General features: G+C 35.1%; 2 long non-coding RNA genes and 1 pseudogene across 2 annotated transcripts; 2 read left to right on the plus strand and 1 right to left on the minus strand.

Annotated features, from left to right (window-relative positions):
- Positions 1–7,780: 7,780 nt before the first annotated feature.
- Positions 7,781–90,365, minus strand: LOC138917326 (uncharacterized). Its single transcript, XR_011425161.1, has 6 exons — positions 90,262–90,365; positions 66,053–66,208; positions 46,672–46,735; positions 36,046–36,157; positions 13,209–13,318; positions 7,781–8,523 (listed from the first exon to the last, which is right to left on the minus strand). It is a non-coding gene; the product is annotated as an uncharacterized lncRNA (long non-coding RNA).
- LOC111767874 (uncharacterized) lies at positions 83,591–241,615 on the plus strand. The gene is made up of 3 exons (XR_011425160.1): positions 83,591–84,321; positions 84,612–84,702; positions 240,566–241,615. It is a non-coding gene; the product is annotated as an uncharacterized lncRNA (long non-coding RNA).
- LOC138917580 (myotilin pseudogene) lies at positions 153,991–155,356 on the plus strand (annotated as a pseudogene).
- Positions 241,616–288,358: the final 46,743 nt, after the last annotated feature.

Genomic DNA, 288,358 nt, shown 5'->3' on the forward strand with positions numbered 1-288,358 from the left:
TGATGAAAGAAGCAGAGGAGAATTTCCAGAAAAATATTAATAACATTCAAAGAGAGGCACTTATACTCAATCCTTCCTCCAAAATCCTTCAGGAATCAGAAAATATGAATTCCAAATTAAAATAAATCATTATACAAACAAACAAAAAAAGACTATGATTACTGTTGAGGAAGAAATGTCACCAATGTGAAAGAAATATGAAGTATGAAAATCATGAGTAAAGAACTTTAGAGCAGAATCTCCCAACTGTTGGTCTTTGCCACATTGTGGAGCAGCTGATGGGGTACACATGTGCTGAAATATTGACTCCCCACAAGCAGTGGGTCAGCTGTGATGGGCCTCTGGTGGCTCAGGTGCCCAGACTGCTACCATGAGCAGCCTACTTCATTTGCCACTGCTGCTGTGAAAAAGAAATGAAAGAGGTTGGGAGCTCTGCTTTAGAAGCTAGATCCAGAGAGCACCTGTGTGAATAACTGAAGTTCTAAAAGGAGAACAGAAACATAGAGGAGAAACAATAAAGAAAAAATTCCATCCAAATCAAGTGAGCTCTTCATTTGAAAATCTCACTGAGCTACAGACAGTATAAAGGCGATAATGCACAAACATAGAGAATATCTTCATTTACCCAATTTGAGGAAAGTACTTGAGAAACTGCTGCAAACAATGAACAATATAGGAGACGCAGAAGTAGAAATTGAGAAATTAATATTAGGACACAAATTAAAATAAATTAATAATATTAGGATTACGTAGTTACATATAAATATATGACAATTATGTGGCTTTGAATTTCTAATACAAGGATTAGGCAAACAAAAGAGGTGTTGGGAAAAATTCTTGCTCCTTTAAAAATACTCAGGTTGGAGGGAGAGTGGGGAGAGGCAGAATGGAAAAATAGAAATATTCTAAAGATTTGGTAACATGGAAGAGGGGATTGAGGAGGTTAAACATTTCTGTGTTGGATTCATAGTTACTATTTAATTTAAATATGGGACTGGTGAAGTAGGACTGTTTAGGATGGGGAGATGTAACAATTTGTTTTAGTACTACCCCAGGTCGGTACACCTGCCTCGTTTTCCTGCCAAAGCAGTCTTGATGACGGTTTAGGGTGGTAGAGCCAGTTTGCTGCAGCTTCTGCTATGTACTATGGGGTGTAGGGATTGGGGAGGAGGGGCCACTGCACTAGTAGCTCTGGGCACCTCCCGTGTCTGGTCCCAGTGTCTTGCCTTGCATCCAGGCTGCCTGCCTCTAGCCCCTGTCTTCAGGCCTGTACAGCACCCCTTGAAGATCTCAGGACTGCTGATGAGTTGACACCTTACAGAACAAACTTTGACAATAAAATTTGGGAGAGGATACATCCTCCCTTCCAACACTTGTCAAGGAGCTGCTCAGCCATGTACCCCTTCATTCCCTGTCTCATTCCTTTTTTTTTCTTAATCCCGTATCCCTAAGATTGTACTCATCACTGGTGTTAGCATATAAGCCTTTACCTTAAATGCCGTCTTCTAAGGCATTCACGTTAAATCAGAAGATAAACACTGGTGCACTGGAAAGAATTATGGAACTTCCAAATTAATGGGTCAGGAAGGAAAAGGAAATGAAGAGAATCTAGTGCAATCTAAAAAAAAAAGTTATTTGTAATTAAGAAGTGACAACAAAAAAGTAAAAAACATAGTAAAAACACAATAATATAGAAGGACATAAAACATTATCAATTAATGGTGTTTTTAAAGGTGTTGATTTTCCTGTTAAAAGACCCAGGCTTTAAGATTATGTTAATTACACAAACTCCAGCTACTTAGGTTCTGCTAGAAACATGGAAATCCTAGTAGCAGGGTGTAAATAAAGGGATGGATGAAGATGTTTTAGGCAATTGCAAACTGACAGAAAGCAGGAATTAAATCACAATTAAAAATGAGGGGGCCCTGCCCCATGGCTGGGTGGTTAAAGTTCTGTATGCTCCACTTCAGCAGCCCAGGTTTGTGGGTTTGGATCCTGGGCACGAACCTACTCCACTCACCAGCAATGCTGTGGTGGTATCTCATGTACAAAATAGAGGTTGATTGGCACAGATGTTAGCCCAGAGTGAATCTTCCTCAGAAAAAGGGAAAAAAAATAGGTAAAATTTAATTCAAAATTAAAAGTATTCATTGAGATGCTTAAATTAATTAAGCAGGCCATTAAACTGAGGTGTTTCTAACATCTTAGAAGCCTACATAAGCAAATCAAAACCTAAGGCTGTAAATGCCTCAAAGTTAGGAAATCAGAACTTAAAGACAACCAATCAAACAGCTAACCAGACTTTTCCAAATAATGCATCACTTAAGCTATAGCCAATCAAATCATTTCCTTGCTTTGCTTCTACCTCTTCTCTATGAAAGTGTTTCCCTAGCTCCTGTTGGTGGAGCATTCCTAACCACTTCTGGTTTGGTGTTGCCCGATTTGAGTTAATTTTTGCTCAAATAAACTTAAAAATTTTAGTAAGCCTCAGTTTATCTTTTAACAGGACAAAAGGGAATACAATGCAATAACAAAAGATACAGAAAATATGCCATATATGCTAGTTTGTGACGTTACTGTTCAATTCCCCTACTTAGAAGCCATATGGTAAATACTGTCGTGGGAAAGCCCACTAAGAGTAGACATGGCAATGTGCCTGCACAAATCAGCAATCCAAGCAATTTTGCAATCACTCTTATCTTACCTTAGTCTACTTTAATTGAATAGTAGACTATTATAAGTTTCCCACAAATCGATATCATGCTATAACTTTCGATCTAAAGTTCATGCCTTAAGTGGATGCTAGAATAGAAGTATTCAGGATCTATTTGAACTTGACTTGTCCCTTGAAAAGAAATGAGAAGCATAAAAAAAACCCAGAATGGGGGGCTGGCCCCGTGGTCGAGTGGTTAAGTTCGCGCGCTCCACTGCAGGCGGCCCAGTGTTTCGTTAGTTCAAATCCTGGGCGCGGACATGGCACTGCTCATCAGACCACACTGAGGCAGCGTCCCACATGCCACAACTAGAAGGACCCACAACGAAGAATACACAACTATGTACCGGGGGGCTTTGGGGAGAAAAAGGAAAAAATAAAATCTTAAAAAAAAAAAACAAACCCAGAATGGATAAAGTAGCTGATCTGTAATTTTTTATTGATTAACCACACATTGATTGATATAAAAAGTGACCTTGGCATATGTATGTCATATCTGAAACTTTAATAAAAAAACTATTTACAAGATGTATAACTTTTAGTGTTCAAGAAAAGGTGGAACTTAATAGTCAATATGTTGGACTCAGTTAAACATACATTAAAACTCTGGCCTAATTATAGCCTCTTGGTTTCATACCAAAGAAATCAAAGAATGGTTTTGGGATATCTTTCTAGAAAAGTAGAGATGGCGAAGAGTCTGGCTCCTAGTTAGAAACCTATGTGCGATTTTCAGCCTCATCGTAGTCACTGTAAAAGCTCTACCAGGGGAGCCTCACTGGGGAAGCTGCCTTGCAAAGCACACCAATCTTGGGACGTAGCCCCTCTCCTTGTCTTAGTCCTTGGGCAGAGGTCTTCTTCAGGTGCCTTTACAGAGTCCTTCTTAAGGGCAGAGGAAGAGAAACCTGGAAGATACATTACTCAACTCTGACTCAGTACCCAGTACTTCTCCACTCCTAGCCTTCCCCCTTGTTCCACCTCTACTCCAGAGTCCATAAAACTACCAGAGCCTTTTATTGGGGCTCCCTCAACAGTGAGACGACTCCTGTGTCTGATTCTGCTCCATCTGACCCTCAATTCGTGCACTTTTGCATGGGGAAAATAAAACTGGAGGAGTTGGCATTTTCTTTGCTTTTAGACTCTTGCTTATGCCATCACATTAAAAGCTTAACTCGTTTATTTTTTCTCTTGTTGCTTTGGTTGGTTACTCTGACATCTGGCAGTTTTGCCCTCTGTCTCTCAGCTCAGCTGAACTCCTAACAGATGGGATAACTTTTAAAGTAAAAGAAAACCCTGAAAAACTACAAGATGTAGGAATACGTAGAATTCAATTAACATCTTAAAATACCTGTGAAAAGATACAGGTAACTGGCAGGGATATTTAAGTCAGAGGTTGAGATATCATCCCCTCTTTATATTTAGGCCAAGGGCCATGTATAAGTATTCTTCAAGAGTAATGACATCTTTTCTGATTCCTTTTATCTTCAGCTATATTGAAATGAATTCTTCAGAGTGCAGGCTTTTTCCTCTTCATGCCCACTTCGTAATGGATCAGAAGAAAAACTACAGGAGGCTAAAAAGATAGCGGGGCATTGGACTTTATATTCTCCCTTCCCTATCTATAACCTCCTTAATTAGGCATTTACCTGAAGGTAAAATAGGTGATTATAAAAAAAGCTTTATGCATTATATCTTGCAAATGCCTCAAAGTAAATTTAAAATGTCTTGTAATCCAATCTTAAGGTTATAAAAAGGTTGATAATCTTATATAAAAATCTGTATCCAATATGCTTAATAGTGAAACATATACTTCATTGTTTTTATTTCAATCTGCACTTTTGTATGATTGTAAGTTATGGAAGTATGTAGGTAAAATCTGGTCAACCAGAATCAAGTCACAAAACAGCAAGGATGCAGTAGAGCAAAGATGTAATAATTGTTGCTCATTAGGGAATTTATTTTTCTATTTAAGGGACAGATAGATTTTTTACTAAATATGCTGACATATTAAGTGACATAAAATATATTCAGATGCATAGATCAATATGGAGATACTAATGTATTCCTTTCTAAGATTAAAATAAATAAATACAACATAATAGAACACTGATGAACTACAAATTGAAATTTCTAAGGAGCCCTGTCAAGGAGTTCAGATTACTTTCTTTGTTCGCAGATCTGTGTGCTTAAGCTTTGTTATTTATGTGTGATCTTATTCTCTTCCATAATTGAAACTATCACCTATATTCGTCATAATTTCAAATCTGTCTTTCTAGCAATACCTCTTGCCTAAAATCTAGGCCTGTGTTTCCGTTTGTTTATTAGACACATGCATCTAAATGTCTTGGTAACATTTCAAAGTTATCCACTATCAAAGTAAATGGGTAATAATAGCAATCAAATTTACTCCTCTTTTATTGTATACCCTTTATATGATTCTTCCTCTAAGCCATTTCTCAAATTTATCTTTTCTTTCCTAATCCCACTGTTGACTCCTTGATTCAGATTCTTATCATCCCATTTCTGCATTATTTCAATAATTTATCAGGGCCGGCCCCGTGGCCAAGTGGTTAAGTTCGAGTGCTCTGCTACGGCGGCCCAGGGTTTCTCTGGTTCGGATCCTGGGCACGGTTATGGCACTGCTTGTCAGGCCACATTGAGGCGGCGTCCCACGTACTACAACTAGAAGGACCCACAACTACAATATACAACTATATACTGGGGGGATTTGGGGAGAAAAAGCAGAAAGAAAAAAAAAAAAGATTGGCAACAGTTGTTAGCTCAGGTGCCAATCTTTAAAAATAGTAAAAAATAAATAAATAAAAAATAAATAATTTATCCATCTCTTTGCCACCTGTACTCTGCCATATCATAGATCCTTTTAATTGCTGCCACTTGTTTTTCTAAAACAGCAAGTCTGGGTAGCAATTCCCCATTTTAAAATTTGCATTACATCTCTGTTTCCTTCCTAAAGGATGAAGTGAAACTTCTTAGCATGACATTTGAAGGCTTTAAGCAGCCCTCAACTTCTTTTCCAGTCTCTTCTGGAACACTCCTCCATACATCAGTTTTGGCTAAAAGAAATTAGTAAACAGGTTGTAAAAAGAGGCTAAGAACTTTCTTGTTATTAAGTCTTCGTATTTCATTCAGTATGTAACAATCAGTATCTCCTAACTTGTAGGACTGGTCTAAATACTATATTCTGAATTACCAGAATGTTATTTTGATCTCTGAAGTTATTCATTCAATTATCTATTCAACAAGCATTTTATTTTTTGAGGAAGATTGGCCCTGAGCTAACATTTCTTGCCAGTCTTCCTCGATTTTGTATGTGGGATGCCACCATAGAGTGTCTTGACGAGCGGTGTTAGGTCCACACCCAGGATCCGAACCTGTGAACCCACAGCCACAGAAGTGGAATGCACAAACTTAACCACTATCCCACTGGCTGGCCCTGTCGACAAGTATTTCTTGAAAGTTGTTATTCACTAGACACTCTGCCACACGTTGGAGATATGTGGTCCCTGCCTTCATGAGCATGTGCATGTATATTTGACCCTCTATTTTCCTTACTCTTGCTTCCTATAATGCCCTGCTCAAATATTTTCTCTTCTATGAAGCTACCTATAACACTTTTTGCCAACCCCAGCATAATTAACTTTCCTCCCTGTGTGTCATACATGTGGTTGTATCTTATATTAAAAACAAACAAAAATAGCTATGTTCTTATCAAGTATGGAGTAGACATATGCAATTGATATCTGGTTTTAAATGTTACGAGTAACAAAAACAATATAGTGAATATGGGTATCAAATTAGTACCAAAAGTTAAAACAAATAGTTTGATGCAAAAAAACACAATACAGGGGTCAGCCCAGTGGTGTAGTGGCTGGGTTTGCAGGTTCTGTTTCAGTACCTCAGGGTCTGTGGGTTTGTATCCCAGGCAGAGGCCTAGCACTGCTTGTCAAGCCACACTGTGGCGGCGTCTCACATAAAGTAGAGGAAGATTGGCATAGATGTTAGCTCAGCAACAATCTTCTTCAAGCAAAAAGAGGAAGACTGGCAACAGATGTTTGCTCAGGGCCAATTTTCCTCTCACAAACACACACAGAAACTAATGCAAAATAGGTTACATTCCAATATTCTTTTTGCCACCTACATTTGATCTTTATTTGATATTTAATCAAATATTTATTCTATATTTGATCTAATTCTGAAAAGCCATCTTTTTCACATTTATTTATTTAGGCACCAGTCTAGTGCTCAAAATAGATGCATTTACTTAGACCTTCAGGTCTCTCTCTTCTTCCTTTTCCTTTCTCTCCAGTCTAAACGTTAAGTCCACCAGCGACATCAGCCTGTCTGCACACCTTTAATATCCTCAATGTAAGAATTTATTGGCTACTATGTAGGGAAACAAGTAGAACTGAGATTTTTTTCTCTGTCTCTGGAGATTTTGGAAGACAAATGTCAGTGGTCATTCTTAGACCTACTTGGGGCAATGAGGGCCAAATATGTTATTTACCCCATGGTACATACTTAAGTATTGGTGCATATGGCTAACAAAGAGTCATAAGACCTTAGTGTCTTTATTTTTCAAAGTTTTCTTATACATATAAAAATACACAAAGAGTGTTTATGAACAAAGGATAAATATGATTATATTATACATACACTTTGGAGGACAGTGTTTTTTTCTTTATTGCTTGGCTCCTCTCCTTCCAACCTCTATCCTTACCAGTCTGCTTTAGTTCACCAGTGAATTCAACTTGCCAACCTAGAAAATATTCTTTCTTAATATTCTCTATTCCTATTTAATATACACTCCCATGCCCTTCCCCAGACATACATACATACTGTATATGCTTATGTAATATCATAAGTAATGTAAGTATATCTAATAGGTATCCATCTCTCTCTCTCCCTTCCTCTCTCTCTTTCTCTATGTACACACACATATATGCACTGTTTTTAGTCATTGCTTTACAAATATGAGATAATGCACATTTTTCTGAACCTTGCTTTTTTTCTTAACAATATCTTGTGAAATACTTCCCAGTCAACTGGAGTGGTTCTTACAAATTTTTATTAGTGTCAGCTGATATTTCATGGCACAGATATAAAGTCATTTATTGAACAATTCCTCTATTAATGGGAATCCCACTTTTTTTTTTACGTTTTTTTGTTTGAAGCAAGAAGCAACCTTTTTTCATAAGCTTACCTACTGGTGGCTTTATTTTAGTAGATAGGTTCACTGCCTTCAGGATTTTATATATGTATTTATATATGCACACACACACACATATATATTGTGTATGTGTATATACATATGTGGGTACACATATATATTTTTCCATATATTGTCCCATTTTGCTTATTCCACATATATATTGGAACATATATATTGTTCCATTTTGCTTTATAAAAGGCTATACATGTCACATTTCTGTGAGTAGTGTATATGTACAGTTTTCCAAAACATACTTTCAGAAATAGGGGTGATTTCAGAAATATGTGTTTAATGATTATCTTCAATGTTTCAGGGTCTTAGGTTGAACAGTTACAAGATCATCATTATTCTTGACTTTATAGAGCTTACAGTTAATTGGAGGACAGAGACAATGAACAGTATTATATGCTAATGAAAAAGGAAGTGCATTCATATAGAAAAATATTAGAGATTTACCTAACATGGACTTGGTGATCAAAGAACATTTCCCAGTAGAAGTGACACCAACCTGAGACTTGAAGAATGAATGATAATTACAGAGGTGAGGTGTGGGGTCAAGTATCCCGAGGAGAGGGACAGGTACCTGGAAAAAATAGGAGACAAAAGAGAGAAATTTTGGATATCGAAAAATGTTCTGAGTGCAAAGTCTTAGAATTATAAAATGGGGAATAGCAAGAGATGAGACTAGATAGCAAGAGAGGAATTAGATGATGAAAAGCATTATCAGTCATGCTAAGAGCATCCTGTGACAATGGGAGGTCATAGATGGTTTAGGAAATGTCACAGTGTGACTGGATTTAATATGTTTAAGTAATCACTCTGTTAGACTCTGACATCTGATCTGGACACTTGACATTCATTTGATAATTAACACGCACTATTTAAATTCTGTGTTCCTCCTAAGTCATTATTTGGATTCAGGGAATATTACTCTCTTTATGTAGGTCCCAGCTATTTTAAATTTTGGCAATGAATCTTTTCTAGTTTTGATTGATCCTTTTAAAATATTCATATTATTTAATGTTTTATATAATTCTATTTTATTTCATTTATTGTTTGTATCATTATATCATTGGAGAAAAAGAAGCACCAATGTTAGTGGTTATAAAGATATTGTTAGTTCAGATCCATGGTGTCTATTATACAAAGCTAAATCTCATATTAATCAAAGGACCAAGAAAAAATTCCCTACTAGGGACTTTCTTGTGTAAAACAAACTAAGTGTTAGCATAATAAAATTTTCTAAATGTTTCCCCCACGGACACACATGAACTATGTTTCTAACTTGCCTCACACGGCCATTTGTATCAAAGTAGGTGATTTAGATCACATTGCTATGTAAATTGCTAAGGACTCTTTAAACATTATTAATTATCTGATTACAACCCTTGTTATACCAGCCTACCTTTAGGAAATATTTGAATGAATTGATTCACATGCCTTTGAGGTATTGTTTTTAGATGATAATCCTTTTCCTCAGAAATTGATTCTCTTCTACTGAGAAAGCCAAGCCATTTTAAGTAAGACCATACATTAAGAAAAGAAATAGGTATCTTACTGCTTTCAAAGAGATAGAGACATATTTTAATACCACAGCACAACTAGAATCTAGAGCTCCAATAATATTATGTGCATGCAATCTAATAAAAATGTCTATTATTTTCCTCACTTTTTTAAACACAAATAAGAGCACACTATCTATGTTTTTCTGTACATTTCTTTTTTCACTTAATAGTATGCTTGGAAATCCTTCCAAACAATGTATAAAGAGCTTCCTTTTTTCCCCTTTTTACAAATATATTATTTTCCATCATGTGAGGCTATCATAATTTAATTCACCAGCCTCCTGCTGATAGACATTGAGTCTGTCTCCAGTCTTTTACCATTATAATCAGTGCTGCAACCAGTAACCTCTATAGACACCATTTTGCACACACGTGAGTGTATCTGTAGGCCAACTTACTAAACTGGAATTGCTCAGTCAAAGTATGTGTCCTTGAATATTTATAAAAACTATCGAGTTACCCTCCATCCATATTCTATTTTGGGATTTGGTCATTTTGCAAAGTGAAAAATGCTATCTCAGGGTAAATTTAATTGCCATTCACAAATATTGACTGAAGTTAGCCTTGCTTTTATATGTTGAGTCATATGCAACTCACTTTCTGTGACTTTTCTGATATTCTTTGCCTCTTTTCTACTGGTTTTTGGTCTTTTCTTACCATTTTGCGGGAGCGTTTTATTTATTGTAGATTTTAGCTGTTTGCTTTTGATAAGAGTAACAGTTTTTTTCCTTTCGTCTGTCACTTTGCTTCTGATTTCTGTTTATGGTGGTTTGTTGTCAGGCAGAAATTCTATTTATTTTTAATTTTCATAGTCATAAGTAAAATTAAACAAATGTAATTATTCCATGTGTTCTTTTAGTATATGTCACAGTCCTGCTCTTAAAATTTTCAGTTTAATGAAAAGAAAGATGAACCCAATAAAATGATAAAGTTATATATGATAAGGTGGAGGGAAGTAAAGGGTTTTATATGAGTATAGCTCTGCTCTAGCTTTGAAATCTGACATAATCAATAATGCTACACCCACTACACCTACAAAATATTATTATACACTTCACACAAAATTTTCACTTAGCTAATAAAACTTCTCTCAGGTTGATGTTTCTTTCTGATATAATTCCAATCTCCTCAAGCATAAGGAACAAACACAGGCTGTTTTACTTTGATGTCCTCAGAGAGCAGATACAGTCATCCCTCAGTATTTGCTGGAGGTGGTTCCAGAATCCCCTTCCCCCAAAACCAAAATCCATGGATGCTCTGGTCCCTTATATAAATGGCATAATATTTGCATATGACCTACCCACAACCTCCCATAGACTTTAAATCATCTCTAGATTACTTATAATACCTACTACAATGTAAAAGCTATGTAAATAGTTGTTGTAAGTATTGTTTAGGAAATAATGACAAGAAAAAAGTCTGTAGATGTTCAATACAAAGTGTCCTAGGCCTTTCCATTTGAGGTTGGTTGAATTTGAGTGAATGTGAATGGAGGGTTGACTGTACTATTTTTAACAATCAATAAATGTACTGATTTAATTAATGCAGTGTTTGGGAATCTCTTTCTCTTTTAGGACCTGGAATTTTCTGTTTGATATCTACCAAATTAATGATATAAGAGAACCTAGGTTCTCTGAATTAGAGTTCTCTTTATTGCCAGAAGTTATGGTAGCATTAGTCCAGTTGCTCTAAAAGAGAAACGTGTGCCAAAAGGAAGATGGTAGCCCTGTAGAATATATCTCTGCCTATAAGAATTCAGTCTAGGTGCCTGAATTTACTCAATAGAATGGCAAACCATCACCTGTATTTTTGGCATATATAACACTGGGTTCTTTTGTAGCCACCAACGTGGCCTCTGTACCTTTCTGAATTTGTCTATTCAGACATCTTAAAATGCTACCTCTGTTTCCAACTGAGCCATATCATTTTAGGGTAAATTCCTGCGTAAGTGACAACCATTACAAAGAAAAGTAGAAATAAATTTAAAGTGGTTACCAATTACTACGCAAATACTATGTGTCAGTTTCTTTATCCATTTTATTTCTAATCTCACAACAATCTTAAAAGTTCTTTAAATAATAAAACTGAGCTCGAAATAGTAAATACCTTGCTTAATTTAATGTTAGTCTATAATAGAGCTGGGAGTCAAATTTATGTTATTCTGATCCTAAAACTATTTTTCCTCTTATCACGAGCTCCTCAGAATTTTTTTCACTGAATTAAGATTTAATAGTGTATACTCAAGTTTTATAAAATATTAAATTAAGAAAGGTGTAACTGGACATAATTTCTATATTTTTAAAGGATAGTAGTGGAAAACATTATTAATTATATTTTTGCTGCTACTTGTAGAATAATAAATTTTCTTAATGAATTATTTGCTATAAAAATGTTTTTTTAAGTTTTGTATCAAGCAGGATTTGGCATAAAATAGAATCCACTCAGAGGTTTAAATAAGTGTTCTTTAAAGATGGGGATGGTTAATTAAAGATGTAGCAACATTAAGAAAATAAACAAGCTATCTTAGTCTGTTCAGGCTGCTATAACAGAATACGATAGATTGGGTTGCTTATAAACAACAGAAAATTGTTTCTCACAGTTTGAAGACTGGGAAGTTCAAGATCAAAGCACCAGCAGATTTGGGGCCTGGTGAGAGCACACTTCCTGTTTCTAGACAGCCATCTTCTCCCTGGTCCTCACGTGGTTGAAGGGATAAGGATCTCTCTGGGGTCTCTTTTTTAAGGACACTAATCCCATTCATGAGGGCTCCATCCCCATGGCATAGTCACCTCCCAAATGTCCCACCTCCAAATACCATCACACTGGGTGTTAGGTTTCAACATATGGATTTGGGGGGCACACAAACATTCAGTCTGTGGCACAAGGGATATTGAGATATTCAAAATAAGCAACAGAGGAAGACATTATCCTACCCCTTTAGGATCAAAGAGTAGAGAGGGGGAAATGGTGAGAGCTGGAGACCAGGGTGAGGGTCTACTTAATGGGAAGTAAACTCATGGCATAAGGTAGCTTCAGCCAGAGAAGTAGCTCTGAAGGAGAGAGGGAGCTGGAAAGAAGTGTTACAAATGCTCTCTTTTCCTCTTTCACTGACTCTTACCGGCTGACCCTAACTATAAACCATCTGGTCAGGGAGCCCATCTGAACCATTCCATAGGTGTTCACCTCGTAATGTACAGAGCAGGGCAAAGATGGGTGGAGAACAGATTGGGACAGTGTGAGGGGTACAGAGGAAGTCAACTGTAGAATAACCAGTCCGAGCTTTAACATTGATGACAAAAACACATCTAAAAATATTTTCCTTTTTGCATTAGCTAGTAAGAAACTTACAGATAAAATTTTTTATCCAATTATAATAAATTATCTCAGCTGTCCCCTAACATAGATTCTTCTTAACTTGTTGGTTTTTTTTCTTCTAACTAACCTTTTTCATATTGTATTGATTCTAAAAGATGTTATAAGTGCCACCTCAAAATATGAAGGGTATAAAGAAAAACTAATAATTGCATAAAATAGTAATATTAAATGATAAATAATATAAAACTAATAATAATACAAAATGTAAAACTAAATAAAACAAATATCTTCACAGATCACACATAATATAATATTATATTCAAAGCCTTAAAATGAATGTTTTGTGTTTATTAGAAAATCAATGAAAATAAAATTATAATCTTCATACCTGTTGAAGTATTGTCTTCCTTTTTCTCTTTCACGAACTGATTCTTTGGTAAATTTCATTGATATAAAACCACTAGATGACAACACATTATCTTAGCTATATTTGATGGCCTGTGAGAAAAGAGATGCAAAAAGATGAAGATGCTAAAGATGAAGGAGTAATCCCGCTTCTTTTTATTAATGAGGAAAGTGAAGCCCAGACAAATTATATAACTTGCTCCAGTGTCAAATTTGAGATTAAAACTCAGATCTATTGATGGTTGTTCTGTTCCTTTGCCTTAAGTCCAAGAGATTTCACCGATGTAAAGAGCATTTTCTGACTCCATAAGGAATTCTAAACCTGGGGGTCCACAGGGTTAGGGGACATCTGAGATTTGAGTACTGAGGCAGGAGTTTACAATACTTGTAGAAAAATTTCAAGAGACCAGCCTACAACAGGTCTTTAAAACATAGTAAAGTGTTTAGTCTTATCCTAAAGGCAATGGTTAGTATTTGATGGGTTCCAAACAGTGTCATCATGTGCTCAGTTTTGTATTTTAGAATTTTCTTCTTGGCTGCTGTATGAAGATTTGATCTGAGGGGGCAGGGCTGGAGGTGAGAGTGCAGATATGAGAAAATGAGTGCTTCTGGTGTTGCTAAGAGGATAAAAGAAAAAGTTATATTTGAGGGTAATTAAGTGCATAAAATCAACAAGACTTGTTAATTGATTGGGTGAGGGAACTAAACAAAAACAGGTAAAGTATAACCCCCATGTTTCTGGATTGTAAAACTAGGTGGATAGTGGTTATCATTCAATGAGAAATGAACTTGTATATGTAGGTGGGAACAAAAGATAAAGAATTCCATTCCAGACATGCCAAAGTGAAGTGGCTGTAAATTACCTACATAGGCATTGGTTTTAAGATAACATACAGAATTTTCAGCCATTCACATATGACTCTGAAGATTTTGAGCCCATGGATGGTTTCAGACGATCCCTGAGCAACCTAGAATGGTAAACAACATGTAATGTAGATGTATACGCACATTTCCAGGAAGGACCTGGTTAATTTTCATCATATTCTCAAAGGATTCTCTAATCCATTAGTACTTTCTGGAATCTTGCAAAGGGATGAAATCACTATAATCTAGGGAAAGTTGATAGATAAATGTAGAGAAGAGCCTATATTATATTTTTGAACTAATTTTTTTCTCCATATTGAATGAGATTTTATGAAGCCACAGAACTTATGAGCAGTATCAAGTTTAATCAAGAGAAACTAACCTGATATGCCTTTGATTCTATCCTGATACAAATATTTTAAAAATCTTTGGCCTGCAAAATGACAGAGACAATGTTAAAAAGTGTCCCCTACTTTATGTAGTTCATAAGCCTTTTCAACCAAGACATTCTAAGCTGGAAAAAAATAATTCCCTTATTATGACATAAAAGGTCTTTTTAAAAAGCATTTTTAAGGAATAGTATAATTGACTGTTTCCCAAAGTAGCACACCAATATGTCAATTTACCTCTTGTGTGGGTGTGGGTACCACAGAGAGAAGCCTGTGGACAATGGCCCTTATTTTTGCAGGAATCACATATTTCTTTTATTTAGACTTCTTTGCTGCTTGTTTGAGAGTAAACTTGCTTTCCCTGATGATAAAGCAATATCTTTTTCCTTCCCAATTATCCTGCTTAAAGATGCAGAATGAACCACCCAAAAAACTGAAGTACTGACCCAGTACAATGAGGAACTCTTTCTAGTACTGCCATCGCTCATTTCTTTGTGCACATATAGTAGAAATTAAGTATAAATTTACTGAAATTATCCCACATGCTAAACAATGTGTTCATCATTAGCAATGGTGAACACAACATAATCTCTAATTTCACAGAATTTATAATACAATAGGGAATACATAGAAGTAAACAAGAAATTATAATGTTATTTTGAATGTTATGATATCAGTTAAGTTAGTAAGGGTTCTAAAAGGATGCATTCAAGAAGCATCTCATCTACTCTTTGGGGTTGCTCAGAAAAACCAGAATCTAAGACTGTACTTTATCTGATATAATTGGGCAACTGTTTAATGGTTCTAAGCAGAGGAGAGAGAGAATTAGATTTGCACTTTAAAAAGATCAGCAGCGTGTCGACAATTCTTGCAACATTATTACCTCTGTTTATAGACATGTTAAGAGTTTAATTCCCAATATTGCAACCTGACTAGAAATGGGGCAGGGGAGAGGAGGAGGCAGTAATTCTTAGACTCCAGGTATGTGAGGTAAATCCTAGGAAGAATTCTGGCTCTAACTGCTAACATTACTGCCCAGGCTTTCAGTTAGGATTACATTTAGTGGCATATCTAGGATGGCCATATGTTCTGGTTTGTCTGGGACAGCTGTTTGCACTCAAAAGGGTTCTTTAGACTCAAAAAAGTCTGGTCACCTGTATAAAATCCCTAAATAACTGTGGATTAAACTAAATATGTGTTCTATTCTGAGTCAAATCAGAAAAGAGAAACTAGTCATTTTAACTTGAGAGAATTTAATATAAAACTGTTTTAAATAAGATATTTTTACGGAACCTGAAGTGAGTTTGCTCACCCATTGCGCAGCAAGCCAATCTCTGACACCGAGTGTGGTGGAAGAAAGTAGGAATTTTATTTTTGCACAGTGCTGAGCAAGGAGAGAGGGCAGCTAATGTTGAAATCCCAAACTCTCCGAATAGCTAAAAGGAAGGGTTTTTATTTGGGGTTTTAGGTAGGTGAGGGGGCGCATATGGCCTTGCTGGTTGGAGCTTTCCCACCAGCCTGTCTTTGGCCTTGAGACACTTGCAGAGAGGAGGGAGCCCGTGACCTTGCTGGTCGGCAGCTTTCCCACTAGCCTGTATCTCTTTGCGGGAGGAGATAGTCCAGGTGCTTGTCCTTGACGGTGTCTGTCTCCATGGAGGATAGTGGATTCTGGAGCCAGGAAGCCAGAGAGTAAGCAGGGAATGAGTGTTTTGGTTTTAACCCCATATATGCTGGGTTTAATGTGGGGAAACTGATATCAGGGTTGATATCAATATCACAGGGATAGCAAATGCAGGTAACAACTACGGTCCTTAGAGCTAGGTCATCAAAGGGAGGCAACTGAAATTATTACAATTTGGTATCTTGGGGAAGGGACCCCATAAAGTTGAAAATCAATATCTGAGGAGGGGGCACTGACCAGTAAGTACTACTGTCTCTGAGGGCCTGTGATGGGGCTGATTCTTCAATGGTGAGAAAAATGCAAAGTAGATTCAGTTGCTAGAGCTATTAGAACAAACTGTCTGCCAAACGTAAAAGAAGCTGCGCTCCAGCGAGGCAGACATGAACAGGAAGTGGGCAGAAAGATGAAAGGAAGTAAACAGCCTCCAGCCCTGCCGTGTCCCTCTAGCTCCCCCTATTGGCAGAGCCTAACTGGCAACGCAGACCAGCAAAACAGAGGGAGTTTGCAGTTCTAACCCCAAAACTGCATGCTCATTTACTGCACACTGGAGAATGCTCACACTGAAAAATGGAGATTATGTTTAATGTGCTTTTAAAATTTGGGCATATGTGGTTGAGGATATGAGGCTATTAGAACCATTAACTGAGTTTTTGCTTCAAAATCTGTCTTAAAGTGCACTAGTTTAAATAATATGTATATTAAATATTGGTTTAGATGTTATGGTGCAAGTAAATACTTTCTACTTGAGCCTTTGAAGGCATTTCTTTCTCAAATTTACTTAATCTATTTTTCCATATGTGAAATAATTTGGGTAAAGTGTAGTAGGCATATCCATATAAACACTCTGTTTTTGCAAAATTAAAATTTGGTTTTCTCTGCTTTTATTGCAGCTGTACGTATATACACACATAAATGTGCCTCGAGGTATAAGAAACACATTAGTAAAGCTGATTGAATTTTCACCTCTTTTGCAAGCATGGCCATATTTCTTATTTTGCATGTCCTTCAGGCCTCATCAGAGCACAAAGTTCCAAGTGACTTCAAAGGGTTTTCTGTACTCAGATCAGCTCTATGGGCCATGTAGGAAGATGAGAAATGAACCGACACCAGAGGTGCAATGAAAGGTAAAAATCCTAGCATCACCACAGCTCTCGAGCTAAGCAGCAGCCTAAATTACTGCACCTGGATATGGGAATCTCATGGGTTCATGAAGGAAAAGATGGTAAGCATTTAAGGCAGAAAATGAATCTGAGTTTATTCACTGGATTCAGAGGAAGTTTTCCTCACCAAGTAACATAGGTAACATTTCATTATTATTATGGAAATCTGTCAGCTTTCCTGTTTAGAGAAGGAAATAACAGACGAATGTAAATGATCAAAAGTAAAAGTTAAATATATTACTAAGCTGTAGAGCCTGCCTAAAGTACAGTAGGCATTCCGTAAATGCTATTTAGATGAAAACTTATCCTTCGAAGTCCAATATGTTTCTCCAAATCTTTATATTTACAGTGGTATGAGTTCTAAGTATATTGAAGAATTAAAGACAAACCCAGAAACATATAGAAGAAATCCTATGTGTCTGTTTATTCTAGCCTCTCTCCACTCTGAAAGACTGGCCTTGGAAAAGGGAAGAACAAATAGGTACAAAATGAAGACTGGATTCAGATAGTTAGTCTTCCCATGAAAATTCTTGCAATAACTCCTTATAAACAAATAAGTATAAAACTTGACACAGTGTTTATATACATATAAATGTTTAAAAAATTCACACAAAGTGAAGTGGTTTATATTTTTAGGTAGATTGTACATACACAATAAAACTTATGAAGGCTTGAATTTTTGAGAACTTAATTCTTTGAACAATTCTGAATTGCTATTGATCAATCTGAAATTCCTTTTCTGGAATTGGAATTTTTATTCCCTGTAAATCAAATATTTGAATTTGTGGATTTTAAAACTTTTTCTTTGTTTCCTTAAGCATTCTCCCTCTCACAAATTTTACTTTGAGGAGTTCTTAGAGCTCATATTGATATTACCTTACGGTTAATTGATAATAGCATGGGATTAGGCATCATCAGAAACTTTTAGAAAACTATTATAAGCAGGAATAAGTTACTCTTCTCTTTTGTAGCTGGATGACAAAGGATATCTGTTAAACACGAACACCTAAGAGCAGCCGTACCTCATTCATTATGCTCATTATTGGCCAAGAGTCCCTCTGGAGTATTATTTTGTCTGGAATGTGCCTTAGAGTATTGACAATAAAGATTGAGTGAGATATACATTAGGCTCAACAAAATACATTAGAATTGTTAATTCTTCTCTCATGTCTAAAATGGTTGCTCATAAAACAAAATTATGTGGACACATTGTCTTAAAACCAGGTGTTTCATCAAGCTCTTTCTCATCATGGAAGTGTTTTCTCTATAAGGCTCTAGCAATCCCTCAGTCGAGTTTGTGTGTCCTATACCCTACTTCTTTTCCTGTTATCAGGATCCACTTTACTAGAGATTCAGACTATTACTAGTAGCTGGGATAAAATTATGTGGTTGCAAGAAGAAATTTCCTATAATTGGCAATGATTTCCTCCTCCACAATGTTAAGTGTTTTTCTTTATTTCTGGAATTTATCCTTTGGGTACCATTTGAAATTTACAATGTTGGATATCTCTGGCAATTTTCCAGATGCTTGGCAGCTCAACTGAGCCCTCATTGCACCACTGCTCCCACCATGTCTCCCATCCTTTCTTTCTTGAAAGGTGCTTCTCCCTCGTTGTAAATGCAATCCTTTGGGAAGAGCATCTGCTTTTCACCACTCAGCATTTGACTCCAAAATCCATATCTCAAGTTCTGATCTCTCTTATTTATGCTCCATTATTTCTGCTTGAAAAATCTTTCATCATAAATTTAGCCTATGAAATTTTCAAGAAACAGTGCTAAAGCCCACCTATGTGGTCTAAGGACTTTGTGTCTGGATGAGAGAGGAGTTATTTTAAGTTTAAAACACTAAGTTTGTTTCCCAGTCTAGTTTCTATGGATTTGTTATTCATAAACTAGTAAAAATAAAAGAGGAAGTTATTCTAAATGGAGGATGCACAGAGAAGACAAGGCTTCAGTAGTGTTTGTGCCAACAACCTCAAAAACAACAAGAGCCAGGGCCATATCTATTGGCATCTGTTTTCAGACATCACTTGTTAGCAATTTTGGCATAGTCATTGACAGCATTAGCAGCGCTCTCAATATCCTCAGAACCTATTAGCAAAAACAGTCCGTTCGACAGACTCTGGCAAGAATTTCAATGATTCACTTCAGACGGCTAGGTCATTTTTAAAAGCTGAGTAACTGGAGAAAATGATAGATGTCATATGACTTACACTTAAGAGGACTAGATTTTGAAGCACAAGTAAAAGACTCTTTAGGAACTTGCAAAACTGGGAGGAAATTGACAGACATGATTGGAGTTCCTGTAAAAGTGCGGAAATGGAGTGAAAATACTACCGTATTCTAACATTTCTTGTGGCTTTGCATTTATTTCTTATCCCGTGTGCCGGTATACCTTGTGAGATGCAATCCACATAAAATTCTTATGCTTATAGTCTGCCGTTCTTGATTTTCTTGCTGTGATGGTAAATGGATGCTCAGCAGGATTTCATTTCTCTCGGAAGATGCAAACAAGTGTCTCAAGTTACTAATTTATTCATCCAAATGCCTCGCAGTAGGTGATCTTTGCTTCATGCTGTAATGGTTAATATTAGCCATTTCCTTACAGTCTTAATCTAAAATTGTTTTCATTAACATAGATATTCCTCCTTAATTTCCCCAAGTCTATTTGGCACTGTGATCTTTTTAGTATTCCAGGCAAAAATCTGAGAGTCACCTTTAACTATGTATTGTTATGACTCTACATCTCACAGGTATGAAGCTCAGTAAATTATAACATCACAAATCACGGACATACAAAGCTCCTCTCAACTCTCACAAGCAGAACATTAATTAAAGGACTAATTGTTTTCATTCTTCATCATAATAGCAGCTTCTTAACAGTCTTTTTACCTCTATTTTTCCCTTCTGTAATTCTTTTTGCATATTACTGCTAATTTAATCTTCCCAAACCAATTTTACGTTGACATCTAACAGGAGAAAAACTTTCAATTCTCTACTTGAAAGCCTATAATATCTTTATGTTGTCTATGATGTTAACTTTAAATTCCTCTCTGATTTCAGTGATTTTAAATAATCTGGTCCTAGAGGATTTTTTTTCAATCTAGTCCATTACTCAGTCAGAGACTCTTAGTCACTTAGTAAATATATGCTACTAATTTGATAAATCCTGCTGTCTCAATGAGAATGTAAATTTCATGAGAACAAGGATAATGTCTAATACTTCTCTTATCTTTCACAGAACCTATCATAGTAATAAACATAGTTTTTAAATAATCACAGATTTATAAATTGACTTTGGAAAAAAATGTCATTTTCTAACTGTGACTGAAATCTATTTATTTCAAATCAATTAAAATGACGTGAAGTCAAAAGGAATAAAATTTTAAGGCAAAGAATTTGTATGGCTCAAGAATCAAGTTATTATGTCATCCATATTTTAACATTCCTTGCTCATAAATGAGAAAATTAGCTCGCCATGTTTTCTCAAAGACAAATGCTTTTAAAGAATAAGTTATTTAGAGATTTCTTTTCAAAGCTCTATCTACTGTCATTTAATAGGAAAATTGCTTTCTATGTTTCACAGTAGTTGTGGAAATTCCAATGCACAGCTTATAACCTCTTGATAATTGCCTACTGCATTGTCGCTGTATATATCTAGCTCCCTTGTGAAGTTGAAAATATTTAGAATTTAAGGGAATTCAAATGGTATTAGTGTTGTTTTATTTATAACAAATGTTCTTCAATATACTTTTAAAATACATTTTTCTTAATGAATAACAACTTCTGCTCACCTAAGAACCAATTTACATTTCATCTCTCAGTGTCACAATATTGTCACTACTTTTGAGGTTTATTCACAGATTTCCAGCTTTTATTTTGTATTGTGTAGAGGAATGAGTTAATTCATCCAAAAGACCTCATGGCTTGTTAAATCCGTTGCTTTTAACACACTGAGATGTATTTGTTTTTCTTCCCCACAGTGCAGTCAAGTAAATGCTGTTCCGTTGACACCTAATACTTAACATGTCAAAGACCAAATTCATTATTTTCACTCAGGAAATTTCTCATTTTGCAAAAACTTCAACGTTCTCTGTGGTGCTTTCCCCTCTTTCTCCTTCAGATAATTTGTTGTATAGGAGAGGAAGAAATTTTCTTCTATCCTTCTGAGTTCTTCTGGCTGGTCTAAGAATTAAGTTGACATGAGACAGAATAACAGGACAAAATCAAATAATGTTTAATAACATGTATACATGGGAAAAAATCAGGAAAACTGAGTAATTTGCCAAAATGGCTAAAGCCACCACCTTAAATAACATCTTCAGCTAGAGGTAAAAGGGGACGGTGGGGGCAATGGTTTGGGACTTCAAATGGGGAGGAAGGCAATTTACATGGAGATAGAAATGCAAATGTTTAGTAAACAAATGTTTGCCATGCCTTGCAGAGACAGTGAGATGTGGAGAAGACTTTGCTAGCTTCCTCCTTGTCTACCACACCTAGTTCATATTATACTATAGTTATCTATGGTGATAGCTCCTTCCTGGAACAGCTCTCCTATCTTAAATTCTTTTAGGCAGTTAGGGGGAAGGTCAAGATTTCTGCCTGAGTCTTTTGTCCTTAAAAATAATCATCCCAAAATAGTCAAGCTAAAGAGACACATTTTGGGATGGCAAATTCTGCTCCCCTACACTTGGTAATTCTCTTCTCTGAATATCTTAAAAGTGAGTGAGATTTTGTCTGTGTATATTTGTGTGTGTGTATATGACATGAGAAAATTTCAGCTGTTTGTATGTTTCTATTGAATTAACAAGTTGATATCTGGTTACTAAATATGGGCATAAGAGTCCATGTGTAGAAATCTGGAATCCTGGGATCTCCTCTAACTCTACCAAGTGGCAACTAGAAGTGAGTAGTTTATCTCTTTGGTCCTCCATTCCTTCATTTGTACAATTAGGTTATTGAAATATCTCTCAGAGGTCCTTTTAACTTCGAAACTGGTCATAATTAATTCAGCAGGTAGTGGGAAATCTGTGAGGTGCTTCCTCATGGCTGAGCAATCATGGATAAGCAATATTTGGACTCCCACTAACAATACTGCCTACAAATGTGAGTTTGTCTCAGATAATCACCTGCCACCTTGCATATAAAGTTTTTATTGCTAAATTAAAAGAGTAACTGCTTTTAATCATAGTACTCTGAGGCCTAGTTATGACATTTATTATATAAATGTGGATGATTATAATTAGGGTTTCTCCTCACAAGCATTTGAATTTTCTCAAATTCAATCTCCTTTTTACTAGTGTGGAATAGGAGATCCATTTCATCCTCTGAAAATGGAATGAGTTTAGAAATGGGGAAAGAAAGTGTGTTCCTTTGGCAAGATCCTCTGGGCTAGGATGCCAGCTTCATTTTTCTTCATTGTTCAGTGTTAATTTGGTTCAGCTCTGTTTGCTGCCAGTGCGGTGTCATTTGAAATCCAGAAAACAAGAAAAGAAATTGCATCCTAGTAATTCAATATATTTAACACTTGGAGAATTCTAGACTCCTGAAGGTTTAATAATTTAATTTTTAATTTCTATTTATGATATGATCGTTGGGGAAAAAAGAACATTTTTCATTTAGAGACTATTGAACATATCTCTGTAAATCTTCCACATGATGTTGAATATAATACCTATCTGACCAAGTCAGTTGGCTCAGAAATTCATAACCATCGTGTTTTATCTTCTCTGGTGGAATTTTGAAAAATATGGAAAATCTATCAACAAATATATGTCTAAACAGAGGAAATAATTCTATTTTTATAACTTTCTATTGAAATTAAAATGTATAAACACAATAATTTTGTCATGGATTTCACAGTAGGTTTTATGGAGTACATATAAAAGGAGATACTATTAGTAAAATATTGTTCTGCACAAAACTGTTTGGTGTATGAAAAGAAAAATTATTATAGTGGCGTTTCCACTAATGATCTGTTTGGTTTACTGCCATATAAGAGCAAGAGTATATTTGGGGCTTTTATTTTAGTTGCATGAAATTTTCTTCAGAGTTAGATTTGTTTAAAAGAAGTTTCTGGAATAATAAGCCTTTTTGAGGAAATAGTATTATTTAAATACATTTTGAAAGAGGCAAGATTAGAAAAATAGGAAAACATGGTAGCTTAAACATTTACTGCCCCGCTGTCATTATCCTAATTGCTACCCCAAACTTTCTCTCCCTCATGACACACACAAGTTAAACTGCGGCTTAGAGGCTTAGAGCAAGGCCCCAGGCTTAACTGGAGTCAGGAGAAGAGTTAGTCCAGATCTTTTCCCCGCTGGGCTTGATATCACTTTGGGACAAGTGGAGGAAAGTTTAGGGTGAGGAAGTTTAGATGGATTCCCAGGAGACTGGCCTGCACATATCCATGAATCCCACCCCCTAGAAAGGGAGAGGCTGCATAATTCCGCCTGGAGTGCTTCATGGAGGACCAGCTGGTCCCTTTGCCTGGGGGGAGCTGTGGGACAACAAGCCTGGAATGCTGAGTTCTCTGTGCCCCTGAAAATGAGAGTGACATAGAACTGAAAACTGGACTGTTACCTCTTCTGAGAGCAGGAATACATTGTTTTGCACCTCTCTCCAGATTGCTGCCACCTCACTCCAGTATTTGGACTGAGCCTTAATGAGCAAGCAAGAGAAAATTCTATTATTGCTAAGGGGCCCCAGCAGATAAGCGAGAATAGAAGAAAGAGGCAGTTTAATGAAATAAGACTGCTCTTAGGAGGCAGATATTTTAAGCAAAACAACAGTTGTAATTTAACTTAAACACAACTTTAGTTTAAACAAGCATTTAAAATCTGTGGCTTGATGATTTTGATCAGATTTGAAAAGTTCGTAGCCAATATTTCTTCAGTTATTGCTCTGCCCTATTAATTCTCTCCTCCTCTAACGCAAATCCAAGTACGTGAATGACAGACCATTTGCTCTTTTGTTCTTTTCTGCGTTTTCCTGGATACTTAGTTCTATACCATCTTCCACTTCACTGGTCTTCTGTTTGCTGTTCTTCCTTTAACCCCATTTATTAAATGTTTAATTTAAGTTACTGTGTTTCTCAGATTTAGAATTTCTAAAGATTTTCTATTTTGATAGATTCCAGTTTTCTGATATAAATTTTTATTTTTTTTTCCTTTTCTCTTAAGCATATTGATCACAGTAATTTAAAAATACTTGTCTGAAACTCTAATATCTCTATCACTTCTGGATCTGTTTCTTTTGTCTGATTTTGTTTTTCTCTTGAATTTCTGTCATTTCCATTCAATCTTCTGACAATCCTGGAAATTATTTATTTAATACCAGCATTGTGTATGAAAAACTGTGGAGGCTGTGCAAGATCCTATCTTCCTCTATAATCTACTTTACTTCTAGAATGCAGCTAGAAATAGGAGGAACTTTCCCCAGTCCAAATAGGGAGGGGATATTTCAGTCTTTATGAAGGCTTTATGCCTCTTTTCCTAGCATAAGTACCAAGAAACTCCCTTTTATAGTTAAAAGTATTTGGTTGAGACCAAAGGACAGCAAACTTTTTCTTTGAACAGCCAAATAGTAAATATTTTAGCCCTTTCAGGTTGTATGATCACTGTTATAACTACTCAGTTCTGCAAGTGAGGCACAAAAGCACCCATGGAGAAAACATAAATGAATACGTCTTTGTTCCAATAAAACTTTATTTACAAAACCAGACGTTGAGCTAAATTTAACCTGTGAGTCATGAACTGCTGATACCTAGTTTAGACTATAAATATCTATTCCTTCAATTTCTCAGCCTTTGTCCTCTGACTTTAAGAAATGAATAATGTTTCAAGGAGAAAAGCAGACTTATTTTCCTGCAGTTCTCTTTTCTACAGGGTCTTTCTCCTCCAGTATTAGAGCACTTTGTACCTTTAAATTGCAATTATTTTTCCCCTGGTCCCATGAGACCACCAGAAGTTCTGAGCATGTTTCCTACTGCTATTAATCAACAAATACCTGGAGAGAAAAGTGGCAGAAAAATATCTGGATGTTTTGTCTTCTCTCTGGGATCTTTGTCCTGTAAAATTCTGGCTTTCTTAATTGCACTCTATTACCTTAAAAGAGCTATTTTTGGGGCTGGCCTGTTGGTGCAGCAGTTAGGTTCACATGCTCCACTTCGGTGGCCTCAGGTTTGCCAGTTTGGATCCCGGGTGTGGACCTACGCCCTGCTTGTGAAGCCATGCTGTGGCAGATGTCCCACATATAAAGTAGAGGAAGATGGGCACAGATGTTAGCTAAGGGCCAATCTTCATCAGCAAAAAAAGAGGAGGATTGGCAGCGGATATTAGTTCAGGGCTAATCTTCCTCAAAGCAAAAGGAGTTGTTTTTGGCATTTCTTACTGCTTTTATACTTATTCTTCAAGGGACAAGTTGGCCTAATACAAGCTAATCTATCATAGTGGGATGCAAAATCCCCAAAGGGAAAATAAAGAAAGCAATTTGTAGCTTTTGAATAAACCAGCAAAATATAGAAGTGGAAAACCATAATAACAATGAAATGACATAAAAGCAAACATTGAATAAGGAAGTAGAACTAAAATCAAGTATATCAAGTATTACACTATATATAGAAAACTACTCAATCTTACTCAATAATGTAGAATAAAATCTGAATAATAGAATGACATGCCATGCTTTTGAAGGGAAGATTACTACAGTGAAATTGTCAGTTCTTTCTGAATTATATTATAAATTTAATGTAATTTCCAATGGAATCACAACAGAGGTTTGTTTGTTTGTTTGTTTGTTTGTTTGTTTGTTTTGGTGAGGAAGATTATCCCTGAGCTAACGTCTTGTGCAATCTTCCTCTATTTTGTATTTGGGATGCTGCCACAGCCTGGCTTGATTAGCAGGGTGTGGGTGCGCACCTGGGATCCGAACCTGTGAACCCCAGTCCACTGAAGCATAGTGTGTGAACTTAACTGCTACACCACTGGGCTGGCCCCCAAGAGTTATTTTTTCACTTGGGTAAAATGGTCTCAAATTTCTTTTGAAAACATAATGCTTGAGAATAACTAAGACAATTCTAACAAGAATAGTTTCAGAAGCCTAGCCTTATAAGGTACTAAAACAATATAAAATCATCAAAATTTTAAAGAAACTATTATTGGTATAAGAATAGAAAATCAAAGAGTGGAACAAAGGGAAGAACAAATACATTCCAGTGTATACATAATTGAATTTTTATGTTTGACACTGGTATATTTTAATTTGGTGGGAAGACAATGGCTGATTTAACAAATGTGTTGAGTCAATGGCATTCTAAATAGGAGAAAGCAAAGATTATTATCTCATACTACTCACAAAAATAAATTTTAGATGAAGCAAAATATGAATATAAAAATTAGACATTTTATAATAACGTGTGAGTTAATTCTATAATTAAATGAACATCCTATTGGTTACGAAAAATTTTAACCATGTCAAAAAACCTAGAAGCTATGAAAAAATAAAGTTAGACATACTTGATTATATATATACTTTAAAATATGCTACATCATAAAATACACCTTAAACCCAGTTAATATACCTATTATTGATTAGGATTAATATTTGCAACTGAGTTAACATCTATAATATAGTGTGGCCCCAGATTCTGGAAACAGGCAAATATACATAATAAATGGTTTATTGATAGTACGTTACAACATATGATACGTTCGATGTGTTTTATCTCATTAGCAACACCTACTGTTAACAGAAAAAAAGAAATTACTATAATACATTGCTAGTAGAAATATATATTTTACAGTACTTGGAGCTCTCTATGGCAAAATCCATTAAAATAAAAATGTGCATATTCAATATTTCTTCTGTGACTATATCATATGGAAATACAAGCCTCACCCACATAACTACAAGGATATTTATTGTAACTGTGTGACGGCAAAAATGAGATAAAATGGGTGTTGATCTACAAGAAAATGGTGGAGTAAAATGTGACATATCCAAACTATGGGGAATAAGAAGATATTAAGAAGAATGCTCACTCAGAAGTTTTTCCATCTTGATATACTAAATGAAAACTAAGATGCAGAGAGGTAGGTGTAATATGATCACATTTCTGTACAACAAGGAAATTTTTAAAATGTACTTCTAAATATAATGCCTTGTATGATTTATTAGCATGGAAAAACAATAGAGATGAATATATATTAATTTCTTTGAGTGGATTTGAGGTAAGAGGATGTGGTCTGGAAAGGGACAATAGTCAATTTACTCTTCCCTTACAGACAAAATTCAACACTAAAGTCCACGTATCTAAGAGATTTCAGATATTAATGATAATATTAAAACAGGTTGAGAGAATATGGGTAACAGATCTCCCAGCATACACTGGGAGGCATAAGTTCATCTGGGACACATGAAAGAGCATCTTGAATGGTACCAGAACTGGTCCCTTAACCACATTTATTATAACCAGTTCTTTAGAGCCTTGTTTCTCAAAGTGTAGTTCTTGGACTAGCCGTTTCAACATCACCTGGGAACTTGTTATAGAGGCAGAATCTGGCACAGCCCAGAATTATTAAATCAAAATCTTAATTTTTACCAAGCTCCCTAAATGACTGGTATGCACATCAACGTTTGAGGAGCAACACTTTTGTGGACTAAAGTCAGAACCCACAGTTTATCTATTTAAGTATATACTACAAGTATGCGTAGAAAAATATGACAATTTTTGATTTTAAAAAATATTTATATTAGACAAAGTACGTTTTAGGGAAAACAATTACAGTAAATAAATCCAACAATAACACTCCAACATATTTTGGTGGGGAGCACAGCTATAGTTAATTAATTATCACATAGCTAGCATAGTGCTTGCATTGAGGCTATAAGAGCCTCAGTTCTCGCAACTACCAAATGGAATCCTAATAAATAGAACCTGTTTCATTGGACTGTCATCATGACCAAAATATACGCAAAAATAATTTGGATATTGAAAAATTTTATATAAATATAAAGGCATTGTTATTTTCATTGGAATTTTTATTAAAAGCACACATATCTTTTACTTCTTTTTTTTAACTTCAAGTTTTCAAATTAGAATTTCTCAGAGGGTCATGGAAGAATTTTAGTCAATCAAGAAGACTAAAGGCATAGGGCCGGCTGGGTGGTGCAACGGTTAAGTTCACATGTTCCGCTTCAGCGACCCATGGTTCGCTGCTTTTGATCCCGGGTGTGGATGTGGCACTTCTTGGCAACCCATGCTGTGACAGGCATCCCACATATAAAGTACAGGAAGATGGGCACGACTGTTGGCTCAGGGCCAGTCTTCCTCAGCAAGAGAGGAGGATTGGCAGCACATGTTAGCTCAGGGCTAATCTTCCTAAAAAAAAGAAAACTAAAGGCATAAAATATTATGTATCTATGTATTGGCACATGTTCATGGATTCTTTTTAGTTTTTTTATTATGATTTGTATTAATCTAATACTGCTTTTTAGAAACATTTTGCCATCTTTATTATTTATAAATGGATAAATACTAAATAAGTTATATGCTATTATAAACTGGGTTATTTCAACAGAAATAATATATCTGAGAGAGCAAGTGATGTGATATTGTATGTGCATCAATAAAAAATAAAACAAATAACATTTCAAAATGTAAAATCACTTTAGTAGTAAATGAAATAACTTATAATTTTTAAACTTATCAGCTAATAACAATGCTAGTCTCAATGTAAAGAGGTCTTTCTTGTGTAAAGGTTCTTTTTCTCCTAGTCTTTCCTATATGAGTAGCTTCATTTCATATCTGGTTGACAACAAACATTTCAAATCTTAGGTTAGAGAATAGTCAAAAACTGAATTACGATCATTTAAAAGACCCAAAAGAGATGTAAGCAAACTCTTATCAGTTTAGAAAGATTGGGCTTATCACATAAATAACTATAGTAGAAGCTGCTATGAGACTGACCAAGGAAGAAACAAAAGGAAAAAACAAATAACAATAACAAAAAAGAAACATCATCGGAATAGCTAAAGGCAAATCATGCAATAAGGAAGACATCCACAAAAGCAGCAGAGTTAACTAGAAAAATCGCTGTGTAAAAAAGGAGAAGGAACAGAATCTATTCAATATTTCTGGACCAGTAAAACAGGTGGTGAAATGAAAGAACGGAGGGATGTAATTGAAAGAGTTTTGAGAAAACTAGAAGATAGGGTACAAATACTGAATAAGCAAGTATAGAATAAACATGAGGGCAGAACTGGTGTCAACAGTAAGAAGAGGTTATAAAGGAAAATTAAGGAACCATAAATCACAAATGTGAAACCTTTTATTCAGTCCTGGTTAAAAATAAGGTATATGTTGCAAAGATATTTAACAAACATTGCAAAAATATAATTCTACTTAAATGAAGCACTAGAGCTACTTTTTTGCAACACAAAGCCTTTATTCGCATGTTGTCTTCATAATTTGTGAGAATTAATCTAGGGCCAGACATCACTTCTACATTCAAGCCAGGAGGATGGAGGATAGTGGAGGAAAGGAAAAAGCTTTTTAAGGAGAGAGCCGGTTCTGTACAGAAGTTATATACACCACTTTCAAATATATTTCATTGGCTAGAATTTAATTGCATGGCAAACCATGCTATAAGAGAGAATGCTACATATAGTCTTTTTTTTGGGTAGCCATATGCCTAGCTAATATTAAGGGTTTTATTACCATAAAAAACAAGGAGAACAGACTTTCAGTTAAATCTAGCAAAGGGATATTAAGAGAGAGAATCCAAATCTCAATTAGCAGATTAGGAAAGTAATGTCTAAATAAGTTTATTGTCTTATACCCCTATTAGAGAGTAGTAGAATCAGCATTAGGCCCTAAATTAGTTGCTCCTTTTCCTGTACTGATTTTATTTCTCATAAATTAAACTCAGTGCTGAAGAGTTTCAAGAACCAGATTTAGAATTGTAATATTAAAACACTTTTCCATTGTAACTACCAATTAATTACAGTTTTTACATTGTGATTACCAGTGTGAATGTGAGAAATTGATATTTGTGAAATAGCCAGTTAAATGTTTTGCTTTAGTTTTCAAAAAAATTTGAATACTTTGAGGCTAAGCTCTTCCAGCGTCATGATACAATACACTTTATTAGGCTTTTTAAAAATAGAAAAATAAAACTTTTGATTTATGTAAATCATTAAGGCATGAAAATTGATGCCTTCTAGATAAAAAGATACAGATTCCAAAAAAAAAAAAAAAGAAAGCTCCCAATTTTATTAGATACCTCATTTGTAATGGTCAAATATGCCACATTAAAAAGGAACATTTTTATAACACTTCATGTTTGCCACACACATTTCTTTTAATTTATCCCTCTATATTATATCAAGAACAAGTCCCAGCTTTACTCAGTTCTACTTAAGAACTCTCCTTAATTTAAGCAATGGGATGAGTGTTTATGCTCTATAGCTAAAAAAGAATCTACAGAGGGCCCTTATTCCTCGCTGTTTTTCTGCAGAGTTTGCAGGAACAATGGCAGCAGGAAAGAAGTCTTTTGGTTTGTTATTATGCTCATTGGAACAGGGCAAAACCCAAGCAGAGACGGAACTGGCAGCTGTCCTAGAGTGGGTTGAACAGTCAAAGAATTTTGCTCAATTAAATATGTATAGCTTTTTGTATGTCAATCATACCTCAATAAAGTGGTTAAAAAAAGAAATGAAAATTTATAGGAGCAATAATCTTATTCTGAAAAAATCCTTAATGCCCCTAGAACAAAATATGCCTCTTTCTGCAATTTTTTCTCTCCTTATTGTATTTACCTATTCTTTCAGCTCAACTAGTAATGTCTACCTTCCTTGATGGCTTAGGAAAAAAAAAAGCAAAGAAAGTACAGACCTCCCAGATCTACCATGGGGTTCGTAATGTCTACTGTTGGTTAGTGAATTATATCTTTTTTTAAATTGTTTTTATTTATTTGTTTTTTTCTTTGAGGAAGATTAGCCCTGAGCTAACATCTGCCACCAATCCTCCCCTTTTTGCTGAGGAAGACTGGCCGTGAGCTAACATCTGTGCCCATCTTCCTCTACTTCACATGTGGGACACCAGCCACAGCATGGCTTGCCAAGCAGTGCAATGTTCGCACCCGGGATCTGAACCTGGAAACCCAGGCCACTAAATTGGAACATGCAAACTTAACCACTGCACCACTGGGCCAGCCCCACAAATAATTTTTAAATAAAGAATATCTCATGAAGCAAATAATTCAATTTTCTTTTTGCATTTTTGCCTAACATTTGAATTTTATTATAGTTTTTTAAATGAATCTTTGTACTTTTTTTCTCTGAACATTGATGTTTCTGCTATAGTTAACTGGGCAGAAATTTAAGAACTTTATTGGAAAATAAGTACAAAAATGAATACTTTTCAGGGGAACTGGGCTGTGTTTCTTCTTTGGAACCCCACCAGGATTAGTTAACACTAAGGAAATGAGACAGTATTTCTGTTGTTCACACATGCCACATTTGCCACAAGCAGTAAAGTAAAGCTTCGCATTGGCAACAACAGAATTTGGCCTGGCTTTTCCAGCCCTGATGCACTCATCTGAATGGTACAGCCCAGTAGAAATGAGCAGCCATTGTTCTCTCTTGCCAAGACCAGAATTTTGAACTGTAACCAGGAAGAAGTATTTTTGTTATTTATATGCACAATGATAATTAGGCTCAAGGAAATGAAGTGCATAGAATGGAAATTGAGATTGTGAACTTGTTTGATACCAGCTTCCACTCTTCTGACAGATGGATTCTTTTTGGCAGATGATTATGCAAACTGTTCCTTTCGTGCCTGTCTACACGAAATGTATTCTATAAACACACTGAAGCATCGTGCTCCTCTGAGTCCTCAGTGCTTGGGAATGTATTAGCACCATGATGAGTTGGATGACAGGATTCACAAGTGTCTGAGAGTAGAAGCTGGGGGAATATTAGTGTGATCGCTTTGGTTTTGTCAAGGGCTGTGGTAGATAATCATGTGGTTCCCTTGAAATTTTACACAGGGCATTTTCAAGTCAAAGGAAAAGAAATGAACTCAGATCATAGAGGAAATTCCAAACATGCAAATTGTAAATGGTTTTTAGTAAGTGTTTTAACAGATACTAGAAAACTAATGCACTTGGAAAGCAGTGGTCAGCAAATTGAAAATGCACGTCAAACACTCACAGGCATTATCCTGCCCCTTGTGATCTAATGATCAGGGTCATACTTCCTCGTGGTTTAACAGTTTTGTAATGATTCCTCTCATATTTCAATGACAAAGAGACCTCCTTCTTCGTATTTATACAATCAAGGATATAAGACCCGACTCAGTAGTACTCTTGCAACCCAAACGTTAGCGGGAGTTTTCTTGAGGAATTACCACACACACGTGCACATACACACACCAATCCATATTTTAGGAGAGAAAAAAAGATTGCTTCAACAGAGGTAGGGATAATTTGTGTTCATTAAACAGGTCTGGCCATTCACTCGGGCAGTACAGGAGTGCTAGCTACCTCATACATTCAGCGGGTGCACAGGATGCTAACTTACGCTCTGGTCTGCCACCTTACTGAAAATCCTGAAAGTTAGTCTCCTTGAGGGCATTATAAGAACCTCAATATTTCTTTGTTATTAAATGACAGTGTAGGAGATTTTGTAGAAGACAAAGGGGAAGGATGTGAAGATGAAAGACCTCCTGATGTGCCTTCCATAAGGGTTTGGTAAAGAGACACAGGACGCTAAGAAGTAAAGAGAGTAAAGAAAGAGTACATAGTACAGTGACTATGTCCTCTGGATTCCACGTGCATAATTTACTCTCTGAAAGTTAGACTTTTTTTTGAAATAGACTGTAACCTTTATCTTCCACTGATTAAAGCCATCCATCACAAAGGAATGACATGTGGTTATAGATGCTTCTGAACAAGTGTAGTGGTGACAGTAAGTGACTTGAATTATGTGGAAAAGAGTGGGAGAAAGCATGTGTGTGTGAGAATATGTGTGTATGTGTGTAAAACTATCATCTAACTCAAAATGTTGTGTGAGACCAGCTCCCATGCAAAGCAGAGAGACAGCCAATCCATGAGAGAGACTCAAAACACAACTGTGGCCATATATTGGATACTTTCTTGTGATTGAATTAGGGATTTTGATGTTATTCTTTCCAATTAATCACTACACATTTGGGGCTGGCCCCGTGGCCGAGTGGTTAAGTTCGCGCGCTCCGCTGCAGGCGGCCCACTGTTTCGTCGGTTCGAATCCTGGGCGCGGACATGGCACTGCTCATCAGACCACGCTGAGGCAGCGTCCCACATGCCACAGCTAGAGGAACCCACAACGAAGAATACACAACTATGTACCGGGGGGCTTTGGGGAGAAAAAAGGAAAAAATAAAATCTTAAAAAAAAAAAAAAAATCACTACACATTTAATCAGGTCAGTTCAAATTGCATTGGTTTGTGAGGAACTAAACTAACATTACAGCTCTCTGGATATTTGGCTTCTAGGTATAAAATATCACTGTGATTGAACCATTATTGAAATCTGATTCAGTCAGAATCTAGTTTCTTAATTTGGTGGCTCAATGATTGAGAAACAATGACAAAAGCATTTGGATATAGAAGATGAACCTATAAGGTTCTAGTACTCTTTACCTCTATTACCACAAAATCAGATCCTCTTTTATAGTGAAGTTAGTGGAATATAATTAGTAATTAATTTATTCAATAAATATGTATTAAGCACATATATATTGAGATATTGCTTTAGGTGAAAGAGATATAGCAAAGAACAAGGTAAACAAATTTCCTTATTTTACGTAATTTGTATTCTAATTTTAATGGGAGTGGGTATACACAGTTAATAAGCCCAAAGAAATAAACAGTGAAAATATAATGTGATGAGTTTAAGAGTATAAGGATACCTAAGACTGGGAATGCACTTCTAATGATATTGCATTTAAGTGAGTACTAAATGCTGAACATAAACTAACCTTGCAAAGATTTATGTGAAGAGAATTCCAAGGAGGGAGAAGAAACATTCTACTTTGACAATACTCTGGGGTTCTCATTGTTTATTCCTATGTAACAAATACTGCCCAAACTTAGTGGCTTGAAATACGAACTTTATTTATCTCATGGCTTTGTGGATGAAGAATACAAACGGGCTCTGTTGTGCGCACATTGCTGCTCTATGTGCCGTCAGCTGTGGTGACTCAAGAGAGCCGGAAGATCTACTCACATATCTGATAAATTTGTGCTGGCTGATGGCTGAGGGCTTAGCTAGAGCTATTGGCTCAGGGCCTCGGTTCCTCCTTATGTGGATTTCTCCAAGGGCTTTCTTCAGCTTCCTCGCAGGATGGTGGTGGCATCTAAGAGTGAATGTTCCAAGCGACAGGAAGTGGGAGTTTCCGGTCTCTTAATATGTCACTTCTGCCACACTCAAAGCTGTCATAGAGCCCACAGACTCAAGAAAGGTAGGTACAGACTACAACTGTCAATAGTAGAAGCGTAAAGAATTTATGACCATCTTTAATCTGTCACACTTAGCCTTCCGTCCAAAAGTACTTACGTTACTCTCACATGCAAAATACACTTACCCCCTCACAAAACCCCAAAAGTTTCATCCCAATATAGCATCATGTTCAAGATGAAGGTCCAGGATTTCATAAATGAAATCAGATTTAGGTCTTGAGGAGGCTCCTGATATGGAATAGCAAGTTGGTGCTGACTGCTGGCTGGGAGCTCAGCCAGGCTAGTCCTCTCTGTGAGGCAGCTTTGGCTGTCTCACAGCGTGGTGACTGACTTCCAAGAGGGAGTGTTCCAAGAAACATGAGGTGGAAGCTGCCAGTCTCTAAAGGCCTGGAACCAGAAACAGGCATAGCAAAACTTCCAATATATTCTATTAGTCAAAGCAGTTACAGAGCCCACCCACTTGATGGGAGGAGCATCAAGGAACTCATGGCTTTCTTTAATTTTCACACCTGGTGTTTTCAAAGGGCAGAAAGATGAATACTTAGGCAATATCCCATACTGTCCTTTGTGTGCTTCTGATTTAAAATCAAATCCTCTTAAAAATTCAGAAAATGTAGATAATACTCTAAATGGTATCTTTGAGTACATACTAGATAGATATCTCTGGAATCTATAAAATCACTTTATGATTCTAATAAATCAATCTGAGTGTCAGCCAAGCTAATGGACACAGAGGTCTTGCTTCTAGAGTACAAAAGAGAAGGGCAAGTACATTAACCCCAAGTAGTCAGGAGCAGGAGGGGCAACAGAACAAACAAGAATTCAGTACTGAACCGAGAGCTGAAATTATAGGAAGTCAGCTTAAAAGTCCATTTGATGGATGGTGAGGAGTATGTCACAAACTGGGCTAAAAATTACAGGTTGGAGGTCAGGTTCAACCGGGACACAACAGGAAGTAAGAACAAGGGAAGGAGGAAAGTAAGGGAATTCTTGTTCATTGTCATAAGCGGGACTGTGTACCAGCTTCCTAATATCACCTTCTAGCTCCACTATGAATGGTTAGTTAGACCTGTTTTAAAATTAAGTACATAGACAGGACAGGAAAAAACAATGAATGACTTTCTTCCTCTGGACTTTAAAAGTGGAGAATTACATATTGCTTGCAGTAAAACATTTCTTCAAACAGCACGTGGAAAAGGTAGATTACTAAACTCCAAAACATTTACCTGTACTTTTTGGTATCCAGTGGGGAATTGATTTGATATTTTGGTGGGTACTCCTTAAACTTTGCTTGTGAGATTTCCTGATGATCGTTTTCTTGCACACAGAGGTATAAGACTGGAAGAAGGAAACACAAGCACCAATCACAGTGAATGGAATAATCTATTTTGAAAATGAGTATGGTCATAATCAATATAATTTGTTTCCTTTGCAAGTGCAGTAAAGGATCTTCTGGGCTCTAACTCCTTCAAGACAACTGCTTTTCTTTCCTTTTAGAAACTTTCCTTGATGTCTTTCCATTTCTTATAATCTGCGTCAGAGATTTTCTATATTTCTTTAGCCACCCTATGTCTAATATTATACCTTTATACTGTACTTAAGAATTACACTTGTTTGCTCCCAATATTGTGAAAATGTGAGTACAGTAACTGTTTCTTACTGTCGTAGATCTGCTCTATCCAATATGGTAGCCATTAGACACAAATGACTATTATTTAGATTTAAATATAAAGTGTTTAAATTTACATTAAATTAAAATTCAGTCCCTCAGCTGCACCAGCCATATTTCTGGTGCACAATAGTCATGTGTGGCTAGTGACTACCACGCTGGAAGGTATAGTTATAGAATATGCCCATTTTCATAACAATTCTATTATGTCTATCATGTTGCTCAAGATTTTTAATAATTTTTATAGAATGAAGGAAAAATGTCTCTGACTCAACATTATTATAGTCATTTGGCTTCATGTAAGAAATTGTGAAAATATACATAAATATATTACACATATATATTAAACTTCAGTTTTCTTGGCATGCCATTGGTTGCTGTTCACGAAATATAAATTAAAACTTGGTCATGCTAATAGAAGCGTTTTAATTCACAGAAATGGTTAATGACCACATATAGCTACAAATTCTATTTATTTGAAAATTATTTGCACAGTCTGGCTGGGTTAGTCACTGAGATAAACTCTTGAACTCTTTAATGAACCACATTGAAGGCCTGTACTGAGGAAAATGGAGTAGGTAAGAGGGTGGGCCTGTATAAATCATCATGCCAAACTTGAATTTAAGTCATGCTGAAAGGTGCCTTGGTATTTATTTAAATCTGTCATAATAAGTAGCATGAAGTACAGAATGCTTTAAAGAAGCAATCAGAAAAACAAGGATATAATGAAAACTGCTGAGTTATAAAACTGCTTTTCAGACACAAAGAGATCTGAGTTACATTAAACAGACAAGAATCAGCCACTAAGGTGAAAGGATTTTCTAATTGTCTCATTTTGGGCTGTTTGGAGAATTACAGAAATGGTCTTATAAGTTGTTCTTTTCATTGACCCACAGAAATAGGACAGTGATGATAAAACAGTTGAAGGAATGTGCTCATTACTCCTTAGTGGGACCAGTGCTCCTGCTCAGTGACTGTCCAGATTTATGCATTTTGCTTATTCAGCTGGAAAAACATCCCAGAACCTCAATTCTAAATGAAGGGGGAGAGAAAACCCCTATGCTTTGGAAAATAAGAGAGAAAGAAAATTAAATATTGACTAAAGAGGAAAATTTCTAATTGGATGGTAAAAGGTAATTCATTGTGGAATAGAAAATGAGACCATATCTCAAAATGGTTTCAGATGCATGAGCATTTACCAGTTGTATTTTTCCATTATGGATTCCCACGTACAGTATGGTAAGTTTTTCATTTTCTCTGTATAAGTGTTTCCCTATTACATGCTTTCTCATCTCCACTATTCCTTTGTAACTAGACTGAAGAGAGCACAGTCCTGATTAGACACATACAAATCAACTGTATCTAGTTGTAATAATTATGCAAGAAGAGTTCATTGCTTTTGCTTACACTTGACTGAAATTCGTATATCCAAATCTTTATTTTACCTTATATAGTATTCTTAAGCATTATAGTCTTTTAATTTTATGTATCAGAGCCTGCCACTTTACCCAATGTTCTTTCTTATCTACCCCTATAAACTTTAGGCCATCCCTCCTGAGCTACAAAGTATTCTTTAGCCATATTGAAGTTTTTTATTCTTTACTAAGTTGATCTGACATAAATATCTGGGTACTGAAATAATAATCTGAAGGATTTCCAGTGTAAAAAAAAATCCAGCCATTGTAGCTTCTCCTAACATGAAATCCAAGTTGTATCCTTTGGGAAAAGTAATGTACGTAATAGGAATAAAAATAAGAGCTTTTCTTGTATTCCTTGTAGCAAGATTATTTTATATTAAAACTGTTTTCTATAAATTAAAATTTTTAATCTGCCTAATCATTATTAAGATCTCTAATTTGGTCATTACTTTTAGCCAATTTGCATGACTACTTGTGAAATATACTCTATTATCAGGTCTAGTATCTTGAAATTTAACCTGGTTTGGTTCCTTCCTGCTTACTGCTATAGACAGAATCAAATTCTGCATTTATCACAGATGTCATAAAAATTTTTAATTGATTTTAGCCATCAAATCTGATTTTGAACACAGATGGAATGACTCTACCATAAAACCTTCTTGACTATAACCGGAGTTTTCCTCTGCATGCTGGCCTCATCAAAAATTTTTCAAGGTCGTTTTGTATTACAGCAAATTTGGAAGCACAGATAATTGGACATTTGGATGGTGAACAGTTGCCTTTGGAAATATAGGAGGTCTTTTTACTAGAGAGAGATCCTATGAAGTTGTCAATATTTGAGGAGGGCAGAGTAGCTCTTTGAATCTATTTTCAGACTGCAGCTCCAGTGATCTTTCTGAAGCACAAATGAAACGTGAGCATATTACTACTCCACTGAAACACTTCCATGGATCCAGCACCTCTGGAATAAAGTTCAAGTTCTATAGGATGGTTTACAAGTTTAAAAGGCATTCCTTAATTATTTCTCCAACTATATATCCGACTATTCCCTGCCTCTCATATGCTGCTCATTCCATAATAAGCGACTTGTAGTTCTCCAAATCACCATTTCTGAGCTTCTTCAAGATATGCCTGAGCTGCAAAAGGTCATCTTGCCTGAGGTCATATGTTTTCTGGAAATAGCCTGTCTGGTGACTGACTAAGTATGGCTATAAAGCCCCAGCCAGTTACTCAGACAACTATGCACCAAAGGAAGGAGGATAACCAAATTAGGAGACTGAGGACAAGAAGGGCTGGAGTAGAGGCATATGAATGGACATGCGACAGTGGCACAATGTGAGATCTTAGTTTCACATGCTCGAGACCACCAGAAAGCATCTACCACAGAAGAGGCTTTAAACATCCAAGTGGACAAAATGGGCCAGTCAGATGACGTCAGTTTGCATCTGTCATCTGATCTCCCAGTGCCAGCACAACGAACATGTGCATGAAGTGGCCATGGTGGTTACAGAGGCTGTGCGTGAAACAAATAGCACCAACTCCGCTAAGTTTGATCTACCAAGTCAGCATCAGATACCAATGCTGAGTCTTGATAGGGACCATTTCTTGAGGAGACAAACTGGCCTCTTGGTATCGAGTTAGCTACATTGTTACCCTTACATCCTGAAAGGGCCAGTGGTTCATCAGAAGAATAGACACATATTCTGGGTGTGGGTTTGCCTTTCTTGCCCACAAGTTCTCAGCCAGCACTATTATTTGAGGGCTTACACAGTTTTAATGACTGGCACTGGATCCCACACAATGTCATGTCAGATCGGTGACCCACTTTATACAAAAGAGGGCAGAAATGGGCCCATCATTTCTATACCACCCAAGCTCCCGGGATGATAGAACACTGAAAAGGGTTATTGAAGACCCAACTGGAGGGGCAGCCTGGTGGGAATATGCTCAGTGACAGATGTCATATTTCAGTATGCAGTATATGCATTGAATTAAAGACTTTTATTTGACTCTGCACGTGCAATAAGAAGAAATAGTGTCAGGAACTGAGGATGAAAATAGGAATGGCCCCCTTACCCTCACTCCCAGTAATTCAAATTCACTGAGTGTTTTTATGATGGAGTACGGTAGATATGGAGATGTGCAACCACATCTTTCTTTAACTAAAGACTTGCTGTCTAGTTTCCATCTGTCAGACCCTCAGGGGTTGCCTCAGCTACAGAGAACGCCCATGTCCAAGGTTACACACTTTTTTGTACAGCCAACATCTGGTGACTGACTGGGGCTCAAGTGTAAAGGCCTGGCTATATCACCTCCAGGCAGGACACTTTGACGGTCAATACTTGCTCCGAAGCTCTCTACTGAGTTGGCCAAGGCTTAGTCAGTCCTATATTGTGGTTTGATTACCTCCACTGCCCAATCCTGTTACCCCCTCAAAGGAAAACTGATTTACCATTGTTTCAAATCACAAATCTATTTCACAAATATTGATCCTTACTAAACATTTGCACTCCAAATTCTGTCTTAGCATCTGCATCTGGAGAACTCAACTTGTGACAATATTATAGTAACTTTTTGCCTTTTGCACAGGAGGTGCAGTTGTGAAGCTGGAGTTGTATCTTCTTTATCATTTTATCTACAGAAACTATCACAATGTTTGGCATGTCATACAGTCTCCATAAATTAGAAAGAATGAAAAAAATTAAAATATACGTGAAAGTTAGAAAACATATACATGCTACAGAATAATACTTAAATTAGAATTCTAAGAAAATTACATTATATCAGCCCAAATAGAAAATAACTTTTAAAATGACAAAATAGCATATTACATAACTTACTCTATATGTAGACGTGGGTTACTCTGCATTTTTTCTTGACTCTGTAATGTAGTTGGATAAACAATAGATCTCTCTAAAATTTCATGTTGCTTCAGTGATAACTCTGATGTTTTCTTTAAGGTCATTTATATCTCTAAGTTATTAGGGGAGAGGAGTGTCTAAAAGGAATCCACAAATGGAAGAGGATGTGATAAGATCACTGTAATGTTCTGCTTTAAAATCTTATGTTCTCTTGTTTTGAAATACTTAACTTTGGGGTGCATTATATAGCAAAGGAAACAGCATCTTCTATCACTGTCAGCAGTTCATTGGATCTGAATTTGTTTTTAATGTAATTCTGGATGTTATAGCTTACTATAGCAAAATTCCATCATAGTAAGAAAAGGCAGGTACTATGATACCTTGATAATTTATGATAAATTTCTGATAAGACTAGTGATTCCTACGTTTCCCCAAAACAGTCTCTTGAAAACAAATTAACATTTTATGAACAAGTGCAAGGAATATCCATTACTGCCATATCCTACTGTGTTTAAAAAATAAAAGAGAGCCTCATTTGATTTCATGAATGAATAGTTAAATTTTTCATATAATAGAGTTTTATATAATTTCGTAATAAAAGTTTTTGTTTTGAAAGAATGAAAGTCAATGTATTAAAATTTATATTTAATCACTTAATTAAATATGCTTTACAGAACATAGATTTTTAAACTGCACTATCAATATCAAAATGTTAACATGAAAAGAAATTATCAAAAAAGCAGCATAACTAAAGGACACATCTGGTTAAGATTTCAGGAAAGGACAATTATCTTAATGCATTATGGCTTTTATGGAATAACATCAAGTGTTTCTTTAAGGCACTTATTATGTATTCACAGATTGGGGATATTTTGGAAGTCGAAGACAAAATCTTTACCCTTAAGAACATTATTGTTTGGCATGGCGACTTCACAATATACTAGAAAGAGCACGCTTTTGGAGTCACAAATACTAAGGGTCGATTCTTGGCTCAGACAATTCCTAGCTATAATATTTTGTGAAGGTACATTTTTCAGAGGCTCGGAGTCTTCACCTGAAAAAATCAGGGGATGAAATGACCTACCTTTCAGGATTATTGTTGTATTTCTTCTCAACCTCTTTTATTTTCTTCCCTGTATTGACTTGTAATCCAAACAAGAGGGCTCGTTCTATTCTTGGTCCATTATTTGTCTCTATGTTCACATTTGTGCTGGCCAATTACATCCACTCACAAAGTTCTTACTACTGTGTATTTACTGATGAATCCCAAGACTAAGTCACTAGGCTGCATGTCTTCTCGAGTTTGCAACTTCTTTCCCACTGGACATATTCACTTGGTTGCTCCCACAGTCACCTCATACTGAATCTGCATAATTCAGTTCCTCATCTCAGCTCACTTCACTCCAAAACTTTTTCTCCATACTACCAACACCTGCATCATCACTTTACCTGGAAAATCTCTCCAAATCAAATTTTATCCCTGACAGTTCTGGTACCCTACTTATTCTCCTTATCCAACGTGCTTTCATGGAACATGTAAATGTCATTCATCAGTATAGTCACCCATGTTAACTAGAAATCAGACCATCACACTCCAGGTTAAAACTTTCAAAATGCCCTGCTTCTCAGAATACATTTATTGTCACTTAGTTTGGCATATAATGCCTTGTATGGGAGGGTCCCTACTTACATTAATAGCTCTAGATGTTCTTCCTCTCTCTTTCACAATCTAGTAACATCAAGTTTATAGAATTACTTTGTTTCTTATCACAGGCCACACCGTTTTCATACCTGCACGTGTGCTTGTGCTTTTACTTCTACTTGGGATATCCTGCTCTGGATTTTTTTTTTACTAACCCTCTGGGGTTCAATTAAAGCACCTTCTCATTCAGGAAGCCTTCTCTGAACCTCCAACTTGAACTTCTCTCTCCTCCTTTTAGCACCTATCACATTCTAATGAAACGATTTGCTTATACACCTACTCTCACCCAAATCCACCCCCCCACTCACCACATATGTGATTATGGTATTTGAAGGGCAGTTCTCTGTCTCTTATTTTATGTCCACTCAGCATCTAGCAGACTTCCCAACAGTAATTGGTAGCACTAGGACACCAAGAAATAATAGAGTGAGAAGTGGCTGCAGTGAGGAGCTTTATCCAACCCTACCTCCATGAATTGCTCTCAAAAATCACCCCAATAAATATATCAACTAAGTAAAAACAGTTGTTTACTAGATAATAGTAAATTATAGATAAATCCCTTAGCCTTCAACTTCCAACCAGAATGTCACTCACACCCTTTGGATATAGAAATTGCGGAGCTATATGACTGAATTTTGATTATGATAATTACTTAAACTGAAACCAAACTCTTTGAGTTGCTTTTTTTTAAAAAATCTTAGCTACTTTTATTATAATTATTATCATACTGATATTTACCATTGTTTCAATGCACAAATTATTCATTTATTTATTTTGTGAAGGAGATTGGCTCTGAGCTGACATCTGTTGCCAATCTTCCTCTTTTTGCTTGAGAAAGATTGTTGCTGAGCTAACATCTGTGCCAATCTTCCTCTGTTTTTTGTGGGGGTGCCACCACAGTGTGGCCCAGGGGTATGTCTGCGCCCAGAATCCAAACCTGCGAACTTCCCAAGCCTCTGAAGTGGAGCCTGCAAACTTAACCACCATGCCACCAGGCCAGACTCACAAATTATTTTTAATCACAAACTTTTGAAGGCAAGGAACAGAGACTATAAAAATAAGAAATTTTTCCACACGCAACACTTAGCTATTTCAGACAACATATTCCTGAAGATATTTCCTCCCTTCATTATTTAAATAATGCTCTGCCACCATCAAAATGCTCTATCACTTACAAATAAGATAATAAGACCAAAATGGGAGAAAAATGAGTAGCTTAACAGTCTCACAACTCTAAACTTAAATTACTTCCTGCTAATCTTATCATTTATTTATGTCTATTTTTACACAATTAAACCTTATTCTAGAAAAAATTAATAAACATCTGTTGCTATAATCTTAAATAAAGTGTTTATATTCATAATGTCTGAATTAAAATCTATTTTGGTGCAATGTGCTTGTTTACAAAGAGGAGAACGAAAATAACTTCTTTTTTTTCAGTTGCTTTTTAACGTCTCATCAAAGAAAGCTTTTCAAAATTTCAATACTTTCCAATGGGTTATTTACTTTGCTAAGTAAGAGTATCTTTACAAAGCCTGCTGCATTTTTTTAAATAGCTCAAAATGGCCTTCCTACTTGCATTGAGTTCATCTTCAGCTATTGTTAGGGAGGTACCTATTTGTAGAAGGACAGGGCTCAACCAAGGATGTGATTCAGACACCTCAACACTCCAATTATAAGAAGATGTCAAATAGAATCACCATACCAATTACTTGGAAAAAAGGAACAGAACTATTTTAACCACAGGAAAGAACAAAAGAGAAAGTAATTATTATGGTCCGATCTTACCTATCTTGGTTGTAAAGAACAATTCGTTAACTGCTGTGAGACAGGGTGACTTGTTTACCTCACTCTTAATGGGAACATGTTAGTATATCAGAATTGTTACCAAAGAACACAATCCTAGTGATACTGAAAGAAATGACCATTTAGTGACATTAATGACTCTCTTGAAGGCACAATTATTGGATTTCAACAAACAAATCATTAGAGATGATCATAAAAATCATAAAGTATTAATTTATGTAGATAATTTTGATCATTTCTCACTAAAAATATTACTTCCCTGTTTAACTTTTAGATATAACATTCATCAATAGCTATGCTTTTTAAAATCCGGCCTTAAATTAAAATAAGGATGAGACCATTTGTTAAAAAAACAAGACATTATTCTACATACCATGGAAAGATTTTGAATTTCCTTCATTTCTGAAAAATGAAAAAGTGATTTAAAATGTCAGGCTTTAGATGTATGAACAAGCTTCTCATAATCCATCATCGAAAATAAATGACTTTATTAAGGAATTTTGTGAATGCAGACAAGCTAAAATCATGTTTCATAAATGAAAGGGTTTATGCTAAAGTGTTAACCTGTCATAAGCTCAAAATAACTTTTAAAGATGTATATGTGGGCTATTGCTTCTTGTTTAGTGCTACCAAAGTGGCTTCATATTTTCAAACTCTGCTCCCAAGACTTACTCCAGTTTCCATTAAAGTCTCTTGGCCAGTTAAATAAAATTGATGAGAATCTATAGAAACAGTATTGATGAAGGAAAAAAAGTTACTGAGCAGTATATAGAGAGTATATAGAGGGTGATCCTAAGTGGAGGGAGGTGGTAAACGTGTACACACGTAATCTGAATTAAAGGAGACTCCCATGTTTTATGTTATACATGTTAATGGTGTTTCAATTTTTTTAAAGGATCAACCTAAATTACTTCTGAAATTAGAAAAAACCCATATTTTTTAAAAAAGAAAGATCAATACCTATGTAAACATTAAAATTCACTACTTCTCAGTGAGATTTCCTTGAACCTTGTCTAAAATTCACCCCTTTTACATGTCCTTCCTTCCTTGCTTCATATTTTTCTCCTTAGCACCATGCCCAAACTAAAAAATACTATACACTTTGCATTTTTAGTCACGTTTATTTTCTGGCTTCTCTTTAAGAATATAACTCCAGGAAGGTAGAGATTTTTATCTACTTGTTCGCTATTGAATCTCTAGCACCAAAATATTTGCGTATATTAAGTGGGTGCTTAATGAATATGTACAGTTTTATTCATTAATTTATACAAAACATGTATATATGTATACTAATATATGCATGTACATATTACACAGAAAGAGTCATGGTCTCCTTTTGTCTAGTCCTCTAACTGCCTTTTAAAGAAGAAGAAAAAGAGGTACAAAAAACAAAAGCTTCCAAAGCTCGTGTAGAATGCAGTCTGTTTATGTAAATAACTGCTGTTTTTAGGACACATGACAAAGTTGAAAGAGTGCTCTGTGAGAACATTTCAGAAGTAATCTTTGAAACAACGCAAGAACAAATGAGGCATTCGATATATTTATGATTGTAGGCATAATTGTTGCTACCAAGTATGCATATATCTGAGTTTTCAAAATTCATTTCATTTCTATTACAGTCTTTGAAAATAAAGCAATTTTCTATGATGCAGTATTTGCATCCTGCTGAGGATGAATGCGTATCCAGAATGAAAACCATGCCAAAGATAGGGAAAGTTGCCCTCTGTCAGAATCTTGAGACTTTTGAAATTAAACAACAGAATTAGTTGATTCACAAATATTCTTTATGTGCCAACAGAATTAAAAGTTTGTGATAAGTTTCTTGAAGTCAGAATCATATGCTGACCTTTATATATGTATGTGAAGAAAATGCTACCTGGTTATCCCCCCTTGCTAGAGCATATAATTTGAATAGTTTAACAACAAATTAAGAACCAACTAAATACAAGACACCATGGTAAATCCTAGGGAGGAGTACAAAGATGAGAACCATATGATCTCTTCCCAGTAATACCACCACCACTACCATCCACAACAGCCGCCATTTATTGAGTGCCCTCCATATGCCAGACACTATATGAGGCATGATATTTTTACATATGATGAGTTCTTGAAATATCCCTTTTGGACAATGTAAGGAGAAATTGAGATTCAGAGAGGTTAAGTAATTTGTTTCAAAACTACGTGATATTAGTCACCTCTATCAGAACTGCTTCCTCATCCAAAACAGATATGAGTTATGCTTGCCATGTTTATAATATGTAGTCCTTTCTTAGCTACAGTTTGCTGGATCAGAAATAGACACTGAAATCCATCTGGTGGATTAATACTCTATTATGAATTTGAAATTGGTATTGAGAGATTCCAGTTCATTTTCCCAGAATACTCAAACTCACCTGAAATAAAGTCAGGATCTGTTGGATGACACTTCATCTGCAAGGCGAAGCAAAAAGTGCAAATCTGTAAGAAGAATGGAGGAAGAAAGTAAAACAAAGGAGAAGTGAGCTACCTTTTGAGGGGATTTTAATTTCCTTTGAGAGTATTTTAAGGTACATTTGATTACTTGGGTACTTTCTTATTTTGAGATAGAACCAAGAAAACTGCGGAGAAGTTTGGAACATCTGTAACTGTGTGGTAGTAATTTACTAGTATACAAACCAAGCTTTCAGCCTAGTGTGCTATTGCTTTTATATCTAACTATTGGTTATTTTAATAAGGAATTAATTCATTTAGTATGCTCACACACTTTTCTCTATGTTGATATATGTTCATGATGATTGCTAGTTTTCTTTTTTTAATTTACCAGATAAAGGCATTTATGAACACTGAACAGATCATTATATATCAAATTAGGATCCGCTTTCTAGCATATTATTTTAATATTATGTCATTTTTGATTCAACACTATCATATGTATAACTTATCCATTCTCTTATGAAATAGAGAAGTTTTTATAATGCTGAACCCACGGATCTATCATAAATTAGTGGCTAAAAGATATATTAAGAAAGATATATTTGGGAAGGAGTAAATAGCCATGTATTTCTGTTGACAGGAAAATTTAGTACAACAAAAATGCTTTTAAATTACAGTTTTATTACATATATATTCTCACAATACATATGGGAGAAAATGGTGTAGTTGAAACTCACACTATTACCTATTGTTTACTACTACTATTATTAATACTGTTACTACTAAAGTTATTGCTACCACCACTACTACTTCTATGGCTAACATTTATATAATGTTTACCACGTCAGCACTGTCACAAAAATTAACTCAGAGCTCTGGAAATAAGATCAGATGCTAGTTCATGTAGTTCACATTTAGAATTGGTAATATATTATCTTTGATTTGGGCAAGCCATTGAAATTATTTGAGAAAAATCTGCCTTATTGCTATGATTTCAGACGTTTTATAACAATTAAATGAGATGAAGCACATGAAAGTGCTTCCTGAAATGCACACATTATACAGATTTGGTTATTTATACTCTAAGGCTCTAAGTAAATGCCTACTATTGGGGTTTATTAATTTTAATTAATAGTAAAGAAAGTTACACTACTGATCGTTAGGAAGTTGTACACTAATCATATAAATTATCCTCCAGTAATCAATTACGAATAGAAATTTCTGCCATTTCTGTCTTCCAGTGTATTTATTTTTCATTCACCAAAATGATCAGGTAATCACTCTGGCTACATATTGAATAACTACTATCATTTTAATATCTTTTATGTATGTGATAGCATATTTGAATCTCCATCTCTAGCAGTCTACTCATAGTTGACATTTGGTTTAACAGATCCCTGAGTTTCTTCAATATGTTTCACATCTATTCACATGAAATGAGCAGCTCTGTTCCATAATTAATGATGCAATATACTCCTTTTAAATAAGGATTTTATCAGCCTATATAACTAATGACAGAGTCACCTAAATGACCAGTTGGCATCATTAAATTTACCAACTACTGTGCTATCATCAATTCCAATTAAATCCTAACTATGTCTCTCACCAACATGTAAACACATTTTCTAATTGGGAAGCACCATCATGAGTAAATTTAATGGTGCCAAGTTGGCTGTTTAAGTGATTTAGTAGTTTAGTGGGAAATCATTTGGCTTTGAAGGTATTTCTTTTTCTATTTCTCACATTTGCTGCAGTTGGGAATATCCATGTGAGAAAGATTGCTGGAGAAACTGATTCGAGCCTCATATAAAGCAAATTATTACATTTAGCAAGGATTATAGGTGTTTTCTGAGAGAGTGTGTTAGCACAGCAGCTGAGTTGAAGTTATAAAATCCCAAAGGGAGATATTGGATAGTCAATATGAGTATGGGGGACAAGTAAAATTATCAGGAGTTTGACTGGCAACTGATCCTGGAGAAATTATTTTTCTGGGGTATCAAAAAAAGTTGGGGCAGCCATCTGACCTTGTCTTATTTGCTTTTTTATCCTCAGCACCTGGAATACTGTCACACACCTAACAGAGGTTTGTTGAATGAGTGAATGAACCACAGAGGTAGCTCAGTAGCAGTATCATTTTCAGTGTTTAAGCATCTAAGTAGAGGCTTGTCAATAAAAATAATAACATCTAATATTTATTGAACTAATTATGTTCTGAGACCAGAAGAAGAATGTTTCACATGTTGTATATTTTGATGTTCACAATAACCGAAAATAGAATCAGCCAGGATTTTTGACAGAAACCAGAAACTGTTCTAGATATTTGAAATAAAAAAGAAGAAGTTAAATGTAAGGAATTATGTTATTCAAAACATTGTAAGTGTTGAGATGTGGACTCCAAGATGGCCCTCAGGAACGACTCCAAGCCTATCACAGAACTTGACCACCAAAGCAGTTACAGCTCTGCCACAGCTGCCTTCCACAGGCTCCAGGCCAGAGACTTAACACAGATATCTCCACATCTTTACTTGGCAGCAAAAAACAGCCAAAGCAGCTGGAAGATAGCCTCTGCTACGTTTATGCTTTCCAAGTCTCAGAGAAGTGTATTTAATTTATAGTGAGTAATTTTTTTATCCAGGACTTCAGCTGCGAGGAAGAAATATTGTTTTTAGCTTTTTAACCTCTTCTTATAGGAAAGAATGTGAGAAGTAGGTAAAAAAAGATTCTGAGTGCCATCAAATATATATATCAAGGACTTGATTATTCCCATATCCAGATATGGTGATTATGAGTCAAATAGTTTAGATAATTCATCCGTGATCGTGATCACAGAACTAGCATGCAGTGAAGCAAGGATTCAAATCCAAGTGTGTTAATTAGCATATGCTAGGATAAGATGTAGAAAGAATAACATGAACGTTTTAAAATTTCCAAGGCTTATATTAACAGTATAAATTTTCTTCCTCATTCTGCAATGGCCACATCCTGGAGTATTTAGGTCATAGTGACAGAAGAAAAAAAGAATGTGGTGAATACAAAGTTCTCTCTTAAGCTTCTGCCCAGAAGTGACACACTTTATTTTCTCTCGTATTTCATCGACCAAAGCAAATCCCAAAGCCACATCTCAGTTCACTAGCATAGGGTTGGGGGAGTGTAGAACTCTCCCTCAGCAAGGGGAGCCAAATAGTTGTGAGCAAAATAGTCTATCATGGCAGATCTATCTAGCTGTAAGCACTATGTTCTTATCTACTGAAAATCTTTTCTTATCCCCTAAGGACACTGTGAAAAAGATCCAGATAGTGGAAATCCTGGCTTCATAGAGAGAGACCCAGTTTGCTGCTGACTATTTCATTCTGGTCTCAAACTTTTGCAGTTAGGTGCTGTCGGCAGCTAATTTCTTTGCTCTTGGGGCCAGTTTTTTTCTCACAAGACTCTCTTGGGACAATTAGGGCAGGAGATGGAGATAAGGCTAAGTTGATTCGAGAGAAATGAAGATGCTTATTTTCTGATGCCTTATATTTCCCTATCTATATGCAACATTGCGTTTGATGAACTGAGGGGTGACTAGCAGGGCCATTCCAAGCAATTTTCCTGTTTTTAATTGTCATAACAACTTATGATGTAGGTAGTACTATCAATCTCAAATTTTAGATAATAAAACTGAGGTACAGAAAAATTAAGCAACTTGCCCAAAGTCACCCAAGGCTGTGTCGGTGCTTATATTCAAACCCTTCAAATCTTGCTTCTAAGCTCAGAGTCTTAATATAACTATGCTTTACTGCTTTTCCTTGTACCAGGACTTGTTCTAGGTCTAGGTTCTGGGGATCCAATGATGGGCAAACAAACAGGTTCTGTGCCCTCATAGAACTAGTCTAGAAAGGAGGGGGTGTGTGTGTATGTATGTGTGTGTATGTATATACATATACATATACCTGTATATATGTATATACATGTAGACATACACAATATATATTGTCATGTATATATATTACAGAATCACAGAATCATATAATTATAACTTAGGATTTGAAGGAAAAATGTAGAGTATCTGAAACTATAAAACAGAACAGACAGGACTTAAAAATTTGTGAGTCATTGAAGGTTTCTCTGTAAAACTAAAGTTTGAGCTAAGAGTTAAATGACAAGTTTATTAAGTAAAGAGAATCTAGACATGAATACTTTAGCCAGAGGAAACAGCAGTTGCAAAGGCTCAGAAACTGGAAGAAACAATAAATTTTAGGTACTGAATAAAGGCCTATATGAATGGTGTGTAAAAATAGTGAGGATGATAGGAGATGAAGCTGGAAACAGGGCAGGGCCCATATATCATCTTGCTGGAGCTTGCAAGCCAAATAAAGGATTTTGGTCTCTATTTTAGGAGTAACAGAAATCCACTGAAGGACTTTGAGCTGGGAATGCCATCATTTTAGATTTTCATTTCATGTTCATTACGATCTTTTAAAATGTTGATTTATTTACTTGCCCAATTTTCACGTGTCTCAGAATTGATGAAAGCACCTCTACCCAGAATATTGAGCTCTATCAGGAGAAGTCATTGTGTGCTGTGTGTGGTGGGGAGGATGTGGCAAACCAAAAGTACAATATCACACCATGGAAGGCTGATGAAAAAGATGTGGACACTGGCAGATCAGGCACCAGTGAATATGTGTGGGGTCCATGATGTCACAGAGAGAATCACCAGAAAGGATTTCACATTAAGCCTCATGCAGCCATCCTAGAATTATAAATAGAGCAATGAGGGAAAAACAGGTGTTAGGTGTTAGTTTGATCAAACTCCTAACAGACTTAACCATTAGCAGTTTGATCAAAGCAGGGATTAATTTTTCTAAAGTAGCACAAATACTTAAGAAAAGATTTGGTGGGGAGGAACCAGAGTCAACACTTTTAGCTAAAAGACACAGGCCTTCTTCACAGAAAGAATTATTGAGTGGATTGTTAGAATCAGGCCTCAACTGTTAAATCTGGAGTAGAGACTGCCCTGATTTGATTTTTGTGAACACACCAAGCATATCCTTGCCTATTGTTCTTCACAGAAACTATGTTTTCAGCTTGGGTTATTTTCAACCATCTTCTCCTCTGAATTTTGGTTGCCAATAAGATAAGATAAAATAACTTGTTTTGTTTGTTCTTTTTAGCTGAGGAAAAAAAGTGAAGTTATTGGAAAATAAAATTCAAGGAATGATTATAAAGTCAAGACACCCAAAAGGCGTGAAAGCAGTTAAGTCTTAGGAACACATAGAGGTTAGGAATCAGACACCACCAGGATTTAGCTTCATTTTTTTTACCATCACTGCTTTCTGCTTTGCAGACTGGCTTTCTTAACTTGGCAGGAAACATGGCCAACAGCCATAGTTTATTATACTTCCATCCAGTTTCAACTACTGGAAAGATGCTTCCTTTCACTACTTTTTGATAGCAAATCCCAAAATTTGGGGGAAGAAACTCATCCCAGTTTGGGTCAGGTGCTACCAAGTGTGACCAGGGAATCACAGATCATAATGTGAGTCACAAATGCCCATGTAAATGGTATTTTTGGTGAAGGATATTTCCGTTATGAGGAAAAGAGGAGCTCCTGGTCATAAAAATACATGATTTCTAGGACCGGCCCGGTGGTGCTGAGGTTAAGGGCACACGTTCTGCTTCAGTGGCCCAGGGTTCGCCAGTTCAGATTCCGGGTGCAGACATGGCACCACTTGGCAAGCCATGCTGTGGTAGGCATCCCACATATAAAAAGTAGAGGAAAATGGGCATGAATGCCAGCTCAGGGCCAGTCTTTCTCAGCAAAAAGAGGAGGATTGGCAGCAGATGTTAGCCCAGGGCTAACTTCCTCAAAATAAATAAATAAATAAATAAATAAATAAATAAATAAAGTTTTTCTTTAAGAAAAAAAAATACATGATTTTCCATTTGTCCAGGATAACTATTTTTCATCCTTCATGTATTTGCTAAAACATATTATCTCTTTCTTGACCGTCAAGATTAGGATACATGAATCTTCTATTACTCCTCTATTTACCCCATCATAGTAAACACAAAAATATATTCTACTTGCTTGTTTCTTTATCTGTATGCTTTACAAAATGATAAGTTCCTTGAGGGCAGAGACTTCACTTTGATAATATAACAGCACAAAGACTGGCACATGATATAACGATAATAAGAATTGATCTCTATTCTAATTTTTGCAGGCACTGTGAAGATAAATTTTTATGTGGATTATCGCATTTATTCTTGACGATAACCCTATGAATCAGTCAGCATTATTATCTCCATTCAACATAGGGGAGATTTAGACTTTGAGAGGGTCTGAAGCTCAAGGTCATGACTTAAGCATGTTAGAGCCGGCATTTGAATCCAAGTAGTCTGACACTGGCATGCTTAGTTTTAATCATGATGTTAAAACTGCATTTTTTTTTCAGTTTTAAGAAACATGAAAATTATATGACATAAATCTGAAACATTTCATTTTGTTTTATGAAAGCTTTAATAATGAAAATTTATTATTTATTCAGAGAAGAGAACTTGATTAGCTCTAAAAGATTGATGGGTAATGGCATCTGTATAGACAAAGGAAATAAAGAAAATAATTCTTTTCATAATAAGGAAAGGGAAACAAAGTAACATGAAAGGAGTTAACTCTTTTTTTTAAGTTTAACTATGTCAGTCACCGTGCTAGAAATTTAAACATATATTATTTCCCCTAATCTTCCCAACAAAACTGTTGACTAAATGATGGTTAAATTGATGCTGAGATAGACATAGTAACAAGTCTAAAAGAATAGAGCTTTTAAAAGATGATATTGGGATTATATACACATTTTGCCATATGATAATGATAATTCATAATCAGTTCCCTAGACCATATTAATTATGGAAATATAAGATACATTTATATGCAGAGCTCAAATGGACAGGATAATTTCACTGTGTAACCATAATGTTAGATAACATTTATATAGTAAATCTTACTGTATTTTGGCCAAAATACTTTATAGATAAAATGTATATCTCCATAATCATGTATTTATAAGCTCTATTGATTACAGAGTTAGAATAGATATATTTGCAGTGCCAATGGTTATCTCCAGGAATAGGCATAGCAAAAGTTTTAACATTTTTAGCTCACTTAAATTTTAAATATATGAAAGAGTTATCTTAGTGTAGTATTGATATAATAACTCATGTTATAATAATACAACTTAAAAGTCATACATATTTTTGAAGCATGAATGTAGCAAGTTGCCAAAATCATAATAATCTCTGTGACTGGAGGACAAAATAATTTGGATTAGTAACCCATACATCATGAAATATACCCAGCACTTAGTCTGATTCGTAAATAAATTCCTCTCTTAGAATGTTCTATGTCATTGCTATAAATTTATAGCTCTTTCTGAATTTATAATTATCAGATAATGAAATAAAACTAACTGGATTTGGATTATTTTGGTAGCATTTTACCACAACGAGGTCAAAAATTTTGTAGAAGCTTTTTAAATTGATGTAATCTAACTGGAAATATTAAAATTAGAATTTTAGGTTTTGATAAGATATATGGAAACTGAAATACAGAAAGGCTTATATTATTTTTAAAAACACATCTAGCACACAATTTTAGAATTAAAAAAGGAGATGAATTATATTTCTACTGAAAATACTATGAAAAAATATACTGATAATGTTTAGATCCAGGGCCATAAATTCATAATTCACACAATATATGTGGCCATGCTGGGGCCGGCCCGGTGGCCGAGTGGTTAAGTTCGCGTGCTCCGCTTCGGTGGCCCAGAGTTTTACCAGTTCAGATCCTGGACACGGACCTGGCACTGCTTGTCAAGCCATGCTGAGACAGCATCTCACATAGCACAACTGGAAGGACCTACAACTAGAATATACAACTATGTACTGGGGGGCTTTGGGGTGAAGACGAAGAAAAAAAAAGGAAGAAGAAGATTGGCAACAGGTGCCAATCTTTAAAAAAAAAAAAATGTGGCCATACCTATTCAGGTTCACTCGAAGATTCTACAAATATTCATTCTCCCAGTCTTTAAAAAACTTCAGAATCTACTAAAACTATCTGTGGTAGAATTGCTAGAAGCTTTCTATAGCTTTTGACTTGAAAATATGCTGAATTTTAGACTTTAAGACATATCCTATGTACACCTACAAATTGCCTGATTGTTGGCATGGCAAAGGATATAATACTAGCCACTTCTCTGCAGATGCTAAGCCTGAGAAGTTTTTTCCACCCATTGTTGATTTCACAAGGCAATGTATGCTCAAAGTTCCATTCAGACTAAATATTATCACTAGTCTATTTTATAAAAATAAACATAATGCCAAGTACTAGCAGCTACTTGTAGGGTTAGGCCCTTCTCATAACAACATAGCACTACAATCTTTATTCTTAAAAATACCTGTCATGGATATAGAAAACTCTATGCCTTCCTTTCTAAAAACCCTCTGAATGACTAATGGCCTAACATTGGTTTATATCAAGACTTTCACTTTCAAATGCTTCCATAAGACTGGCAGGTTAATAGTAATGCAAATAAGTGAAGCAGCTAGCTGTTAGAGAACATGGGGAAAGAGGAGTGGGTGTGGGTGATCCTGGCAAGTTGAAGAGTTAATTCTTTATTAAACGGGGATATCAGCATTCTACTCCAGTCAATTTTGTTACTGAGAGGATTTGGAGACCCACATTAGCTGTGAACTTTCTTGATTTTTCTAATACAGAGTAGAACTCACAAAGTATACCTATAGGCCACTAGTTTGCAAACCTTGATTTATATCCCGTCAGTTAAGAATAAAAATACTAAGATGCTCATCGTCATCTCCAAATTGAATCCACAGATTTGAAACTAGGAACAAGGGGAAAGGTGGAAGGAGACACAATCATTTTCTTATTTCAGCATGTTAGAATTATTTGTATTCTATTGGACTCTCTGCAATTAAAATCTCAAAGAATGTTTTTTTTTAAAGAAATGATTAATGCCTGAACATCTGGTAAGTATTAGACATTTTACCTCTTTTAACAAGATTTTTGCTTATGTTGTTGAATTCCGTGGTCAGTTTCCTCTTGTATCGAGTTATCATTTTTGGGGACAATTGAGAAAATAAATAGCTCTGAGAGGACTCTTAACATAGAGTTGGGCTTAGGATGGTCCTCTCAGGGACAGAACACAAATACAATATAACCTCCCTGTAGGCTTTTATCTAATTAGAGCAGCAAATTCGGTTTGCCATTTGCTGCCTTGGGAACAAAACAAACAGAGATATGCTGATACAGGATGAGCATCTTTATTTTCCCAGTGTGTGACAAAGGGAAGCAACTGCTAGGCTATATGGTTTCTCTGCCCATCAATTTGATAACAACACATTCAGCTGGTTATACTGGAGAACCATGGAAGACCCTGAAGTATTAAATATCTTCAAATGTACTCATAGAAACTTAGACAAGGAAAAGATTTAAAGTCACCCTCCAGAGACAACTATGCTTTTTCACCTTCAAAGGTAATTTTCTTGATACTAACACTAAGATTATTACATTAAGTTAGGCTTTAGGCGTTTGCTTTTTCTAAATGCATGGCATATTGAGTCAAAAAACAACTAAAACAATGAGAGAAAGAAAGGGAGAGGGAAAAAAAGAAAGAGTGCAAGACAAGAGAAAGAAGAAAAGAATAGAGAGAAAGACAGAAAGGAGATTGAGTAATTCATCACATAATTTTATTGAAAACCCATTCTTTACAAAGCACTCTGTTAGGCATGATTAAATGTTATCCTGTAAGATTCCCTGTTATGGAATGAATATAGCCTAAGTTACAGGATAAACTTTTAAGTAATAATGAATATCTTTGTGTGGGTCAAGCTATGTAGATTATTTGGGGACTCCTCTTCTGAAAGTAATGTATATACCCAGTACCTGTCACTGTTAATTATTTCTGTGGAAAGGAAAAACATATATAATCTTATAATAATGGGAGTGAAAATTTATCATATTGCCACAAAGGAAAACTGACTGGTAATGAAGACTACTAAGTACAAATTATTAGCCACATTCCATGGACTCAAAATGTTCTTTCCATAAATGCATTATGGTGGAAATTGATTATACACTCCCATTTTCAGACCTATAAAAAGAACACAAAAACATTAACCTATGTACACATTGAAATTTTTTCTTTATACATTTAGGTCTGATAAATGTATTTATAGTACCAAAAATAATACCTAGTATCAATGTTTAGTACTAGAATCTTCTTTATTGATAATGCATTGGAGATATCATGAGAACAGTACATGCCTTGTGATTCCTATAAGGTCACATGGACCTGGGTTTGGCCTACTATTTAGCTACTACAGTGATGTGTTAAATAAGCTTGGGGCTATAGGAAGAGACAGATTTGAAATGTTAAAAACATAGTTGAAGTTTTTTATTTATGAAGCCCTCATTTTATAACTTTAGCAGTAATTGGATGTTGTTGGGACTGGAATGTTAATGTAGCATTTATTAGAATTAGATTTGCATGCACTATGCTTTAATGTTATTAAAAGATGAAACACAATAATTTAGAAATTGTTGGACAAATAATAAAATTCCTTTCTTTTCAGTTCTTTCCCAGTCTTGACATATGATCAAATGCTTTATGTGGCTATTTGATGCAGCATTATCGACTTCTAAACGCATTTTACCTCTGGGATCATAAAGCAAGCACATTTACCTATTTTAGGTAAATTTGCCTGCATTCCCTGTTAAGTTGAACACCTCTTTTTTACTAGTCAGATGTAAACTGATACCAAGCATCTCTGTTAAAGTGTATATGCTTATCAGGCTATATATTGCTGTTTCAATACACAGTCATGGAGCCTGCCATAGAGCAGTCTGCAAGTTTTACTCATGTGTTACTGTGTCAGTAAATACTTTAAGCACATTCACATACCCACCACAATACCACTATATAAAATGGACGTTATAAAACCAAATATAAATTTAGGAATTAAAATTCTTAAGCCATAACTGAAATAAAATTTCTTGAATTAATTTAATTTAATTACAGTAAAAAACTTTTCTCTGATTAGACATGATGATATATGTGTCATTTTATGAATCTGGTTTATTATTTTATGGTACAGTAATTCTAAGATTTAGTTCCAAATTTAGTTTATCTCTATATCTCATTTTAATGGCTGTCATAACTAAAAAGAATACTTCACAAAAATAACAGATCCAAATGGAAGAAACGTATCCTTGGCTGTGTAACTAAATCACAATACTCAGTTTTTAATTCCATCCTCCAGTTATGCAAAAATTTTTCTCAAAATTTAGTTAGTATCTTTTCTTAAAATTAAATTTTAGAACTTATAATTCAATTTGAAGTCAATGAATTTAATGGTTTTAATAAATGAGTTGAAAACTTAATGACACTCATCTTTTAAATATTTTTATACAAGTTAGAATATTTTATTTCTATTTTTCTATGTTTGAAGGTTGGAAATATTTTACAATTAACACAAAATATTTTTAAGAATAAAATTGTGTAATGATCAAAATACGTCCAAATATTTTTTTTTAATTTTCCCCTATACCTCATGCTAAGTACAACTAAAACTCCTGGATTTTACATATAAAATAAATGTAAGATTGTTAAAGGTGGAGAGAAAGTGGACTGGCTAGGGGCCTTGCTACCTGAGAAAAAACACAACAGAGAGTTCCTGAGTTTTCTTTTTGCATCATATATCCAAGACTTACCCTGGAAGAAGGTGGCAATCTGGAAACACCAATAGGTACAGATAATCTCCCTGCCAAAAGTCTGCTCTTTTTAGCAAGGGGACCAGGAAAAGGGCAGGCTAGCAAGACAAAACTTTTAGACAAAAATGCCCCTACTCCAGCCAAACACCACAGAAAGCATTGTGTTACCATCACCATCCATGCCAACCAAGGAAAAGTGGGAGCCTAGACTTCCACCTTGTGAGGCTATAATGAGGTGCCCAACATCCGCATTAGGGAAATAAGAGAGAAGGCCAAGTAGAGTGCTAGGACTTTCAGTCATGCAATATTGAGGCCATCCTCTCACATTGTCTCTGGAGAACTCATGAGGATCCTGATCCCCAGGGGTGCCCCACCTGGCGGTACCAAGGAGTGATATCAGAGGTAGTAGAGAGTGAAGATATTCACTATGGACCAATGATAATGAGATCACGCCCACGACAGTGTCAGTAGAGACTATCTGGGGAACTGGAACATCTTCTTCCACTCAGCAATGACAATGAGACCCTGCACCAAGTGTCAGCAGAGGCTGAATGGATAATGTAGACTTGTAGATCCATCCAGCAATAACAAGGTATCTTCAGAAAAAGCTAACTAACATAGAAGGCTTAAGAAAGATCCAAAGTCTCAGAACATAATATAAAAATGTTCAGGTTTCAATCAAAATCACTCCTCATACCAAGAATCAGGAACATCTCAAATGAATGAAAAAGACAATAAATAGATGCCCAAACTGAAATGACAGAGATGTTAAAATTATCTGACAAAGATTTTAAAGCAGCCATGACAATAATGCTCCAACATGGAATTACAAACACACTTGACAAAAAGGAAAAAATAGAAAGTTCTAGGAAAAAAACAAAGAAATAAAAGATATAAAGAAGAGTCACATGGAAATAGTAGAACAGAAAAATACAATAATTGAAATAAAAAGCTCAACGGATGGGCTCAAGAGCAGAATGGAGAGGTCAGAGGGAAAAATCAGTACACTGGAAGATAAACAATAGAAATTACCTAACCTGAAAAACAGGGTGAAAATAGACAGGAAAAAAATGTCCTGTGTGCACACCTGACCAACGTCTCACCCCACTACAGAGGACCCACACACTCTGCCAAGGCAGATTGCCCTTTGCACATACGTCTTGCCTCTCAGAGGCAGACCCACTCTTCCTGCTGCAGAGGTCCCTCTCACCCAGCCTATGCAGGCCCACAAGTTGCCTGAGGGCCTGCTGTTGGGTAGGGCAGTCCGAGAGTGGGCTGCCTGTTTTGGCTGAACTGTATTAAGTCAGTGTCCCAGTGGGTGGGGCAGACCCCTGAGCTAACAGCTCAGGGGAAGTATTCCAATGGTGTCTGCCAGTGTCTGTGTCAGCATGCCTGTACTAGATCACATTGATGGCTGCTGCCAATATCTCAGTCTCTGGGGAGGTGGTCTCAGCCTGGGGAGGTCTTGCTTCTCACCCAAATGCACCCAGAGCCCATCAAGTCAGTCTCTTCACCAAAGGACTGTGCACCTTTCTTTCTACAGATTTTAGATTGCTTTCTGGAACAGGTGAATCTGCACATGGGCCTTTTAAGAACCGGATTTTCTTTCTCTCATGTCCAATAGCTTTCTTGGGGTGTTCCCCATTGTTGTTAACAGTCAGCAAAGCCAGATATTATGACACTTGTCTCCATTGTGAGAGTTCAAAAGCTGCTTATTCTGTCAAAGCTCTCCCACTCAGTTCCCCTGCTCCTCCAGGGAAGCCTTCGTAACTTAAGACTGCTCCTGGCCATGAAGTGCCGCAGATAAAATGCGGCTTTTTCCTCTCCAGAAAGGAATTTCTCCTCATCCACCTCAGTCAGCCCTGTCCCTTGTTGTGGGGGTTCTTTTTATCCAGCTTTCAGTTCTCTCTTAGGGGTAATTGCTCCAAAATCAGTTGTAAATTTGTTGTGTCTGTGGGAGGAGGTGAGTTCAGAGTCCTCCTATGCTGCCGTCTTGATACCGAATGATCCTTTAGGCATAAAGTGGAAGTCAAGACATTCTCAGAGGAAAGAAATAGAAAGATTTTCTCCAGAAGACCTACTCTAAAGGAATGGTTAAAAGAAATTCTTTAAATAGAAAGGAACAAAAGAAGAAAACTTGGAATATCAGGAAAGGAAAAATAAAAAGATAAGTAATTTTGTAGTAGTTTTCCCATCTCCTCTTGAGCCTTCTAAATTACATTTGATGGTTCAAGCAATAATTTAAAGACTGTCCAATATGGTTCAAAATGTATGAAGAGAAATATTTAAGATATTTGCATTAAAAATAAGAGAGGGTAAAGGGATGTAAACAGAGGTAAGATTTTGATACTTCACTAGAACTGGTAAACTGATGACATTAGTAAACTCTAATATCATATTAAACATTATATATATACATATATATATATATGTAGTGTAATACCTAGAGTAATCCTAAAAAAGCTAGACAAAGAGATTCACTCAGAAACACTACAGATAAATCAAAGTGTATATCAAGAAAATTCCTGCCACAAGAAAGCAGGAAAATAAAATAGAGAGAAATAAACAAAAAAGAACCAACAGAAAACAAAAAATGAAATTGCACACTTACCTGCTAATATATCAATAATCACATTAAAATATATGATCAAAATGCATCAATGAAAAGACAGAGATTGGCAAAGTGAATGAAAAATCATGACCCAACTATTTACTGTCTATAAAAAAACTCACTTCAAATATAACGACATAAGCAGGCTGAAAGCAAAAGGATGAAAAATATCATGAAAACATTAATTTTAAAAAGTAGTGATGGCTAAGCCAGCCCTGATGGTTTAGTGGTTAAAGTTTGGTTCACTCCACTTTGGAAGCCCAGGTTCAGTTCTCAGGCACAGAAGCATACCACTAGTCTGTCAGTATCCATGCTGTGGTGGTAGCTCACATCAAAGAACCAGAAGAATTTCTAACTATGCACAACTATGTACTGGGGCTCTCTGCAGGAAAAAGGAAGAAAAAGTAGAAAGATTGACAACAGATGTTAGCCTAGGGCAAATCTCCTGCAAAACAAAATATGTAGTAATGGGTATACAATTATCATACAAAGTAGACTTAAGAGCAAAGAAAATAACCAAAGACAGAGTGGGACATTGTATAATAATAATGCACCAAGAAGACATAGAAATCCTAAATGTATATGTACCAAACAACAGAGACGCAAAATATATGAAGCTAAAACTGATAGAATTAAAGAAAAAATAGAAAATCCATAATTACAGTGGGAGGTTTCAACACCCCTTTCACAACAATTCATAGAATAGATAGAAAACTAACAAGAATATAAAACTCAATAACACCATCAACCAACAGTTATGGAACACTCCAACCAGCAACACAAGAATACATTCTTTTCAAGTGCTCATGGAATATATACCAAGATATATCATATCCTGGGCCATAAAATAAACCACATTAAATTTTAAAGAACTGATATCAGACACAATGTGTTCTCCAACCACAGTGGAATCATATTGGAAGTCAGTAAGAAACATAAGAAGGAAATTTCCAAACTCTTAGAAACTGAACAATGCACTTCTAAATAATTGATAAGTCAGAAAGGAAGTCTCAGGGGAATCAGAAAATACATGAAACTGAATGACAATGAAAATTCAACATATCGAAATTTGTGGCATGTAACTAAAGGAGTGTTGAGAGGAAAATTTATAGCATCGTATGTTCACATTAGAAAAAAGGAAAATTCTCAAATCAATAACCTTAGTTTCCACCTTAAGAAAAAGAAGAGCAAAATAAACCCAAGGCAAGCAGAAAGAAGGAAATAATAAAGATAAGAGTAGAAATCAGTGAAATTGAAAACTGAAAAACAGTAGAGAAAATCTTTGAAACAAAGAGCTGGTTCTTTGAAAAGATCAATGAAATTGACCCACCTCTCCTAGCACGACTGATGGGGAGACAGAGAGAGGGAAAAACACGAATTTCCAATATCAGAAATGAAACAGGGGATATTATTACAGACTCTGCAGAAACCAAAAAGATAATTAGGAATACTATTGTCTTAGTCCAATTTGGTAACAAAATACCATAGAATGGGTGGCTTTAAACAATAGACACTTTTCTCACTGTTCTGAAGTCTGAGAAGTCCAAGATCAAGGCACCAGCAGATTCAGTGTCTGGCACACAACATGCACAAGGTAAATCAACAAGTAAAACGGTCAGGTATCCAGGAGATCCCATTAAGTCCTCTTAAGTAATTTCAACATGCATAAAAAATGCATAGTTGAAGGTTTAATTTATTTGAGATATGTGTTAAGTATGTATTTTTGAAAGAACTTTGAGAATATTAGTGATTAGGAAAACTCAGTAGATGAGAATGTTATTAACTCTGAGGAGCCTCAAGTAATTTTTTGAGAGTGCACACTTACCTGGAAAGTACATGCTAGGAAAGGATAATCTACCATATACTTCATTTTTGTCTTCATTTTCCTTAGACCAGAAATAACATATTTATCTAGTTCACAAATTGAGTTGAATTTTACAAGTCAAGAGAAAATATCTTCATCACCCCTTAGTGAACGCTAAGCTTTAAACATAATGAGGATAAAGTTAAGCCCAACAATTGGATTGATTGGTTGTTTTGTTACCCAATGGGATTGGATTGACCCCTCTACTCATGCTAGGTGTTGAGCTAAGTGAGAGCGTGCAGGCAGAGTAGGAGCTAAACGAGTCTGTAACCTGAAAAAGTATTTAATGCAGAGTGTAAATCTTGCACCCAAGTATTTACTGAGAAAACCAGGAGGGTGTTGATGCAGAGGAGAACTGTCTGCCACCTAATACTGCAAAAGGTCTTCTAGCACTAACTACCTCATGTTGCAGTCAAGGATCCTGATTCAAACTATCGATTGTTGTTAAGCAACCACTCTGTAAGATAGGAAAAGCAAATATCTATTTTATATAAGAGGAAACTGAGTCAACAGAAAATCAGAGTTTTGTCTAAGGTCAAATATTGATTTACTTCTAGAGTCATGATTGAAATGAGCTTTCTGCACTCCCAGCTCACCATTCTTTCTTTCACATTATGTTTAATATCAATAGATATGATGACAGTCATATGATGAACCTATGTTTTTGCTCAAATGATTAAATTAATGTAAAATTTGTGTATAGTGTAAATATTTTTCTTTGTTGAAATGAAAGATACTGGCCTAAATAATGATGACCCTGACTTTTTGTTATAATTATTCCTTTATAGTAGACATGATTTAGCTTATTACTCAGCATAATAAGCAGACCATTAAATATTGTACATAAGTGAATTTAAATAAATTGTTATTTATATATGTTTCATTGGGCTAGTTAATTAGCTATATTAACAAAGAAAATTTGTAATAATGGTTAAGGAGAATGTATGTAACCTAATTCTTCACCATGAATATTTAACTGATGTTTTAATCAAATATTTTGATTTAATGACAAAAATAATTCAGGGTAAATGTATAATTATTTTATAAATAAACAGGTAAAAATTAAATATGATTTTAAGTGTCTTGTTTTAAAAATATGTAATTGAGTGGACTTCTGATTAGTTTTTGTATTAAAAAATACACTCAAATGTACAAAGAAATGACAGAAAGCAAATGAACAGAAAACAATAAGAGAAGAACCTGCAGATACTTGAAAATTTATGGAAAGAATGCTGTGAAATGGGTTGTAGGATGAGAAATCCACAGTTTTCTCATTATTGATCCTACCCAAATTTAGGTAGGTGAAGAGAGGACAGGACGTGAAAAACACTTCAATTATTAGAGAAAAGATTCTAAGGACCTTCATCTTTTAGCGTCGTAGGTTGCACATAATATCATTCAATCAATAAACTGTTTTATCAACTCTCTTAGCATGAAACCTTCAAATGATGTTTTTTTTTGAGGAAGATTAGCCCTGAGCTAACATCTGCTGCCAATCCTCCTCTTTTTGCTGAGGAAGACTGGCCCTGAGCTCACATCCATTCCCATCTTCCTCTACTTCATTTGTGGGACGCCAGTCACAGCGTGGCTTGCCAAGCAGCACTATGTCTGTACCCAGGATCCGCACCAGTGAACCCGGGACCACTGAAGCAGAATGTGCGAGCTTAACCACTGCACCACAGGGCCAGGCCCACTTTCAACTGATTTTTTAAAAAATAAATAAAATAAAAAATGAATTGATTGTATAAATAGTGTAAATTTCTGATAAAGGAGCACCAAGTTGAGTTGAACTGAAACATCTCAATTAATGAAAAAAAAAAACACAATAGCTTACTGAAATACTGGAAAATCATTGCAGACTATAGAATATCTTGTCCAACCAGCCCCAGATTAGGTACTGTGGACAACTTAAAAAACTAATGTGTTATAGAATAAGTTAGAGAAAAGATTAGGTTTTTCTCACAGTTAAAATAAGGGCACTGAAAAATGTTTTGTAGCTAAGTAGAGTAATTATTATAAAAAGTAACCCTTAAGTTTACCTAAACTCTTTCTGAAACATGTATCTTCCTTTTGAATTTATTTTGAGATGTTTTTTGTGTATGTTTGGTTATTCTTGTTTTGATACCTCAATTACTTCCTATCATTCCTGTTTCAATATAAGATATCCAATATCAATTTATTTTGACATATTGTTTTTCATATGGTGAGACAAAACTGAAAACATATTAAAGAGGGTGAATATTGGGGCCAGCCTGGTGGTGCAGTGGTTAAGTTCCCACGTTCCTCTTCTCCGTGGCCCGGGGTTCACCGGTTTGGATCCCAGTTGCAGACATGGCACCACTTGGCGTCCCACATATAAAGTAGAGGAAGATGGGCACAGATGTTAGCTCAGGGTCAGGATTCCTCAGCAAAAAGAGGAGGATTGGCAGTAGTTAGGTCAGGGCTAATCTTCCTCAAAAAAAAAAAGGGCGAATATTAATTTAAGGAATACTTTTTGGTGATCCTCTTTATACTTTTTCATTTAAACTAACCAAATTATATAAAAATATTTCTACTTTAGAAAGTCACCTCTGAATAATCTATTCCCAACTATTAGGAGAAAGTGTTAAGCTCTATATTATCTTGTTGTTCAGCACATCATCTTTTTGTTAATGATGCTGTGTAAAGCTATGATGCTATTTATTGATGCTGTGTAACGTTGGAGTTTTATTTTCCTCAACTCTCATTGGCAGAAATTTTCTTTACCCATTTAAGCCTATTTTTTTTTATCATTAATTGAGAAGTAAAGAGAAACTACAAAATATTGCAATATTGATTACGCAGTTTTCCTAAGTTGTATTATACATATTAGTGGAATATTTCAGACACTTTGTGAGAAATTACCAGGGTTTCTTAACCAGATTTTTATGGATAGAATTAACAGATTACGAAACGCAGATGAGAAAAATATTACATCTTTATTTTTACTAATTTCTAATTAAAAACTAGCATTTTGTTTAATTATAAATGTAGACAACAAACCATGGCAGTGTTAGAAGTACCTGTGTCTTCTGTATCACGTGATTGTGGCAGATATCTCCAAATGCTATGTCTGAACATCATATATTCACAATGCTTTACCTCATCGAAATCTTCCGCTCTTCAGATACTAATGCCTTGTCGAGTAGGCGGGGCTACTGTTGAGCAACTCCTCATCTAGAGCATCTTCCACAATTCCAGGTTCTCACATTAAAGATCCAGGTGTCTAGGTTTCTTTCCTCTATTCTGTCTCTTCCTCTGTTAATTGATATGTAGAAAAAGATGAGTCATTGTCTTTGCATATCAATTTTTTTCAAGCCTGGATAGTTCAAATGAGGACTACTCTTACTCTTTGTAAGAAATTTTGTAACATGGATGGCTATGGCTGCTACAAATATAGACTGGGAGAATTCAAATATGTCTAACTGTTGAGAAAACTCTTTATTTTTAAGTTAATACTCTGTGCATTTGGGTTTATTTTTTCAACTTTATTGAGGATGATTGACAAATAATCAGTGTGCATATTTAAGGTGTACTTTGTGATGTTTTGATATACGTATATATAGTGAAATGATGCCCCCGATCAAACTAATCTACCTATCCATCACCACACATATTTACCTTTTGTGTGTGTGTGTGTGTGTATGTGTGTGTGGTGAGAACTATATTTAATAATAATGTATTGTACACTTGAAATGTTCTAAAAAATATATCTTGAGAAAATTCTTTTTGAGTTTTCTTTAAAGTAACAAAAATGTTTTGCTAACAGATTGGCTATGATATGAATTATTTATCTTGCTGGAAGTTCTAAGGGTTCCTTATATTTTAGTCCTGGCTCCCCTTTTTGTTCACCATCTATGTTATGAAATAAAGGATTTCATATTCAACATAATATAGAAATATTGTCTTTGTATTATAATTTTGTGAAAATATTACACATTTAAAAAATAACTTTGTAAAAGAATCTCCAAAGGATATCAAAAATCAAAATTATTATTTATAGGAAGTCCCAAAACATATTTCTTTGCCCAACCCCTCCATCCTAACAATACAATTTCACTTATGTTGAGCCTTATGTGGCTTTTGTCAGTGTTACATAATTTTGGAAAGAATAATGTAACTAAATGCGGGTCATCTTATCTAAATATCACCAGCTGTGTACTTAACAACCTCAGTTTCAAGGAGGCAAGAATAATGAAAAATGCATTGAAATGATAAAACTATTCTGGAAAGTAATACTATTAGAAGACTATTTGAACGAGTTAATCATTTTGAAATCTCGATGCAATGTGGTTGATATAATAAATAACAAAAGATGAAAGAATATGATACAGTGATAAATGATAATATGTTCGGAATTTTAAAAGATACAGGGAAATAACAAGATTTTCCCAAAGTTTGAGCTTTAAGCATATATAGGTTTTATTGGGTCTGATTAAAATATATTGAACTATTATTCTGATATAAGGGCCTGCTGTTTACTTTAAGACAGCTCTTTAAGAGTAAGAAGCATAAGGTTGACATCTAATAACCATCCATCAAGTTCTAATGTGACTATCATTAAAACAGACTTACTTTTTCGTATATGTGGGTTAATGATTCAATTAGTTTCAATTACCAAAGCCTGTCAGGCAACCAATCAAACGTGTGGGAAGGACATTCTTATTTCATTCCTAAAAATTTTATCTAGGAGTCAGGGCTCAAAGGAAAAAATTTAGTTTGTTCAGATCCTAGGTAAGCAAAATGATACAATGCATATATAAATACTGAAGAGAGTATAGATTCCCAACATTATTTGGCATATTTGATAATGCACTAGTAGATTACTTAGCATAATGCAAGACTAATTCTTTCAAATTATTGATGAGATAAAAGACCAATGGTATAAAGGAAATAAGAGTTGGATCAGAAAACAGAAGAATGAAGTTCCAATCTCAGCTCTGTTTAACTCTGCGACAAGGACAAGTGCATTTAGGATCAGTATATTTACCTCTCTGGACTTTGGTTCACTCAAAGAGAGAGAGAGATTGTGTGTGTGTGTGTGTGTGTGTGTGTGTGTGTGTGTGATATAATAAATGTGTTCTTATTCTTTTTCCATCAATGTCCTCTTAAAGTATCTGATAAAAAATATTTAGGCTATCTATCTAAATAAATGCATCTATGCAGACGTACATTTTGCCTATAATTTTAATAATTTAAGGATACCCAGAAGATCACTGACATGGAACAAAAATTTTTAAAAAATCCCTGAGCTAAATTGTAACATCTTTTCCAATTGGAGGCTCATAGTTCTTCTTTGTCAAGTTCTAATGTAAATTTATTAATCATAACTCACAATTTCAGTCAGATATGCCAGATCCAGGAGTGACCTAAGTCTATTCCATGTACAGAAATCTTTAAATAGTGACTTTATCTATAATCAGAATCCCATCATAGAGCTAATGGTGCCGGAATTCTTCTTTCAGGACCCAAGAATAATGGCAGCATTTGAAAGAATAAGTCAATTCGTTAGTTATAGAAAGCATATAGACTGGCTTCCATGAATGAAAATATCAACATTAGAAGTACTTGGTAGAATCTATACTTGTTGAGAATTACTGAAAGCTCAAGTATTTCTTCATGTATTAGACATTTTTAAAGAAATCAGTATATAATGATCATACTCAGTTTATACAAAAAGGTCAACAATTAGAATCCAATATAATAATCTTTAAACCACTGTGATGTTATCAGCTGCTTTGAACATGATAGTGTTTAGAATGATGTAGAATATTTCTCTCATTATGATAGCCAAAAATTGTATTTCTGGTATGTGTTTCCACTTATATACAAGAATATCAGTTTCATTTTTCCCTAATCATATCTCCTAGGTTATATTAGTATTGAGAGTTGCAGTACAAAGGTGAATAATAAATTCCAGAGGAAGATGTTTTCCTTTTAAGAAAAGGCATATGTGCATGCACACAACCAAAAGTCTAACAAGATTAGACAGTGATGAATTATCCTTCCATATTGTCTCATCCCTTGCTTATAGTCTTCATCAGCCTACATTTCTTCCACTCGTTCTTTGATGGAGAATATTAATTTTCTCAGTCTAACCTAAGAGTTAGAAAACACCTTCAAATTTTCCCATTACAAGTGAATTATTGGCCTTCTCTCTAGAACTTCTGGAGCCCTAAATATAAAATTATTAAAATGTTATTAAAGTTTTCTGCATCATACATTTTTATAAATGGCTTTCAAAATTTGAACATTTAAATACAATATAATTATTACAATGATTATAAACATATTGGTGACATTCTTCACTAGCAGCTAAGTAGCCAATATTGTCTAGAGACAATATATCAAAGAATGATGTCAGAGAAAGTATGCAGAGAAGTTTTGTTCCACATGCAAAAATATCAGCTGTAGCATTCAAAACCATCTTCATGCCATTCATCCAAGAATGTATCAAGAAGACCAGCTAACATATATTTAGATTAATCTAGAAAGTTACCAAAGCAAGGATTACTAAAGCAGGGAACAGATAGAAATAATAACAAAGAAAGATTACAATTTAGAAAATCATTATTAATTAAATGTCTTTTTTATATGTATGTGCCCCTAAAATATGTTGAATTAGGGTGCAAAGCCCTGCTTCATATTGTGGGGACCTGGATTTGGCCACCCCAAGATATGTCTCTTGGCATGAGGATTATTTGAGGCTGATTGCTTTTGATAAACTGGGACAGGGAAGGAGGCTCTGAGGGATGGAACTTGCTTGCCCTTTGTTAGGAGACATTTACATTTGTAAGGAAATCTCTATCTGTAAAGGTGCCTCCCTCTCTGTACCAGGAAGAGAGGGGAGATGACCTTGTCTCTAGAAACTCTTAATCAATGCCGAAGGCAAGGACTTAAATCTGCATTTGTTTATCGTGCTCGTCTGGTAACCTCCTGTAACTGACTTCCCTCCCCCTCCCAACGTTGGCATTTCTTTAAGGATTAAGCATCTTTCCTTAGGCTAGGAACTGATTGCTGCGCTCACCTGTGACCACCCAGCTGTGGTCTTGCCTCCTGCTATGCCCACTGAGATAGCAGACCCACTATCTGCTGTGTCCATCAAGCGCTGTGCTGACAGGGCAATCTTGTGACTATTGTGGGAGGGACATTTCAATATGTGAAATATCCTGTTTGGGGGTATATAACCACTCTGTGCACCCCACTTCTTCGGTGCTCTTTCTTCCTTCGGGAAGAAAGGCCCAGGGCCGTGGTCCTCATTAAACTTTGTTTAATTTTCTCTTGCTATTCGTCTCATGTGAATTTAATTTGTTCTCTGGCCAGACGAACCCACATTAGGTAGAGGAAAAGTCTTCCTCCCCTACAATATTAAACACTGTTTTTAGAAATATTTTCATCCATTAATCAGAAAGGAAAAAGAAATCAGTTGTAGGCTTGGGAGTAAAAATTTTCAACACACAAGCACTACTTGTTGGTTGTGTTGTTGTTTTAGTTTTTTGACCGTCATGAAATTCATGTAGAAAGATCCTCAGTTCATACTCACTTTCAGTATTGTCCCATGAACAATTTTCAATGCTTTATTTTATCTCTCCTCTTTCTACTATACTTAATTCAATTTTTATACCCTACTCCTCCTGACTGTACATAGGCAATCAATTAGAAATAGTTAGTATTCCTTTCATACCTATTTTACATTAAAGGTTCTGGCTGTAAAGTTTCTTTTACCTAAAATGATGCTTTTGCAAACTATTCATGTTTTATGTAGGTAGATTTTTTACCGAAACCAAAGTGGTTCTGCCTCCTGGTGAGTTAAATCAGACTCTCCACCAGAAGTAGTTGTCTTGCAAAGAAAAGTATATTTGCAGCAAATAGGAGTCCATGTGCAATCATTTCCAAAGTCATAGTGCCCTGGAATAAAAGGAAGCATGGAGGTTTTATTTCAGATGGGGAACGAATATTCAAAAGGGAGATGTGGGTATTTGTTTGTGCTGGCTCAACTGGAAACATGCTTCCACATTCATTGCAGATTATACTATTAAGGCCTAAATTCTTCCTGGAGAGGAGATTTTAGCATTAAAGATAAGGCAAAGGTCATAGGCATAGCTCTTGTGGTGAGTCTTGGTCTGGTTCAGGGTCGTTAGTGATTGTACCTCCTTAACATAACAAAAGGGAAAAAAAAAAACAATTTGGAAAAACAGCTAAATGCTTCCAAACCCATCCTTGAGTTCCTTGGGGCAGATAGTCAGTGATAGATTCATTTCCTTTTACCACTGCTGAGTAATCAATCATCACATTCGTCATACTTCAGTCAAGAATTCCAAGAAGCTTGACATAAAACACTAGGTATCTGCTAAGAGAAGAATTCTGAACTGAAGAAGCAGAGTTTCAGATGAAAATTTTTGTGCAAGTCATTTATTGAGGGAATGCTCCTAGGAGAATCTTGTAAGGGAGTGAGGAAAGCAGGTAAAGAAGTGGTTACAGGATTCATCCAGCCTCAGCCTGATCCCAAGGAAGCTCTTGAATGTGAATTACAATTCAGAGATTGCCCTGCCCTAAGGCAAAGAATCTGGGTTATTTAGCCCCACATCAGTCAATCAGTAGACTAATGGATGGCACTTGAGACAGAACTAGGGGAAGGAGAATGGGAAAGCTGGGTGTGGAAACCTCCCAGGCACCTTCTGAGTTGGAAACTTCTGTCTACCAAGGTACATCCTCTGGAGAAAAGTGCAGGTGTCAGCTTTTAGTGACCAAAACCTGTGGTAGCTGTGGGATGAGTACATAAACCTGTAAAGGGGAGATGGTCAGGGCATCAATAGCATGCTGCAATTACGTTGCTTATATCTCTTTATTATCAAAACAATAATAGGATGGATATTCTTGTTGGTATTCCCTTTTGCACTGTTGCAAGCATTTTCCTGAATTATATGCCTAGGAGTGGAATTGCAACACTGCCTTTTTTTTTTTTTTTTTGCAACACGATTTCACTGAAATCTGCTAAAGAACATATTAACTGTTAAATCATTTACACTACTGCCAGCAGTGCCTGAGGATTTCTATATTATCCTACATCTTTGCCTGCACATCGTTTTTTAATTTTCTAATTTTGAAAAATATGATGGCGTTAAATTATATTCCAGTATGGTTTTAGTTTTTCAAATAACTACTGAGCTTGAGTGACACTACATGTAGATATTGGGTTACCTTTGTATTAATTATGTATTCACAATTTGACTATTTTTTTCCAAAATTTGTGGGAATTCTTTGTAGAAATTCTAGATATTGAAGGCAAAATAGGAAGTTTCTAATTCTTGTGTCTCCACTCAAATATTCAGATGGCCATCAGTCAGCATAAAACATGTAAGCAACAGAATATTGTCACCATTGTTGATTTCCTTTAACTTCCTTTAGATGGGGTTTATATTACTATTTTTCAAAGTAGAAACTGTCTCTTATCCCAAATTGAACTTGGTTGTATCTTTTCATTTCAAAGGACTATATCCATTTGGTTGATAGAAATAAAAAAAGAGTAATGACCCATTTTTCTTTGGCAGCAGTAGCAGCTTGCATTAATATAGAGAACTTCAATCAGTCTAGAAATGACAAGCCTTGGTCAGACAATATACAAGGCTTTGTAAGTGTATGGATCAAGCATTTAAAATATATTTGTTGACAATGTGGCAAAATTCAATTCTTTTAAGAATTACCTGAGGGATAACTCATTTTTACATCCATATTACGTGGAGGCATGGTATTCGAGGATTTCTTAAAAAATATAGCAAAAGAGAAAAATGGCTTCTTTACAAATCTTTCACTAATTATTGACATGTAAGATACGTTAGAATATAAATTTATATAGCACAGTATTTTTATTCCATTTTACATTAGAGTGAACTGGGGCTTAATAAGGTAAAATCAGGCTTATAGGATCAAAGCCGGCATTCAAATCTAAATGTATCCGGGTGAAAGACTGTCCTAACCACTCCCCTGCCCTACCATTCCTCTTCTTTCAGAGGACTGAGATGGATGGATCCAGGCTGACTGGAAGCGTGGTTCAAGAGAGTGATTTGAGGAAAAGAAATCCATTGCATCACTCTATCCCCTTTGGGATTCAGACTACTGATTCTTTGTAACTTGAGCAAAGATTCTTTGCCCAGGCAGTCTAAGAAGGAACTTTTTGTTTTAACTTTTAAGGCACCACGTTTCCTTGTCACAAATTCTCTGCCAGAGCACAGAAAAACTATGACAATTTTCAGTTTTTCCCATGACACTTGTATAACTTTGAACCAAAATCTGAAAAAGAAAGTATATAAAAGAAAATATTGATCTATCTTATTTATTGGTTCATAGTCTTTAAAAATAATTCAGCAGAAATTTTGAGAGACTAATCTACTATGATGTAATAGAATGTAAGAATGGGCCAATATAAAGAAATCTGTTATAAATTTCATCTCATCTCTATGGATATTTCAAAAACTATTTCCAAAATTGTAAAAAAAGTAAAAATGGGGGCCAGCCCCAAGGCCTAGTGGTTAAGTTTGGGGCTTTCTGCTTTGGTGGCCTGGGTTTGGTTCCCAGGCACGGACCTATACCACTCGTCAGTGGTCCAGAGGAAGATTGACAACAGATGTCAGCTCAGGGCGAATCTTCCCCAAACAAAAAAAAAAAAAAAGGAAGATTGGCAGCAGATGTTAGCTTAGGGCAAATCTTCCTCAGCAAAAACAAAAAAAAGTGAAAATGGAACAAAAGTTCACAGTAAACTAAAAAAAACTGTTACATGAAAAGTAACATAAATGTAAAATAATAATAAAGATATTACTTATTTTTGAAAACTAAAAAGCATCCCCATTAAACTCCACAATAAAAATGGAATCCCTTACCACTACTATTTTAAATTTTATGAATTTTTAAACAATAAAATAGAAGATCTGGAAATACTGATATAAGTTTAACCACAAAAATTAATAGTACACAAGAGAAATTTCAATCAGATCCATATTAATATCCTTTAAAGAAAGGACAGATTATTCTATAAATGGAACAGCAATGATTGTTTGTTTTAAATGATAAAATTTTCCTTCTCAATTTATACAAAATGTATTTTAGACAGATTTAATACTGAAACAGAAGAGAATCATAAAATAATTAGAACACAGCTGAATGATTCTTATCTTTAAATGGGGAAACCATCTCTATTCATAAAAAGAAGGAAGAAAGCAGTAGCGGTTGATAAAAAATAAAAATTACAATTTCTGTATGTCAAATGATGCTATAAACAAAATTACAATGCAAGTGGCAGCCTTGTCTCCAGCTGTCAAAGAGCTCCTATTGACTTGAGTGTTCTGACCAATAAACCAGGCCTGAGAGGCAACCACAAAGCAACAACATGGGTGAAGGGGCCAGACTTATGCTGAGACGGTTCTTTTTGACCCCACTTAACAATGGCAGTTGCTCTTGAAATGCAACAGTGACCACACCCACAGCCAGTGAGTACCTTCTGCTACCCAACAGCCAAAATTCTTGGAATAAAAAAGTCAATGGCAGATGTCTACTTTGCTAATTAGAGCATCAGATCAATAAACAGCTCTAATTCCCTAATCCATCTTTCAAATCCCCATTGAAATGGCTGTGCCTAGAAGTGCAATGTGGAAAACAAACTTTATTTCTTTATCAAATATACTGAATTCTACTCTCTACTTTTAATGGTAAAAATTGGAACCAAAATGCATTAATAATCCCTAAACTGATGAGTTTCAAAAGGACCAGAAGGATTTGACTTGATACTAGGAACAAATGTTAAATCTGCTGAAATCAAGTGTAAAAACAAAGTGAAGTAGACCTCCAAAATTGTCAAATCTAAATACATTAAATGTGGCTTTGGGCATATGAAGACCTAAAACATTATCTTGGAAATAAAAATTTTAAAACTCGCCTTTATCTACCAAAAAAAGGAAAGGGCTATGGAATGAAGACAATTTCCACTCTGGTTCATTAAATCTAAAAGGCCATAAATAATTAGATGATATCAAAATTTCTGTATTTCTTTACTAGATATATATTTGGAAAGGAAGCACTAGATTTTAATGTACATCTTATAGAATTGCTTCAGCATTACTGATTTAATGCTGAAATATCTAGACAAATTTTTTCTCTTTTTTTTTTTTTTGAGGAAGATTAGCCCTGAGCTAACTACTGCCAGTCCTCCTCTTTTTGCTGAGGAAGCCTGGCCCTGAGCTAACATCTGTACCCATCTTCCTCTACTTTATATGTGGGATTCCTACCACAGTATGGCGTGCCAAGCGGTGCTATGTCCGCACCTGGGATCTGAAGTGGCCAACCCTGGGCCACCGAGAAGCAGAACGAGTGAACTTAACTGCTGCGCTGATACCAACCCTGATATCAGTTTCCCCACATTAAACCTAGCGTATATGGGGTTAAAACCAAAACACTCATTCCCTGCTTACTTTCTGGCTTCCTGGCTCCAGAATCCACTATCCTCCATGGAGACAGACACCGCCAAGGACAAGCACCTGGATCATCTCCTCCTCGCAAAGAGATACAGGCTGTTGGGAAACTGCTGACCAGCAAGGTCACGGGCTCCCTCCTCTCCACAAGTGCCTCAAGGCCAAAGACAGACTGCTGGGAAAGCTCCAACATGCAAGGCCATATGCTCCCCATCACCTACCTAAAACCCCAAATAAAAACCCTTCCTTTTAGCTATTCGGAGAGTTTGGGATTTCAGCGTTAGCTGCCCTCTCTCCTCATTCAGCACTGTGCAAAAATAAAATTCCTACTTTCTTCCACCACACCCGGTGTCAGAGATTGGCTTGCTGCGCAACGGGTGAGCGAACTCACTTCAGGTTCTGTAACAGCGCCACTGGGCCTGCCCCTAGACAAATTTTAATATCTAAAGTTTCTCTCCTCTTCTGGGAGCTGTATTTCTCTGGGGTTTTGAATTAGACATTTCATTTGACATGCCATATACTAATTGGCACGTGCTAGAGCAGTGATTGATTGGAATCTTCAACAAATTCAAGTATGATTAATAAATCTGCCTTAAACACGATACAGTCAAAAGGTAGACAATTCCCATCTAACAAAAACATGTCAGATTCTTTGAGCCACCATGTTTAATCTAATGCTAAGAATTAATCTAACTCCAAATGCTGCTTTTTATTTCTCTAAATGTAGAAGAATTGTAGCAATTTAAAGATGGTCCATTTTGAAGATATATTTGAATCTTTTTGAAAGGAGCCAGCATCTGGAGGAGTCAAAAATGAGGCAAATCGAGTATTTGGAAAATGAAGACTGGAAGCTCACCAGTATTATTAAGTTCAAAAACTCTTTTATACTCCTATAAATTTTATACAACTTTACAAATTAGAATGTCCACAATTGGAAGACATTCTATTAGTCAATATTTTCAGATATTTAAAACTGACTATGTAGGCTAAAATCAGGTGGATTCTGAAAAGTAAAACATTACACATTCTTCTATGCACAGGAAACTTTTAAGAACTAAATTCCAAATGAAGACATTGGTTCACAGAGTCCCAAGTTCATGTTTATATGGTCCAGTCTTTGACATGTCCAGAGTAGTTTTAAATTCCTAAAGAAACTAGATATTTTCCATCCATATATCCAACCCAGAAACAAGTCAATCATATGAATTTCAAGTTACTGTCTATACTGAACATTCCTTTATGCTTCATATTATGTGCACTTTATCTGTTTTGGATTATACCTCGTTTTCGTCTGCTTATACCATGATTCTTTGAAATTTTCACAATTTAGAATTTATTTGCATTAATGACAAAATATCTAAAAAAGGAGCAGTTGAAAAATGAAAATGACATAGTAGGATAGATTTGCAACATGTTTGACAGATAAATATTTGCAATATTAAACATATTTGTGGGAATTGAAATAAGAACAATTTGAATACCTGAATTAGGAGACAGGCCAAGTTCACAGATGGGAAATTAAAAAATAAATACTAATGTCAAAAAATAATTTTAAGAAATTATTCCATTTTACTACACAACAAAGAAATTCAAATGAGAACTATGAAATACAAGTTTTTTTATCCATCATGTTGGAAAAGTTTTAGACTCAATAATTATACCAGTATGTGCAAGAGTGCTGTAAAATTGGCATTTCCACATACTGTTGGCGAGAGTGTGAAAAGGCATAGTGTTTTATTGAGGAAAATTCAGGTATATACATAAAAAATTTTAAGGTTGGTCTTATCTTTTCATCCAAATATTTTACTCCTAAGAAATAAAAATAGGGCTATATGATACATTTTTGAAAAATGTGTTTATTAAAGATGTCCTCTTAATAAAAGGAAACTTTGGAAATGTAGCAGGGAATAAAATAAGAGTACTTCTACCATTTTTCAGTGAACAGAGTGAAAATTATTTTTTTTAAGAAGTTGCTGTTGATATTCCAATTTCAATTTAAAATTATACCTGCAGAGTACTTCATTGTGGATGTTACATATTTCATTCCCTATGAAGGGTCAATTTATGCTTTTAACCCTTAATTATTTAAAATAATGTTGCAATGAATATCTTTGTGTAAAGGCCATTTTGTATTCTTGCAATTTGGTAAAAGTTTCTGAAAATGACATTGTTGGATCAGAGGGCAAATAAACTCCTTATTTTTATGCATTGAACAGTCCTCTCCTTATGAATTGTACCATTTTGAGTCCCTTGCAGACAAATATAATTCCTGTTTCCCTGCAGCTTTGCCAAAAAAGGTTTTCAAACTTTTAAATGTTCCTAAATGTGACGAAATTTTCTTTTATTTTTTCTTTCTTTTTTATTTTTTTGCTTACTATGGGCAATAGTGGGCATTTTTAAAATATGATTTTAAAAGACTTTTGCATTTATCATTCTGTGACTTATTTGTTCTTACATTTTGCCCATATTTTAATGAAATTGTTGATTTTTGACTTTATAATTTCTATGACCTCTGTATTATAGGGATATCTCATTTTGTCTCTGAGATAAGTTACAAATATTTTTCTCATTTTGTCACTTGCCTTGCCAAAGTTTTCTTTTCTTATTCTTTCTCATTTCTCTGGTTCTACCACCAGACAATTCTTTATTTCTTCTAAGTTATGAGTCATAGGAGGATTTTTCTCTAATTCTAGGTTAAAAGGAATTTACCTATTAGTTTCTTCCAGTACATTTCTGGTTTTACTTTTTTCCTTTGAATTAAAATTCCATTTTGAATTTATGCTGATTTTTGATATGAGGATTAATTTTAACTATTTCCATGAAAATATAAAGTTGTTACAATATTATTTGTATAAAAGTCTATCTTTACTGGTTTGAAAGGTCATCTTTACCATATTCTAAATTTCCTTCTTTTTGGGGTCTATTTTTGCCTGTTTTTATTCTGCTTCATGCTATATATCTACGTTCCAAAACATAACATTCTCTTAGTTAGAGGTAGAATTAATCTGTTCTCATTGCTCCTTTTTAAGGATTTCTTGACTTTTCTTGCTACTACTTTTTCATATAAACTTGGTCAACTTAATCAGTTTCAGGAAGAACTCTTAAAAAACCTAACAGTATATTTGTTGGTGTTAGATGAAATCTATAAATAATCATCTTTATGATCCTGAGTCTTCATACATAAGAAAATAATATTCTTTTTCATTTGTTCAATTCTTCTTTTGTGACTTTTAGAAGTAGGTGATAGTTTGCCTTATATAGATATTATATACATACTTCTTAAGTTTATGCCTAGATTTATTTTCCTATTACAACTAGAGTTTTCTAGCATTCATTTAATTGGCTATCTGTCTATTTGAAGATTATTGATTACCAATATAAGATATTTTTAAGTATATTTCTACTGTGAAAGAAGAATAGCACCTAGTTGTGGTATTATACTATAGTTTTGCAAGATGTTACTATCGGGGGATACTAGGTAAGGGTGCAGGTATTTATTTCTTACAATTGCATGTGAATCTATAATGATTTCAAAATAAAAATAGTTTTTAAAAAGGGATATTTATATTGGACTTTAATTTGTCATATACTTATTATCAGGACTAATTTAGATACTGCATGTTTAAGTAATTTTCAATATCCAAAATATTATAGAGATATAAGATACAATTATTATTACATATTTTTCTCTAACAGCCTAAAATTTATGGAGCATTGAGTCTACAATTTAGAGAAAGACCATTATCTCACTCAGGCCGTTCCAAAGTTTTTCTCTCAGATATTTGTCAGGCACATATGCAATGAATGGAGCAGGAATATCTCCTGGTACAGTTTCAGTATTTCCTAAGATAAGACCATAATGATTTGGAAAATTAAATATTTATGCAAAAACATTAAAACCATAAGTATTTTGTAGTGGCAATAACATTTATAAGCAAGATGCAAGTCCTAGAATCTGTGAAAAAAGTATTAAGAAACAAAACATAAAAATTACTGCAAAGCAAAAATACTATGAAATGGTAACATAAAATACAAAATAGAGAGGGAATTTCAGTTTAGGTGGTAGACTTAATATAACCAGAGTTTGAACAAATCACAAAGAGAAAAAGATCAACAGCTAAATGGAAAATATAAAAGAGACATGATTTGTATCAAAATGAGGGTGAGATATTGCTTTTCTTCTACCACATTGTTAAAGTACAATGTTTGATGACACAGTATTCCGAGGGTGTAGACAAACTGTTCACTCCCATTGTTGTAAATGTACATTGGTCTGACAAGTTTGGAGAGCAATTTGGTAATATCTACCAAAATGTACAATCATGATACACTTTGATCTAGCAATTTTAATTCTAGTTTTTTTATCATATAAAATAAACTTATAAATGTTCCTGAAAATATATTAAATTTTCTTCATTGCTGGATTGTAATATTAAAAGACTGAAAAAATATTAAATACTTTGCAATAGGGAATTGGTTATATTCACAGAAAGAAATACTATGCAGTTACTAAAAATTGAGATAAATCTCTACACCGAAATGAAAAAAATTGCTAAATGCATCCTTGAGTGAAGAAAGCATGTTGCCAAATAATGTATGACACATAAAATTGGTATTTGTATTTTACAGATGTGCATGTACCTGTACATATACACAATATAAGAAACTGTTAGATTGCTTAGATATGGGAGGAAGACTTAAGGGTATGGGATGGGATGAAAACATTTTTTGGTATACATTTTTAATATTTGAATTTTTCTTATGTATTTTATTTTTCTAAAATATAATGAAATATTAAAATAGGAAGACTTGTGATATCAGTTTTGACAAAATCTCCACAAAAAGGAGGCCAAATTCTCTCATACAGACAGTCCCCAACCTATGACGGTTAGGCTTACAATTTTTCAACTTTACAGTGGTGTGAAAGTGAAATGCATTCAGTAGAAACTGTACTTCAAATTTTGAATTTTGTTTTCTTTCCCCAGGTTGGTGATATGTGGTATGATATTCGGTAAACAACTGATACACCTACAACCATTCTCTACACATACACCCATTCTGTTTTTTACTTTCAGTACAGTATTGCGTAAATTACTTGACACATTCAACACTTTATTATAAAATAGGCTTTGTGTTAGATGATTTTGCCTAACTCTAGGCTAATGTAAGTGTTCTGAGCTCAGAACACATGCTCAGAACAGCTAGGAAAAGCTAGGTAAAGTTCAGCTAGGCAAAGCTATGATGTTTGGTAGGTTAGATGTATTAAATGCATTTTTGACAAGATATTTTCTTTCTTTCTTTCTTTTTGTTTTGGAGGAAGATTAGCTCTGAGCTAACTACTGCCAATCTTCCTCTTTTTGCTGAGGAAGACTGGCACTGAGCTAACATCCATGCCCATCTTCCTCTACTTTATATGTGGGACGCCTATCACAGCATGGCTTTTGCCAAGTGGTGCCATGTCTGCATCTGGGATCTGAACTGGTGAACCCCAGGCTGCTGAGAAGCGGAACATGCAAACTTAACCTCTGCACCACTGGGCCAGCCCCCTTGACAAGAAATTTTCAACTCACAATCGGTTTATTGGGACATATCCCCATCCTAAGTTGAGGAAGATCTGTATTCCAAAATAAAGTGCTAGACTACATAAAGAAGACTTGCAGCAGAGATAACTAAGAACTGGTTTTATAATCCATATCTAGAGAGGGGTTTTATGTCAGAAAAAGGATTTCTTGTTTCTTTCTTTCTTTTTTTTGCTGAAGAAAATTTGCCCTGACCTAACATTCACTGCCAATCTTCCTCTTTTTGTATGAGAGCCACTGTCACAGCATGGCCACTGACAGAAGATTGGTGTAGGTCTGAGCTCGGGAACTGAACCCAGCCCGCTGAAGTGGAGCAAACCAAACTTAACCACTAGGACACCAGGGCTGACGCAAGGATTTCTTCAAAGACAATTTTAAATGTGTAGGTGGGGTGGGAGAATCTTTCTTGCAACTTCAAGTCACTTGAGGAGGGTTTCTATGGGACTTCTTAGAGAGCTTGCTCTCTTCAGTTTGGAGAATACAATGAGATCATGTCTGATTCACTTAAGGAACTGAAAGGCCAGATGCTGCATCTGGAGCCACGCGCTCCAATGGCAAAACAAGACATAGCTCTGTTTGCTCTCAGAATTTGATGGACATTTAAATGGTGAGACCTCAGCAAAAAGAATGTGGATGGAGTTGTGTCAAATGCTCAATAGATGAGGGAAGAAATATGAGTGACTCCCTTTTGATGATGAATTACCCACGTCCACTTAGGCAGAAGGAGACAACTGTGAAACAAAGGAGACCATGCATCTGGGGTCTTAGAATTGGAACTTGGGGAACACAGGTTCCAGCAGCAGCCAGAAATGTGACCCCCTGAGGAGTAAAAGTCAGGAGTTTTTATTAGCAAAAAGGAGAGCCCAGGACAATTACCTCAGTTGTTTGTTTAAGATTTATGATTGGGGGTAAATTTATGTTACAGTTCACCGGCTTACTCAAGGACATATTATTGCTACCAGAAAAAGTATACTTTTGTGCAGTACTCAGAAAGTCATTTCTCAGCAGATAACTCCCTTTTGGCAAGTTATCAAGGTCAGCACAGTTTCATATTTCTAACAAGATGGAGGGAGACCAGCGTACAAAGTAGACTCACTGCTGACAACTCGTTTCACATCCAAGATCAAAAGAACTTCTGGTGCATGTTTCCCGGTGTTGAGCTCTTCAAAATTACAGTGAAGGCCCAACACTTGATAGAACATCAGCTCTAAACACTTGATGAGTGTTGATAGATACATACAGTCATGTGACCACCATTCTAATGAACACACAGAAACTTTCAGTCATCCCCAAAGTTCCTTCACTGCCCTTTCCTAATCAATCCGTCCCACACTCTGGCCCTGAGCGACCAAAGATCTGGTTTCTATTTAACCACAGATTGTTTCTGCCTGTTCTAAAACTTCATATAATAGAGGCCAGCTAGACTCTTACCCAAAAGAAATCATAAAATATCTAGCAAGTCATTGTCTCAAAGACTGGAGGGTTGCATGGGGAAGATGAAAGGTACAGGACAAAGATTCTATTAGTCTAGGCTGTGTTAGAGAATGAACAGTAAGCATAAGTTTATCCTTTACACATGGTGACTTCCCAGGAATATTGAGCCAAACTAGTGGGCATAAAATATGTTTTAACATTTTAGTTAAGTAAATGGTTCTTTTGCCTACTTGCTAGTCATAGTAGATTAAAAATATCCATTTTTTGGACTTCACTTTTTCCCGAAGTTTACCTCCCATTGCACTCATATAAAAATAACACATTTGCACCAGGCATAATCTAATTAGCTGATTAATTTCAACAAAGGTTTAGAATACAGTACACTATAAAAAGAGATATAAACAGCAAGATTCTAAATTTGTTGATCTATTCGAGATGTGAGTCCTTTGTCAGATAAAAGCTTTGCAAGTATTTTCTCCAAGTCTGTAGCTTGTCTTTTCATCTCTTAATTGGGTCTTTCACAGAAAAAAAGTTTTTAAATTTGATGAAGTCCAATTTTTGACTTTTTTTTATTTTATGGATGATTTCTTTGATGTCTTGTCTAGGAACTGTTCACCAAGCCCTAGATCCAGAAGATGTTCTCCTATGTTATCTTCTAGAAGTTTTATAGTTTTATGTTACATATTTGAATCTATGATGGTTTTTTGGGGCACATTTCTTTTTTCCTTTTTGGTCTATGGATATCTACTTGCTCCAGCGCCTTTAGATTAGAAGACTACTATTTTTTCATTAAATTGCTTTTGGATCTCTGTCAAAAATCAGCTGGCCATACTGAGTTGGCACTATTTTTGGGTTGTCCCTTCTGTTTCACTGATTTATGTGGCCATCCCTCTGCAATACCATGGTCTTGATTATTGAAGCTACATAATAAGTCTTTATTGAAGCTACATGATAAACCTTGAGATCAGGTGGAATCATCTTTCTAATTTATCCTTTTTTTTTTTTTAAGATTTTATTTTTTCCTTTTTCTCCCCAAAGCCCCCCGGTACATAGTTGTATATTCTTCGTTGTGGGTCCTTCTAGTTGTGGCATATGGGACACTGCCTCAGTGTGGTTTGATGAGAAGTGCCGTGTCCACGCCCAGGATTCCAACCAACTGAAACACTGGGCTGCCTGCAGCGGAGCGCGTGGAATTAACCACTCCGCCACAGGGTCAGCCCCTAATTTATCCTTGTTTTTAAAATTATTTTGATATTCTAGTTCCCTTACATTTCACTATGAATTTTAGTATGGTCTTTATATCTACAAAAAATCTTGATGGAATTTCTGATAGGAATTACATTACAACTGTATATAAACTTGAGGAGAATTGATTTTTTTACTATGTTGAGTTTCAATCCATTTAAATAGTATGTCTCTCAATTTATTTAGATACTATTTCATTAGTATTTTATAATTTTCAATATGCGAGTCCTGTGACTGTTTTGTTAAACTTACACAAAAGTATTTCATGTTTTTTGAGTTACTGTAAATGATGTTCTGTCTTTTGTTTGCTTGTTTTCTAAGTCCTGGATGCCGCGTTCTTCTTCGGCTGCCTCAGGCTGGGAAGGGAGGAGGGATGTCAGGAGGGCTAGGAGGGCTCGGTACCGCCCCGGCCCACACAGCTGCGCCATAACTGGCTCCACCTGACCTGGAGCTGCCGGTCAGCCGCTAGGATCTCAGGATCAGGTGCGAGAAGACCCTTGCTGTGCATGCGCACTGGAGCGCCTGGCGGTGAGGAGCTGGCGCTCGCACCAGGTCGGCGAGGTGGTGGCCGGGTCTTCAAGCCGGTTTCAGGGAAGTCTCCGGGGAGCCCTTTCTGGGACCTTCGGTGTGCCCACACTCTATAAACCCGTGGGTAAGTCAGTTGGCTCTTAACTCATCTCTTTGCCCCTAGCGACAATGCTATTGTGTTTTTTTATTTCAGTTCCCAAGTACTCATTTCCGGGATCTAGAAGTTCAATAGGTTTTCATGTGTTGATCTTGTATACTGTGGCTTTGCTGAATTAACTTATTAGTGCTAGGAATTTGTTTATAGATTCTTTGGAATTTTCTATGTAGACATATCTGCAAATACAGAGGGGTTTATTTCATCTTCTCTAATTCTTATGCTTTTATTTCCTTTTCTTGCTTTGTTCTGCTGTTTAGAACTTCGAGAACTATCTTGAAGAGCAGTGATGACTGTGGGCACCCTTGCCTTTTTCCTGATCTTTGGTGGGAAAATTTCAGCCTTTCATGAGTAAGTGTGATATTTGCCGAAAGTTTTTGCTAGATGTTTTTTATCGACTTGTGAAAGTCCCTCTATATCCCTATTGTTCTGAAAGTTTTTGTCATGAATGGGTATCAGTTTTTTTCCGAATGCTCTGTCTGCATCAATTGATGTTTTCATGTAATTTTTCTTCATTAGCCTGTTGATATAATGGATTTCATTGATTTTCCAATTTTGAACTAGCTTTGTATACTTGAAATAAACTCCACTTGGTCATGATGTATAATTTTTAATATATTACTGAATTATATTTACTAATATTTTTTTAAGAATTTTTACACCTAGGTTCATGAGGTCTGTATTTTTTACATCTAAGTTCATGAGGTCTGTACTTTTCTCTTTATGTGTTATCTTTCTTTGGTTTTGATAATACTGCTTTCATAAAATGAGTAGGAAAGTGTTACCTCTTTTATTTTTGGGAAAGATTGTCTACAATTGCTGTCAATTCTTCTTTAAACGTTTGGTAGAATTTGTGAGTGAAACCATGTGGGCTTGGAGATTTCTGTTTTGAGAGTTCTTTTTTTTTGTTAAAGGTATGCTTTTTTGTGTGAGGAAGATTGGCCCTGAACTAACATCTGTTGCCAATCTTCATTTTCCTTTTTTTTATCCCCTCCCCAAAGCCGCAGTACATAGTTGTATATCCTAGTGCTAAGTCCTTCTAGTTCTTCTGCATGGGATGCTTCCTCAGCGTGGCTTGATGAGCGGTGTGTAGGTCTGTGCCCAGGATCTGAACTGGTGAACCCTGAGCTGCTGAAGCAGAGCACACGAATCCAACCACTATGCCAGCAGGCCGGCCCCATGAGAGTTTTAAAATTAAAATTTCAATTTCCTGAATAGTCACTGCAATTCAAATTATCTGTTTCAGCTTGGGTGCATTGTGGTAGTTTGTACTGTTCCAGGAATTGGTCCATTACATCTAAGTTGTCAAATGTGAGTAGTAGTTCGCAGTATTACCTTATTATGCTTTTGTTATGTGTAGGGTCTGTAGTGGTATCCTCTGTTTCATGGATTTTCTTTATTCCCTTTTCCTTTTCAATTCCATTGCTTTCTGCTCTTATTGTTATTATTTCCTTCCTTCTGCTTGCTTTGTGTTTTTTTTTTTTACCATTTTGTAAGTGTATAGTTCAGTTGTACATGTCAGAATTTCTTTCTTTTTTGTTGAGGAAGATTGGCCCTGAGCGACCATCTGTGCCAGTCTTCCTCTATTTTTTATGTGGGATGCCACCAGAGCATGGCTTGATAAGCGGTGTGTAGGTCTGGGCCTGGGATCCAGACCCACAAACCCTGGGCCACTGAAGTGGAGTGCATGAACTTAACCACTACACCACTGGGCCAGCTACTTGCTTTGTATTTTTAATTTGCTTTTCTTTTTCTTGTTTATTGAGTGGTTTAGATTTTTGAAATTTTCCTCTTTCCTGATGTAAGCATTTCATGCTATACATTTCCCTCTCAGAATTACTTTATCTGCTTCCAACAAATATTGATATGTTATATTTTCATTTTCATTCAGTTCTGTGTTTGTTTTTTTCTTTATACTTCATCTTTAATCCTTCGATTATTTAGGTGTGTGTTGTTTAGTTTCCAACCCATTGGAGATTTTACTGATTTTGGATTCTAGTTTGGTTCCATTGTGGTCAGAGAACACACTCTATATGATTTTAATTATTTAAAATTTGTTGAGGTTTGTTTTATGGCCCAGTATGTGGTCCATCTTGGTATTTGTTTCTTGGATCCTTGCAAACAATATGTATCCTTGTGCTGTTAGTTTGAGTGTTCTTTATATATGATTAGATCCTGTTGGTAGTGGTATTGTTGAGTTATTCTATATCCTTGCTGGTTTTCTCTCTAGTTGTTCCAATTCTTGGGAAAAGGGTTTTGACATCTCCAAATATAACTGGAATTGTTTATTTCTCTTTTTAGTCCTGTCAGTTTTTGCTTCATATATTTTTTAGTACTGTGGTTTGGTGCATACACATTTAGGATTGTTATGTGTGGATTAGCCCTTTTACCATTATGTAATGTCCCTCTCTGTCCCAATAATTTTATTTGTATGGAAATCTACTTTATCTGATAAAAAATATCCGCATTCCTGTTTTATTTGGTGAACATTTTCATGATATAGCTTTTTTCTATCCTTTTATTTTCAGCTGATCTCTATCATTTTATTTGAAGAGAATTTCTTGTAGACATTATAGCAGTGGACTATTTTTTAAATCAATTTTCCTAATCTCTGTCTTTTAATTTATGTTTTTATATAATTTATTTTAATGTAATTTTTGATAGGGCTTAAATCTGCCCTTATTTTAATTTTCTGTTTGTTCTCTCTGTTATTTGTTTTTCTTTTTTTATGTTTTTTTATATCCCTGTGGTATAGTAGAATGTTTAGAATTCTGATTTGATTTTTTCATTTTGACCTATAATATTTTATGTGTATATCATTATATATTTTATATATATATATATCTTCCTGGTTGCTCTTGGTATTACATTATATGTACAAAACATATCACAGTCTACTAGGACCAACATTTTAAAAGTTTCAGTGAAGTGTACAGACCTTACCTTCCTTATGTCCTTTTATTCTCCTCCATCTGTAATCTAATTGTCTTAAATCTTTTCTTTACATGCATTAAAATATATATTAAAGAGTATTGTAACTTTTGCTTCAATCCTCAAATGTAATTTAGAAAACTCAAAAGGGAGAGGCAAAGGGAGAGGCATATCTATTTCCCATACTTTGCTTTTTTCCTTATTCTTTCTTCCTTTCTATTGTTCTAAGATTCCTACTTTATTGTTTCCTTTCTGTTTAGAGAATTTCTTTTAGGCATTCTTTTAGGATAGGTCTACAGGTGAAGATTTCTCTTAGGTTTCTTTCACCTGAAAATATCTTGATTTACTGCTTTCTTTATTCTTTTGTTTGTTTCTTTGTTTGTTTGTAGCCTTTCACCAACCTCTCCTTGTTTTTCTCACCCCCCCCCCCCCCCCCCCCCCCGCAACCCAGCTCCCGAGAGTCGCCATTGTAGTCTCTGTTTTGGCTTTTTAAGATTCCACATGTAAGTGATATCATTACAGTATTTGTCTTTCTCTGTCTGATTTATTGCACTTATTTCACTCATTTAACGTAATGCCCTCAAGGTCTGTACATGTTTGTGCAAATGACAGGATTTCTTTCCTTTTCATGGCTGAATAATATTCCATTGTATGTCTATATTTACTTTTTAGATGTTTGACTATGATGTGTAATTGCTTATATTTATTTTGAGTTATTCTGTTCAGTGTACTCTTAACTGTTGAATCTGTAGACTTACATCTTTTGCCAAATTTGGGAAATTTTCAGCCATTATTTCTTCAAATACTTCTTCAGGCCCAGTATTTTTCTCCTACCCTTCTGGGACTGCAATAACATGAATGTTAGATCTTTTGTTATATTCCTGCATGTTCCTGAGTCTCTGTTCATTTTGCTGTTGTTGTTGTTCAGTCTGTTTCTCATTGTTCAGATGTTCAGATCAGGTAATTTTCCTTGTTTCATCTCAAATTCACTGATTTTTTCATCGGTCTTCTCCATTCTGCTGATGAGCCAATTCACTGAGTTTTAAAAATTTTTGTCATTGTAATTTTGAGTCTAAAGTTTCCCCTTGAATCTTCTATTTCCTGCTAAGACTTTCTATTTTTTTATTTGTTTCAGGAATATTTGTAATTGCTTGTTAAAACATTTTCATGATGACTGCTTTTAAATCCTTATCAGACAATTCTGTTGGGGTCATCTTATTATTGCCATCTGTTGGTTGGCTTTTCTCATTGAAATTGAGATCTCCCTCTTTCTTGGCATGATGAGTGATTTTTCTATCAAAACCTGTACATTTGTGGCATTGTCTATGAGACTACGTATTATTTAAATTTTGTGTTTTAGCAGGCCTCCTCTGACATCACTCTAAATTGTAGGAAATGAGGACAATTTCTCGTTACTGCTGGATGTGGTTAGAATCTAGGTTTTCCACTGTCTTCCTTTGACCTCCAGGGTTAGGCAGAGAGGGACTCCTCCTTGTGGCTTGTCAGGTGGTTGGACGAGTTGCTGTGCTAGTTTGCTCTTTCAGCCTCTCTACTAGATCTCTGTTGATATTACTCTGTCTGAGAGGAGGCGGTTACCTTATTATTGCTGAGCAGTCATGGAAATCTTGATTTTCCCTTGGCCTCCTCTAAAACTACTCCTTTGGACAGCAGAAGGAGACCTCCTCACTGACATATGGGGATAAAAGTATAGGCTCCCCATGTGTTCTCCACTGACATCATACTAGGGGTTCATTACTGATCATTTAGGATGAAAGTTCCAGCTCCATACTCTCATAGCACCCTGACGGAAATTAGGAGTGAGTCATTACAGTCTGATTAATGTGTATGTTTAGGCTCTCCACCTAGACTTCTTGAGGGACTGGTGGTGGGGCCACAGGTTTTTCTTTGATGCTTGCCTAAAATAGAATGGTTGTTTTAGAAGTCTTCTGTCTTGGTAGCCTGCCCTTTTTCTGCTCCTTTGACTAGAGAGAAAAGCTTTTCTTAGGTTTTTTTTTTCTTTTTTTGGTCTACACACATTGACATTTCTGGGTTGGTGCCTTCATCAATACCCAACTACTCAGTCTGATATATATGATACAAAGAAAATCCAGAGAAATCACCACTGTCCTTGGCTCCTAAGGACCTAGTTTACCCATTTCTCTCCACCTTTGTCTTGTGACTCTTAGAGAAAAACAAACAAACAAAAAACAAAAGCAATTCAATTAGGTAATGGCTAAAGGACATGATGAGACGTTTTACTGAAGAGGATATACAGATGGCAAATAAGCATATGAAAGGATGTTCAATATCACTAGCCATTAGGGAAATGCAAATTAAGACCATGAAGAGATATCATTACACATCTATTACATCAACTAAAATAAAACATAATGACAATACCAAATGCTGGCAAGGATGCAGAGAAACTGGATCTCTAATGTATTGCTGGTCAGAATGTAAAGTGGTACAGTCACTGAAAAATAATTTGGCAATTTCTTTTGAAAAAAAACAAAACAACTAAACATACACTTACCATATTACCCAGCAATCACACTCCTGGACATTTATTCCTGAGGAATTGAAGCACACAAAAACCTGTCCATGAATGCTCATAGCAGTTCTATTTGTAACAGCCAAAGCCTGGAAGCAATCAAAACATCCCTAAATAGGTGAGTGAGTAAACAACCACTGCTACAGCTACACTCTGAAACACTCCTCGGCAATAGAAGGGAATGAACTATCAATACACACGGCAACTTGGACAGATCTCAAGGATATTATTCTGAGTGAAGAAGCTTATTTCAAGAGGTCACATACTGTTTGATTCCATTTATGTAACATTCTATAAATGACAGTTATAGAGATAGAGAGGGTACTAGTAGTAGTCAGAATTTAAGAAGGGTCTGTTTAGTTTCCTAGGGCTGCTGTAGCAACATGCCACAAACTGGGTAGCTTAGAACAACATAAATTTATTCTCACAGTTCTGGAGGCCAGAAGTCTGAAATCAAGGTGTCGGGAGGGTTCCCTCTCGAGGCTCTGAGAAAGGAATTGTTCTGTGCCTCTCCTAGCTTCTGTTGACTGCCAATAGCCCTTGGCATTCTTTGGCTTGTTGCATAACTCCAATCGCTGCCTCAGTCTTCACATGACCTTCTCTGTGTTTTTGTGTGTCATCTCCTCTTCCAAGGACAACAATCATTGGATTTAGGTTCCACCATAAATATAGGATGATTTTTATCTCAAGATCATTAAGTAATTCTTTCTGAAAAGACTTTATATCCAAATGAGGTCCCATTCTGAGGTTCTGGGTGGAAATACATTTTTGAGGGATCCTATTCAATGCACTACAGATAGTGAGGGGAAGAGGTGAACGTGACTATAAAGGGGTAGCATGAGGGAGTCATTTGGGCTAATAGAATGGAGCTGCATTTTGATTGTATTGAGGGTTGCATGAGTCTACACATATGTAAATGGCATAAAACTTTTAAACATTTATTGTACCAATATCAATTTCTGGTTTTGGTATTCTGTTGTAATCATGGAGGACGTAACTATTGGGGAAAAGGGTAAAGGGTGCGTGGGACCTGTGTGTACTATCTTTGTAACTTCTTGTGAATCTATTATTATTTCAAAATAAAAGTTAAAAATAGGGTCTAGTAATTTTCTTACAGGTGATGACAACTTTTTCCCTAATTATTTGTCAATATTTCTTGCTTTACTTTGTGTTTAATATAAGACAGAGATGATCTCTGCCTCTTCAGGTAAGAGAAAAAAACATTGATAATTGCTAAAGAGAGTCATGTGTTCAATATTATAGTAGATTGCTTATGTTGTCACAAGGTTTATATGTCTGCTCAGAATGCTGTAAGAACGAGTTACAATAATTGTCCTACTGGCTACTCCTGAATTGAATATCAGGCCCAGAATGTTATTTTCTATATAGTGAAGCTAAATTAAAACCCAAATTAACTTTAAAGTGTCATATTGTATCTTATGTAGTCAAAACTCCTTTCTACCCTCGAACTGATTTATGTATATTTAATAGGTTCAGTTGAAAAGAGGATGATAGAACAAGTAAAGATTTTTAAAAGCACAGAAGCTTTTCCCTAAAGGTAAAAGAGAACATGTGCAATGTCTGTATTTGCATAAACCTTTTACAAAATAGATGAAATAGAATATTGTCCAGGGAAAATCGTTAGCACTGGAAATTTACCAAAAAAAAAAAAAAGAGAGAGCAAGAGAAAGAAAACCCTTAGTGGTAAATGTGTCATTTAAAGTGATTTAAATATGCTATTACCAAAAGAATTATTTGAGAATCATTTTTCTTACTAAAAATTTTTGAATTTCTAAAACGTACCAAAGGATTTCTCTGCAGTGTGAAGCCACATGATAGTTATATTTAGGTAACTGACTGGCAGGTGTCTGTTCTGTTAGAAGTGAGATTCCTCCTCCTCTGTCCACTTCAAATTTAACATGTTAAAATATGTTACCAAGGAGAATTCAGACCTGATTAGGATTGACACTTCTTTTTAGAGAAAACCTCCATAGATAGAATTGAAATGTCATAAGGGAAATAAAACTATAACAGAACAGAACTGCAAAGAAAGGAAAAAAGAATCACAACTCAGGTTATGGATTGTTTGTAAGAATGATCATGCTATTTTCTAATTAGACTTGATTTTTAAATTTTATATTTATGGACAGAAATGAGCCATGAATTCTTATTTTGAACTGTCATTCTTAATCTCAGTAATAGCAGGTTTACAATGAATTTTTAAATGATACTTTTTCCCATTTAGTATCATAGCATAAATAGTAACATCAAGAATAATACCCTACACTTATCTAGTGTCTTCAATGTCTAAACATCAAAAGATATTTTACAGATTAAGTGCCTCACCTTTGTGGTAGAATTCACTAGAAATTTAAAAGCAGTTACAGTACATTACAAACTGATCTCATATGTGAATTGAAGTGTAGAATTTATTTTTCAAAATGACATCAAGTTAAATGGCCAAGATAAAATAATTAAATAAGGGAAAATGTTAAATGTGTTTTATGAATAAATATTGAACCAAATATGAAAACCATTGCAAATAGATAAACCATTTCAAATTTTCTGTATGTGGTTCAGGATTCAAATATGTTTCAGGGCCCTTATTATGCAAACTTATTGTCCGTCTAGCTCAGGCTGCTGTAACAAAATATCATAGATTAATCTGTGGCTTAGGGACCGGCTCCGTGCCTGAGTGGTTAAGTTCACGTGATCCGCTGGGGCGGCCCGGGGTTCAGATCCTGGGCATGGACATGGCACCGTTCGTCAGGCCACGTTGAGGCAGCGTCCCACATCCCACAACTAGAAGGACCTGCAACTAAGATATACAGCTGTGTGCAGGGGGGTTTTGGGGAGATAAAGCAGAAAAAAAAAAAAGATTGGCAACAGTTGTTAGCCCAGGTGCCAATCCTTAAAAAAAAAAAATCTGTGGCTTAAACAACAAACATTTGTTCTCCTCAGACCTCTTCCCACATGTCCCTATTCTGCTCTTCTCACCTTTTATTTTTACTATAATTATGAGATGGCAGAATAAAGTAAAACATCCCTAGGAACGAGTCTTAATTTATGTAAAAATGGGTAGAAGTATATTTTCAAGTTTTATGTATTTCTTTTTTTTTTTTAGCAAGATTAGCCCTGAGCTAACGTCTACTGCCAATCCTCCTCTTTTTGCTGAGGAAGACTGGCCGTGAGCTAACATCTGTGCCCATCTTCCCCTACTTTTTTATATGTGGGTTGCCTGCTACAGCATGGCTTGCCAAGTGGTGCCATGTCTGCACCCAGGATCCAAATGGGCAAACCCTGGGCCACGAACTTAACTGCTGTGCCACCGGGCCGGCCCCTCAAGTTCTATGTTTAAATTGAGTTTACATTTTGAAATTTAATCCATGACTTGTGTTAACATGACTTGCCCCACAGCAGTTCTGACCCTTCGCAGTGGCAGAGGCAGAAAGAATTGATCTTTTCTGTTAAATGTTAAAGTTTAAGATTTATTTTCCTTAAAAAGTGGCAACATTTTATCTCCAGTAATTGAAATACTTTTGCCTTATAATTAATATAAATCTTAACAACAGAACTCTGCCCTAGAAGGCTAGATTGGCTTATTGTTTTGTGGAGACTTGCTCTGACCCTTGTTGTATTGGACTAAATCTGGATTTCTTAAGGGAATATGTATTAATAAGAATCAGAAGGCATTTAAGAGGAACCAAAAACCTAACTACACCTTTGTTTGAATAATAAAATATAATAAACAACCCAAATTCTAATTTTTGTGACTCAAAATCTATTGATTGCTCCTTATTGATTGTGGAAATCCCTGCAACCTACTGTCAGCATAACTGATGGAAATAATATTTCACAATCCCCAAGTGCCAGGAGGTGGGTGGAGGAAAGATCTGAATCGCCTTGGGGGCTCATTTCCTTTCTCATTTTGAGAGTTTAGTGGGGAACTTACTCAATAGATCTGAGTCAGCTCAAGAGAAGAATAGGCTGCTACAGCAGCTATGTTCTAGAGGCTGACCCTTTCTAACCAGGCCACTTTCTTAACAAGGAAACTTCCATTGTCACAATTCACATAGCTTTCCCGCCTCCATCTTGTTCCTATAAATATATAAAACAATTTGGGGACAGGCTTCTTCTCCATCTGGACATTGGCCATGATGTGTGTGGATTATTTTTGTCCAGATAAGCTATAAGAATATTAGATTTCCTGGCTCTACACTATACACTTCTCTACTGCCTGTTTTAACCTAATAAAACTTTCATATCTGCATTACACACATGCACTTCCCCTACACAAACACACATAAACACACACTGCCACAACCACCACCACCAGATACTAATTGGTGTCAGAATAGGAAAATGCTATAAGTGTAATTTCAACATATGTGGATAAAATTATATGTTGTTTTTATCTAACTTTATTTAAGAAAGTGAAAGCAATTGATATGTAACTCATCTCTATCTTGAAATGTCCAGGCCATGTAGAAATCATAAGGTCAAATCTTGTAAACATACTAATCAGGCCTTCAGGCAGTATTAGTGGAAATATTACTTTATCCTTGGAAATTTTTTAGTGGAGTATTTCTAGGTTGTTCAGGGTAAATAAATTTGGAATTAATGAATTTATGGCCTGCTGGAAAATGTCAGTCTATTCTGTAATTGTTTAAGTACAAAGTAAAAATTTTTCATGATTGAAATAGCTCTCTTTGTGAGATTGATGTCCTGCACGCCTTTTTTAGAGCTCTCAAATATTAAATCTGGGCCAGAGCTTATGTTTATGCTCCAAAGAAAGATCTTGGCAGTCTCAGATTTCTGCATGCTTTGCCTGTGCCTCGTAATTTGCTGTTTTCTTTTAAGTTTCAGTCAGGTTTGACATTAGAAAAGATATCTGATTCTTATGAATATGGTTTGACAGTCTGACCCTTTGCATTACTTCAGTTATGTTTTGAAAGAGTCTTTCTTTCAAAGAAGAATTGTTCTTTGTTCAGAGATGATTAATGTTGGTATTCTAGCCACTAAGACAGCCTAAGAGGAAGCCCTCCTAGGGGAAGATTGATACAGAGGGGTGACAATTGCTCACTAGTGTGATTTTAGGTGTCTTGAAAATCCTCCAGCTTGCTGAAAAAAATATCTCGAATCCTTGTTGAGTACATGGTATGAACCAAGTCTTTTCCCCATATTACATCACTCATTCATAATAACAAACACATGAGTTATGTATTAATATCCTCTTTTGACAGTTAAGAGAACTGAGGCTTAGAGAGGCAAGCAAACACTTATTTGGAAGTACTAGTTGTTATTAATTAATAGGAGACCTTCCATTCTGTGATGTTTAATTTCATGTGTCAGGGGGCCCAGATATTTGGTTAAACGTTATTTCTGGGTGAGTCTGTGAGGGTTTTTGTGGGTGAGATTATCGTTTGAGTCAGTGGACTGAGGAAAGCAGATTGCTCCCCGCAGTGTGGGTGGCATTATCCAGTCTGCTGAGTGCCTCAGGAGAACAAAAAGGTGCAGAAAGGGAGAATGTGCTGTCTCTGCTTGGCTTTTTGAGCTGGGACATTTTCTCCTGTCTTCGGACCGAGACTTACACTGTTGGTACTTCTGATTCTCAGGCCTTCAAACTCAGACTGAAACTACACCGCTGGACTTCCTGGGTCTCCAGCTTGCGGGCCGCAGATTGTGGGACTTAACCTCCATAATTGCATAAACCAATTTCTTATAATAAATATTTTGGTCTGTTTTTAGATAGATAGAGAGGCGGATATAGATCTATATCTATATATCCTATTGGTCTTGTTTTTCTGGAGATTTTGCTGATGAGTGGTACTAGAGGAACCGAATTTTAAGGATGAGTTTTATTAATTGGTTCTGAGGTTTCTGGAATTGGCTTTTTAACCTGATTAGATTTAAAGTTGCTAATGGCTTTATTTCTCATAGTAAAGACAGTGTTGATAGTCCATAGCATGAACTAATAGTAGAGATTTGAATAGTAGGGATATGAATTTCCAGCTCAAGTACTGCATAAATGACCTAAAAGCTTCTATGTATTCCTGAAGGAGACCCCTGCCTCCTATAGCCTCAGGGCTGAGATTGCTGAAAATCAAATTCAGAATCTCATCCTGCTCTGGCTGAATTACAACATAAGTTGAATTCAGTCTCATAGGATGCTTGCTGTGATAGTGAGGGCATTGACTAGGAAAGAATTGGATCTTGTAAGCAGAGGTGAGACATGTAGGAAGACCTTGATGAAGCTGAAGACATTGAGTCTCTAAATTTTGATGAGTTTTCTTTGCCAGTGGAAGAGGCCTCCCTACCCCCAGTGGAAGCAGCCTCCGCATCCTTAGCAAAAATGGCTTCCCCACCACCAGTGGTAACAGCCCCTTCATCCCTGTCCTCTGAAACTTGTGGGAATTAAACCTGTGTAGTCTGAGGAAACTAATCTCATCTACAAAGACAAGTGCCAAGCAAGACAATTCTGATTATCCTCAGGACGTATCCTCACCACCCTTCTTTGCTTCTAGACCTATAATTGGACTTAAGTCCTAGCAGGCCTCTAATGGTGAGGTATAAAGTGTGACCCATGAGAAGGTACGCTACACTCCAAAAGAACTATTTCTAATTTATATAGACAGAAATCTAGGCAGCATGTGTGGGAATGGATACTAAGGGTGTGGGATCATGGTGGAAGAATATAAAGTTGGATCTGGCTGAATTTATTGATATGGGCTCACGAAGCAGAGAGTGTGCATTTAATATTGCAACTTGGGGAGCTAGAAAGGGCTCTGTCAGTTTGGTTTGTTGGTTGAAACATGGGCCAGTAGGTGGTCTACAGTGAGTAAATTGGAAATGCGAGATCTGTCTTGCTTTAATGTAAAGGAAGAGGTTAAAATGTTTAAGGGTGTTGGATGTTAGAATAGATTTGTCATTTAAGGCCTACTCACCCCTTCTAAGAGAGTCCAGAAAACATACCTTTCACTAATACTGTGAGAATTAAATTTGTGAGGGAAGGCCTGTCATTCTTGAGGAGCTCTATGATTGCTCTTTGTTGGCCAGATCTCACAATGGGAACTGCAGCCCCTGAACTGGGAAACCTAAATGCAATGGGAGTATTTGGATCCCCAGGTGCCAGGGGCCAAACGAGGGTGCTCAATTGCCAAGGGCAAGGAAGATGTGGTTAGCCTAATGGACAGCAGAGTCAAAGCTGCAATTAGAGTAGTGTGACTCATGGAGACTTAATGGTATTGGCTAATTGATCACTGTGTTCCCAGAAGTGAAATAGATCTGCCTAGTTCTTACTTCATCTGTATAAGCAGAAAAATTCTAGGTCAAGTGAACAGAAGTCTAACCTGAATCATAAAAACAGAGAGTCATGACCCCTCAATTAATTCCCAGACTTGAGCCACGTTACATTGAATGAAGGGAAGGCTGGGTCCCCCTTGAGGATGGACCGTGGTAAACTACCAAAAATTTATACTGTTAATCCTTCTCCCAGCCTTCTCCAAAGGGACCGATGGCCTTTTTCCAGGATAACTGTGCATTAGGGAAAATAAAATAATCAGAACCTTTGGAGACTACTGGACCCTAGCTCTGAGCTGACACTGATTCCAGAAGACTCAAAATGTCACTGTGGCATACCAGTCGGAAGAGGGGCTTGTGGAGATCAAGTGATCCATGGAGTTTTAGCTCAGGTTCATCTCACAGTGGACCCAGTGGATCCCGAACTCCTTCTGTTGTTATTTCTCTGGTTCTGGAATGCATACTTGGAATAACTATACTCAACAGCTGGCAGGATCCCCACAGTTGGTTCTCTGACCTGTGGGGTGAGGACTCTTATGGTGGGAATGACCAGGCAGAAGCCACTATAACTGATTCTATGTAGGAAAATGGAAAATCAAAAGCAATACTACACTTCTGGAGGCATTGTAGAGATTAGTGCTACCATCAAGTACTTGAAGGATGCATGGGTGGTGATTCCCACCACATCTCCATTCAGTTCTTCTCTTTGGCCTGTTCAGAAGACAGACAGATCTTGGAGATTGACAGTAGATTATGATAAGCTTTACCTGGTGGTGACTCCAATTGCAGCTGCTGTACCAAATATGGTTTCACTGAGAAAATTAATACATATCCTGGTACCTGATATGCAGCTGTTGATCTGGAAAATGCCTTTTTATCCGTTCCTGTCAATGAAGTCCACCAGAAGCAGTTTTCTTTCAAATAACAAGTTCAGCAATTCACTTTCACCATCCTACCTCAGAGGTATATCAACTCTCCAGCCCTATGTCATAATTCAGTTTGCAGGGACCTTGATCACCTTTCCCTTCTGCAAGATATCACACTGGTCCATAACACTGATGACATATACTGATTGGACCAAGTGAGAAAGAAGTAGCAACTACTCTAGACTTACTGGTAAGATATTTGCATGCCAGAGGGTGAGAAGTAAATCTGACACAAATTCTGGTACCTTCTATCTCAGTGTAATTTTAGAGATCCAGTGGTGTGAGGCATATTGAGATATCTCTTCTAAGGTGAAGGATAAGTTGTTGTATCTGGCCCCTCTCACAATCAAAAAAGGGTCACAACACCTGGTGTGTACTTATTTGGATTTTGGAGGCAACATATTCCTCATTGGTGGGTGTTACTCTGGCTCATTTACCCAGTGTCCTGAAATGTTGTTAGTTTTGAGTGGGGCCCAGACAAGGAGAAGGTTTCATAACAGGCCCAGGCTGTGGTGCAAGCTGCTTTGCTGCTTGGACCATATAGTCAGGTAGATCCAATGGTACTTGAAGTCAGTGGTAGATGAGGATGCTGTTTGGAGCCTTTGGCAGGCCTCTATAGTGAATCACATTGCAGACTTTTAGGACGTTGGAGCAAAGCCCCACCATCCTCTGCAGATAACCACTCTCTTTTTGAGAAACACATCTCTTGGCCTGCTACTGGAACTTAGAGACTGAAACTTAACCATGGGCCACTGAGTTACCATAGGACCTGAGCTGCCATCATGAGCTAAGTGCTGTTTGACCCATGAAACCATAAAGTTTGGCATCAAGTCGTCATAAAATGAAAGTGGTGTATACATGGTTGGTCTGAACTGACTATGAAGGAACGAGAAAGTAACAAGAAGAAGCGGCCCAAATGCCTGTGGTCCCCACTCTTGCTACATTGCATTCTCTCTTCCAGCGTGCACCTCTGGATTCCTGGGGACTTCCCTACACTCAATTGACAGAGGAAGAGGAGACTTGGACCTGGTTTACAGGCAGGATATGCAGGCACTACCGAAAAGTGGAGAGATGCAGTACTATAGCTCCTTTCTGGGAAACCCCTGAAGGACAATGGTGAAACGAAATCCCTCCAATTAGCAGTCCTTCAAGTAGTTCATCTAGTTGTTCACTTTGGAAAGAGAAATGGCCAGAAGTGTGATTATGTACCAAGTCAGGAGCTATGTCCAATGGTTTGGCTGGATGGTCAGAGAATTTGAAGGAACATGATTGGAAAATTGGTGACAAAGAAATTTGGGGAAGAGCTATATTGATAGGCTTCTTTGAATGGGCAAAAAATATGAAGATATTTGTGTCCCATGTTCATGCTCACCAAAGAGTAACCTCAGCAAAGGAAGATTTTAAATGGATAGGATAACTCATTCTGTGCATACCAGTCAGCCTCTTTCCCCAGCCATTCCTATCATCGCCCGATCGAATCATTAACAAAGTGGTCCTGGTGGGGTTATGCATGGGCTCAACAATGTGGATTTTCACTCACCAAGGCCAACCTGGCCACAGCCACTGATGAGTGTTCAGTCTTCCAGCAGCAGAGACTACTACTGAGTCTTCAATATGACACAATTCTCCAGGGTGATTAGCCAGATTCCTGGTGGTAGTTTGATTACATTAGACTACTTCCATCATGGAAAGGGCAATGCTTTGTCCTTACTGGAATAGAGATTTACTGTGGATACAGATTTGCCTTCCTTGCGCACAGTGCGTCTGCCAAAACTATACCATGTTTCTGGACCCGTGCTTCTGGACCTACACCATGGGCCTTCCTGTGTCTCCAGCTTGCAGATGGCAGACTGTGGGACTTCTCAGCCTCCACAATCACGTAAGCCAACTCCTCATAATAAATCTTTTATATATATACACACATGCACATATATACATAAATATATATAAACATATATATAGGTACATGTATATATTTATGTATATAAATATATATGTATACATACACAGAATCTGAATGTATGCATAGTCATGTGAGTAACACATTTTCACATTATATTTTATGGGTATAAAGAGCTTGTGGTTAATTTATTTTATGTAAGCTATATAATTTTCCTCACAAGCTTTCACTCCATTGGATAACTTGGTGGCATGGGTAAAGGTAGATTTTAAATATTTAAACGCCAGTTCCCTGCTTCTTCATTTATTAATTTGTTCATTCTGAGCATGTTTTTGAGCACTTACATTGTGCCAGATTCTATTTTAGAAACTGTGCATGTAGTTGAGTGCAAAACAAAATCCCTGCCTTATTGAGCTTATGTTGTAGAAGGAAAGGAGAGGCAATAAACCTATAACTGTGAGGAAATCCCCAGTGCAACAGAGCCATGGAAGAGGATTGAGGATAGCTGAGGATGGGGTCTCTTTTAGATGTGGTGATCTAGAATACGGAGATAGTGGAGACAAATCCCACCTGAGATGAAAGAGAGGGAGGGAGGAAGGGAGGGGGTAGAGAGAGACAGAGAGAGAGGGAGAGAGATAGAGATCAGTCCTCTGGTGATGAAGTAGAGGCGGCAAGCCATTTTATTATCCTTTTCAGCTGAAATCTGGCTAGGCTTCTCAAGCCTCCTTCTCCGTCCTTCCCCACTCCCTCCATCCTCCTCCCCCTCCAGCTCCTCCTCCTCCTTCTTCGCTGTTGTTGTCATCATCATCTTCTTGCTATGTCTGCCAGGATAAAATTGGTCCCACTAGCCTTTGAGCATGCACAACATCTATTGCTGCTGACTCTGGCTTCTGCCATCTTTCCAGTCATCAAGGCCTCACTCTCGGCATCTCCCTGCCACATGACTGGTCTATGACTTTCTTGGCATCTAACCCCTTCACTCTTCCTCCATTTACCTTTGTCTTTTCAAATTTCCCTTGTCATAAAGGATGGACTTTCAACTGTTTCTTCCTCTGTGGAAGGGATTTGCCTTTGACATATCTTTTTCATTTCTTGGGGCAGTATTCCTTGGTCAACATTAAATAGTGTGGAGAGAGAAATCAAGTTTACTGGTTAAAAACAAAACAAAACAAACACACGTACACTCATTGGGAGGTATTTAGAAATATTATTACCTTGGCACGTATAAATAGTTTTTATATAACGTGGACTTGATTTTTAATGCACATTTAAGTTTAAGGAGTTTTCTTTATTATTGTTAATTTCCCATCAGTCCTGCTCTTCTGCACAATTATTTCTAACTTGGATAAAGTATCAATCTACATTTATTGTTCATACAATTCCAGTCAAGACTGAAATCCTACAATGAAAGGGAAAAAAAGTAAATTTTTTCATTGAAGGATGAAATGCAATGTAACACTTTCAACAGTACTAGGAAACTAATAAAAAATTCCCACTGTAAATTATACTGAACCTTTTTATTTATAACTACTACAAGCAGGGTGGTTATAAATTTCACAGAACCAGAAAACTGTATGAATGATTCATCTGGCCAAGAAGAATGTCAAATGCTTTAACAATTTTTTCTAAAATTAACAAAAAAACACATTAGAGAGTTTCAAATGGTTTCTTTTCAAATTCTGCTTAAAATGGAATATTTGCATTCTAGCTATTATTCTTTCCTTTGTCTAATAGAGAAGTTCAATTTTAATACAATAATTTCAGCCTTCTCCCTTCCAAAGGAGGGGCAAACACTCTTGGATGTAGGAAAGAATCACTCACAGTCAGAAGAAACCATCAGAAATATATATATTTTTTCTCCTTGAATATGTGAAATCTCAGTAGCTTTTGTGGCGGTTACCTTAAAACATACTCTGTATGGTCAGGGAGCATGGAGAATTCCAACATCTGAGATGCATGAATAGTAGTTTGCTTGTTATATTGTGTGTAAGGTAGACCTCAAAAAGCAAAGAAAAAAATGGTGCATTGTCAAGTAATTCTTATGAATCCTAACTGTATATTAGAATCACCTGACAAGCTTTAAAAAAAACCCTAGGATTTGATTTAATTGGTCTTAGGTATGGTCTAAGCAACCAGATATATGAAAGCCTTCCAGGCTATTCTACACTGCATCCAAGGTTGAGAACCACTGAAGTCCTATTTAATTTGGATTATTTCAATTTCAGCTGAAACATTTTAGATGAAAATAAGTAGTTAAAATTGTAAATAGAACATATTTCATTTTCAGAGATATTCAGCTTCAACTTGGATTTAAAATATGATTAAAAATCAAGCCCCACATGAAAATATGGTGTAGTGTCTGTTCAAATAAAATGTATATGATATAACTTCACAAATCCTGAAGTTTTTTAAATATTAATTTCCACATGAAAACAAATGTGATCCTATTTGAGATTATTGCCTCCTAAGGGTTGAAGATTGGCAGTTATTAATTCATGGTTCTTTCTTCAAGTAGAAAGATATTTGTGGCACACAATGGAAAAAGAGAATATAAAACAGTAGGAGAAACAAGGTTAAGTCGGTTTTTGTTAAGCATGTTCACAGGAGACAGTCTTCATAGTTCTGTGTAAAGCAGTGTGTATACTAGCGAAGCCCTGTGTCACAGGCTGGTAAAATGCAGCACATTTTCATTTCGACTTTATTAAAATAAATTGGTATGTTTTCTTACAGTTTTCTCTCTATACACAGGCTATTTTACTTGATTGTAATTATACCCCATATACAATTTTCAGCCTGAAAAAATAATATTCAATGCAGTTATAATAATTCTCCAGAGAACTACAGCACAATTTATTGAAAAAGTTGGGTCATAATTGTATATGTAATCAATTCACCCACAATTTACATTTGTTTAGACTACTTGTAGATAATTTTAAATATAAATTATTTCTTTAAAGAATATTTTTTAAAAGTTCTTTTTCTGTTGCTTCTCATGTGTTTACTATCTCCTTAGAGCATAAGTAAGTGGTCAACAGAAATGAAAAAAATAAAGTTGTGGAAAGAATAAATACACTTAGTTCTTAACGATCCATGAACCATGCCAAGTGAGTTGGCTGTCTATATTAGGAATGTGTTTTCCATGAAGATGAGCTTCCCATGACCTCTTCTCTGGCAGAAGTGCAAAAGATATATGTGTGAGTAAATGAGTGTGTATTTGTATTTTTGTGTTTTGTCTTAAAATAAAACGTGAGTAACATCATATAGAGATGCTATCTTGGTGCCAGTTATCCATACAATTTTTTTTTTCTTTTCTTTTTTTTTTTTTTTTGCTGAGGAAGATTCACCGTGAGGTAACATCTGTCACCAATCTCCCTCTATTTTGTATGTGGGTTGCTGCCACAGCATGGCCATGAGTATTGTAGGTACATGCTTGGGAACTGAACCCAGGCCGCCAAAGTGGAGCATGCAGAACTTAACCAGTAGGTCACTGGGGCTGGGCCTCCATACAGTTTCTTAAATAGGTAATGAGCACTTACACAAGCAAGGCTGATCAGATGTAATGATAAAGTAACTAAGGCTGATACAGTGACTTCGCTCATCATTCTTGAGATGTATAAAGTTCTGTACTTAATATCGCAAAACACATTATTAATTAGGAAATTAAGTTATTAAATCTTTTAGTAATCAAAACTTCAAACATAATTTAAAATTTCGTTACCTTCTCTTCCTCCAGTTCAAGGGTATTTGAATTAAGAAGATTTCATTTGGGAAGGAAATGAGCTTAGTTCTTTATTTCAGATTCTTCTTGTCTTGAGGATCCCAGGATTATTTTTGTGTGTAGAACGTTTTAAAATAAACTTAGTGGACTTTTGTTGTACACAGATAATTAAAGGATTTTGACTGAGTCTAAGATATCCATCTTTCAACCTACCTATCTGTTCATCCATTTATCTATCTATAGATCAATCTGTTTAAATGCTTATTTATATTTTTAGCTCACTTGAAATAGACTTTTTTCTGGTAAGTTAATTCAGGTAAATAACCAATCAGCAAGATAAAATAAATAAAGGTAGTTCCGCAAGGAGATCATCCAACTATAAATAAATAAATGAATAAATGAATGAATAAGTAAATACAAAGGAAGAGATTTTAGTACTAGTAAGTAAACATGTTAATAATTTGCACATGCCTAAGGACAAACTGCTGAATATTTGGCTTTGGGTTTTTGAGTAGATAAAGCAAAGAGGTCAATGCAGTATGTTAATTCAATTCCCATAAGATGAAAACAGATGATTTGATTAGGAGAAGCAAATAAATGCCTGGAAGAATTTTACCCTTTAAGGCGTCAGAAATGGACATCGGCTAATGTTGAGGAAAAAGTTCTCAGTGTTAAAGTGCAATATTCAAAGTGAAAAATTGTGACTCTCATACACCCATAACAGTAAAGTGTTACATATCTTATTCAATGAATTCATTAATGAAGAACCAGTAAGGTATTGTGACAGATTCCAAGATCATTTGAAAACCCTGGTGTTTATAGGTAATGTTAGGATAAGATTGCTCAGTTGGATACAAAACTGGTTAACGTCCAACAAGACCATCCAAGTAATCTGTAGGGTTATTTCTTCCCCTGGAAAGAAAGTATTTGCATCTCTACCAGACAAATTGTACAAGTTAATCATAGGCTGAAGAGATATAAAATCAGCCAGCGGATAGAAATGTCAAGCCCGGCACTGTACTGAAAATATATCCACTAATCTCTTAATAAATCATTAAGGCTCAAGAGAGCATCAAGGAAGACTGAAGATACCACTGGAAAAACAAAGAATCAATGGAAAACAGATGAAGATTTGATGAAATCTAGATAAGTGATAGCAAAATAAATAATGTAGTACTGCTGAAAAGGATACGCAGGAAAAACATTTTGAAAAAATATTCAGTCTCTTTCTTTACATTGAAAATTACTTTATGTGGAAACTTTTCTGTATTTAAAATAGCTTATTCAAATAAACTATGCCCATGAATCTTGTAGAGCATTTTATTTAATTAAAGGCAGTTTCTCATGCATAAAATCGTTTTCCTTAAGAAATGAGGAAATGCATTTTTAAAAATTTAGAGAGGTTTTTTTTTGAGCTAACAATTTAAAATCCCTTAAGTCATTTTGAAAGCTCTAATCTATAATTATGTTTAGCTTGTTATTCTCAGAGTTCCGTATCTGTATTTAATCTTTAATTAAATGTACTTGTATATCACAAGAAACTGATAAAAAACTCATCAATAATTGCAAATGAAAAGCATAAAGAAAAAGATGAAGTGGGAACTATTAAAATAATATTTCAGTGTCAAAGCCCACGAAATCATGATTTTATTAAATACTTGTGACAAATCCCTCATTTGTAGCAATCATAATACAAGGAACAAAATTCTAAAATTGAAAAAGTCCTTAGAAATCATTTGGCTGGACATTCCAAATAGTAATGAGGCATTTCTAGCAAGTTATCTTTAGATGTCTTCACCTTCTTGAATATATCCAGTCTGAAAATTTGCTGCCATATACAGTGGCATTGAAATCATTTTCTCACATTCAGATGAAATCTTTTCTCCGCCATTTCTGTTTTTTGGTTATATTTATTCTCTAAACCAAAATAAATAATCTGGTTTCAACATGACACGCATTCAAATATTTGAATTTGGTTATCATGACTTGCCTTAATCTTTTCCTCTTTGTGCAGAACACATCCAACATTATCAGTTGTTCTTAACATGACTTAGTTCCCAATACCTACTCCATTTTGTTCTCATAGCTTTGATCTGACTCAAGTTCACAGCTTTCTTAAAATAGCTTGTTTAAATCAGATAACATTGTTTCAGATGAAGCTTCCTGCCCTTTTGCAAAATTTTGCTTGGCTTGCTACATGTTCATATTTAAATTTTGGCAATAGTTTTTCCACTGCTGGTAGGATGGAATAATTCACTGCAAGTAAACATTCCAACTCAGAAGAACTAGAAAAATTGGATGAATTGTTTTTAATTATCAGAGAACTAAGACAGCAGCAAGGATTACAGTGACTAAAATTCCAGAGACATGAGCCATTTTCAGTGATCTTCTTCGGGTACATTTACCCTGGGGGGGGGGGTATTTTTTAATCCCGGGCATGGGCTAATGTCTGAAAATTTGAGCTTCCCAAGGAAAAAGTCCCATGCCCTGGACAAAGAAACCATTTGAACTTTTAAATGTTGTGAGGGGCTGACATGACAAAATTAGAAACTTGAAAGGCCTTAAATACACAGCTGTTTTCCAACTTGAGACATTTACTGAATTCTGCAAGGGGATAGGAGGTGAAGAGCTGAGCCAAAAAAAATCTGAAAAAGCAGATGAGAAATTCCTGAAGTCTTTTGTTCCTGAGGAAAAAGAGATATTCCAGGATTTCCATTGAAAACTCTGGAGACAATGATCTAAAAAGAGGGATGAATCAAGAAGTAGTCTTATTATTACCCCAAGAGTAACCTGTCTCAGTGCAGCTCAATCCCATGACTGGATTAATGTGATGGGTGTTCCCGCTTACTGGTTAGAGGAATGGGGAAACCATTACTGGCACAAGTTGATGTTATCTGGAGCTGTTTTTTTTTTTTTTTTTAAATTCACAATGTCTTATATTTAATCAAAATTCACAGACATTAAAAAAGACAAGACCATATGACCTCTAACTAAGAGAAAAAGGAGACAACAGAAGCAAACTAACATGTTATATAGATAATGGCATTAGTAAACCAGTATTGGTAAAATAACTGTAACTAATACACTTACAAAAGAAGAAAATGTGGAGAAAGTGAGTAAAAAAAGGAAAATATTATCAAAGAATTTGAATCTATGTAAAACAATCAGCTGAACATTCTAGACCCTGAAAACCACCGTATTTAAATTTAAGAATTCTTTGGATGGGAAAGCAAATTGAGTGCAAAAGAAGAAGGTAGACAGGAAAATTGTTGATAAAAATCTCCTAAACTGAAATAAACAAGCCCCCCAAAAAATGGAAAGAAGAAAAAAGAGCTTAAGAGACATGTATTTAGGTCAAAAGTTGTAGCATTTGTGTAATTGAAATCCAGAAGGAGAGGAGAGAAAAAATGGAAAAGTTGTGGTATTTAGAGAGAAGTAGGCAGGAATAATTTAAAAGAGATGAAAGGTACCGACTCACAGATTCAAGGAAGTTTATGAAATCAAATCAGAATAAATACTAAGAAAACTATATTAGGTACATGTTAGTAAAACTTTTGAAAACTAACGACAAAGAAAATTGTAAAAGTACCTAAATAGAAATGATATCAACATTAAGACTAATAATCAACTTATCAACTAAAACAGTGGAATAGTGTTTCTATAGCAATGAAAAAAAAAAAACCCACTCACTGTGAACTTTTATTTGCATTGAAGTTATTATTCGGAAATGAAATTGAAATAAAAACATGTTTTGACAAATAAAAGAGAATTAAGCCAGGAAAGCTACATTTAATGAAATGATAAAGGCAGCTCTTCAAGCAGAAGAAAATGTATTCCTGATAGAGAAAGAAAAGTACAAGATGCAATGAAGAAGAGTATTAGAAAGATAAATAAATCAATACCGTAAATGAATATTGACTGTACAAAACTCTGATAATAATGTTTCATGAGATGTAAAATAGAGGCACAATCAAAAGACAATATTAATGGAAAAAGCAGGCATGTTAAATGGACTTAAAATATTCTAATATAAATGTAAAGAAAATGTAACTTAAAACTTATAAAAAAGAGAAAATAAAATGAGGGAGGCACTTAAAATTGGTTGGGAACTTGGCATGTGTTTACGTGTATGCATGACTTATAGATTGCTGGGTTTTACGATGGAGCATTACTATGCTGAAGGAAGTTTTATGGAGGTTTTTTTTCTCTTGCTACTATTTAGTTTTCCAGAGAAGAACCCTCCGCATTTCTTGGAGAGGGAGGATGGCAGGTTGGAAAATGTAAGGTAAACCTTGCCTCCTGGCATTCTAAGAGCAGGTTAGTGAAAGAAGCTGAGATTCCTACAGTCATTAATTTTCCTCTTCTTAACCCTGAACCTTTCATAAAAATTCCTCTACCTGGTATCCCCAAGTTGACAGTTCTTCTAGTTCGACATCTCCAGATTAAAGCCTCTGTTCTCTTGGAAGATGAGGTATTATGGTAATTATTGGGTAACTTGGGAGCCGGAATGGAGACCTAGATACTCAGTAATTTTTTAGCAGATTTTCAAACTGCTTTCCTTTCTTTTTAGCTTCTTGGCTCATCTTCATCTTTTAAGATATTAGTGCCCCCAGTGTGAGTTGATTTGCTCCTCATTGTCTCCTCTTTATATAATTTAATAGGTCGTAATTGTGTATTCCATGTGTTTTCACAACATAAACAAATTTAATTTTTTTCAACTGTTTTGGATTTTGGTAAGTATACGTTTCCTTACAAATGAATTTATACTATATATGTATATATACATATTGTATGTATACATTTATATGTCACATACATTAAACATTAACATGTAGGTGTTAAATATATGTTATATTCTATGCGTATGTATTGATATTGATTGATTAATCTATTAATTGGAGGCATATGATTATACACACATTACTATGCATTTTGTGTAACTTAGCACCAGGGAAATGGACAGAGGGATTATATTAAGAGACCACAAGGAGGCCAAAGAAATAAGTTTGGAGAAATGTAATATTTGAAAGGGAGAAAGTAGAAGCAAAGAACACATGAGAGAGAGTATGTCAGGAAAGTAAGGGAAAAGAAGAATATTCGTGTTGTGCAAACGGCAGTAGTTCACTGAAGTGCTGTGGGCCATCTAGTTTTGAAGACTAACCGTATCCTATTCTGATGGGACTTGGTTTTTATCAATAATTATTGTCAGAAGTTATAATATTTTATCACCAACTTTGGGTTCTTAAAACACAACCACCATTTAGATTTCTGTGACCACAGATCAGACCCTTCCTAGATTTTTTGCCATTGTCCAAACAAGACGAATGCTCATAATGATGCCCTATAATATTTGCATGATGCTTGTGAAAAATAATTGTTAGAGTAAAATATTTTATGCTCTTTTCTGGTGTGAAAGATAGTACTTTAGAGGAATATGACAAATTTATTGGTATTTGTTTTAAACTTGTCTAAGCTACAAGTGACAATGGGAGACTGGAATGCTATTGGAAAAAATAGCAACAGAAAGCACAAAGTACAATCTTATAAATTATGACAGAACAAGCCTCGTACATACTTTGTACAGCTTGTAATTTATTTTATTCAAATCTACCAGAAGAATATTCTAACAAAATATTTCCATAATTGATAGATCCTGTGTGTTATTCACTTAGTCTAGTAATAACTACAATAAGTGCAAAGAAGCTATTAATATTACTTATGCTATTCTCAGATACTAAGCAGATAAAGCTATACTTTTTTATGGAACAATTTATATCCTTTTACTTAAGTTTGATTTCTGTTGTAGTATTCTGCATTTCAGACACTTCTAAAATAAAATACATTTATCCACAAAGAAGATCCAGAAGTAATTTAATTATAAAATGAATTTTATGCCTACTATGTGCCAAGCACTATGGTCTTTATATTGATTTTTAATCTTCCTTGAAAGAAAATTATAGCAGCTTCCTTAGTGTCTGTTTAAAGGTTACTAAAATACGACGGCATTAAATCATTAGAAAATAAGTCGTCTGAAAGTTTGTTAACTCCAAGAATAAAATGGTTGTATGTGTTTTTTATCTGGATTTAAATGCTTTTTCCCCTAAGATATCATCATTGGTATCAGATGCTGTTTTATGCAAATCGGAGTAGGAGTCATCTGTATTTATAAAGCTGTATTGGATTCTACTCTAGAACTGAACCTCACAGCCCACATAGAATGTCTGAGAAGGTTCCATGCTGCTGGAGGGATGTGACTTCAACATTATGAAAATTATGAGAATTAAAAACAAGTGGGACACATGAATTTTTTAAACTCAAAAATTAAAAAAATAAGTAGGAGAATGATTTCAGATCACATAAAATTCAAATAGAGGGCTCACATAGAGCATTTTCTACTCAGCTTTTATCTTTTCATTTATATTTGTAATTCTTGGTGTAACAAGGCTTCACAGATCGGAAGAATGTTGGACTAGAATTCATGAGGCCTGGATTCTAAGCCTGAAATTTCAGCTACCAGCCACTGTTGGTCAACACCAGGGGCAAGGCTTTAGACTCTGTAGAAATCATTTTTTTTTTCATGTGTAAAGTGAAAGAATTGACCAATGACTTACATTATCTCCACTAGCTATTTTAGGTATATTGCTATTATTTTATGTTTGTATTACCAATATGCTAGAGTGAGGATTTAAACTATAATTTTATAGTTAGACATAAGATTGACTCTTCCAAAGCCCTATATATTTTATTTACTTATTGTATTATTAAATTGAGTTTAAGGGCAAATTAATATCTAGCACTCTGTAAACGTGAAGATCCCTAGTAAATGAACAGGATAGAGTTTCACGTGGGTATATTTGTGGTGCAGAGTGCTGGGCTCATAGATACTCACTAAGTATTCTTTATCACTTGAATAATTGTAACTATATGACTGTCTCATATGAACCCTGGTCCATCCTGCTTTTGAATAAAACTGCCTTTTGAGGGAATAAATTATTTCATTTATTTTTACCAGTTTGCAAATATGTCAATGACGGATGACTTAGATCAGATCTGAACTGATGACCTTGAGCTAAAAGGCTTAACATCCCATTATAAAGCAACCCCCTGGGTCTTCTTTCTTCGCATTTGTGTTTTGTTTTTTTAAGCTATTATGTGCATGACTGAGTAATGTTATTTAAAGATACATTAGTGCTCTTAAGCACTTACTACTAAGTAACTCTAGCTGCTCTCTTGTTTCCAGTAGGATATATATTAAATATTTACTATGAGAATAAACAAAAACTACTTACACTATAATTGTGATTCCCTAAAATAAATTTTATCATATAATTTTTCTGAACCATCTGTCAGCTTTTAGAGATATGTTTTATCTCCAGATTAAACAGAATTATTAATATAGTAGCATTTTTGAATATTATTTCATTCAGGGAACAAGATTTTGTCATTCTTTAGCTAAGTTAGCAAAGAAAAGTCTGGAAATGTATGTTTTCCAATGAGTAAAATCAGAACCTGTAAAATTTTATTTTTGAAAGGATCCATCTATTTGTCTGTCCATTATCGATCTGTCCATTCATCCATCTGTTCATCCATCTATCCAAGAAATATTTGTTGAAAACTGCCATGGCCCAGGTACAGTTCTAGGTGCAAAGTTCTAGGAACAAAATAAAGCCTCTGTTTACGTAGGAATAATACATTCCTATAAAGCTGATTTTCAATTAATTAGACAGAGTAGGTTTCTATTCCTTGCAATATATGGAATGCTAGATGGCACACAGGGATAGTGGACATTTTGGATTTATTTCACTTTTTATTTTAGCCCTCTCTCTTCTCTCTCTCCCCTCCTAAGTCACACCTTTTATCTTTTTCCTATGTTTTTTACTTGTATTACTGTAACTTAATTCCTATTTCACTAATTTATTTTACTACTCACATCCTCTATCATTTTTTTTTTGCCTTCAACAATTATGTTTTTTTCGTCAGACAAAATTTTCTTATGTCAAATATATTTTCATTGTAATTTGATTTCATTTTATTGAAAGTATAAATTGTCTACACTTAGGAAAGTTGGGATAAAGAGGTTACTTTTTCTGTCCTCTCTTAATGTAATTGCTAATTTTCAAAGTTCGTCCAAGCATAAAAAAAGGAGAAAACTACAATAAAAATACTATATATTTTTAGCTTTTAAAAGTAAAACTTTTTTCCAAGGGCCAGCCCCATGGCTGAGTGGTTATGTTCATGTGCTCTGCCTCAGCGGCCCAGGGTTTCCCTGGTTTGGATCCTGGGCATGAACATGCACTGCTTGTCAGGCCATGTTGAGGCAGCATCCCACATGCCACAGCTAGAAGGACCCACAAGTAAAATATACAACTATGTACAGGAGGGATGTGGGGAGAAAAAGCAGAAAAAAAAAAGAAAAGATTGGCAGCAGTTAGCTCAGGCGCCAATCTTTAACAATAAATAAATAAATAAAGCTTTTTAAAAATAAAGGGACAAAAATAGAGTGGTAAAAAGTGTTTGTCTAGAGGAGGGCATTTCTTAAGATTGTCTGGGAAAAACCTTTTTCCAATTTATGTACTGATATCAGATAGCTATGTGTTTCAGAACGCTGAACTCATGTGTCTTTGCAAGTGGCCTTGAAGGCAGGCCTATTAAGTATGAGATGAAATTCGTCAATCATTTTCCATGCCATATTTCCCTGCTGAGAATGTTCCAGCCAGGGATGGATTGATACCATGTGGCATTTGATTGTTTTATTGGATAACAAATAGGAAGATTCTTCTATTTCTTCAAAGGAAATGTTTAAAATAATTTCGTTTGGACCCTCTAAGTCCACAGGCCTTACTCTTGCTCCTCTGTGCATACATGCATCACTAATAAACATTAATAATAAAATTTTCAAAGGTTGACTACTAGATATATCCAAAAAAAGTATAAAGGCCTAATTTAATTACTCAAAAATTACATGCTATATTTTGCTTTCTTTTGTGAAATTCGTGAGAGGAGACCTTAAATGATAATACTTTGCGTGACTTTGTAAATCATATAATTCTAATTTCCAAAGAAAGGTAACACGTCTTTTTAAACATTGATTTTATTCTGATAGAAACATGCATCCACTTTTTAGTATCATTCACATTCTGTTGACTGTCCTCTTTGAGATGCTTATTTAGCCCTGCATGATTTAGGTTATGGAAGCATCGCTTTCCTTTAATTATTGAGTTGCAGCACAAGTACTTCATATTTAAAGCCCTAAAGCAAATTATTGTTAGGAGAATTTACATTTTGGTTGTCATTTTTCGTATCTGTGCATTGACTCCTGCATAGTGCTTTTTACCTATCTTAACTCAACATTATATGGTGCTTAATGTCAGTTGATAATTTACATTGCAGATATACGGTCCCTACTTGCAGGCGTGTCTACATGGAGCAAAAGTATTTTAATTTAAAATCAAGAAGCTAAAGAAGTTGTTAATAAAAGTCCCAAATGACTTGCAGGAGAGAACTGTACTCAAAACAACAGATGAAAATCGTGTTCAAGTGAAGAGTGAAAGAGGATAGAATAAATTTTCCAAATACTCCCATCTCCGTTAATGTGAAATGGTTTATATCCTAACAAAGTATTAATGCTAGGATTTGTTCATACTTCAATACCTAAATTTAGTAGTACAGCCTAGTTTGTGTATATCAGGTAATGGTCTGGAACTGAATTTTGCACTAAATTAAGCAAATAAGCATTGTGGGAAAATAAATTTCCTCTTCTTCTGGACGCACAGCTGACATTTCTTAACTTCTTTTGTAGTTAGGTATGACCATTTGACTGAGTTTTTGTAACTGCAATGTGAATTGAAGTGATGTATCTAAAATATCTTGTAGAATAGATAGATTATATTATCTAACCAAAGAAATGCCACTTGTATTAAGGTAGGGTTACTACTGTAACGATTAGACACCCCCAAAGCAATGTCACTTCAAAAACCTCCCGCATGCATTCTTTTTCTGTTTCTTCCAACCTGATGCAGATAATGACAAACCACCAGGGAGTGGTGCAGCCCCCCACTTGAAAGGAGCCTGGGTCTCTAAGTTACCTCGTGGAAAAGAACCACTCAAGGATTTGTAACACCACTTTTGCACTATGTAAATAAATAATAGTTTTGTATTTTGTTTGAGACATTGTATGTTTTTTGAGGTGAGACATTGTACATTTTTTGAGTTTTTTAAATAACAATTTAGCCTACCCAGATGAACACAGCATGTTTTGGCTGGGGAGAGGTTCCCTTACAAGTTTGACTTCCTCATTTTAGTCTGCTTCTATAGTCTTAGTTCTTTACCAGCTTCTGGACTTCTAAAAGGCTTTGCCTGTGAAACATCCTGATGTGTTTTCTGGGTACTTTCCTGGTTCTTAAACGACTGTCTCACATGCTCCTGATTGACTTCTGGTAAGTGATCAATGGTCTGCTTATACTTTGATAGCTCTGCACCTCTTGACTCTTCATCTAGACTCACTCTGAACTCCACAGTAACTGCAAACTTCTCGGACTCTCCTCAGTCTAGCCAGCTTCTATATCGGGCCTGTATATTTGTATCGCATATAGCCCCACAGTCTGATTTTCCCAACTTGTCTTGGATTGAGAGTTAATGTATCATCTCATAAAGTCCTGTTGGAAGACTCGAAATGCCAGAAGCCAAGTATCTAGGAGATCGTATCTGGCTATATGAAGTTGCAGAGAGAGATTCTGTTGCAGAGAGAGATTCATAGCGTTCTGCTCAAGAGGGTAAGCTTTCAAGTCAAGTCACCTGCTTTCCAGTCCTGGCTTCCTCACTTGCTAGTTGTAAATTATAAGTTTTAAGTGACCTAGGGAAAGTTTCTGAACTTAGTTATTTCCATAATTTCTACAAATATCTGAGTTTATCATCTGTAAAATGTTATCTTTTCTATTATAATGGGATCTACTCATCTTGTGACCAGAAAAACATGCCTAAAAAACTGCTGTAGGCACTCAAGAAGCATTTGTACAAAGAGTTAAATGGATATGCAGCTCAGCATTCTTAATGATACTTAATTTGAGCCATTCTAATGATTTTAATCTTCTCTCTTATCTCCCTTTTTAAGAGTAGTGTTTACCAGCTCCTCTAATATCTTACTCAATAAATGTTTGGATAAAGTAATAACATAGTAATGAGAAAATAATATAAGAAGAATTGAAAATGCACATTTCTTTTGTTTATTGAGATATAATTGATGCATAACATTATATTGCACATTTCTATTTGTAGTTCTCAGAATTTTATTGCATCTCCTTTGGAGTCTTCCTAAATTTTTAAATAATGCTTCTAAAGTTCTTTAGGAAATTGGCATGTAATTGGTACCTGTTAGAAAGTAGGCCAACTTGCTGAGCAAAAAAACAAAAAGAAAGCAAAAGCATAACAAACACACATAAATAAGGAAACAAAAATAGCCATAAAATGGTTTGAAAGTAATAGAAGTTTATTCCTGATTCATGTACCAGTGCTGGCATGTAACAGGGTGGCGGAGTGGCCCTCCTTCAGCTAATCATGCATGGTTAACACTGGCTTTCAGGATCATCCTGAGAATTAGCTCCATTTCAGCTACTGAGAAAGGCAAATGATCACGGAAGAGCTTCCAAAGGAAGAGTTTATGCTCTAGGCCTGGAACAGCTGCATGTTACTTCTGCCCACGTTCCAACCGGCTAGCAGTCACATGGCCACAAGCAAGTTCAGTGGAGCCTTGGAACTTTCTCCAGGAACAGGAGAAGCTCCTGAATTTTGGAGAGAAGCTAACAATCTCTGTCACGAAAATCTTGTCATCTCCTAGTTCATTTTCTAATTGATTCCTGCTTCACAGAAGATTAGTCCAATCGATTTGCATTTTACTAACCTTAGATTTGTCACAGAGTTCACAACATGTGAATACAATAATCAAAGGTAGAATTATTTAAGCAAATTTATATGGTAAACAATAATGTTCTCTACCTCAATGAGAACCTATCGACATATGTTTTGATCACTGTAATCATAAATTATTAATGAGTGATATTTTAAGCATCTCCCATATTTATTGTTTAGCTATTTACAATCGTTGTAGACAATTTAAAATTGTACAATGGTTTTTAAAAACTTTTTAGATCTCCTTGTAATTTTGATGAGAGACTTCCTTGTTGCTTTTTTCGCAGTGTTACTAAAAAAATGCATTTCTAGGTGGCATTTCAATTTAGCGGAGGAATGAATTATTTAGTAAAGTTACTAGCACAAGTGTTAATCATCTGGAAGAAAATGTAGTTTGACTATTTAGTCAGCTACATTCAGAAATAAAGTTTTAAAAGATTTGAGTTTAAAAAAAACATTAAAAGACTTAGAGGAAACCCTGAGAGGGAAGCTATATCTACGTTAAAATAAAAATTTTAAAAAACCTGAATCTATGGAAAAAAACTTTATAGAAAATTATGCTATTCAATGAAGTAAAGGAAAAGATTGATGGAAAAAAATATTGCAACTCTAGGTCAGATAAATAGTTTATAATGTACAATTCTTTGAAATTAATGAAACAAAAAAATAAGCATAAGATATTTGATGGAAAAATACAAATTCAAAAAGATAGGCATTCAAAGAACAGCAAATATAAATGATCGAAAATTATAAAATCGTATTATACAACAATAATAGGGAAATCCATTGTAAAGGAAAACATCTCTTTTTTCACTTCTCAGAATTTCTAAAATTTAAGTGTGAAAATCCTTCGAGCTATGGTGCTCTAATACATTGTGGGTAGAAATGTGAATAGGTACAGATATTTGGGGATATTATCAGACATTATCTATTAAATCAAAAGATGCTTATGCTCTGTGACCCACAAACCATACTCATGAGATTCTATCTTATATAAATCAAGCTAACAATATATCATATTACAGTAACAGATACATTTATTACAGCATTGTTTCCAGTGCAAAGAAACTGGAAACAATCTGACAAAGGGAATAATCGAATATGATGTTCCATACCACGGACTACTTTGCAGCCAAAAGAAATAAGTTACAGCTTTCTCATATTTTCTCAGAAGGGTTGCAATGATGTATTTTTTGGGCGTGTAAACCAAGCAGAGAGATGTATAAAATGAACCATTTTTGTAATATAACTACTAATACATTTCTACTAAGTGCATAATTTAAAGTGTACATATTTAAATTATTACATACTTACTTTGTGGGTATTGTGGACAGATTGAATCTGTAAGCAGCATAAAAGTAAATTAAAAAGTTAAATTCATATCACTATGTTCTATTAATTTTCTTTTGCTGCACAAAAAATCACCACAAACTAAATGGCTTAAAATACCACAGTGTTACTCTCCCACAGTTTCTGAGGTTCAGTGGTTCTGCCAGGTCCTCTGCTTGGAGTCCCACTAGGCTGCAGGCAAGGTTTTGCCTGGTGCTGCACTGCCTTCAGGTGCCGGGGTTCCTTTGTGAAGGCTGTGGGCTGGCTATTAACAGAATTCAATTCCTTGTGGCTATAGGACTGAGGTCCCTCTTTGTTTTGTTTTGTTTTGCTGGCTGTCAGCTGGGGGCTCTCTCAGGTCCTAGCTGTTGCCCTTATTTCTTTGCCATGTGTTCCCATAAGCAACTCACAACATGGTGGCAGTTCGATCCTTCTTTGGGACCAGCAGGATAGTGTCTCTTTCTTTCTTTCACTGCTTCATTTTCTTTCAAAGGGTTCACCTCGTTAGGTTAGGCCACCCAAATTCTCTCTCTCTTGCTTCACCCAAAGTCAACTGATTAGTGTCCTAATCACAGAAGTAATATCTTGTCACATTCACCTATCCTGCTCGCACTCAGGGGAGGAGATTATAGAAGATGTGGACACCAGAGGACAGAAATCATGAGGACCATCTTATTCTGCTTGCTGCAACAGACCACAGCAAAAAAAGGTTTAAATCATATGATCCAACTTTGATAGCAGTGTATATATGCATCTACAATTAGATAAAAAATATGTGAAAGCATAGCCATAAATGTCATTGGTAATTGATTTGGGGTAGTGAGATTTTTCTTGTTTTTCAGATGGTTGTTTCATTGTCCCCTAAAGTTTTCTGTATAATGTAAAATTTTATTTTGCTTTATAATGAGCGTATATTATTTAAGTAATCAGAAATAGGGTATTTTTATTATTAAAGATAGAAAATAGCCCTGTGTATTATGTTTACATTTAGGTTACAAACAAATGTTTTAGGAAAGCATTTAATGAGTATAAATGAGAATATTTTGAGACACAGCCTTTGGTAAGTTGTATAATCATATAGTTATACTGCACTTATTTAATTCAGAAGAAATTGAGTTCTATCAAATTCATTTCTGCTATTTAATCATAGTAGTTCTCTTCTACATCTAAAATTCTGATCGTTACTCCGAATTAATAATTAATACATAAGATCCAATACCATTGAGTGGATTCTTAGTCTGTTTTCATATTTCTTGGAAGAAGTGTATTATTTCTTTAAAAATTTATTATTACTTTAAAATTGTGACCATTTAGTTATTGATTAACAGATGGTAATTTAAACATAGATACCTATAGAATTCTAGTTATACAATTTACCATTGATTTGCAGGTTGAGAACATTTTAGTTTGCAGTGCATATAACTTGTATCACTATAAAGACATTATACATATTAAAATTAGCCTTGTTAATATATTTAATAACATAAACATTTTAGGATAGCATGTATAGAGAGTGACCTTAATGATTAAAATAATTTTTTCTGAGATGAAAGGATTCATGTTCCTGAAGTAGCAGATATGTGGTTTATGTAAATAGAAAATTATTTGTACCAGAGCATATATATTCATGTTGTGTGGTGTTCCTAGATAGAGATAGATAGATGAATTAGCATTTAAACCAGAGTTAATGTATACATTTCAGGTGAAAATTTGGCATAGATCTTGTCTCATGTTATTTTCAACCTGCACTTAAAATTTTATTTTCTTATATGGTGATCCAGAAGAAGAAAACTGAAGGAGTGGAAGGGTTTGTGAGCATCTGTTGTTTTTATCTACTCAATAGCCATTCTTCACTCTTCTGGCAACAGAATTATAAGTTTTCCTTTGGGGAAATATCTCCCTCATTGAGATACTTTGAAGGGGCTATAAGTCCAAATGTCCAGTCCTCCACCTGTCAAGGAATGTGAGAGACCATCCTGCCACCCTGGTTAGTTCAATCAACTTCACCCTAAATACTCACTGTGGGCTAACACAAAAGCTGCAAACTGTGTAAGAGCCCACTCTCCCTGAGTCAACCCTTTGGGGTCACTGTCCATTTATTATAGCTTCTCTGGCTTTGCATTTTATGAAAAGTCAGGCTCTTCATCTCTTCCTTCAGTCACCCTATATCTATATCTCCCTTCTTGCTTATGTTTGGTAGTCCATTTTTTCTGTTATTAGTCTGATAAAAGAGGTTCTGCAGAAGATGCTTTGGGATAAATGAAATATATCAACTTGGAAAACTTGTGTACTTTGGAGTCAAAAGAGATCCAGGGATTGGTTACATTTGTCATACTGTAAGTGTGTCCCAGTCCTAAGTGAGCCTTGGTGTAGGGTTTTGCTTCCCAAAAGATTGTACATGTTAAATTCACTTTAGTCATTTGTTTCCTTATTATATATGAGGATTACTGAGTAATACTAGCCCTTCTCTATCTACAAGCATTGCAGTTATAACTTATTTGATTATATTAGTGTGCTGCTTTTTAACTATACTTCAGGATATTTAGTAATCATTCTACAGCATGACAATCTTTAAATAGGTCCCATGAGGATGCTTTCAAATGACCCGTGTTGTCTTTTACATCACATGTCATTCCTTAGATGTAAGCACTTAGTGAAAATCATGGTGCCTCATTTTATTTTAGAATATTGGAAAGAATAAGTGTTCTTTTGGAAAAAAGTTACGCATTACATCCAATGGAGAGTATTTCAGATTTTCTCAGGAGAAACAATTATTTATGCAATTCAAACAATTATTTATGCAATTAATTTTGAGCAATTTTACAATAAAGTCACATATAGCAACAATCTTATTTAAATAAGAATTAAACCATGAAGACAAGCCTTTTAAATTAATTCTTCAGTAACCCTCTACTAAATCATTGTCTTAGCCAGACTCAACTATAGAAAGGAATACGAACTTTTCAGTTTGTAGTCCAGGAAGATATATCTGCTAACAAGAGAGTGTTAACTTTGTATGTTATGAAAGAAAGATGAGACAAGGACGTCCTGTCCTAGAAATTGTAGAATAACTTATTTTCATAACACCGTATCTCTTCCTTTCAATATTTTCTTTTAGAGTTTCTCATAAGTCATTGAATAGGTTGATTAAAGAAAGGAATTGATGTCAAGATTGATGTGATCTAATTCAAGTCCAGACTTTTATTGATATATTTAATCTTGATTTAAGGTCCTATTCTAATATGTAGAACATTCCTGCTTGCATTTTTTTGAGAAAAATATCTTTTCAAGAATTTATCAATCACAAAATAATAAATAAGAAAATTTGTGTGGAGAAAGGAAAATGGATATATCAATACACTTTTAAAAGTCTGTTTGCTTTGGGAGGCATAAAAACTCTATTTTATCCTTTTCATTTCCTCCATCTTTTTCTTTGCTGAAGAAGATTTGCCCTGAGCTAACATCTGTGCCAGTCTTCTTCTATTTTGTGTGTTGGTTGCCGCCACAAGATGGCCACTGATGAGTGGTGTAAGTCCGCACCTGGAAACTGAGACCTGGCTGCCAAAGCAGAGTGTGCTGAACTTAATCACTAGGCCATGGGGACAGCCCCCTCCAACTTCTACTTATATCTTATCTCAAAGATTACACAAGAAGCAAGAAGTTAAAGGAGGAACAGAGGAGCATTAGCAAAAATGGTTTAATATATTTCAAAATTTAAATCAATATTTAAATTTGTGTCCTTAACCTTCAGTTGTAAAATGAGAAGGCAAGAATAGTCTATGTAATACAAATCAACAGTTTTTAAAGCACAAATGTTATCATATTCAGTCATTTTCCATGATCCTGTACTGAAACCTCCTAGAATGACAGTGCTTTTAGAAATCAGTGCACAAAACAAGAGATAAAGAACAAATACTAAGTAAACACAGGTAATAAGAAGGTATGGACATTTTGAGAACTCATTGTAGTGACACTTCTTCACTCTGTGTAACTGAGTCAATTTTCTCAGTGGGTTTAATATTTACAGAGTTATATTAATCATTTGGAATTCCAGTATAATAAAATATAATAATGAGAAATGATAAGTCTGCAAAATGGCAGGGTGAGCTGACCCAGGTTTCTCTCCCCTCCAAAATACAACAAAAGATTGGAAGAACTGAATTTCAGAGAATAAACATAATGCCAGCTCGTTAGAGACCTACAATACCAAGAAGGCAGAGATCATAACCTTGCTTACACCCTCAGAGGCGCTGGAACGGTAGGAGAGAACATCGCTCCCTCCCCTAGAGTCTGCGATCGAAGGAGCGTGGGAGGGGCCGCGCGACCAGGGGATCATCCAGGACTCCTGCCGCTGATCCAGTGGAGACCCGCTGATGGGGGGAAGCTTCCGTCCGTGGGGACCCTATAAATCAAGGGCCTTGGGAGACCAGAGAACAGAACCGATCTGAACCCAGAACGGCGCGTGTGAGTAACAGCCCCTCCCCCCTAACAAAGCCAGTGGGCGCAGCCATCTTGCCCCAAGGCAGAGAGCTAACACGCCGCTCTCGACCCCCATCTAGTGGCGACAGGCTGTAACTGCAACTGAATTCTACCACCATGAGAAAAAAACCGCTCCTCTACCATCCAGCAATTTATAAAAGCCCCAGACCAGAAGAAAAACAATAAAAACACAGAATTGAGTCCTGAGGACTTGGAATTAGGTAAACTAAGTGATAATGAATTCAGAGCAGCTATAATCAAAAAACTCAATGAGGTAGAGAGAAAGATAGAGAAACAAGCCGAGTTCTGGAGTTACTTCACAAAAGAGATTGAAATCATAAAGAAGAATCAAACAGAATTACTTGAGATGAAAAACACAATGGACCAGATAAAACAGAATACGGATTCCCTGAATGCCCGTGTAGACAACATAGAGGAGCAAATCAGCATAATCGAGGACAGACAGGCTGAATGGCACCAGACAGAGGAAGAAAGAGAACTAAGAATTAAAAAAAATGAAGAAAATCTCCAAGAGTTAATGGATTCAATGAGGAGTAAGAACATAAGGATCATAGGAATTCCCGAGGATATGGAAAAGGAAAATGGAGCAGAAAGTGTGTTTAACGAAATTATTGAAGAGAACTTCTCAAATCTAGGGATCAACGGAGAAATGTGTGTAGAGGAGGGTTTCAGATCTCCTGGATTTGTCAATGTAAAAAGACCCACCGCAAGGCACATAATAGTAAAGTTGGCAAATAGGAATGATAAGGAAAGAATACTTAGGGAAGTAAGAAAAAAAAAGAGAATAACCTATAAAGGAGCCCCTATCAGACTGTCAGCGGATTTCTCTACAGAAACCTTACAAGCTAGGAGAGAATGGGGTGATATATTCAAAGCTTTAAAGGATAAAAACCTTCAGCCAAGAATACTCTATCCAGCAAGAATTTCCTTCAGATATGAGGGAGAAATTAAATCTTTTCCAGACAAACAAAAGTTAAGGGAATTTGTAACTAAAAGCCCTCCATTACAAGAAATCCTCAAGAAGGCTCTCATACTTGAAAAAAGAAAAAAGGGAGAAAGGGGACACAAGCCACAGACTAGGGAGACTGATGGATAGAACCAGAACAGGATAGCAAATATTCAACTATAGCATTAGGTTAAAAATAAGGAAACTACCAAAACAAGGACGATCTTAGCACTCTAACTACAAATTAATAAGACGAGTTGGAATAAAAAATGAAAATAATTATTTAGGAGGGGAAGAGCAAAGGGTCTAAATCAGTATTGGTCAAGTAAGTAAGAGACCACCAGAGAATAGACTATATTATACAGGAGATTCTAAATACAAACTTCAAGGTAGACACTAAAATAAAGTACAGAACAGAGTCACAAATCATAGATAAGGAAAAATCTAAGAAACCCAGCATAAGAAATTGCAGTATTAAATGGATAGTCTAAAGCACACAGGAAAAGAAACACAGGAAAACAAGATAATGAGCGACAGATTGACAGCATTAAGTCCACATGCATCAATAATCACTCTCAATGTGAACGGATTGAACTCTCCAATAAAAAGACACAGAGTGGCAAAATGGATTAAAGAACAAGATCCGACAATTTGTTGCCTCCAGGAAACACACGTCAGCCCCAAGGACAAACACAGACTCAGGGTGAAGGGGTGGAGGACAATACTTCGAGCAAATAGCAAGGAAAAAAGGCAGGTGTTGCAATTCTCATATCAGACCAAGTGGATTTCAAAATAAGACAGGTAAAGAGAGACACAGAGGGACGATATATAATGATCAAAGGGACACTTCATCAAGAAGAAATAACGCTTATAAGTATCTATGCACCCAACACAGGAGCACCAAGATTCATAAAGCAACTATTAACAGACCTAAAGGAAGATGTTAAAAACAACACAATAATAGTAGGGGACCTCAACACCCCACTCACATCAATGGACAGATCATCCAGACAGAAAATCAACAAGGAAATAGTGGAGCTGAATGAAAAACTAAAACAATTGGACTTAATAGACATATATAGATCACTCCACCCTGAAGGAGCTGAATACACATTCTTCTCAAGTGCACATGGAACATACTCTAGGGTAGACCATATGTTGGGAAACAAGGCAAGCGTCTACAAATTTAAAAAAATTGAAATAATAACAAGCATCTTCTCAGATCATAGTGCTATAAGGCTAGAAATTAATTACAAGAAAAAAGCTGAGAAAGGCACAAAGATGTGGAGACTAAACAACACACTACTGAACACGCAATGGATCATTGAAGAAATTAAAGAAGAAATAAAAAAATACCTGGAAACAAATGAAAATGATAGCATGCCATACCAACTCATATGGGATACAGCAAAAGCTGTATTAAGAGGCAAATTCATCGCAATACGGGCACATCTTAACAAACAAGAAAAATCCCAAATAAGCAACCTTAAAGCACACCTAACTGAACTGGAGAAAAAAGAACAAATGAAGCCCAAAGTCAGCAGAAGGAGAGAAATAATAAAAATCAGAGCAGAAATAAATACTATTGAAACGAAAAAGGCAGTAGAAAGGATCAATGAGACAAAGAGCTGGTTTTTTGAGAAGATAAATAAAATTGACAAACCACTAGCCAGACTTACAAAGAAGAAAAGGGAGAAAGCTCAAATAAACAAAATCAGAAATGAAAGAGGAGAAATAACAACAGACTCTGCAGAAATACAACAGATTATAAGAGAATACTACAAAAAACTATATGCCAACAGAATGGATAACCTAGAGGAAATGGATAAATTCTTGGACTCCTACAATCTCTCAAAGCTCACTCAAGAAGAGGCAGACAATTTGAACAGACCAATCACAAGGAAAGAGATTGAAACAGCAATCAAAAACATCCCAAAGAATAAAACCCCAGGACCAGATGGCTTTCCTGGGGAATTCTACCAAACTTTCAGAGAGGATTTAATACCTATCCTTTTCAAGCTATTCCAAAAAATTAGGGAAGATGGAACACTTCCTAACACATTCTATGAGGCCAACATCACGCTGATACCAAAACCTGGCAAGGACACCATGAAAAAAGAGAACTACAGGCCAATATCACTGATGACCATAGATGCAAAAATTCTAAACAAAATTTTGGCAACCAGGATTCAGCAATTCATCAAAAGAATCATACATCAGGATCAGGTGGGATTCATACCAGGGACACAGGGATGGTTCAACATCCGCAGATCAATCAACGTGATACACCACATCAACAAACTGAGGAATAAAAAGCACATGATCATCTCAATAGATGCAGAGAAGGCATATGACACGATCCAACAGCCATTTATGATAAAAACTCTGAACAAAATGGGCATAGAAGGAAACTACCTCAACATAATAAAGGCCATATACGACAAACCCATAGCCAACATCATACTCAATGGGCAAAAACTGAACCCCATCCCCCTGAAAACAGGCACGAGACAAGGATGCCCTCTATCACCAATCTTATTTAACATAGTACTGGAGCTCCTGGCCAGAGCAATCAGGCAAGAAAAAGGAATAAAAGGAATCCAAATAAGGAGGGAAGAAGTGAAACTCTCGCTGTTTGCGATGACATGATCTTATGTATAGAAAACCCCAAAGAATCCATTGGAAAACTGTTAGAAAGTAATCAACAACTACAGCAAAGTTGCCGGGTATAAAATCAATTTGCATAAATCAGTGGCATTTCTATACTCCAGTAATGAACCAACAGAAAAATAACTCAAGAATACAATACTATTCACAATCACAACAAAAAGAATAAAATACCTTGGGGTAAATTTAACTAAGGAAGCGAAACACCTATATAATGAAAATTACAAGGCCTTTCTGAGAGAATTGGATGACGACATAAGGAGATGGAAAGACATTCCATGTACATGGATTGGAAGAATAAACATAGTTAAAATGTCCATTCTACCTAAAGCAATCTACAGATTCAACGCCATCCCAATCAGAATCCCAATGACATTCTTTGCAGAATTAGAACAAAGAATCCTAAAATTCATATGGGGCAACAAAAGACCCCGAATTTCTAAAGCAATCCTGAGAAAAAAGAGCAAAACGGCAGGCATCACAATCCCTGACTTCAAAACATACTACAAAGCTACAGTAATCAAAACAGCATGGTACTGGTACAAAAACAGGTGCACAGATCAATGGAACAGAATTGAAAGCCCAGAAATAAAACCACACATCTATGGACAGCTTATCTTCGACAAAGGAGCTGAGGGCATACAATGGAGAAAAGAAAGTCTTTTCAACAAATGGTGCTGGGAAAACTGGAAAGCCACATGTAAAAGAATGAAAATTGACCATTCTTTTTCACCATTCACCAAAATAAACTCAAAATGGATTAAAGACCTAAAGGTGAGACCTGAAACCATAAGGCTTCTGGAAGAAAACGTAGGCAGTACACTCTTTGACATCAGTATTAAAAGGATCTTTTCGGACACCATGCCTTCTCAGAGAAGGGAAACAATAGAAAGAATAAACAAATGGGACTTCATCAGATTAAAGAGCTTCTTCAAGGCAAATGAAAACAGGATTGAAACAAAAAAAAACCCCACTAACTGGAAAAAAATATTTGCAAGTCATATATCTGACAAAGGCTTAATATCCTTAATATATAAAGAACCCTCGCAACTCAACCACAAAACATCAAACAACCCAATCAAAAAATGGGCTGGAGACATGAACAGACATTTCTCCAAAGAAGATATATTGATGGCCAATAGGCACATGAAAAGATGCTCATCATCGCTGATCATCAGGGAAATGCAAATCAAAACTACACTAAGATATCACCTTACACCCGTTAGAATGACAAAAATATCTAAAACTAATAGCAACAAATGTTGGAGAGGTTGCGGAGAAAAAAGAACCCTCATACGCTGCTGGTGGGAATGCAAACTGGTGCAGCCACTATGGAAAACAGTATGGAGATTCCTCAAAAAACTAAAAATAGAGCTACCATACGATCCAGCCATCCCACTACTGGGTACTTATCCAAAGAGCCTGAAGTCAGCAATCCCAAAAGTCCTGTGCACCCCAATGTTTATTGCAGCACTGTTTACAATAGCCAAGACGTGGAAGCAACCTAAGTGCCCATCAACAGATGAATGGATAAAGAAGACGTGGTACATATATGCAATGGAATACTACTCAGCTGCAAAACAGAACAAAATCATTCCATTTGCAATAACATGGATGGACCTTGAGAGAATTATGTTAAGTGAAATAAGCCAGCGAGAGAAAGATAATGTGTGTATGACTCCACTCATATGAGGAATTTAAAACTATGGACCAAGAACAGTTTAGTGGATACCAGGGGAAAGGTGGGGTCGGGGGTGGGCACAAAGGGTGAAGTGGTGCACCTACAACATGACTGACAAACATTAATGTACAATTGAAATTTCACAAGATTGTAACCTATCAATAACTCAAAAAAAATAATAAAAAAAATTAAAAAAAAGAAATAATAAGTCTACTTAGCTTCTAAGTTATTCATAATATGCATGATCTGGTCGAGTAATTAGTTTATAAACTCAATCATGTATGGCTAGATTAGGGAAAACAGCCTTCCATTTTCTATGTACTATTCAGAAAAGAGTTGCTCTTTCGGGTATGTTTAAAGCAGTTTTGAATTCATAATTTGTTGTTTCCTCATCCAAACTTAAGTAAAGCAAAAATGGAAATATTTAAATAAGTAGGTTTTCAAAATTATGAGACAGTTGGATTCCACGATTTCTTACTTTCGGGCTATAACCTGTTTATATTAGTAGTAATTTTTAATGATAAATATTCAGAATGCTATTTTTGAATCTGACCCTACTCTTGACAGGACGAAAAGTGACTGTTGTTATCTCAGAAAGGCAAGATTATTTTTTATGGCCTCATAGCTCTTTAGTGATATGACAAATCATCTCTTCTGCCAACTTGAGCTTGTAGTCAGGGACTAATGATTAGGATTGCCATCAGAGACGTCTTTTAGTCCTAAAGCCACAACTTGGACAATTTTCCTTTAATTGTGAATCTTTCTGAAGGGGCCAGGCATTACATTGGAAGTCACCAGTATGAAGTACGGAAATATTGGTTAGAACCAGAAGCAAAAATCTAGTTCTGAATGGGAACAATGATAGAGAAACCTGACAAAGGAGTCACTCGTGCTTCCTAAATCATGTAGAATAGATTACCTCCCACTGAGGCTATATAAGGTCCTTTATTACAATATTTTAGTCTCCATCAGTGTGCAATGTGACACAAAGAGCTAGGTTGATAAACTACGTTAACCTCATATAAGTCTGTGGGAATATGGGTTAAAAGTAATTAGTATACACGAAAGCTTTGAGCATCCTTTAATCTTTCCTACAATTCATAGTGAATTATTTAAAACTTTTGCTATCTCAAACTGCATAACATAGTAGAGAGTACAAAGTAGCATGAGTTTCTTGTGGGGTCAGGAGCAAACCTCTAGAACAGTGGTCAATGATTATTTGTGAATTTGCACTAATTTTCACATTGTCAATACTAAGTGATAACAAGCTTTTAACATGATATAATAATAGTAACACCTTGTATCTGGAATGACGTTATTATTTTTTGTACGGTTTCTTTCTAACAAGAGTAATTGTTCCTGGTACTCCTCACAGATGTCCAGTTATCAGTCTTTACTCTAAATAAAGACTGAGATGGAAGGTGGCAGTGATTCAGTATTTATATGCCTGTCCAGTACAGTTTTTATTTGGGAGCATGTTTCAGGGAGAATACCAGAAAGAGTCAGTCTGATGACTATCTTTGTAATTGTATTTCTAATCTTGCTTCATCTATCTCTATATTACATTAAAATGTAAGTTATGAAACTGAAAAAAAAGAATAAATAGAAGGAAGTAAGTTGTGATAACTGCATTGCTGTTTCCCTTGGAGAGATGGTTTTGGAGACTTTGCGTCTCTGAGAATAGATTTTAAAATTTGTTAATGATTCTTTGTAATCAGCATAGCTCCCCAGAGAGCAGAAACTATCTCAAGCAGAGTTCTCTTCATCTTTCACGAGCAACACTTCAATACTAGTGACTCACCACTTGCTTTGCATTATGTCATTGAGGAGTCTCCTGGCTACTGTCACCTTGTGGAATGGAAGCACAATCCATTTGCTTTGCCACATAAGCCATCCTTGAAATGTGGTCAGAGTTCATTATGCTGCTCGTGCCTCATTTAGGCCCAGGCATGGAGGGACATAAAACTAAAAACGTAGCTTGAGGCACAGACAGAATGGATTTCAGTTTTGTAAGGAATTAGAAATTGCTTTAGGATAGGTGGATTTTATACAGATAGGAAATAAATGTCCTCAAAGAAAAACTAACCCGTAGAGGGAAAGAGTATAAATATGAGGAGAATGCTGGCAGAAGGGACAAGCACACAAAGAGAATGAAAATGACAAAGAGGTGTATATGAAAACCTATTAAGAAGGAGTGTTATGAAAATGTGCCTACTAAAACAGAAAGCAAATGCGCCACTAGCAGTCTGAAGGAAAATAATGCTCACATATCTGGCCCAAACTGCAAAAGGAAATAAATTTGAGAAAGGCAGTTATTATTGAACATGTATACAAAACAAAAAGGCAATAAAATCTATGAGATTTGGAATCACATGCATTTTGTTACAAGTGTGATAGTGTGAGAGTAACTGAAATTTGATAGAAAAGTAAATAACTGGAGTATCAGTATAACAAAATACAAGCTGTTTTGGAAATACTCAGAGGGGTAGTGTGAAGATCAAGGAATCACCTACTTTTTCCGTGGCTATTACTTTCATATAAGAAAGTATCTTATACGTAAGTTTTATACTCAACTGATTGCCTTATGAATAAAAGCTGAAGTAAAAGTAAATTGGTATTCTTGGTCAAGGTTAGTCAGTAAAAGGAACAAATACCCTAAGCATACCTTTAATAGGGTTGCATTTTTAGTGGTTCCTAAATGCACACTGTAATTTTTTTTCCCTGGGATTTGTGAATATTGCTTCTTCTTTTTTTTTGCCATTTACCTTGTGACCAATTTTCCCACCCTGTGTAACATTGTAATCACTGCCCCTTTTCCATGGTGCTCCACTATCTATATATCTGCCTGTCATCTCTCTATGGATCTATTTATCTACCTATTGTTTTTCTAATTCTGTTTTCTAATTCTATACATACACGCACAATACATATACACAGATAGATACTTATTTGTTTATTATTTTACAATTCTATTTGCACTAATGCAGGCTGGGAGGCTTTTGAACTTTTTCTGAAAGAAATTTAAGGATAAAATTTTGGAAGTTTCTGAGGTTCCTGAAGCCATATTGTGAATGAGATCCCGCTCTGATTTACCACTTTCTCCATAATATTTGTCCACAAAATGGAGAAACGTTTGTTTGGAGGTCTGGTAAGTAGACAGACTCATTTTCTGGTCACACTACACTTAACTAATTTTCTGATAGTAGATCTTTAAAAGTCATCCAATGGCAACCTATATTGTGTGCTATCTTTGGGTAAGAAAGTGGAAAACTATCTATAGAAAACATATAACAAGATCAAAGCTGCTTTACAACTTCCAATCCACCATTTTTAGTTGTCTGAATGAGGCAAGTAACTTCACCCCTCTAAGCCTCTGGTTTCCTCATATGTCAACTAGAACGTATAATAAAAACTGCCTTGAATTATTGTTTATAATAAAATAGGAAATATGAGTGTTCAGCACAGTGCCTGACATGTAAAAAGTACTTAATGAAAGTTAATTATTATTACTGTAAGATGAAGATATGCATATATATAATTACAGAGACATATAGTAAAATTTTAAGGTGGTTCATACTAAAATTGCAGGACATTCCGCTTAGCACAGGAGGGAGGGGGATATTGAGATAGTTTGCAGACATCGGAGGAAGGCTGGCTAGTGAGAAGAGGAAGATGAAACTGAAGCAATAGGAGCAGAATGTGGAAAGTGGACAGTGCCACAGAGACAGAATTTAACATGCCGTGATTCTAGAAGAATGAGTATACAGAGTGCTTTCGTTTTGCAGCTTACTTGATTGCTTTAGATAAATTAAGTTTTGACAGTCTTGACTTTTTATTTGAACCCAGCTGGAATGTCTTCTGGCATGTTTGATAATGTGCTTTGCCCTGAAAGACGGATGAACCAATTCTCCAATGGTTGCAACAGTAAGATTTTTCTTTTCTTTAGTAATTTCCACTCTAGTGATAGCCCCAAAACCAGATTGTCTTTGCGCTATTGCCCATCCCGCAATTAAGGGAAAGGTCAAATTTCACCTTTTTCTTGTCTTCTTGAAACTCTCCCAAGACACGTCTTGGGGTTTTATTGAAATTCACTAGATTGTGAAAGGGGATCTTTGTCAGAAGTGAGGATCAGGAACATAATGCTGAATGTTGGCAAGTTCTTGGATATTTATAAACTCATCAGAATTGAGAGACACTGTTGAGAAAAGATGTAAACATTTCAGCAACCACTGTGGAATTTTCTGCTGCTTTTGTGACATGAAAAAAGCTTTCTTATTTCTTTAGTGCATTGGTTATAGCATATGCCCCTTCTCTAAACTCTAAATTTAAAAACTTCAGAAGTTTGTTTCTCTGTGGTTTGCACGCTTGTGTTGCATTGGTTGCAAAAGCCTTAAAGTTGAAAGCAAATTGAGAAGTATTGATTCAGCCTATGCTTAGAGAGAGTAGCTTAGAAAAATAAAATCATTTGATTGTATCGTAGATCTTTGTTATAAAGCAGTAGTTTCTTTCTTTGACCCAATGCACTTTCTAAAACAGGTTTGAAGTAATTCTTAATATAGACTTCGTAGACCCTGTTTTTCTTAAAATGTAGGAACACTGTATTATACTGAATAGATTACTAATGTTTAAATACAGTATTTAAAAATTTCTAAGCAATTTGTATTTTCTCTTTAAAATGAAAGTGCTTTGTCAAAAGTTGAATGACCAGCTGTCCTTGTTTGCCTGAGCCCAAGAGGTTTCTTAGACTTGACTTTTAGTGCCCATACTGGACAGTCCTGGACAAACCTGGATGGTTGGTTACCCTAAATGTATTGCACAAACGGGTAGTATATATAAAATAGAAGAACATCTGTGTGGCCTGCATCTGCCATATAACCACATTTTAAATTCAACCAATAGCAATTACCTCAGAGTCTTAGATAGGATTCAATACATTCCAACAATTTTTCTTCATGAATATATTTCTATAAACAGCAACTCTGTTGGAGTATTTATGGTCATTTTCAAATGAAATGTATTTGCAGCAAGGAAATCAGCATTTAGTATCAATGATAATATTCATAAAATTTTTGCTATTTAAGGTGAGATAAATTATGGGTCAGATTAAAAGGGAAAACAAATGTAATATGTAACTGCGAAGATGGTAGTCATAGATACTAAAGGAAGAAAGAAGTAATAAGGAAAACCCCACAGCTACAATCGATCCTTTTTCTATTTCTAAATTCCTGTTGTATTTCTAGAGTCCATTAAAATTTAAGGTAGTACTTTAGGAAAACCGAAGACAATCAGATGCTAATCTAGGATAATTTGTTTCAGATGGAATATTGATTGAACCGTACAGTATTAGGCAAATATTTTGCATTATTTATGAGCATTAGCTAGTAAGCATTTTATGTATTGCTTCAACTATATTAACAGGGATAAACAAAACAACACCAACAACAGTTAACAAATGCTTAAAAAGTTCTGAAAGTCATTTGAGACAGAATTTTTTTGTATATAAAGACTTTAAAATCTCCCCTTGACATCAATTAATTATCCAGATATTGCTCCATTTCTTTGCTTTCCATCACAGCAAAACTTTGTATGTGTATACATCAGGTTTTCAGCCTCTATTTTCTCACGTATCATATTATTTGTGTGTATATACTTATTTATGTATGTAGCTATGATTTTTCCAGTGTGTTCAAAATACTTAACAAAATGCCCATTAATATCCTAACACCTTTGTTGTCAAGTAGGCATCTCAAGCATAGGAGGCAGCATGTAATTTTTTATCCCAATCTGTGCCTCTCTCTTTTCCTCATCTCAGTAACTTGCATCATCAACCACCTGCCAAATGAAATTGAAATTCAAGGCATATAACTGATTCCTCTCTTTCTTTCTTTCTAGAATATTGTGCGGTACTTAGTTTGAGCACAACAAATATATTGTTAAATCTCTTAATAAATATTAATTATATTTAGACAAACATAAAATTGAAGTAGAAACTAATCTGTGTGAAGCAACTCCTCTGGGTAAGAAACTTCATACACATTTAATTCATGTGTCTTTAATGATAAGAAACATTTAAATAGCACTTTGCAGTTTATGAAGCACATTCACAAAATGTATTTACTCACTTGCTCATAACCATTTTGGGAAGATATAGAGAATTGTAAGCTCCTTGAAGACAAGAATCATGCTTTCTCTATTTCTTTATCCACAGCTTGGAACAAAGTACAAGTTTAGTGGATGTTTTTGAGGGAACATAGTAACTCACTTAAAACTCTCTCTATTGAGTAGAGTGGAGACAGCACACAAACCTAGATCCTTTCATTTTAGATCCTATGAGTTTACCTTTTTGAAACATTGACAACATTCACACAGAAAATGGAGGTTGTATCTAAAACCAACTGTTTATATTGAAAAAAATTCATGATTTTCTCTACTGGTCCTTTTATTTTTCAACTGTTATTTTTTCTTAGGCTGGTTATCTCGATTAACTACATCTCATCCAGTGTGATAAAAGGACACTGTAGTTGGGGGCTAGTCCTGGAAAATTCCGTGGCTGTCAGTAACTAGGGACCTTGGACAAGGCATTTGATCTATCTTGTCTTGTTTCTTAGAAGTTTGGGCTATAAGAACTCAAAGGTCCATTCAGGTCTGATGATATATGTATTCTTTATTTTTTTTTGGTATTTGAGATGCTTATGTGACAATAATTTCAGATATGATTCCTATATCAGTTTTATCTTGTATTGTTTGGAATTACAAGCTACACCTTCAAAACCTGCCTCATATTATATTCACTCATGCCATTGATCTCAAGGGAGTCTGTCCTATAGAATATTTCCTTATTAATAAAAATAATTCAATTTGTATCTTACTTATTGAAGGTTTTATATTCATTATGATTATGGACAAGTGTCATGCCCATGTGTAAAAAACAAATATAGAAGACAAGTCATTCAAAGTCAACCAAAATATAATTTCCATACAGATACCTTCTCTGGCAGCCTTCTTAAAGTCACCAATCCCTGCATCCTCCCGTCATTCTCTCTCATGTTATGCTGCTTTACTTTCTTCATAACACTATCCCCACTAAAATTACCATAGTTATAAAAGTGTGTATTTTCTGTCCTCCCTCCACTCTGGCTCTTAGTAGAATGTAAGCTCTCTGTCCACAGGGACCTTGTTTGGAGTCCATACCACTATAGTCCCAGAATCTATAAGATGCTTGTCATCTAATAGATACTTAATAGTGTTTGAAGCAAAGAATAAATGAACATTTCTAAATGATGATCAAGGTTGTGCAGAAAATTGAAAAGAAGACACTATACATAGAACATGTAAACTTTTGATTGGATAATTTTGGACAACTTTCTTACATAGGCAAAACCAAACCAAGCTAAAACAAAACAAAAAACAATCCGCTTTCAGAGTGTTAGACCCGTAATTCAGAAAGTGGCTTTCAGTTCTGATGTTATACTCTTAGGTTTCATCATTCAACCTTTACTTCTCCAATTTAAGTTGAGAACTTTTAAAATACCAGTGGCTACTGTCCTAAATATTTTATATTCCAAATTATAGCAAATCGTTTAATTGGCCAGTCAACAAAATGACATTTTTTGGTAATTTACTCCTATGTTAAGGTATTACACCTAATGGAATTTTTCTCAACATGAATAATAAGAAAAATATAAATGATGCTATGGTGTGAATATTTATGTCCCCCCAAATTCACATGTTGAAACCTAATTCCCAAGAAAGTGAGGCCTTTGGGAGGTGACTAGGTGATTAGGCTCTGCCCTTGTGAATGGGATTAGTGCCTTTGTAAAGAGATGGAAGAGATCTCCCTTGCCTGCTTTGGCCTTCCGAGGATACTAAAAGTCTGTAATCCAGAAAGGGCCCTCACCTCACCACTCTGGCACTGTGATCTTGGACTTCCAGCGTCCGGAACTATGAGAAATAAATTTCTGTTGTTTATAAGCTACTCAGTCTGTGGTATTTTGTTATAGCAACCTGAATGCACTAAGATAAATGGCTTCTAAAATAATAATAGAAATATATGTAATCAGTGAATAGAGTGATAAGGGTGGTGCTAGCCAATAGCCTGAAAGAGGAGATTGTACTTCTTTACATATCACTGTCATAACACCTGACGTAGTTATTTATCCCAATTGGCTGTTTTCTTGTTTGTATTCTTGTTAGACTTTGACCTCCCTGAGAGCAGACAAGGGGTGATTTTCTAGCATCAGCCTGGTGCAAGTGTGTTTTCAGAATGAATGATTTTGCTTTTTTTTTTTAACAGGGAGGTGGGAAGGAAGTAGACTGGAAGGGAAGGAGAGAGGAAGAGTAATAAAGAGCATGGATATAACAACCAAAGACTACTCTTGAAAATTTTATGTTCAGTTGTTCTTCAGTGTTCTCCTGTGGTGATGTCTCTTTTAAGTTGACATAACCCTTAACCTTGTGCCTCTTTCCCTTTTTTTAAAGCATCATACTCTGAACATATTTCACTGACTGGGCTAATGTGAGTATGTGGTTGTCTGGCTATCTGTGTCTGTGTCTATGTCTATATATCTCTCTATTGTTTCTTTAATCCTCTATTTCATCTAAATTTAAAGATACAAGAGCAGAATGTGTAAGTAATCACAGACTCAAAATTCTTTGCTTCACATACTTATTTTAATAAAAAAACTGTTAGAAATCAGTAATTTTGAAAACATAATTGAAATATTGTAACTTTGCACTAGTTTGTTCTGTTAGTGGTTTGACAACATATTGGTCTTACTACATATTAATAATCTTATTATCTAATAAGGTTAATTGAAAAATCAAGTTGATATCAATTATTGATTTGCATATTTAAATTATTCCAAAAATGTTATGCTTTTGTTATCAAGGGAAGATTCTATTTTTCTATTATTTTGACTATAATACACTTCCATGCAAAATTTCACTATCGTCTAAATTGCAAAGGGCATGAGAAACACCCTTTTCAATCAATCACCATCAACCAGTCGACAAGAAATGCTACCCTCGATATTTTACTTGTTTGATCAACTTCTTCACTCTTCTTTTAGTTACAAAATAGCAGTCTTTTCTTGCTTCTTCATTCTCTCTCAGGCTAATATGCTTTTCCTCCACTAAAGGCTAAGTTTTATCAAAAAGCAGGACAATCAATGTCTCCACTTCCTCACCTTAAATTTCCTCATTAGTTATCATCCAGCTTTTATATCCTCAGCAATACAAGTTTTCACCATCGCAATCTAAATGTTTGTAAAATCCATAGTATCCTTCACATCATAAATTCCCCTGGAACTTTTTCTCTTTCGTTCATTTGTTAACGTTTGTTACTGTTGACCGTTACTGTTCTTTGAAGTCGCTGTCTCTCCCTTCTTCATATGTGTTATTTCCTGAAGTCCCTTTTGCTCCTTAAATCTTAGACTGCAGTTTCTGTTTACCAGACCTCTTTTCTTAGCTTTCTTTCATTTTCTTTTTATTTTATATTGTCTCTTTGAAAAACCACCACACATCATTCTTTTCAACTGAATATTGAAACTAACGGACAAAACTAAAATCATTATCCTTATCTCCAAACTAGACTTTATCATCTACCCTTATTGCTTTTATAGTAGCACCCAGCTCGGTATCCAAGGCTTAGATTTCTTCTCCCACTCAATCTACAAATTAAAGTTGCTTTTTTTTTTTGTTAGACCTGCTAAGATATATTACCTATAAATATTCATTATATCTCACTTGACACTGTCATCTCCTAACTATTCACTCTGCCTCCAGACTTTCATCCCTCTCTCCAGTTCTCTAAAAAGCAATTCTTATTTTACCACCTTTGTTTAAAATCTTATAATGCCTGCTTTTGAACACGAAAATTATAAATTTCTCAGTCTAATAGTAAAAAGCCTTTATGATTTAACTGTTTTTTCATTCTCATCTCCCCATGTATCCTCCATTCCATATTGTGCTCAAGAAAGATAAAACTACATGCATTCTCCTTAATATGTTTTTAACATCTTTAAAAAAGTTTGTTTTTTCTGAAATGCCATAATTTCCAATGCATTCCAACAAAATCTAATGTATCTCTCAAAAAAAAGATAAACTAGAAAAAAGTCACTATTACTTTGATTAGGTCTTCCCTAACTTCTTCATGTGGACTTTAATAATCTCCATGTTTATATATCACTAAATTTTACTCTGATTTTATTAATGTAAGCATGGCATTCTGTTGCCTCCCTGTAACTGATATATTCAGGTTCGGGACACAGTCTTATTGAGATTACTATACCTGTATCTGTCATACTAATTTTTTGTCAAAGAATGCCAAAGATTACCACCAAACCACTAGAAGCTAGGGGAGAGGCATACAACAAATTTTCCTTCACTAGCCTCAGAAAGAACCATCTCTTAAATCACCTTAATCTTGGACCTCTAGCCTCCAGAACTCTGAGATAATTAATTTCTGTTGTTTAAGCCATTCAATTTGTAGTCCTTTGTTAATGCACCCCTAGCAAACTAATACAAAGATCAATAGCCTTCATATATAAGAACAGCAACAAGTTAGAGGTTATTACGGTAAAGAGTCCCCATTAGCAGCATCAACAAAGAGGATTAAATACTTAGGAAAAAACTTGACAATGAATGCTCAGAACGTTTATGAAGAAAATTCTAAAATACTCCTGAAAAACACAAAAATAGATCAAGGAGATGGAAAGACATCCCCGGTTCCTGGTGGCATAAGTCTATGTTGTAAAGGTAATCAGTTCTCCCTAAATTAACTTGTAAATTAAGCACAATCCTGAAAAATGTACCAAAATTTTTTTATAGAGTTGGACAAGTTGATAATAAATGTAATATTAGAAAATATGCAGGAAAGAAGAGATAGGAAAACACTCAAGAAGAAAAGCTATGAGAAGGAAGTAGACCTATCAGATATTAAAACATACTATAAAGTCTCTATAGTTGAAAGTAAAGTAGTGAAATATAGAAATAAAATAAATTACTGGATTTAAATAAAAATCCCAGAAATAAACCAAAAAAAAAGGAAATTTTATATGTCATATAGGTAAAATATCAAATCATTAGAGCCAAAAAATCTATTCTTCAATAAATTGCATGTGACCCAATCTCATACTACACATAGGCCAAACTGCAAATAAGTTAGGGATCTAAGGTAAAGAAAAATTAAACTGTACAGGTACCACAGTAACCGTGGGTGAGTTTCTCTAACATTGGTGTAGGAAAAGGATTTTTAAGCTATTGTTCAGTATTCAAGGACAAGAAAATAAAATAATGATATATTTTGCTACATTAAAAAGTTGTGTTGCAATTAACACCAAAAGCAAAATGAAAAGACAACTGAAAAAGGGGAGAAAATAATTAGAATATTAACCACAAAGTCTTCATATCTCTAATATGCAGGAAAAACTGGTAGACATAGGAACAAATTCCACAAAAGAAAAATGGGAAAAGTGACATTCATACACACACACACACAAAATATAGAAGTGGTCCTTAAAAGAAAAAATCTCAAACTCTCTCATCTATCGCATTGGTGAAAATTTAAAAGTGTGGCAGTTAAGAGCTTGTATGGAAAACAGCCATACTCATACATTGCTGGTGGGAATGCAGTTTGGTATACCTCTTCTGGAGGGAAATTTGGTAATACTACACAAGCTTTATATGCCCTTACCTAAAGCAACTATATGTGAAAGCCCACGTGCATAGCAATTATTGTTAGAACCATGGTGTGTTTCACATACCCTTTACCCTCCATATATTAATAATTAAATTCAACAAGGATGGGAAAAAGGATTGACCCAGGTTTGAATATACAGTCACAAAGGAACATAATTGTATTACAAGTGAATAACAAAACATAGTGAAGGAGGTTTGAGAGAAAAGCACTGACCCTGACCCATATAATTTTGGAAAACAGTATTTTAACTGTATATTTTAAGGATTAAGATTAGCAAACTGTTTACAGATATTTACTTTGGTTAATAAGTTTATGGGGCCAGTCCCATTGCCGAGTGGTTAAGTTTGTATGCTCGGCTGCAATAGCCCAGGTTTTCACCGGTTCGGACCCTGGGCGTGGACATGGCATTGCTCATCAAGCCATGGTGAGGCAGCATCCCACATAGCAGAACCAGAAGGATCTACAACTAGAATACATAACTATGTACTGGGGGGCTTTGGGGAAAAGGAAAAAAAAGAGAAAGACTGGCAACAGATGTTAGCACAGGGCCAATCTTTAAAAAGATATAGTAAATTTGTTTCTTACAGAGGGATTTGTTTGTGATTCTGAAACATTTCGTGTATGTACTATGTTCCTTATGTGTATTACTACAGTAGGTAAATATATTGTTCATAATGATAGTCAAATTTCCCACTTTCAGAGAAAACAATTACGAGTAAGGAAAGGAGGAAGGCTAAAATGATCCCTTTGGTCTTAGATTGGAATCAGAGCTATCTGTGTGATTGTATACACACGCACATGCACAGATGGATAGGTATAGAAATATATAGATGTATGTGTTAGTATATAGGACTTAGTACCTAGTAGCAATGAGCACACCTACTGACCTAACTTTGGTTCTTAAATACTATTTTCCATTTAAAAGAAAAATCAGACCTCCTTGGAAAAATCTTTCATTCCAAGGTGAGGTTAGGGAAAGTGTAAGATGTGCTTAGAAGGTCTTGTGATGCTAATTAATGAAGTGCTGAAAAATATGATATAGTCATTAAAAAAAGACACAAGCAGCAACATGAAGGAGCTTCCAATGGCAAATCTGGGACAATTTGAGCAACAAAGTAAATAGCAATATTAATTTATGGATAGTTTATGGTGAATTATGGATATGCAAATTATGTGAAAACTGTGGGCTAATTTAAATATTCATGATCCTTCTTATATAAATGAATACTTGAAAAGTTAAATAAATGGAGGAGAAGAGCAGCTCTTTCTTAAAGTAGAATGTAGAAGGGACAATGGAAATAGAAAATTATCATTAGACAAATACCAGAGAGAGAAATATTGCAGGCAAACTCCATCGATGATGCTAAAATTGGTGGATGAAACAGATTATTTGCGTATTATTGTATTCAGGGACACTGAAAAATTTGTTGAGGAAAGAATGGACAAGGCTTAAATTTAAGTGGAAGGTACTGTTAAAATGATTATGGGGATAAATGTTTGACCAACGATATGATATTATACTACTATAATTAGGCATGAATATTTGGAAATCTTTAAGTAGAAAAATGAAAACTCTCTATTATGAAAATATTGTTTAAGGATATATATACTTTTTGGGGTGGACAAAAAAGATTTCTCATAGTCAAATGTCAAAGGGTGAAAAAAATGCAATCTGTTGGCTGCCTGGCCCTAGGTTCTCTTAGGTCAACACCTTCTTAATGAATTGTGAAGTGATAAAAACAAGAAAATTGTGAAATAAAATTTTTAACCTCCACTTTACTATCCTTTGTTTGATAGTCTTTGGGTATTTGCTCATAGTTTTCTGTGCCATAGATTTTTGTAAAAACGTATCTTTCTATCACCTTAAATTTTTAAGCATTGCAAATGAAAAAAAATCAATGTGTATAGGCAATTGCTCTCCTTTTCATCAAACCTATCTGAAAGATAAATGCATTGGAATAAAAGTAATTAAGCAAATCTGAGAGTTAAAACACCTTATTAACCTTTCTTTAGAATATATGCAGATAACTTTATATTCAAGAAAGAAAAAGTTAAAAATGGAGATAATATTAATGGATTTATTTTATTCTCTTCAGATGAGTAAAATGAAAATGATCATAGAGAATTTGTTAAAAATAATATGTTTTACTTATTTTCACATGTCAAAAAATATTAATCAATGCATTAAGCCCAAAATAAACTCTGTTTTAATTGAGGACAGCTCATGTAGTATAAAAATGATATGTCAGAAGACTTGAAGGAATAAGTTATATACTATAAAAAACTGTAGCTATTAAAATATTTAACCCAATTTCCAGAAGGGAAGTCCAATGCCTGGAAATCCTACTGAGAACATAAATAGTAAAAATAATTTATTATGGAGTTAAACTACAAGTCCTACTGGAAGGGAGTAGAAATGAGAAGAAATATAATCTGAATAAATAAAAATAATGTTAGAAAATTAAGACTAAACTGAAATGGCAAGGATAAATATATAATCTGAATAAATAAAAATAATGTTAGAAAATTAAGACTACACTAAAATGGCAAGGATAAATTAACAGTAACAAAACAAGGCTGAATATAGTATTTTTTTCTTGAGTACAGAATATTTTATTTATATTTCATATAAATTATTGGATTTGCTTCATAAACTGTCTCACTACATTCAGTATCTCTTGTGAACCTTCAGCCACAAAAGTGTGCTAAGTCACATACTTGATGCTATCACTTTGCTAGTGAAAGACTTGTAAAGCATCGTCTTGTCCTGAACAGGCGTAGCAAGAGGGTTCTGTTCTTGGGTTAAATCCTTTATTTGTTCAGAGACCATCTTGGCTCAGAGTGAAAGTGTGCTTTCATCAATGACAAAATAATTAAGCCTGTGTGGTTGATTTGAGAAGGTAATAATAGGATGTGCAAGAATATGCCATCTTTGTCCTTCAGGCATGGATTTTAGCTCCTTACCAAGGGTACACAGTTTATCACACTTTGTTCTAGCCCTGTCCGACTTTCCAGCTTCATTTCCAGGAATGCCCTGTTTGGAATCATATCGCTTGTAGCACCGCACGCCCATCTTGCTTCGGAACTTGGCTTGTGATCTTCGCTCAGTCTAGCATAGCCTTGTCACAAATATCCTACCCCATCTTTCTTTCACTTCAACCTCACCTTTCCCAGCAAACATTTTTGCCCAGCTAATTCAGCTTACCTTTTGATCACAACTTAGGCAGAACTCATATTACTTGCGATTTATTTAACAAACAGAGTGCCTCCTGTGTGCTAAATATTAACCTGGACTCGAGGTAAAGTCTTTTTTAACAAAATAGACCTATTTTGTCCTTATGGACGTTACAATCTAAAAAGAATAAATTTATACAAGTAATTATACATTTATACGTGAGATAGATTTTATTGATGAAAAAGAGTTCATATAAAAACCACCTGGAAACCTTCCAGTGTACACTGAGTCCCTCTTCTATGCTAACATAGTTCTCTATTTTCTCACTAGAATGTAATCTTTTGGAGGCAGGCATAAAGTACTGAGTATGGTGCTTCATCCCCAGTGGGGATATGAAATGATCACCCGTAAATCATCAATAAATTGATTTCTTTGATATCATGTTAGTAAAAATATTTATACCTCCAAAAAATTTTGTAGGCGACATGTTCATTTTCACTCACTTAAGTGAATTTTTACTCTTCGTTGAGACCTGGGTGGAAAAAATTACCACTCTACCATATGCTATTTTCCCCTAAATGAAACTTGCTGTTGAAGACTGGCTGACACAATTCTCAAGATATGGACACCTGGAGCATTTTAGAAATGAAAAAGTAACTCAGGACATAGCATTATCTGAAATGGCTTTTTAAAAATTTTATTTAAATGTGATTTGGTTTATTGCCTGAGGCATCAGAGACAAATATCTGAAAGAACGTAGATGAACTCTGAACATTTATTGAGTTTTCTGCACTAATTCATTAGACGATATCACAAAATAGATTCTACTATAATTACGATGTCTGGTCAGGGTTGCCACTGGCTATTATCTGTTTACTTCTACGGAGAGTAAAGATCATTATATGCATTTGCACATTTCTCTAAGAAATCAGTCTTAACCTCCACCATACTCAAGTTCACAAAGCCATGCAGGCAACCCACCAGGAGAATGGAATTAAATCAATCCAACTTACTAACATGGTTCAGAAAATGATGAAATATTTGCCTCATATTTGATTGTTTCTTGCTTCCATATCTATATTTGAAAGAAGTCCTTGACCAGGAGGTAAATGTTATCCCTTAGATTAGAGTATTAGGCAGAAACTACACGTATAGTAGTTGGCAAATTTCCCACAATTATAGGACTGATTTTCTATGGTGTTTCCATTTTAATGTAAAATCGAACTCTTAGGACACACCAAAATTCAGTACTACAAACAATGCAGACTGTAATATTGATGGAAAATGTAAACTATCCAATGTATCTATAATTTCAAATGTTTTAAGTATATTGGGTATTAGGTAAAAATTTATATGAAAGTTTAGTATATTCTGGTTATAGGTGGCAGGTAGTACATTTAGGTACTCTAATGACATTTGTTGCAATGATTCGATTAAAAAGGGCAAACAAACCAAGCATATATATGAACAGTATATTGGGAAGAAATCTGTTAATAAGATGCTAGTTTTTGTGTAGTTGGTTAAGACATTAATTTTTTACTCTGACACATGTTGGACACTTCTAAAATGACTCATACAAGTTTCGTAGTAGTACGAGATAAATCTTGAGTTTCTAATGCACAATGAAGATTTTCTTCCAATCTGATTAGCCAACATAACTTTTTAGATTAATTTTTATCAATACTTCCAGAAAGACCTCTTAAAATAATATATGTACATACACAGAAAACATTTTTGTGTCTATTCCAGTCCTACCTCGAGCCTCCACATTCTAGATTTCAACTAAACCCCAATACATCTCATGCAATAAACCTGAGCCTTACATTTTTGTTCTCTCATTGGCTTAATGATTTTTTTTTAATCCGCAAGTAATGATATTTGGTCAATTGTCTTACTGATGTTCTACTTGATGGACGCATTAAAACCTAACTTTTCTTTCATTGCTTCATAAGTAAAAAGTCAATCATCAAAATAAATAAATAAAAAGTTATTTAATCAAATATCAGTTGAGTGCTTAATATGTACTAGTCACATACATAATTTTAGAGGACCACTCGGGGAAACCATGAAGGCATAAGTTGACATCTCACCTCTGCAGGATATCAGTTTTGCAGACGTATTGCATTCTACATTTTACATATGCAGCTCACATCATTGTGTTTATATCAGTGTCACTCAGCAAGGAGTGTATATCAGAATTTCCTCTAGAGCTTTTTAAAAATAAGAATTTTTAAGGATTTTGTTCAGAGTTACATGATAACAGTCTCTGGGGATGAATTCTGACCATACTTTAGTTAAGGACTACTAATTTTTCTTATGGATCCATTTATAATCTTATGTTCTTATATTTATATATTCTTATATGTGTATATATTTCTTTTGTATATTATATATTTTGTATAGATTTAGTTGGGTTTTTTTTCTTTTTCTTTGAGGAGTATTAGCCCTGAGAAACACCTGCTGTCAATCCTCCTCTTTTTGCTGAGGAAGCATGGCCCTGAGCTAACATCTGTACCCATCTTCCTCTACTTTGTATGTGGGACGCCTACCACAGCATGGTGTGCCAAGTCTGCACCCGGGATCCGAACCAGTGAACCCCGGGCCGCTGAGACGCAGAATGTGCGCACTTAAGCGATGTGTCACCGGGCCAGCCCAGATTTAGTTAAGTTTTAATTATGGGCTTTAATACAGTATTTATATTTTGGAACTAAAGTAGGTGGTGTTACATTACTATCAAATTGTTTCAAATGTGTTAAAGTCTGTTACCCAACTAGACTACTAGTGTCTTGCAGGAGGGAAAATAGTTTATGCTACTGAAACATCTAACAAAAGTTTCCCTTTTCTCTTTCTCTTAATAGCTTTTCTATTTTGTTTCTGTTTTCTCTTAATAATTATTCTTGATTGATTGATGTACTCTTCTTAACAGTGAATTATATTCACCCTCCTACTTCTCTAATTTCTCTCCTAACTTGACATTCTTATATGTAGAGATTAGACTGCTAGAGAGCAAGAGTGTACTACCTCAGTAATTAGTGGGATTTTAGGCAATTTTCAGGGGGAAGAGAGCAATAGCTATTGATCATCACCCTTAGAATATCTACATAGTTGATATCCAGAGTATTTCGAGGTCCTGCCCTGAGAAAACAAAATTATGGTTCTGTCACTATGGTTTACATATAATTGATAAAGGCTACTTTTGATACCAGTGAGTACATAAGAAATAAATCCAAGCGCTAAAGTGTTTTTAAGGTTTTGAAGATTTCTCTTTCCACAAATCACCAAGCAGGCGAGTCTGTTCCAGAGAGGTTTGCAGATCTTTATTCCCTTGTGGTTACTATTACAAAATTGCTTTCAATAGTAAACAACCACATGAATGCTAAGTCCAAATATTTAATGGTATATCATGAGCCAGGACTGGTGCTAAGTGCTTTACATGCACTGTCACATTTTATTCTGACAATAATTGGTAGGTACTATTACAGCTTTTATATCATGAGTATTTGCTCATATGTGATATTGACATGAATTTTATGAAAGTAATTGATCATAAAATATAGATTCTCTGAACTCGATCAACAAGCATTCAATGAGCTCGCCTTTTATAAGTAATAACCGGAAATAATGATTGTAAGCACTTGAGGCAACCTGAAATATGTTCAATGCCTTTATCACACCAGTCAGCCACTGTGACAGCCACAATATTGTGTTCATAAAAGAAAATCAGAATGGTCATATATGTTGGTAAATGTGGCTCACTTCCTTTGCTTCAGTCATTTAGGAAAACAAGAAGAACTCAGAATTAACATGAAGACTGAGCATAATGGTAAATCAATATAAAAATGTACAGATTAAATGATAGGATATATAAATCTTTATCAAAATAATCTGGATGGGGTGACTGGACAAATTGGGTGTGGATTTAGGTAAAACAATATTGGCCATGACTTATTAATTATTGAACCTGGATGCTTGGTATATTTATACAATTTTATATAATATAATGTTAAAAATTTGAGGAAAAGATCAATATGCTATTTAAAACTCTGATGAACTCACAAGCAACCAAATAGTTGTTTCGTCTTAATATTGTGGTTCAGTTGAGCAAGTGTATGAATTTCTCTTCCTCAACCAAAATGCAATTAGCATCCTTGAAATTATACAATTTTCCATTTGCCTTTACCCACCTATAATAATTGTGGCTAACGGCCATCTAAATTATTCATTTTATATGGTGAACAAGTGATTATTCTTAGAACAAATCCTGTGCTCTTTTAAATTGCTTTTCTTCATTCTCCAGTTGGCCCAGACCATTACTGAGTTAAGTGTTTCTTAATGAAGAATACTGCCTCACTGAACTTTGCTTTGTCTGCACATCAGAAGAATAATTTGAAATTCCTGAAGTCAAGAACTGCATCTCAAAATGAGATAGCAAAATGCTAAAATTTTGTATCTCTTCACTAAGCGCCTTTTTCTGTAATGCTTTTTTCTTTTCTCTTTAGAAAGAATACAGTGTCAGAGGATGTATTTTAAAGCTATAAACCTGGATACAAAAGTCTGTGTGCTGGTTATTCTAGTGAAGTTGATTTTATCCATTAAGACATAAACAGAATGTAGAAAATGAATGGAAACATGCCATATGAGGAGAGAGGGGCAAAAAGAAGACACAGACTAGTATTTCTGCTTCCTTCTCCCCACCCCGTAGCACTTCCTGTGGAGAGAGTTTCTAAGCACATTGCCTGAGTCCAAGGCATTGATAGAGTTATACTTTTTAGAAGGTGAGACCGCTGTGCTAAAGCCATTGTGCTTCTCGATTCTGTTTTTATTTTCCACTTCCTTTGTGTATCATCCACTTCCATATGGTTAAGGTTTGCTGAAGTTGGCTGTACACAAGTTGGCTGATGATCTCACTTGCCCTCTTACTTAGATTCCCATTAAAGAGGCAGATGAAGAAAATGAGGCCAAAGTTGAAGGAACAGGGGAAATAAGGGTTTCCATTAAACTATGTACTGCAGCACAGCCTTGGCCAGATCCTGTGTCGTAATGTGGGTTTAACCTATATGCTAATAGCCTGGATTTTAATTTGGATATCTTTCCTTTCATGTATTCCTCTCTTCATGGGTGGTGTGTCTATATGTGAGGATGTCTTTGAGTGAGGGCCATCAGAGGTGATTGGTAAAATGTTCCTAGTATTCTGGGTCAAAATAACGTAAAACTACCACCAGAAAACCTTATTTCTGCAGACTGTTCATGCACCCTCAGCAATAGCATTATTTTAACACCATATTACTTTTTGACTTAATAGCTGAAGGTTTGGTTTATTTTATGAAATTATCTCAGTGAGCAAATAATTATTCTTAAGCTTGTGGACCTGACTCAATGGCTGTGTAAACAGTTGGTGCAAACAAACCAAATTAGAACTTGAAAGTTACAGAATCTAGCAACATTTGCTTTTATTTCACCTGTGTTTGCTTGAGCTTCTGGTCGACACAGCATGTCTCTAAGATATGGAAATCCTTTCTTTTTCTTTGCTCCCTTCAGGGGCCAGGAATTGATTTTGCAGCCAGCAGGAGCATTGTGCCCAGCTGTGTCCTTTTTCATTTCTGCCCTTCCTTTGACTTTCCCTTATAGTTAGTCAGAAAGCAATCACAAACCCCAACAGGTCAGAACTGTACTATTCTAAATGTCTCAGCCATGTACCTTCAAACTTCCCAAAACCACCTGACTGGTTCTTTTGATCAAGGACCTGCATATGCCCGATCAAGCACTTTCATACAGAGACACTTATTTAGCTAAATTAGTATGCATTGTAATAAAAAAGTAATTATTTGAGTGCAAAACTTTTCACTATAGTGATAAATATTCAAGTAATATTTCAATATGAAATTAAATTAAATAAACATGTAGACACAATTTATTATAGCTGAGGAATACAATAAATTAGCACTCTTTGAGTATACAATTTTTAAATGAGAGTTTTCTCCTCCACTTTTGTTATACAGGTAACGAATTTAAACTTTCCTTAAAATAATGCATATGAAGGCATAATCAAATATGATGTTTGGCTTCTAAACTTAACGTTTCTTTTATCCACATTGATTCTCATTTATTGTTAACCAGAGCAGTTGCCCAAGAAAATAGACCTGAAATAAACAATTTATTAACTTATATGGATAATAGTACTGTAAATCCTGTGGTGGCAAAATGTATTGGGCTGTTGAAGGTATTTTGTGGACTTATATGGGGTGGGATGTATTCTAGGAACAAAGATGCGTCAATCAGATTTCGTATTTCTCAGATGTACCGAGGCCGTGGGTAAGTGAAATGTGTTGGTGGAAGGTACAAATTCAGAGAGGAGGGAGCCACAGCTGGTAATTCCAGTCCCTCAAAATATGATACTAAGTCTTCATCTCCTAAGCTACTACAATTGCTGAGTAGGAATTCATGCTTCTGGTTTATATATCTTCTGATTTAAAAACAATTAAAAAGCTAGAAGTCTGCACTTTATAATTGTGATATATCCAGCTTTGTAAATGTTAGCCAAAAAATTTTTTTGAAAACTTTTGTATAGGCCACCCCTATACAGGCAAAGATAACATATCTTTCAGAGGAATTCCATCTGGAAATGGTGTGTAGACACTGAAGTTTTATTCTAAATTATTTGACCAATTCTCCACTTAAAATCCTTTAAAGTTTTTCTGTAGTCCCCCTGTTAAATGCTGATTTCTTAGTAAGCCATTCCCTGTCCTCCACAATAGAGTCCCAACCTCACTTAAATCCTTATCTCCTTTTCCAATACGGCTGAGTACCCTTCTTCATACAATTTTCATACATTCCACTCTTCAATTTTATTTCAAGGCCCATCTCAAGTGCTATCTTCTTCAAAAAGTTTTTTTTCCCCTGATCCCATAATTGAATTTTATCTTTCTTTTTTTCCTGAAGCAGCCGAGGACATTTGTTTTCTCAAATGACATTCAAGTCGATTTGCTCAATGTTCATACAATTGCTTGAGTATTCCACAGAAAAAATATCTACACCTAAGAGCACATTCCAGCCTCAGACCATGCCTTGTTTTGGCTTGGAATATCAGGGTGGTTTCAGCATTGGAGGTATGATGGGAAGTAAGAGAACTAATGTGTACTGAGTACTTATTCAAGGGTGGGCACTTGGTTTTACTACTGGGAAATATTCAAGTTGTTTTTCATTCTGCCAATGCTCCATAGGTTTAATTAAAACAACTGGTGTATTTAAGCTTTAAGAACTGATACATTTGGGGGCTGGACCAGTGGAGCAGCAGTTAAGTTCATGAGTTCTGCTTCAGCAGCTTGGGATTCATCAGTTCGGATCCCAGGCATGGCCCTACACACTGCTGATCAAGCCATACTGTGACAGGCATCCCACATATAAAATAGAGGAAGGTGGGCATGGATGTTAGCTCAGGGCAAAAAGGGGAGGATTAGTGGTGAATGTTAGCTCAATGCTAATCTTCCTCAAAAAAAAAAAAACTGATATATTTGCCAGGAACTTTCTGTCAAAAAAAGGGTATTTGATGTATGCACCTCATATCCATTCATTTACTTATTGCCATGCCTATATTGTCAGCTGGGAAGCCTGTTATGAATGTACCCTTAAAGTATTAAACAAAATGACAACTGTTGGCTGTAATATGAGAAATAATTATAATAAAATGGATTCTTCTTGGTTATTTTTCTAATAGTACCTAAAACAATTTTATGCCTATTGTTTATGAAGGGTATTATCTCAGAAGATCATCTCTTATTCTATGCTGTAATTGATGCTGGCTTCAGTAGCTTCAGTCAGATCAAACCGCTTGCTTCCAGTCTAGCATCCTTCCCTTTACTCCAAGCACAGGTTCCAGAATCATCTTTTTAAAATACATATCTCTCATGCTGCTTCTCTGCTCAAAGGCCTCTCATGGCTTCTTGGGAATTTTAGGATGAATTCCAGTTCCTTATCAAGGCATTTGAGAATCCCTGTAATCTGAATCTAATATATCTCTCTACCATTATTTCTCTGCTACAATCCCACGGTGTTGGAGAAATTCATTGCCTTATCAAAAATATTTTGAAGCTATTTCAATTAAAGTTTAATCCAAGAGATAGAAAACTCTCTAGGTATTTTAAAAAGAAAGGCACTCAGTATAGGAAATTAAGTGACTGCAAAACTGATGGAAATGCTGAAGGCCAAAAGCTAGATTCTAACTTGGGGTCCAGGGATAATTCCCACAACTATGGAGAGGTGATTCATTAGGGCAGTCACTTCTTCTGAAGCCACCACAGCTAATGTCAGAACAGAATCAAAAAGCCCCTACGAGAGATGACACCTGACTCTGACGGACTGTAAAACAGAGCTGCAGGAAAACTGCCACAGAAACTGGACTCAAAAGTGATCTCTGCTTCATTTCCTCCTGTCAGTCATCATTTCCATCATCACTTTGGGGAAAATCAGTTTCCTCCTTTGCGGAGAGAACACAAAGTCTCTGGGAGACGGTTGTTTTCCTTCTTGAAAAGCTTCTATTTTTTCCCGTTATATCAGCATTTGTTTGAGTGAGGTCCTCAAATGTTTATCATGTAATATTACTACTTAAAGAAGAGAAAGTCTTCTCTGGTAAAGGATTTAAAGGACAGATAATTTAAGAGAGTGAGAGATCAAGAAACAATTCAAATATCTGAAAATCTGAATTTATTTTAATGGATTCTATTTCTGTTTCCTAATGATTGAGCACTATAGGGAAGACTGTTTGTGACCTGAACTTTACATGTTACCTCTTAATCTTCTCAACCACTTTTCGTCAATCATCCTCCTAGATATTTTTATCCCAATTTAATAGATGAAGAAAATTAATCTCAGTGAGGTAAAGAGATTTGCCCGAGTTTAAACAGAAAAGGTTTGCATTCAAAGCTGATTATGACTGCTACTAAGCTTCGCTCTTGTATAAAATAACACTCATTTTTGTGTTTAAAATTTATGCCAGTAGAAAACATTAAAAACTTATTGAGATTTTGCATTGTTAAAACTATAGAAGGAAGGTAAGTGGAAATAAACGTGTTTCAGCTAAACTCCATAAAGAGGTAATTTTAAGTATATATTATTGTGAAAGAATAATTTACATTATTTAAATAGTGTAGAGAGGATTATTTGGCTAGTATTCAAGTTACTCACAGGGGAAAAACAATAGTATTTCATATTGTGGACAATTATTGGTACAATGTGTATTTTTTCCCCTTAATAATTGCATGTTCCCTTTTGTCACATCTGCACAAGACAGAATAATTAAAATACATTAGCTGCATTGTGGAAGGGACATTTGGTTTTAATTAACATTAGACCATAAGAAAGGCAATTTGCTTTATAGTACCATTCATTATTTGCTGCACACACACACACACATATACACAGAGTCTGTGCACAGAAAGGCAGCCATGTGAAATGTTACAAAAGCTTCTGAATCTGGAGTTGCACTACCCCAAATACACAAAATGTTCTATGCAGAAGAATTCCTTTCTTCTCTTGGACATTTGAGACAACTATGTGGCTGTCTAATGTATAATGATTTAAAACCAGAATTATATGATTATTATAAAAGTGAACTGGACAATCAGCTAAGCTACTAGGTGTTCACGTGGCAGGACCAGAAATCCAGAACTCACTGGAGACTTAAATGCATGTTCATTTTAAGTTAGACCTTAAAGAAGCAAGACTGACACTTCTGACTTGACTAATATGTTTTAGAGAAAAAGAAATTTATCTTATAATTGAGTAAATTTTCAGTTAACCCTATTTAATATGGGGTGAGAATGCATTTAGATTGCCTGTGTGATAAACTAAGGTAACCTTATTCCCCTGCCAGGAGGATATCGACTGTGTGTATCAGTTAGCTTTTGCTGCAGAACAAACCACTCCAAATCTTAATGGTTTAAAATAACAACCATTTATTTAACTCATGATTCTGTGATTTGGCGCTTGGGCTTGTCCTTGTCTGGGCAGTTCTTGTCTTAGTGAGGCTCACTCATGTCTGGGCTCAACAGTGTGGTCAGCTGGGAAGTAGTTATGTAGAATGACTGTAGCTGGGACAATGTCTGCTCTCCAAGGTCTCTCTTAGCAGGCCACCTGGGACTTGTTTACATGACACCTGGGAAGAATTCCAAGAAAAAGAGAACTGACTTTGGACTCCTGAGCCCTAGGCTCAGAATTGGCATGCTGTCACTTATTCTACACTCTGTTGGCCAACCAAGTCACACAGCTAGTCCGTATTCTAGAGATGGAAAAAGAAACTTCACTCCTTGATGGAAGGAAATTTAAAGCTACATTGAAAGGGCATGAATATAAGGAAGACTGGAGGATTGTGGCTAATTTTTCAATCTACTATACCACATTGGGAAACAAATTTTGTTGGTGAAGTAGTTTTCTTGATAATGAAGTGTCCTACAAACAATGTGTATACGTACACTCACAGATATATACAGATGTAAATACATACATATATACATACACATATATATGTATGCATGTGTGTATAAATGTGTGTATAAATAGAAGGTTATATAGATAGATAAATAGAAAAATAGATATTGACACTTAAAGTACCTGTTTGAATGTCAGATATAATAACCAACATATTAAAATTTCAATATATTCAGACTCAGATAAGGCATTCTATTTTGTTGTTTTCACTCCTTGATATATTCCTGATTAACAGTCATCAATTATATGTATGCACATAATTGTTTTCATGATGTAATTTCAAAAATCATTTTTGACAAGAATTACAGTGAAATTTGTACTCTGAAATAAGGAGTTCATAAAGGGCAATGAAATGTGGAATAAAAGTAGTAAGACACTTAAACATAATATACTGGTTTAAAATTTTTTTTTTAATTTAATGTTCCATGCATGAATGAAAATAAGGATTAAAGTTACATTCCTCTAGATTCTGCCAGAAAAATTATCTTTGGCTAATTTTGAATCTATGTAACAACAGAAGATAGGTATTATTAATGTCATGACTTTATTATACTTCAATGTAATAGGAGTCAAAAAGCTAAATTCCTCCAAATATCAGAGCTATTAATTCATTTGTTTTAAGATTGGGGTGGAGCATGCTTTTATCTTGATGATGGGTAGTTAAATAAGTTTGATCACACTTAAACTGTGACCCTTGTCCCCCTCGGAGGTACTAACAGAGTAGTTGTTACCAGCTGAAGCTCTAGTGTCAAATGATCCTGGGGTTAATCTCTTAACACTTAAATTATTGTGACAGTAAGACACTTAAGCTCTCTAGTGCCTAATTTTCTCATCTGTGAAATATGAGTAAGAATCACACCTATTTTTCTCGTTATGGCTAAATGAAAAAGTGTACATGTGTCATAAAAGTGGTGAAGAATCAGTATGATGATGATTGAAACATGAGGTGAACTCTCCTAACTTTCCTGCGTACCAGTGTGTGTTATAAGAAAAGTCAGTGAATTTTTCTTAGGCTTGTTTTATTTGTGAAAAATGGGAATTAAAAATAACTACTCCATGGTATTATACATATACATAAATAAGATAATATGTAGGCATGCACCCAGAATGGTTTCTAGTAAATTCAATATTCAAGAAAGGTTAGCTTCCTTCTAAAAAAATCTTGAGGCCAAATTGTAGTGGTAGACTATATTATCAGGATGAGTAATGAGGACAAGATCAGGTGACTGTGAACAATCTATGCACTACAAGTGTCTGTTGTGCCATGAGGGCCAGAGCCACACATAGGGATAATAACACAGTAGGTACATATTCTGTCATTTTAAAAACGAAGAAATCAAAGTTCACAAAGCTTGACAAGCCCAAGGACATCCAATTAGGTCCTCTGATTCCAAAATGCATGATTTTTTCTCCACTATACTACTCTTTCTTTTAGTCACACACACACACACACACACACACACACACACACACACACACCCCTCAAAACATTTTTGTCTGAAACAGACTTATAAGCAGAACACTTATAAATGCTCATTTCTACCTCATATTGCTGATCTTTTTTCACCTATCAGCATATAACAGAATAAATAATCACAATGTTTTTAAAATAAACATATTTCAACGAGACCTTGGGCATTTATAAAGTAAAACATTCATTACAACATTTACAAACTCAAATAAAATGAAAGCTTCTACCACCCAAAGGTTGTAGCCCATTTGAAAAGCAAAGAATTTTTGGTATTTAATGCATACCATTACACACTCAAGTTACTATTCTAAGTTATATTTTAATAATAAGCCCTGTTGGGCACTTGACTTTGAGTCTTATATGAAAGAGTCTGTCCTTTCTGTTTTTAAAAATTATTTTTGCTTCCATTTTTTTAAATTAGAATTTTCAAGACAAAAAATGCATAGAAAAATACACATTCCATGGAAACCTTCAGCTTCTCTAGCCAGAACAAAGAGTCTTTCGTTATCATCTCTCTCCTCCAGTGCACAGAGCAAAGATTTTCTGCCTCTTTAGCTGTGAGCTCCCACATCATCATATCTTCCTGTGCTTTCCCCACTGCTCTCCAGCAGCTTACTGGTTCAAACCACAGCCAAAGGGTTACAGCCACCTATGACCACCCAGTCCTGAGGCAGCTTCCTTGGCTCCATATTGTCATCCCAGCCTGATAACAGTAGCAGTAAAATTCCTTCCACTGTGGACTCCAACTATTGACAACCCTCAGTTTGCCAATCTGTAAATGATAAGCCATCCCCAACTGCAAATGCTAGACCCATACCAAGGACTCCAGATCGTGAAATACAAGATCAAAAGAAAGAAGCTTTGATTCAAGATCTGGAGAGAAAGCTGAAATGTAAGAACAGCTTTCTTCAAAATGGAAATCAACAGCTAGCATCTGAGGAGATGTCTTGCAGATTGCTATGTTTCAAGCTCAAATGACAGTGAGGCACAAGATTTAACACAGCACAACTCAGAACATGCATGACAGCAAGTTCCTATGTCACAAATAAGAAGTAGATCATCCTCAAAAGGAGATGTGAATGATCAGGATGCAATCCAGGAGAAATTTTACTCACCACGATTCACTCAAGTGCCAGAGAAATGTCTGTTGAAGAAGGAAGATTCTGCAGAATGGACTTCAAAGTGATTGGAAGACCAGCTCAATCAAATGATATTCACAAAATCATAGTGTCTTAGTAGGGTTTTCATTCACTCATTGTGAAGTTGTTGGAGCTTCAGATGCAGGGGCTTATGTATGTGTTGCCATGAACAGAGAAGGAGAAGCTACCTTTACTGTGCAGCTGGACATCTTGCCAAAAGAATGAAGCACCAGTGTTTATTTACAAACCACAGAACAAAAAAGTTTTTGAGGGACACTTCATGAAGCTTGAATGCTGGATATCAGCTATATCTCCATGAAAACTGTTCTGAAGAATAAATGGTGAGATGGTACCATTCAACACTGACTGAATAAGCTTATAGCATGATAACTCTAGATTAGTTATTTTACTGATAAAAGATGTAAACAAGGAAGATGCTGCAGTATACTAGCTGCGGTTAATGAAGCTAAGTTAATGAGAGACCAGATGTAACAGAAGATTAGATGTTACAGCCGTTCCAAACCAAGCTCTTCCAACTCCCAAGCAGTTACATGTTCAAGCAACTTTCAGCGAATATTTAGCGCTACACAGGAAAGGTTTGGATGTGAAACAAGCTTTGAAACCAGAAGGAGAGTTTCAGCATCTGGCAGCTCAGTCTGGACTCTATGAAAGTGAAAAATTCAAATAACTTTAGCGGCATTAGAAAACACATTTACACTATTAAGAATAGTATTTGGTTAAATTTTTGAAATAAATTCATAGCTATATTAACAGATGACTTTAGGCAACATAACTGATATATATATAGATACACATATGCACATACACAAATAACATAACTTATTATACACATATGTAAGTAAAAGTATATATATTTATAATATTATTTATCCCTTGACTCTTGCACATTTTAGCTAGGTCTGGTTTGGAAGCCTACAGAAAATCTGGGTTCACAATTGTAGATTAACGTGGGATTTTTAACATTTAAGTCATACACATTTTACACTTGCAGATTATGAATTAATATCAACTTTTTAAACACATCTAATGCTTCTAATAAAGTTTACTGATACTACTTTCTAAATACTGTTTAACCCATTTTCTCTTATACTTCCTAACATGGTATAGATTGAGTGTTCCATAGTTTTATATCAAAAGAAAATAAAATTTCAAATGATTAAAACAAACAACAAAAGAAAAAGTCATACATTTCCTCTTAAACCAAAACAAGTAGCTAATAGCTTAATAATCTAAGTTATTGTTTAGGGACAAACACCCAAAAGGGAATTATGATTAATTTTATTCTTTCCTCTGAGTCTGAGTTTTTTCTTCTTTCAACTCTATTCATAATTTTCCTACCACTTTATTTTCCATTGGATTCATTTTTTTAAACAAAGTACTTTTTAGAGAGCCATATAAATTGTGGTAACTTTCAAGTTAAGAAAAATAACAATGAACCCCAGGAGGAGACTAAGTATAATCACACAGTCAATAAAGCATCATCTGTTTCTTAGATTTGCTCACTTGTGGAGTAATCATACTGAGATGCTAGCTTTTTCTTTTCTGCAAAAGATATGTACTTGCTTTGTGAAATCACAAAATTTAAGTTTTTTAATTTAATTTCTAATTCCTAATTCAAAATGATGCATTACGAACATAACTTATATTTTAGATGCCAGGAGAGAAGGTGAATGATATTTAATGAGTCAGGCATTATGGTGCTTATATTTATTATTTTATTTGGCTCTTTCAAAAAATCTTGCAAAGCAAGTGTCATCCCCATCTTACAGATGAAAAACTAAGACTTAGAAAACTTAAGTCACTCATTCAATAGAATGTATCTATAACTGGGAGGGTTAGGATTGTTTCCTAGTCGTCATGATTCAAAAATTAATGTTCTGATGTCAGGCAGCCTTCTTAAGACATACTTTTAAAATGATTATTTGGGTTACTTAAAGTCGTCTTTTCAAAATATGGTTTATAATAGTCACAACTAAAATTCAAAGGACATTAAGATAGGCCATAGATTTATGCAAACTCCTTGTTTTAAATCATATTTATAGGTAACTTATGAAGCTACTCACAGCTTCATGACCTGCAAGATAATCTGTTCTGTTTCTTTAGGTGCAGTACAAAAGTAATAAAAGAAAAGATGCTTTTTATTTTAAAGTGTCTTTCCCTCATTTTCTCTTGTTATGAAATAGAAAATCCTGTTTCTGAAGTTCAAGAAGATGGAGTTGAAATTAAGTAAACAAGACCTGTGGCAAGACAATGAGCCTTAGATTTTCCGGAGCCTTTTTAAGAACTGTCAAATATATTCAAGGTGACTGAAGTCTTCAAATAAAGATAAAATGGATGAAACTTAGTATTGAAAGAAACCTCCACAAAGACAAATGTTAATTGCTCATTTTCAACTAATAATTTGAGCTAACTAAAACCTGAATTTCAAAATTAGCTTAATATTGGAGCTATTAGAAAATATAAGTCATATATATTACAATATTTATTATAAATAAAAATTGGAAAACTTATCTGTGTTTTTATTGGATGAAATTCTCCATTTCATGACATAATCAACTGCTTAAAAGTGAATAGCTCCTACTAAGTCTCGTGCTTCTGTCAGAAATAGCTAAGAATATGGGAGTGTGTAATGCAGATGGCAGTGGGATTTCTCCTCCTCAGTGGAAAGGACTTGCATCATTTTTATTTTCACATGCATTATAATTGTAAAAGTTGGCATGTTAAAGGTCTAAGTAAATCAATAATTTATTAACAAATTATTATTAATGTAAAAACATTTACTTTTCTCAGAAATCTTAGTTCCTTATTTTCATTGAATGTTTTTGTTGTATCTATAGTTCATTCTTATCTGTGGTTAGCTTCATTTTTCTCAAGTCTTTGAAAGGATGTGGACAAATAAATCTTAACCAGTGTAATTTCAAGTTTTGTTCACTCTAGCCATTACTTCCTTAAGTCGTTGGCCTCCAGGAGTATTATCTGAAAAAACTCCATTATTTTTGATTAAAAATCATGTCATCTCTGGACATATTTGACTTTTATGTCAGTTTGTACATTGAGCAAAATGTTAAACAGCTATATTAGTTTATTAGTTTTGGTTCTTTTCAAGATACAATCCATTTTGATTTTATCTTATAGGATCTCATTCTTTTCTTTCCTGACTTTTTTTTCCTTCCCTTTCTTTTTCTTCGTCCTCTCTTATTTCTTTTTTTTTTTCAAAATGGGTATGCAAGTCTAAGAATATTTTCAGTATGGTAATTGTAGTTCACTAAATTCTTTTCTATCTTACTATACAGATGGCAATACCTGAAAAAAACTTCAATTATTACAGGTGATAGAGTATCTTCTCTAATCGTTGAGGCTGAATCCAGTCACAGGGTGCTGTGAAGAATTTTGTCCTGATGCCTCCTATGTATTAATATTTGAATGAAACACTTCAATGGGTTTGATTTCAGGGGTGTCAATTTGGGATGTAGAGAATACAGTGGTGAAATATTAAAAGGTGAAAAATAAGCTAATGAGTTCATAGGCCCATTTGATATCACTTTGTGTTATATGTCTTTCAGTATGAAAGTTGACTTATTCTGTTATCTAGGTTCACAACCCCTGAATCATCTGCCAGCCTTCTGCTATAATCTTCTCCATGGGGTTATTATTTCCAGGACTATAATAATATTCCTATGGATTTTGAGAAATTTCTTCAACTTATAATTATGACAAATTAAGTCATGGGACATGGGATACTATGCAATTTAATGGATCAGTGAACTCTGAACATAAAATCTATTTTTTAAATTACCCTCTTGAAGTTTCTTTTAAGAAGTTTATAAAACCATGTCTACATACATCTGTTCAAAAAATGAATGGTTTCTCCCAACCACATTCTGTAAAATCTTGACCCATTTAAAAAATTGTTATAGTTTTTGATCCCACATTACCTTCAATTTATTTGACCTTCCTCCCATGCCAGTGAAAATAAATTGTTCTTTACTATTTATTCCAATGGAATAAGTACTTCGATTTGTACTTATCTTACTGTGCTATAATTATTTGTGTATGTTCTTTTGTCACTTGTTTCAGGGTGAACTTGTTGAGGGCAAAGGCATTATGTTCTTCCTTTTTTTTAAATGTGGTTCAGTAAAACTTTTATTTATTTATTTGTTTGATTATTTATTTATATGGAGGTAACATTGGTTTATAGCATTATATGAATTTCAGACGCACATCATTATATTTTGACTTCTGTATATACTACCTCATGTTCACCACCAAAGGTCTAGTTTCCATCTGTCACCATACAAATGTTCCTCTTCACCCCTTTTGCCCTCCCCCACCTCATTTCCCTACTGGTAACCACCAGTCTGTTCTCTGTATCTATGTGTGTGTTTGTGTGATTGTCTTCTACATATAAACTAAATCAAGCACTATTTGTCTTTCTCTGTATGACTTATTTTGCTTAGCATAATACCCTCAAGGTCCATCCATGTCGCAAATGGCAAGGTTTTATTTTTTTTTAATGGCTGAGTAGTATTCCACTGTGTGTATGTATATACTACATCTTCTTTATCTGTTCATCTGATGGGCACTTAGGTTGTTTCCATGTCTTGGTTATTGTAAATAATACTGCAGTGAACAAAGGGGTGCATATATCTTTTCAAATTAGTGTTTTTGTATTCTTTGGATAAATACCCAGAAATTGAATAGCTGGATCATATGGTAGTTCTCTTTTTAATCTTTTGAGGAATCTCCAGACTGTTTTCCAAACTGACTGTACCAGTTTACATTCCTACCAGTGATGTATGAGAGTTCTCTTTTCTCCCCATCCCATCCAACACTTGTTATTTCTTGTATGTTTATTTTTATTTATTTATTTATTTATGTATTTATTTATTTATTTTGAGGAAGATTAGCCCTAAGCTAACATCCACTGCCAATCCTCCTCTTTTTTTGCTGAAGAAGATTGGTCCTGAGCTAACATCCGTGCCCATCTTCCTCTACATTATATGTGGGATGCCTGCCACAGCATGATTTGATAAGTGGTGCATAGGTCTGCACCTGAGATCTGAACTGGCGAACCCCAGGCTGCTGAAGTGGAGTATGTGAACTTAAACCGCTGCACCACTGGGTGAGCCCCATTCTTGTCTTTTTAATAATAGCTATTCTGAAAGGTGTGAGGTGATATCTCATTGTGATTTTGATTTTCATTTCCCTAATAATTAGTGATGTTGAACATCTTTTCATGTGCCTGTTGGCCATGTATATATCTTCTTTGGAAAATATCTGTACAGATACTCTGCCCATTTTTTAATTGAGTTATTTGTTTTTTTGTTCTTGAGTTGTACGAGTTCTTTATGTATTTTGGATATTAACCCCTTATCAGATATATGATTTGCAAATATCTTCTCCCAGTTGGTAGGTTGTCTCTCCATTTTGTTGATGCTTTCCTTTGCCATGCAGAAGCTTTTTAGTTTGATGAAGCCCTGTTTGTTTGTTTTTTCTTTTGTTTCCCTTACCTAAGGAGACATGATATTCAAAAAGATACTGCCAAGCCCAATGTCAAAGAGAGTACTGCCTATGTTTTCTTCTGGGAATTTTATCATTTCAGGTCTTACATTCAAGTCTTTAACCCATTTTGAGTTATTTTTTGTGTATGGTGTAAGATAGTGGTCTACTGTCATTCTTTTGCATGTGGCTGTCCAGTTTTTCCAAAGTCATTTCTTGAAGAGACTTTCCTTACTCCATTGTATGTTCTTGGCTCCATTCTCGAAGATTAGCTATCCATATATTTGTGGGTTGATTTCTGGGCCCTCGATTCTGTTCCACTGATCTGTGTGTCTGTTTCTGTGCCAGTACCATGCTGTTTTGATTACTGTAGGTTTGTAGTATACTTTGAAGTCAGGGAGTATGATGTCTCCAGCTTTGTTCTTTTTTCTCAGGATTGCTTTGGCTAGTCAGCGTCTTTTGTTGCATATAAATTTTAGGATTCTTTGTTCTGTTTCCATGAAAAATATCACTGGGATTTTGAGAAGGATTTCATTGAATCTGTAGATTGCTTTAGGCAATATACACATTTTAACTATGTTAATTCTTCCAGTCCATGAGCATGGAATTTCTTTCCATTTCTTTGTGTCTTCATTTTTCATGTATTCATTTCATTTGCAAGCTGAAACTGTACCTGAAACAATGAACATTCTTAAAGGAATTTTCCTGAAGAAGTTTTGATCCATTAATAGGAGCTTAACTAATGTTTGTTGAATTGACTGTATGCTTTTGTTTCTTACTGAACTAAATATTATGAATTAGAGAGCAATTGACTACAGTAACTATAAGCATTAGATAAGAGACAGCTTTCCTCTAAGGGAACACTTTCTTCTAGCCTTTCTCTCAAGATACTAACTTCACATACTCTTGCTTTCCTTGAAACTTTGAGTCCCTTCAATTCTATGGCTGACAATTATTTGCATAGATGATGCTCATTTTATTCTTTCTTATTAACACCAACCCATTGTATGTGTGGGGAATAATCTGTCCAAATAAGTTTCCTGTGTCTCACATTTTCTTGCAACCAGGAGTGGTTGTGCTGAGTTACTGCCATTGGGATATGAGCAGAAATTGTTAGTTAGAGCTCAAGAAATTATTTCAAAGGAAGGCAAAATCACTTGGTTTGGGGTTTTGCTTCTGGTAGTTAAAAATATTTGAGTAGGAAGATAAAAGCCTGCAATACAAAGCTGCTGTATCACCCGTGAACTGCTCTAAACACTTATTTGGATTAAATTGGATTAAGTTAGATCCACTTGGATTAAAACATGTTTCTATTTTATGAAACTAAACCAGGAAAAAAATGTTGCAATAAATAGTGCATTTAATAGAATGAGAAATTGCAAAGTATATTTTACAATTACAAAAATTGTATTTCTAAATTTCAGTTTGATTCAGTAAAGATAATGTTAATAAGATAGAGAAATGTTTTCAGTTGTGTTTTTATGATATTTGATAATAAGAAGAGGTTATCTCATATTCTTGAGAACGTTATTCTCATATTTAATAATAGGACTCAAAAGTAGCATAGAAGGGGCCTCATATTCTTGAGAACATTATTCTCATATTTAATAATAGGACTCAAAAGTAGCATAGAAGGGGCTGGCCCCGTGGCCGAGTGGTTAAGTTCGCGCACTCCGCTGCAGGCGGCCCAGTGTTTCGTTGGTTCGAATCCTGGGCGCGGACATGGCACTGCTCATCAGACCACGCTAAGGCGGCGTCCCACATGCCACAACTAGAAGGACCCACAACGAAGACTACACAACTATGTACTAGGGGGCTTTGGGGAGAAAAAGGAAAAAAATAAAATCTTTTTAAAAAAAAAGCATAGAATATATATTAGAAAGTACTTATAATGAATATATAGATATTTAATTTATTGAAATAATCCAGTATAACTCATGTCAAAAGGATTAAAGTTAGTGACTTTATTTATTTAACAGAAAAGAACCAATAAAGCACTAATCACCATCATAAAATTAAATTGTGCAAAATAGTACTTACCAATGGAGAAGCTATTCCAATAGCAGTAGGAGACTGAAATATTGTAACACACAAGAGGACATTTTCAAAGACCATAGGAACGGAAGCAGAACCCATGGAGACATCATATTAGATACTGTCTGAAACATGGATGGTGAGGTGAATCTCTAAAACATCCAAAAGAGATGCTTTTCTCTCATAAAAAATCCCCTGTGGTGAAAGTTTCACAACTTCTCTCTGAAGCCTATCCAGTACTTAAAAATTAGTAAGAGTCTGTTAGTCTCTCTGTTCTAGCAGAATACCCTTTATGTTCTTTGAACCCATTGTCATATAGGAAATATGAACAACCAGTCTTTGTTCTCAGAATAAACCATTTTGAAAATCATAGACAATTATTTGGTCTCTTGATTACATCTTTTCAAGATTATATAAAGCTGAATTAATTTTCTATTAAAAAACTCCTTTCTACTAATTGTCAATGTTATCTCCAAATAATTTTTTAAACATGAGACTAATGAAGAACTATAAAACTTTAACAGAATACTCTAATTCTAGGTTTAAAAATAACATGAGGGGTCATTTAAACTTGACCATTCTACTATCACCAAGAAATCATCAATAAGTAGTCTCTAGCTTTTCCATGGATTGTTTAATGAAAGATTGTGTTCTGTTCTCAATTCTAAATGAATCAAACTTTTTGGCGGTTGGTTCCTAGATCTGGCTTTTACCCTCTTTTTCATGTGATAGCCCTCTACCTATTTGAAGAGTGGTCATTCTCCATCCAAAAACTTCTTTCTGTTCTTTAGTCCAAATATCAAACAGTCACCTCCAGTATCTCTGACATGAAGAGAGTTTTTAATTTTTTCAATGTAACTCTGGCCCTTTGGGAATAAATATGCCTTGTCAAAACTCTTCTTTTTTTTTTAAGTATGTCCCCTCCCACCTCCAAGACTAGAAATCTCTACATGCTTACAGTTGATTGCTTGAACCCAAATGTGGTACTTCACGTGAATCATAATTTTGTTTTTTGTGAACTACCTAAATCCTTACTCTTGCCAGCACATGGAGAGCCTTCAGTAAACTTTGCTGAGCAGATAAGTAGATGGGTGAAGGAATAAAAGAATTGATTAAATTAGTTTTCCATGACCACCTCCAGATAAAACTAGGTTGGCTTCCCGTCACATTTGCAACTCTTCTAAAGGGAACATTATTTTAAGTTATCCAGCACAGAATTCTCCTTGAGAATAATGGAAATCTCAACATTTGCATTTTGGAGGGTACACTTTGCTTTTATCAGGATTGTTTTTCTTCATCTCCAGTCTTCCATTAGCTTTCCCACTCCCTATTGTCCTCTTAGTTCACTGCCATCAGTTCAGGCATCTTATCTCTACATTATAATAATCCTGTGGTAATATACTTTGCCCAAATCAAAGGATTTAGGGATTTAAATCCCTGTGTCTCTTTCTTAAGGCCTTCTATTCTTAAGACTTAAGCTCCACCAGATACCACTTTTATCCCCTTTACAGCTTTATGAGTATTCTTCTGGACGGAAGAGTCAGAAATGAAATGGGAGCTGAGGAATTAATCATGTTTTCTTTCTGTTTCCTTCTATTACAGCATTTATCCCAAGCTTCAGGCAGATGGATTTCTTATGTTGCTGCTTTCCAGGATGGTAGTTCACTATACACTTCAGCTTTCTGGTTAATTGTCTTATGTGTTAATGACAATGGCCTGTCTTGCATCTGAGACTCATCATCTCTTTCTGTATTCATTCAAATTGCTCAACCTTGATATGATGCTATCACAGGTTTCCCATCAATATCAGGAATACAGCGTATAGTCACTCCAGCTTATTCTTATATTGTGAATTTACTTCTCTTTCTCTGTCCTTTTATTTCAACTCAAATAGTCTTCAGTGTTCCTCCAAACTCCTATATTTTACATATGTCAACATCACTTCTAACAAGTCAATTTTATTTATCATACTATGCTTCTTCATTGCTTTTTCTTTTTTCTGTCTTCAATCTCTTCTGACTTTATTTGCTAATTTACTTGCATTTAATATATGTCTTATTAAGTATATATCTTCAGTTTTGCTTATGTGTACATTCAGCGACTAATCAGATGGACTTATTTATCTAACATTTAATTCATTTAATAATCTTGATTGAACACCAACTGTGTGCAAGAATTTTACAAAGTCAGAGACATAAAAATGAAAATGGCAGTATTCCTAACCTCAATTGTCTATTAGAAGAAGATATAAAATTTGAACAAGTGTAATATGTATGCTGCTCTCTTAAAATGTTTTCCTTCCACTATAGATCTTATTCTTAATTTTCAGACCTGGCTCAGTTTTAGTATAAACTCTTAGAATCATTCCTCTCTTAGACTGAGTTTGATGATCAACTTCTGTGGTCTGACAACACCCCGTGCATAATATAAGCAAGCTACTTACCGTGAAATACCATAATGTTTGGCTTGCTTGTCCATCACTCTTAGGGCCTGTGGGCTCCTGGAACAAATAGATACATCTCTGTACTCCCAGTGCTTAGAGTGAAGAAACAATACTTAATACATTACTTTTGAGTGTCCAAATGAATGAATGTGTACTGTCATAAAGGTTTGAAGTACACACCATGGGCAAGATGGATGAACTATCATCCTTTGTGCAATATTTTTTGTTTGCTTTTTATTAGAATGAGTTCTTCATTTAGCTCATAATCATACTTTTATTCATCCGTATCAAATTTAAGAAATATCCTCTGCATTTTGTGGAATAGAAACTTGTCAATCATTTACATTCTCCTTCTTAGAGTTATAACATGTTCTGAATTAATCTTGAGAAATTTTGAATATTATGATGTTATGTTCTATCTGAATTAATCTTGAGAAATTTTGAATATTATTATGTTATTCTACCATATTATGATTTAAATTAGATGCATATGTTTACGATTATATGAGCTCCACCCAATTAAAACTGTGTTGATTAGGTGTGTATCATGACTGTCAGTTAAAGATGAATGGAGATCTCATGTTAATATTATCATATTAATTTCCGTTTTAAAAAGGACATTGTAGAAATTCTTATAACAAACCCTTCAGATACACATCCAGCCCATCTTACTCTCCTGAATTGTATGAGTGTTTCCCCCATATTTATTCCCACTATTAGCATCATTAAATTGCTGGCTCAAACTTAAAACTTAAAACTTGTCACTGTGCACTTTTATAAATGTTCCTTGTGGGATGTGCTTTTGTAATTTTCTGTCAGTGAGGGTCCCCAAGGTACCTGACTGGAGGCTTCCAAGAAACATAGAGGACCACGTGGTCTGCTATTTACAGAGATCAGGAACAAAAAGTTGTTGGGATGAACAAATTAGTTTCATCTTTTTGTGAATATACGTCTAAGCAATATATTTTAATACCTAAGGTTTAATTTTATCCACTTAGTGTAAATAATGAGCAAAGTAAAATGATGCTGATTGATCCTAAAACTCAGTTGTGCCCCAAATTAAAAAAAATATATATTAAGATAAAAAGAAGTCCCACTTTTTGTATCTAGCCTCTTCAAATATTTATAGTTATGTATCTCAATATTATCATTTGTGAAGTGAAATATCTGGATATCCTGAAACTGTGACTGAGTTCACCTAGTTTCTGCCTTGCTACATTTGAATTAGTAAAGTTAAGAATTGGTAAAGAAAGGTAACTCAGGCCCTTGATACAACAATTTTCACAAGCTCAAAGAGTTCGGAGGAACTACTGGAATAACACAGCTCTTGAGTACTTGATTCACTTGTTGGATATGGGGACTTTTCTCCTCTCCTCGCCAGCCCCTTGAGAAAGCCAATAGTATTTTAAGAGTGAGACTTCAGGAGAGTTAAATTACACACTAGATTAAGAAGAAAAGCTGATGCAAATAGATTGTTTACATGTCTAATTCCTCATCCAGCTCTGAGCACAATGTTCTATCCAGCAGAAACAGGAGATCAAGTTCGAGGATAATTAAACATTTTCTGCTGCCAGAAGAAATGATGAATTCATGGGATAAAGTACCACAGAGCATGTTCCTGTCCTGAGATCTTCACAAATATAAAAGACACAATAAATTTAGGCAGATTTCCTACACTCTTTTAATTAAAAATAAACATGAATAAAATTGGATATCATTACCCCTTCTGCCATACTACCTGTGAGATAACACTGATATTGATACCACTACTACTAACAAAAGTAATTTAATTGAATTATACAGCACCTATGTGTTTCACCTCCTTTCTTTTGTAGCAGAATCACATGAAAGCATATTTTTAGCCTATGACATTTTGCTTGATAAACTTGTAAGCGCAGCAGTTTTTTATTCGTCATAAATTTTAGCAATCACTTATATTATTAGGTTATATATTTTTATTTTTTGAATAATACTGATAACTTTATTCATTTTTTTCATCTACAATAGGATGCATTTTAAGACATTAAAGGTACTTGGGGAAAAGAGAATATGTTAATGGAGTTAAAATGACAATTTTTATTAACATGCATTCACAAACATTTTCTATCTTATCTCCTGTAACTACTAACAAATGCTTGTTGAACCTTCCTGATTTTCTTCCCAAAATGTTATTTTGCTTCTGCTAATTTCTCTTAAATCCTTAGCTAACATATGCAGAGACATGTATATATAAAAAGACAAAATTCCTTAGGATAAAAAGGTAAAGTTTTAATTAAACTTTAACTATGAAAAATCTTACCATATTTTCTGTTTGCTAAAGAAATATAATCACATTTTTAAGTATGCCACATGATAACTATTGACAAGTGATGAATCCAGTATATAATTTATTTTGGAAATATTTTAAAAGACCTGTCAAATTAACAAGAATAAAAGTGATTCTCAAATCTATTTTTGATTGAATTGTATACTACTGCCAATATTTGATAATTTTGACTTACAAAAATGGCACCTTTACTTCATTTAAAGTCAATGCACACTTTTATGTTTAGAGGAAATAATAAACTTGCTATTTTCCATTATAATAAGAAACCCTAATAATTGTGACTTAAAGCCATTTCATTTCCCATTTTTCAGAAAGGGTAATGTAAACATTGCAACAGGAAATATACCATATATCCTCTTTTGCTGTGAACATTTTCCAACTTTAAATGGAAAGTTCTTCCATCTAAAGAAAACTCTCAGTTACTGTTTCAGACAATTTCCAGGCAGGTTGGTGTAGAAGAAAGGACTTGGTCTCTGGAGTCAGGGAAAATCAGGTTAGGCTGCTTGCTCTGCCATTGTGTGAACTTTGTCCTCCATAGTCTTGATCTCTCTGAATCTCATTATTCTTTAGAAGGACAGCAGCACCTTCCTCTGGGATTGAAATAAGTAACAGATACACAATGCCCAGTCCTATTCCCAGGACAGTGTAGGCGCCTCTCTCCCACTGTCCTAATTTGTAAGCACTGAATGTGTCCTTGATGTAGGCCGTGCCTTCTGTCCTACTTGGTCTTGGTAAGCTAGAAATGCTCTGGATATGGCTTTCTGGAATATTTTCCTTGCAGTAAAATGTAGGTAGCAGTCTCTAAAGTGACCTTTTTCTGTTTTGTTTCTAATTTCTTCTTTATTAAGAGCAGTGGATATTGAACAAAGAAAGACCAAAGTAATAACACTACAACTAACAAAATGAGCCTCACATTGCAAATGCAGACCCAGAGATGAGAGAGGGTGAACCAGCAAGTTTCAGACTCCTAAAAGGGTGGGTCTGCAATCCTTTTATGCTGAGGTTTTAGGGGAAATCTTAGTCTTTCTCTACGTAAAGCCATAAAGTGTGAGGACTATTTTATAATGAAAATATTTCAGCCATCTTATTATCCCAACCACAACGAATAGCAAATAATATTGAGTGATCACTATATGATAATTGCTATATTAAGGCATTATTCCATTTAATCATCACAAAAACTTTATGAGTTAATTATATCATTATCATTTTAAAGATGCAGAAACAGGGGTTTAGAGAGTTTAAACAAGTGATAGTGTTAGAATGGTAGCCCAGGATTGCCCGGCATCATAATAACAAGTTCTTAGTCATAATATTATATTCACTTTCTTATTATAATTGAATATCTGGATCATATATGAAGAAAGGGTATTTCTCTTTCAGAGAAGCTGTCAGATTTATCAGAAGAGACTAGTTTTTGCTTAGTTTTATTTATTCTTTTAGAAATGGTTTTCGAAACGTATGCAGGGTACACATTTTCATATTCAAAGAAAAAGAATGAATTTGAATGTCGCTTAGAAGGAAGGTATAACACAAGCAATCTGTTTGACCTTATTCCATTTCATTTTAAAAAATCATCTTATTAAAGATGTGGAGATATAACTAGGTTTAGCATCAAAGAAAATTGTCCCATGTTTCTAGTCTACTCTCCCAGATGGATTTCTAAATAACAGCTGCTACTGAAGTAGTTCTCCGTAAGTGTAACATAAAAGGTATGCCACTTTGTAACTCTCCATGTCAGTTAATCTCTGGAGTCTATCATTTAAAAAATCAATCTATGTTATTTATTTTTATTTGTGATCATATCAGGATAATTGTTAGACTATAGCTGATAGATCTCCCTTCAGAAACTATATAATACACGTATTTTTTGTTTCTCCTAGGAATCAGTTCAAATGTGTACCCTGTGCCCCTGGTTTTTCTGAGGAACCAGGGTCGAAGGGGTTTTAGGTTGTTGCTAAATGCTGCTACGGTGTTGAGACAGAGGCTTCTTTCCCTGTGCTAACTAGATTCCCTTTAGATGGGCTCTTCTTGGAGAAGTTCCAGGCCAGTGTCCCTCATCCCTTTCTGTGTCTGTGAGTCAGTCTTGAGAGAGAAGGTCATCCGCCACTGTGCCACCTAAAAGGAAGTAACCTCAGTGTGAGGAGGCAGGTCTGTGCGGTCCAGCCTGGTCTGCCATTTGTTAAATGTGTTCCTCAGTTTCCTCGTCTATAAAGTGAGGATAATGGCATCAGTATTATAGGAGTGTTGTGGGGAGACATAGAGTAGAAAGGTAGCAATATTTGTTGAATAAGTGATACATACCAGGTATTGTCCTTTATATGAATTATCTCATTTTCATAACCCCTACATTCGGCAAGTACTATAGGAACCCACTTTTATAAACAAAGAAGCTGAAGATCAGAGCCGTAGGCTTTTTGCTCATGGTCACACGCTAGGGAATAGCATAGGTAGGATTTAAATCCAGCTCTTTAAGACACTAAAGCTAATGTTCCTCATTGCCCTGCTGAGGGTAGTGCATAGCATAGGGGAGGGCTTCATATGTCACAGTTATTGTTTAACACTGAGAGCAAAGGCTGCATTCTCATGTAAGACAAAGGATAACAATAGCTTTGTTAAAAGAGGGGAGCCAGAAGTCCCTATCAGGGCTGGAGCTAACTACAGAGACCGTTGGATTCCTTGCCTATATAATTTTAGGGCACCGGCTATCTAAATCTACATGTAATTTTTTATGGCAATCATTTTACATTTTAATTTAGTTGGCTTTTTAAGCTTTAATATAACAATCAGATCTTCTTTGGGAGAGTGCCTATTATTTAAAAACAAAACAGTTTATTTATATTGTTAAGTGGTTGACACTTGGAACAATTATGCTCTTTATGTGTATTACGATAAAAAGTCCAGACTCCCCTTCTATCTCCCATCTTCATGTGACTCTGAGGATCCTGGTTTCTGACCCCAATTCTCACAATGACTAACTCGTAGAATGCTCCCAAGTGCCTTCTGGAAGTCATGAACTTCTAGAGAACTTCTAGAGATCACTAAAATTCCTAAGAGTTTGGATCTTCCCTAAGAATAGACTGTTTTTCCTGCAGTCTCCTTTTGTCAAGTGTTTTTGTTATTGTTTTTTGTTTCCCCACATCCCTCAAACCTCTGGGTTGACTGTGGAGTAAGAGACCTTTTCATTCCTCATTGATGCATCAAGGCCATTCTCCATCGCCCTTTCTCAAAAACAAAGAAAAAACCCCACCCAGCTTTGGATCACATGCCATTGACTATAAATTTTCTAACTGTCCATTTCTGGGATTGCTTACCCTCCTTCAGAGCTGGGATGACCATCACTAGTCCTGTTATAAATCTTCGTGCTTTTAAAGTCCTGATATTTTTAAATGATGATTTTAAAGTAGCTGATTCATTCTCCTGTCTCTCAGTTCCTTGAATGTTTGCCACCTCCATCCTACCTCAGCCATTCATTCCCGTGGTCATATCCTAGGATAGGTTTTCTACTTGGCTGTAAATTTGAATCGTCTGGGAGCAATTAAAAAATACAAAAGCACAGGACTCACACAGGAGTTTTGTGATCTGCTTTAATTTGTTATAGTTTACAAATAATCAAGAATCACTGTCATTCACATTATCGTGATCAAGTATGGCCACTGCAATAATCTTAAATTCTAGAATCCTATTTTTCAAACAATCTCTTTTTTCCAGCGTAGTCCTTCTAATGCCCTGAACTGAGCAATCTTTTGACTTCCATCAGGATCCACCTTTCATTAATACTGCCAATTTTTACTGTCCCTTACAAATTTGATGCATTTATTTCCCTCCTTACCAGCTAAAAACTCCATGCTTTCTAATTAAAATCACTTTTTCCCATTTACCCTCAATTTCCTTACCTCTCTCTCATTTCGTGTCAATATCTGGAAAAAGTTCAACTCTAGTTAATTCCATGTTTTCTCTACTTTGTGAAAGAAGCTGCTGAACAGAACATGCCTGATAAAAAACAAAAACAAAAACAAAACACCAACAATTTATTCCCATCCTAACTTTAAGCTAATGGCTTTGCTTAATCATTTCTCTGAGAAAAATAGGACAACTACAAGAGAACATAAGCTTCCACCACTTCCACCCACCTAAATGCAATGATGGTTAAAAAAGAATACACTATAAACTATACAAGAAAATCTGGTGGAAATAACATTATAGAATTTTTAAAATATGGGAAAATGTTTTAAACAATGAATAAAAACAAAGTGAAAATTTAGGAAATACATTTGAAATATAGGTAAAAGAATTAATAAAGATGCAAAAGCCATTGAAAATTATTGTGCAGAATAGAAATAATATGCAAAAAACCATAGGTGAAAAATTCATATGAAAACGAATTCAAGATAATCCATATACACATGAAAATGTATTTAACCTCATTAATAATTAAAGTAAGTTTAAATGTTTCTCTTCATCATATTGATAATGATTAAAAATATAGAAAATACTCAACTTTTATAGGGGACTCAGCCTGTGAAAATGCCCAGACAAGACAAAATTTAATATGTTCAAGGCATGAACGTGTTTCATGGAATACACTATGTGTAGTTCCAGAATACACAAAATGAAGGAGACAACTGATTTAGGCTGTTGAAAGCTATGGGATAGGGGGTGGATTTATCTAGACATGAAATGGCAGTATCTTTGAAGTTGTAACCAGGCGAGTGACAGAGTTTGTTTAAATTTTGGAAAGATTACTATGGCTATAGTTGTGGAGATCCGATGAGGACAGCAGAAATACAGTGACTCAGTGGTGTCAACATTGTATGTGAAAGATCATTATTTTCTGCACCAGCATGGTGGCTGCAAATGTGGAAGAGAAGAATTAAGAACAATTTGGGAAGCCAAATTTTCAGAACTTGTTGTTGGAGCAGGTATAAAGAATGAAGAATAGAGGAAGAACAAGCAATGTGTTTAAGAGAATATTTCATAAGTGACGGAGCTGGGATTTGAGCCCGGCTCTGTCTAATTCAATGTCCCATGTACTTTCACAGTGGTAGATATGTTGGGATATGAAAGAAACTTAAACTTCAGTGCTTTTCACTTACTCAGATCCCTTCAAGTGCACTGAGGTGGCCCTAACAATGTCTTCTTGTGGAACATGCTTCTGTAAAATTATTTTAACCATTGTTCAGTCTACTGTCTTCCTGCTCAGACTCCTTCTGCCTCCCAATTCTCCTTATGTTGGGTGTGACCAGATTCCCATAAAGTTTCTTTCAGTTTGACTGAATGTTAGACAGACTTCTTCCTGACTCCGGGCACTGAACTCCTTTTTCCTAGAGCATTTTGCTTTATAAAACTTATAATTGTTGGGGCTGGCCCCGTGGCCGAGTGGTTGGGTTTATGCGCTCTGCTGCAGGTGGCCCAGTGTTTCATTGGTTCAAGTCCTGGGCGCCGACATGGCAGTGCTTGTCGAGCCACGCTGGGGTGGCATCCCACATGCCACAGCTAGAAGGACCCACAACGAAGAATATACAAGTATGTACTGGGGGACTTTGGGGAGAAAAAGGAAAAAAATAAAATCTTTAAAAAGAAACCCTTATAATTGTTCATTCTTTTCCTGTCCCTTTGAGAAGTAATCTTTTTAAAATCCTCTTGCCAGTTTTACAACCCGGGATTGTTGTTCTCAAGGATCTGGGATCCATCTCTCTAAGGAATGCAATCATCAAGGAAGATAGTTCACCTGTCTCCCAGGCTTGGTGGGATAGTAGAAACCTAATTTTGGTGGTTCCTTGCTGTGTTGGTAAAAGTACCTCCTGTCATGAAGATATGCAAAAGCTTGCTTTGCCTTTGGGTAAGGCCAATTAGCAAACACAGATGGCCTAGGATCCTTCCTTTCCACCTCAGTTCTTAAGAGCTCTTCCACCTTTTGTTTCGGTGGAATTGAGTTCGGATTGCACTCTGGTCTCTCTTGCTTATTGCAATGGCTTTGAATAAAGTCTCTGTTGCCTGTTTCACTTTGTGTGGTACAATTTTCATTTTGACAAGTGCCTTTGGAGTAACCACAGTCATTTTGGGAATCCAACTAAAGGAGAGTTCCATTGGGGATAAAAATTATTTTAGGTTTGAGGAGTTCATATGCATGATATTTGCCATTTCAGGTGCTTCTGTGTATACTTCAGTTATTGCTAACAAGTTTTCACAAGCTAAAAAAGACAGCACTAGATTAAATCTCAATCTGGGTGGTACTAATGCTAATGATCTTAACAATATACAACACTGTCTCCCTCAGGTTTAGTGATCCATCAACAGACTTTTATTTTAAAAGCATTCTGATTGTTCCTTAGTCACTTCTAGAATTTGGCACTATGATCCATCTCCTTATCAGTTGTGCACATGTTTTCCAGGTCTTTCGCCCACTTCTGTCCCACTCAACACTTTACTCTCCATCCTTCTTTGTCTCTGCTTGACTCTGCCTTCATTCATGTTCTTGCTTCAGCCTAAAATGACTTGCCCAATTACATCTTGCAGATTCTTATAAATTTCCAACTAAATGATGCAAAATATTAAAATGATAATGATAAAACAAACCAAAAAAAATTACACAAGGATTTAATCAACAAACAGTAATCACTTCAAAAAATATTTGTCTAGAATATTGCACAAGAAAACAAAAAAAATAAGAACTCCTGAAATCTTAAAGTTCATGCATGAAAGAAACTCAAAAGAGGTTTTGCCATATTTGGAAGCAACCCTAGAATTTATATGACATTTCCAATAACAAGTTTGAAGCTGAAAGAAACTTTTCTAAATAATAACTAATAATAAAAGTCTTCATCAACTATGCTAGAAGAAAGACTGAATTATATTTTTTATTTCTACATTGATAATGATTTTACCAAATTGTTTTCATTTGACAAGGCAATCAGAAATAACACAATCAAAATGTAGTAAAAAGTATTATAGAGGTGGTGAGACAGTTATTTGGTAAAAATATATTTTCCTGGATTTTGTGGTCTTATAATATTTGGAATTTTCTGCAAGTTGCTATTGGTTGTAATTTATATAGTCACTTTTGGGCTTAATTTAACAAGTGTAATTATGCTTTCTTTTTCTTACAGAGGACATTTCAGATTTTTTAAGCTTCAAAACCCAGATACATCTCTGATATTTCCTCTAAAGCAGTCTGTCTTAGTGTGTCAGGCAGCAATCTATAAATATCCTTCCTTTGAGAAATGGGTAGCTTATAAAAAGGAAATAGAGAAGATTTCTGAGATTTCAATAGGACATGATGTTAGCATTTTAATCTTATGGAACCAATCAGAGAGCAGACATAGTTTTAGGATCAACGAAGGTGGGTCTGAGGAATAATGGCAGCAGGATTGCAGGAGGAGGTTAAATGCCTGAGGACCGGGTAGCACAATACATCCTGAGGATGGTGTATCGGATGAGACCTTGAAGGCTGGACTCCAAATACAGGATGAAAGAGTGAGAGTCCATAGCAGGAACAGCATGAGAAGATATGGGGGAAAAAACCAACACAATCATTTATTATTTGAAGCTATTTGGTGGTTCAGTGCTGGCATTGGATATTATAATATTGCACATAACGATCCCTTTATACTTGTTAAAAAACAAACCCAATTGCAATAAAAGTAAATGAGGACTTCCCAGAGGTTCAGTCTGGTAAAGAAAGCTATTTGAGATGATCAAAACAATGAAAGCAGTGTGTATTAGGAAAAACTTGCAAACAAAAGCATCACTTGCACAAACTATATCTGTCTTTAGAATTCAACCATTTTCCAGCTCAGATATTTCCCTGTGGCCCATTTTATTTCCATTCTGGGACCGTGAAAGTTGTAATAACAAGAGGCTCAACGTTAATATCATTCTGGACATTAATCGACCATCAGTCTGTTTGGTCACGAGGAAAACTAACACAACATTATAATATAGTAATAACGATCACAGCAAGAGAGAGAAGACTGGGGAGAAAATTAAATGATTCTGAGAAAACTCATTATAATTGTATTGAAAGAAGATTAAATTTCCACAAGTTAATTTGTTTATAGAGCAGAATTTATTGTTTTCGCTATACCTGATATCTGGTGGCAAATAGTTATTCTCAGTTTTTAAAATATACAAAATTTAAAAGCAAGTATAATTCATCCCATGCTTTGTTTGATGTACAAAGCATCTTCATGTCTATTAAGTAGGCATTTGGATATTTGTGCTTTGATAATTTAGATGTTTTTGGATTAATTTGAAAAAGAAACTTTAGTTTTTAAGAAGTAGCACTAAGAATCTCAAAAGCCGTTTACTGCATGAACATATATTGATTTATTTTCCTTATTAGCATGTGTTCCTATGCTTGATTTTTCTTAGTTGAGGAAAGTCTTGTTTGATATGAAGATCATATATGATCCACGAACTCATAATTTTGAGCTAAGGATTGCATTCTTTTGAGCATATTAGCAAATTTTGTATTGCATATTGAATATAACATTTCCCATATTAATTTGTCATGTAAATTAACTACTATTGGAATATAAATTAATATGTTTATGTATAAGCCTGGAGAATTTTTGGTGAGTTTGTATCCATCTGTATCTATACGCCATCATGTAAGACTTTCCTGGTTGCAAACCACTATACCAAATCCTTAGAAGTTTGAGGTAAGAAACATGGATGTGAGAAGTGGTCAAGTTTCAAGAAAATTCAAGCAGCCCTCTCAGTCTATCTTTTGTTTTTCTTACTTTTGATAAAGATACGGGTATGGAAACTGTTATCAGTTGAATAGTGCCCCCTACTCAAAGGAAAGTCCTAACACCCAGTACCTTTTAAAACAAGGATCACTTTTCCTCTAGTTTCCAAGAACATGCTCTTCATTTCCATCTGGCCCTTCAGCAGAATCACCTGTAACATCTATATCTCTACCGACAGTCTCTTCAAGGCAATATGGGCTTTCTCTATCATGCACCTAAAATTCTTCCAGCTTCTACCCATGACCCAATTCCACAACCAATTCTACATTTTTAGGTATTTGTTACAGCAACACTCCACTTCCTAGTGCCAAAGTTGGAGAGCCACAACAAAGTACCACAAACTGTGTGGCTTAAAACGATAGAAATTTATCGTCTCTCAGTTACGAAGATTAGAAGTCCAAAATCAAGGTATCAGATTAGGGTTCCACTTCTATTCCAGAGTAAGTGCATCTTAACTTATTATATCTGCAATGACCTTATTTCCAAATAAGGTCACATTCTGAGGTACTGAGAACTTGTAAGCAATGAACTTGAATATTTAGCTGAGAGGATTTGTAGGCAAAGTTTTGAAGGCACAGCCTGGTTTTCTCTTGTTGGAAAGTAGTAAAATGCAAGAAGAAAGAGATAAATTGAAGAAGGAACTTCTGAGAAGAAATAAACCAGCACTTGAAGATTTGGGAAAGTCTCTGCCTATCTAGATAGGGTGCTCTGGAATCAGGGCAAAGAGTGGCTGGACAACAATTTCCTTAGGTTTGTGGATCTAGTCAACGATCTCAGCAGAAACGAAGAGTAGAGATGTAGTTATGTAGGAAAGATCTGTGGCAGTCCCTCTTGTCTGATGGCTTGGACTCCTGTGAATTGCACAGGAGGCTGACAAAGTTTTGAGAATGTGATACCAGCAGAAACACTGCCAGCCTGGACTGAAAGAAACAGAGATGGGATGAAACAAAGGAAGAAAGAAACACAGGCAGAGTCACCGATGCAGAGCCTGGGCTGTCAGGAGCTCCTTAATTCCAGGTGATGAGCAGGGCCTCCCCACAGGCCCAGAGAAGAGCACATCCAGCCACAGACAATTATCCTCAAGGCTTAAAACCTAATGGAATTTGCCCTGCTGTGCTGCCAATTTGCTTTAGACCACTGGCCTCTTATTTTTCTTCCACTTTCTCCCTTTTGGAATGGAAATGTCTATTCCACACAGATAATCTGTTTTCTTCTTTAACAGGTCCACAGATGAAGTGGAATTTTGTCCCAGGATGGAGCATATGATGTGTCTCACCCATGCCTGATTTAGATGATATTTAGATATGGTTTTAGAATTGATGCTAGAGTGGGTTAAGACTTTTGATGATGTTGGGTTGCAGTGAAAGTATTTTGCATGTGGGAAAGATATGAATTTTGGGAGGCCAGAAGGTAGACTTTTATGAGTTGAGTTATATACCTCCCCAAAAGATATGTTGAAGTCCTAACCTGAAGTACCTGAGAATATGACCTTATTTAGAAATAGGATAATTGCAGATATAATTAGTTAAGATAAGGTCATACTGGAGTAGGATGGGCCCCTAATCCAATATGACTAGCATTCTTATAAGGTGATAGCCACGTAAGAATAGAATCACATAGGGAGAACATCATATGACAACAAAGGCAGAGGCAGTGGAGTTTTGTAGTGACAAACCAGGGAATGACACAAATTGCCAGCCATCCACCAGAAACTAGAAGAGGCAAGGAAAGATTTCTCTCCAGGTTTTAGAGGGAACATGGCCCTTCCAAACCTTGATTTCAGACTTCTAGCTTCCAGAATTATGGGACAAGCCATTTCTCTGGTAAGCCACTCAGTTTCTAGTATGTTGATACAGCAGCTCTAGGAAACCAATACAGAATCTATACTCTTCTATTATTAAACAAACAAACAAACAAGCAAAAACCCGTTAGTACAAGAAAGATGATGTATGCCAATCAACAGCCAGTCTTAGTGGTAGGAACTGATAGGAACAGAAGTAGACCATGGCAACTGAGAGGGCAAAAGCCCTGTCTGAAGGGTGTAATCTGTATTTATGTCCTGGCATGTGGAGGTTTCAGTCTAGATCTTCCAGTTTGTCAAGAAAAACTGAAAATTTGGAGTTTTTATAATTGTCAATTATCAGATAAACAAAATTTCCACCCGGCAGATTAAACAAAACAAGACTCATTGAATATTTAGGTCATAGATCATTGATTGGCAACCTCCACAACTGGTGTTTAAGGAGGAGAGAGTCAAAATAGTCCTAGAGCCTGACCGTCCCTGTTAGAATTTGCTTGTACTGTACACCTGTGATAATTTTTACCCTATTTTTAAGTGCACCAAATAAAACCTTCCACTGTCGGTTTAGTCTTCCATCAGTGCAACCAAAAGTAATAGAAAGGAAGAGCGTTGCTTCCAGTTGCCTGAAGTTTTGCGGCCCATCTTTGTTATTCTAGGCTAAGGTAATTCTTATGCTTTGGTTATTAAAATGCTTTCATCTTCACAATTTTACTATCCTACTCAGCTCATGGAAACAAGATAGATGAAAGAGTAACAATTTGTTAATTAGCAAAGAGAACTATGGAGAGCAAATTCCGTACTTAATTGTTCTTGTTTAAAGTAAAGTTCAACAATTTTTCTTTTAAAGCAATAGATACGTCCTTAGATTTTGGTAATTTGGGCATAATTTCTCTCTTTTCCTAAGCTACTCCAGTAGTTCATTTAATTTTCAGAATTGTCTGTGTCACAACTTCAGAAACAAATATTGAAAGTCCCATCTAGATAGAAGATGGTCATGACAGTATGGTTGTAAATGGCTTCCTGTTAAACACTGCCTGCTGTCCATTGTGCCCTCATTCACAACCATCTTGGCAGGTGATTTCCTATTAAAAATTACCTCGTGCATCTTCTTTGACTCTAGAGCGCAAACTTCTTATGTCTACCAAGAAAAAAGTACAAACTGATTGGCAATGTGATTTTTTGGCAATGGGTAAGATTTATGAAGGGTAAATCTCTAGTTCTTCAAGCAATTAATATTTAAATGGGCTGTAGAAATGAAAGGTTAAATATTAATTCAATTTTCTTATTTTGAATTGTTAAGGGAAAACACTTTTACAGTGGCAGCATTTCATTTGTTTTGGTTTCAAATCCATTATTCTAGTAAATCAGCTTTTATTCATATGAATATTGATTTGGGCTTTGTTTTTTAAAAAGCGAGAGAATGCACCTAAGCGAGAAAACCAAAGAATTTACAATGCCAGAAAAGAAAAAATAAATGAACAGAATATAAAACCAAGTCCCAGTGCAAAAGCCATTTATACTATGGTTGAAAAATAGTTTGTAAATGAAAACACACTTTTTATAATACCTATAAAAGGGGAACAACATTTGTAGAAACTATTTATTTGCCATGTCTTAATACTTAGTGGGAAAGGAGGGTGTATGGATTTTTCTCAGAAGGTGCCAGCTCCTCTCTGTCTGTCTGCTATAAACTGTTGGTAATTAACAGGCTGTCAATGACTCCCCTAAAACTTCCATGCCTCTAGTTCCCATGAGTACCACCCAATAATCCCCCTATTTCGGAGACCCAGATCCACACTGTAAAAGAACCATGTTTACCTGTCTACGTGCTGGTTTCTGATTATCAGCCCTTCTCAAATTATTTTTGGAATATACTTTACAAATATCCTTTGCCTTTGATTGCAAAAATATATATTCATGGCAATAACATCCTTCTAATAATTAGTGCTTATGTATACTGTCGGCTCATGCTTATGACAAACCATGAATATATTTACAACCACAAGAGTAAAAGGCATCTTAGAATTCTATACTGTTTACTTTATTTCCTTGTTGGTTCTTCCCAAAAGCTATCCTCTAGAGAATAGCTACAACCCTAAAGTGTCTCCAGGGACTGAGTACTATCATCTACCAGTACATATCACAGGAGAATTCTGAGGGGTCATTTTGCCATGCCTAGCTTCTCAAGCATAACAAGCTTACAGTTTAGACTTTTGACAGTATCTAGGAATGAGGTCCAACTCTGCATGTTTGCATGTGTGCTTGGGTTTCCATGTTGCTGTTATATAAACATTAAAATTGATCACAATATGTATAATACAATTTGACGAAGGAAGGAAGTGAAGGAGGAAGGAAGCAAGAAAGGAAGGAAGGAAGGAAGGAAGGATGAAGGAAATAGCCCAGGTCATTTTAACCTCTTTGAGGTACTACCCTTTATATTAATTCTTTGTTGGATATTTTGTTTGGTATCAATTTTCGGTTTTCATTTCTTTGGTTTCAAACCCACAAAGCCCCACTTCTCAGCCACTCTGGATAGATATGTATGTCTCTAGATGATCTATCTGAATTCTTGGAGGAGTTACTTCCCAAGATATTGCATCTCAGCAATACTATTTATCTATTAACTCAAAGCAACATATGATGAGCGTGTGTCAGCTTCTTCCCTTGTGTTCTAAGTAGGCTTTCAAGAAACTGCACATGGCCATAAGCCTTTTTGTCCCCATCTAGGGATGGAGACCTGACACTTTCCTAAGAAACAACAACAGGAATCAAAGTATAAATCAAATTTCACTTTAAAAAACTGTCCTTATATTAGGAAAAAAATAAAGCAGAAAAATAATTGAAGTTTTCAATTCTTAAGTGAGGAAGGAAATTGAAAGCACTTTATACTGTGAAAGCACAGAAAAATTTCATTTCCTCAACTTAGAGCTTATTCCTTAGGGGTTCAAGATATAAATGTGGAGAAACAAGAAACGTTGGAGCCAGACTATACACATAACCCTCATCTTGTTGCATTACTGATCTTTGTTTCAAGTAACAATCATTCCAGGGGCTGTAGAAACATCTTGATAGGTTGATAAGGCAAATGTGTGCAGATCTTATAGAGGTTAAATAAGAGAGATCAGTTAACATCCTTTCCTCAGTTAGTCAGTAACTCTCTGTTCCACTTCCATTACTTTGTGTTTTTTTTGTGAGAAAGATTGTCCCTGAGCTAACATCTGTTGCCAATCTTCCTCTTTTTGCTTGAAGAAGATTGTTGCTGAGCTAACATCTGTGCCAATCTTCCTCCTTTATGTGCGATGCCACCGCAGCGTGGCTTGATGAGCAGTGTTAGGTCTGCACCCGGGATCTGAACCTGGGCCACCGAAGCAGAGTGTGCAAACTTAATCGCTACACTACAGGACCAGCCCCACTTACATTACATTTTACGAATATGGACTACAATGCAAAGTGAGCAGCCCATGATATGATTAGGTCATTTTTTTAAAAACAAATAATTAAGCAATGGGATATAACTCAAAATGTGAGCATAATGGCATAATTACACCCCCAGGACATTTTCAAGGCTTGACATGCACTAAAATGCTTCTGAGCCCCAGGAGGGTGATTAATATATTTTACATGATAACCTTATCCCCCACAGTTGCCTCATTTCAAAGATAAGGAATGCAATTATTAGAAATAAATATTATACCAGAGATAAGAAAGATAGTTAGGCAGTGTAGACGGCTGTCAGGGCTGCACAAGAATTTGAGAAGAACTTCAGCATAAGATTGTTAAATATGGATTTAGTTGATTTGATGTTAAAGGATGCACCTTCCCATTAAATTGAACTGTGATTCACATCCACAAAAACGTGGCAATCCTGTAGAAATGGTGTAATTGACAGCCTAGAATTCCACGCTTAAGAAACGCTCACTTTCTCTCCTCTCCCACTGTAATGTCAGACCACTATCTACAGTTGCCTAAGGTTTTAGGATCTGCTCGCCAGGAAAATTGTAAATCTCCTCCAGTTCCATTATTACAAATCTTTCCATCTTATCTACTGCATTTCTCATGCCTCTAGGCTGTAAAGCACTCCTGGGGGAGGGGAGAACACTATAGAAACAAACATGTTTTTGTAAAAGAAAAGTCCCTGAAGTTTTGTAAGCAATTTTCCCACTTGTTTGTACAGATTTATCTCTTGCTATTACTAAAGAATATAATTCACAAAGAAATGAAATAAAGTGGTTTAGTTCTGCTAGTACATTTAGCGTTTGTCTATCCGCAAGCATCTCTCCATTTCTTCTGCTCTGTATAACTCTACAGACATTAAATTATCATTGTGATTAAAGAATGTATCCTCAAATGGATTGTACCCACGGAGTTTGGGAACCTAGGATTAAAGAAGTCATACAGCTGCCTTGTTAGAGAAAGAGTAGGTTGTTAATTAACAGACTGTAATTTCTAAGGCTGCTTCAAATATATACATTTAGAATGTATTTATCTTGCATAACTGAAATGTTATACCCTTTGAACAACTCCTCATTTTCTCCTCCTCCAGGCTCTGGCAACTATCATTCTACTCTGCTTCCACAAGTTTGACTATTTTAGATACACCAATAAGTGGGATTATGCAATATTTGTCTTGTGAATGGCTTATTTTATTTAGCATAAAGTCCTTCAGATTCATCCTTGTTGTTGCATATGGCAGGGTTTCCTTCTTTTCTAAGGCTGAATAATGTTCCATCATACATGTGTACAAAATTTCCTTTATCTATTCATGCACTGATGGATATGTAGGTTGTTTTCATATCTTGGCTATTGTGAATAATGCTGCAATGAACATGGGGGTGCAGATATCTTGTAGCACCTATAGTTAACAATACTGTATTGTACACTTAAATTTTTGTTAAGAGGTTAGATCTCAAGTCAGATGTTCTTACCACAAAGCAAACAAACAAACAGAAACAGAGGAGTAGGAGGAAACTTTTGGAGGTGATGGATAAGTTTATAACTTTGATTGTGGTGATGGTTTTTTGGGTGCGTGCATATGCTCACATCTATCAAATTGTATACATTAAATATGTGCAGTTTTTTGTATAAATATACACTGCAACAAAGCTTACAACAAATAGATGCATTTAACGCTCCGTGTAACTATTGTTTGCATATGGACAACTCTAAAATTCTTTTGAAATTTTTCTATGACTCATCCCTTACTCAGTCCTTGTGATATTAGGATTACTAGGTTTTAGAAGTGACAGATAGACAAGCAAAGAAAAGAGAAATCCATTTAGGAGAGATTTGAATTGGGATCAGATTTAGTTGTAAACACATGATCCATGAATAAAAAATTGATAAATTGGACTTCATGAAAATTGAGAACTTCTATTGTTCAAAAGACAACTTCAAGAAGATGAGAAGATTAATCCAGAGAATGGAAGAAAATATTTGCAAAACACATCTGATAAGGGACTGTTATCCAAAATATACAAAGAACTCTTAAAACTCAACAAGAGGAAAATGAATAACCCACTTAAAAAATGGGCAAAAGGTCTGAACCTCACCAGAGAAGATATACAGATGGCGTACAAAGCATATGAAAAGATGCTCAATATTACGTATCATTAGAAAATTGTAAATTAAAACAAGATACCACTAAACACCTATTAGAATGGCAAAACTCCAAAACACTGACAACACCAAATGCTGCTAAGAATATGGAGCAGTAGGAACTCCCATTCATTGTTGGTGGGAATACAGCCACTTTGGAAGACAGTTTGGCAATTTCATGTAAAACTAAACATACTCTTACCATAAGATCCAGCAATCACGCTCTTGATATGCAAAACTCAGTTGAAAACTTATGTCCACTGAAAAATCTTCAAAGAAAAAAATCATTTTGAAGGCAAGAAAAGACATGGAGGAACCTTAAATACATATTTCTAAGTGAAAGAAGCCAATCTGAAAAGGCTATATACCATATGATTCCAATTATATGACATTCTAGAAAAGGCAAAACTATAGAGTCAGTTAAAAGATCAGTGGTTTGTGGGATTGTGGGAAGAGAGTGATGAGTGGCCAGGACACAGAGGAGTTTTAGGGCAGTGAAAATACTCTGTATGTTACCGTAATGATGGATACATGTCAATATTTGTTCAAACTCCTGGAATGTAAAACACCAAGAGTGAATCATAACATAAACTATGGACCTTGGGTGGCTATATTTTGTCAGTGTGGGTTCATCAGTTGTAACAAATGTACCACTCTGGTGGGGGATGTTGATAATGAAGGAGGCTATGCATGCATGGGGGCAGGAGGTATATGGGAACTCTGTACCTTCCTCTCAATTTTGCTGTGAACCTAAAACTGCTGTAAAAACATCGTCTTAATAAAGAGAAAGTTTCCAGCTTACATGCGATAGTAAAAAAAGTGACTAAGTACAACAGAGAGATTATTTTAGACACTGAGAAGTATTGTGAAGAGTATACTAGTTTAAGTCGAGGGAAACATCTGTGAAGAGAAGACATCTGAATTAAGCCATGAAGAACAATGAAAATCTAGCCATGAAACTAGACAATATCACTGCAGGCAGGGAAATTAGGAATTGCAAAGGTCCTAGTGGGAATGAGCAGAAATAATGATTCATGTGCAAAAAGCTAAAGAAACGTAGTTTTTAAGTACAGTCCTTTATCCAAAACATGAAACTTCTGAAGCTTATGCTATTTCTGATAACAGTTTCCAAATACTAAGGTAATAGATGTAACTTTAAGAGTAAACTATTGTGAAGGCAATTCAATTTATTGGTTCACTTCATTTGGTAATATTGGCAGGCTCTGTTATTGTACTTACAGAGGGAAGATTAAGAGAGGAATATTATCTGACTCACTGGAGATCAAATTAAGTTATATGGCAAATTGATGCAAAGAGGGAAACTTACTTTGGTTGCACTTGTATTTTAACTTTTGTTGCTTTTGTTTGTTTTTGTCTATTTTAACTCGTAACGTTAATGAAGTTTTACAGACTCAGATATGGTATTCCTGAATGGGGTTATATTCAAAATTTTCTGAGCTGGATTTTTGGGTTCGCTGCTTTCTGAAATGAACTTCAGGGCTGTCTTGAATCTCAGGCAGGATAATAGAAGCCAGTAAACTTGAGAAATAGATAGATGACAGCAGGTATTTACTACCTGAGTAGTTAAATAGATATTTGTAGACCAATTTTCTTTTCACTGTGCTTCACCAACAGTAATTTATAAGGTGTAGCCATCAATTAATTCAAATTGCACATGTCAGGTTGAGCAAAATATTATTTCATCAGCTTCTAACACTGACATCTAAAATGGGGAACTGTCTCTTAAAGAAACTAAAGTGGATTGTGAGGATATTTTAAGGTATTTTAAATACGAAAGAACTTTTAAATCAGAATCATTTTTTAAAGAAATTCTAACCAACTTTTTAAAATTTTAAATGGGTTTTTAAATTAAAGACAATAAATTATATTAAATATCTAGTCTGATTATGCTCATTTCTCTTTTTAATGTATTAAATCAGCAGCCTATTATACATATACAAGTCATATGCATTTATGTATGTGTATGTTTGCATTGTACACATTGCATGAATCTGTTTTAAATGTTTAATATTTTTATTCATATTTATGTATTTTTAAATCCAATATGTAGGAAAGGCTACTACTGACCGTGTATTAACTATTCAGATAAATTACTTGGTGATATAATGAATAGATGGATTAAGTATTGAATTCTGAACGGGTGCAAAAATAATGGATTCCTAGAATAAAATGTGACTTGTTTTGGGCCAGTCCGGGGGGACTAGTGGTTGAATTCGGTACACACTGCTTTGGCAGCCTAGGTTTGGTTCTTGAGCATGGATCTACACTGCTGGTCAGTGGCTGTGCTGTGATGGAGGCTCACATATGAAATAGAGGAAGATTTGCCACAGATGTTAGCTCAGGGTGAATCTTCCTCAGTGAAAAAAAATAAAATAAATTGAATTGTTTTGTATTTTTGATTACTATTTATAGTAGAACATAAATTCAGGGATGTGTATAGAAGCGATGACTTTTTATCTGTAGTCATTATAAGCCATGTAATTTTGATAGTCTGTTATTATTTTTGTATTATTATAACTAAGATTTTCCTAATATTTGCAATAGTAAATTAATATGACAATAAAGATTAACTTATAGGAACTTAAACACATATTTGAATATATGAGAATCATAATTGTAATGTCTCATAGTTGTATGTTTAGTTTGACTAATTTCATAAAGTTTGCTATTTTAATTAATATGTTTTTTTATTTCTAGTACTCATTGCTTGAGAAATTATTTTATGCTTCAGTAATTCATGTACAAAAATAGTACGTGAAATAGAAAAACACGTGGATAAAAATATTCATAAAATACTAAAATGAATAAATGATCCATTAAAATAAGTTAAAATTATAGTGTTACAAATAATTTCACTAAAAGAACATGAATGAAGAATAGTTTGATGAGTAAATTGCAGAGAACTAATTAACTGGTTACAATTTCTGATTTTTATTTAGATTAAATATCAATTCTGTTTATTCAAGTTGTGAAAGTTTCTGATCATTTGTATAAAAGATCTATGACTGCGCATTACTTGTTCCTGCTCCTTGATTTTCCAGTAGCTCCAGTCTAGATTTGCATCCTGACATTTATCACCCCAGCGCTTATCTGTCCAGAGGTCACAGATGATGTACTTGATTTAGAGCCACTAGCCATGGCTACAGTGCCCGTGGCAGCTAACTAGATTATTTGAGGATTAAACTATCAACATTAATTTACTCTATTTAATCCTGTTAAATATAAAGCCCAAGAGGCATGTTAATAAGCATTTATTTCTAAATTTGGGCATGGTTTAACAAGGCCTTGACTTGTAGTAATAATCTTGACTGGTTTGGCCTTCTTGATAATTCATTAATATGGTAGAGCAAGAGATAATTATATATAGTAACAATAATTATTATTAAAAGGAATAGATTATTAGATATATAGCTTATTAGATATTTAGCTCTTCTCATGATGGCCTTTAATTCAATTAAATTAATATTTTTCAATAGCCACATTCTGAGAAGCTAATCAAATTCTATGCAATTCACCCAAAATAACACAGAGCAAACTTATCTTACAATGAATGGCCATTGACCTTTAACATGAAATTACTACTCTGAGAAGAGTGATGTGACAGAAAATGAATACATGATATTTTGTTGCACAAAAGCATTTATCCAAATGTTATATTTTTGAATTACAGATGAGATAGCAAATTTTATCACACTGTTAAGTATAATTAATTTCTTCTTTATATTTTTAAATAAAATAGAAATTCTAATTTTATTTTAATGATACTAATATATTTTTAGAAACTATTTTACAAAATTGATAAAATTAAGGCAAAGTTGAGAAAAAAACAAAAATTCAAGAGGTGAAATTACTCATTCAAACATATAGGTTATTCCTACTTACTTATGTAGGCAATAATAATTTTTTTAAAGAAACACTGTATTACTTTCCTAGGGTTGCTGTAACAAATTACCACAAATTGGGTGGTTTAGAACAACAGAAATTTACTCCCTTACCATTCTGGAGGCTAAGTCTGAAATTAGGCGTCGTCAGGGCCAGTGGTCCCTCTGAAGGCTCCAAGGAAGAATCCTTCCTCGCCTCATCCTAGCCCCTGCTAGTTGCAGGCACTCCTTGGCATTCCTTGGACTGTAGCAGCATCACTCCAATGTGTGTTTCTATCTTCACATAGGTGTCTATCCTGTGCCTCTGTCTGTCTATTTAACATCAACCATTGGCTTTAGGGCCCATCCCAATCCAGTATGTCCTCAGCTTACCTTGATTACATCTGCAAAGACCCTATTTCAGAATAACATAACATTCATAAGTACTGAGAATTAGGACTTCAATGTATGGTTTTTTTAGGGGGGTGCAGAACACAATTTAACCCACAATACATACCAAAAGCTTAGCTTTCACATTAATGCAAAACATAAATAATGTTTAACATACACTGACATGTAACATATATAAGACAAAGTAATTGAACTTTTGGAAACCTTAGTATGCATTATTAAGGTAGTACAATATTCATTTTATGAGAGATTCCACTGATAGACTAGCATTACACTTTTTGAAAAGTAGTCCCAGGGTAGTCAACATTTATGTTTTAGCAAAGATAAAAAAAGTGACCCAAGAAAACTACAACTATTTCTTATCTTTTTTGCTGATTTGCTGATTATGGCTGCTACTTCAGTAGCATTAAGAGTCATTATTTGTCTTACTTGAAAAAATAATAGAGTAGATATTGAATACTTGATTTTTTGAAAGTTCTACATTCACAGGATTTGTGCATAAATGAATCATTGCTCTCCAAATTTCCTAGTTGAATCCCCCAAGTTAATTGTGCTCCAACTTCTTAGGGTTCTTTTAAAAGAACAATGGAAAATCTCAGTCCCCATCATAAAAGTTTTCCCCGAGTATCACAGCCTCTAGCATCAAAGTGCCAGAGAATATGTGTGACCACTTCTTCCTCAGAGGGCCTCACAGTTTCCATGATTGGGATGTGCTAGAACTGTACTGCTGAGGCTCGCCTAGTGACCCAGATGCCATCAAACAGAAGAACAGTTTTTAACACTTCTGGGAGAACACATCTTAACATACCCATATTTTCCTCTTTTCATAATATGTGTCGAAGTGTCTAAGGTGGGCAATTGCTTTAAAAACATATATCACTACTTCTGTTGCAGAAAGAAATGATTGAAGCAGAGTACAATTTACATATAATTAGCAAATCTGTGGTATTTATAATAATAATATTCTATATCCCATTTTATACACAGAAAAGCTAAAACTTTACACAATGAACACTATCTAAACAGGTAATTAAAAATATAGTATTTAAACAGAGCATAAATGAGATTATTCATTCTTAGGAAATGCTCCATGCAGTTATAAGCACTGGAAACGTGTTAATAATTATGGACCTAATTTATTAGTTTTTACTATACATTTTATTGAGGCAATATTAATGTACAAAAAAAGTCACAGTTCCTAGTGTTCAGTTGAGTGAATAACATAGATTAAATGACACTTTATCTTCCCTTGTAAACACCATTCAAATCAAGCAAGAGAATATTTTTATTGCTCCAGAATGTTTCTCTGTGACTCTTTCCAGGCAAGTCCACTTGAACCTTACTTCCCAAGAAGTAACTTCTTTGTGATTTCTATCACTGTAGTCTGTTTTTGAATTTCATATAGTCTCATAAAGTATGCACTTTTTTGTATTATTATTTTTTGTATTATTTATTGTATTATTATTTTTTGCTTAATATAATGTTCTTTGAGATTACTGTTGTATCAGTAATCCATTTGACTAGTCTTCTATTATATGATTATATCATAATTTTTTATCCATTCTTGTATTGATCATTTTTTTCATTCCGGGTTTTTTTCTATTACGAATAACGATGCTATGATCGTTCTTCTATAAATATTCTTATAGACACGTGTTTTCATTTCTACTGAGCAAATACACCCCGATTTGGAATTAGTGGATCACAGAGAAGATTCATATTTAACTTCATAAGAAACTGCTGGGCAGTTCTCCCGAGTGGTTCTGTCGTTTTACCCTTCCATCACTAACGGAAGCAAGTTCGAGTTGCAGCGTATGTTCACGAAATTTTAATGTTGCTGTTGAATTTTAAGAGTTTTTATATATTTTGAATAATAATTTTTCATCACATATGTCTCTTGCAGATATTATCTCCCAGTCTTTGGCTTGGCTTGTCATTGTCTTGACATTATCTTTCACAGAGTAGAGCTTTTTAGTTTTAATTAAGTCTAGCATTATTTGTTTTATGAATTTTGCCTTTGGTGTTATATCTAGAAAGCCATCGCCAAATCCAAGGTTATCCAGATAGTCGCCTATGATATCTGCTAGGAATTTTATACTTTTGTGTTTTACATTTAGGTTTAGGGATTCATTTAGAGTTAATTTTTTGTGAAGAGTGTAAGGTCTGTATCTAGATTCCTTTTTTTTTTTCCTCATGTTGCACTTATTCCAGAACCATTTGCTTAAAAGACTATCTTTTCTCTGTATTTTTGTCTTTGCAACTTTGTAAAAGATCAGTTGACTATATATTGTGGGGTCTATTTCTGGGCTTTCTGTTTGGCTTCGTTGATCTGTGTATTCTTTCAGCAGTGCCCCACTGTCTTCATTACTACAGCTTTATGATAAGGCTTGAAGCTGGGTCGTGTCAGTCCTCCGATGCTGTTGTCCTTCAATATTGTGTTGTCTATTTTGATACTTTGGCCTCTCCACATAAATTTTAGGATTGGCTTTTCGAAATACACAAAATAACTTGCTGGAATTTTAATTATGATAGGCTTGAATCTATAGGTAAAATTGGGAAGAACTGACATCCTGATAATATTGAGTCTTTCTGACCTGGATATGAGATATCTCTCCATTTATGTAGTTCTTTGATCAGTTTGTAGTTTTCCTCATACAGATCTTGTACATATGTTGTTAGATTTATAACCAAGTATTTTATTTGGGGGAGGGATAATACAAATATATATTTTTTAAATTTCAAATTCTAATTGTTCTTTGCTGGTGTATAAGAAAGCAGTTGACTTTTTTATATTAATCTGCAACTTTACTATAATCACTTACTAGCTCTAGGAGTTTCTTTGTCATTTCTTTTGGATTGTCATATAGATGATCATGCCATCTGCAAACGGAGAGAGTTGTATTTCTTTCTTCTCAATCTGTATTTTTTTAATATCCTTTTTTTTTTTCTTATTGCATTAGCTAGGGCTTCCAGTATGGTGTTGAAAAGGAGTGGTGAGACAGGACATCCTTGCCTTGTACTTGACTTTAGCAAGCTTCTAGTTTCTCATCAATAAGTATGATGCTGGCTGTAAGGTTTTTGTAGATTTTTTTAAAAATAAATTTGAGGAAGCTCCTCTCTATTCCTAGTTTGCTGAAACTTACTGGTATTTTTATTGCTACTGCATTGAATCTATAAATCATTTGGTAAAGAACTGACATCATTTCATTATTCAATTTTCAATCCATGAACAAGACATATATTTTCTATTAGTTCTTTTTAGTCATTTTACGTATTCTCAAATATTTTCATTAAACGTTTAAATATACTCAATCTGAAAGCAGTAATGAGGGAATAATGGAACTGAGATAACAAGCATAATTAAGCATAGGTTTTTATTTTCATGACCATCACTATCCCCATTTTCTACAATTTGGATTGCTTTCTATCAGGTATACAATTCTGGTCAAAATTGTTACAACTTTCTACAACATTTAACCAACTACCTCAATGTGTCTTAAATATTGACATCAATAAGCATCAACATGAAATTTACTTTCAAAGTACAAGGCCTGTTATCTGTACTTCTGAAGTTTAACATTCTGTATGTTGTGATATTGAATTATGTATGTCCCACCATATGGTGTTGTCTGGGCTATAGTAGACTTCATCATGATTTGCTTGCAGTCACTCTATTCGTGATATTAGGCTGGGAGTTGCTTGTACAATTTGCACTCCAGAATAGGGATGGAAGGCTTTTAGGATGTGGCTCTAGATTTGAGCAAGCATTTCTGGGTAATAAAAATTTGTGGGTGAGCCTCAACTTCCAAATAAATTTTTTGACCAGGTAAAGTCCAGGAAGTTACTGTATTCTAGAGAACAAATTGTATTGACAAAGCATGATGTATTGTTTGCAAACCTAGGGCAAACTTTTTATTAAATACCCATTGACACTTGTAGTGGTTTATTAACTGAGACAAAATTTTTTTGGAACTACAGAGTGGCCTGTAGTTGGGAAAAAACAAATCAGTCTAAAAGTGCACCACACACCTGCTATGTAACTCCTTCTACCTTTATAGGTTTGTGCGCACACACATATTACGATCCTTAGTTAAGCCTTATACCCATGCTACAGATCAAGTGTTAGTTGCATCTTTTTAAATTGTGAGGAAAGAATCATAGATGTCACTGCACTTACAGACACACTGTAATTTTACTGTGAGCATTATCAAAAGCAAGAGCACAGTTACAATAAAGCGAGTAAGAATTGTTCAGAAAAGCTGATAAAAAGTGTAGGAGAAATAAGTCTATAATCCTGGACCAGAAGAGAGAAACCAGGAAAAGCTACATAAAACTGTATAACTAGCAGAGAAGGTGTTGTTAAAGGTATCATAAAATGAATAATTTGTTAATAAGATGCTCCAAAGAGATTTTCATGAGACAGAATACATGGCGGGTGGGTGGCTGTGTGTGTGCGTGCACATATGTGTGAATGCATGTGTATATATGTGTGTGTGTATGCATGTTTGTGATGTTAATACTGTGTGGCTAGAACTGAATCTGCTTGTTAATTAGATTTTGCCTGACAATTAAAGATTGACAATAGAATACAATAAAATCTACAAGCCAAATTGGTTAGCATCTTTGGGGATTATTGTAATGAGCATGTGCCTTCAAAGATCCAAAGAAATTCTCTAAGAAGCTGGAGTTCCAGGGAGAAAAACAGAGGGCTCAGATGTATCCACTCTTCTCAAACACATTCTTCCTGGATGGAGACATTCTAATCTGCTATATGCACTATTAATATCATTCTCAATCTGAAACGAATTAATCCTAACCAGAGGATTTTTCAAATTAGTCATGAAATTCACATTACCAAAGAGATACCAGTGAGATAATTCAAAAAACAATACTTTGACCAATAAACTATTCATGGGGGGGGAGTAGAAGTGAGGGGTTTCAGTGAATGTTAAAAGCCAGAAGTATTCAAATAAAACTCAAGTAAAAAGTAATTGACAAAATTAATACTTACAGGAAAAGAAATCTGTAATCCAATCCTACATATTGAATTGAAGCTATCAAGCAAATAAAACACTATTTGTAATCCATTTGGAAACAGAGTTTCTGTTATTTGCAGTCTAATAATCATAACTGACACAATTGTTGAATAGTTGTTCAAGGTAATAAAACAAAAACTTAAGGTGAAAAAAAGAGAAGTGTCACCTTCTTTAATCTTTTTCCCTCTTCAGGTCTACAATTAATTGCATTTCTTTAATGTTTAATTCTTCATGCAGTGAACTAATCCCAGCATATCGTCAGTCTGGCAATGTTAAGCCACTTCTGTATTCTTCTGCATGTTCAGTATATGACTAAATATGTTGACGCTCTGGATTTTCTCCTTTCTGTGTAATCTATTATCTTTCTCCAGGGGAGAATAGGGAGAGGAAAATATCTAACAAATCTGCTCCTTGGTGGTGACATCCTGGGCTTATTTTACATGAAAACTACAGTATGAAAATCTGCATTTTCCTGGTGAATATAAGAAATTGAAAGATAACAATGCCTAGAGCCTTAAAACAAGAAAGCACAGCAACAGCTTCTGGGAAAACTGTCAAAACCAGTAGGAAAACAGCTAGACGTTGGGGGTTTCTGACTAAATGATAACATCAGAAAGCTAATAAGCCCAAAGATGCTCTCCCAAGCCTAATTTGGCCATGAGACTGGTTGTGAGTTTTGGCTTTTTTACTGGAGTATCTTCTTCCCCTGAAGGTCCCAGTCATCACACAGAGCCAGAGTGCTCTCTGTTAGAGCAGGTCTCCCTACTCTGGCAGAAGGTAAATACAGCTGAGCTCTCTCTTTGTTTCAGTCTTTATTTTTCTGTTATCAGTGAATCATGACAATATTGATAAATACATGACACAGCACATTAAAGGCTCATGTATTAAAAAACAAATTTGTAGGCAACTCTCATATAAATAGCATTATGCAGGACTGATTCTAAAGTGTGGAATGGTATAGCAAAGAGGTGACTGTAATCATTTCATTTTTGTCTATTTCCCTCATCTCCTACTATATGCTGAGATTTCCTCTGAGGCTGAAATATTTTAGATTTCATTTCATAGAGAGTAATTAGTAAGGGGCAATGAAAGAGTTGATATTACCTATACTGAAGCTTTAAATTATTAGTAACAGTACAAAAAATGAAGGAACCAAATTCATTTTGGAAGGAAGCAAAACATTGATATAATATAGACATTTTTAAAAAGAGTAAATTACTTTTGTTTAATATGCAATATTCTTTTTACCTCAACCTAATAGGTTTCAATGTGCATGGTGTTTAGATAGATATTTAAAATATTAATATGGACTCAGTGAAATAACCTTCTGTGAGTCTGTCAAGCATTCAGGTAAATATTAGACATTTTAGTCACTTATTCAGATATTTTAAAGTATGTACAATTATGACATCACATAAACAAATATTGAGTTGTGTGATGAAATATTTTACTTTTCAGATGTTTGAAGACTGTTGATCTATACTAATGGATCAACAAAGTACTTTCTTTTAAAGATTATTCCACTAAAAATGGAAAATAAATATGTACATATATATATTTCTGATGATTATGACAGCTCACAGTTTCTCATTATTTATAGAAAAATAGATATTCAGGATATAATTTAAAGTCATTTAGAATCAGCTAGAGGATTAACTTGTTAAAAGTATTAGAACTTTATCTGTTAGGAAAATTAATATATTTAAAGAGGAATCAGTGACTTAGGATGCTTCCCTTTTTTTGTGAGGAAGATTCACCCCGAGCTAACATCCGTTGCCAATCCTCCTCTTTTTTTTTCCTTGAGGAAGATTAGCCATGAGCTAACATCTGTGCCAATCTTCCTCTATTTTGTATGTGAGATGCCTCCACAGCATGGCTGATGAGTGCAGTAGGTCCGCACCTGGGATCTGAACCTTTGAACCTGGGCCACCAAAGCAGAGCACACAGAACTTTAACCACTTGGCCATGAGGCCGGCTGACCCCAGGATGCTTCTTATTAGAACAAATCATATATTATAAAGTAATATTTGTGTTAATCTCAGTTATTGAAGTGACCCATAGGGAACCAAATGAAGTTCTGGTAAAGATCTAAGATTGAATATAAAATTAACAGGTATGTAATTTTAACCATGTATTATAGTAATTTTCTTTCATTTTGTACTTACTAACAGAAAAAGTCAAATATAAAATCATCTCTATATTTTGTGGGCATATTTGAAGAGACAAATATCTTGTTTAACAAAGAGACTTGGAAAATGATGAAATAATGGCTGTTTCACAAGAATACAAAAATAACCTGATTTCGTTTAACCTGTTTATGTTGAATAATCCTAAAATCCTTTGGGAAATATTAAATTAGTAAGTGATTTTTATACAAGTATAGCAAAATGTGAACTCCATCAGCCTTGGGAAATGTATCTTACCCAATAAATGGCTCCTGAATCACATTATGGAGATAAAGGAATTTCTAACATAGAGATTGCGATTACTGTCTGTTCTGCTACAAAATGTGTTTCTACCAACCAGCCAAATGTGTTTCTACCAACCAGCCAAATGTGTTTGTTAAATGGGAAATGGTGTTAGTGTGACAAGAAAATTGTGTTGGTTCATCAACATTTTGACCTAGGCATAGTGAGGGATTTAATTATTTTTTTTGACAGTAAAGGGAAAAACTATCAACTCTGCACACAGATATGAACCTTTTTAGTTAGAATGGACAATTAAAATAGAAAATTTTGAGCTCCATTTTTATAAAATCAAAATGCCTGATATATCCAGTTCCAGCTACAGTGTTAGATTGCGCTCATCATGCAACAAGAAAACACTGGATAAGCAAACAAAATAATACTTCGCTTTAAAGCCATCTAAGTGTATTGGATGCAGCAATGTCTGAAGGACCCAATTTCAAAGAGAAATGAGCCTTTCATAAATGAGAAATGACTGGGGCTACAAGTTAAGGGAGGGTAAAGAGAAGGCATGCCATAGAAGGAGAGCCTTTTCTGGGATGAGGAGAAGCAAGCTAAACTTTTAATGAAAGTTTGGGCTGGTATGACTGTTTGGAATCTGGAAGAGCAGCACTGTAAAGATAAATCTCTTGGCCAGACAGTTATAACCCATAAGAATTTGCTAAGTAAGCATCTCTGGGTATAGGGTGGAAAACAGAGAGATATCACAGTGTTATCAGAAGCGGAGGATCAAGGTCCCGGCTGGAATTCAATTCAGAGTTGAATTGAAATTAAATAAAGCTTCAACTCAGTCCCAGCTCAGCTCAGCTCAGTTTATGATTAGCTTCATCTTAACTCCCTGCAAGAGGAAAGGACAAACCCTTACTGGGAAAAAACAGAATAAAGGCAACATATTAAACAGTTTAATCTTTATTTCACCTTTATAAAAAAAAGTTAAACATATCAAAAATTAAAATATGTGTAAAGATGCAAGAAAATATGAACCAATAATCAAGATAAAATAATAATAAATAGAGGGATTCTCAGCTTCAACTTAGGATATATAAGACTGGAAAGAAGGCTGCTCTCATCCTTTATAACATGTAAAAGCCAGATGCGCCATAAAATATAACATTTCTTGAACACATCAGAGAGTTGAGTTCACAGGACAACTAGATCATCTGAAATCCAAGGAAAGACAGCTATCTCCTCAGAGAGATGGGACTTGAGAACTTTGTTTCCCAGGGCAGGCATTGGGAAAATTATTATTTGGTAAGGATTCAGTAATATCTTAACATGTTGCTAAAGGCAATCATGGCGTGGTGTAAGGGTATAGAATACCTAGGAGCAACAGACACAAACAAAAGGAGTTTCTTCCATTAGTGGGCTTTTCTCCAAAGACCCAACTGGATACTCAGGAGAAAGACTGGGCTCATGGTAGAGCTTGGAAAAGCCTTCCACCAGGAGAACAGTGTGAGGAAGTCACTACTAGACACAAGACACAATGCCCTGCCTGAATCCATCTCCCCAACAGCATTGCATCCAATGCTCTTAGATATCTTTTTTTTTTTTTTGGTGTGTGAGAGGCAGATAAAGGAACAGGTGAATACTAGTTGCAGCTGGAGGAACAGAACAGAAATAAATCTCCTCTATCACTGGAGGAGAGAGAGGAAAATGTCATGATCCCAGACCATTAAAGATCCCCTACTACTTGGAGGAGGGCGGGATTACTGAAACACGCCCCTTGAGAGCCAAGAACACAGTGTCTCCCTACACCTGAAGTGCAGCAGAGCAGCCTGTGCCCTGTCTCTCAGTCCACCACAGCCAGGCTAACAGGAAGTAACAATTAACATCCGAATACTACTGGAATGGAGGTGAGAGCCTGGAGAGAGACCCCTCTGAAGCACAAGTGTAAAGAAAGGGAAGTCTCTAGTTAAGGGGGAGCAGACTGAGAAAATCCCCTCAGATGACCAGCCCACATCTTAAGTTCAAGGTGACACTAGAAGAATTTGAAGTCTGTGGGGCACTGAGGGTAATCGTAACCACTGCTGAACCAAAACACAGCTCCATTTCTGGCTATATTGACTAAACTCACCAAACCAAAGGGAAATTCTAGAATTGAAAAAGAATATCTGAATTGATTAATTCATCAGGTAAACTTAACAGCAGACTGGACACAGCACTTTTGCATGTCCAGGCCATTGAACTTAAAGACAGGTCAATAGAAAATATTCAAACTGAAGGACAGAAAGAAAGAGAATGATAACTGAACAGAGATTTAGCAACATGAGAGAAAATTCCATATGATTAGCATGCATGCAGTTAGAGTCCAGAAGAAGAAGAAAGAGACCTAGGAGGGAGGACTATTTGAAGAGATAGTGCAGAAATTGTTCCAAGTATCATCAAAAACAAACCAACCAACAAACGAAAAGAATGCAAGATCAAAAATGTTTAGGGAACCTTAGGCAGGATAAAAAATACGAAAATACATACCTAGGCCCACCGTAGCCATACAGCTAAAAACTAAAGAAAAAACAATTCTGTAAAGCTGACAGAGTAAACGAAAATTTACATTCAAGGAAACAATGATGTTTACTTCCTATCGTAAGCAGAAGAGGACAAAGTAAAACATAATGACTTACTTAAGTGATGTGATAATATTAACCTAGACTCTCATATTTAATGAAGAGAAACACCTTCATATTTCAAAATGGGAAGTAAATACTCTTTTCAAAGAAAAAAAAATGAGATAGTCGGTCACTAGCAGATCTACACTGCAAGAACTCTTAAAGGAAGTTTTACTGGCTAACGAGAAATAATTTAAACTCACATTTGAAGCATGGAATGAAAACAACAGTAATTGTAAACATTTGGTTAGATATAAATGAGGATTTTTTTTCTTAGTTTCCATAGAAAATTATGTAGTGTGCAAATCAAAAATGATAAAAGTGCATCATAGGGTTTATAAAATACGTAGATTTAAAAATATGCAACAATATCCTAAAGTTCAGGAGTGAGGTAAATAGGATAATGATTGGTAGAGTCTTACATTACACGTGAATGGCATAATATTTATTAAATGTGGACCACCATGCTGCTCTGAATCTTCTTGTGTATGTCTTTGATGCACAGTGTATAGGCAGGCTCTCAAGTTGGGCATAAAGTTGAGACTGAAATTTATGGAGATGTGCCTGGTAGATTTTAAAACATGTTGCTGGACAGTTTTCCAAAGTGGTTGCACCAACTTACACTCCTTTCAGTACTGTATGAAAGTTTCTGTTGCTCTTTATTCACCCTAAAATTGGATATTTTCATTCTTTTCAATTTTCACCATTCATTTTGTATTATTGTATTTTCCATTTATGTTTCTTTGATTACTGATAAAGATGAGCAAAATAGCATATGTCTCTCATAACCATGCCTTAGGTAAACAGATGTTTTTAATTTTAATGTAGTCCAATTTATCGTTTACTTAGTAATGTACTTTATGTGCATTTAAAACTTGTTTTCTTTCCCCCATCTCAGGCAGATATACTACTATATTGCATTGCAATTGTTTTATTGCTTTACCTTTGACATTTAGATCTGAAATCCAGCTGGACTTGATTTTGTGTAAGGCATTAGCTGGGGTCAATTTTCACTATTTCCCACATGGATATGCAATTGACCTGGCACCATTTATTTAACAGACTATCTTTTCTGCCTTGCTCTGCTCTACCTCCTTTACATTACCATATGCATGGTACTGTAATTTATAGCAAATTTTTAAAATTATACCACCACCAGTTCTAGATGTTAACAAGTAGAAGAGAGAAGGTTAGAAATGTGGAGGCTCCTTTTACTCCTTTTCAGATACTGACTTGCAAACCTTTGTCACAATTCAGATTAAAGCAAGCCAATTCTGAACCTCTCAGCTAATCACTGTTCTCTGTTTTCAATGATAATTGGCTTTTATTTTCCTGGGTGTATATCTGTCATAGCTCAGTTCATGGATGGAATAATGTAAGGGGATATGAAAATACACTTGTTTAAGACTTTAAGAACATTATCTCCATTATAGTAACCCATGCAATAGGCTTTAATTTATGCCATTCAAGTAGGTGCTAACAGAAGTTAACTGAAAAGTCAGATGTGAGAAATTTTATGAAGACATGCAACAGAGGATAATATTGTTGATGGAAATTATTGCTGTAAATAATTTTGCAAATGCCTCTTAATACACGTGTTTAGAGTTTCCCCAAGGATATATCTAGAAGTATAATTCCTAGGGCTATAGAGAATGAGCTTTTTAAACTAGAATAGATGATGGATGGCCAGTTTCTTAAAAAGTGTTTAATAGCAGCTCAGCTCTGGCGCTCCGATCGACCCACGCTCCTGCCTCGCAGCCTTCTAATTCAAGTGCTGTGCTGCGGCAGGTGCCCCAGGCATCCCAAAACGTGGTGGCCTGAGCCTGGCCGTCATCACAGACCTGCTCCAAGCTGACCACCCAGTTCTACAATTATTTGGACACTTATCGCTTGACAAAGGATATCCAGACAGCATCTCAGGACGTCTGAGAGACCCACGCGACTATACATCGGAAGGCGGACGGACTTTCCTCCGGGAGGATGTGGAAATAGGTGAAAACTCTCCAACCCGACGAGCAGCCTAGTACCCACAAGCGGCTTTCTTCCAACGGACGCCCCCAGAGGATCTACACACATCTAGGGCAGGAGCGAGCACACAACAGAGGAGCGACGGTGGAAACAGGTGACCAGAACCCTACCTAAACCCCCCGCAATTACTCCTAAACGCAGAGGGAAACTTTGGAGTTGCACACCTGAGCCCGTGGGGAGAGTCTCTCCCTGCCATTGGCAGGGAGACCCCGACTGGTGTTTGCGGCGCCTGGAGGGTCCCAGAGAGAGTCGCTGAGGGCATGGAGGTCTCCAAGCTGCCGTTGCCTGCCCCGTGGGACTAGGGATTGCCGGAGATCTCGGAGAGGACCGGGGCTGGGGGAACTTTCAAAGGCCGGTTCTGCGACCCGGACGGGAAGCGCCGGAGTTCTGCCCAGGCAGCAGACAAAACTCTCTGTCTGCCATTAGCAGAGGGGCCACGCCGAGCATTCACGGCTCCGGGAGAGGCCTGGAGAGAATCCCAGAGGGCGGGGCGACCCCCAGCTGCCGTTGCCCGCCCCGTGGGACTAGGGATTGCCGGAGATCTCGGAGAGGACCGGGGCTGGGGGAAGTTTCAAAGGCCGGTTCTGCGACCTGGACGTGAAGCGCCGGAGTTCCGCCCAGGCAGCAGACAAAACTCTCTGTCTACCATTAGCAGAGGGGCCACGCCCAGCATTCAGGGCTCTGGGAGAGACCCGGAGAGAATCCCAGAGGGCGGGGCGACCCCCAGCTGCCGTTGCCCGCCCCGTGGGACTAGGGATAGCCGGAGATCTCGGAGAGGACTGGGGATGGGGGGAGTTCCAGAGACCCAGCTTCGTAGCCTAGGGGGAAACCCTACAGGCTCACAGCAGCCTTAGGGAAAGCCTCTGCACAGCACCAGTAGAAGGCACCCAGCCACCAGCCACAAGGCTGGAAGACCCCAGGGCAAAAGCAGCATAGCTAGGTGAACTAACCACAGACTGTAGAAGATGCCAATAGCTCTCCTGTGACCCATAGAGGACAAGTGAGATTTTGTGGGTGCCGACAGCAACGGAGCGACAAATATAAGTGATCCCACCCCTGGCCGCTGGAAAAGCCCATAACACCGTTGCAGACCCCAAGGAGAGAGCACATCTAGGTGGGCTGCAACAGTGGGCACCAGCAGCCTGAAGCCCCCCTGTGACGGCCCCCACAGCAGAGGAGGGAATCCAAAGGGCCACTGTGGCTACGAGGAGGGGCCCAGGCCCAGTTAGCAACTGCGGACAGGGTTCCTGGTTGGTGCAGTATAAACAGCTGCTCCCCCACTGCAGCAGCTGAAACAAGTGAAAGGAGCAACTAAACTCTATCTCCATGCGGAGGCACAAATCAACAACATCAAGCAATATGAAAAAATACATTAAATCTCCAGAACAGAAAGAAAGTAACAAATACACAGAAAACAATCCCAAAGAAAATGAGATATATAACCTAAATGATGATGACTTCAAAACAGCCATCATTAAAATTCTCAATGAGTTAAGAGAGAGTTCTGACCGTCAACTCAACGAGTTCAGGAGCTATGTCACAAAAGAGTTTGATACGATAAAGAAGAACCAAACAGAAATATTGGAAATGAAGAACACAATAGAGGAGATTAAGAAAAATATAGATGCTCTGAACAGTAGGGCCGATAATATGGAGGAAAGAATTAGCAATTTGGAAGATGGCAATATAGAATTGCTGCAGGCAGAGGAGGAGAGAGAAGCAAGACTAAAAAGAAATGAAGAAACTCTCCGAGAATTATCACATACAATTAGGAGATGCAACGTAAGGATTATAGGTATACCAGAGGGAGAAGAGAAGGAGAAAGGGGCAGAAAGCCTATTCAAAGAAATAATGGCTGAGAACTTCCCAAATCTGGTGAGGGAGATGGATCTTCAGGTGACAGAAGCCAATAGATCTCCAAACTTTATCAATGCAAGAAGACCAACTCCATGCCATATAGTAGTGAAGCTAGCAAAAGTCAACGACAAGGAGAAAATACTAAGGACAGCCAGGCAAAAGAAACTAACCTACAAAGGAACCCCCATCAGGCTATCAGCAGATTTCTCAGCAGAAACTTTACAGGCTAGAAGAGAGTGGAATGATATATTCAAAAATCTGAAGGACAAAAATCTACAGCCGAGAATTCTCTACCCAGCGAAAATATCCTTCAAATACGATGGAGAAATAAAAACTTTCGCAGATAGACAAAAATTAAGGGAGTTCATTGCCACAAAACCTCCTCTTCAGGAAATCCTCAGGAAAACCCTCACTCCTGAAAAATCCAAAAAAGGAAAGGGGCTACAAAACCAAGAGCAAAGGAGATAAGTAGAAGGACAACAACAGAGAGTAGCAGCTCTTCATCAGAACAGATTAAACCATGGGACTAGAAACAAAGGAAACTGAAGAAAACCAGAAAACAAGACACAAAATGGTAGTGGTAGGCCCCCACATCTCAATAATCACTCTAAATGTAAATGGATTGAACTCCCCAATCAAAAGACACAGAGTGGCAGGATGGATCAAAGAACAAGATCCAACAATATGCTGCCTCCAGGAAACACACCTCAGCCCCAAAGACAAACACAGACTCAGAGTGAAGGGATGGAGAACAATACTCCAAGCTAATAATGAACAAAAGAAAGCAGGTGTCGCTATACTAATATCAGACAAGGTAGATTTCAAAACAAAACAGATAAAGAAAGATAAAGAGGGACAGTATATAATGAGAAAAGGGACTCTCCACCAAGAAGACATAACACTTATAAATATATACGCACCCAACACAGGAGCACCAAAATTTGTAAAGCAACTCTTAATAGAACTAAAAGAAGACATCAACAACAATACAATAATAGTAGGAGACCTCAACACACCATTAACACAAATGGACAGAACATCCAGACAGAAAATCAACAAGGAAATAATAGAATTAAATGAAAAATTAGACCAGATGCACTTAATAGATATATATAGAACACTTCATCCAAAAACAGCAGGTTACACATTCTTCTCAAGTGCACATGGAACATTCTCAAGGATTGACCATATTTTGGGAACCAAAGCAAACATCAATAAATACAAGAGAGTTGAAATAACATCAAGCATCTTTTCTGATCATAATGCTATTAAACTAGAAATCAACTACAAGAAAAAAGCAGAGAAAGGTGCAAAAATGTGGAGACTAAACAACACACTTCTCAACAAACAATGGATCATTGAAGAAATTAAAGAAGAAATCAAATTTTATCTGGAGACTAATGAAAATGAGAACATGACATACCAAAACATTTGGGATTCAGCAAAAGCAGTCCTAAGAGGGAAATTCATCGCAATACAGGCCCACCTCACTAAACAAGAAAAAGCTCACATAAGCAACCTCAAACGACACCTAACAGAACTAGAAAAAGAAGAACAAACAAAGCCCAGAGTCAGTAGAAGGAGGGAAATAATAAAAATAAGAGCAGAAATAAACGATATTGAAACAAAAAAGACAATAGAAAGGATCAATGAAACAAAGAGTTGGTTCTTCGAAAGAATTAACAAAATTGACAAACCCCTAGCCAGACTCACCAAGAAAAGAAGAGAGAATTCGCAAATTAATAAAATTAGGAATGACAGAGGAGAAATCACAACAGATACCAATGAAATACAAGAGATCATAAGAGAATACTATGAAAAACTATATGCCAACAAATTGAACAACCTGGAAGAAATGGACAAATTCCTAGACTCCTACAATCTCCCCAAACTGAATCAGGAAGAAATGGAGAATCTGAATAGGCCAATCACAAGCAAGGAAATAGAAACGGTAATCAAAAACCTCCCCAAAAATAAGAGTCCAGGACCAGACGGCTTCTCTGGAGAATTCTACCAAACATTCAAAGAAGACTTAATACCTATTCTCCTCAAACTGTTCCAGAAAATTGAGAAAGATGGAGAACTCCCTAACACATTCTATGAAGCCAACATCACCCTGATCCCCAAACCTGACAAGGACAACACAAAGAAGGAGAACTACAGGCTGATATCACTGATGAACATAGATGCAAAAATCCTCAACAAAATTTTGGCAAACCGATTACAGCAATACATCAAAAAGATTATACACCATGATCAAGTGGGATTTATACCAGGGACACAGGGATGGTTCAACATCCGCAAGTCAATCAACGTGATACACTACATCAACAAAATGAAAAACAAAAACCACATGATCATCTCAATAGATGCAGAGAAAGCTTTCGACAAGATCCAACACCCATTTATGATAAAAACCCTCAGTAAAATGGGTATAGAAGGAAAGTACCTCAACATAATAAAGGCCATATATGATAGACCCACAGCCAACATCATACTCAATGGACAAAAACTGAAATCCATCCCTCTGAGGACAGGAACAAGACAAGGGTGCCTACTTTCACCACTCCTATTCAACATAGTACTGGAGGTGCTGGCCAGAGCAATTCGGCAGGAAAAAGATATAAAAGGAATCCAAATAGGTAATGAAGAAGTAAAACTCTCGTTGTTTGCAGACGACATGATCTTATATATAGAAAACCCCAAAGAATCCACAGAAAAACTATTAGAAATAATCAACAACTACAGCAAAGTAGCAGGGTATAAAATTAACGTGCATAAATCAGTAGCATTTCTATACACTAACAATGAACTAACAGAAAAAGAACTCAAGAACTCAATCCCATTCACAATCACAACGAAAAGAATAAAATACCTTGGGATAAACTGAACCAAGGAAGTGAAGGATCTATACAATGAAAACTACAAGACTTTCTTGAAAGAAATTGACGATGACATAAAGAGATGGAAAGACATTCCATGCACATGGATTGGAAGAATAAACATAGTTAAAATGTCCATACTACCTAAAGCAATATACAGATTCAATGCTATCCCAATCAGAATCCCAAGAACATTCTTCACAGATATTGAACAAACAATCCTAAAATTCATATGGGGCCACAAAAGACCCCGAATTGCTAAAGAAATCCTGAGCAAGAAAAACAAAGCCGGAGGAATCACAATCCCCGATTTCAAAACATACTACAAAGCTACAGTGATCAAAACAGCATGGTACTGGTACAAAAACAGGTCCACAGATCAAGGGAACAGAATTGAAAGCCCAGAGATAAAACCACACATCTATGGACAGCTAATCTTCGACAAAGGAGCAGAGGGCCTACAATGGAGAAAAGAAAGTCTCTTCAACAAATGGTGCTGGGAAAACTGGACAGCCACATGCAAAAGATTGAAAATTGACCAGTCTTTTTCACCACACACCAAAATAAACTCAAAATGGATCAAAGACCTAAAGATTAGGCCTGAGACAATAAGTCTTTTGGAAGAGAATATAGGCAGTACACTCTTGGACATCAGTTTCAAAAGAATCTTTTCGGACACTGTAACTCCTCAGTTGAGGGAAACAATAAAAAGAATAAACAAATGGGACTTCATCAGACTAAAGAGCTTCTTCAAGGCAAGGGAAAACAGGATTGAAACAAAAAAACAGCTCACTAATTGGAAAAAAATATTCACAAGCCACTTATCTGACAAAGGGTTAATCTCCATAATATACAAAGAACTCACACTGCTTAACAACAAAAAAACAAACAACCCGATCAAAAAATGGGCAGAGGACATGAACAGACATTTCTCAAAAGAAGATATGAATATGGCCAATAGACACATGAAAAGATGTTCATCATCGCTAATCATCAGGGAAATGCAAATCAAAACTACACTAAGATATCACCTTACACCCGTTAGATTGGCAAAAACATCCAAAACCAAGAGTGACAAATGTTGGAGAGGTTGTGGAGAAAAAGGAACCCTCATACACTGTTGGTGGGAATGCAAACTGGTACAGCCACTATGGAAAACAGTATGGAGATTTCTCAAAAAGTTAAAAATAGAAATACCCTATGACCCAGCTATCCCATTACTGGGTATCTATCCTAAGAACCTGATATCAGAAATCTCAAGAGTCCGTTGCACCCCTATGTTCATCGCAGCATTATTTACAATAGCCAAGACGTGGAACCAGCCTACATGCCCAGAAACTGATGATTGGATAAAGAAGATGTGGTATATATACACAATGGAATACTACTCAGCCATAAAAAAAGACAAAATTGGCCCATTCACAACAACGTGGATGGACCTCGAGGGTATTATGTTAAGCGAAATAAGCCAGTCAGAGAAAGACGAACTCTATATGACTCCACTCATAGGTGGAATTTAGTATATTGATAAGGAGATCTGATCGGTGGTTACCAGGGAAAAGGGGGGGGTGGGGGGAGGGCACAGAGGGGGAAGTGGTGTACCCACAACATGACTAACAAAAATGTACAACTGAAATCTCACAAGGTTGTAATCTATTATAACATTAATAAAAAAAAAAAAGTGTTTAATACTGCCATCAATCTCTCTGTTCAGTTAGCTCTAAACCCTTATGAACAATTGACATGGGCAGGTTTTTTGAATTTCTAACGATGTAATGGGTGTGAAATGATATCTTAAGATTGTTTAAATTTGTGGTTTTTCTGCTTGTCAGGCTGAGCATATTCTTTCATTTAATCACTCATATTTTCTCTTCTTGGGTAGCACTTTTGCAAGACATTTACTTTTTTCTGTGAGATCCTTTGTGTATTTTATGCTACCGTTAGTATTTGTGGCCATCCTTTATTTTTATGTATACGAATCCATTAGGAGTAGTATGTGTTACAGATGCTTTTCTCCAGTTTTCATCTTGCCATTCCACTTGATTTAGTGTATGTTTTGAGGAAAAGAAGTTTTCAAAGTTTTATGTTTTTATCTTGCTCATATAAATTGGTAATGCTGGAAAGGATTTTTGCTTCCAGTTTCTCTTGGATGTCACTGCATTATTTATTAAATATTCAAATCTTTCTTCATTAAACCGAGATGCTAGTTGTGCCATAAAGTTTCCATTAAGTTCTATTGATTTTAATCTATTCTTATTCTAATATTATGCCTTCTAAATGATTATAGTTTTATAATGTTTTATACAAATTAAGTTGTTTTCACATATTGTTCTCATTGATGCCTTGACTATTCCTTAATCTTTACTTTTACATGAAATTTAGAGTATATTTTTTAAATTTTAGTCATGCACACACAAACAAGCCTACACCAATACCTGCTAAGATTTTATTTATTTTCCTTGAATATATAGATCAATTTGGATATAAATGACAACTTTAGGTATTGAAACTTCTAATCATGAGTGTTTCTTTCGTTTTTGGGGCATTCTTTATTATGTGAAATTTTAATAAAGTTTTATACTTTTCCATAAAGTTGTTCCATATCCGTTGTTCGATTTATTTTTTTACTTTTAGCTTTTACCGTTTATATTAACAGCAAAATGTGAAACAGATGGGTTGGCCCAGTTGTGTTGTGGTTTAGTTCATGTGCTCCACTTTGACAGCCCTGGGTTCATGGGTTCAGATCCCAGGCAGGGACATGCACACAGCTCATCAAAACCATGCTGTAGTGGTGTCCCACATATAAAGTAGAGGAAGATTGGCACAGATGTTAGCTCAGGGACAATTTTGGCAAAATATGTTAACTCAAAGCCAATCTTCCTCACCAAAAAAAAGAAAGAAAGGAAGAGAAAATGTAAAACAGAGATAAAACTGACAAAATATATATAAATCCAAACACTGAAAGTGATAAACACTGCTGGGAGAAATTAATGAATAAAAATAATGTCTAAATAAATCAGGATATATACTGTGTTCATGGGTCAGAAAACTCTATTGTTAAGATGTTAATGCTTCCCAAATTTTCTTATAGATGCAATGCAGTCTCGGTGAAAAAATACAGCAGGCTTTTTTTTTTTTAGTAAAAGTTTGCAAATTGATTAAAATGTTTATATGGAAATCCAAAAGATTACCTACAGTAGCCACTACAATATTGAAAAGAAGAACAAAAGTGAAGGAGTAACAGTATCTGATATCAACCATTGTTATATAGCTAAAACTATAATAATCAAGAGAGAGTGGTTTTGGGATAAAGGCATAAAAATAGATGAATAAAACAGCACAGGAAGTCCAGAAACCCAGACATAAGGAACCACTGATTTTTGACAATTCAGTAAAAAAAAAAGGTTAGTCTTTTAAAAAATTATTGCCAGATATTTGGATATCCATATATAAAATAAACAAAAAACAACACCTTAGATCTGCACCTTGTACCCAAACACAGAAAGTTAACTCAAAATCTATTGTAGGCTGAAAGTGAAAACCTATATTATAAAGCCTCTAAAAAAAAAATGAGACAGTCATTGTAAAGTTAAGATAGAGACAGATTTTTTTTATATAGAACACTGAAAGCACTAACCATAAATAAAAGAAAATGACAATTTGGACTCTATCAAAATTCTGAACTTCTCATCTTTGTTCAAAACCATTAATACAATAAAAAGATAAGCCACGGACTGGTGCAAACTGTTCATAAGTCATTTATCTATTAAAGAAATTGTGTCCAGATTATACAAGTAATTCTTATAACTCATAAGGAAATAAACAATTCAATAAAAAAATAGACAAAGCATGTGAATAGTCACTTCACCGAAGTTACAGGGATAGAAAATAAACACATGCAGAGATGCTCAGCGTCATTAATCACTCTGGAAATATAAATTAATTCCACAATGAGAAACTACTACATATACATTAGAGCAGTTAAAATTTTAAAAACTGACCAGAACGAGCATTTGCAAGAACGTGAAGGACCTCACATCATGTAGCAATTGTATAATCGTGAAAATACTTTCAACTATTGCTTTTCAAATGTTCTTATTGTAGCACAATTTTCATTCAAAACATTTTCATTCATTTTTAAAACACTGATTTCAACTTGATGGTATTGACTAATCATATGGGTATTAATTTGTTTCCCCGTTAAATAGATGCTTGGCACCATTTACTCATGGTCACTTTTCATCACAAACTAGGTCAGCAAATTTGGAACAACTGTTTTGAATGGATTACTGAACAGACAGCTGTGCAATGGAGCTATTTTATGGTCCATTTCCATTTCATGGAAAGTATTTTCACAATTATATTCCATTCTAAATGCCTTGAGTATGTAAAATTAATCATATTGATGAAAATGTATAATACATTAAGAATACTAGCTCAATGTCTTAGAAGCATCATTACATTTATGAATCATTTAGTGAATGACTGATGCAGGTAGTACAAATTCACTATATGTGTAGTAAATTTACCAGGGTCATTACAACGCCAATCAAATCAACCAATACATCAATGGTTACATTTCTCCAGTTTTTTCCTGAAGCATCCTATTAGTTTTTTAAAAGTCATTTTTGTAGGGACCGGCCTGGTGGCATAGTGGTTAAGTTCCTGTGCTCCACTTTGGTGGCCCTGGGTTTGCAGTTCCGGATCCCGGGCGTGGACCTAGCACTGCTCCTCAAGCCACAGTGTGGTTGCATCCGGCATAAAAAATAGAGCAAGGTGGCACAGATGTTAGCTCAGGGCCAGTCTTCCTCACAAAAAAAATCACTAATTGTTGGATATATATCTTTTATGAATTATCTTCCTTCTAGTGACTACTAAAAGTTATAGCTTTGGGACATTTCATTTTTAAAAGAGATTTTATACATTTCTATCATTTTCCTAATGTTTGTCTTTTTTATTTCTCTAAACATTATTTGCTAAGAGGAGAATGCATTTTACTTTATTCTCATATTTTTTCTGTATATCATTTTATCCATTTTTGTGTCGTTGGAATGGCTAACGTTTTCTCAATGATATATGGTTATTAAGTTATAAATGACAGGAAATTTTCAAGTATGTAGTTTTTAAGTATGAAGTTTTCAATATTGCTAAATTTAGTGAAGTATGTAAAATATTGCAATGAGGATTATGTTTCTTCAAATATCATAGAAATAAATGATAAGCATGGCTGCGCATTCCAGTTACTAACCACTAGCACATATCTCAAAGTACAATATACTCTTAGGGTAAAATTTATTCTTAAGGATAATGGATTAAAATAGATATTTCAAATAGTCACCACCTTGACTTTAAATATTTTTGCTGACTTTTTGTCATGTCTGATTTGATTATCATTATTTTGACTTTTTAACGTAACTTACAGTATACTCTTTATAGGATTAAGATAAATATAAGGGCTGCCAGTTTTTCATTATCCTGAATATTTATCCTTAGTAATACTTTTGTATATCAATTTTGAAGATATGATTAAAATTATTTTCTATTTTTTGAGTATTAGTTTAAGTTAGACATATAAAAGAATTACACATTATACATTAAATATAGAATTATTTATATAAAATATAGTAGATATAGAATAATTGTGTGTATATAAAATATATGTTATATGTCAAGTTAAATTATATTGTATAAAATATAATAAATATAAAAGAATTGTATAGTATTAAATATATTTTATATATTACATATAAATATATATTTTAACTGCAATTAAACTAATATATATCTCATATAGATCTAAAGTAATAGACGTATTTCTAACTTCAAATAGATATAATAATCCACATATAAAACATATATATATACACACACATTTTTAATTTCAATTTTTGGGCACAGGTACACTGCAGTACATTGCAGTTGCATCACCCTCAAGATGAATATTTGCACCGTTTCCTCATTATAGCACTAGTACTCTTCCATCATGGTACCCTATGTAGCAATCATTTTTTGCTTAATACATTTTTTAGTGCTTACTCTCTGCTAGATACCGCATAGCAGTGAGTAAAAGACAATAGCCTTTCCCTAATGAAGTTTATATTGCAGAAAGAGTACATAGACGATAAATAAATAAGTATATAATATAATATCACATAGTGATAAGCGATATGAAGTAAAATAAAGCAGATAACGAGCACAGAATGAGATACGAGGCAGATATGTTTAATAAGATAGTTCAGGGAAGGCCTTTCTTATGAAGGGATATTTTAGCAGATATCTGAATAAAGTGTGAATTAGTGCCATGCCAATATCTGGGAGAAGAGTGGAAGGAGGAGCAAGCTCGAAACTCTGACAGACGTCTTTGCTTGGCGCATTCAAAGATTTGTAAGAAATGCAGTCTGGACTGAAATGACACAGACGGAAACAGAGAGAGATAAGAAGCCAGAGAGTTTTTTGGGTGCAAGTTCATATGGTGAAGTTGCCATTGTAAAGTAGTCATATATTATCCTATGTGTTATAGAAAGCTATTGGACGAGTTCAATGGAGAAGTGATGTTGACGAAGAAGATTGACGAAATCTCATTCAGATTGTGTGGAGAAGGTGACTATAGCTGGGAAAAAGTAGGAAAAGGGAAGCAAGTTGACTATAACAGTAGTCCAGGCAACAAAAGATATTGACTGGAACCTGTGACTGAAAAGCGACAGGATCTACTGATGCTTTTGGTTTGAGAAAAAGAGAAGGTTCCAGGTGCCATCAATTTTCCTGAGCAAGCATCTGGATGGGGGGGCGGGGCATGTAGAGAAGAGCAAATTTGAAAGGAGAAATGTGTATTTTAGCTCTGGCCAAGTAATATTTGTATACTTATTAGTTATCTAAGTGCATATGTCAAGCGGGTACTTGTATATGTGATTCAAGATTTCAGGAGAGCCATCCAAGCTGTAAATAAAATTTGAAACTTACCAAAGTATGGGTGGTTGTTACAGTTAAAGGAATGAATGAGATCACCTAGGGAGAGATGTAAAGAGAGAAGGTGCTGAGAACAGAGAAAAATGGCACAGCAACATTTAGAAACAGGAAAGAAGAGGATTTAGTAAATGGGACTGAAAAGGAGCAGAAATGTGATGGAAAACCAGGACAGTGAGGTGGCCTGAGATCAACTGCAGAAAGTGTTTAAAGAACTGGGTGGTAGCCAGCTACTGTAACTACCACTGAGAATTTGAATATAATGATGGTTGACAATTGACCCATGGAGTCTGACACTGTGGAAATCATCAGTGATCTTGTCAAGAGCTGTTTGAGAAGAATTTGGGGATTAAAAGTTTGATTGGACTGAGTATGTTTTAGTTAAGAATAGAATTTAGAAGTTATAATTTCTTGCTACACCATAAGAGATCATTTTGTGCCCTCACTAAAAATATATACTGCCTTGTACCCACTAGGATGCTTTCTTCATGTAAACAGCATCTGTCTCTGATGTCATTCACTGTTATATCTTTATTTCTTGGAATGGTGCCAGTTACATAAATATTTGTTGAATGAAGTAATGAAGAGTACCAATGTAAGTTTCCTAATTGCTTTTTATTAACTGAGAAGTTAGAATATGGGGAAAGTTGGCAAGACTGAATTAAGTAGAAATTTTAACAACTTCATTTTTAGTCCAGTTTTCCATTATGTAGAAAATTATATAATACTCTTGCCCATTTCTTGATTATCTTCTAAGAACTAAGAGTGATTTATCTTTCTTCTGAGTTGGATTTTTGGGTTAGTAATAAGAATGTAAGTAATATTTATAGCCTCTCATGCCACTGTGCCAATGGAGATATCAATAAGCTTGAATTTATAGCTTGGTTTAATGACAAATTTGTTATTTTCGAAATGAGATGTCAAAGAGTGAGTTGGTTTTTATAACCTCTAATACAGGAAAGAAGTGACTAACAAGACTCCAGTCAGTACTCTTATAGTTTTCAGTTTCACAGTCACATGTGAAATCCATTATATAACACGTCTTGGACTCTTGTGATTGCTATGAAACCATAAAGAAAATACATACATGCCTAAAAATAAAAATCCCTTTGACATCTACAGATTATTCTGAAGAGCATCTGCTTTGATTCTGTTCCCCCCTAATTTTACTTTGCTTCTGCATTAAACACCTCTGTTGCTTAGAGATTTTCCTGACATACCGGGTATATTTGGCAGATTTGGGTTGTTCGGTAGGAAGAATTTAGGATTTCTGCCAACAACGTTTGTCAGCCGGATTAAAAAATAATTCAAGTTGGGAGAGAAAATCTATCTATTGTGTTATTAAAAATATTTTTACCTTCAAGGATATTTGTGTATATTTTGATACCCAGATGGAATTTTCTTTTCTGTTGTAACCAGGACATTGAGCGAGCATGAATGATGGGTTATCAACAAAAAAAACTTTATTATTCTTTCCCACTGACATTTAGCATTCATTTAGTAGAGAAAGTTTTTGTTATGACAGTGCATGAAAATTGTGAGGAGAATCGTGAGTTTTTTTCATTGTGATAAAATTGATATATAGCATATTAGTTTCAGGTGTACAACATAATGGTTCAGTATTTGTATATGTTGTGAAATGATCACCACAGTAAGTCTAGTTAACATCCATCACCATATGTAGTTACAATTTTTTTTCTTATAATGAGAATTTTTAGATCTACCCTCTTAGCAACTTTCAAATACACAATACAATATTATTAACTATAGTCACTATGCTGTATGGAATCATGATTTTTATGGTTACTCTCAAGTAATGGCAACAAGTTGCAATTAAGTAATTAAAATCCCTAGCTTTATTAATTAATCATAACTACAATCTTGGTTTGGAGTTAAATCTTATCCACTCTCCCTAATAGGTCATATTTAAGTAGGACATATTTTCTGCTAAGGTGAGGTGTGCTGAAGGTTGTGGACAGTAACCTCTTTCTCTGGCTTGCTGATCATGAATCTTGACCTCTCTAATGGTTGAGAATATGGGTAGAAAATGGGGGGAAGTAAAGACTTCTTTGACTTTATGGTTACTTTAAGATGGCCTCAAACATTCTGTTCTAGGCAAGGATTTAAACCTGATTCTCGTGTAGGACATTTTATGAGTTTGTAGAGATGTCTTACTGTTCCCTTGCACCTGAAACTTTCATTTCATAGAAGATAAAGATTTTATTGCCCCAGCTGCTGCTCTTTCCCCAGCTCCTTAGAAGTTTCCTTATTCTTCCTTGTCATCTGAAGATCTTTGGGGATTGAATATAAAATCTGTCTTATGTGACTCATCTCTGTCCCTGGGAAATACAATTTTCTATATTTGCTATGCTGTTGATAGTGCTACTTCCTAAAACATTCTCTCTGTCTCTCACTTCCCCACCATACCTTCCCTTTTTCCTTCTCTTCCTCCCTCTTTTTCTCCCCCTCTCTCTTTATCCCCATCCTCTTCCACATTGTCCATAGTGGTAGAATCCAGTCTTAGATTCTTCAGGCATATATATGAGACACAAGCTCAAAGGGCCCCACTGAATGTGGGAGACAAGTGCCACTCTTCCTAAGTTGTCTCACTGTGACCCTTCTCATTAGATTTTAGGTGAGGGGCACATGCTCCTCTATCCTTCTTATGAATGTTGAGATTCACAACCAAGTAACAATTCTTCTGCAAATACATGTCCAATTAATTTCCCCACACAAAATGCCATGCTAATTCATATATGCTTAAAGTTAATGAGAGAGTTCAAGTCATATAAATAGTTCCAATTTATTTCCCTTATAAATCTGTGTATTGGTTCACTTCCCATCTCACTTTGATGTATTATATGTAACACATCTCAAGCACCAATTGAAACTTTCAATTTAACATCATGTAAGGCTATCATGATAATTCTTATGTTTATGATGTACTTGACCAGTCATCTGAAGTCATAGGAAATTGCCGTGCTGTGCTTGATTGTAGTTCCTGCCACCACTCTTCTTATGTGTCTTCTATTATATTATATTTTAAAGTAAAATTGTCTTATCCTTAACTGGATTTCAATCATTTAAACACCATGGTATAAATATGGACATTTTGGGTCATTAAACAACTAGGAGTTATTCCTGTTAGGTATATAACCAAAGAACAAACTTCTGATAGTTCAAGAAATGATTATAATTTTACTTCATTAATTCCAATATTATCCATTACTATATATGACATTATGCATCTACATACTGTTATTTCTGCTACTAAGCAGGACATGACTCTTTCCCAGGAACCTTTTCGCCATGATGCTATAGATGGTAGACTGCTTTGAAAATGTGTGATTTAATGTGTTGCAATGGAAAAAGATAGTTCCTGTGAAGCTTCCATCATTTTGCAAGCATTACTTAATGGTATAAAAATCTGAATAGAATCTGTACAGTGAAAGAAACAAAAGTCTAAGGCCATTATTAAATATTTTCCATCTTTATGTGAATATTCTTTATTCCAGAAAAAAATATCATTTCCATGAGGCTGTGAATTTGATAATAAACTCATCTTACTTGAGATAAGAATAAGTTTAGGCATTGCCCTTGGATAAGGCTAATCATCCTATTTGTCATTGTAGGGGATGGGAAAATTCCCTCTCCTCCCTCCCCTCTCCTCTTGGTTCTTACAGCTGGTTGAATAATTAAAATAACACAAGGCAGGTCAACAGGAGAAAATCACATTTAATATGTGCACATGGGAATTCAGATAAGCATGAAGAATTCCAACAACGGTGAGGCAAAATGAAGTATATGTATCTTTCTTGACTAGGGAGAAGGAGGTAGAAGTTGGGGCTTACAAAGGGAAAGAAGGCAATTTACAGAAAGATAAAAAGAATTAACTTTTGGTAAAGAAAAGTTTGTTGGGCCATCTAGAGACAATGGGACCCAGAGAGGACTTTGATCAAATGGGCCTTGCTAGGTTCCTCCTTGTCTACTACACCTAGTTCCTATTATTCTGGAGTTATCCAGGTGATAGAGCCTTCTTGGTGTAGGATCTTCTATCTTAAATGCTTTTTGGCAGTTTCAGGAAGAAGGTCAAAGATTCTTCCTGAGCCCTCTGAGCTTTGATTGTTTTCAGCTTGAAATAATCTGCGTGCCAGATTGGCACATCTTGGAGTGGCCTTTCCTGAACTCCATCATCTTTGTTACTTTGTTTCTAATTTTAGATAAAATAGTTTCTCTTTTCCCAAATTATATTTTATGAGTGAAGATAACTTTAGCAAACTAAGTCTATATTTGGCTGGAGAAGAATTCCTTAGTTTATAAACAGCATTATTTCCTCTCTGGCATGAAAATAAACTGAGATCCACCCCCACGTAGGAGGTGTAGATATTCCACATAGAAAGATTTTTCTGGAGAATGAAGGATTTATTAGTCTTGTTTGCTTAATGTAAAAATTTGACTAAAATCTTGATGTAGTTATGATATTCTGACATTCTGGCCATTTTGTATGTATTAAAAATAAACAACATGAGCAATCAATTTGTTTTTGTGGATGGGGTTCTTTAAAACAATAGCAGCTTTATTAAACAGTGGCATATGGCAGATATGAATGTTTAGGATTTTGAAAATAAATCAAGGTGTTTTTAAATGAATATGAAATTTCCATTCACTTTTCATGATAAAGAAGAAAATTGAAATAGTACCTGAATGAGATGTTGCCTAAAATGATGCTTTTAACAAGATTAAAAATTTATTGAACTATGAAACATGCGGCAGTAGTCACTAATCTTCAAGCGCTATCAATCTGTGACCAATGAATCATTTTAAAATACAAATTCTATACTTTTAAAAGGCTCATTTAACTTATATATGCTCTTAAAAGCTGATGCACTTAAACTATTAAGGAATTTAAGTGTGAAAGTGCAATTATTTATAAGTGGTTGGATTTGGAAACTTTTGGATTCTTACAGAATATGAATTATATTAATTATTTTGTTTTTGAACTATAAAGCCTACTTTTTGCTAATTTCAACTTTATTCTAAAAGAAAAATTACAAATGATAAGATTTTCTCCCTGGTAACAGCTTCAATTTGTGATTACCAATTTTTACCTAGTATTGGGTGCCAAATACATTTTAGGCAATAGTTCATGAAATTCTCCTATATGGCCAGCTGTATTGAATATTGAAAATATAAAAGTGAGTCACTTTCATCACTGAGAGCCAACCACTTAATCACTGAGTTGTTGGTCATAGTTATTTCTGGGTCAATAGAGATACATTTGGTGCTATGGATGCAAAGACAAGGAAATGCAAACACACGTATGAGTACTCTCTCATTCTTGAATGTTTTTCACCTTTTCTAATTTTATGTAATTGTATAGTTCTTTCCTCTTATATCAAATGTGTTAATTGATATTTATAAGAGATTTATAATAAATTAAATAGCAAATATTGCTGCTGTATTATTTTGAAGGAAACACGTGAGTCATGCAAGGAAATTTATGAAAAATTTACTTTTGCTTTCAAAGAAATTAAAGATAATAGTCTGATATTCAAAGTTACCCATTTCAGCAATTTTACATGCAGCTGTAGTCAAGGTGATGAATCACTTTATTACCATACAAGATAACTTATTCCTTTTTCAAATTTGTGAGGAATTTCAGAGTAGAGCTCTAAAACCAACCTCGTGTTTAATGATCCTATACACATTGTCAGCACTTAGTCTCAAGATTCTTTCAACTTCTAGTAAATTGTCCTTCAGGTAGAAGAGGATGAAGCCTGATTCTTCATGCATATAGTCATCATAATTATCTTCCCCCTGTGTTTCAGTTTTATAAATACTTTCAGTTGTTCCCAATAGCCACATATCTCTAGATGCCCAGTGAGATTGCTAAAGGGATTTACATACAGGAGCTCTTGGTAGAACTGTGCTATAAAACTTACCTTGATTTATATTTCAGTCAAGAATAAATTATTTCCTTTTCAATACAGGCAGCTTCAGAGTATAAGAGAGTTGGGTGAAGAAAACAGGGAGACATTTTCTCTATATTTTCCTTACTTGTGACAGTCAAGACTTATTCTGTTTTGTTTGTTCTAAAATGTTAAATAGCTGAATTGGATTTAATTCCATATTTTTTCTTTCAATTTAATTTTAGAATTCTTTTAATATCCAGAGAGTAGAAAACAATCAGTATACAAAAGAGATAAATTAATTATCTAGAATCTTCACATATATAGCTTGCTTCAAATTCATATCCCGGTGCAATTCATAGGATGGTGTAATTGATAGGATGTTCTGGGGATAAGTTTTGAAGGGTTGCAAGCTCCTCCTTCAAGATCAACCTTGATGAACCTATGTAAGTGAGAGAGAAGGATGCAAGAGATAATTAACAAAAAGAACCAAATATTAGAAACCTTTGGGGGAAATGAAAGTTCTTGTGAACTAGTCTCTGTGTTTGTGTGTGTGTATGTGTGTGTGGGGTAGGGAAGAGTGTTCATGGCTGCAGCTTGGGGTGAAAGACATCTAGGGGCAGCAGTGAGTATTGAGTGAAGGGAATTCTTGAAGATTGGTACTGCCCATATCTTCATACCATCATTGTCTTCTAATAATAATTTCCTGCCTCTTCACCACAGAAATTGGAAACAGCTGTCCAGGCCTCCCATCTAGGACCTATCAGGCAGGGTAAAACTCTACTGGGATGAACAATTTTTAAAAGCATTTTGAGACTGATTATACTGACTTGAATTCGTGTTCCACAAATGCATTATCTCCCCTTCACCTTTGGAGATATTGGTTTACAACCTCAGGTGACTGTTTCCTTCCAAGTCTTCATAGTTCTAAGAATTTAATAGTGAATAATTGAACAGAGAAATTCTCTGTTGGAGTAAAAGCAAAGGATGTTATCCTCACTGGGTCTGTGGTGGTTGGGTCATCATCCTAAGACTAATTGCTTCCCCTCTCCAACTTGACTGGAAGAATAAGATTTGTGCCTAGCTTTATCCCCTCCTCAATATATTCGATGTTAGAGCAGCTGATCTGGTGGTGTGCTGGAAGCAGTTTGTACCTATTTCTGGTAACCAACTCTGAACTTCTCTTCCCAACTCTGAAATCAGCGACAACACTTGGGTAGTTTGATATCAGCCATGGTGGGAGTATTTCCTTACAGAAACTGGAAAACACTCCAAATCACATTTTTTTTTAAGGATTGCTAGCTTGCCAGAATACTACTTCTGATAATGAACTCAAAGGTAAAAATAATAGTCAACTGAGGAATGTAAATATAATAAAACAAAAACAACAAACTGAACTTATACCAATAGAAACAGAATTAATGGAACATTTTTTTTAATGAGTATAATGAATAGATTTAAAATAATAAAGGAAAGTGTAAGCAATAAGTTGTGTTTAAAGGAGAAGCTTTAAGAAGATATAGAACAGATAGCCTAAAAAGAAATGATATGAGCCTCCCAGAGGCAAGAAGACAATGGATTAATATTTTAACGTATGGGAGGAAAGTATAAAAACAGATAAACAATTTGAAACATTTTGAACCTGAAATTTTATATCCATACAAAATATTATTAAAATTCCAGAGTAGTATAAGAATATTCTCAAACAAGACCTCAGAATGTTTTATACAAATATATTTTGAAAATACTCTTGGAGGAGATATTCCAATAAGAGAAAAAAATCCAAGAAGAGGTAGCAGAAATTAAGAAAGTGAAGATGATCATATATTTTACGTATACTCAGTAGAAGTTTACTTTTAATATGTCTTATTGATGAAAAAACTAGATATGATAAAAAAGAAGAAATAAAATCTCTATTGAGAACTCACTGTCAACATTTCCACAAGAAAAGAGAAAAAGGAGGTGTAATTGTTGGAAAGATAGAGATCAATTTCTCATTATTTTCAAGTGATATAATAAAATACCTGGAAAAAAACTTGGTAAAATTAATAGGAAAAACTAGGTGAAACAATTATGTAATTCAAAGAATGTTGAAAAACACATGATCAAATAAAAATAATATTTTTATACGTCAGCAGTAACAACTACAAAAATAGATCAAATGATATATAATTTGCAATAGGAACAAAAGATCTAAAATACAACAGAAATCTGCATATTAATAATATACAAAACTTCCTTAGAGAACAGTGAAAATTGAATAAATAATACTTATAATGACCTAAATAATTGGAGAGATATTATGCTCTGGAGAGAAATTGCAAGCAGTGAAAATCAGCAAGGATATAGAAGACGAATAAAGCTATCAACTGACTTTAGTAAATTGATAGAACACTCAACCCAACAATAACAAAACGCACATTCTTTTTAAGTGCACATGGAACATTTTACCAAGTAAAGCTGTATTCTGGGAACCAAAAGAAATTTCAGTAAATTAAAAATAATTCAAGCCACACAAAGTATGTTCTCTAATTACAATCGAATTGCATTAGAAATTAATATGTTATTGATCTCTGGAAAATTCTCAAGTATTTTCAAACTAAACAACACATTTCTAAATAACCCACATTTCAAAGAAGAAACCAAAAGGGAAATTAGAATACATATTAATCTAAAAGAAAATGGAAACACAGCTTATCAGAACGTGTGGGATGCTGCTAAGATACTTCTTAAGAGAAAATACATAGCACCCAATGCCTGTATTTCAAGACAGAAATGTATGAAATTATTGACCTCAATTTCCATCTTAAGAACTTAGAAAAAGAAGAGCGAATGAAATCCAAAGTCAGGAAAACAAAAAGAGGAAATTTGGAAATCAAGGAAATAGAAATCAGGAAAACAGTAGAGAAACAATGAAATAAAATGTCAATTATTTGAAAAGATCACTAAAATTGATAAACCTCAAACAAAACCATATTATTCTCCCAAGATTATGAGAATATATTTCATAACATGGATGAAATGGACCTATTCTTTGAAAGAAACTACCAAAACTAACTCAAGAAGACACAGATAACTGAGTAACCCTATATCCTACAAAGAGTTGAAATTTTAGGTAAAAGCCTTTCCCCCAAGAAAACTCAGGACCATATTTATGGAAGAAATAATAATAAAACACACACAAAGATATTAAAAGAATACTAAAACTTAGTATCTCTTTAAACAAAGGTGCAAATATTATTTTAAAATTTTAATAAAATCCTACAAATATACAAAGGACAATACATCGTGACTTATTGACTTCTAGCTCAGGAATGCAAAGTTGGTTAACAGTAAAAGTCCAGTAATATAATTTGCCATATTTGCAAACTGAAAAAAGAATCATCATATGATCATATAAATTACAAATGCAGAAAAAGCATTGTTAAAAATCCAACATCCATTCGTGGTCAAGTCTCAGTAAACTAGAAAGTGAAGAGAATTTCCTCAAACTGATAAAGGGCATCTTAAAACTTTCTCCTAAGGTCAGGAACAATGCAAGAATGCCGGTACTCAGCACTTCTATTCACCACTGTGATGGAGTTTCTAGCTATTCTAATAAGGGAAGGAAAAGAAACAAAAGCAACGAGATAGGAAAGGGAAAATTTGGAAAGGGACATGAAGAAACTTTTAGATGTGATGGATATTTTTACTATCTTGATTGTAGTGATGTTTTACATGTCAAAACCTATGAAGGTATACAATTTAAATATATACTGTTTCTTGTATGTCAGTTACATATCAATAAAACTGCTGAAAAACATTGAGATATCAGTGTATGGCCTCTAGACAGTCAAAAAGTTAGAAAGCTGGATGATGCAAACTTTTGTTTGGGAACTAAGGATGTAGTAAATTTCATGCTTTGTTTTTTCCTGGAGCAAAAACTGGTAGTTCTTCATTAAATAAAATGCACATACTTTCTACAACACAGCAACTCTTCTGCAAGATATATATCCCAAACAAATTATCACATAAAACATGAGGGTATGAACAAGAGTACTGATTGCAGTGTTGTTTGTTGTGATAGAAAGTTGGATGTAATGCAAGTGACCACCAGTGTGGCAGTACTTAGGAAAATGTGGCTGATGCACACAGTTCAATACCACGTGGCAGCTGGAAGCAGCAGACTTGATAAGTATATTAATATAGAATGGAGTGAAATAAACAAGAAAAACCAAAGCAACAGACTGGAGGAACTTAGAGTGTGGAATGAAACAAACCAACCAAAAATACATTGCAAATTATTATACAGGACCATTTGTGTTAGTAAAACTTTTACTAAACTAAAAAAAAAGGATGTATTTTAGCATGATACATACCAACAGAAGGATGCACACTGAACACATTAACATGGCTGCCTCATTGGAGTGGTTAGGATCAGGGACTAGTCAATGGAGAGAAAAGTCCAGAGTAAATAAATAAATGAATTTGAAAAAACAAAAATGATAAAGGTGTTGAACAAATTATTATAATATTCTATGAACTACGTAATTAACTCAAACCTTTATATGTACATTAAAAATAATAATTAAAACAAAATAAAATATTAATTGCTCCCACATGTCCAGAAACTACTGAGGTATTACAGACCTGGTCGTAGCCATTACAAATAACTGATTGTGGATTGGCCTTGTTTCACTGGTCCCATTTTTGCCACTTTCTAGTTGTTTGGCAACCCCAGATTGGGCAGGGCAAGTGAGTTCACAGCTTGGTGCAGTAAGCAGTGTGAGAAGTCCCTAAAGGGACTTAGCATAGCTAGATTGGCCCTCTGCCAAGGAAACATGCTAGGGCCAGGAAGGGTCTTGTGCAGATACTGTTAATGAGATTAACAATCCATGCTGGAACTTCTCAAAATGTTCCTATACTAGGGCCAATACACATTTCTTTTATTAAAGATCCAGATGCAAGAGAGGAAATCTTGGTGTAAATAAATGCTTCAAATAGGAATAGTCCCTACAGAAGTGGAGACAAATGAAGGAAGCTGGGGAATCCAGAACAAAAGGACTCTCTCTTCATTTCCCCCACTGTTGACTGCCAGGACAGTGAGAAAATTAGAAAGAGCCAGGAAAGACTTCTAACTCAGTAGAGGTATGCCAAGCTCACAAAAAGGCTTAAAGAAACAGAGAGGGAAAGGGGCTCTTTGTCTTTTTTCCATTGGCTAGTGGAATTTGAGTTACATGAAAACTCTGACGGTGTAGATTTTTTGGTTACTGTGTCACAGCTGCCACTGAATATTCTCAGTTAAATCCCAAGGGAAATAACTGAGCTGTCCAGGAACAGTGATGATCAGCAGCATTCAGCATTCAGAACTTCTGTGAGAATGTTCTTCCTTTCACCTCCTTCTCTGCCTCCACAACTTCCTTGATAAAGGGGATTAAGGACTGGGCTTCTTTATGAAAGGCTCGCTCCTCTAGGAATATTGTAAAAGGTAAAATCTTGCATATTGTCAGTGATAAGATGTCCACAAAAAAAAAAGGGGATATGGAATACGGAATTAAAGGCTTAATAAGTAGGAGTAGGATGATAGTAGAAGAGGAGGATAGTGGGATTAAGGAAAAGAGCCTATCTTTGCTGAATTTCCATGAAAAATTAGCTAAAATACAATGTGGGGTATGAGGAAATTGTTAAAGGGATATAAACCAGAGCGTTGGGCATGTGTCACTCAAGTTTTAAAATATTGAGTAAATATGATCTGAAATGTGTGCACTAAATCTCTTTCCTCGCAAGCCACAGTATCCTCAAGACTGGAAAAAGTGTGAAAGTTGTGAGAGCTGATTTGTTTAAAATTATCATTCAGAGAGGTCAGAGGGTACAGTGTACTTCAATGTGAGCAAGACTTAGTAACACAAAATTCCTGTCAGAAAAATTAAGCAAATTCCTTTATAAATATCTTCTTAAAACTTATGAGGGCATGTGCCAAATAAAGTGAGATATTTGATAAGGATATGTGAGAACTCTAAAAACTTTCACCTGGACCATTTTCAAGTTGCTTATGACACTATAGTCAAAATGGTCTCAGAATAATCTAATTCTATTGTCATATATATCACATATAACATATATCATACATATATATATATATACATTGATATTCCTACTATCTTTTCATTCTCTTTCTTTTTGGGCATTTGGATTGTGCTGCTGCCTCTACACCCTGACATAGAAGTTACTTCTGTTTGTGAAATACATGTTATGGTCCACAATCTACACACAATGCTTTTCTCTTTTTCACATGAGGTGGGTAAGACGGACTTTATCTGTATAGGTACAAACCATTATTTCAGCAACAATAATTAAGAACATTTAGTTGGTCAAATGCAAATAAAAAGTTCTTTTTAAAAAGTATTCTCCTTTATGCCAAAAAGACAGTAATGCTGAATTTGTAGTTCTGTCATATATTTTTAAAAGTTTGTATTATGGGTGTTAAGAAAGCAAATTGAATAGGTAATCTGCAAGTTTTGGCCTACATGTTCAGTTGATAGTCAGATGAATATTTTAACTTTTTAGTAGGACTGAGATACAATAAATACCTATTATAAAAGGGCAAGTTGAGGGTCTTCAACACATTTATGATAAGAAAAAAGGTTTGTTATATTTGTTTGTAATTATTCAGGCATTCTTGCCACTTTGCTCCAGGAATAGAATGGTAAATTCTCAAATCTATATATAAACTCGTTAATTATTTTGGCTAGGTGGCTTTCTGTGCCGCCATCTAAGAATATCAACATAGTTAAAGTTAGATCTGCAACTGGTTTACTGCTTTTTCTTCCTCTATTTCCATTTAATAGATTTTTCATACTCAAAATATCCATGACATTTCTGGGTGGATTATGATTATGATTACATCTGACCACCTTTGTGTAATGATTCTGATGAGGTTATCTTTTGTATTTGCATAGAATAACACAACCAGGGCATTGTGAACAATGTTTCGAAGTTTCAGTTTAAAGTATACTGTAATTACCTTACAATTATCTACATGTCGTTATGGAGATTAAAAATTTTTAAAAAGCATACAAAACTGTCAATTGCTATGTAGGAGAGATTTTTTTTAAATAGAATGCCTCTAACTGATATTAGATTATACTGTATCTATGTATGTGTGTATATACATATATATGTATGTAAATATATTGATACACAGTTTTTATTCCTTTTCCTCTAAGGAAATTGGGCTCTTTATTGTTATTGTTTTATTCACTGCTTTATCCCCACATTTAAAAAAAATTCCTGAAATTCAATAATATGTTGTATTAATGGATACTGAATCAATTAGTTAACTAACCATGGCAATTTGCTAGTATCCTTCAGCAATAGTTATGGGAATAGGAAAGTTAAGTTTGTTGGTATCAAAATGAGAAGTACAAGCTTAGTTTCCCCACCCTGGGATCGCTGAGATATCCATGCTGAAATGAGGAGGAGGAAGAGGGGGAGGAGGAGCAGAATGAATAAGCAGCAGAGGAGGGGTCTTCTATCCAGGAATCACAGACCCCTGAAGGGGACTGTTTCAGGCTTACTCACCTCCCTCTTCTAGGGAAAACTGGACGTCGTAGTTGCCATGTGTAGTCATATACGAGCTCCGCCTAACCCACGGTTCAAAAGTTTGGGCACATTTCTTAACTTCCATAAACCTTACTTTTCTCAGTTGAGAAACAGAGATGAAGATAGTTCCTACCCCCTAAATGCTACTGTAAGGATTAAATAAGAGAGAAGAGCACTTAGCCCAGTACTTATGGAGAGAGTGCTCAAAAAATGACTGTAGGTAGATCCATGGATTTACTTGGCAGCATAAAGTACAGACTAGATCAGTAAATCATGCAAATCAGAAACCATGTGGGAGATTAAAAAAGGGCTAACAGAATTCTTAAAAGACAGGGAGAACAAGATGACAGCCTATAATAGAGATCCAAGAAACATTAGTGAGCAGTCGTGCGTGTCGTGAGTACCATGGTAGAGCCTGGCCTACCCACTGAGAGTTAAAGGAAAATAATGGCAGCTCTCGAGAAAGTAGGCAGTCACCATGGCAGTGATGTTGGCCCAGAGAGAACTGAAGTGAACAAAGTGGGGACTAGAGCTATATGTTTATGTTTTAAATTTATGAATATGATACTCTTAAAGTGCCAGACTTCATTCTAAGCACTTTACAACTAAGAATCCATTTCATTTTCATATAACCCTATGAGGTAGGATGATTATTAGTATCTTTATTTTACAAATGAGAAAACTGAGGTACAGAGGGATTAAGTGACTTGCCCAGGGCCACACAGCTAGTGACAGAGGAGCTGGGGATTGCAATCTGGCTGTTTGGCTGCAGAGTCCAGAGTCTCTGTCACACAGCTGTGCTGCTGCTTTTGTTGAGCTCCAAATACCACAACTGGATTTCTAGACCAGAAACTATGGCAACTGGTAATGAATCACATTGTGTTGCTTCGAAATTTATTTTGCTCCTCCTCACGACTGAGTTTAGAGGTAGTGGACAGAGGTGATTACACGTTAAAGGCCTAGTGTCTCAGATATGTGCAGAGTATGTTTCAAGAATCTGTAAGCACTGCAGGACCGAAGAGATTGTCAGGCCATTGAAGAATGTTATTTCATTAGATAGGTAATTCTATGTTGCAAGTTTTAAAACAACTGTATATTATTTGTGTATTCTGTATATTAGCAAGTATTGTGTTTTTTAAAAAAATAACTGTAATATTTTCTATTGCAAATACTTTTATGAACATTCACAGTTTATAAATACCTTATTGCCTTTCATGAGCTGTAGACAGTTGCATCAAAGTCATATATACCAAAAGTAGAATTAAGTGAATTAAAATTTATAAAAGAAAGTCAATTGCATAACGTCAGTATGAAATTGATGCCTACTATCACTCACTTAAAACTGATCATTGTTTTCTGTGCATTCAAGATTATGTAAAGGCATATTAGAAATTGATTTTCAAAACCCAAGATGCTTGTATTTCCCTGAGTTCATGGTTAACCAGATATATAAAATGCTATCTTTCGTGGTCTGTTATCCATTCTGATTCCCCCTACCCAGATTCTTGGGAATGTCTGAAATAAAGAAAGATTTCTATAAACTTCCTCTTTGTAAGATTGTAGAAATAGAAGTTTGAAAGTGTTTGCCATAGAGCAAACTAAAAACCAGTAAATGATATAGGAAAGCTGAAATTCTCTACCCAAATCTTTGTTTAGGAATGCCTTTTGCCCCAGTTAAATCGCTGAAATCCCTGGGTGTCTTCACTTTGTCTCCTGCACTGGCTTGCATTTTGCACTCCCATCTTTTCACATTCTCCAGGGACTTAATAATCTGAATCAACTTCAGGTTGAGTGAAATAAGAGAAAACTCTAGGGGCTGGCCCCATGGCGCAGCAGTTAAGTTCGAATGTTCCACTTCTCGGCGGCCTAGGGTTTGCCTGTTCAGATCCCGGGTGCGGACATGGCACCGCTTGGCACACCATGCTGTGGTAGGCGTCCCACATACAAAGTAGAGGAAGATGGGCACGGATGTTAGCTCAGGGCCAGGCTTCCTCAGCAAAAAAGAGGAGGACTGGCAGTAGTTGGCTCAGGGCTAATCTTCCTCAAAAAAAAAAAAAAAAAAAAGAGAGAGAGAAAACTCTACTTCTCTGGCCCACCCCAAGTTATATCCCGGCCCTGTAAGTTAGTGGAAAAAACAAAAACAAACAAAACCCAAAAACAAGTAATAGCACATGGTTTCTTGCATAAAATCCTTTCCTTTTTAATTCAATGTCATTTCTTTCTCACTACCCTGTTTTGTGGGCAAAGAATCACTTCCACTTTTTCAATCAGCTTAATTAACTAGCAACTTATTTCCCATTCTTTTGCCTTTGAACTTCAGACTAATACAAATGAAAATATAACCTGGATTACAGTGGTTTCCTAAATCAGATATTTTATTTAGGATTAAACCAGAGGGCACTAATTTATCAAATCCATGGCTTTGTCATGAAGAAAAGCTCTAATTTTATTATATTTTTTAAAAATTAGCATTGTAATTATAAAGACATCTAAGTGTTTTATTCTCTTTCCTGATGTTTTTGGTCCATGAACCAGGCAAGACTGGGTAAAAGTGTTCCCAATCCAGGAGGATGTCACTCCAGCTGCAATGTATAGTTCTCAATTATTCTGAATCAAATGCATTCACTTTCTACTTATGTTTAGAAATGAGGCATATATTGTTAAGCAAGCATTTAAAATACAGTTGCAAAAATCATCAATACAATCTGATAAATCATGTGAATTTTCAGCTCATTCCCCCTCTTTTTTCTATGTAGCAAACATGATGCTTTTCTAGCAGTCATTGTTTAGGGACTGACTCTACCATTCTAATTCTACATCCTAAACAAAGGTTTCAGTGAGGCTCCTTTTCCAAGCTATAAGATATGAAAATAGGCACCAGCCCAGTGGCTTAGGGGTTAAGTTCGCACACTCTGCTTCAGCAACCTGGAGTTTGCCGGCTTGGATCCTGGGTGTGGACCTACATACTGCTCATCCACCCATGCTGTGGCAGCTTCCCACATACAAAATAAAGGAAGATTGGCACAGATGTTAGCTCAGGGACAATCTTCCTCACAAAAAAGAAAAGAAAATAGTTTTTTATTCTACCTAACATAATCCCATTTTTTAAAAGAAAATTCTATTGGAGTATGTATAATACATGCAGAAAAATACACAAATCACAAGTGTTCAGCTCAATAGATTTTCTCAAAGTGAATGCACCCTGGAACCATAAGCTTGGTAGACATAGATAATTAATGCACCCAGACGCTCCTTCTTATGTACTTCTCTTCCCCAAAGGGCTCGATATCCTGACTTCTCTCACCATTGTTTAGATTTACCAGTTTTGCATCATTTATTTGTCTAGCTGTTTTCAGTTAAATTTATCTTTGTGAGATTCCTCTGTGTCATTCATACATTGTGAAAAAGTTTACTCATTCATTCTCATTAATGTACATAGTTCCATTGCCTTGGTATACCAATGTTCTTTTAATCACCCTACCTGACATGGTTAATCTTTTTATTTTCATCATTCTCATAGTGTGTTATACTATCTCATGTGGCCACTGAGTTGTTTAGAAGAGTGAATGTAATTTACAAAAGCAAAGCCTGGTTGCTACAACTTGAATATGATTTGAATAGACTTCATTCATCAAATATTTACCATGTTCTTCAAATGAACAAGGCGTTTTTCTAGACTCAGGTATTAGAGTGCTGAATTGGACTAGCATGCTTAGAACTTCAATTGTGAGAGAGAGAAGACAAACAGTTTACAAGTAAACAACAAAATATCAAATAGAGACAAGTAAACAACAAAATATCAAATAGAGACAAGTGATATAAATGAAACGAAGCGGTTTCATCAGGGAGTTACAGTTTATTTATTAATCATGAGATGTAATTTATCTTAGGCAAAGCTTTAAACAATTTTGGCAGTTTAAAATTTCGATAAATATTAATCCTATTACACTCATTAATTGGACCAGGAAGAAAATTAGAATATCCTTCCTGCTGAAACTGAAATCTCTGAACCTTTCTTTTGACTTTTCAAGACTTTCAGACTAAGAGGAACTCAAAATCTCCTCTTTAATTTTTAAGTGAATTTCAGACTTTAATGTAAGTATTGGCTACGATTTGTACATATTTTCTTATCTTTAAGTTGTTCACTTATGTTAGTTTATTCCTCAGATCCAAAGAGATTTTATCTTCCAACGTTTTGAACCAATTTCCTTTAAGTGTCTTTACCTGCAATCTAAATATTTTCAATAAATATTCTCAATGATCAATGTACCAATGGCTCACCTTAAATTTGTATATATGTGTATGTATGCATGTGTGTGATCCCTATTGAATTAACTATATGGTAGTTTCCAAAGCTTTAAATTAATGTTTCATTCATAAGCATTATTTTTAATTTTTGAATATCTCAAGTTGTTTTGCTAATTCATCTGATGTTTTCATCACCTTAAGTTTACATACCAATATACAATGAATAAATGCAAAGTAATAGAAAAGATGCATTAAAACACACAAATCGAGGCTGTATTGTATATATTTGCACTTTAAAATATCTGTCCCTGTTGGGCTCAGTTTTGATCAGTATAAGAATATACAGATAATTAATTTAAACATGTATTAATCTTTTCTTGATATTCTCAACAATATATACTATATTTATTGTTCCTATGAATTTAATTAATTAAATGAGTATTTTCTATTTTCACTGTTTACAAACTCATTGTTTTTTCATTTAGTATACATTTGGTTTATGTATGGATTTTGAAAAATTTAGCATATATAATGTTATGATATTTAAAATATGCACTTTATTTTTCATAACTGCCATTTGTTATACTACTGTATCTTAAAATTAATTGATATACAGCTATCTTTGGACTAATTTTAAAAAGGTTTTATGATTTATTTTTAAAGCATTGATTTTCATATGCTTGCAAATAAATTGCTATAGAGTTAAAAATAGCATTATCTGTTTATTGAATAAAGTTTAGGAAATATGGACATACAACAAAACATAAAGAATTGTTCATCAGTTCTTCAACCAGTTGTCATCACTCTTAAATACTGGTGTATTACTTCAGTTATTCTATACTTCTTAAAATTTTGACTAATAAAACACTTATTTAAAATAAGGTTTCTTTTCCTAAAGCACTCAAGCTGTCTAAGAACCTCCTGAGGTTGTGAATTGTTTCTTTTTTGGAGCTATAGCTTTGAAAAGAATCCCAAGAGTAATGAGTTAATGAGATTTGAAGCTGTTCACCCAAATTGCTTTATATATAGCACTAATCTACCTCCAAACACATTGTTATCTTATTTTTATATGTAGTATATGATTTGAATGTTTTCATTATGTAGCTTAATAACATCATCTAAAAACTGATGTTTAAAATGGTTTATACATTTTTAAGTTGGGTATTTATGATATTTTTGCTCTTTGAATTCTGAAAATTTTGGATGTTTATGTTTTATTTGATTTTTAATTTTTAAAATTTGGATTGCCATTGTTAAAGTCATACTGCAATCGATTTTTTTCTTAAATGTGGGCATGTATAGCAAAAATGAATTGACCATCTCTCTGCCTGAAATTGATCTAAATGCTGAAAAAGAAATTAATAAAACAGAAAAACAGCCCTCAATTTACTTGCATCAAGTGTGGGTTTGTGTGTGTTTTTAGTGGTAAAGGGGCTGGACTAGGTGAGCTCTTTCACAAACATTCTTTGGTAAAAAACAAAAGCAACAACAGCAAAAACTGAAAGCAGGCATATGTATGTTATAAAGACAATTTCAAATACAAAGAAAAGGGGAATGATATTATCAGAGGAGCATGAAGGAGACAAAGAAATCCCAGAGAAGGGGGGAAAATACTGAAAGAAAATCCAGTGTTTGAAAAAAATGAAACATTTCATTTCTACAAGTCCTGATGGGCAGATGAATCTTACGTTTCAGGCTTGATTTGTTCAAAAGCTAAAGTGATTTTAGGCTGTATTAGCATAAACCTAAATTATGGTAGCTCCATTGCAACTGTGCACTGTCAGATTGCTGGAGCACTAGGGTTCAGTTCTGCATGCCACCTTTTAATATTATCTAGGTACAAATGACTATGAATAGATGGTGCGACCCAGATAGGGGAGCATCTAGATTCAACAATACATGAAGAACAGTTCAAAGGAGGTGAATATTTAGTCTAAAAAATAGTTGAATGCAACACAAAATTCTCTGAAATCCAAAATGTCTATTCTTCCAATGAAGAAAAACGTGTTATAATTATTGTTATTATTATAATTATTATTTTTCTGAAGGCAGAATTATATTCTTTTATAAAGAATATAATAATATTCTTTTATAGAAAATTATGTATTCTTTTATTAAAAATGTGTGACTTTGAATGAATAAAAGGAATCCCACATACTCTCAGTGATTCTGACCAAGTCATCACAGAAAACCACTCTGATTAACATTTACAGACCCCTGAAGAATTTTTGGAAAATCGTTTTTGAATGTTTAAATTTCCTGCAAAGAGAATCTACAAATGAAGAGTGATAACTCTGGGAAGAATTAGTTAAAAGTTTCTAAATAATAAGGGGAAGAGGAAGAAGAAGAAGAACAATAACATTGTTATATTATTAAAACAGAAAATAAGTATTTTTACCCAAAAGTGATAGTCTGAAGAAATATGTTTGTCCTTCAGTAGGCTCAAATTGAAAAGCCAAACCTAGACCTAAACTGCATTTTCATCATTAGTTCAGAAACGCCGAATCAAGATAAGGTAACAAAAGCCCTGGAAAGATATTGATTTAGACCCTACAAGTTAATTTAAAGATAAGATGGATAGAAAAAACAGCTTGAAAAAGTAGGATAAACCAGAGAAATTGTAGTTTGTCCTTTATTTGTCCTTTCTGAATGTAGAACTGTAGAAAATGAAAATCTTTGTATTTTTGTATTTATATATAAAATATCAAAATAGGTGTGATTTATTGGTTTAAATTTTATACATGTAATATAAATGTAAACAGGCTACAGTTCATTCAATTTAACCAACCCACACATGTTCGGCATACAATATATGGCATTTTATAGGCTCTTTGCAAAGTTAGTTCATATTTCATGAGAGGAAATATTTTTTGGTTTACGAAATTTCTTTTCTCCAATGTTTTTTAAGGTTAAATTTTTATAAAAAGACTATAAGCAGTAATTTTAAATCATGTCAGACTAAGTGTTTTCTTTATCAACTCTCTTTTAGTCAATATTTGAAAGATAAAAATCCTGTAGAAAAGTGTCCACTTATAGACTCCTTCAGAAGTAAAGTTTATCAGATGAATGTAAAAACCGGTCAAATAAAAGCCCATGTGCATGAAATTGTATTGTTTCTCTACTAACCATAATTATTATTGACTGAGAAAAGAGGCTAGTTTAAGGTACTTATTTAATGTGTTCATTAGTCATTCAGGGGCTACTACATTATAGAACACCCACACGCCAATGCCTTTGATAGAGATGCAGAGGAATTCCTTACCATCAGAAAGCTAAATTCTAATAAATGCAGTAGATTAATAAAAAGACATGACAATGTCTTTTGAGATATATATACACATAGATTTGTGGGAGCAGAGAAGGGCGGGGCACCCAACACAGCCTGGGAGATCAGAGGGGCTTTAATTCAAAATGGCCCCATAGAGACAGTGTGGTTTTAGCTGGATCTGGGAAGACAAATGGACAAAACAAAGAACAATGTTTCAGGAAGAGAAAACAATGCCAACATAAAAGAGTGAGAGGAAGTAGACATTTAGGGAAGAAGAAACAATTAGCAAGGTCAAATTCCAGGGTACAGAAGTTGAATAAAAAGTGTTAAGTCTGGAAAGTAGGCCATGACTTAAAAATAGAAGACTCAGCATGCAATGTCAAGGAGATGAAGCTTATTCGGTAGTTGTTGGGTGATCACTGAGGGAATAAAGAGAGACAATCTATTTTGCATTAAAGTTCTTTCTATTTGTGTGGGGTATGTACTTGAAGTGTACAGGACTAGAGAAGGTGACATCAGTGAGGAAGTCTCTCTTTGACCTAGTGTAGAAACAATAAAGACTATAATGAGGCAGAGTCAATAGAAATTATAAAATTAGATGCATTTTTGATATAATTAGAGGTCCAAATGAAAATATTTAAGGAGTGATGTATGACAGTATTGCAAATAGGATTCTCTGAGGGGCAGACTTTGAGACAATTAAGTGTACAGCATGTTTATTAAGGATAGTGATGGTATCAGTACCTTTAGAAAAAGGAAAGAGGAAGTAGGGATGGGCAGACAGAGAAATCCAGCTGTGAGATAGTCCAAACAGTCTCAGCAGACCAAAAGGAGCGTGCTGAGGCTGAAATTACTGGTCAGAGATGTCCTGTATTGGGCTAAAATGAGTGAGTTTCTATACTCTCTATAGAGTTAGTCATTGGATGTGGGCAACACTCCCCACAGCATGACTTTGGCTGAGCCAGCACACTGATGCCAAGGCAATCCCTGAAGGGGCCAACAGCTGAAGACTGTTGACAGCCTTTCTAGTACCTGGGAAACAAGACTGTCTTTGCAGGGAGATTTGGGATGTGGAACATATCCAAGGCCATTACGGTAGGTGTAAGGGAGGAAGAGCATCCAAGGTTGATTCCAACATTTACAGCTTGAGAAAATGATTCTAGAATGATTCAATAAAAGACATTTGTAGAAAGAATGACTGTGTATTGGTGGGAGAATTTGTCTGGATTGGAGAATTCAGTTTCAGACCCGCTGAATTTGACTGAATATTTTTAGGTAAAATTATTTAGTTTTTATGATATCTTTGCAATGGGCCACATCTCTGCATATGCCTGTTAGTTTAATTTTGTTAAATAAATATCAATTGTCAGCCAGTATAAATAAATGTGTTAGTAATACATACGTCAAGAAAAGTGACTGAAACTGAAATGCATCACATTTACTGGAAAAACAAAGCTAACTACGTGCCCTAGATGGGAAGGAGTTGATAACATCTTCCTCATTGAAAAATAGCAGGTTAGTTTCCACAAACAGTGACATATTATGAGAAATTATTCAAATAAATATTAATGTAAAAATACAAAGTAACAAATGCCATGTATTAAGAAATGAAATAAAATGAAATTAATAGTTATTTTTTTTCTAAAAATAGCTGTAGTTCACTGGAGGTTTTTAATACTACAGCTGTTTACAAAATCATCTTCAAGAACTCCATACAGAAAGTGACTATTTTTTAGAGCTCTGTTGTGACGTTTCATGAGATTTGGCATGATACCTTATAATAACTTCATTTTCCTCACAGGAAGAAAAAAATGAGGCTACTGCACAGTAAGAATTTGCAGTAAATCTTATAAGAACGCAGTGGCTCGGCGTTTATTGCCCATCGCTTCCTTTTGATTTAGCAGGTCTGCCCTTCGATATTTCTTTTCTCCAAATACTTGCCCAACTCTGTTTTTAAAACAATTTATACTGGTGGCACATTTTACAGCCTTTGGTAGTTTGAGGCATATGTTATTGTGTCAGAATGGTCCCACTCTAGTATATTTAGAGAAACTTCTGGACATCTTTGGTAAAACTCAATTATTTAAAGGTCTACATCTCCAAGAAAGAAGGGCATGGTACCATCTAGTGTTATTCCAGGAGGGGAGTTTTTCTTTAAATGTTGCTGTATGTTTCACTTTCAGTTTGAAGGAAAACAATATCTGGAAGTGGACTTGTTGGAATTTTTGTTCTTTATTTTTGAACTGTTGGATGGGATGAATGCTAAACTAAAAAGACATGCATTATAGAAGTAAAATATCTAGTAATTTTTACCATAGGCTTGAATTCCAACATTTTTAAGAGTGACTTAAGTTCGTTATATCTTGAACTAAAACTTAACACTTATTTTTGAGAGTGGCTATTTTCTATTTGCATGTACGTATTTCTTTCATATTTCTAAATATCCAGTGAAGTTTTGATGTGTTAGTTATCAGAAGATGACTCATGGCTATTCAAGATTTTCCATTAAATTCTATTTAAATCGTTCTAGTAATAGAACTTGATTTGACTTAAATGAAATAGTTCTAATATTTCAGAATTTTAAATAGACATTTATTAAAAGATGGCAGTGGCCCCAAGATCTTATTGCCTAAAAAATACTCTTTGAAATATTGGGAACCATTTGTGTGTGTATATATGTATATCTAAAGACATTTTCTCTCTCATAGTTAAATTATATGTTCTAAAATAATGTGTTTCTTTGTAAATATAAAACATATATTTAAAATTAGAGTGGAAATTTTATAGTTTCCTTTACAATTATACAGTAACTCTCCCTCACTACAAAGTATATCAGGGTTTTTTTTATGGCAAATGTGAATTATGGAATTACATGGAGCACGATTAATTTATATGTTTTTTTTTTAATTTGGTGATATATAACTTAATAACTAGTTACACTTAAAATGTCCCCAAAATAAGAATGGACTTTATTTAAGGTGACCGAAAAAGATAGAAAATATTGCTTTGTTCACCATCTACATAATTCTCTTGTTTCCATATGTGATTTTTATACCATCTGTTTTGACTGATATGTAAATGGGAGAAAACAACACAGATAATAGTATGAAATGAAATATAATTAATCTTATGATTCCATTTCTTAGGACTCATGATATACCTAATTGATTATGGGGAAACCTGTTAGCTGTAAACTGAAAAGGCTGAGCACAGTAAGGGTTTCTTTCAAACAGCATATAGATAACCATGGCTTGCAAACTATATTTCATCCTCTTGAACAATGAGGATGCTATCTGTCTTTAAGGTATAAACTCCCAAATGTAAACTCACAGTGTTATATATGGAGTGAGCTAAGCATTAGACATGCATTACTCATGTTATCTGCATGATAAAAATGTAAAATAGACATTGTTGTGTCCACTGTTTTGTCATGAGGAAATTGAAACTCAAGGGAAAGCCAGAGTCGTTTTTTTGCATTTTGTCCTGCCTGAATTCAAATAGAATACAAGATGTAAAATATTGCCCTCAAACACATCAAGAATATTGGCCTCATTCTCATAAACTAGATAATTTGGTAAAACCTCTTGTTGTTTCATCTGTAATATGTATAGTGTAAAATCTCTTCACCTGAGTTCCTGCCACTTTAGAAGTACTCAAACATTTGAGTTTTGTCTTTCTACTATATCTCACTGTCTCTCAAATATTTGCAATAACATTTGGTTTAGATCATGATCTATTTAACAAATATGTTTAATAATTAATATATTCCAAATGAGGTGATGGGATGGGGCACAAAAATAAGTTATATGTCTTATCTTCAAAAAAATCACATTAAAGTAAGAGTCAAGTATCTAAAAACTGTGATAAAAAGTTCATAACCAATCTCTATTGAGCACCTGCCATGAGCAAAATATTGTGCTAAATTCCAAGGTACAAACCGAAAGAAGATCCTTTTAAAAAATGATGAAAAAGACACATCTGATAAAGGACTGTTATCCAAAATATGCAAAAGAATTCTTAAAATTCAACAGTAAGAAAACAAACAATCCACTTAAAAATGGGCTGACGATCTTAATAGACGCCTCTCCAATGAAGATATACTGATGGCAAATAAGCATAGAAAAAGATGCTCCACATCATAGGTCATCGGAAATGTAAATTAAAACAGCAACGAGATACTACTACACATCTATTGGAATGGCAAAACTCCACAACACTGACAACACAAAATGCTGGCAAGGATGTGGGGCAACAGGAACTCTCATTCATTGCTGGTGGGAATGCAAATGATACAGCAACTTTGGAAGACAGTTTGGAGATTTCTTACAAAATTGAACATAGTTTTACCATACAATCCAGGAATTGAGTTCCCTGGTATTTGCCCAAAGGAGTTGAAAACTAATGTCCACACAAAACCTGCACCTGGATATTTAGAGCAGCTTTATTCATAATTGCCCAAACTTGAAAGCAACCAAGTTGTCCTTTAGTAGGTGAATAGATAAATAAACTGTGATACATCCAGACAATGGACTATTATTCAGTGCTAAAAAGAAATGAGCTATCAATTTATGAAAAGATATGAAGGAAGCTTAAATTAAGTGAAAGAAGCCTATCTGAAAAGGCTACATATTGTATGATTCCAACTATATGACATTCCAGAAAAGACAAAACAATAGAGTCAGTTAAAAGATCATGCTGCCAGGGGTTGTGGGAAGGCATTGATGACTAGCCAGAGTGCAGAGGATTTTTATGGCAGTGAAAATACTCTGTATTTTACGATAATGATGGTAAGAGTGAACCATAATATAAACTACGGACTTTGGATGATTATGATTTATCGTGTGGGTTCATCACTTGTAACAAATGCAGCACTCTGGTGGGGGATGTTGATAATGAAGGAGGCCATGCATGCATGGGGGCAGGGCATACATGGGAAATCTCTGTACCTTCCCCTCAACTTTGCTGTAAACCTAAAACTACTCTAAAAAATTACATAATTTAAAAAAAAAAGGTTCCTACTTCCATAGAGCTTACATGAGAAAGTATAAAAAGATGAATAAATACAGCAAAGAGAAAATTTTAGACACTGAGAAGCATTATGAAGATTATACTGATTTAAGTCAAGGGAAACACCTGTGAGGAAGTGACATCTGAGTTAAGATATGAAGACCAAGGAAAATCGAGCCATAAAACCACTTAGAGAATATCACTGCAGGCAGGGAAATTAGGAATTGCAAAGGTCCTAGTGGGAATGAGCAGAAACAATGATTCATGTGCATAGTGGGTATCCAGGAAGAATCAAGATCCACATCATAGGGGAGGTAATACTGAAACAAGATCTTTGAGGAGTTCACCTGGGCAGAAGAAGGGAGATGCCAGCTCACTTTTGGAAAAACTAGAGCACACTCAAGTGGGTACTTGGAATATTCTTGGGTAGGGAGCAAACAACAACAGCTGAATATCATCATGAGTAAGGGAAATAGAAAGTAAACTGAGGCCGTACCATGAAGGACTGCAAATTCTACGAATAAGCCAGTGAATGATTTTAAAAAGAGGCTGATAAGAACGGAACTGTGCTTTTCAAATGTTAGCCTGGCAGCAACAGACAGATATGTATATATAACAATGATATTGAATTCATCCGTGGGAAGATGATGAGTATCCTTTTCTGGAACACTGGCAATAGAAATGAAAAGGAGAGAATGTATTGGCTAAGTGTTTAAAGGAAGAATTAATTACACCTGGGTATGAGAGTTGAGTTTGATGTTAGAAGACAAGATACACAGTGCTTACAGATCACAACAATCCAAAAAAAAAAAAGAAAAAAAGGATGGTCAAGGTTGAAATTTTCTATCAAGTAATTTAAGGGCAGAAAAGAAGATGCTGGTTGTGTCAATTAGAAGGTTATTGGTAATCTTTAATGCAGAAAATTTAATTGTATGCTACAAGAGGATTGAGATGATATGGAGAGGAGAGTAAAAGGAGATTATTGATTGGTAATTGTTCCCCTTAGCCAATGATTATGTTACACAAAAATTGCAGAATGGCTGGGGGAAATGCATAGAAAAGACACAAAGGGGGTGGTCACTCATCGTAAACCAGAGTAGATGAAATAGCTGCTTTCATGATATCAGTACAGCTCTGTTAGACATATCATATGATTGTAAAATATGAAAATGTCTTAAAAATCATATAAAACCCAGAGCTGTGGCATTAAATGTGCATTTTTATGCTTAATAAAATTAAAGAAGTTTCTCTAGAGATGGATTTAAAGGTGTGTGACCTTCTGTGGGATTGACTATGTGAAATCTATTTCATGCTGAAAATAGTGATAATAAATTTAACAATATAAATGAGCTTGAATTTTAATAGGTAGTGTGTATATGTATGTATCTTACAAACTTACAAACCATCAGTAAAGGGCTCCCCATTGCCACCTGGTCAGCAGGTTGATCAAGCAACACAGATATAATTTGGAGTCAGCATTCTTTACCAATCATAGCATCAACAGTCTTAGAACTGCTTCCCTAAGATACAAACTTTGAGATAGAGATTTGTGGGCAGTAAGTTTACTGGGAAGCAACAATACATGTAAAGGAGAGAGAAAAGCAGTATTGGGGAAAAATGGAAATTTAGTTTTGATGTATTGTCAACAAAACCTTCGGTGGATTTCATGAGATGTGAAGCTAAGAGTTGGTCCTTCAGTTTTCTTCCAATTGAGGCAAGAAAGATAAACCTTTGTACTCCTGTAATACCTGTCACTGATGCCCCAGGAGAAAGAATGTGCAAATGCCTTGTGACTAAGGGCAGTTTCTAGAGCTGGCTCCACCATTAGTAGTCAACAGACATCACTCCTGTTAGAAAGAGTGCCTAGGTCCCAAGCGGAGGGAATCCAGGTACATTATACAATCTACTACCTTTTCTTCCCCTTTCAGAATCTAATCAGCATGATGAGAGAAATCTTTGTCTCTTTCAAGGGGTCAGTAATGTATCTTAAACACCTATAACACTAGCATATCACATTGTAGACACTAAGTTTTTGTTAAATGCTTAAGTTTTCCCTCTGGAGCTAAAGCAGGTAAAGATGTTTATCTACAGGCTTCCTTTGCCGGCAGGAGAAATTTCTCTAGATCACCTTTTCATTGATGGTATAAACTCAAGGTCCCAGCTTCAAGTCAGAGTTGCTGCTTTAACTCTCCACCTGATTGACTGGCCATTGGTCGCCAATGCTTAAAATCCTTATGCAGGCATTTGGATACATCTCCTGATTCCAAAACTGCTGCTCTAATTTCCACAAATTGTTTTGTCTTCCATTTTTCATTTGCATTTGTTTTGTTTAACTCATTTATTTTTATAAACGTTGAATATTCTTAATGGTTTTTGTAAGCTTTTAAAGTATTTACAATACATTTGTTGTAACATTTCATTTGTGGCATGAGGATTTTTCAGAATATATAATCCATTTGTGACTTCTGGCTATTTGTAATCAGGCCTGTTGGGCTTCCAGCAACTCTCTTTTGCTTTCCTTTAATTGAATAGAACACGAAAATATCACTGTTCCATACAGATTTTACTAACTCATTCTTTCCCAAATTTACTGAACTCACTTTTTAATTTTTAAGCAAGTTGTGACACACACATTACCTCTTTCACTGTTTTCTAATAGCCTATTTATTTATTTTTATCCAATAGCACAAAGTCAGTAGATTCAGTTCTCATTTTCATGAACAAATTCATCTGTGCTTCCTGATGGGGACAACTTTGAGTAAAAAACTGTCAAGTTTTAAAAGTGATCAATTCAAATTCTGTAAACAAGTTTGCAGAATGCTGTTGGAAACAAACACATGCAAACACCACCTTCATTTGCCATTCTCTTTGTTGCCACTAGCAATCTCCCCACCCCCTACACTCACACTTCTTTCTGCCACTCCTGCCTGCCCACAATCATAACCACAATGCTAATGATTCCTCCTTCATGGCTCAGGCTGAATATCATCATTTCTATGCAGTATCTCTATAGACCAGTGTGATTTGTATCTCATGGTATGACAATGGATTCACATTGATTTTTTCTTTTATCTCCTTCTCTAGAATAAGAGCTCCTAAAAAGAAGCAAACAGGTCTAATTAATTTTTTTAAAGACAACATCTAGCATAGTTGCTTGTACATAGTAGGTACACGTGTTGAATGTTGAATTGACCAATCCTCCATTTTTTCAGATGCTTTCAATGTACATATATAGATATTTTATAAGTACCTCAGAATATGACTCTTCTTTTTTTGCTTTCAGGTGGATATAATCACAATATGTAATGACAGAGGCAGAGATTGCAGTCATACAGCTACAAACTAAGGAACACCAAGAATCAGTGGCTACCACAGAGAGCTAGGAAGAGGTAAGAAGCAAGAGTCTCAGCGGGAGCAGGCATGTGCTGACACCTTGATTCTGGACTGCTAGCCTCTAGAACTGTGAGAAAATAAATGTCTGCTGTTGTAAGCCAACAGTTAGTGGCACTTTGCTACTGCAGCCTGGGGACATATATTTAGTCTATACAGTCAAACAAAATCAGATAAATCTATCATACAAATATCTGTATTTTGGGAAACATGTATCATGATATGCTTCTTTAAAAAGATTTCTTTGAGGGGGCCTGCCCAGTGGCACAGTGGTTATGTTCGCACATTTCACTTCGGCTGCTCAGGGTTCGCCAGTTCAGATCCTGGGTGTGGACGTCTGCACTGCTTGTCAAGCCATGCTGTGGCAGGCATCTCATGTGAAATAGAGGAAGATGGGCACGGATGTTAGTTCAGGACCAATCGTCCTCAGCAAAAAGAGGAGGCTTGGTGGCAGATGTTAGCTCAGGGCTAATCTTCCTCAAAAATAATAATAATAATAAAGATTTCTTTGGTCAAACAAATCTGAGAAATAGCGAATATTATATCTCTCTTTTGTAGATTGTGATGGTTAATTTTATGTGTCAACTTGACTGGGCCATGGACGCCCAGATATTTGGTCAAACATTATTCTGGGTGTTTCTGCAAGGGTATTTTTGGACGACATTAACTTCTTTTTGTTTCTGCTGAGGAAGATTCCCCCTGAGCTAACATCCACTGCCAATCTTCCTCTTTTTGTTTGTTTGCTATCACCCCAGCATGGCCACTGACAGCTGAGTGGTGTAAGTCTGTGACCAGGAACCGAACCCAGGCTGCTGAAACAGAGCGCACTGCACTTAAGCACTAGGCCACCAGGGCTGACCCACGATAAGAGTAAAGCAGGTTGCCCTTTGTCATGTGCATGGGCCTTATCCAATCAGTTGAAAGGCTTAATAGAAAAAAAAAAGAATGACCTTTCTCTGAGTAAGAGGAAATTCTCCAGCTGAGCCTTCAGACATCATCTGCACCATCAGCTGTCCTGGGTCTTGAGCCTGCCGGACCACACTTCAGACTTGAATTGGCCAGTCTTTGTAATCGTGTGAGCCAATTTCTTGCAATAAATTGACCAACCTCTCTCTTTCTCTAAATATGTATATAAAATTATATATATATATAATTATATATATGATATATATTTTTATATTTATGTTTATATTATATATAATTTTATATATAATATATATATTTTATATATATATTGGTTCTGTTTCTCTGGAGAACCCTAACTAATACAGAGATTAAAAGTTATTTCATATATTGACTCTGAACAGTTCCACAGTAAGAGGACTTACATGACTTTGTTTAACCCACCTTTTTTGAAATTTAATTACTAAAAGCTTTTTTCACTGAATTCTTAGGAAATGCGCAAATATATATATATATATATTCAAAAAATGTAAGAGTATAGCTACAAGAACCTTTTAAAGCAATGTCGTATAACCAATAACCCTTAGTATTATCTCTGACACTTGTAGCTGCTCAATTGCCGCTTAAAAGCCACATCTGCCTAAAAGTATGTAATATTATGGCTCTTCAAGTGACAAGATTTCTATGGGTCCTGACAAACCCATGCTACATTGATCTATCCTTTCTGACCGACATATGAACCCAAAGTGTGATTTCAATTGATTATTCTGAAAGACTAGGAATCATGACCTCCAAAGAACAATCAGAATAGGCCTATGGGTCTAATTTAATGGGAGTGATAGCTCACAGGCATTCTGGTTATTTTAATGTAGTTAACTGTTGGAAATCTTTGCTCAAAATAAGTAATTGTGTAGAAAATTATTGTATGAATGCAAATGGCATGAAGAGCACGATGTTACTACTTATACAAATGGCCATGCTAGGTAGTGGTATGCACAAAATGATTGGATTCAGTGGTTCCAAAAAAACACATTCAGTTGATGGAAATGGGAATTTTATAGAAATGATCAAATTGGATAGGTTCTGTATGCTGTCTTTTGAATCATGAAACCCATTTGTAATTATTTTGTTGTTAACTGGCTTTTTTTTATTGATTCACTGCTTCTGTCAGATTATTTCTTTATTTACTCGAGATTGACTTGTACTACATTTTTATGAGCAGACTTAGTAATGTACCATAAAAACATATTTACATAGTTTTATAGGATTAACTATTGTGCTTCCTTGAGAAAATTTTTCTCTTTTTTTGTTTTTACAAGGAGATGATATTATTTTTTATAATTTGCTTTGATTATTCAATGTAAGTGCATGCCCTTTTCTTTGGGGAGATTTCTGGTTTGATTTATTTCTGCTCTGGGATATGTCTCTTTCTACTATCACATTAATCCTTTTGATTCAAGAGCTTAATGGGAAGTGTAGATATTCTGACCTGGGAGCAGCAACTATCAAGTAGTTTGGCATTACAAAATCAATCAAGAAACCAACAAATCACTTCACTGGTTTTCATCTTCCAAAAGGCTAAGTGTGTAAATCATGAGAAGGTGGTAAGCTTATGCACTTCAGAGGATGATAAGGATTTAAGAGCACTCAGAGGAAAGTGGGATGTCATATCTAGCTGAGACAAGCCCGTAAGAAACATTAAAGGGAGAGACTTGAAGATGTGAATAAATTATATCATTAAAATGTGGTCTTGTATACTGTTCTGTCACATTCTGATATTAAGATTTGAATTCAACAATTGGTTTTAATTTTGTTGATTCTCACCTATGTATTTCTACAATGTCCAAATGGATAGAATAATTTTCTAAATTAGTTCTCTTCAGTGGCTAAAAATTCATTAATTTAGTACTGGGGACTATTTTTGTGATCTTCATTGTTGCAAATATTAAATGAATGATTTTGTGAAACTGTGCTTTCTAGTGTCCAAGTAACTGCATATTGAAAAATTAAATTGTTAGACAGAGTATCTTTCCCTCTTAAATGCCAGAGGGGAAGTATCCAGTGAGCTATAAACTGTCTGCTATTGCTATTACTTTAAGGTAATATTCAATATATGAGCAGCCAAGTTTTAATGTATTATGACAAACAATTTTGTGTGTTCTAAGAAATTGCAAAGGAACAATATCTGGTTTTTACAAAATTGAAAATATATTTAGGTAATTATTCAAACATTTAGTGGTTGTTTAGCGTCATCAAAAAGTATTTTCAAAGTTCATTATTGCTGGTGAGAATACAGCAGGAGGCTCTTTTCTCCATTGAATGATAGGTAGCTAAAGGAAAAGGTCTAGCCAGAAAAAACTCTTTTCTATTGTATTAATTAAGTACAGATAGCTGGGTATGTTGTACTTCCCACAAGATGAGACATGAAAGCTTAAGTATCTGAAAGGATGAAGGTATAAAAATTTTGAGAGAACAGTAATTTGTTTAAAGGAATTCATGTGTTGGATTTGAATTATAAGATAACACAATATGTAAGAATTGACAGAGCAGAAGAAAGCAAAATTAGTTTATCATCATATTCTTTCACAGTGATATCAAATAATTAGTGCTTACATACTGTATTTCTAAATTCTATCAGAGTATATCTTTAATTTCAAGAAAATTCAAGTCATTCACACAATCCAAATTCAACTCTGATTTTTTAAAAGATTCTATTTTAAACTGAGTCTTTGGGTTTTTTCCATCCCTGATAAAGAAAATGATATTAACCTACTTTCTGTCTCCACAGATTTGCCTCTTCTGAACATTTTCTATAAATGAAATCATACCATATGTGGTCTTCTGTGACTGGCTTCTTTCACTTAGCATAATATTTACAAGGTTCACCTGTGTTCTTGCATGTATACATACTTCATTCCTTTGTATTGATGTATAATATTTTATTTATGGAAATATCACATTTTCTTTATGCATTGATGGAAAGTTGATGGACATCTCAGATGTTTCCATTTTTTGCCCATTATTAATAATGATGCTATAAACAATCATGTACAAGATTTTGTATGGGCATATAATTTCATCTTTATTGCATATATACCTAGAAGTAGGTTACTGGGTCATATGCTAACTCTATGTATGTCCTTTGCCAGGAACTGCCAGATGGCTTTCCAAAGTGGCTGCACCTTTGTACATTCCCACTAGCAGTGTATGAAGATTCTAGCTTTCTACATCCTTTTCAACACTCATTGTTGTCTGCCTTTTAGTCCTTAAGATTGTAGCCCTTTTAGCTTAGAGTCATTCTAATGAATGCAAAGTGTTATCTCATTATAATTTTGATTTTCATTTCTTTATTGGGTTGAGGGAGTTCCTTTTTCATCCCTAGTTTTTTGGTAACATATCAATAATTACACTAAATATAAGTGGTCTAAATTCACCAAACAGAAAAAAGAGAGTGGCAGAGTGGATGATAAAACACAATCCAACTTTTTGCTGTTTACGAGAAGCTCACTTCAATTTCAATGACATAGATGATCTAAGAATAACATATGGAAAAAGATATAAAAGCAAATATTAATTTAAAAAAGCAGGAGTTGGGACCAGCCCAGTGGTGCAGCTGTTAAGGTCTCATGTTCCCCTTCAGCAGCCCAGGGTTCGCTGGGTCAGATCCCAGGTGTGAATCTATGCACCACTTGTCAAGTCTTGCTGTGGCATGTGTCCCACATATAAAGTAGAGGAAGATGGATGCAGTTGTTAGCTCAGGGCTAGTATTCCTCAAAAAAAAAAAAAGGAGAAGTGACTATATTAATATCTGGTTAATCAGGTTCCCAGCAAAAGAATAGTATTAGAGACAAAGAAGTGCGTTAAATAATTTTTTAAAAAGATCAATCAAGAAGGCAACAGTAATGATACTAAATGTATATAAACCAAACAATTATCTCAACCTGCCTCTCAGCAAATGATAGAACTAATGGTCAAAAATCATCAAGGCTATACACAAATGGAACGACACAGTCAATTAGCAGGATCTAACTGTCACATATAGAACAGTCCAACCTGAAACAGCAAAATAAACATTTTTCTAACATGATTTTCACCAAATTATTCCATATTTTGGATCATAAAACACAATTTAACAAATTTAAAGTAATTGAAATATACAGAGTATATTTTTGGACTATAGAGGAGTCAAATTAAGGTAGAAAGACAACAGGAGAATCTCTAAACACAGGGGATATTTTTAAGAATCCAATTAGAAAATGGGCAAATGGCAGGAATAGATGTTTCACTGATGAAGATATATTGATGACACAGAAGCACATGGAAAACATTCAACATTATTATATACTAAGGAAATACAAATTAAAACTACAATGAGATATCACTACATGCTTATAAGAATGACTAAAATAAAAAAGAGTGAAAACACCAAATGGTGGAAAGAGTGTGGAGAATCACTCTTACATTGCTGATGAGAATGTAAAATGGTGCAACCACTCTAGAAAATACTTTAGCAGTTTCCTATGAAACAACAGCTGTAATTACAATACAACCTAGCAATTGAACTACTGGTCACTTATTCTGGAAAGGTAAAACCTTATGTCCACACAAAAACCTGTACATGAATGTTTATAATAGCTAATCTTATTCTTATTAGCCAAAAACTGGAAATAGCCAAGATATCCTTCAACAGTTAAATAGTAAAACAACTGTAGAACATGTATACCATGGAATACTACTCAGAATAACTGAGAATGAACTATTAATATATGCAATAACTTGAATGAATCTCCAAGGAATTGTCCTGAGTGAAAGCTGATCACAAAGAGTTATATAACGTATGATTCTACTTATGTATAGTTTTTGAAATAACAAAATTTTAGAAATGGAGAATGTGTTATTGGTTGCCCAGATTTAGAGGCAAAGGGCAGGTAGGAGTGTATGGCTATAAAAAGGCAACACAAGGATGCTTGTGGTCAAGCAACTGTTTAGTATCTTGACTGTGGAGGTTGATAAAGGAACCCTCACAGGTGATAAAATTGTCTGGAACTAAACATGTGCATGTTTGCACACACATACACACACACACAAATAAGAACAAGTACAACTGAGGGAATGTGACAAAGATTGGTGGATTATATCAATGTCAGTATCCTATTGTGATATTGTACTAATTTTCCAAAATATTGCCAATGGAGGAACCTGAGCAAAGGGTGCATGAGATTTCTTTGTATTTTTCTTAAGATTGCTCATGAATTGTAAATTAACTCAAGAAAAATTACAATAAAAAATGTACAATAAGATAGTCAATGTTTCAATGTTATTTTATGTAGTATAAAATTAAAATCACAGAGATCTTAAAATATGACTCTAAATATGCCATTCATCTTACAACTTAATCAAGCTCGAGAAAAAATACAGTTGTACTTCATTTTATTGTGTTTCACTTTATTGCACTCCACTATATTGTATTTTGCAGATACTGCATTTTTTACAAAACCTTCCACCAGCAAAAAGATTATGACTTGCTGAAGGCTCAGATGATGGTTAGCACTTTTTAGCAATAAAGTATTTTTTTAATTAAGGTATATACAATGTGTTTTTAGACATAATGTTATTTCATACTTAATAGACACAGTATAGTGTAAACATAATTATTATATGCACTGGGAACCCCAAAAAATCATGTGACTTGTTTTATTGTGATATTTACTTTACTGCAGTGATCTGGAACGAAACCCACAATATCTCCGAGGTATGCCTATATGTTTTATATTTTCATCTTGATGTTAAAAAGTCTCCGTATCTGTTTGCCTCTGTAGCTTCATTGTTGTCACCCCATGTTTTATCTTTACAGTGTTCTTCATATTTACATCATCCCACACCGGGCTTTTATGGATGCATGGTCTCTGCTTGAAATGCTTTTCCACCACATCTTCACATGCCAAACTCTTTTTTAACCATTTAAATGGACTCTAAACTGAGAAAACTATCAATGAATCTTTCACTCTGGGTCAGCTTCCCCTTATCCCTTTCCTCTATATTTGCCCAATTCCCTTACCACATCTCTCACTGCACTTATCTCATTGTATTATGAGTAATCTAATTAATGTATCTGTTTCAGTCCTCCTCCTCCACCTCATGGGAGCAGATTAGAAATCCCCAGAACTAAGCACAATGTTGACATATAACAAACATTCAATAAATATTAAGAAAATAGGAGTTTTAGATTTAATTTTCAAATATCCCTTCTAAAATGTTAGTACTGTGAGACTTATATGCAGAATTTGTGTTGCAAAACTTCACTCTACATACAATTATTTCTGAATTGTTTCAGCTCTTAGAGGAATTGATGACTTGTAAAGATTCAAGTTCTGCTAATGGTAACCACTAAACAAATAATTACAACAGAGACGTATACAATAAACAAGGAGACAATGAAGAAAACCAACATAGAAAACTATTTAATCAAATCAGTAGCCTGATATACATGGGACAAGAAACAAAGGATATGCCAAAGAATCAGAAAACGTGTGATAAGATGGCCATATTAAGCCCTCATATATCAATAAACGTGCTAAATGTAAGTGAACTGAGTTTTCCAATCAAAAGACACAGAGTAGCAGGATGTATTAAAGAACAAGACCCAACAATATGTTACCTCCAGGAAACACATCTCAGCTCTAAAGACAAATATTGGCTCAGAGTGAAGGGGTGGAAGACAATACTCCAATCTAATGGCAAACAACAGAAAGCAAATGTTGCCATACTTATATTAGACAAAGTAGACTTCAAGATAAAACAGGCAAAGAGAGACATAGAAGGGCAGTATTTAATGATAAAAGGGACTCTCCAGCAAGAAGTCATAAGACTTATATATTCACCCAACACAGGAGCACCAAAGTACATAAAGCAACTATTAACAAACCTAAAAGGAGATATTATCAACAACACAATAGTAGTAGGGGACTTCAACACCCCGCTTACTTCAATGGATAGATCATCCAGACAAAAAGTCAACAAGGAGATAGTGGAATTAAATGAAAAACTAGACCAGATGAACTTAATAGATATATAGAGAGTACTCCATCCAAAAAGAGCAGAGTATACATTCTTCTCAAGTGCACATGGAACATTCTCAAGGATAGACCATATATTGGGAAACAAGGCAAGCCTCAATAAATTTGAGAAGATTGAAACCAAATCTACTGTCTTCTCTGACCATAATGCTATGAAACTGGAAATCAACTACAAGAAAAAAGCAGGGAAAGGAACAAAAACATGGAGACTAAACAACATGCTACTGAACAATGAATGGATTGTCAGAGAAATAAAAGAAGAAATCAAAAAATATTTGGAGACAAATGAGAACGAAAACTCACCATACCAACTTATATGAGATGCAGCAAAAGTGGTCCTAAGAGGGCAATTTATAGCAATACAGGCCCATGTTAACAAACAAGAAAAAGCTCAAATAAACAATGTTAAACTACACATACCAGAATTAGAAAAAGAAGAACAAACAAAGCCCAGACTCACTAGAAGGAGGGAAATAATAAAAACTAGAGCACAAATAAATAAAATTGAATCAAAAAAGACTGTAAAAGGGATCAATGAAACAAGGAGCTGGTTCTTTGAGAAGATAAATTGACAAATCCTTAGCCAGACTCACTAAGCAAAAAAGATAGAAGTCTCAAATAAATAAAATTATAAATGAAATAGGAGAAATTACAACAGATACCACTGAAATACAAAAGAGTATAAAAGAATATTATGAAAAGCTATATGCCAGCAAACTGGACAATCTAGAAGAAATGGATAAATTCTTAGACTCTTACAACCTCCCAAGACCAAATGAAGAAGAAATAGAGAATCTGAATAGACTAATCACAAGTAAAGAGATTGAAACAGTTATCAAAAGCCTCCCCAATAATAAAAGTACAGGACCAGGTGGTTTCTCAGGAGAATTCTACCAAACATTCAAAGAAGAGTTATTACCCATTCTTCTCAAACTATTCTAATATGTTGAGGAAGAAGGAAATATTCCTAACACATTCTATGAGGCCAACATCACCCTGATACCAAAGCCAGATAAGTACAACACAAAGAAGGAAAATTACAGGCCAATATTGCTGATGAACATAGATGCAAAACTCCTGAACAAAATATTGGCAAGCCAAATACAGCAATACATTAAAAACATCATACACCATGATCAATTAAAAACATCATACACCATGATCAAGTGGGATTCATACCAGGGACACAAGGATGGTTTAACATCCACAAATCCATCAACGTGATTCACCACATTAACAAAATGAGGAACAAAAACCACGTGATAATATCCATAGGTGCTGAGAAAGCATTTGACAAGATCCAACATCCATCCATGATAAAAACTCTCAATAAAATGGGTATTAAAGGAAAGTACCTCAACATGATAAAGACCATATATGACAAACCCACAGCCAACATCATACTCAATGGGGAAAAAACTGAAAGCCATCCCTCTGAGAACAGAAACAAGCCTAGGGTGCCCACTCTCATCACTCTTATTCAATGTAGTAATAGAGGTTTTAGCCAGAGCAATTAGGCAAGAAAAAGAAATAAAAGGAATCCAAGTAGGCACTAAAGAAGTGAAACTCACGCTGTTTTCAGATGACATGATTTTATATATAGAAAATGCTAAAGAATCCATCAGAGAACTATTAGAAATAATCAAGAAGTACAGCAAAGTTGCAGGGTACATAGTCAACTTACAAAAATCAGTAGCATTTCTATACTCAAATGACTAACAGAACAAGAACTCAAGAATACAATTCCATTTGCAGTTACAACAAAAAGAATAAAATATCTAGGAATAAATTTAACCAAAGAGGTGAAAGACCTATACAAAGAAAACTATAAGACATTGATGAAAGAAATCAATAATAGTGTAAAGAAATAGAAAGATATTCCATGCACATGGATTGGAAGAATAAACATAGTTAAAATGTCCATAGTACCTAAAGCAATCTACAGATTCAATGCATCTCAGTCAGAATCCCAATGACATTCTTCACAGAACTAGAACAAAGAATCTTAAAATTCATGGGGGGAATCAAAAGACCCCAAATAGCCAAAGCAAGACTGAAAAACAAGAACAAGGCTGGGGGCATTGCAATCCCTGACTTCAAAATATATTACAAAGCTATAGTAATCAAAACAGCATGGTACTGGTACAAGAACAGATACACAGATCAATGGAACAGAACTGAAAGGCACGAAATAAAACCACACATCTACAGACAGCTAATCTTTGACAAAGGAGCCAAGAACATACACTGGAGTAAGGAAAGCCTCTTTAACAAATGGTGCTGGGAAAACTGGACAGCCACATGCAAAAGAATGAAAGTAGACCTTTATCATTCCCCATGCACAAAAATATACCCAAAATGGATCAAAGACTTGAAGGTAAGACCTGAAACCATAAAACTTCTGGAAGAGAATATAGGTAGTACACTCTTTGGATATCAGACTTAAAGGGATATTTTCGAATACCATGTCTATTCAGACAAGGGAAACAAAAGAAAAAATAAACAAGTGGGACTTCATCAAACTAAAGAGCTTCTACAAGGCAAGGGAAACCAAGATCAAAGTGAAAAAACAATCCCCCAACTTGGAGAAAATATTTGCAAATTATGTATCCGGTAAGGGCTTAATCTCCGTGATATATAAAGAGCTCACACAAATGAACTACAAAAAAACAACTCAATCAAAAAGTGGGCAGAAGATATGAATAGACATTTTCCCAAAGAAGACATACATATGGCCAATAGGCACATGAAAAGATGTTCAACATCCCTAATCATCAGGGAAATGCAAATTGAAACTACACTTAGATACCATCTCGCACCCATTAGAATGGCTATAATCACCAAGACGAAAACCAACAAATGTTGGAGAGGTTGTGTAGAAAAGGGAACCCTCATCCACTGCTGATGGGAATGCAAACTGGTGCAGCCACTGCAGAAAACAGTATGGAGATTTCTCAAAAAGTTAAAAATAGAAATACCGTATGACCCAGCTATCTCACTACTGGGTATTTACCCAAAGAACTGGAAATCAACAATTCACAGAGACTTATGCACCCCTATGTTCATTGCAGCATTATTCACAATAGCCAAGATGTGGAAGAAACCCAAGTGCCCATCACAGGATGATTGGATAAAGAAGATGTGGTGTATATATACAATGGAATATTGCTCAGCCATAAAAAAAGACAAAATCATTGCATTCGCAACCACATGGATGAACCTTGAGGGCATCATGTTAAGCTAAATAAGCCAGACAGAGAAAGACAAACACCATATGATTTCACTTATATGTGGAATATAAACAAACTTACAGACAAAGAGAATAAATTGGTGGTTACCAGGGAAAGGGGGCTGGAGGGTGGGCACAAGGGGTGAAGGGGTATACTTATATGTTGTGTGACAAACAATAATGTACAACTGAAATCTCGCTATGTTATAAGCTATTATGACCACAATAAAAAAATTAATGAGAAAAGAAAAAAGATTCTGGTTCTGCAGCTCTTTCTCTTATGGTTTTTATGGAATATCCTGGTAATTACTTACATTTACACCAATAGATTACGGTAACTCAGAATTGCTAGAGTTGTGTTCCTCTTATGAAATTCTACCCAAGCATCCTTAAAGAAGAAGAGCCTTTGAAAATCAGATATTCTGAAATTAATTTTTTACGTTTACTTTTACAAACCCATCAAATCTTCATTCCAGTTTATCTCCTAGTACACATGGCAATGACATTCACGGTATTAATTTAGATCCATAGCTACTACAGTATTGTTATGTATACATAAGGAACTGAGATATGATTAAGAAAAAGAATGCCCTGAAGTGGAATCAGTAAGCTTTCCTTCAAATCTAGAAACAGATGAATAACTGTGTGACCTTGAGAAAATCAGTACTTTTAAACCCATTGCTTCATTAATAAATTTATGGTGCACCTCAAAGCATTCTTTGAGGATGTAATAACCTGTGGATATGAAAATTCTGTGCTTCTTGATAGAAAAACAATAAATATCAGAAGAGTTCCCATAGATTTTACATTTGTGTTTCTTTAATGTGTGGTGTTATCGCTGTATGATTTTGTACAAATTCATTGACATGTTGTATGCATATATATACTGAAACACTGCAGCTCTATTGTACACTCAAATAAATGCTTAACCCTTTTAAAGCACACAAATACTTAGAATGTACACGTGATATAATTCTTATTTTATCAAATATTATACATTTATTTGAGATGATAAATATTTCACATTCAAAATATTTTAAATACGAGGTAATAATTAAAATGCAATTTTTCAGTTTCGTAGAGTATCAGAGTGTTTTAATTCATTCGGTGTTGTGTATACACTGTATATTTTTGACAGTCCCTTTTTGTAAAGTTGTTGTCTGCTGATGCTCTGTTGTTAGTTGCACACATGTTAAGGATTGTTCTTGGAGCATTTTCCCCTTTATCATTATGTATTCCCATCTTTACATTATGCCCCTGATGACTTTCCTTACTTAGAATTATGCCTTCTTTGAAATTAATATAGCTACACCCACTTTCTTTTGATTAGTCTTAGCATGGTATATTTTCCTCCATCCACTTACTTTTAATCTATATTTGTCTTTGTATTTAAAGTAGGTCTCTTGTAGACAACATGTAGTTGAATCTGTTGTTTGATCTACTCTAACAATCCCTGTCTTTTGATTGCTGCATTTAGATCGTTGACATTTAAAATGATTATTTATATAGTTGGATCAATATCTACTGTTACTCTTTTCTATTTGTTGCTCTTGTTATTTGTTCCTATTTTGTCTTCTGCTCTTTTTCTGCCTTTTGTGGTTTGAATTGAATATTTTATTCCACTTTTACCCTTTCTTAGCATATCAGTTATACTGCTTTATACTTTTGCTTTGTTTATTAATTGCCCTAAAGTTTGCAATACACGTTTACAACTAATCCAATTTCACTTTCAAATAACACTATACTGCTTCATGGGTAGTGCAAGCACTTTATAAGAACAAAATCATCCTAATTCTTTTCTCTTGTCCCTTATATCATTGCTGTCATATATTTCACTTAAGTATATATAAGCACACAGAGAAAATACAATATTGTTATTATTATATTTAACAAAGTTATCTGTTTGTTATATTAGTCCCAGCCTATTTATGGTGATGCTCTCAGCTAGGAATGCCTGAGCCCACTTGCCTTGGCCCATATTACTCCTAGCAAGCCCCACAGACATTTCCCCAACTGGGACCAGTGTTGAGGCTGGATCTGCCCTTCTGTTTCCTATTGTGATCACAGGACTCACTTCAGCAAAAACCATCAGGGAACTTTGAGAAAAAAGATTTATTACTCACAAGTCCTGGAGGGTACACAGCATGACCAAGGGCCACAAAGTGAGGTTGCAAGGAGAGAGGGAGAGAGAGACAGAGAGAGAGAGACAGAGAAAGAGAGAGACAGAGACAGAAAGAGGACCTTAGGCTCTGCCTTTATTAGGGTCTGAGGTTGGGTTATCCGGGGTTTCCCTAGACTCATTATTGTCCAATTTGCAGAATAAGAGCAGAAACTAGGGCACAAGAGAATAGGGATGGAGTCACTCAAATGGTCAGTTATCTAGGTCACCCAGGGTTTTCAAAAAGGAGAACTTCATGGGTGTGGGAGACCCAGTTCCTTCTCTGATTGTTTTGTTAGTAGCTGGCATAGAACTGACAATGCGTTCATTCAAGATGGATGTCTTAAAATGGTTGCCTCAGCAATCAAAAGCTTAATGTCAGGCACTTACACTATGTTGTTAGATCAATTAAGAATAAGAAAAATAATTTCTTTTTATCTTCACTTATTCTCTCCCCTATATGCTTTGTTTCGTTATGCAGATCCAAGTTTCTGACCTATATTATTTTTCTTCTCTCTAAAGAACTACTTTTAACATTTTTCTGCAAGGCAAGTCATGGCAAAAAATTCTCTCAATTTTTGTTTGTCTGAGAAAGTCTTTATTTCTCCTTTATTTTTCAAGGATAATTTTGCAGGGACCAGAATTCCAGGTTAGTGGAGTTTTTTTTCTCTCAATACTTTAAATATTTCACTCCACTCTTTTTTTGCTTATGTTGTTTCTGAAGGGCAGCTGGATGTCATACTTATCTTTGCTTCTCTATAGGTAAGGTTCTTTTTCCTCTGGGTTCTTTCAGGATATTTTAATTTATTTTTGATTTTCTATAGGTTGAATACGATACGCCTGCTTGTAGGTTCCATGACATTTATCCTGATTGTTGTTCTCTGAGCTTCCTGGATCTGTGGTTGGGTGTCTGACATTGATTAGGGAAATTCTCAGTTATTATTATTTAAAATATTTCTTGTTTCTTTTCTGTCTGTCTTCTCCTTCTGGTATCCCCCAAATGTTATGATTTTTTTGTAGTTGTCCCACAGTTCTCTGATATTCTGTTCTGTTTCTTTTTCAGTATTTTTTTCTGTATCCTTTTCAGTTCTGGAAGTTTCTATTGAGATATTTTCAAGCTCAAATATTCTATCCTCGGTTATGTCCAGTCTACTAAGACCACCAAAGGCATTATTCATTTCTGTTACAATGTTTTTGATCTCTAAAATTTCTTTTTGGTTCTCTCTTAGATTTCCGTATCTCTGCTTACATTTCCTATCTGTTCTTGCTTGCTTTCTACTTTATCCATGAGAGCTCTTAGCATATTAATCATTGTTTTTTTTATATTTATTATTATTATTTTCTGGTGAGGAAGATTGGCCCTGGGCTAACATCTGTTGTCAGTCTTCTTCCTTTTGCTTGAGGAAGATTGTCGCTGAGCTAACATCTGTGCCAATCTTCCTCTATTTTGTATGTGAGACACCACTACAGCATAACTTGATGAGTAGTGTGTGGGTCCATGCCTGGGATCTGAACCCACAAACCCTGGGCCACCAAAGCAGAGCATGTGAACTATGCCACTGAGCCATCCCCCATTCTTCTTTTTAAATTCATGGCTTGTTAATTTCAAAATCCCTGCCATATCTGACTTTGGTTGTGATTCTTGCTCTGTCTCTTCAAAATGTGGTTTTTGCCTTTTAGTGTTAATTATAATTTTTCTTTTTATAGCACGGCACGATGTACTGGTAACAGGAACTGTTGTAAATAAGTCTTTAATAATGTGGTAGTAAGCTGTGAGGAGAGGGGAAGTGTTCCCTAGTCCTATGATTAGGTCTCTGTCTTTTAGCGTGCCTGTGCCCCTGGACTGTGAACTTCACATGTGCTTCTCAGGCCCTCCCTCCTCCCTTAGGTGTGATGGTGGCTAGAGTGGCCTAGAGTTGGATAGTTCCCCTGCTCCACGTGGAAGGCTGGAGCCAGCTGGGTTGGGTATTTTCCCTCCTCTACATGGAAGGCTAGAACCAGCTAGGCTGGATATTTCCCTTCCCCCATGTCAGACTCTGATGGAGCCTTAACAATTTAGGCTTTGGTTAAATAGTTTCTCCTGAGGGCAGGCCTTGTTAAGAACAAAATGCTCTGGCATATATCAAAATGGTTCTCTCCATCCCCTGCCGGAAGCACAGGGAATTTTTCTCCAGTAGTCACTGTGAGAATCTGGTAGAATTCTAAGAGGTGAAAATCGTAAAATTGTGGGGGGGATCCCTGATGATTGTGTTCCCCTGGAGTTTTAATCTCACAGACTTGTCTACACTGAGTCTCCACAACTCATCAGTTACAGTTCAGGTTTCCCTACCCAGGCACTGCTTCCCGTGGTGGTTTCTGCTCTGGTAAATTGCAATTTTTTTATATTTGCCTGTCAGTGTCTCCAGTTTGGGAGGAGGTGGTTTGCTTGTTCCTAGGACAGAGTGGCCATTTCCAAGCTTATTACTTGCTGGACCAGAAACCCTTTTTCTTATTCAGTCGTTTAACCACATCGCTGTTACCTGGTAATATTTAACAGTACTAAAACTTAGATGCAAAGCAAGTGAAATCTCCCATAGATTTATTGCACAAAGTGCATTTGAAAAGTTATATTCAAGTTTGATTCAAACTGGTATCCCTGAAGAAATCATCTACAGTGAAGCATTTTCCCCACATCATGTGACTTAAGGTTAACTTTGGTGAATTAAATTCTCATCATTGCCCTGTGTTCTGAAGTCATGTTAGTGATTAACAGATGCTTAAATTAGTTCTAAAACTGTAGGATGCACACAATAGTGAAGTAAAAATTTTGCTTTATAGGCAAAGTGATCCCCTATTTACTTAGTATATGACTATGAGCAAGATATTTAATCACGCTAAAATTCGGTTTCTCCATTTTCATAGTGGAGTTACCTAAATTGCAGCATTTTTATGACAGTTAAATTATTTATAATTTAGAAAGTGCCTAGCACTTAATACATATTATTTTATTTTCCTTTCTTGTCTTACATTAATATAGTACTTCCCCAAATTTCCTGATTATCAAAAGTACTGGTATGCTTGTTAAAATTTAGGGTCCTGGTCCTACCTAAGAGTACTAAATCAGAATCTTCAGCAGATGTGCAGTGAGACCCAGCATATATGTGTTCCTTATAAAAGTCATTGAATAAATACATTATATTAGGTCCCAGCTGAGCACGATCTGGCCTATTCAATATGAAGAGGTAGAATACATTAGCAATGGAAAATATGTTAGCAATGGAATCTAGCAAAGCTAGACTTGGTGAAAGATTTGGGATTCATTTGATTTTTTTTATATGTTGGTTATCATGAATTTTCTTATGTTTAGTTGTTGCCTTAATGAAATTTTGTCTAAAAATTACTTATGTAAAAGTTTAGGCCCATCTGATTATCTTCTGGAATAAAATATGAGAAGTGATTATACAGAAGCGTCTTCTGTGGAAAGTATTGCTCATCATCATCCTTCTTATTCCATAATATGAATCAATGATTGGTAGTTATTCAAGTAATATATCATGTACTTTTGTAATGTAGAAACTGGATTTTTAAAAAAATGTTCGTGGAATTCTATTCTGGTATTTCACCTGGAGGAAGTGCTACCGTAGACACACGCACAGTAATACACATTCAAACTCCAGCTCTAACAACTTGCAAAGGATGTGACCATGGAACAATTGCCTAACCTCTTGGAACCTAAAATTTAATATGTCAGAAATGGAAATAACAATAATTGTATTAAAAGAGCTATTTTGAGGATTAGATCAGCTCCCATTCTTATGTACCTGGTTTATCATAGATAAGGTTCTTGCTCTTAGATTTCAAACTAGTCCAAAAGCTTGAGAATAGTTTTTGCATGGAATTCTACTGCAATTCAGCGAAGAGTAACTTAAAGTCCATGGCTTTAAACCTTCTACAAAGTTCTGTAATACACAGAGGATATCTTCTTCAGGATATTTAAGGACCTCTTCTTCTAATCTAACCAGAGTTTAAAGACATTTCAACTTTCTATTTACATACAAGCTATCTAACAGCTCTCTCCCCAAATTTGTTCATCCCATATCTGTGAAAGATAATTCAGAATGGGAGTTTAAAATAATCAAATAGAATTCAAAACTAAATTATATAAAAATAAAGGAAAAGGTAAATGGGCAAAGCTGAAAATTGCTGTGTACCAAGTAAGTTGATTAAAGGTAAGTAAATTCGAAGATGGTAAGCAGATTCTAATGTAGGAAGAGATACCTCAAGTAATTGAAATAGCAAAGTCTAGTCTTACGTGTGTTATAAAAAGGAAAATTGGATCAATGTTCTGATTATAAACTTATAAGTTATTGTCAAAATTCAGAAAATATATAAAATGTGGAGAATATAGTAAATATAAATATAGTAAAAAGCACATGAAAGCTACATATAGCTAACAACTATTAACTATTAAATACCATGAAGAGCTTAATATATATTTTAATTTTATTATATATGTATATATGTGTATGTGTAAATATATACATGTGTATATAATTATCCAGGTATTTTTCTTAAATGTAATAAAATACAAAATTAGGATCAAAATCCATATTGGTGTGTAATTAAGCTTCTTTAACCAATCATCTGGAATGACCAAAACGCTTATAATATATAGAATAGCAAAATAATTCTTAATTGCTACATAATATTCCATTTAATAGGTGCATCATACTTTAATTTCTTAAAAAATTGTCTATTTTTGTCGAGTTACACTGCTTTCAAATTTTCCATATTAGAAACAATGGAGCGATGATGACACCTGTCATGCCCATCATGCACACTCATTCTATAATTTTCTTAGAATAAATGAAGAAATTCATAATTGTCAGGCCAAAGTTATTTGAGTTTAGATTTAAATAAACATTGCAGGTGGCCGGACCCATGGCCACATGGTTAAGTTCATGTGCTCTGCTCTGGCAACTCGGGGTTTTGCTGGTTCGAACCCTGGGTACAGACGTGGCACCGCTCTTCAGGCCATGCTGAGGCAGCGTCCCACATAGCACTACCAGAAGGACCTACAACTAGGATATACAACTATGTGCTGGGGGACTTTGGGGAGAAAAAGAAGAAAAAGAAAGAAGATTGGCAACAGTTAGCTCAGGTGCCAAACTTTAAAATAAATAAATAAATAAACATTGCAGATAACTTTAATAAAGTGAATAACAGAAAAGTAGCCACAATACAAAATAGCGTATATTATATGATGAATATATATAGAATGACATGTTTGTGTGTGCAGTTGTATTTTAAAGAGAAATACATGAAAAATGATCAGCCAAATGTGCATTATCTATGAGTGGTGGAATTTCTGAGGATCTCTCTTTGCAGTATATGCTTACCAAATTAAACAAGTATTTTAAATTTATAAAATCACAAAAGCAACACTTTTAATTTCCAGAATTAGAAACACAATAAAAGGAAAGTAAAAAGAAACACAAAGCAGGGGAATAAATGTATGGAAAAAATGAAGAAATAGCGTCATTCTAAAAATGATATACTAAAGACGCCAAAAATTTTTCAGTACATTAGAGTTTTGTATATTTTAAGAGCTTAAAACATATTTATTTGAAAATACATTATCAATAGGCTTTTTTCCATTATTAATTACACTTGTGCCAAAATAGTGGGAGTAACCTTTGTTTCTCCAACCTGGGTTATGTTAGGCAACCTAGACTCTGCTGTTTGGTTAGATGAAATATTTTTTTTCTCAAAACAGCTCAAATGTAACATTGAGGAGTGAAAGAATAAACTATGATGTTTGGCACAATTATGTGAGTGTTCTATCTCAAAACAAATGCACAAAGTAGATTTGCACTAATGTCACAATGTAGGTGAATCTTAGCAATAGACATTTAAACAAAAAGACTATCCCATAAAGCATTTTATCCTTTTCATAAAGTTAAAAAAAATAGCACATATAGACTTAAAGAAGGCATTTTAAAATAAATAAGGGAAAGCTGACAACAGGATTCCTGACAAGGGTCTCTCAGGTGGAGGAAAGGCAGGGATATGTGCTGTTGTGGGGGCGCTGGGCACCAAATGGTCAGATGTTAGAGAAGAATTGTTTTCAGATTGTAACTTTGGTATTATATTATGAATTTTCATTACCAAATATATTAATTAAATAACTAAACAAAAGTATACCATTAATGGATGAATGATAAGCATGTGACAAAAACCAAGGATTGTGATTAATAGGATATCCATGTTTTATGATTTTAATTTGTATTTCAGTGATTACTATTGAGTTTGACATCTTTTCAAATATTATGTGGCCCTTTTCATTCTCTTTTGTCTTTTGCCTCTCCTTTCTGTCATTCTATATTACTATTTATTTATTTATTTTATTTTTGTGTGCGTGTGTGAGGAAGATTGGCCCCGAGCTAACATCTGTTGCCAATCTTCCTCTTTTTGCTGGAGGAAGATTGTCACTGAGCTAACATCTGTGCCAATCCTCCTCTAATTTATGTGGGACACTGCCACAGCATGGCTTGAGAAACAGTGCTAGGTCCACACCTGGGATCTGAACCTGCGAACCCTGGGCTGCTGAAGTGGAGCACATGAACTTAACCACTATACCACCAGGCCAGCCCCTATTTTTTCTTTTTAATAATAAATTCTATTTTTTTCATAAAGGAGCGCTTACTAATGATATTCAAGTAGATTCTTTTTGGCTTTTTTTTTCACTCTGGCAAACTTTGTGATAAGTGAGACAGATGCTGTGTTGTAATTTTAAAATCATTGCATGGACGTGCTTGCTTCTCCACTAACGACACGTATCTATTATATACCTTTAGAGGTGAAACAGTTTTAAAGGTACTTCAAGTTAAGTATTTTTCTTTGTTATATCAAAAATATTTAGATGCTTGCTCCAATTTGTCTTTGACTCTGATTTATGAATATAGGTTAGACATTTTTGCCTCATTTAAAAAATTATCCTTCCATCCTCAAAGCTTTTGGAAGATGCTAGAACACTTTATGTCTATCTAACAGCCATAAGATATCAGTGGAATTTAAGCTCATTTAACTGCATTAACAAATACCAAAAAGGAATGGTACATTTGGACTACCTAAAACTACATCACAGTGTTTTTTAATTTGTAACATAAGCAGTAATATATGTTCCCTTAGATAGAAATCTACAGAGAAAATAAGATAGGACATTTACTGAAATTAGAATATTTATCAAAAACAAATTGCATTTCCTTATATGTTCACTGAGCTTAAATGTTAATGAAATTCTCCCTTTCAAATTATATCCACAAGGCAAATATTAGATAAGACCATGTTATCAAGGATAAAAAAGTGATGGAATCACTGGTTTTACGCTTAATAATCTGGAACAGAGATATAGATCAATGGGGAAGAAAAGGTATTTAAGATGTTACTGTTGCTTAGATAAAGTGAAATTTCATTCAAAGAAATAATCAACCTTGTGCACACTTCGAAAAAAAATGATTTCTTTTAATCCCAAATGCCAACTGAACTGTAAAGGGTGACATTTTGAATAAAGGAAAGGAAGGATAAAAATGGTTAGAAAAAAATGCTTATCAAATTGCACCCTTCCATTGCTTAGACCAAGATCTCAGGATCCTGACTTATTATATTTTCAAGTGTTCTGCTTTAGTTTCCTTCAAATTGTCTAAACAGCTTTTAGTAGAATTAAACATATTTTTTGCACAAAGCCTCATGTTATAAAACTTCAGTAAAATGGAAAAGTGGTAACCTCCCCTACCACCAGCAACCATCTGTTCTGATGCCAAAATCACTGCAAATTTCTGACAGCAGTAATGGCAAAACACTAATCTAAATGAATTTGTTTTCCTGAGAGAGAGACGTTTAAACAGTGATATTGGATATTTTTATAAGTGGATATTTTTCAACATGTTCTTCATTTTTTTTTGATTCATATAATTGAAAATGAAGGAAACTGACTAAAATTTGAATCATCAAATAAATGGTATAGGTGACAAGAGAAAATTGTCAAAGTGGGAAGTGTAGTTTATCCCACGTTCAACTCTTGGGACTTACACCAGTTTTATTACTAGCCAGAAACAAAAGTTATTGGTATTACTACAATTATAATAAATTTTCCCTTGAGTCATAACTTATTGTAACTTATTTTGAGAACATAGCAATATTATTTAAAGCTGTATCTAGTCTCTTAAAATATATGCATTGAAACATAGTCATTAAAGCTTGAATCCAAAGTAACTGAAATAGGACACTGTTCTAGGGATAATAAATCATAATGATTGATAGATAAAAAGAAAGACATATGGAATGATAGGCAGAATAAGATATAGACACATACATACATAGATAATTTTCAGACTGAAATGATAAAATAAAAGCATTTATATTCACAATTACTTTTGACTTCCAAAATGACTTTCTAATTTATATTTGATTTTCTTAAAGAGATGGAATCTCAAAATTTCCTCTGATCCATTCAGTCATATGACATTATCACCCATTTTATTGGCAGCATCATCCTTATTATGAATATTCGTGAATGAATGAATATTTGTATAACTTAAGTAGACTCTCAAATTTTAGTTAAAAATTATCTACATATTATGCAGGGTCCAATCAATAAAACAGAAATGACTGTAAGTATTTAAATTGAAGAAATTTAGTATAGGACATTGGTTGCATAGGTAATAGGATTACTGAGAAGCCAAGCAACGGACTGTGAGCCACACCAGAAAATAATATTAGGAAGTAGTGGGAAGCTGCTGCAGAAACAAAGAGAGACAGAAATGTTACTGAAGCTCAGATCTGGACTCACCTGGTGGAAGCTGGATATGCAACAGCCTGTCTGGCTAGAGATCAAGCCATAATCAAGATGGCATTGGAAGCTGAAAAAGGAGAGACACTCAAGCTTCTCCTTGCTTCTACCTTCCAGTGTCCTGCCAATGTTTCCCATTGCCAGGAAGCCAACTGACCTGGGAGCCTAGGAAACGGATGTCTCAGCCACGTGCTGGAGTCTCAGCCTCATGAAACTTCCTGATGCCTTCAAAAGTTTTGACTCTAATATTTTATGAAATATGTCCATTTTATAAAAAGGTTTCTCCTAAACACACAATATTATGTCTTGGTATGTCAGATAACATCAGATAATTCTGATAAGCCGTTCAGTTCACAACATTTAGATATCCCTTGGTCAAGCTTTAATTTTCCACTAGGGCTGATTAGTTGAAAGGTACTGGTTAGCAGCTGAAGGCATGGCCTTACTTCAAAACCCAGTTATCTTTGAAGTAATTCTCTTTTTGAATTTGCAAATGCATTTATTTACCATAGCCATTTTAAGCACCATTAGATCTACTGGTTCCTAAAGCCTGAGTGTCCCGAAATTGTGTATAATAACCTGGGATTACTTCAAAGCGTTCCCTTATTCTGGGCCTCTCAAATAACTAGCAACATTATGGGTTCCCTGGTAAATGGGTCAGAGCAAAATGTGCAAATGCAGAGTATATTGCCTCTAAAATCCAAAGAGATCCAACAATCAGTGCAAAAACCTGTTCCTTCTAAAGGGAGGGGGTCGTCTGACAAAACCAAGAACACAGGTCCTCTAGGAACTTCACTGATGGGATAGGACCTGAATTTTCACAGGATTTATCTGACATACATTCTTCTTACTCTAGTTCTTGCTACTTAGGCACAAAGTCTAATCAGGTTCCATGTCATTTATACTATTGAATTCACCCCAAGAGTGAAGATCACGGAACAATCTGATTACTGACTAACCTTTTACTGAAACTTCTTATTGTGTACTTGGATTATCTTTCTTTGCCTAGTCAAGAGCAATTGTGAAAAGTCCTCAAGGAGAACATGGAACTTGAAGAAAAGATTCTAACACTTTTAATAGCAATATTATGGAGCTAGTTTCTTAAAATAGGTTGTTGGACTATAAGATACCTTATCTTAAGGGAGGAAAATGTAACTATTCCAACTGGGGTAAAGGATTTGCTTAAAATGAGAGATGTTTTAGGCAATAAGCTGGAGGTTGAAAGACAGTGCACCTGAGGCTGTGTTTCCCAACACAGAATTTGTAGACTTACAGATTGTTGTAGGTTTAGCCTTTCTTTATCGCTTACCTCTAGACCAAGATTTAAAGGGTTTATGTGATTAGGTCAAGCCTACCTAGGTCATCTCTCTTTTGATTAACCTAAAGTCAACAATTAGTACCCTTAATTACTTCTCTAAAATTTCTTTTGACGTATAATGAATAATAACTCATAGATTTCACCCACACTTATGGGGAAGAGATTATACGAGGGTGAGGGTCGCTGGGTCATTTTAGCATTCTGGCCACCATGGCTTTATTTCCTTTTTGAAGTTCCCTTTTAAGGTAAAATTACAGATATTTCCCTTTCATATCTATTTGATAAAGGCCACCAGATAATAGTTTGTGTTCTTTTATTATCTTATTGTGCTTTTCACCATTCCCCCTTGGTCGAATGTAGAGGCTACATGCTGGGATAATCAGGTGATACAAATTCTGTGGTATTTCAGGAAGGTCCATTCTGCCAGGGATTATGGATGACACATCTTCAAATGTCAAATGTTCACAAGGAGATTAGGAGAGGATTTCCCAAAACAAGATTTATTTTCAAACTGATTCATCCAGTCTCTCCTGATTGTCTGCTTCTGGTGTTGTTTGGGAAGAAGCCGGAAAAGAAATGAGGTTTTAGGAGTTGCGTAGAAGTAAGGTTCTTCCTGAAAGAGATATAAGCCGCAGTCAACAATATATACTTTTGAACAGAACTTGTAGTGGGATATTTTTCTATTTCCTGTATGTGACCACTTGGTTGCCTAAAATTTATAAAACCTTCCAAGTTGCTACAAACCAGGTTGATAGGTGTTTTTTGTTAAGATTTCTTAGGGTGTCAGAAATCCACTCAATGTAAAAAGGGGAATCCTGACCCTGATATCAACATATTTTCACAAACTTTCAGGTAATAGTTTTCTCATACTAAAATAACTTCAGTGCCTTTAGGCTAATAAGAATATCCTTTTCTTGTCTTTGAGACATGAGGGCCTTGGAAAAGATCTAAAAGCACCCAGTGCCCTGGTTTATTAAATGTAGAGTTAGAAAAGAGACAGGATAGAGGTACTTAGAAAATATATAAAAGGACATGATGAAAGAGTATAGTGAAGGGAACAAAGAAAATTTGAGAAAAATTTGTATTTGTCTTATGTAAGTCCTCAATTATTGGTTAGCATCTCTTCCATGAAGTTAAGAACAAGACAGTTACATGTTCCACCCTCAACTGTCATGAAAGGAAGGAAATAAGCCAAGAGTACTGGAGGGTTTAAACAGAAACCTCTGTCCCCATAAGCACCAGACCAGTCGCCATCATGTTATTCTAACATAAGAAGTTACAGTAGACCACACTTTAAATTGAATAAAATAATCAAGACATTAGTTAATGGGTTTATACTATTGCAATTCATATTCCTATCTTGAAAGTAATAACTTGATTAGACCAATGTACACATTTCCCACACATTCAAACAGAAAAACTCATAAACCATATTGTCTGACTAAATGCACATTAATTTTCCCCAATTAGATACTTTGGAGTATCTTTTCAAAGCGTGCATGAATCGTTTAAAATAAAACCTCACTATTTATTCACCCAAGCTATCAAATTTGCTCCCAGACTTTGCTTTGAATACGTCCTTTTACTCTTCTGGCTGGCAAAACCAAAAGTGGGGCAGGGTTTTTCAATAAAGCAAAGACAGAGAGAATCAGATGCTTATTCATAAAACAACCAAGCAAAACAAGCTAGAGAAGCAGAAATACATTGCAGAGCCAATTTGCAGCCAAGCAGAACTGAGACAAAGCAGCCAGGTATGGCAGAGCTCCTACTGAGGTGGGCCTATTTTAAGCAAAGCCCAGAGCTTATGAATAGAGTCCATTATTTCTTCCTATTTTAATTCAATAGAAACAGAACAAAGCAGATTCCAATTCCATCAGCAAATTAGGTAGAGCTGAACTGAATGGATTTTACCCAGGCAAAATATGACAGAGCAGGCAAATGGCAGCTTTGAGGGAACGTGATAGAAAGCAAGAGGGCAAAATCATTTTAAATTTTATTTCATTTTAATTTACCATTTGATTAAAATAGATTTCAAAGTATCCAAGAGAAACAGACATTCTAAGATCAATTTGAAATTTGGCAGAGGCATATAAGGCAGAAGTTCAAACTGTAAAGTGAGCCAGGAACAACTTAGGTTTTATAAAATCATTTAGATTGCCTAAATTCTAGTTCTTAATATATTGTATAGTTGTCTGACTATGTGTCACAAATATTTTCATTTTCCAAATTTTACTTCACAAACAGTTGTTGCAGAAAATTTTTGTTAGGAAAATTAAATTCCTTCCCAAATCAATATTTGTGTGTCTGTGTGTATATGGTTTTTGTTTATAAGTTTTTGAGAATTTCTCTTTCTAGGCAAAATTAAATTAAAAAAAAATTTCCAAAGTTAGCACATATATACATCTTTTAAAAGTTATTGAGTTAATCTAATTACAACTCTAATTTTTTAATAGCATTTAGATAGAAGAAAGGTTGACCATACCGTTAAAAATGGGAGTTGTGACACAGCTCCCTTGGGAGGCATAGGTAGCCCCAGAGCTCAAGCATTATCTGAAATTCGCAGCATGAGATAATCTTCAGCTTAAATCTGTGTGGCCCAGAGCAGTGGTCCTGGTCATTGGCCACACATTCATTTCTTTCTCTCTCACTTATTACTTTCTTCCTAAAAGTTTGAGGATTTGCCATAGTCTCATGGTTCTGAAGAACATCTTCATACAAACCAGACATTGACATAAAGCCAGGAAAAAGTATATTAGCTTCATAGTATTTCATTATTGGCACCCTGGGAAATAAGAAAACATAAAACCAATCCCTGAATAATTGTTGGCAGAACATTCAAGGGGATAATTTTTTTAAAGTGTCTTGGTGAAGTCAGTAGCAAAGCTATTGGATTTGGAATTAATTTTGAGTGTTTGGTTCATTTGTGTCTAACTCTCCTGCCCACTGTGTCTTTGAAGGGATAACAGGTAAACATATGATGTACTTCACTTGCTACTAAGGGAAATAAGGCTTATTTATAGAGAGTGATTGAAAAAAGATAACATTTTACAGAGAGTGGTTAGAGAACACCTCACTAAGAACAAGGCATTTGGGCAGAGAGCTGATGAAACACGAAGCCAGGAGAAAATCTTATAAATGTCTGGAAGGAAAGATCCCTAGAAAAGGCAAAAGCAAGTTCAAAGACCCTGACATGTAACACACTTGGTAAAATCAAAGAACACTTAATAGATTGTTAATGCTGAAGATGGACACAGGAGAAGGATAATGATATAAGATTCGTTAAAGGTAGACAGTTAGTGCATGACAAACATTTTTATATTAATAAATACTTCTTCCTAGCACCACTATCTCAATTTAAAAACATGGGAAAAATAAGTGCTGCAAAATCTAACTTTGAATGTACGGATATGTTTCCTTACATAAATTATATGTATATCTCCTGAATTCAACATACACAACTCCAAAATATTTAGAAGGTTAGATGGGATTTTTCCACCTCTATTTCCACATTAAAAAAATAGGTATCAATCCAACACTGTTCTTCTTTTTTCCTTGTAACCCTTTCTTATTTGTAAGGTTACTGACTTAAATCAAAATCCTCTGGTCATTCTTTAGCAAATTACCCTTCATTTGATTTGGAACAGATTATGCATTTCTATAACTTTCTTAGACCACAAACATATTTGTAAGATTTTATGTGATAGGAACAGAATTTGTTCCATGATAAAATTATCAAAGGAAAGAAAAATTTGAAAACTTCTTTAGTTAAGCCTTTATTTATTATTTTTACTTCTAATTATACTAATGTATATATTGAGTTTTAATTTTTTAATCTAATTAATTTATTTATTAAAGATTGGCCCTAACATCTATTGCCAATCTTTTTCTTTTCCTTCTTCTCCCCATAGCTCCCCAGTACATAGTTTATATTCTAGCTGTGAGTCCTTCTGGCTCTGCTATGTGGGGCACTGCCTCAGCATGGCCTGATAAGCGGTGCTGGGACCATGCCCAGGATCCAAACGGGTGAAACCCTGGGCCACCCAAGTGGAGCACACAAACTTAGCCACTTGGCCATGGGCTGGCCCCTGGAGTTTTAATTTTTGAAATGACCTCTAAATTACAGAACAGTTACAGGAATAGTATAAAGAACTCCCATTTACTCTTTACCCAGCTTATCTAAATGTTAATATTTTCCTATATTTTCTTATCATTTTCTCCCAGTGTGTGTATGTGCGTGTGTATAACATTATGACCCATGTGAGAGTAAGTGTCAGACACGATGCCTCTTTACCCTTAAACATTTCAGTACATATTTCCTATAAAAAGGATTTTTTATTCATAAAACAATACAATTATCCATTACACACAGCAATCATTTGTTTACATTGCAGGGCAGTTATTTCAAGGAATATCCCTCAACTAGGGTTTCTCTGATGTTTCCTCATGATTTAATTCATGTGATATATTTTTTCCCAAGAATATCACAAAGTGATGCTGTGTTTCTCTTGGCAATAATATTAGGAGACACACAATTTCAAATTGTCCCATCATGGTGGTGTTCATTTTGATCACTTGCTTAAGGCTTTGAGGCCAGGTTTTCCACCTGTAGGTTACTACTGTTTCCCTTTGTATTAGAGGGGAAGAAATTTTGAGACTATATAAACTGTTTCTTGTCAAACTTTCACCCATCCATTTTAGCATCTAGTGATGATATTTGCCTGAACTAAGTATTACTAGTGAGGTTGCAGCATAGTGATTTTAAAAAAAATCTCATCTATATTCATTAGTTGCATCCTATTGTAAAGAAGAGCTTTTCCTTCCCTTTGTTAATTACTTAATATTACTGTAGAATTAAGAATTTCTATTATATCCAATAGGTTATAAGTAATTATTATCATTATTTATCATTATTGTCATCAATTATTTCAATGCTAAAATCATCACAGATTTGATCAGTAGAAGCTCCTCCAAGCTTCTCTTGTGTTCTTCTGATGTACTCATATCATTCTTTGAGAATTTCCTTGCTTATTAGTATAACATATTACCAACATTTCCGTACTTTTTACACAAGAAATTGCAGCCTCATCCTTTTCTAAAGGAGCTTGTTTCCTTTTTTTGGAGAATGCTAAAGAGAAGCCAAGATATTGGCCTTACGTGTATTCACGGCTACTAAGGTTTCATTGCCTGTAAACCTTCTCATCAGACAGAGCTAGGGAAAAAAGATATACGTGTACATAGACACATATATACATATAGGTATACATATATACATGTACATATGTATACACATATCTGCATATCTATCTACTTACCTATGTATCCAAAAAACCATGAGTTCACAATGATACCTCCAAATCTGTTTCAACACCGCAGAGTTCATTCTATTTTTCCACTTTTTCATGAATATAACTCTTCTCTGACTGTGAGAAACCTGGCTTTCATACTCAATATTCATTAAAAAAGCAAAAACAAATTAACAAACAAAAACTACTATAAACAAACTTTCCTAAATAGAGCTAAATATTTGCTTATAGCTTTCTTTTGCCTTTTGCTAAACTATTTATATCCCCAATTTTTCATTCAAATGTTATTTGGATTCTATTCATTCCTTTTTTCAATATGTTTATGTTAATTTTTTGAAATAAAATTTGATTCAAATGAGTCAATTGTAGTGTTCACCTCGTTTGTTCCCCATCACTCAGGGATCACTTTTATTACCTGATGTACAATATCTTGGTTACTGTTACGTCATGTTTTTGGTTCACTTTTTGGCTGTTTCAGAATGGACAGCACATCCAGTCTCTGTCCTCCATCAGTTTCTATGCCATTTGGCATCACTGCCTCCAGTAATCCCATGCTTACATCTGGTTTCTCTCTCTGTATGTGATTTCAGGTTAGTTGGTTGCCCTGTGACCTCAGATTTCTGATGGATTCAAAGGGAAGTCATTAATTTAAAGTGTTTCCAGCGGGAAAGCCATACTTTTCAGCTTTCCACATTTCCTAACTAAAACCAGAAGCCTCTAATAGATTTTTTTTCTTTGAACAGAAATATTAAAGTGAAAGAGAAAGCATAATGGAGACTTAAAGAAGATGAGTGAGTTCTTCTATTCTCTTGGAGATAAACAGGATATCTAACATTAATTAAGTCTCTCCTCCTGCTCGCATATATTAGAAACTTTCTGTAGAGCTAATAGAAATTCAAGAAGAGTGAGTTATACCAATAAATCATGCAAAGTGCTTAATTAGTACCCATTGCAAATAACATAAAGTGGCACAGCCTTTCTACAGTGGTTGATATTAGCCCAAGATAAAGATATTTGCCTCTTGATTTAATGAACTGCTGGAGTATATTAAATTTTGCAATATATGCTAGCTTATTCCTTTTAGCTGAATAATTATTTTTTAAAAATGTCAATTTTATTCTTTAAAATAGTAAAATCAATAGAAACACTGTTAAGTACTGTTTTGAAAATGTAATGATAGCACAATTATTTCATGGCCAATAACGAAGGCAGCGTTAATCTCTTCATGGGAAGGAGAACAGCAATGCCTGTTATGCAGTTGTCTCTTACTCCTTTTAATTTAATTCCCATGAAGATAAAGGAAAACATAACAGCAGATTCGTAGGGCCAGCCCAGTGTCATAGTGGTTAAGTTCGCACACTCCACCTCGGTGGCCCTGGGTTCGCCGGTTTGGATCCCAGGTGCAGGCCTACCCACCACTCATCAAGCCATGCTGTGGCAGGTCTCCCACATATAAAGTAGAGGAAGATGGGCATGGATGTTAGCTCAGGGCCAATCTTGCTCAGCAACAAAAAGAGGATTGGCAGCAGATGTTAGCTGAGGGCTGACCTTCCTCAAAAAAAAAAGAAAAGAAAAGCAGATTCATAGCATCTTTGGAAATTTAATAGAAGACCATATGAAAATGTTGGGAAGAAATTCATTTAAGTCCAGTGTCAATGTGCTTGAGTTAATATATATAATCTCTAAACGCCATTATTAGATAAAATCAGATGTATGTTTGGATCCATTTTAATATAGTCACCAAGAAAGAATAAAATTTATATCATGTCCAAGTGAAAAGTTTACGTGGCCCTTTTAATCTGCTTTAATGCATTTAAGTTCAAAATAAAAAGAGAGAAGTATTCAGTTGTGCAAAATTAATGAAAAGTTGTTCATAGTTTTATTTCTATATAATAAATTTGTGAATCATGAAAGTATAATATCTGATATGTGATTATATGTCTAAATGCTTTATTTTAGCTAAATAGTACTCATTATAGGCCCAGTAGTAGTAAATACTGTTCTTTTGTTTTAATTCATTTTTATGATCCTTTGGTGATCATGTTTTTGGCTGTAAGTATATTTTGTAGTTGCAGTCATAATCAACTGTTTGACAATGATAATTCATCTTGTTTATTTTTTAAAGAAAGTGTTATTATTTGCTAATTTCTTAAGCACACGTAAGTAGATAATTCACTGCCAGCTTCCTTTTTCCTTTACTAATTTCACGGTGTTCTCCACTGTATTTATGGAAGTGAATCAATTTTACTGAGACAGACAGTAATTAAACAGAATAAGATGAAGCCACAACAAAGGCCTCCAGGTCTTTCAAACAGTATTTCCAACACCTATTACTATAATTTATTGACCAATGTGATTAGACTTTAAATGGCAAACATAACATTTCACCAGCTTTGCATTTTAATATTTTTATGTGTAATGGTATTTGCTTTAATAAAGTGTTCTCATTATTGCTGTTTTTTTGTGATTTTTCTACCTTTTTAAACTGACTTTTGCAGTTTTAAAACCCACCTAGTAAGAGTACAGAGAAGAGTACTTAAAAATCACAAGCAAGGAGTGCTAATTTTTTGCCTGATAATTCCTCTCTAAGAAAAATATCTTATGAATAAAATAATTTGGTTAATTTTGAAGAGTCTGAAAGTTTAGATTGTGTATCAAATTATTATTAACTGTAAGTTCTTTGATGAAATGGACTGTCTTTCCTATTTCCTTGAATCTCACCGTAGAAATTTTTACTGACTAGTTACTGGAATGAATTCTTTTGTCTATAACATCAAGATTCTTCTCTAAATGGCAGATTAGAGTAATGAAGGTGCTTGGTTTATGGTGTTGTCTGATTCTGATTTAGAATCCTGATTCTGCTGTGGTCTAGGAAAGTTACCTAGAACAAGTGAGTTTATCTTTTTCTTTAGATTCAAAGTTCATATTATGAAATCTATTTCAAAAGATTAGGCAATATAAATGAGTTAGTGTATATTAGGATCCAGCATGACAATTTGAATGTCATAGTTCTCAATAAAAGTTAAGTATTTCTCCCTCTTCCCAAACTTTATTCCATGGTTTATGCATAATATGAAAATCCAGGCTCATTCTTCCAGCAATTAGGGAAAAGGTCATGTTCATTTCTCCTCTTATGTCTCAGTTGATTCAATCTATTCAAGATTTTCCATTGCAATGCCTTTTTTATCCTGCACGCTTTCCCTGGTGTGTCTGTACCCTTCAATCAAATCTCGATCTCTGCTTCCAAGTTCATGTTTCCTCCATGAATCATTTTGAGTATCTTGAAATGCTTATCAGCAAATTCAGAGCTGGACTTTAAACATGTAATTCATTTTGCTTTATATCATAATTATTTTTAAATATTGCTATTTTGATATTAAAGATTGTATATCAATAACAAAATTTGTTCAAAGTGTAGTTAAATGACTTTATTTTTAAAATTTTTAATTATTATTTTAATAGATAGTATCTTCTAGGTATATTCACTGCTAAATGGATAAGACCTTTATTTCAAGTACTTATTACTCATCAAAAAACCATTTCTTTATCTCTTACATTATAGGATACATAGTTTGTTATAGTCATAGTTTGTCATAAAATGCAAAATAAATCTTTTAGAATGGATTTAAGGGATCTGCAATCAATCCTTCCACTGTTCCAGTCAGAGTGGGACAGTAAAGATATGATTTCTATGCTCCCTGCCCTCAGAAAACTACAAAGCTTGTTGGTTTACATTGTGGTGCTTGGCAAGAGGTATGGTGTGCCACGGCATGGCATAGTTACTGGGGATTGATCACAGTTTGTTTTCTGCATATGTTCAAATGTGCAAGTAAATGGCCAAGTTACTGCATATTTAGTTTAGAATTACATAGGACTTTTTGAACAGTAGCCATGGATTTGATTATTCATCCATTTACCACCTCTGAAAATCTATAGCAATGCCTTTAGCATAGTAAGATAATCTGGCTCTGTTTTATAATATATCCCAGTGCTACATCAAATTAATCTTTTTCAGATCTGTGAAAGAGATTAAGAGGAAATATAATATCCATCACTGAAGGTTTTTGTTGTTCTCTTATATTACTTTTTCTGCCTTTTCTAGACATTTGTTTCCTATCCCCAATGGGTGTCCCAAAGGCTACTCTGCACATCAATGTTTCCAATCTCTCTCTATAGTACACCACTTTATTTCTGTTTTGTTACCTGTTTATTTCTCCTTAATTTTTCAATAACTAATGTCTTAATTTAGGCGACCCAGAAGCCAACTTTGAGATAGAGGTTGAGCAAAATTTTTTCTTTGAGAAATGATGCCAGGAAATATCAGTAAGGTAGTGAGAAAGAATGACAAGGAAGAGAAGGAAGCCAACATAGGGAGATAAGTGGAGTTCATCCAGCTGGGGAACTCTGGGAGGCAGTGAGTACATCTTAGAGTTACATCAATCAAGGTAAAGGAAACTAGTGTATTTATCCAGTCCCTCCCATCAGTGATTAGTTGAACATTACTTCTAGTGGCAATATCTCTCTGCCACTTTCGGCTTGTGCTGATTGAAAATAAGTGTGCTTCTGTAATAAGAAAAAGAGTCAAAAGTTCCCTCTGACAGAAAGTTGAGATGATCTATAGGGGCAAACTTCAAGGTAAAGCTGTGAGTGTGAACAGGATATGGGCAGGGCAACAGTATCTGCTACAGTATCTGATGCTTAGTGATTATGTGGGGTATACAAAACCTTCCAATTGTTTAGATTTTAAATGGAAAACAAGACTAGTATTAAAAAGTTAATTGACAGAGCCAGTCCCCTGGCTGAGTGGTTAAGTTCGAGCGCTCCACTTTGGTGGCTCAGGTTTCCTCAGTTGAGATCCCAGGCACAGACATAGCACCGCTCATCAGGCCATGCTGACGCGGCATCCCACATAGCACAACCAGAGGCACTCACAGCTAGAATATACAACTATGTACTGGGGGGCTTTGGGAAGAACAGAAAAAAACAGGAAGGTTGGTAATCTTTAAAAAAAAAGGTTAATTGACAATATTAAATACTATAAAGATTTTCTTAAAGAATACATAGATCAGTATAAACTAAAAACAGACAAATCATTGAAGTTCAAAAATCTGACAATTCTATGTGGGAAATGAAAGTAATTAAAGAAAATGAAGCTAACATATGAATAAAGTGTTACATTTACATAGGTCAGGGTTTCTCAGTCTGCACAATATTGACATTTGGGGCTAGATAATTCTTTGTAGTGGGGGGATATCCAGTGCCTAGTAAGATATTAACAGCATCTCTAGCACTTATTCACTCTTTATCCTAAACTGAGTTTGCAGAAAATACCCTGAATTTTGTTCTAAGCCAGGAGTATGCAAAATATTAAGCAAGAACGTGGAAGGAAAGTAAGGGATTTTTGAGCAACTTAGTTTTCTTACAAAAATGAGTGGAACTCAAATTCCTATACATTTGGGCAAAAATGATTGGGAATCAAAGAGATAAGGGTTCACGAGAGTCATCTTAGTCAGAATGATTTACCTTATAAGTAAGTGTACGTTCAATCTGCTTACGAGGTAATTGACTTCTATCTAGTTTGAGCGTCCCTTACCCAGTCAAGTTGACACATAATATTAATTCTCACAGAAGATAACATCATCACTTCTGTGATTCACTAGATACTTAGAGGTTTATGGGTTGGAGGATTTAATACTAAGCTAAGGTTGGTCACCTTTAAAAATATTCCACATGGAAGAAAACATCTTAAAATCTTACTCATAATGAAATTTACGTTTTGAAACTTTCATTTGTATTTGCTTATATATGACTTGCTACAGATGTTTGTAACAGATAGTTATAATAGGAAGGATGATTTTCTTTTTCAATATAGTTTTCATTTGAGGATCCATTGGAAAGAAACTGTGCTAAAACTCAATACAACTTTGACAAAAAAATGAAAACTGTATTTATGTGAATTTAAACATCAGCTTTTGAAATGTCTAAAGATACAAAAGACATTATTATCATTGTAGCCAACTATCAAACCTAGTACATTAAAGAACAAATAGAAGGAAAAAAAACCCTTAAGCCCAAAGGGAGAAAGAAATATTTAGGAGAATGTCTGAGAGCAATACTTTTGTTCTGGTGAAATATGAGACTATTATATATACCTATTTATTTTTAATATGCTGTCTATTCCAACTGAATGTTCTTTCTTCAAAAGTAACTAAAAAACAGATATAGTTCTACAAATAATTTTGTTGATTTAGAGGAAATTGCTAAGTCCATGAGACTGAAAAATTCAGCTTCTAGAAAAGGAAATCTTAGGTGAAACTCTTTTATTCTTTGAAAAACAACTAAGCCTTTAACTTATTTCTCAATTACAAGAAATCATTATAGGCTATTTGAATTATTAAGTGAAATAGACTCTTTAGAGGATATATCACGTCAATTTGTTTATGTTTTAAGTGAGGGGACTGAAGTTTTAAAAAATTGCTCCCAGAGTCAAATGGATAATTAACAGCACATCCTTGACTAGCTGTCATGGCTTATGATTCAATATTTCACATCCCTCCTTTTGTTATTTTCTCTACCAATACCGCATCTTGGTCTTCTAAAAACTATCTATTTGTTTGGGAAAATTATTATTGTGAGCTATGCTTTAAATAAACAAAGATTAATTCCAATCTGGAAAGGTTCAAACAAGAGGCGATAGGAAAATCTATTAGAGACTCTCTATGGATTTAGTACTCCAGCAAGGCACCCTTCTAAAGGTTTCCATCTCTCTTTCTTTGCTTGCAATTTTCAAGCTAGTTGTGACTTAACTTACTGCTAGCCCAGTCTTCATTTTAGTATAGATATCAAAAGTGGTTTATTAAATTTTTTCTCTGGGGAAAAATAGAGAAAAATTTTAAAAAGCTGAAAGAGAACTTAGAACTTTTAAATACTAAGTCTTAAAGAGATTAACCCAGTAGCTCTTTCACTTAAATCCATTATTACATCAATAATCATTATTAGGATAAGAAACTTGGCCATCAGCCTTCATTTTTGCTTGTCATTCATATTTGTTAGTATCATCTAATTTTGTCCAAAATTTTTTTCTGTTTTTTTTTTTCATTCCTCTTTCCATATTTTCTTTAAAATACAAGAAGGGATAAGAGCAAAATTAAAGATAAAATGGAATAAAGAATGTCATGTAAAAATGTATGAAAGATTATATTTACTAACGTAAAATATGTAGTTATTTGTGATTGTATTCATAGTGTTTTAGCCTTCTAAATGTTATGAATCTCCTCAATAACAATTCCACTATCTGATAATAATAATATACCAATATATTCATCACCAAATGCCTTACTGATTTCTTTTCTCCAGGAAAGGAAGAACATAAAGGTATTGTTTAAAATAAAACATGTGTTGTTATACAACACGGACACACACACACACACACACACGCAGATATATATATATATACACACATACATATAGTTTTTTTTTTTTCATTTAGTTAGACTATATATTTTGACCAACCAATGTAGTGGAAAACAGATGGAAATGTAAACTCTGCTACAATGATTATCACCTGGGATCAAATATATAAAGGACTATCAAGAAGATATTTCTAATCAAGAATAAACATTAAATAACTTCTCTTTTAGTGGAACTTATTCTTTCAGAAGATGAGTTAATTGACTTTCTCATTCATTGAGGTGTTTTCATTGTCTAAAACATTTAAAGTATTTAATAGTAATATACTTATAAACAAGTCATTTTAACTCATTCAAATCCTTTCCTCTTGGGATAACAAGGAAGGAAGGAAGTATATTTTGAATTGTGTGTTGTGACAAGTTTATCTAAATTTTCTTTTTTGAGGGGGTATTGTTCCCATATGTGCTGTATCTCGTTTTCTTCAAGAGCTGACAGAAAAACTGTTTATATGTACTTACAAAAATTAAAATTTCATAGCAGAAATGGCCAGAATTATGCTAAAAGTACTTGAAATCTTCCCTTCTGCTATTTTTTCCATATGCATGTCTCAGAAGACTTTGTTTATAGATAATTAGATGAATCTCTCTTTGAAAATTTAAAAAAATACAAACGCCACATACCCATGCAACTTTAAAAAATATTTAACAATTTGCTTTTTTCACAGTGTAGATAGGTTAATTGAAACAGTAATACAGAAAAATTATAACTCTTATTCCAAAGTCTTTCTGACTTTGTGTAAGCAGAGGTTGGTTTAAATAATCTAAATTAGTGAGATTGCACATAAACACATCAAAGCCTTACTAAAATTTAGCTCTGTGCTTCCAGACACTTCAGAATCTGTGGCCCTTGGAGATCATGGGGTACCTTGACAGAAATCAGAAACCAATCTGGCTGGGAGGATTTTAGATGATTCTCTTGGCACTTAGAAAATTTGGAAGAGTCTCCAGGCATTTTTAAGTCCTTTGATGTCATGATGTCTAATGAGACAGTATGAGAGTTAAGGCTATGCATAGCTCCCATCTTAGCTCCCTAGAGGACATAAGGAACAGGGCTTTCAGGGGGAAAAAGGGCAAGATTTCACTCCTGTTGCAATTTTATTTTAAGTACTATTGCAGACCTTCTATTCAATACCATAAAACCCCATATCATTTAAAATAATGTGGGGTAAATATTTTTGAGAAAATCAGCCTACTCTGTATCATACACCTTACTTTAGAAATGTTTGCTGTTTAGCTCTATATTTTTGACCAAGACTCCCTCCCAATGTCAAGCATCAATGTCATACAGTTTCCCAGAATTACAATCTAGTTTACATAAAAAATGAGAGGCAAATTAAATTCACAAAGGGAAAATGGTAACAGATGCACAAGTAACCATTGGGGAGTCTATTAATGGATTAAAAAAAATCAGTTGTCATAGATAGATTGAACCACATGAAATTCCTTATATCAACTATTTTTGGCTGAAAACAATTTTATGTATGTGCTAGCCTTTTATTGTTGCTGTAGACAAATTATCACAAATTGCCTTAAAACAATACAAATTTATTATCTTACACTTTTGGGAGTCAGAAATCTGAAATGGATCTCAACTGGCTTAAAGCAAGCTGTCAGTAGGACTGTATTCCTTCTAGAAGCTCTAGGAAAAACTCCATTCCTTGCCTTTTTCAGCTTTTAGAGACCATCTGCCTTCCTTGATTTAGGGCCCCTTCCTCCATCTTCAAAGCTAACAGCAAAACATCTTCAAATCTCTCTGACTCTCTCTCTTCAGCCTCGTTCTTCCACTTATAAGAATCCTTGCGATTACAGTGAGCGCACTTGGGTAATCAAGGATAATCTTCCCAACTCAAAGTCAGCTGTTTAGTAGCCTTAATTCCATCTGTAGCCTTAACCAGTGAATCAAGATTATTTGGGGTCTCAGCTCTTGGTATTTTTCCTCTAATGGGTTCCTGTAGATTTCTATTACCTTTCACCCCTGGAGATAGAAAAGTGGCAGTGCTGATTTTTCATATCAGTATAACCACTGTTATGTTTCCTGGAGGAAGCATTTCTCTGAATCAGCAGAGTCCTCAGTGAAGAAAAAAGCCAAAGTATAACACATAGGACATTAGATTTAATAATGAGAAATATAATTCCACCTTCTACAGCTTAGGTGTCATCTGGACCTATATTCTGGCTGTAACTGAAAGAGCACGGTATGTTGGTCCCTCTTCAAAGCATATAAAACATTATGTAGGAGAGCATCCAACTTTGTAAAGTATTGCTTCCTAGTTAGCACAGTTATTGCATCTTCAATAGGTCATTCCATCATTCTGTCGGACTAGCCGCTTTGTGTGATGTTAATTCCAATAAATCTAATGTGAATGAGTCCTTTGCCTTGCTTATTTGCTATAAAACAAATTTTGCTATGAAGTAAGTTCCTTAATATGTGGTGCACATTACTGAGACTCAGTGATTGCTCAGGTATATACATGAATATGTATATTAGCCAATTTGTGTTTTCTCTCTCTTTTCTACTGTTTTATGAAAGGTTTGTGAGGAATAGTTAATTTCCTAATTTCATTATGGTCCCTTTTACATACTTTGGGAATCTCAGGCTCAGAGACGTTAAGTCACATAGTTAAAGTCAAAGGGCTATTAAACGGAAGAATATATTTTAGTCCTTGTTTTCTGGCTTGAAGTCCAGTTCTCATTGATACAAGAGTTGATATCAGGAGAATAGATTATAACATTAATTAAAATGACAATTTATTAACACATTGTAGGCTAATGTAATTTTATATCTCACATGTATATGGATAGTTATTTTCAATGTTTCAGTATTTTTTAGGTGTTGAATGAAATTCTAAGATGTAATGCCACAGAAAATATTTTATTATTCCACGTGACAAAAGTGCTTTGAATTTCCTGTCAGTTTCAAGAGCTTATCTTGGCATATATTTTGGTAAATCATGCTGAGAAAATTTATTCCTACTGGTTAGCCTGCTTGAGCAAAAGGTGTGGTGTGTTAAATAAAAAGAGATTATTCTAATGAGATACAATAATTGAAAATAAATAGTAATATCTGTTTATATACAACTTAAATGCTGAATTATTTCTCCTGTAATGTGACTTAAAAATTATTAATCTAAACAAGATGAGTCAAAATGCACAAATAATTTAGCTCTCATTTTCCACATAGAAAAATCAATATACAAAAGTAAAAAATTAAATAACGAAAACAAAATAATGCAAAAAACAAGCATCCATACAAATCAATTGATGCACATAATTAAATTTATTTTCCCTGAAATTCACGTCACATTTACACTCTGACTGAAAGCACTGTGGTGTCCTGTACTGAATACTGGAACAGAAAAAAGAGAAAATGTAATAGAAAAACTGGGGAAATCTGAATAAGATCTTTAGTTAACAGTATGACACCAGAGTTAATTTCTTAGTTTTGAAAAATGTACCATGCTTATATAAAATATTAACATTAGAGGAATCTAATTAGATTTACAACTCTTTTGTAAATCCAAAATTATTTCAAGTTAAAATTAACCTTTGACCTAATTCATAAATGCTTGAAATAAGTAGGCCAAGTGAATTATTTTTCTTCTTAATCCATCCAGATAATAGCCATGATTTTCCATCTAGAAATGAAGAGTTGGGTACTGCATAAAAGAGAACAAAAATGCTAAATCTATTAAAATCAAGTGTATTAGAGAATAATTAAGATGAGAGTTAAAATAAATTTAGATACACTGTAAAAAATAGCTGTTTTGTGATTTATTGTATATGTGCACTATTTATAGTGACAGTGTTGATTGTAAAATTATCAGCTTCTTCTGGGGAGGTCATAGATGTTATAGGGAATGCCCATTATATGCATATATGCAAAATATTCCCCACAGTTGTAAATTAAATACTTTCTTATCAAAGTGTAAATGTAATCTTCACTTTATGTGAACATTCCAAAACTGAGTATATTTGATCTGTCAAGACGTGATACAAATTTAAAAAGAAAGCATATATTTTGGACATACTAAGTTTACAATAAGAACATCGTCAAATGCAGATAAGTTACTTTTGGACACCAATGTTACAAATATCAAGAAAAAAATGCTATTTTTATGAATACAATTTGAAGACTACAGTGAGGCGGTATTGATAAATTTCTGAGAAGTAATTAAAACTATGTCAGAAATATAGTCTGAACTCACATGGAAAACAAATGATTTTATCTTTTGTTTATAGGTATAGGTAAATGATGCTGGTTGCCCATCATTGTATGAAAGATAAAAATTCTTCAAGAGATAGGGCAAAATTATATGCTTTCATAGGGTTCAAAATCAATAGCTATGAGATTTAAATCCTTGGCAGTCTTATTAGAATCACTTAGAATAAGAATAACTTGTAAATGAAAACCGTCTAAATAAATATTTCACCATACACAGAGCAAGCCAATATAGGAATTGTGATACTTAAATGGAAATCAATGGAGAGGTAATTGGTGGAGAAATACATGTGTCTTCTTTAAGATCAAAATGAAATCTTCAAAGCTTAGTTAGTTTGTGTTGGAAACTTTGCAAAGGCGGAAAAAACCCTCTTTAGAAGATGACAACTTAAACATGGTAATCACATGTAACATGCAAAATAGGCACACATAAGTGTTTATATATGCATTGAAACAAGCCAGGACTGTACGTGAACCATTTCATATGCAAAGCACATGTAACAATAAAGCGCTTCACCAGATATGAGATCTACAGAGACCTCATTGCGGACAGAAGGACTGATTCAGCCCTTAAAATGGCTGTTTGTGTGTCAAAACTTTATGTGTAGGATAAACCCCCGGTTTGTTAAGAAGAGTCTTGAGGCATTGCAAATTTACTATTCTATTAATAATAGTCTTCTGTAATATTTATAATTTATATGGGGATCTAAATTTTTGATTCAACTCCCAAAAGAATTTTCAGAAAAAACGGCATATCTGCTTCCTCATCTGAAAAACAATGAATTGCCCAAAGTAACTCCTATACTTCTATATGAATACGTATATTGTTTTGGTTATCCGCTTTTGGTTTTGTTATCCATTTCATTAGTAAGACTACCTTACATTTGCTAAAAGCAAGACTATTTTCAAACCTATTTTCTCATTTATTTTCATAGCAACTTATGGAGGTAAATAGGTCTTATTTTCACCATATTAAAGTGAGTAAAAACAGGCTTAGGAACATTTGGTATGAAGTCTAAGGTCTTACAATTAGTAAGTGGCTGAACTAGGCCAAAAACTTAGGACTTCTGATGTCTGTCCTAATGTTCTTTGCGATTCAGCATCCTGCTCTGTGTGCTTTTTATCAGCTGTGAGGATCAACTTCACTGGGCCTTTTTGTGTAAATTGGTTTGACACAAAAACATGGTCGCCCCGCAGTGTGCCACTTGACACAATAAACCAAAAGCAAGATTCTATCACAAAGCCTGTTTTAATTTACAGGAGAAGAAAGCAGGCCACCAATAATATGATCACTGAAAACAGTTTGTTTCTCTGTCTCTGTTCTTGTTGTTGGATCCTGGGTATATACCAACAGAGATGTTTAAGCGAATGTCTGTGTTTAAAGCCACATGGAATAGCTCTTTTCTGTGTTGTAAACCCACCACTGAGGTACACTGAGGTTCATTTGCTTTATTTAACTATTGATTTTTAGAAATCGCTTTTTAAATTTAATCTATTTTTATAATTGTATAAAATATTTAAAGGAAACCAAAGTCATACTTTCCAAAACAAGGTAAATTTTAAAATTCTTGTTTCTTCACATTTATCTGTTTCCTACAAAACCTTATAATAATTTTTTAAATTAAGCTTTAGTTTTCCACTGTTAATCTAATGGAAGTAAATAAATGTATAAATCTGTATAGAGAGAATACTCTTTTTTTTTTTGGCGTGAAAGATTGGCCCGGAGGTAACATCTGTCTGTTGCCAATCTTTCTCTTTTTGCTTGAGGAAGATTGGCACTCAGCTAATATCAGTGCCAATCTTCCTCTATTTTATGTGGGATGCTGCCACAGTGTAGCTTGATGAGTGGCACGTAGGTCCACACCCAGGATCTGAACCAGTGAACCCCAGGCTGCAAAAGCAGAGCATGTGAACTTGACCACCATGCCACTGGGCCAGCCCCCTACCTCATTTTATGGTAGCATAAAAATAATAATACAAAATTGAAGCATAATATATATCTTTATTCTATCTTTCTTTTTGATTTAATAAATATCCTTATGATATACTGCATAGTGATACGTAGAAGTGTTCCACATTCCTTTTTGTAGCTGAATAAATTCCGTTGGGTGCATAGACTACATTTTGTTTAACCAGCTCCCCACTGATAGACATTTAGATTGTTTCTAGCATGTTGTCATTATACAAATGCTCAGTGAATAGCCTTTGCATATACCTTTCCGTATTTTTCCAATTTAGTAAAAATTACCAGAAGTATTATTGCTGACTTAAAGTGTAAAATATATATGTGATTTTGATGAATATTGGCAAATTACTTCCTGTAAGATTGGACTGTTTGACATTCCACAGCCTTGGCAACATAGTATTTTATCAAACTTTTGGATTCTGCTATTCGTTTTTTTTCTCTTTTTTGGGAGGAAGATTGGCCCTGAGCTAACATCTGTTGCCAGTCTTCCTCTATTTTATGTAGGTTGTGGCCACAGTGTGGCTTGACCAGTGATGCTAGGTTGGCTCTTGGGATCCGAACCCATGAACCCCAGACCACTGAAACGGAGAGTGTGAACTTAACCACTGTGCCACCCACCTGGCCCCAATTCTGCTATTCTGATAGCAAAGACTTGGTAGTTTAATGTAGTTAATATTCATATTTTGTAAGAAAATTGATCATGTTTTTGTATGAAGAAGAGCCACTGGCATTTCTTTTCTCTATAGCCATTCTCATCATATTTCTAGTCAATTTTCCAATAAAGTTGTTAGCCCACTTATTTTCTACTTTTAGAAGATATTTAAATATTAAATGAGGATACAAATTATAAATATTATTTTTCCAATTAGTCATTGTTTTTTAAAATTTCATTTATGGTGGTTTTATTTGCCATGGGATTTTTTTTTCATATTTTTAAGTAAGTAAATGTGTCAATTTTTCATTTCTTATTTCTGGATTTTTTTTTTCCTGAGGAAGATTCACTCAGAGCTAACACCTCTGCCAATCTTCCTTTATTTTGTATATGGGTTGCTGCCACAGCCTGATCACCAACAAGTGGTGTAGGTCTGCGCCCAGGAGTGAACCTGAGCTGCCAAAGCTGGGTGCACTGAACTTCACCACTAGGCCATGGGGCCAGCCCCTCTAGATTTTTAATCAGAAAGCTTTTGTCAATTCTGAGACATAGAGTATTTACTCATATATTTTACTAGTACTTGCATATTTTCTTTTTTTTAACATTTATATTTTTCATACATTTGGACTCTTAGTGTTTACCAAATGATGCTTCTGTATGACTATTTTTTATTTTTCTATGACTAGTCCTCCCAAAACTTTCTGTTAAAAAGTCAACATATTTTCCAACTTATTTGAGATGATATCATTTTCATGCCCTGAATTTCCATTTATTTTCGTATTTCAAGTTTTCTATCCTTTTCCAATAACTTATTTACCAGACTCTAATGAATGGCAGAGCCGTCCACTCACCTCCCTCCACCTTCCTCTTCTTTAATGTTTTCCTGCCTATACTTGCTTTTCTTTCTTTTTCAAATGCAGTGTTTTACCATCTTGTCCAGCTACAAAAAAAGGACAAACACACCATCAATTGCATTTTCATTGAGATTTCAATCTTTGTGAGAATTGACATCTTTAAGCTGTTGACTCTTCCCACCAAGAACTTGGAGTGTATTTCCATGTATGCCTCTGTCTGCATGTCTTTCAGGAGTGTTTTGTACTTTTCCTCTACAGGTTTTGTAGCTTTTTTGCTAAGTTTACATATATATTTTTTCTTTTCTTTTTCTTTCTTCTTCTAGCTCTCTCTTCTGTCTCTTCTAGCTGTCTCTTCTTCTCCTCCTCCTTCATATTGTATAGAAATCTCTGTGCTTATCTTGATTAGAATTATTTTAACAAGTACAGAATAATAGAATTATCCTAACAGTTCTCTGAAAGCTAATATGACCTATAATTTGGGCCTTATGGGTGGTTCTTAAAAGATAGTAAAATATATATATATCCACCTCTTATAACTCAATGGGAATATAGATCCCTACCAAAAAGATTCAATCACTGGACTATAAAAGAGGAAAGTTGTAAAGAAAGAATAATGTAAATTTTGGTGATATTAAATTGTGGATGTTTTTCTGTTATAATTTGCATATGTCTTAGGAAATAAAGAGGCTTCAAAAAATGAACATGAAATTCTTTGCTCTTTTCTCACTCTTTAGAAAATAATGCCCTTGAAGCATTGTGAAGAAACAATTATAATTTCATAAAAAATTTAAATTTATCTTAATGCTTTTTCTAATGTTTTAACCAAACGTAAAACAAATTACAATAAGGATTTAGTTTTCACATTTGTATGCAGACATTTTTTTTGAGAACTATTTCAAAATTCTCCTCATTTATTTAAAATGATTACTTGCAGTGGAAAAGTGTAACTTTGTACTTAGCCTCCTGAAAAAAAGGGTATTCAGCCTTAAAGATTTTAAATATAAAGTGCTACTTCTTCTTATCTTTTATGTACACACAGTAGAAGAGCTCTTGTTGCAGCAAGAACATTTTCAAGAGATTTCAGTCTATACATCCAACTCTAAAACCATTCCTTAAATTAACTTTTGCAGCTTCCTGTATATTTAGCCCTTATACGGCTCAACCTAACAAGTACAAATTTCATGGAGTATATGCAAAATTGGCCTTTTCTAAGGCCCTGCTTACATCTACACATGGCTATGTTCTCCCATGTTTAATACAAATAATAGGTTTTTATGTATAACAAGTGATTTGTTCGGTCATTGTGTGATGAAAGTTTGATTTCGTCCAGGAGAAAAGATTAGTTTACAAGCAAAATGTTGCTGGACTATAGAATTAATGTAGATATTAAAAAAAAAAGACCAACAATTCACAAAATCTTACAGAATCATAATAAAAGTGGGAAAAAAACAGTAAAATTGAACAATATTTTTCAATGGATTGATTTAGACTGCAGAATGATAGAGAAAATATGCTTTCTAAATTATAAGTGATTAAAAGAAAAAATAGGATGCATTAAAATTCACCTTTTTGTGATAAACTAATTGTTTATATATTTTTCTCATTTCCTAGGCTCAGTGTAAGGGTTTCCAAGAGAGAGTCAATCTAATTCTTAAATGGTAGAATTCAGAACCACTATAATATCTGTAAATATTATTTTAATTACTATTAATGGAGAAATCTATTGATAGACTACAATGCAGGAAAATCACATTGTTGTTTTGTTATTTTGTATTTAATTTCAGAATACATAGCTAGCGTAAAATTATGAAAACCCAGCATTTAAATATGGAAGAATAAAGATTATAGAGATTATTTTTCATTCCTGGAAATGCAGTAGCTGCTACAGTGCCTGGGACATTATAAGCACTCGAACATATTGTGGATGAATAAATTAATAATTATTAAGACCCTACTGTCCAAAATAGTATATTTTACTCATCATAGTGAAAGATTAAAAAGAAATATATTCACATGTCCAACAACAAAAGAATAATAGAAGCTAGATTGTAACTGCTAGTACAAACTTAAGTCCTTTCTTTATGTAGGAAATAAGCCTTGAGGGGAAAAAATATTTGAACGAGCAGGAGGATTAACATATTTATTCTTAGTAAATAATTTATGTTTTCTTCAAATTGCTCAGGGTTTTAAGACATAGGCCCTAACAGTATTCGTAGGTAACTCAAAAATTCTCGGAACATCTTTGTCTCTTTGGTTGAAAATGGCAAATATTGACTGAAATAAACAAAAAACAAAAATATTTCAAATTTAAAAATGTATTACTCAAAATTCAAATATAGATATGGAGATAAATAGGTAGATATAGAAAATTAACCTTTCAATTGAGGTTTTTGTAAGTTTGCGGCATTTACTTGTCTCAGTTAATAAAACGTAAACATTAAAACCACACTAACATGTGGGAAAATTTGTATTAAAACAAAATGAAATGAGTAAACACAATAAAACTGGACAGATATATATTAGCAATAACAATCAAAAGACTAAACATGCTAACTTAAATAGCGTGATTTCCTCATTTTGGCTTTAATTATCAACACAAGTTGGAAGCACTGGTTATTGGGTGTTTTCTTTTTATTAATAACATCTGGAAAATACTGTTTAGTTAATGCTATAGTTTTAATAATTTTTTTCAGAGCTTGAGATCCATGGGATGTTAGTTCAAGATGCCCATGATAGTATAAATGTGGAAATCACTAAAATAAGTAGCAAAGGACATCTGTATCTGATGGAGTGTAGACTTCTTATAAGCCTACTTAAAATTATCTGCTTTTTGGCTCACTTTTCCCTTGATTTTTAAAGTGTATATTTACGTTGTTAAGAACTGTCTGAGCAAATGTATTTACTAATATGAGTCACTCTATGAACCTGAAGGCTGAGTCTGATCGATGCTCCATCTGTAAACAGGACAAGGCCATCAGTAATCTGAGGTCACGGACATCTACATTGGCTTCTTGTATTACAGCCAGATGTACAGCCTACTAATGGGAGAAGGAGGGCATAAATTACTGGGTAACGTTAGTGTTTGTGAATATCCGATTTAGAACTGTGCGTGGAAATCAAAAGACTCTGAGATGAGATGCTGCCTCCGCAAGCTCTGATTAGTGGCCCCATCACAGCACTTCATCAGTTACTTTGCCTCCTGCGGTTACCACTTTGTTTGATGTGCAGTTTGTCTTTTAATCCACTTTTAAAACCCATCTCCTTTCTGGAAGCTCTTCAGGTGAAGGTGCTCTCTAAAGCAAGAATCTTCTGATCTCGGGCCCCATATACCAGGAACGTTTGTTTACATGTCACACAAACTTCTTGAGATATTAATGAAAACCCAATATCCATCCTAGCTGTCAAAATAAAGAAGTGGGTGGGGCATGGGAGGTTCTTGAGAAAACAATTTGGAAGAAAAGGAATAGGAATAAACTAACATATCTTTATCTTTTTCCTCCATGAATCCATGTATCTTTATCCACAAATTCAATCCATATCCTTTCCATTATTCTCAATTACTTAATCTATTTTCCTCTCTCTCCCACTCTTCCTCTCATAAAACGTTTCAGCTTAACCTTAGCATAAACGTCCCTCTCCAGCAATTTGAACTTGATATCTACCTTCATTATAATTCCTTTTATCCTATTCAGAGAAAGACATATTTATC

This window comes from Equus caballus, chromosome 14, assembly GCF_041296265.1.
Source record: "Equus caballus isolate H_3958 breed thoroughbred chromosome 14, TB-T2T, whole genome shotgun sequence".
NCBI classification, from domain to species: Eukaryota; Metazoa; Chordata; class Mammalia; order Perissodactyla; family Equidae; genus Equus; species Equus caballus.